Raw genomic sequence first — 288,358 nt, forward strand, 5'->3', positions numbered from 1 at the left:
ATTTGTACTCCTATCTAATACAAAATTTGTACTTTCTATCTCATTTGCACTGACTGGTAATACAAATTTTGAATACCAAAAACTGATGTCGAATTTCCACCACCTTTTTCCTACATTTCTCTCACATATTAAATTGGGGACCACATCATCTTGCTTCTTACCTTAATCCTCTTCTTATCTCCACTCTATTTCATATAAGGTGAGGATCACACCATTTACTTCCTATTTCATTTTTTCACAAATAAATAAAACAAAGTCATATCTAAAATAAAAACAAACCAGAATTTTACACTCAGGCCTTGTTTGTTTTTCGGTAAGTTACTTACCCAGGTAAATGCAATTACCTGGGTAACATTTACCCATGTTCTTTTATTTCCTAGGTAAATAAGGTAATGACCATTTTAGCCTTAAAAGTTTATTATTAAAATGGGTATTTTTGTCCCATTCAAGTGTTGGCAACTTTCCCCCTAGGTGAAAATTTTATTTACCCACCTAGGAGATAGGTACCCAGGAAAGTAAACTTTCCAACATGGGATTCTTGGTCAATGGGAACCAAAATCGCATTGACCAACTTTCCCCCTCTCAAAATCCAAGAAAAGAACACCCCCTCAATCTATTAATTTGCAGTCCCATGTATTTACACTAATGAAAATAAAATTTACACCACAAACAAACTGAGCCAAAAGAATGCCAACAAACAAAAAGATTATGCTAACTCTTGTATTCTTCTTCTTATAATGTCATTACCATTTGTTATCACAAAGAAAAGGCAATGTGGCTTTTTTTTTTTTTATTTTGGTAAGCAAAGACTATGGAAAAACAATCTAGAAGTGAATCGTGTCCCATCAAAGGACATGGCACTCATTTGTCCATCCAGATGAAATCATGAAAGCTTAGGTCTCTGAAAGATCATTGCAACTATAAAAAATAATGCTATATAATGGCAAAAGGCCAAGGACCACTTTCTACATTTCAGGGCTTTAAATACCAAGCCCTGCATGCATTCACCATGATGTACAGTGGTGCACTGAAAATTGAGTAATGTCCATGGTAAATTAAGCTTACTCTTTAATTTTTTTATTTAATTAAGCTTATTCAAGGCATGCCTTTTACCCATAAAGTTCCATCGGGGCTTGTGCATCAATGGATGAACCCCGGTTGAAATCAATGTTTTAAAAAATTAATCAAGTAGATCTCAAAAGGCTACCCAAAATAACAAAATAAAATAAAATAAAAAATCATCCAAATTAGACATCCGAGTGCAAAGTTATGACCTTAAAAGGTTTGCATATGCATTTGGCATGCAACCCTTGATCAGTGGCCACGTGAAACAGGTCAATAATTTAACCACCTAAGTTAGATAGTTTTTGGCCAAGTTGATAATTTTTTATTGAACTCCAAACTTTAGGAAACTAGACCCTGAATCATGACCGGGTGATGGTTCAAATGGTTCAACTATCTGAGTCAATGGCGGATTGAAAACATTACTTGAAAGGGAATTGATGTATGGTATAGGGCTGCACATGGACCGTATCCAATCAGACATAAATTTGATTTCTTAATATTCTGTGGGACTCTGAAAATATTCTGATATTAAGTGGCATTAATAAATTAGAACAAAACTCATCATTAATATATAAAATGTACTAAAAATAAAGTATATCATGAATAAAATAACTAGAAAGAAATGGCATTCAAATAAAGTTTACTAATATATTTAATTGGATAGGATCATATACTGCATGCATCTGCATTATTTTCTTTTTCTTTTTTCTTAGGTTAATATGATAAATCTTTTATATGCAGGAAAAGAAAAAGAGTATAGTTCCAAGAGAGAGAGAGACCATTACAGTGGCTGGCCACAATTATATATAATTATTGCCAAAAATAAAATAAAATCAACAATTAATCAGCACTGTTGCTAAACCAATGAATAGGCAACAAGTGTTTCTCAATTATAATCATTAGTTATTATAGGGAAACCATAAATAGACAGCAAGAGTTTCAACTTATAGCCCAAGGTTCAAAATGTCAATACGTTCGATACGCCAGTAAGGGTACATTGGAAAGTCACCGGCACGATGCATATCGGCCCGTACATATCGATACTTTGAACCTTGTTATAGCAATTTGTTATTATAGAAATTAAGCAATAATCTTTTGTTGATTATTGCCAGCCTGATTAGTTAGAAATAATTTAACTACGATTAAGTAAATAATAGCTATAATTGACTCACTTTTAGTTACAATTGAATGCATAGTTTATTAATAAGTAGTACGTAGTCTAGTATCTATATATCATTGGAAACAGTCAAGTAATTATTGACAGCAATCTGTAGTAGGAATTGTAGTTTATTGGCATTTGGAAACAATTGCTCGATTGATGCTTAGAGTGGTTAAAAGCAACGATGATTCGATTGTCACTAATTTGATAATATGGCATTTATAGGTAACAAGCAGCAGAGTGTTGCCAAATATTCCTTTAGAAAACGGTGTAGACTAATTGTTGCAAAAAGTCTCTCCCTTTTTTTCTATCCAATGGCATAATTGTTGTTAAGTAGAACTACTAATAACAATCAATTGTTATACCTTGAAAACAATTATAAAACTGTTGCCAAAAGTTGTTTTTTTCATATCTTTTACCCAGGTGATTTCTTATATATTAACCCTTTAATAGATTTCGATTCAAGTAGTAACCCTAAATAAGAGCTCATATTATTGGGACATGTTAGCACACGTTTCATCCCAATATCAAACAATTTGCTCAGTGGATACACATTTTAGTAAAGGAAGCAGTAGGACATAAATGCATATCCGCAGTGTTGGTTCTAAGTTCTAAAAAAGAATTCTTACTTTTGCAAGACCCAGGACATTGTGTAAGACCCTTTTTCTTTTTATTGTGAGCACATGCTTATGAGATGAGGACTTAAAAGTCTTGAATCAATAATTATTTCCAACAGAGAATGCGAAGAGATAAGGTTGTCCTATCCTGTAACTTTTACTCAAGGAGTTGAGACATTAATTCTTGTTTTTGTGCTCAAGTCTAATAACTAAAAGGATGGAATCTTTTGTTCTTTTAAAAGGACGCATGGCAAAAGTAATGCATCATCAGTTCCTGGAATCTAGTAAGGAGAAGGCCGGTGATCATATTAGAGTTCTTTCGTCTGAAAACCCTAATATGTCTATAATTAATTGACACAAATAGAAGAATAAAAATATTCAAGGATCTATAGTATTACCAACCCAACTTCAACTTCAGCCATTAAGGAGCTTACAACCTCTTGAATAACTTATTCACTAGAAGAAAAGGCAATAAGTCATTTAGTTCAGCAACTTGAGTTGTTATCAAACTGCCCCTAATCCACAGTTTGAACCCACATCTCCTCAGTGTGAGAGATGCCTTATTACAACTAAATCGGCATGACTACATCAGTGGATTGGCAGAAGTACCTTGAATCCAAAAATATCCAAAAGAAAGAGACTCCTGCCAATGCCTGTGGTTGCATGAACATATCTTGCAAGCTTAGCTCATCACTTTAGCCTACACCACTCTATGTTGGCACTCCAAACTTCATGAATCATTGAGCTAATAAGGAAATGCAACAGATAAAGATGCACAAAGGAAAGAAGCAATTCAACCAAAAAAAACAAAGGAAAGAAGCCAAAGCAGTGGTATGAGACTGAAACTAGCCACATGGAAAAGATGGAAAGTGGCAATGAAACAAAGAATGCAGAGAGATACTTTATTCGTATCCTATTGTTTTACACTCAGGTAGCAGTTGAGACTGAAACATCGGGTTTCCTTCTTTCTCCCCAAATGTAGTAAGCATGGAACCCAATTACAGGATGGAATCTTTTCTTTTATTGGGGTTGTAGAAGTGATGCATTAGTTTCTGCAATCCAGTAAGCTCGGAAATGGCTAGCTGGTGATCCGACGAGAGTGCTCAACTACTTCAACCTAGTGTGTCGATCACCAGCTGGCTTAGAAACAGAAATAAGTTAACAATTTCTTCATTATCAGGATTTTCGAGCCAATGAATGATAGATGGATCATAGATAGGGGTTCAAAACATCCAAAAGATAAAGAGAGACAGCAGCTGAGACATTTTCTTCTTATTTTTCTGCTCAATTTTAATAAGCCTGGAAACCCAGGTACAGAAGGGAAACTTTTCTTTTATTGGGGGTGGCAAAGTGATGCGTTCATCACTCTCTGGAGTTCATTAAGGAAAAGGCTGGTGATCCGACGAGAATGTTCACATATGGAAACCCTAACTTATCGGTCATCAGTTGGCCTAAAAACAGAACAAGTTCAGAATTTCTTCATTGCCTGGATTTTCCAGCCAATGAATGAGATAGATAAGGGTTCTCACAAGGTTGTTCAACGAGACCGTTCCCATCCCATGAGATCATGACTCTAGAGGAAAAAATAATTAAAGCCTTCTCGACTGACTAATGGTACAAGTAATTAGTAATGTCCGGAGTCCAAAACATCCAAAAGATAAGAGACTCAGGTACAGCAGCTGAGACATCCTTGTTTCCTTCTTTTCTGCTCAAGTACAGGACGGAATCTTTTCTTTTATTAGGGTAGCAGAAGTTGTGCATCACTTTCTGGATTTCAGTAAGGAAAAGGCTGGTGATCGGACGAGAATGTTCACATATGGAAACCCTAATGTGTCGCTCATCAGTTGGCTTAAAAGCAAAACAAGTTCAGAGTTTCTTCACTGTCTGGATTTTCCAACCAATGAATAATAGATAGATGGAGTTCTAATGAGGTTGCTCAATGAAACCCATCCCATCCCATGAAATCATGACCCTAGAGGAAAAAACATAAACTCATAAAGCATGTTCGACTGATGACTGATGGAATCCAGAACATATATATAGGTAAGACACTCCCATATATATATGGTTGGTTATATCTGGGAAAGCCTACTTTATCTGATCAGAACCATTCTGTGTTGGAATATTCTCTTAATCAGTTAATTGCATGATTCATTGAGCTTTTTAAGCAAGAAAAATACGAAGGAAGAGATGGGCTGGTCATGAAAAAGAGAGAAGGTGGCCAACACAGAAAGCCCATTGTTTCTGTCAAAACTTTGGGCAGTACTGTAATACTTCTTTGGGAGCCTTCCAGTTTTCAGCTGATCATTGGTTTGCCGGTGTTTGCAGCTTTTTAGCAATGTGGTCTGTGTTTCTATCCATCATAATCTCATTAAAACCAAAGATTAGCTTTAATCCCGTCATCTCTCTCTCTCTCTCTCTTCGCTAATCATTCCCTTTGTTTAGTTTACTCCCTACCACTACTGAAATCCGAGGAACAACCATGAGCCATGTTTTTCTTTGTGGTGATGGAACCCCTCACCCACACGAGAGGGAAAAAGATGGGCGGTGGAATGAGACCTTACATAGCAGTCCATTAAATCATCACTAACTCGTGGGTCCTGGGCCTTCAGCCCAATCCAATATCTTTCTAAGGATGATTTGCTCAACTTGCATATGTCTCCATGATTTTTCAAATTACCAAGTGGAAATGAGCATCTCTAGTGCCTTTACAGTTGGACCACATGAAAGGGTGGATGTAATCATTCAGTGTCCTAAGACTACTCTTTGGTTTGTTTTAGCATTAAGTCATCTCAAAATACAGTGAAAAATTCAGTCAACCTCGTCTAATAGATCTATGACGAGATAACTGAAGTTATTGTTGGAGGTAGAGCTGTTCATAAGAAGGCCCAGTTCGACCAAACCGACCAACCCGGACCGATTCAACCCGAGTCGGCCGGGTTTTTATCAGTACGGGTCGTTTTTTGTTGTGAAAATTCCTAAACTGATGATTCGGATCGGTTTCGGTTTTCACACAAGAAATTGAAACCGAACCGACTTAGTTCCTAGTTCAAACATGAAGTTCCAAAGCCCATTAGGCCACCTAGTTTTTGAATGGTTGCAAGAAACTTTGGATTAGTGAGTAGTGAGTAGTGATTAATGAACAACTTTTGTGATTAACTTTTCATTTAAATCTTATCATAGGAGATGGCCGAAATGATGTTCAATTTATGACTGTTTTTTAAATTAGCAAGATTTTATCACAGTGATGAACTTAGAACCAAAACTGACCCAACCCGACTCAAACCGACTGTTTTATGCATATATAATACCTTCTTATTGTGGAAAGTAACTATTTCATATTTACTTGATGCATGATTGTGCAATGATTTTCATCAGGGGATTACATGGATGGCCCATGTTAAACCTTGGTCTGGCCCATCTAGGGGGGGTGTTTGGTATAGTTGCATTGTGTTGCTGTAGCATTTTGTGTTTATCTACACAAATTTGCGAAATTTTGTGAGAAATATGCATGTATGTAAGAAACATCAAGTTTGATGTACTAGGGAGAAATAGAAATTTGTATTGATTTTTTCAAAACATTTTAGGTAAAAAAATCTTTCTCAAATAAATTTGAATTGATCAACCCAAAACGCAATGGAAACACAACACCATTGTACCAAACCGCCCCACCCCCCACCCCTCCCCCCCCCTAAAAGCTTTAGAATTTGGCCTCTGACGTGCCCATCTTAAATATGCAGCCCAAACCAGACCCTAAAGATTTCTATAACGGTTGGGCATAGACAGAGATTTAACTCTAGCTGGGCTTTCCCCGGTTAGACTAAGTCAGCCCATTAAAGAGTGATATACTCTTTGCTTTTTTACTCTTCTTCTTTTAGTTTCAAAAAGTTTACAAAGTTATAAAACAATCGAAATGTCATCACAAATTAATAACGCCCCGTTTGCCACAGATATATGCTTTATTGGGGCCTAACAAGCTTTTCTCATTTCTCAATCCCAAGTTCGTAGTGAAATCGGGGCTTATAATTTACCTGGCCCATGTTGGTCCGTGCTCCATTGAGTATCAGGGCCAGAACGGCCCATGTGCAACCCTAATTTTCATCATTGGTCTTCGGCCAATCCATCCTGGGCCAAGTTAGTGAGACGCAGCCCAAGAGAATGATTTATACCCGAAAGGCTAAATCAATCTTTACCCATTTATGGAGAAGGTCCCAACCCAGGCCCAGCCCCAGCCCCGATAGATGACGCTCCCAGGTACCTTGACCCAGATTCTCAATAAGGCCCAACAGATTGTAGGGCTATTGAAAGGAATATATGCATAAATTGATAATCCAAAATGAAGTAGTAGAGGTTCGTCTTTTTGAAGCCTTAAAAAATATCCCCATTTTCATTGTTATTAACACTCTCCAGCTGACTCGAACCCAAACGGTGGATTTACTTGTTGGCTACTGTGAACAACTAAAGTGAATTTCACTTGATCTGATTTTTAAATTTGTTGCCTTAATATGCTAATAAGAAAAATAAAATAAAACCCTCTATTATCTTGTTCATGTTGCAGCCACACATTGGGAATATCTCCCGTATTTGTTGTATGTTTTCATTCATGGGAACGTGTTACCAATGCACGGCAGGAGAGTGTGAGGACCATTCTGTGAGGAGCAAGCCCGAGTCATTTATTACCACATTTTGAGGAGTCTCCTCTTCCTAAGACCCTATTTCTCTTGCAATAAATAAATAAGTTGAAATTGTCTAAAAAACTGACTGGGCAGTGATGGGAATCCATTCCATTTCTCCATGGAACCATGGATTTACAAATTATTACCTATGCTGCATCACAGGCTAGTGTGCTCACAAGCACCCCTTAGCAGCTAGCAACCAACACTCTGTCCAGAATAACACATGGGCTGCAGCCTGCAGCCTGCAAGCTCAAAGGGCTGTGAATCGTAGATAATTTTTACCCGCAGAAGCCCAAGATTGACCCTCTTTGGCCATGGACTTAAAAACATGGGCAGGATTTAGGCCCAAAAAAATGGCCGAAGATGAGCTGTTGGGAGGGGGGAGCCGGGAGGGCACTAAGGCATATACGCATATATCAGGTTGGATGTGGGTCTGTAAATAATTTTGTGACATCAAGTACGTTCCCTTCATAATAACCTACATATGTCAATTGAGAGTCTACAGTTTGGGAACAATGAAGTTTGAGCCTAAATAATGAACCAAGTACAAATAAAACTACACAGATGCTATGGGTTTGGCCGGGGTAGTTTGAGCCTGGCCTGGGCCAGATGCTACTTAGCTGCGCTGGTTAACGTCTCTAATTAGAACTTTCCTCTCTACATCACTCAGCATAGTCCATCAATTTGACTAACCATGCTTTCACCAATCATCTTTTCCGAAGCTTGATTGTACTCCAGGCTCAGTTTGGAAGGAGTATTGATTGTGTATGATTTGGAAGTTTCTACCTGGAAGATGACCTGGACCTTAATCGTGTGGCGAGTTGGACCAAGCTGTAAGACAGAGGATCAGAGAACCTATGTGACTAACCTGGTGAGGTAGCTCTGATGCTTAAGTCAATATTGTATTATAGTTGTGAGTTGAAAGATTGAGTGCTAGAATGCTATTAAGCAAATAATCGCGCGTACCTGAGTCTTGGGGGTTGATGCCTTTATATAACTGGGACACCGTGGGTCTCGCAAAATGCTCCCGGAATCTCCGGCTCATGACGTAGGAATCTATTCCACTTTGGAAGGTGGGTAACGTACCAATTAATAAGGCTCACTGTTTCCTTCCAATTCGAGCGGAATGAGGAGAAAGAAGAGACTGAATCAGCCCCCTACAATGTCCCACACCACATCTCTGTCGTGTATTGAAAATATCTACCGATGATGGCATCATCATTTCTAGTATTATCATCGGGAGATATTTTTAATACGTGGCGGGAATGTGTTGTGGGACGTTATGGGGGGAGTCTTGTGAGGGGCTGATTTAAACTCCAAATCAAACACAGCCTACGATTCTAGTCAGAGGAGGAAGATAATATAGAAAGAGGATGTGGGAGAGAGAAGAGACTAACATTATGGTCGTTGCTTTTATGCACTTGATTTGGTGCACTTAACCTGATGCACTTAAAGCACGTAAGTAAAATTAAAAGGGGGCTAATTAATGATATAAAATAACAAGTGAAAGGGAGTTTATACTTGGGCCTAGAAACTATTGAAGCTGTGCATAAATGATTCATCATTTGTATGCCCACCTTCCTCAAGCGGCAACAAAATTTTTTGAAAGGAAAATATCTGTTGCAGATCTTCACTGTCTGCAACAGTGTAGATCAGACCCTATTTAATACAAATATAATACAGATATGTATTGAGGGAGAGGAGTCCCGGAACAATCCAATTTCTCGCCCACAACTCTCTTCCTACACTCTACCTGCCTTGAATTTCAGCCACACATTCCTCATAGGCCATATTGTATTGTGAGATGTGCAACGTACTGCAGTGTACCGCGGGTAAGGCGTGGGTAGAGACTAGAGAGTGAGCAGTAAATCTGGTCGGTTGATGCCTCAGTTAACCCAAACCCAACATGCCTGATATACATGTTCTCATATAAACATTATTTATAAATATATTAACACGTTAATTTGTGTTATATATCTGATTGGCTGAATGCACTAGGTGTTCAGCAGGAACCAATAATAATGTTTCACACCAATCATAAAATATATGGGGCTCACTATCATTCAACCATAAAATACACAGTTAATACATTCAGCTAATCCGAATTATCTTACAGCACCATAAATTTGCCCTGTATATACACTAAGGTCAAAGCCACTTAATCCTGATTAATTAATCCTAAATTAGGGCTGCAAATCGGGCCAGGTTAGGTTGGGTTGAGGCCAACCCTAACCCAAACCTAAGTTCTAACCCAACCCTAACCCTAACTAAATTCCTTCACCCCTAACCCAATCCAACTCAACCCAAAGTCAAGGGTTGGGCTGGGCTCAGGTTGGACCCAACCCAACCTTCTTCCCATCCCTTAAAATCACACAAAAATTATCAACCTCAGATCTTAATTCAACTTTCACTACATATATTAATCATATGTTTTATTAGTACTTATTTGTTGATGTTTTTATTAGTTTCTTTTAATATAAAATTCAGAAAAATAAGTGTTATTTGAAATGACTATAGTTTATTATGAGATATGATTTGTGATTGATCTTTTATGGGCTACAAGGTATGACAGCAAACAACATTGAGAAAATGAAGAATAATATATTCAAAAATCATAAAATATGTTATTAAGGTTTTAGTCTTTCCAATTAGGATAAAGTGAAGTGATTATCTTAAAAGAAAAACATGATAGTATGTGGTGGGGGCTATACACAATCATGCATCCAAACAAATCAATGTATGAATTTCAACCCTATATAGCATATATAGCATATATTTATATATAACATGTACTATATAATCAGGTTCATGAATTTCAACCCTAACCCTAACCCAAGTATCAATCCGACCCAGCCCAACCCAACTTTTTTGGGTTTGGTTTGGGCCAACCTGGCCCAAGTTGCAGCCTTATCCAAAATCTCAGAAATGAGAAGAATTTCTTTAAGAAAAATGTGTGAAAAAAATTGGTTCCATCCAACCCAACCCATCAAGTAGGGTTGGGGTCAGCCTTAAGGTTGTGATTTCAACAATTTGGGTCAAGGTTGACTTAATTGCTATATAACCCGGCCCAATTTGCACCCCTAATAACAGCAGTAGATGTGGATAAGAAACTTGGACACGTTAAAAATAGAAAGAATTCTTTATTCAATGGATGGTTCAAGTTGACCCAATTAAGAAAAAAAAAAGTTTTCTTTTCAATCATTTTAAAATTAAAATTAATGATTTTAAATGGAATTAAATCCAAATCTGATCCTATTATGTTTTTCCCTTTCTATCAAGCAGGATGCAAATAGGTCGGATTTGGATTCAATTCAGCTAAATCCAAATAGAATCCTATTATTGTTTTTTCAAATCCAAATCTGATAAAAAATCTGAAATATCGGGCCTGGGTTAAATTTGGATTTAATCCGACTTCAATGATATAAAATCTATCTATATGCATTATTATGTTAAATATAATGGGATTCAGATTGTTATAGGATCAGATATAGTGAAATCCACATCCAAACAATTACTAAACAACAGATGCAGGTTTTAACATCCAAATCCGGTATAATTAAATTGAATATTCAGATTCATTGACAGCCCCATTCACAAGTTAAAATGGGCACCCATTTGGAAGGGCCGAAGCACAGCAACTTCTAGCTTTTCAAGGTAGGTCCTACATGGATAGCATATAACTAAGCTATGCTTTGTGAAAAGTCCAAATCCGTAGAGCCCAAATCGGGTTGTCAGTCGGTTAGTTGAAGCCTTGAAGGATTGATTGCTCCAACCTCTGTGAATAACTACTTATCCGGAGTGCTTCAAATTAAGTAACCGAACCAGCTTATTAGCTGAATCTTCGGTTCAGCTTCAAAGTAACAGAAGTTTTGAAATCGTAATGCATGTGGATCTTCAGAGTTCAGACCATGAGAATGGTGAACCTTACTTTCCATGAGTAGCTAGACAGTGATCTTCCCAAATTTCCACTATCTGGTTTTACAGTCTATCTGATCAACGATTCTCTTTTTCTCCAGTCAGCCCACCATGGCTTTGGGTCCACATATTCTAACCAAGGATTTTGGATTCTCTACTTTAACTTGACTCTTGTCACATCAATCCAAGTTCAAAGCTGGTCTCCCTAAAGAATTCCGCGGGTTAAGCACCAGAACTGGTCCTTTATCTTTTGGGTTCATAGTGGAGTTTTCAGGCGGATTCAAACCAGGAACTGGTTTTTGGGTTTCAGATTTCAGATCTAAACTCCTCTCCACCCCACCACTTGTGATGCCTTCTAGTTGGATTAAATAACTTCGATGATTGTCTGGTTCCACAATCCCAGTAACAGATATTCCAGGACAAATGGCAGCTTGAATTGATGATTGCCACCTTCAGAACTTTCTGACTTCTTTTGAGCATTTCATCTCCAGTTGTTCTTCCAAAGATTGGTTGATGGATTAGCTTTTCTCATGAATTTGGGAGGTCCAATTCCCACGCGCCATCCCATACTCAGTTATGATATAGAATTCATCAGTCTTGCTTAAGCTTTGCATCATAATTTAATTACAGTTTCATTAAGTCTAATTTGAGCTTTTATTCATGGATTACGCGAATTAATGAGCACAATTCACAAGCATTGTGGTTAAGTTTGTAGTGTGAATTTCATTTGCAATGGTGTAAATGCATGAGAGTGCTAATAGGCTGAGTGTAAGTTTTAGTTTTTTTTTTTTTTTTTAGATTTTTGACTTTGTCTTAATTTGTTGGTGGAAAATGGAGAATGGATTAACTGAACTTGATGGCTGTTTTACAGGCTGTGGGATCAATCATTACATCCCATGCCAGTCATTTTGCATTTATGACTGGCATCGGCATATTGATTGGTACTACAGCCCATAAAACAGACATCAAGTTTAGCTAATCCATTCCCAAAAAAAAAAAAAAAGTTCAGCTAATTCATTCTTAGTAAAATGGAGTGGTCCCTAATTATATGAAAGATAAATGAGATAGGAGGAAGATTATTTGTTTAGGAATACTGTGGTTGGAAGCAAGATGATGTGTTCCCCTATACTATATATAATGCATTGAAATAAGTTTTTGGTAGAAAGGTGAGACTGAACCATATAAAATGCATTGGATAGGATGGAAGAAATTCTGATATGTGTCCAAAAAATATGGGGGGATTGGGATTTAGAAGAGCAGATGAATGGAGAGGCTAGGGTAATTAAGGAAAATTACTTGAGAGGAAAGTCAATCTTTAATCTCAAATAGGCTTCATCTAATTCAATATGGTGGGAAGCAGACAGTACAAGTGCTACAAGAGATAAAATAGGGCAATTTGCATGTGTTGGCAAATTAAAGATGAAATGTAGATAGGTGTATAACTGTGACAATTGGGTCCAACACATTTTAATGCTTTATCCAAATAGCAAAATTTAAATCAAGATAGTTGTGGAGAAACAATAAAACCTGCAAATGTACTATCAAATCTACTTGTAGAACATTCATGAGCATATATATCTGCCAATTGTTCTTGTGGAAACATCTATCTGTTTTGTAACAAAACATGCAGGATCTATTTGTTTTGAAGCTAAGCTTTTTACCTCGAGAAGATAAGATCTATTTGTTTTGTAATTAACAACATGCAGAATCCTTCAATCAAGCACCTATGTTGCACTTGTCACTTTGCAAGACCATTTGGTTAGCTTTGAATTTGGGTTGAAATTAGTGATGAACAACCCTTTAGTTGAAATAATCAAACAATGACAATAATCTAAGTTGTCAACTTTGATGAAGAAAGAGAGGAGCTATTTAATGGGGCTAGCTCTTTGTTTCATTTGGAATGGAAAAAATGGTTTTATATATCAAAATAAAATTCCAAATCCGAAGCAATTGATTGTAGCAGATTATGTTTCTCAATGGGAGGCACTCTCTCTTGTTGATCATCAGTCTCCAATATATTAAAATAACCTTACTATGGTAGCAAGGTAATATCAATTAATGATTTGGAATTTCAAGTGAAAATATATGTGGATGGGTCCTATGAGCCACATACAAGTTACACTGATACAAGTCTGATACTAATTTGAGATAGGTTTAACTGAACGGAATAGCTATTCAGCATGTTGTGGAACCAATCATAATGCTCCACACCAGTTATAAAATATATGGGATTCACAAACATTTTATCTCTCACTATGGGCCCTGTGTATTTTATCACTAGGTGGAGCATTATCATTGATTCTAGAGCCCGCCATACAGATAAAGCGCGAAGCGCATTTAATTAATCTGGATTCCAGTAATTTGCTTCAGGATACCAATGCAGGGCAAAGAGCAGCATTAAAGCTGAATGGTGGGCACTTATAAGGCCTTGGAATTTGCCCAACATAAGAACTTCAAAAAGGTTCTCATTTTGTCTGATGCTGAAGCTGCTATGAAGCAAATAAATCAGCCACAATTGAAGAACATGATCTCTTTCTCTGATGTATATAAAATTTTACATGTCAATAGGATAGACAGTGCTACGGCTTATCATTTTGCTTTTTCGACTTGTAAATAGAAGATGGATCTCTATGTCTTGACATTCCCTATCAGCGAATTCTGATAGGGAATTCTTGTAAATACTTTAAAACAAAAGAAAAATAAAGATATGCATGAATATACCAACACTGTATTTGGTTTGAAGGGAAAAATAGGAAAGTTAAAGAAATCTTTACAATCTTGTATGAGTTTCTTCAAACCAAACATAGCTTAAGGAAACTCATATAAATCCCATTAATTAATATGTCAAAAACTAATAAATCCAAGGCTCAAATGGTTACTATTGAGATAGGAACACATAAGAGGCGCATATCTTAATAATTTATGTGAAGTTTGAGCTACCGGAATACACTTAGAAGAATTAAAATATGCATGTATTCCTCGACAAACTAATATGGATCTCATCAATCTTAATGAACAATTAAGATGGTCTAAAAGTTTATATAACTTCAAATCCATTCTATTCTATTTCATGTAGTTTTTTTCTTCTGTATTACATATTAGGCATTAAGGAAATCGGGGGTGGGGTAGAGCAGGGTGCAGTTACATGAGGCCCACAAGCCATGCCATGGCAAGGGATTTCATTAGAGGCTTAGGGCTATAAATGGGTCAGATCTTATCCAAATTAAATTCCATAAGAGTTGGATTCGTATGTATATTAAAGTTAGATGAATTGAACCAAATTGTAAATTTATGATGACGGAAAGACATGTTAGCAGAGTCGGAAACACTTATGACCATCAACCGGTATCATAATAATAGTAGCCAATCAGCTAGGTTTTTATCAAGGGGTTTGAAGTTAAAAATAAATAAATAAATATTAAAGTACAGATAATTCTCAGTACATTGCAGCCGTATATCTTGCAATACAAGATGGCAACATGTGGGTAGGGTGAGTGTGAATAGAGAGTAGTGGATAGATTTGTTTATGAGCCGAGTTCGAGTTTAGCTTTTGTCAAATTTTAAATAAACCTGATTTGAAGCCTGAGCCCGATATAGTGGAGTATCGGCTTTGTAATTGGACTATCTATTAAGGCATTTGTTAGGATAGTGGAGTATTGACTCGTTATCCTTTCACAGATGGGAGAGGGATGTTTTTGCTGCTCTGTGATATCAGCCTGATACAATGCTCTGGGCTTTTAAGAATCAGAAGACCCAAGCCTTCGCTCAAGCCACATGGCTCAACTACCTACTTGATAGTGGGCGTGCCAACAAGTTCCAACTGCCCCTGTCTGACTGTTTGGTTCAATCAGGAATGGGAATGAAAATTGGAACCAGAAAGAATGGGATTTTATTTTCAAGGGAGGGGCAGAGAATGGTCATTTCCTCAAATGGGGGAATGCCATTCCAGTAGGAATGGGAATGAGATTCCAATTCTGTCCAACTAAGTAATTGGAATCAGAATAATCCATTCAATTCTAATTCTGATTCCAGACCCTACTTCCATGAACGAAACAGGGCCTTAATATGAAATATATTGTATTTTATCAATTTGGGACTTTATCAGATACTTGTTCAGTGTTCACCCTTGCTGCTGGAGAAATAGAATCATATCAAACCTGATAAAGGTTAGTTTGGATGAGGTTAATAATTATCTCAAATCTTAACGTGTTCAAAAGACAGACTTTTCCTTTTTTTTTTCTTTTATTATAGTAATAAGAAACCTACAGGCTTCTAAGAATAGGTCGGGGTTTGTGGTAAACCCGCACTGACCCGACCCTATTGGCTTATTGTTGGATCAGCCTTAATTAGGTTTCGGGTAAGATTTAGGTTAAGGTGAACTTGTGCTAAACCCCAAAAAATACTTGTGTATATGTAAGTTTGATTTATATATTGGACGGGACAGGTCAGGTCGGGATAGGCCCTCTTCATTTTATTGGGTGTTCGGGTTGGGGTTGGTGTTACTTCAAATTGGGTACGGGTTGAAACAGAACCAGACCGAAGCTAACCCGTTGACAATGACATCCAGAGAGGGGCTTTCCCAAAATTCAATGCACGGCAAATGTTAGAAGGATTGAACCGGTGCTTCCATTAATAAAAGTGAAAAAAAAAATATTATTCGTGAACCGGACCAAAATGAAATGACTGGGGGAGGGGCCCTCAAAACATGTTGGGTCTGAAATCTGAAAAAAATGACAGACAAAGCATCAAGAGTATTTCTTAACTTTTAAAACAGGTTCACTGGTAAACTCACCCAGATAAACCGGTGGACAGTGTAAGGTAAATGTAGAGTAGTAGTCGACAGGAAAAGAAGGTAGTTTAGCACACAACTGCTCCTCCGACCGGCCGGACTGGCTGACCCACCCACCCTACCAACCTGGTTGATCTCTAGATGTAAGTACTTAGTTGTACACCTGGCAAATGGAATCAGCCGACCAATTAATAAGGCTTTGGTGATGGGACCCATGAAGGGAATCCAAGTGGGGGGAATAGTATTTGTGCAGTAGTGTACGTAGTGGAAGATTTAGGAATTGGCAAGATATTGAGGGGTGGCCAAATAGCCCAACTTACGTTTGGGAACATCTTCTGGTGCATGAACAGGAAAACCCTTTTGCATGTATGTACTATGGTTGCTTGAGTTGAAGAAAAGTAGTAAAAGTTGAAGCTGAAAGTGACTCTCCTTTAGTCGTAAATGTCAGCTGCTTCTGCTTGGACGAGCAAATGGCTTCTTTGAAGTGCTTCGACCTCAGATGCTAATTGCTAGGATATTGTTTTGGTACAGTACGTGAATCGAGGTGCTAGCTAGTACAGGAACCAGACAAACTTCATACTAGGACACATTTTCCATGAACGACAGCAAAATTTGAGTTGCCAACTTTGGAGAGAGAGAGAGAAATAGATTATACCGAATAGGTCCAAATGTCCAAGGGACTGAATCATATAACTGAGTCTCACAGCTGCTAGCTCAAATGGACCTTGTTAATTGTTGCCTCAGAACACAAGTACAAAATGAACTAATTTTATTAGCATCTGCATTGGGACCACTACAGGATGTAGGTCTCAATCTGAGAGCAACTATAAAGGTTGGGATGATATTCTGTCTAGCCCTTTCAATTAAATCCCTACTTAGCCGATATCCATGTAATTGTAGGCTTTGTATACAGCCACTCTCTAGGGTAAGGTCAGTAGTGCGTGGACCCGTGTGAATCCTGCTCTCTCTCCAGCCCAGATTTTATATTTACTTTTCCTATTCCGCCATGAATTGCAGCTACACATTCATCATGTAGTAGAAAATCCTGAGTGCTCCCTCCCCACCCCTTCAAAATCCCTTGTGATGTGAACATGATGTGTAGGTAACATGTGATACGAGGAGAAGAAGAAGAAGAAGCATTCTTAAATTTTCAACCAATCATTTTAAAGGCATCACTTGGTCTATTTATTTTTTATTGATTCACATTTTATCAAGTGTAATTATCATTAAAGATTTTAACAACTTTAAATGTGTCATTATGATGTATTGCTTTATCACTGGTTCATTTACGTGTTGTAACAATTTCTATAAAATTCATAGAGATTGCTGAGAAAGAAAGAGAAGAAAATTTTATTTAATTTGTCAGTGATGAACCACACGCCACCTTAAGCATTGTCCCACAACTTTATAAATTTCAATAATTTTCTCATAAATCAAATGCACCCTAATACAACTCATTCAGAGTGGAGCTTCATGTTATGAAATCGCCACTAAGAGGAATAGAAAAGACAAATATTATAACTTGTCTGTTTAAAGGCGATTATTATCTCATTGTGTCTTTTATGAATGCATCAGGCATGACTCTACTAAGTACTAGTAAAGAATTAAATAAAATAGATGTTTTGAGGAAAAGGCACCAACCTTTTCTCACTTACTTTTATGATTTGGAAGCAGTACACATGGTTAATGGGTTGGAGCAAAAAAAAAAAATTCAAGTTTTTATGCATAAAATTAGGCCTTAAGAGCACTTGTTTAGTTTAGACTGATAAGTCCTTTAATTTTCAGCCACACCATAGAAAATGGTTTAATTAATGGTTCAGTAGTCATGGCTATCCCCTGAGAACTGTTCTTGTTCATGGCATTCGGTCGACATGTTGTTATTGTCTAAACAACTACAAATGGATGTTGACTCTGAGCATCTGAGTGTAAATAGTTAATTCTGTTTCATCCGATTTAATTATTTTGAGGGGTATGGCTCATCCAGGAATAGTGGAAGCTTGTGCATGTATGCATTAATATCAGAACATGCCCTTTATTTCTTTTTCTCTGGGTTCATTAGAAGGCCATACTTAATGTTTGCTAAAAAAAATCCTCGACATTTTAAACATAGCTCTAGAGTCAACTTAAAAAAGGTTGATTTTATTCAAGTTTAGATATGAATAGACCTATTCATGCACTGGGCCGGGCCGGGTTTTCATTTGTCACTAATGAAAATATACTAGGCCCGAGCCTGAGTCCGAGCCCAACCCGACCAACGGGCTTATAACTTGGGCCCGAGCCCAGCCCTGGTAAAAAGCCCGAAACCTGAGCCCGAGTCTGAAGCTTTGCCTAATTGAAAAAAAAAAACAATTTTCCCTATTCAAATTAGAATTAAAAATTCAGATAGTATTTTTTTCTATTTAAATGAACAATGGGCCTACAAGATGGTATTTTTCCCTTTTTTTATATTTTAAAACACAATTTTACATTCTTAAATCAAAAAAAAATTATTCAAATGGGCATAATCACATAACCAATTTTAAGTTTAATATTAGGTCGTGTCGGGCTAGGCTCAGGCCGGGCTATTTTGACAAAATCCTAGTCCAGATCAAATTTATTGTGGACCGGGCTTTTTGGCCTGACTTTAAGCCTGCGGGCCTAAAAGCATGTTCAAGCCCATCCGAGGGTCGGGCCGGCCCAGCCCATGAACAGGTCTAGATATGAATATGATGAGTCATGGGGAATGAACACTTAAATGGAGAATGTATACCTAAACCTTCTTTTTTACCCATTAGTGGTCCAGATCTAATGATCTAAGTCATTCATTGTCATCTAAGCCTTGTCTCAACAGGTCAACTACATAAATTCTGTTTAACCATTATATTTCATTTAGTGTCATATCCATTATTAAATTATTGATGCTTAGTCACTTATTGATGTCTGTTTGGCATTGATGTAGTTGCTCCAGAAAATGGTGATACATCAATGTCACATTGAAAAAAAACGGTGCTCCAGGAAATGTCAATATGTTTGAAACTGTTTTATCATAAAAAACGGTGCTCCAAGCCATGCCTTGGAAATCGAGAAGGCATGGTTTTGAGCAACGCTGAATTTGATGTTTAATTTTTTAGATTGGAGCTCGTTGTTGCCAATGAGAACATGATATGGCAGTGACGTAGGCTTCCTATAAGGGGTACCAGTGCTGAAAATAGATATAAAGCATTGGTACCAAACAGAAGGCATTGTTGTTGCTCCAGGAAACGTCCTACCTAGTAGCAATGCTTCCAAACAAAAAAAAAAACATTGTTTTCTTAGAAAACATAATGGTGCTTCCAACCAACACACCAATAGCACCATTTTCTACTGTATCTTCAGCATGGATACCAAACATATACTTAATTTAAGTCCTTTTCAGTCTAAAATACACTCTAACATGAGAAATGATGCAACCCTTCTCTTTTATCTGGGCTTAAAACCGGCAGTACAAGACAATCTCATATTTGCGGGGCTTAAAACCCTACCCCGTTATATTTTTATATAAAAACTTATAAATGTCTGGCAACCTTGATGATTGAACCATTGACCCATGAGATCCGATAAATGGGTTATTGGGTCTTTGTATTTTTTTCTATTTTCTGAAAAATTTTATATTGAAGGCATTGACCCATTAAACAGTAAGGAAAAAATGGTTCATCCACGCTCACTTAATTGATTTTAATATACAAGTCTAATAGTAAAAACAAACCAAAGGAACCCACTTGGAATTTTTTACCAAAATACGCACTTATGGTGGGAGACTAGGTAAGAACAATTAATATACAGAAATAATCAAATAATATTAAACAACAAAATAAGAGAAATATTGTAAGCCATAAAAGAGGGATGGGGTGAGAACTGAGAACTTGTTAGTGCTTGAAGCAGAAACGTCAGGACAGGTGGAGATGATGTCATGATAAATCCCACTCTAATTAAGCCCTCTCTCGTTGCTGTGGTGGAAGGGTCATCATCAAATCTTTGAATAACAAAGATAAAAACGAAAAAAAAAACAATAGAAAAGTAATTAAAGATGAAACACAAAAAGGAATGGGGACCAAAGCAACCCATGCGTGTATCAGAAAAGGTCCAAAACTCCTCTCTCCAAACTTCCAAACCAAAGCAAATTGGAACACAGGAAGGAGAGAATAACATTAACTAGACTGACCCAATAAGGTAAAAGGGAGTCCGTACTAAGGAAAGAAGAAGAAGAATGGCTGAACAGAAGCGGAGACAATAGAACTGTCGTGTGCACTGATTAACTTTATTCATGTTTTCTATTTAAATAATATATATATATATGGGTTTGTGGGTGTGTGGTAGCCAATTGGTCACTTGTAAAAGTTTGTGTGCTTTGATCCACAAATCTATGGGCTCAAAACTGTTCTTCACCCCCCATTAACCTAATGGGGCATGGACATGATTGGTTTTTTCACAGAAGGGCATATAGAGCAGGACAGCATATAGAGTCCTTAAGAGCTGAATTGATTGGATTAATCAGACTGAGACTATGAACCAAGTTAGAGTTCACAGTTAGAAGCAGGACAGCATATAGAGCAGCTTCTAAACCCGTTTTATTTGACCTATCCCATTCCCATGTTTGTCCCGACCCTCTACAGGGCACGGTTCAAATAGGGAGACTAGAGCAGCCCAAAAGAAAAAGAGCATTTTGAGTTATGGGTACGGATGAATTTTGACATTTTTTTCCTGCATTTCATAGTTTGGAAAGATCAGCATAGAAGGCATATGCGAGAAAGAGGACTGTGAGGACTGTGACACAAAGATTGAAAAGATTTTGACAACGTTTGAGCTTACCTACCCTGTGCCTCAGCTCCTCTCCCCCACAAAAGAAGGGATTAGAAGAAATACGGAAATAGGCTTATCCGAGTGAGGAGCCATTCTCTATTGATGCTAGGGGGACCCATATAAAAAGGAGAAATGAACTTGTCCAATAGTGAATTATTGAATTTTGCTCGATATGTTTGAGTTTCTAAGAATTAAGAGAATAGAATTTAAAATGGGGTCATGGGTATTGATGAATTTGGCTCTTATTTTCCATAAAGGATTCCCTGGAAATTATGCAACTGAAATCGAGGAGCTGTGAGAGAGAGAGGAGTGTGTTCCAAGACACAATGATTACGTGGTTTTGGGGAAGCAGCATGGAAATGGCGAGTGGGGAGGAATGTGGGGGCTTGACCGAGGTAAGAGAAACCTTTTATCATTGTCCGGCTCGGTCTTTGGTCGGTCGACAATCGGTGTGTTGTGTGTTCACTGTGTTGTTGTTGTGTTCCCTTCTCTTCTGCTGCTGCGCCAGCAGTCACAGAGCGTAATTATACACCTTGAACCAATAACAAACATATCTCATGCATTATAATATTCGTATTAACCACAAGAAAACGTATTAAATACAAACTTTTCCCTTTTTATTTTATTAAAAAAAGGGGAGAGAGAACCCAACAGACACAGAGAAAGAGTGCCGTGAGAAGAAAGGAAAGAGACTACTACCATGTAGTAGAGTGTCCATATACATATGGTCGTCATTTAGATAGATTCATCACCCTAGACTCGTAGAGAGAGGGAGTGATCAGAGCCCAGAATAAATCAACAGGAAAAGAAACAATCACAAAGAGAAGGAAAAAAGCATAGGCGAGGATGATAAAAAAAGGGTAGCACAAAGGCGTGGCAGAACAACCAAGGAGAAGAGAAAGGATAGAAAGAGGCTCACCTTTGCCTTTTCTTTTTTCTCAATTTCTTCCTTCCACGAGAGAGAGAGAGAGAGACCACGAACCGTCATCACATTTCAAGCAACATCTGTCTGATCACTTTCTCAATTACCCTTTCTCTATTCATCCAGTGAGACTAAACCAAGTAATCTCTATTTAACGAGCAAGAGATAAATGTCAAACAAGTGTGAAGTTTGTTCTTGACGTTGAGAGATCTAGTTTTGTTATTGTTTGGGATTGATTAGATACAGATTAAAGAGTATGTTAGATATGGTTGCGAAGAAAGAAGAAGATCAAGGTGATTGTTCTCAGACTATCCAGAGCATTCAAGGCTACCAAGAACAATTATTTATCCAACACCAACAGCAGCAGCTTCAACAACACCACCAACAGCAATATAGTGATGGCTATGGAGGTGGGGTTGCAGGGAGAGGTGGTGGGTTACTCCTCCCTGAACTCTCTCCGATCATACCGTGGTCTCTCCCTCCCATTCAGACATTCAACCCAGTCCATCAGTTTTCAACCAACCCAGTTCGAGACCACGACCCATTTCTTGTTCCTCCTCCACTACCATACGGTGGCTTATTCGGCAGAAGAGCTTCTGCTCTACAGTTTGCTTATGATGGTCCATCATCTGACCATCTCCGACTCATATCAGATCCCCACGGTCAGGAGGTTCAACCTGGCTCCTCTCCTTTTGGCATTCAGGCAGAGTTGGGTAAGATGACAGCTCAGGAGATCATGGACGCCAAAGCACTTGCAGCCTCTAAGAGCCACAGCGAGGCCGAAAGGAGACGAAGAGAGAGAATTAACAACCATCTTGCTAAACTGCGTAGCTTGCTTCCTAACACGACCAAAGTAAGTAGTTAAAAGAGAAAAAAAAAACGAAAACTTTGTTAGTTTCTTCAAGCCTTCATGTCGGATTTTGATTTTTATTTTTGTTGATTTCTTTATCCTTTTGTTAAATTTTATCTTGGCACATTTGATCCAGAGATCTCTATATATAGGTCCTCGATCTAAATATGCACTATCAGTTTAGTAAGTGCAACTTCTTTCTTTCTCTTCTTATCTTCTTCTCTTCATCCTCTTCTCTTTTCTTTCTTTTTTATCTCTTTTATAGTTTTATGTATTTATTCCTTTGTATTTTTCTATGGGGTCTTCATTGAAAGCTTTTGTAGTTCCGAGGATTCAAACAAAAAAAAATCAAAAGAAAAATAAATAAGCGTTAAAGTCGCTCAGTTGATGCGATAAAGAGGAACCAGAGATCAGTTAAAAGCTTCCACAGAAATTTCTTGCCGGTGAAGAATGAAACTAAGGAGAGAAAGAGAGAAAGACAAAGAAGCAACCTTGTCAGTCCCAAAGAACGTGCCTTTCGACCCTTAAGTTCTCCTGCAAACAATTCCCATTAAAGCTCCATTACAAGAATAAAATAATTCCCAATCCCGTCTCTTCTTTCCATACATCAAAAGCTCCAGAAATAAACAACTAGAACTAGTTGATCCCTCCATCTCTCTGTTATTTATCTATGTTTTAACTTTGGTTTTGCTCTTGATTATAGACAGACAAGGCTTCATTGCTTGCGGAAGTGATCCAACACGTGAAAGAACTGAAACGTCAGACATCCCAGATTGCAGAAGTGAGTCCAGTCCCAACTGAGGTTGACGAGCTCACGGTCGATGCTTCAGATGAAGATGGAAAGCTCATAATTAAAGCTTCTCTATGTTGTGAGGACAGGTCTGATCTCTTGCCCGAACTTATCAAGACCCTGAAAGCTCTGAGACTTCGAACAGTGAAAGCCGAGATCACCACACTTGGGGGACGCGTGAAGAACGTGTTGTTCATCACTGGGGAAGAAGAATCTAAGGACAACGAGCAGCAACAACAACAGCAACAGTATACTATAAGTTCGATCCAAGAAGCACTCAAGGCAGTGATGGAGAGAACAGCTGGTGACGAGTCTGCGTCAGGGTGTATTAAGAGACAAAGGACTAATATCAACATGCTTGAACACAGGTCTCTTTGACTTCTCCTTTAAACGAAAACCATTTTCTTGCTTTCTTTTTCCTTTTTACTCTGGCTTCTTTTCGAGTGTGTTTATGTATTTCCATCACATACAAAAAGTGAGGAAGAGAGAATGCATGATAGAAGGAAAATGGGTTCTGGTTGGTTTGTCTTCTTGTTCTATATATTAGTATCTGTTTTGGAACATTGGTTTGGACTTGGCCTGTAGAGATAGAAAGAGAGAGAATTTTGAAAAGAGAAAGAGACATGGATTTGGCAGTTGGTATATGCATTACATTACATGCAGTTGGGGTTTTGTTTTTTAGAGGTGGCGGGATGGTGACTGTGTGACTGTATTTATGAGCTCACGTCTCCATGACGATTATGTTCTATCGTCATGCTACGTCCCAATCCCAAGTCCTCAACCCATGTCTTCTTCTCGTACAGTGTTGTCTTCTCATCTTGTGTTGTGTGTGTGAGTGAAAACCCTAACAGGGTAAGTAAAAGAGACATGCAAATGAACTGCAAGCTAGCCCAGGATGAGTATGTCGTCTATTGTGTCACGAGAACTACTCAGCTCAGCTGGGAAGGGACTGTACATATTATTGGCCTTTGTTTTCTCATTTTGTATCTTTTTTTTTTCTTATTGGGAGTGTGGGAATATATATTTATTCATTTATAAGGAGAATATTGGTCTGTTGTTTGAATGAATTGCTATGTGTTTCTTTAATTTTTGACAAATTTTATCCTATATCATTGAAATGCCTACAATTAGACATGTTTAGACTTTAGAGGTTCCCAGAGAGTGTCTTCTTATTCTTATTGCATTCCTTAGGTTCAAATTCTACATTGTAATCGCAGCTATGTACAATCAATCAAATTCAAATATGAATCATCATACATACAAATGGTGCTGTTTGACAAATCTTTTTAGGAAGATCTTCTAACAACCTAGATGACCAAAAGATGTAATGAGATTTTGGCCTTGTCTTTAAATATATCTATATATATATAGATCTTTTGGTAAATATCCTAATCTACCATGATCAAGAAAAATGGGAAGCTTCATTTAAAACTACTAGATTTACAGTCATTTTGAGCTTTCATGCGATTTTTAAGGGCATTGGTCTTTCTGGCTTCCCACCTTTGGCCAAATTTTGGTCTTCCTATCTTCAAAAAGTCCAAAAGACTTGCCAAATACCTCCAAAATTAATAGATCGCATGGGTGCATATAAGTCTGGAAGTTTTTTCATGTTTTAAATCAATGAGTTCAACAAACAAGTTCCCATCTACTACAACCATGGCCGCAGACTCGCAGCTGCCCCTTGTGGCCCTCCAATGAAACATATACACACCAGCAGCATATCAGAATTAAGAAACAGTTTATTTACATAACTGCCCTTTCCGTGTTTCATTGGGGATCACAAGAGTGCTGCAATCGTGGTTGCAGAAGATTTGCTCTCTCCATAAACACCATATTCTTGAGAGAAATCTCTTTGCACTTGCAACCCCCTAATGAAATATGTGCACATCAGTTAATTAAACAAGAGTGACAAACCTACTTCAGATGTTTCAGTTTTTATATATATCTTCTAAGCTAAATAGGTCTTCTTAAATTTCATCTCCCAAAGTTTACGACTTTTCATGATTTATAAGGGTTGACAGTTTTGTTTAATGGCAATATTGAAGCACATAGCTCAAGACAGGTGGAGATTGATATTACAGTTTTCTATCTTAATTAATCAACTCATCCCTTTGAAAAGGGCATAGAAATAAGTGGATTGTGTTGCCACTCCTAGAAGCCATCAGGGCCACACCCATTCGAGCAGCCTTTATAGCCTTGCATTGGGAATATCTCCACACTCTTATGTTTTATTTCATAGGGAGATATTCACGATGCAAGGGTGCAAGAGGCTGTTGGGGTGGTGTGGTCGAGCATGGGCTTGCCCTGATGGAAGCCGATCTCCACTCCTAGCTCTAGGTAGGGATTGCAACATGCATGGGGGTTAACTGGGTAACAAATCCACAACCTGCCCCAAACAGGATGAATTTGGTATAGAGAAAATCAGGGTAGGGTCTGGTTGGAGGAATTTTCTTATCACTGCAATTTCTGCTTTCTGACCTCATATCATCCTCTCTCTCTCTCTCCAAAGGTGTGTACAATGGGCCACCCCCAAGTGTATAGATCATTGGCATAGTCACTCTTGATTGGTATATATGTAGCCCATTATACATGTCTCTGTAATTTATAGTAGCACACCTGGTGCAACTGGAGGCACTGGCTGCATAAATATGTTATTAAATGGGGAGAGGGAGTAAGCCTAACTAGTGGCAAAGAAGGATAACCACTTGAAAAAAAGCTAAGTGCACAAATGAAACCAATCAAATCATGGCATTAGCATTTGTTTTCCTTGGGTGGTGATTAAGTTCACTATTTGAGCATAACATGGGCCTGGCCCTCCCAAAATTTTATGAGGAAAACAAAAACCAACTATTTGTATTAATTATATCTTTCACAAGTTCTGATTTATATGGCTCACTTTGAAAAGAATACAAATATAAATATGTACAGTACAAATACATACAAAATACAATACAAATTAAGTTTTACACTTTACATATTTGTATTGTATTTGTACTCTTTTCAAACTGAGCCTATATAGAAACATATTTCGCAGTACAAGTATGAGGTATATATTGTCACAAGAACATATTATCAGTATAAGTGTTGCACACTACTTGCACCCTGTATAAAATGCTAGCTCTTAGGATGCAACAGCTATGTAGTCCAAATATGCAACACTTGTAGCCTGGTAGTGTTTTTACGGTATCAGTATCACAAACATGATTTTGTATCAAACAAATTCTCTTATCTGTTCTGCAAGTAATCTCTTTTGCTTTTGATTCTATGTCCTTTATTTTCTTAATTTTTAGTCATTTTTATATTCTTTCTTTTGAATTTCGATGGCATTAACTTGATCTTGTTTCTGCCTGTAATAGTTAAGTTAGATATATAGCAATAGTTTTTTTTTTTTTTTTGAAATGATCAACTTTTAGCATAAATGGTCAAAAATTGGTGACTCCTATACATCCCAACTAAAATCCTTCTCCAGTGGATGCCATTGGAGAGCAATCCGGCTTCAATCAGGGCAAAGCCCGTTCCAACAGCCTTTACAGCCTTGCGTTGAGAATATCTCCATAGTTATGTGATTTATTTCATGGGAAATATTCCCAATGCAAGATTGCAAGGGGCTACTCAAAGGGTGTGAGCACCAACTTGCCCTCAAAGAAGCCAAACTCATTGGAGGGACCAGCTTTCATGGTTTAATGCAACATAAACATGCTCATAATGATCGGTGAGAGTTGCCCTTATAATGAATTAAATTAAATATAATAATAGTAATAATAATTATAACTGATAGCATATTATAAAAACAAATTCAAATCTAGATAAAAGAAACAAAATCATGCTCATGGTCAAGCATATATACACACCATATCCTAAATGAAGAAAAATAAACCCAATATATGGATTGAAACTTGAAAGCAAATTAATAAATCAAAACCATATAATAATGGGTTAATAAGCATTACTATAGCTATCATGTTGAAGAATGAAGATGGGCAAAGCAAGGATATCTGGTTTCTTATAACTCAACTACACTATTGATAACTGTCTCTGTGAAGCTCCCCAACTTTCTATTTATTTACTTACTTACTTTCTCCTGTACAAGCGTGAACTCAAACTTTATATCCGGAGGTTTGTTCTCCTTCCCATCAATGACACCCCTATAACACCATTTATATGGAAGCCTTATTTCAAGCGAAAAGCCTCGATAAAGAAGGGATTGGTTAATTAGGCCATTGTAACAATGACTTTTAAGCTGAACCTTGAGCCATGAATACAAGTCTGGAGCAGAGCTATCAATAGGCTGGGTCTGGTTTGAACCAGGGTACTACACCCCAATCCCGACCTGATAATTAGTAAATGTGCAGAATTAGTTTCAAACCAAACCTTAATGGGATCCATAATTGGCACTATCGGATCTGACCCGATAGCATCATATTATAATTGGCAGCTATACTTTTAACCAGTTACTTGGTAACAACATACTTATTTGCTAATAGGTCAGGTAATTCGTTCTATTTCATCCTAAAAACGTTTTTTGATAAAAAACCGTTGATTTAGTCAACAACCTTAATTGAATCGATTCATGTCTTTTGGGTCCTGACCCATTGACAACCTGGTCTAAAAAAGGGAATATGTGGACTCATTTAGGAGATTTTAAATAAAATATATATTTTTGGGTTGATTGGAGTTCTTCTCTAAACAACTCGGCCAGCAAACTTGTCCCTGAAATAGACCTGTTCAAGGCCGGGTAGGCTCGGCCATGAAATTTTATACTCATTCAAGCTTGGGCTCTGGGCCGGGCCCATTCGAAATTGGCAAAAGCTCAGTTAATGACAAAAGCCATTAACTGTAACACATGGTGGGCCTCACCATAAGCTATTAAGCTTAAGATGTGATGGCCCAAGTTCAATAAATAATCAAATGTGAGAACACTCTACATTTCTCCTCCCTCCCTATTTCCCTTTCTATGTGAAGTTATTGCCCTTTCCATATCTTCCCATCAACGTGTTAGTGTAGCTTTCCCATCGAGTGTTTTATAGGTTGTGTTTGGTTTGAAGGAAATAGTAGGAAAAGGAAAGGAAAGGGAAGAAAACCTTTACAAATCTTGTATAAATTTCTCTGCATTTTCTTCATTTTCCTACTTTTTCCATTAAACCAAACATAACCCTAAGAAATGTCAAATCTTTCACTGAAACCAAAACCGTCTCCTGAATTTTGAAGAGTTACTGTTTTCTCACCGTGGTAGTTTTTCTTTTCTCAGTGTTTCTGATTTGGTTCTTCTACCGTTCTACGTTTGTATATAGATCCTTGTATGATGAGCCTTTTCCTTTATAACCAACGATTTCTAAAATATGTAGGCTTGATTTCTAAACTGGGCCAGCCAAAAGAAATTGGTCTGAACTTGGCTCAGCCCAACTTGCAACAACGGCTAAAAAGAGATGGCAAGGTATCAGAAGCATTCAGCAAGGGTTTGTTTGATTGCTGAGAAAGGGATGAGAAAAGGGAATATTCCCGAATTATTTTTCCTTTCTTGTGTTTGTTTACTGTTAAACAGTGTTTTGGGATGAGAAACAAGAGGGACGCGGGATCCCAAAATTAAGTGAGTGGGGTCACACCAAAACAGTGTGACCCCATTGAGAAAAGAAAACACTAAAAAAATTGCCCGGGCTTTGTCAGAGCAAGAAGTCGATCATCTCTCTCTCTCTCTCTCTCTCTCTCTCCACCACTAACCATCTTCTTCCTGTTATCAGCACCTCCACCACCGCCGCCGACATCACCACATTCTCCTCCAGCATCCCAACCATAACCTCTTCTTTGTTCGCTCATTCGCCTACTCCTCATCGGCAGTAGAAATTGAGGACTCATAGCAGCCAAAATCTTTGTCGGCGATGGAAAACTCATCTTCACTCTCGCGCTAAAGGTCATCGTCGGTAGAAATCGAGAACTCGCAGCGGCCAAAATCGTCGTTGGCGATAGAAAGCTCCTCTTCACTTTCGCACTAAACGTTGTCGTCAGTAGAAATCGAGGACTCACAGTGGACAAAATTGTCATCAGCAACAAAAAAGCTCATCCTCATTCTCACGCTAAAGGTCGTCGGCGATGGAAAGAGGGAGACAGAGAGAAGGAGGGATCTCTGCAACCAAACCAAAATTACCTTGAACTGCATCAGACCCTGCAACTCATGGCGTGAACGAACCCTTCCTCTTCTTCTTTTCACCTCGACTGTCGATGCCATAATGTCTCCAATGCGTCCTCTTCTTCTCTTCACCTCATCTGCCAATGCCAGAATGTCTCCAATGCCTCCAATTCGTCCTCAATAAATGCCCTTAAAGTGCCCAAGGTGGGAACTCGGTTTTTGTGTTTGCCATGGCCATGAATAACTATGGCGCTCAGCTGAAACTATTTGCATATGGGAACTTGGTTGCCGTGATTCCATTCTCATCAGTAAATAAATCAAAAGCTTCGAGCAAGTAAACAAAGCTTCGAGCAACCACGGAAACTTGGTTGTCGTGGTTGCCGTGGCCCAAGCAACCATAGCCAATCCTCAGCGGGTGTGAAGGCATTTTGAAGAGGTTTCATTGCTGGAGGGATTGTTGTTCAAGTAGAAGAAAAAGAGACAGATTGTTGGTCCATGACAACTTGGTCTGTGATTGTGCAAACCTTGTTTTTTATGACCGAGTTCCCATTTATCAAAACAAAGAAGATTGCTAGAACAAGGTTCGCAACATCATGAAATGACCCTATTGACCAAAATCAGACTCTCCATAGGAATCAATGCTTCAATCGTTCTCAAAGTCCTGTTATTCTTTCTTTGTGAAGCTCTCTGCAACTAATCTTCTGATCAGATTTTCCTAGGTTTCATCTCATTTTTCTTTTTTACTAACTTCAATTTTGTGTCTTGGACAAGAATCTCGATCTCAACGAGTCAAAAATCATTGAGAACAGTGGAGTTTTTATGTACTTTTCAATGGTTTTCTTTGAAAACCTGTTCATTGCTGACTGAAACTTGAAAGACTCAAGGAGTTCTTCTGTGCTAAGTTAGATGGAGTAGATGAAACATGGATGAAGGATTTGGGTGGTTTTGAGCAACATTTCTAGTGCAGAAGCAATTGAGAAGGATAAATGGAGTGATTCGAGTGGAAATTTTATTAAAGTTGGTTGATTTGATTTCCATTGAACAATTGTGAGCTATTTTTTACTTGATTCTATTCCTTGCAAAACAAACACTAGAAAGTGGATTTTCTCACAAAAATTTTCTCAGCAAACAAACACATTATAACTAACTGAGAAAATAAATTTTCCTTTTCTCATCCCACCAATTAAAATTAAGGGTTTGTTTGGTTTGCAAGAATAGAAGTCCGGAATCGGATTCATTCCGATTCCCAGCGTTTGGTTCGATGGAAACGGAATCCGATTTCCATTCCGGGCGGAATGGCAATCCCCAGCCATTCCCGACCCAACCCCCCCGGAACCAGAATCCCATTCCCGCTATAAAATGACAAAAAAAACCCCTCAAACCTCTCCCTACCCGTTTCCGACTTTCTAACCCTCGTTCCCCTCTCTCGTCACTCCCTCCATAGGCAGCTGAAGTTCGAAGTATTGATCTGAACTAAAACTCAGGCAACGGTGACGATGAGGTAAATCACCATCAATTTTTTTTTCTCTCCTCTTTCATATTCTTCTTCCTCTCCTTCTCTCTCACTTTATTTTTTTCATTCCTCCCCATTTTTTCCGTTGCAGACCAGACCAAAACACAGCAAGGTATGCTATCCTCGATTTTCCTTTCCAGCAAAGTATTTGTTATATAGGTCTTTAGTAGAAGGTCTGAAATGCATGCTAAATTTAGTTGTTTATACTTGACCTCGAAATGCATGTTAATTTAGCAGGTCTGAAATGCATGTTAATTTTTTTCCCAATTTCAGTTTGTAATGCATCCTTATGTGAGTAGAGTTATTTGGTCATTAGTTCTGTATGGTGTTTGAATTTTTCTATGTTTATTTTATTGTTTACCTGATTCAGCTCTATCTTTGTAGCTAATAAGTTTTGAAAGATCTCTATCAAGTTCATCAGAGTACAATAACATTCTAATATAATTTCAAATTAGATAACAGTCTGCTTAGACATGAATAGTGACAATTAATTAATTAAGGGATTTTAGAGTTACAAGCAAGCAACCACTTTATCCCGATTTCTATCTGGATTGGTTAATAGGTTTGGTGTCATGTTTATTCATAATTAACAGTAGCAGCTGAGATGTGGTTCAAATGAGTGCACACGTTTCTCTTTTATTTTTTCTTTTCGTGGGATGAGTTTCAGTCCAATGTCTTGTTGTCTTGCTGACCAATAGAATTTGTCATTATCTTACCCTTTTATTTCTTGAAATTCAAGACAAGCTAGCTCAATAATCTTACATATTGAGCTGCAAACAATTTTTAATTCTAAGGTATTTAGGTATATTGATTGATTCAAGACAAGCCCAATTCTAAGATATATCCAGCAGTCAGCCCAATAATTGACTGCAAACAAATGAAGATTATTCATAATATACCTAAGGTACTTAGATAAAATAGAAAAACAGAAACAAATCAATACCCACTAGACAACCTATAGAACTTTTAATAAACTAAAACAGATAAAAATAGAACTCCCTCTTCATTCCTAAACACCTAAAGTTCTTTTGAAAGACAACTTGTAACTTGCGAAAAAAAGTACTGCAGTAGCTAACTAGCTACCTTTTTCTTCTTGCATAAATTTTCTCTTTACATCCACAAGTACCTAAAAAGCAAAAGCTTGTTCTTGGATGTGTATTTGACACACCTAAAGTAAAAGTATTCATAATATCTGTAATTTTATTTGACAAAGATGACATATCAGTTAAAAAACAATTGAGGTTTGGCTTTCTGGGCACACATTTATGATAATATTTTAAGTGATGGCATTTTGGGTGCATTTAAGGTCTTTCATTGACTGAAAGTAGACAGGGGCTTCATTAATTTCCTGTCTTCACTAGCGCATCAAGAATGCAGTTCCATGTGTAACTTTAGGTGCCAATCCCTTGTTGATCAACTCTTCCATGATAAGATATACCTCATCTATTCTACCAACCTTTCCAAAACCATCAATAAGACTGCTATACCTTAATACATATATGCCTACTCTTGATTTTGCTTCTTCAATTAAAGAGCGTGTATGCTTCATCAAGCCTATCAATATTGGAAAGCTCATGAATGACTGATCCATATGTAACCACTATGGGTTGGCAACCATTTGTCTTCATTTCCTCTAGAAGCCAGTAACCACTCTCTCAAACAATCTGTAAGCATCATCAACCTTACCTTGCCTACCCAAACCATCTATCATAGAACAATGGTTGAGTTTAGGCAGTGGGGTGGCATACACAAGTTTTCTGAAGGACCTGTGGCCCAATTCAGTGTAAGTAGCTTTTTCCTTTTGCATATACATTTGTGTGTGTTATCATTATCTCTGTGTTCTGGCCAAACTTTCAAGAAATAGTCTCAAAATCTTGTTAGGTTAATATTCTAACAATTAATTATATAATTTTTATATAACAGCTTGGTACATATTTGTGGGGATCTAGGAATAGCCCCAGTAGGTGTGAGGGAGGATGAGTGGAACACTGGAGCTTTAAAAATTCTAAAACGACAATCTGCTTTGCTCCCTGATTCTTTGGTTCTACACAAATTCCAGACTTACTAACATTATAAGCTTTAAAAAATTCCCTGTTAAATCTTTCTAGTCCATGTGTCAAACCCCTATTCTAGAATTGGAATTTCCAAGGTATTTTAGGGATGAATTGTTGTTACCATTTTCCTCTCAAGGATTCTGACCAACATCCAATCTGTAATACCTTTTACATATAATGGTTAACTGTCTATTAATTGATTTGTTATTAGTGTAGATTATCATATCTTGTAGAAATGAGCATTCAACCTCTTCTATATTAAATTGAAATGTTTCAAATGGTAGCAAACATGCTTGTTAGTTCATCCAGATTCTTCACCTCATAAACTAACAATGGGTGTCATGCTTCTGTTACAGAATGTTTGTACCAATAAAGAAAGTCATACTATCAAGGTCCCTTGAATGGAACCATCCATGTAGTTGTTGGGGGAAGAGGCGCTAGCCTTGCAGAATTCACCACAATACATACTAGATGGAGTTATTACAAGGACCAGGACTTTGGATTCATAAAGCTTACAACATTTGACCAGTCAAATCTGTTGTTTGAGTACAAGAATAGCAGTGATGGAAAGGTCTATGACTCCTTTAGAATCTCACGAGATTATAGGGACATTATGGCTTGCAGTGTTGACAGTTGCCCAAGCATGACATTAGCTTCTTGAAGAGAATACACTTGGGTATCTATGTAAACTTTTACTCGTTGTAGTGGTAAATTGGCACATCTCTTTCATGTTCCAGAGAAAAATAAATTCTAGTATCCTAGTCTTTGCAAACCAAGAGTCTAGACCATGAAGAAATAACTTGGTTTTCTGCAAAATTGTTGTAATTTCTTAATTTTCCTATCAATTTTCTGTATTTTTGTTTTTTATAAGCTTCTGTAATTATCTACATTTTTTTGCAAAATGTCTAGTATTTTCATGCATTTTTCTGAAATTTCTACATTTTTTTTTGTAATTTTTGCATTTTCTTGCAAAATTCTATAATTTTATGAAACTTCTACAAAATTTCTGATATTTTCATGCATTTTCTGAAAATTTGTTGTAATTTCTACATTTTCTTGAAAAAAATTCTGCAAATTTGTAATTTTTGTATTTTTCTTCAAAATTTCTGTAATTTTCTATAATTTCTGTAGAAATTACAGTATTTCCATGCATTTTTCTGCAATTCTTGCAAATTTTTTTGGTATGTCCATGCATTTTTTTTATTAGGAGCAAAATTGGAAATCATGGTTGATTCCGATTCCTGCCTCTTAATGAACCAAACAGCATAAATCTGAATTCGATTTTAATTCGTGTTTGAACCAAACAAGCAGGGGAACAGGCCATTCGGATTCCAAGGGATTCCGATTCCGATTCCAATCGCGAACCAAACGGGCCCTAAACTTTGAAGTTTGAATGACTAGTATTAAACGTGAAGATCATCAATAAGCTGGGCTATTTGTCTGATTTGATAGCCCAAATATTGTAAAAGCAAAAATTTGGAGAATGTAAATATGGCATCTAGCTGTATATTAAGAATATCTCCCATACGTATATGTTAAATTCATAAAAAATGTTCTCGACGTCTGACCTTGTCCTTTCAAAATATTAATGTTCCCGACGTGTGACAATATTTTCAAAGAATTTTTGCTTTTAAGAGATCCTATTACCACCAGTGGGTCTGTCTAATGAATCGTCTGTATGCGTCAGATGTAGTAGGTACATTAGGTAAGTATAACTGTGTGACACATGTCCTGGTCAATTTATCTTTTATCTTTCATCCAAATGTTTTTGTTTCGTTAGAAAAAATTATCCATTATTTTATTATATTTATTAAAATAATTAAAAAATAGTAATAAAAAAAAATCTAAACGAAATAAAAATAATAAAATAATGGATAATTTTTATGTAATAGAATAAAAATATTTAGATGAAATACACATTAATTGGGATATATGTCACACATCTATCAAGCTCTCTACTTAGATCCCACCTAAATGGATTGATTGAAAAAGAGATTTTTTGACGGATAACTACTTGTTTCACTACTTATCTGAACGGTGCATGAATCCAGAAGAGAACTTACCAAAAAAAGACTAGATGAGAGGCCAAAGTTGGGCGGATCATAAGGTTGGCCATCAAAATGTCTTACCCTAAAGATGGCAGTTATGTCACTATCATCTTCAGTAATAGTTTACACTAACCATATATCATTAAAAATCCCATCCATCTTTTCAGCTTGTCTCCTGTGTCTGTGTTAATGTTTCGCCCTTTATACAAACAAGATCAAATAGATCCATTTCATATAGACTACTAGTCTTGGGAAGGTTACCACTTACCAGAAAGATCCAGTCTGTTTACAGCTTTAGGGGAACAAGGATTTGTTGCATGTTATGATGCTGTTTACATGGATATTATAAGTAAGAATAAGGGTGCAAGTCCGGTATTGGATTTGAAGAATTTGTATTGCATTGGAGTTCAGGCCTTTGAGAGAATGTCATTCAAAATTTAACAAGTTTTCAACTTGAGCGCTCTCAAGTTGTAGCCCGGATCTGCTCCTCACGATAAGCCCTAGTTGTATATTGGGAATATTTCTATACTTATATTTATTATTTTTAGATAAATATTGGAATACAATACACAGTGGGGTGTGGCTGTGAGGTTGGTGTAAGAAGCACTCTATGAACAGTAGTTCCCAATTCCCCAAGTTACATCCCCTAACTAAAAAATCTCCCCTTATGAAGAAAAAAATGAATGTTGATTCATAGTTTAATCATGTTAACTTGGAAAATGGTTGGAAAATAAAATTTCAAGACCTAAATTTAGGCCTTTTGTGTAAAATATTTAAGTTTTGTTGGCTACTTTTGCATTTACATAAGAGAAAACCTAATAAAAACAATTTAGGTATCCATTGCTTTTCCCTCAAAACAGCAAATAAATAAAAGACTTGAGAAAAATGGATCAATTTATTCAATTAGAAGTTGAATAGGCCAGAAGGAGTAGAGGTAGACAAAAAATTAATGATATGTGTAATAGGAAAAAATAAATAAATTTTGGGTAAGAGGAAAAATAAATGATTTAAGTACTCATATCTATCAACAAATATGACATCTATGTACTAACAATATATGATATTTAGATATAATTTTTAAATGAAACGACAAAGCAAACCCGTAAAATTAGGATAATGCTATCATCCTATTATGATGATGATGATTGCTTTTCCCTTAAGAAAACTCATGTTCAAATCGAACATGCCAAGTTGAATACATGGTGGCTGGTGGGCCGCTTGAAAGCACCGTTTGGAAAGGAATATGGCATCGCATCAGCTAATTAACCGTCATGTCATATGCCCAGCTATTTTATACCTTTAATTCTATTTTACTAATGTTTCGTTACTTGTAAAAAGGAAAAAACAAAATGTTTTGGATAAGAATAAGAATCTGACAGCTAAACCAATTAAATGTATTTAAAATAGAATAGTACACCTACTTCAAATATTCATGACATACAGCAGAGTTAGAAAACGGCTCGGGTCAAGAACAGTTCAACAAACCCGGTTATACTCGGGGTTTAATAGCAGCAAGCTGACAAACTTTATAAACAACATAGCTATGTCTGGTTTTCTTTCAAATTTCAATGAATCCATGACCCGATCCATTTCTTGTAGGTTCATGCGGGCCAAGTGGGACCCGGAAAAGTGGGGCGAACGTCTGCTGCTTGGTCAGGTTGGCCATCTCCATTTTACTGTGTATGCCGACCGTGTGGGGACGTTCAGACTTCAGATTCTGTATTGGTCCATTCTTACAGGAACGGTATTAGCTTGATTCAAAGGGCCATGATCTAGTGTAGGTCCATTTCATCTTAGCCGTTGAATGAATGGCTCCTTAGATTCTTCAGAAAAGGGTACCCAACAGGAGGCACACTTTTTATTTACTTAAATAACTGATTATAATAATTCACAACCAGACAAAAGCTTTTCAAATGACCATATTAACCCTGTCTTTATTACAAAAGACTGGACTGGTTCGTCAATTTCAGGCTTTCAGCCGTAAAGATCCAAATTCCCGCTCGAGTTAACGATTTTACAGGGGATAATATAGCAAGCCAAAGGCGTTAGCTTTGGCGTGAAAGCGAAGTCATAAAGGATGATATTGAATTCTTGGTTTCCAATTCGAAAGGTCTCTTCAATGGCGCCCACTGAAACCTCCTCCATCTGGTTTCCGGGTTCTGCCACTCGTCGCTCTACAGTTACTCTTCTGTCAACTGTCATACTCTGTTTCTTTTTAAATCTTCACTGAGTTGACTCCGTACAGACTGAGAAGGGGGGCGGATATTTGATTGTTTCTCGGCGTGTCCTTTCTTTTGAGTTTTTAGAAGGGGTTATGATTCCAAGGAAGGCGATGAACTGGAGGAGAGTCGCAAAGTCTGCTCAGGCTCTCGCAGCCCATGGGTTACTCCTTACTTTCACGCTCTTGCTCGTGCTCAAGCTCGATCATGCCGTCCTCTGCTCATGGTGGTCAGTAATTTATCGAATTACATGTTGTTATTTAATAAAAATTTGACCTTTTTTTTTATATTTGGGTTTGCTAGTTTTCATTTCCGATTTGCGTCGTTTTGATTTTGGTTGAAAATTGTAGTAATTTGTGAAATGGCTTGTTACTGTTGGGCTTGCATGCATTTTCTTGTTTAGGTTAGTATTTGCAATTCGATCAGAGATTATGCAATGAGATGGCTGATTGCCGAGCAGTAGTCAATTAATTGATTTCAACGAAAAGCATGCCTTTTAGTGAAATTTGATTTATTTTCCAGTTATTGTTTCTCTAATTCTATTTACAATCTACAACTTAGTTATATGCAGTTCATTTAGTTATGGTTATGGATGGGCTCTTTCATAAGTTTAGGGCATTTGTTTCTTGCTTGATTTTTCACCTTTTAATAGCAGTTTTTGGTCAGACATAGTTTAATTCCTACATCTACATGAAATGCAACAAATTGATTCAATGATGAAAATCGTAATTATCCGAGATGTGTCTTCTTTAAACATGTTTAAACGCCAGGATCTGATCAGGAGTTCATTAAATCTATTGTTTTTTAAACCAACATGTATGTGGCTTTCGAAGACTTCACGCAGACTACATTGTCATAATGTCATTAATTGTTCTGAGCAGTTAAGCATACCCTGTGCCAGATTAGGAAATGTTAGGAAGATTGAATTTTGTACTCCATAATGCCCACTGACAGAATTCTAGTTTTTTGTTTTGGCTTTTCTTCCTGGGAGGTATTCTTATGCACTCTTCCTCTTGAAGACCTTCTCTTAATCATACAAAATCTTTGGACAATGACTACTATTGATTTCTCAATATTAGGGATTCAGATTTACCACGTGGACCCACTTGAATTTAAGTTTTCTTCCCCATAGGCAATAAACATTTTTTATTTGTCACTTGAGTATTCAGTTTGTCTTCAAGAATGCTTATCCACTTGAAGCAGAAAAATTTTTTGGAAGATGCAGAAGCTCTCACGTAAAAGGGATTGTCTTTAACGCTTTCTTATGAAAGACAACTTTGTAGATAAGGTCTCTTGGGAAATTAAATTTATTGTGAGCAGTCTGGTGCATGCACATGGTTATTCTTTTTTGTTCTCTGATTTCCATAATAATCTGTTTTAGTACCATTAGCAAGAACTAGCAGTGGAATTCTTTTTTTGTGCACACATATACCAAGGCAAACATGTGTATGCCTTGTGCACACATAATCAGGAACCATATCCATATACCTGTTGGGTTTGTAACAAGCGACTTGGACTCCCCTTGCGCACACTTAAAGAACTATAATGAGAGATGAGAGACTCTGCCTTGGATTACTGATGTATATTCCACCTAATGTTGATACTTCCTTGAGACATTATATTTCATGAGATCAATACCTAGCTGTTGAGATACGGAAGTATGCTACAAAAGAAAAAAAAAAAAGAAAGAGTACTGTGCTAGCACTTCTGAGACCATATTCATAGGTTTACAGAATAAATATACAAGTGTGAAGCTTGGAATCAGTGTTTCTTGTGTCTCAATAGAATCACAGGCCAAACTATTATGTTTCTTGCATTTCTTCTCTCTCTCTCTCTCTCATTCTATCTTTTGATCAGCAAAAGATCACAATTTGTTGGAAGATAAAGTACAGAATAATGCGGAGCAAATGATCTCCATAGTTGGAGTTCAGAGCTTAATCAAAGGAGATCAGCCTACCCCAAATACAAAGTAAACCACTTAAGAATCGTTGTCAATGTGACACCTAGGTTTCTGCCTAGGCAACAAGGCGCCCATGGAGGATTGCTTCACTTAATCACCAAGGTATTTTGTACATAGTACTATTATACTTTTATATTGTGCTGTCTTGAACCCTCGAAGACTTCAAAACGTGAACTAATAGGTAAGGAACAAGTGAATAACTAAAAACTTGCCCAATTTATACATACTGATTATTGTTTTCTTTTCCTAGGACAAAAAAAAAAAAGGGGCTCAGCCCCTCTATTTTCTGAAATTTCTTTTTTTTTTTCCATTTTTTCATAAACATGTTGATTTTCTATGTTTCAAATGAAGTTTATGCATTTTCTATGAAGATTATAGACAATTACTTGTGAAAGATGGTAGCTGGTTTCCATGGAACCTAGGGGGATAGAATTCTTGGTTTTTATTAAAAAAAAAAAACCAAAAAAATCCATTGCCTAGGCGCTCCCCTGTTGCCTAGCCTTGCCTTGACACCTTGAAAATGTCTAACCACAGCTCATTCTACACTCTCTTGGGCACTGGCCATGGAATCCACTATCTCATCTTCCTTTTTTAATCACTAATGATGATCAAGGAGACTTTATTGAGTGAAGTGAAAGAAAACCCCTAAATCTAAGGCCAGACTGTAGGGAACAAGTAAAACAACCCGTTGCTGACAATGCAAATTTAACCTTTCATAGCAATCTTGCCCATGCCCTGTCACAGGTGGCTGCAAGGACCCCCATGGCCCCACCATTAACTCTGATCTTACCATCCCTCTGCCAACTTGGGAGTCATTCTGAATGGGCTATTCAGGTTAATAGACAAAGCCTTAGGCTCAGTTTGGAAAGAGTACAAATCTAAATATGCACGGTACAAATACATACAAATAATACAAAATACAAGGTTTTTCACTCTACATATTTGCATTTTTACTCCTTCCAAACTGAGCCTTAGCTTCTTCATTGACAAGTGGCTAAGGGTTCTAAGGTTAAGACTATCTTCTTTAGAAGATGTCCAGATATTTTCTACTCGGCAGTGTTGAACTACTATTACCTTCAACTGCTGGACTTGAAAAAGTGGAAGAGACTTAGTTCCCAGAGAGTTTCCTTTTACTGCTTGACTTGAAAAGCTGAAGTATATTACCTGAGTATTCTCTGAAGTCTGAAGAATCCAGCTACTCAAGAAGAGCTGGGTGCCTGGATTTTCATGATAAGAAGAACAACACCAAAGTTATTGTTTTACTTTTTTATTGGTAAGCAACTGTCAAATTTCAAGTATTTGCTTATCCTCTAATGCATTTGGATTAGGTGTTTATTTTGGAGGCCAATGATCTAGGACCTCCATGTTTGTTACTTTGTTTTAGTTCTTTTGGTGCTCTTTATGGTGTTATTAATACGAAATTTTTACTGTTACTGATTAAGAGATAGAGAATGAATGACTTATTTCTTTAACCTGTTTTATATATGGTTCTAAGGATCTTCTAGGAGTTAAAGTACTTCACTTGGCTCACTCATTATAGGTTGGTTCGCTACCCCAAAAGCAGTCCTACAATTATCTTTTGCACAAACATCCTCCTCCTCCTCCTCTCTCTCTCTCTCTCTCATATAACTTACACAAATAATAAATGCTCTGTTTGAGGTGCCTATAGGGGCTACCTTTCTGTTTCTACTTTCTACCATATATGTAAATATTCCCATAGTTTGACTTATTTAGAAACAAATATTCTTGATGTTCTTTCATAACTATAGAGTTGCATTTAATCCCTATTTTTTATAAGCATTTAATCCCTACTTAGTTTCATCAATTGAAATTTTGTCATTAGCAAGCAACATGCACCACTGCTTATCCTATTATCCATGAGTTGTAAATTTCTGCTATACTTAATTTCACACTTTTTTTCTTATTCTGTTCATTTTTGTACTGCTTAAAAAGGAATCAATGTTTTGTTAATCTTTTAAGTGGCAAAGGGACTTGACCTCTGTAACTACCTTGTTTTTATATTGAGAGACTTTTCGGGAATTGCAAGTGACCATACCTTTTCATTTTCTTATGGAATAGGGTGATATTCTTTAATCACTTAATGACTAAATTGATTATTGTGGTTAATTTTTATCTATGAAATATTGGTAGACTTTTCTGGATTAACTATTGGCTTTACAACAAATTCAGCCATGCCATGGAAAATAGAAAAAACATATTGTCATATGTAAACATCTTTTAGGCATGTTATTGAATAATATTAATTCTCATGTTTGCAAACAAATCTATGATGTTTTTGGTTGGCACTTGGTTACTGGAACTTTTCTGGTACTGTCCGTATGCAAGAAAAAAAGAGAAGATTACTTTCATACTCTCTATGTCTCTATCAGCCAGCTACTGTCTCTGTTAAAGTTACTTGTATTTGATAAAAAAAGTGAATGGTGATGTCTTCATGTGGGTGCTGGGCATTAAATCACTTTGCACTCAAAAAAATAAACTAGTTTTCTATTTTTATCCCTTGTTTACTTTTGATTTTTGGCTACTTACCAGTTTTGACTTTAACCACACAGGTTCATTTTTGCCCCACTATGTATATTTCATGCAGCCACTGCACGAGGCAGATTCTCTTTACCTGCTCCATCAATACCACGTGATCGGCATGTATGTTATAATGCCTCTATAACTTTTTTAGAAATTGTTTTTATTTTATGAAAATGGTTTTTAATGTTAACTTGTAATATTTTCAACTGTGGTGATAGTGCTACACAATTCTTTTTCTTGAACAGTGGGCACCCTGTCATGCTGTCGTTGCAACACCATTGCTCGTTGCATTTGAACTGCTTCTTTGTATATATCTGGAGAGCATTTATGGTAATAACAGTCAAGGGTCAGGCTTTAGTGTACACTTCTAGAGGATGACATTTACTTGATCTTCATGTTTATCATTTTGTTCTAAACTTTATTCAGCATGAAAAATGCTCTTGTTGACATGAAAAGTGGTTAAACTTTTGACATTATTTGGAATTTAGGTCCATTCTAAATTTCTAATAAGTAATAACCTTCATATTATTGTTATTTCTTTGTGAGCTTTGTACTCCACCAGTGAATCTTCTATTAATTTCATCCTTTTTCCCCCTTCTGTGCAGTTCATGGTTTTGCAGCTGTAAACTTGAAGATTGTTTTTCTTCCCTTATTGGCATTTGAAATAATCATTCTCATTGACAATTTCAGGTATTTTTTGTCATTAGATTTTATTGATGTTATAAAAGAAGACTGTTTGAGGTATTTGATCAATTGCAGTAATTAAAGTGGTCATATTTTTTATTTTCCTTTTTGGCAGTAATATAAAATCTGAATAAGATAGAAGAAAAGACATTAACTAGTGCAAAAGCAATACAAAGGAAGTATAAGCTTTACAAAGATTTGAACTATATGACTTTTATCTGTAAAAACGTTTCTATTTTACTAATAAAAATATAATAGAATGTCTCTATTCTAGTTTTAGAACTTCTGATTTGCTGTTTCTGGCTGATGCTTGGAGCAATTGTTTTTAGTTTAGTTCAGTGCTGATGACCAGTGTTTTTTTATTCTGATTCAGGATGTGTAGGGCTCTAATGCCTGGAGATGAAGAAAGCATAAGCGACGAAGCAATATGGGAAACACTTCCTGTAAGTTTTGTTGGCTAATTACTCAACTTCTTCCTAGATTGTTATGTTGCATTGATGCTGATAACTCTTTTTGATTGGTAATGGTTAGAGGTGCAACTTGGATGGGCTCGGGTTGAGAATTTTTTAAAATTTGAATGGACCTGGGCCAGGTGCTGTCTAAATTCTTCGAATCGGCTAACCCTACTTGTACCCCTAACCCTGCAGCCAAAGAGAGAAGAGAACCAAGACCAAATAAAGAATACAAAGGAACATGAGATTTATAAGTGTGAAATTGTCTCACCAGAACCCAAGCAGAGACTACAAACATGGGGGGAGAGGCACATATTTGGCCTCTTTTTCTGCAATAAATCCAAGGTATTGATTTTCAACGGTATAGGACTGCCCCACATCTCCTCTGAAGGAAAGTTCCCTGCAAGGTTGGAGGTCTGAAGCAAAATGTTGTAGAAAAAAGAGTGATTGAAAAACCTGAAGGGGAAGGTTTCCAAATCCTGCTATCCCTACAAGACTGATCACTAAAGACTTCCCCTAACTGAGTGGTCAAATCATCAACCATCCCCATTTCAGAATCCCTTAGACCTCTTCTCAAGCCCAAATCCCAGGATTGGTCCCCACCTCTAGTTCTTCTTTATGGGATTGGGGTGCATAGGTCCAGAGTCTAGACCTCTGTAGGTCAATGTCTATGCATTTACATGGAGATATACATATTAAATCCAGACTATCCATCCAATGGTTCTCTTTTCCATGTAATGCTTTTAGTTTAAGGAAGCTAGTTATATTTGCTAGGCTTCCATCATCAAACAAAAACCTGCCTAACTCTTGTTTTTTCTCTATTTAACTCTATGTAAGTTTTGGGTGGCCAGATACTGGGTGTTTCTGTGCATCCTACAAACCCACTCTATTTTCTCCTCCAAACATTTAATCATTTTTTGTGCATCCTAAAACTGGATTTCAAAATTTTCAATCAATCTATCACTCATAGCTTTCTAATGAGCAGCTTCCTATTTGAATTTATTGGCTTCAAAGCACCTTTGCTTTAAGGCCATTAGATCAATCTTCATGCTTTCTATTTAACATTTGCATTTTTTAAAGACTTTTCTTTATTTACATTAACATCTAGTGGAAGAAAATGTTTTTTAGGATAACTTATCATACTCGTATTAGATCTAAAAATCCAACAAATTTGATTGAATTAAAATTCGGCTTAACATTCAGATTTTGGATCGAACTTGGATGAGGCATTTCTTCATTCAAATTAAACTCAAATAGAGGTAGATCCAATCTGATTATAGCCCTAATCAGCCCTATCTCCAACCTTGTATTGGAGTTACGTCCAATCGGTTATAGCCATCTAAACTTCTATTTTTTAATATAAACTTGCTCATATGCGAGGCTTTATTTTGAGTATGTAGCAAGGAATTTTTGCCCTAAATTTTTTCCATGGATAAAGGCAAGGGTGGGGTGGGATGAGGAATCGGGGGGACTCCTCACATGGAAGGTCATTTAGGGAAGTTCACTAAATGACCCAACCAATATACCCATTACCATATGCATGTGTGCATTTGTCTGCACCATGTTCTCAATCTATTTCCTGAAGTTTAAGATAAAAAGCCCTCCGTTATGTATCTTCTCTGTGGAGGTGCAAGAAATGCATTAAGGGCTTTCTAGCACCTGAGGTGCAAGGAACAAGGTGAGACATGAAATTAATCGTATTCTTATTGTATATGATGTTAGACATCTTGCACTCTTGATGTATTGGAGGTAGAGGGCAGACGCAACACCCCCAACTTAAATTTTTGGCAAGCAGTCGGTTTTGTGATTTTGGTAATCTGGTTGCAGTTCATTCGATTTTAGTGTTAGGAATCAATATTAGTTATATACTTATTGCTTATTTTCTGGAAAATTTGCCACCGACATCTGCAACAAGTCAACAACTAGGGCTTCAGGTATTCAAAAGGTCTTTGTTTTGCTTTTTTTTTTTTTTAAGTTAATACATCATTGCTAGTGAATAAGTGCCAATAAAAGGTTATTTAGAAGTTAATAACTTAATATACTATTACAAAGGTTTAAAACACAAAACAATTTGCAAAAGTACATAACTAAAAATGCAAATTTATAAAAAATGCATGCCTAAGTCACACCTTGCACCTCAGCCAAGTGCTCACCTTTTAAAAGGGGTTGAACTTATGTTCAAGCAAAGCACATGCCTTAAAATGCACCTTGTCCATGCAAGTATGCATTTTAAAACGCTAGGCTGCAGACCTGCAGTATAGGGTGAAATGCACCAACTGGAAAGGTATGTGAAGAACTGAAATGAATGGGAAGCAAAAGGAAGAACAAAAAATGTAAAAAGATAAGGCCCATATATTCCTTAGCATAAGAAGCAAGAAGTTAGGTGGTGCCCCAGCAGTACAAGCTAGACATCTCTGGTCAAAACCTAATTTGTTTCAATTGAATTTGAATTTCCTACTTATGTCTGACAGCGATGGGATGCCCAACTGTCCAACCCCCAGAACTCAAAAGCTTAAAAGAAAAAAAAAATCTAAAAAAGTAAGAAGTACTCAAGTAGCAAAACAGCAATCTACAAAATTAGCTTGGGGTTTTCAGTGTTTGTACAAATTATTTTCTCCACATCAGATCATTTGTATTACAGCAAGTAACAGTCACAGACTTCAGTTCAGTACTTTGGTCAACAATGAGTAGCAACAGTTGATGGCAAGTGGTGACTGTTCTTTCCTTCAGTACCTTCTATAGTTGAGTTGTTGATGGTACTCAAGGAATCTGAATAAATGTTGGTTGTTTTGTTAAACTTTTGTTTTGATGAATGTTGTTTTAAACTTAGAACCCCAACTATAATATTGTATTTATATTCAAATGGCAAGACATCTGAATTCAATCCAATTATCAACCTACTTGAAGTATCCGAGTTTGATTCATTTATCTGTCTGGACCATCTGAACCCAAAGTAATCGCATTGGATCTCGAATTGGGTTTCAGAGTTTCGGGTACCGTTGAAGCTCTATGGCAGATAGGAAAGCTGATACAATAGGTCCTTTATCTGATAGATGATCTAGATGATCAGATCAGTCACATAATTTTTCCATGTCTCAGAAATAGGTAGGGTGTGTAGGGAAATTCCCTACTTGACCTGTTGGGAAACTGTTTTGGTAGCTGACCCATGTGGGAGTGGGATTGCTAGTTGGGTCATTAAATGAGCTTTCATAAGTGGCAAATCTATAAGATAGGCACAGTAGATGGTTTTGGAAACCTAGGTGGTCCAGAAATATTAGTTACTAACTTCCAATTAATATTGTCTAGGATAGATGAAAGTCCATGACAGTTCCAAGGTTGGTAGAAGCACACAGGACATTGGATTAAAACGTAATGGTGATCTTGGGCACTCTGAGAAGTCTATTAAAAAGCTGGTGATGAAAGGATACAAGAGGCACTGATCAAGGAAGCAAGTGTTATTCAACCTACCTGCAAATGGTGGAAAAGGGACTCATCAGTCAGTGGCAAGGGAGAGTAGGCTTTTGGGGCATCTCAACCGTTAGCTGCTCTGCTAATGTTTTTGCAGACTTCTGAGGTAGAAATGGGGTAGGTTGGTTGGAATTATTATGGGGGACGCCTGGCTGAGGTGCTGAGCAAACTTTTTAATTATGTAGTAATGCCTCTCTTGGTAGTATAGTCAGCTCCATACTGTTCTCCTGTTATAAGTGTTCTTGCCATTGCTAAAGCTTCTATCTTCAATTAAATCTCATGTTCCTATTGTTGATAAAAAAATATGAAATTTATTTCTCTTTGATGATGTCTCCACAATTGAATATTGCTTTGGATGCTCGCAATTTGAAATTGATCCATACTTGCATTGTTTTGATTTGCTAAATCAATTGAATGATTATGCAATTGAAAATCACTAGTTTGAATTAAGCCTGTGCTTTTATTGGTCTAATAAATTTGTTGCAATGCTTTTACTTGTTAAAACGAATACAAAATGAATTAATACACGACATTGGAGTGCTTAGTTTCTGAAAAGCATTGGTTATATGTAGTATAATCTGTACTTCCATATAATATTTGGACATTGTCAACTGATAATAAATTTCTATTTGCTTCTTTCTTCAAATGTTTAGCACTTCTGGGTCGCAATCTCCATGGTTTTCTTTGTTGCTGCTACAACCTTCACCCTCCTGAAGCTATCTGGTAATTTATCCATATTCCTTGAAATTCTGCACTGCTTTCTCTTTGGTGAAATTCTTTTCTTCTCTTTTATTTATTTATTCATTTATTTTATCAGACCTTTGGCATGCTTTCAACCTGGATTTGTGCTTCTAAACTTCTAATTTGTTTTCCACAGGCAGTCTTTCAGTAGTAAGGTGAATGCAATGATTTAGCATATTGATCTAAAAGGATAATCTGACCATTTCTCTTTGGTGTCAGGGTTATACTTGTGATTTACTATTTATTAGAAAAGGTATAAGTAAGTATTAGGGTGGGCTTAGATCAACAACTTTTTCTCTCACTTGATCTCTCTTTTCCTCTCTTTTGGTTCTCTTCCTTTTCCAAAAGGAAGAAAAATATTACAAGCTAGTAACTTACTATAGAGCAATATGAATCTCTTCATACAGAAGCAATAGACAGTACCCACTAACATCGGCACACTGGAAATGGTGTAAGGGAAGCCCAGTGAACTAGCCTCTCGCCAATGTGCGGTTTGGGGAGGGGCAGATGTACGCAGCCTTATCCTAGAATCTGATAGGTCTTGGTTTAGTCTTATAGAGGAATTTTATTGTAGATTCAGGAGTTGGTTTTAGATTTTTTCTATACTGTTTACAGTGAAATTTTGAAAAAAAAAACACAGATTCAGATATTTTGATTGAGTAAATTCATGGTAGTTTATTCATAGATGGAACTTTAAGATTCCATGTCATTGGATATCCTAGAGATAAACCAAAAGTGGTTTGATATTTTTTTTTGGGTGCATATTTAACTTTTTTTTTTTATCAATAACAGAATCAATTTATTAATGGACAATAATATTACAACAATCCGGGAAGAGGTAAGGAGGCTTAACTCTCCCGAAAAAGAAAAAAGAAAAGAAAATTACAATACAGCCCAAAACATCTGTTCCCTTCCCACCCCTTGTTTCGCCAACGTATCTGCAAAAGTATTTGCAGTCCTCTTCACCTATTGAAACTGAACCTCCAACCCTCTAGTTAGCCATTTAGCCTCCCTTCTCTCATTTGCATATTTCCACAGTCCATTTTCCTTAACCAGCTTAGAGTCTCCTTCCACAATTAGTCTATGAATATTCAGCTCCTTAGTCTCAGCTCTTAGAGAGTCACCATTCCCAATGGAGCCTGAAAACAAAGCAATTACCTTACCTTTATCATCTCCGAACACCCCACCAACACCCGAGGGGCCGGGATTACCTTCACTACTGCCATCAAAATTTAATTTTACACACCCTGGGCCTGGTGGAGACCATAAGGGAGAGGCAACTGATGAATAAGGAGCTGAATTTGCCACTTCCAGCCAGCTATTCAGTAGCATAACTGTAGAGACATCAGCAAACATATCTAGAGACTTAAGCCAATGCACCACCCTAACCATTATTACCTCAATGATACCTTCTTTGTTCCTTTCCTTATCAGAAAAGGTCCTGGAGTTCCTTTCTTTCCATATAGTCCAGCAAATGGCAGCCCTCACACACCTCCACATAACCCTACCACTTTTCTTAGGCCATCTAAGGAAAGAAGTGGCAAACAGGCTTCGTATATCTGGAGGGGTCCCCCTGCAACCAAATAAAGAACTAAACCATTCCCATATATCAGAAACAAAAGGACATGAAATTAGTAAGTGGTAGGAGCTTTCACCATTAGCCTTGCAGAGGGTGCACCAATTTGGTCTTTTCTTTTGGAGTAAGTCACATGTGTGACATCTATCTAGGAATGCTTCCCAATATAAAGCTCCAATCCTTGGAGGGATCGGCTCACCCCAAATTTCCTTGACTGAGAAAGACTGAATTGAATTGTTGGTTTGTTGTACCAAGGACTTAGCACAAGAGAAAGCCCCCGAGGGGGACAAAGTCCAAATTCTATTGTCCCTTTTTGATGGGTCCAAAACCACCCCATTCAAAATCTGAATTAAGTCCACAACATTGCCCAATTCTGACTCCCTATAAGGCCTCTCCTAAGCCCCAAATCCCAATCATACCCAAAATTTGACTCAGAAGGGACCAAAAAATCAAACACACATTTCCTTTTGAAATGGGAGAGGGAGAATAAAGAGGGAAATTGGTCTTTCAAAGGTATATCCCCCACCTACAACTGCTCCCAAAATTTAACCTGATTGCCAAAGCAATGATCATACCTGATGCATTACAGAAAAGAAGGAAGAATGGCATGTATGGATTTCCAAGGAGTGGCCATGTTAGTCCTTGCCACAATTCCAACATCCTAGCCATTATCTGCCTGTCCATGTCTCCATGAATACTCAAGATTACCTTGGTCCACAGCTTATCCCTATCCCCACCAAACCTCCACAGCCATTTGCCTAACGAGGCCTCATTTTTCTTTTGGATATTGCCTAATCCCAATCCACCCTCATCTCTACACTTGGAGATTAACTCCCAACCCACTCTATGATCTTTTCTTTCCTCCCTTGGCTCTCATAGGAAATCTCTCATCAACTTTTCCAGCATTCTACTTATTTTTTCTGGGATTCTAAACACAGATGCATAATACACCGGCAAGCTAGCCAATATAGACTTAATCAGAGTGATTCGGCCACCCAGAGATAAATAATTCTTCTTCCAAGAGGCTAACCTTTTCATGAACCTATCAATTATTGGGTTCCAAAAATTGTTATTCTTTGGATTATCCCCTAAAGGCATCCCCAAGTGTATCATAGGCCATTGTGACACCTCACAACCCAAAATCTCATCCCTATCTCTCATCTCTCCTTCCATGTCCACCCCTACCACACAACTCTTACCAAAATTAACCTTTAAATTTGACATTCTTTCAAATAACTGCACTACCAACTTTAATTTCTAGCCCACCTCACATCCTCCCCTTCATAGAATAAGATTGTCTCACCAACAAACTATAGATGTGTAATAGGTAACTTGTCTCTACCAACCCTCCATCCTCTCACTAGGTTCCTCGAATCTGCCCTCTCTATTAATTTCCCCAACACCTCTGCTATCAAAGTAAAGAGGAATGAGGAAAGGGGGTCCCCTTGTCTAGTTCCCCTGGTGGCAGGGAAATGATCCACTGTAGACCCATTCACTAGGATTGAGTAATGATAAGTCTCAATACATCCCCAAGATCCATTTGCACCATTTTCCCCCAAAGCCAAAGCAGTCCATCACTTGCATTAGGAGAGACCAATCAACCATGTCATAAACTTTCTCTAGATCCAACTTACACACAATCCCCTTCTTCTTTCTTCTCCTTAGACCCTCCGCACACTCATTAGCAACTAAAATTTGGTCCACAATCTGTCTATCTTCCCACAAATGCCCCTTAATTCTGTGAACTTAGATCTGGAAGTATTTCTTTGATTCTTCTAGACAAGACCTTAGCAATGATTTTGTACAAATTGTTTGCCAAACTGATAGGTCTATAGTCTCTCGAGTGACTTGCTCCAAATTTCTTTGGAACTAATGCAATAAAAGTTGAATTAATCCCTAGATTTATCACCCCTTGATGAAATTCATTGAAAACTTTGAGGATCTCTTGCTTCAAAATCTCCTAACAATCTTGGTAAAAGGCCATAGTGAAACTGTCTAGACCTGGTGCCTTAGATCTGTCCATTGAGAATATTGCCTCCCTTATTTCCTCCACCTCAAATTTTCTTTCAAGCCACTCCTTTCTCCTCGGAAAGTTTTGGCCAATCTAGACCTTCCAACCAAATCCTCAGGTTTAGGGGCCTTCTATATATAGACTTAAAATGCTCCACAAAGGCCTGACAATCTCATCCTGCTGAGTAAGAAGCACCCCATCAATTTCCAACTTAGAGAGCAAGTTTTTCCTTTTTCTCCCGTTGGCCATTGCATGAAAGAATTTGGTATTTTTATCTCCCTCCTTCACCCATTTATGCCTTGATTTTTGCCTCCACCTAACTTCTTCTTTAAACAAAATGTCCTCTAATTGCTTCCTCAACTCCTATCTCTCTTCTTTATCCCTATCACCAAATGTACCTTCTTTTTTCCTTTGCATCCAACTCCTCAATTTGATTCATCACAACCTGCTTCCTCTCCTCAATCCTACCAAAGTGGAGGGTATTCCATTCCTTAATCTTTTCTTTCAGCTCCTTCAATTTCCAATGAAATTTCATACCCTCCCAATTGGCCCTAGGGGCACTCCAATTCCACCAATCCTTAACTAACTCCTTAAAACCCAGGTGGAACAACCACATATTCTCAAATATGAAAGGTGATGGCCCTTTATTGCCAATATTCTCCCTCGTTAAAACAACAGGCCAATGATCTGAGGTAACCCTAGGCAGGGTTCTAGATGTAACCACCCCCAGTGCTCCTCCCAGTCTGCTATAAGAATCTATCCGGTTTCAAACAAATAGGATTTGCTTGTGGGTTGGACCAAGTGAATGTGCCATGCATCAGTAGAACCTCCTTTAGTTCAAAATAGTTAATGAAACTGTTACACTTCCTCATACTTGTGTTTCCCCCAACCCCTACGACTATTTGTTTCCTCTAAAAATCTTATGACATTAAGTCCCCCCCCCCCCTAAGCACCATGGTCCATCCCACAATCCTCTGATGTCTTCCGATTCCTCCCACAACTCCTTTCTCTATATCTAGTTGGACCATATGTATTAGTCAACACCCACTCAAACCCATCTGCCCTCTGTTTAAACTTGGACACATTAAATCTCCCAATCAGCTCTTCCATCCCTTCTACAATTTCATCTTTCCACATTGTCACTGCTCCCCCTGAACTTCCCCAAGCAGGGCTCATTGCCAATTTATTCCCCTTGCCTTCCACAGTGATCTTGCCCATCCACCATTAAATTCCATCAATTTTGACTCCTGGTTCAGCACTATATCCGGGTTCTCTCTGCTTATCACTTCCTTTATTAATGGCCTTTTCCTTCTAACCCCCAACCCCCGAACATTACAGCTTAAAATCTTATTTTTCACTTCTTTTTTCCCCCTTTCTTCTACCCCTTTAACTACTCCCCCTCCTCCCCTTTCTCTCACTAAATTCCTTATCTTCTTCAACATCTCTTCTTAGTCTCTCAGCCTCACTCAATTTCCTCTTTTTAATCTTACCAACCTCCTTTCCTTTCCTTCGGAACACCTTCAAGTCCTCTGACTTCTTCACTCTACAGCCAATTAATTGCTCTACCAAGTCTACATCCGCCACATTCTGTTCACTTCCTTTGGCACCCACCTTCCCTATTAACTCCTCGATTTCTGTTCCCCTACTTTATCCTCACTCCTACTTCCTTGTGAACTTCCACCCCTAAACTCCTACCACTGTTATTTCTCTTAATTTCTTCTCTTTTCAGTTCCTCCAAGAAACTTTCTATTAGCTTTCAAATCCTTTCCCCCACTTCCTCCTCTCTCTCTACATATCTTCTTCTTTCCATACTATCCACCCCAAGGTTTTCTTGATCTTGTGGCAACACGGCTAGCTGGGAATCTGGAACACAGGCATCAGACAGAAGAATAGGATTAGTACTAAACTTAAAATTCACTGTCATACCTTGGCTTGACTCCGAGACAGGATCTGCAGAGGAGCAAGGAGAACCTATCGCATTTACTACCCTTGGAAGCTGAGGATTGCAAATCTCCTTAATTGAGACTAATAGTTGGGGTACATTCTGTCAGAGGCTTATCTTTTGATAAACTCCTTAGACTCTGTAGCTCATCCCCGTTTTGGTCTTCTCTGATTGGCTCACAAGAAACGCCTCCTACCTGCTCGCCAAAGGCCTGCCCATTGTTCAATAATGTTAATGTTCATCTTTACTTGATTCCAGCTTATCTCCCCCATCGCCCTAACCATACTCCACACTATTTACTCCCTTCACCTCCTCAGATGGATGTGTACAAGGCATTCCTCCTGTGAGTTTCTCAGCATCGAAAAGGAGAGTAGTGTCAAACATGTCTTCCTCGCTGGCTACAACTACAGTTATGTCGTCCAAACTGCCCGCAATAGAATCATTTGTCAAGTCTCCTTCCTCCCCATCTGACGAGTCACAGTCGATCCACCCATCATCTTCCACATCCAAGTCTTCCAGTTGCTCCCTAGAGTATCTCGGATTGGGACGATCTGTATTCTTCTTCTCCAACACCTGTTGATTGTAGGGGGGTCGGTATCTATTGCCAATTTTTTTTTTTTTTTTTATTTCTTCGAGTCTTGAACTGAAACAGTTTTCTTTGGGGACGATGATAGACCCCAAACAACGTCTGCAGTCTTTGCCCCTAACTTACCCCCCACGTGACTATTAGTTGAGTCACATGAGCCCTCCCACTGGTTCGATCCTAAGGCTCGATGATCCTGGGCCCAGTTTAAACTCGTGATATTATTTTTATCACTGACCTGCATCAACTCCGACTTCCTGACCATGTCAGCATAAGATGGTCTGACCGCTTGACTTTTAAATTTAAGATCTTTTGAATTATTTTCTTTTTCAAGGTGGCCGCCCGAAACTTCCCTAGGATTCGAATGTTCATCTTCCCAGAAAAGTTCTCCCTTTTCTTTTCCTTCTCTTCCCACTCAGTTACTGCCATGTGTGCTTCCTTCCTCCATGTAACCTTTGTCTTCCTCCTTCGAACACCTTCTCCACAGAAACGCTTCCACTTCCGTCAGCACCCAAATCCTCCTCCACAGTTCCTCTGAGAAGATGGTCACCAAACGAGGCACCTCCTCTGGCTTGATCCCACGACTCTTTGGTCGCCGTCATATTGCTGAAGCTGCAGTCCTCCATCAGGCGACCCAACACATGGACTTTTGTCTCTACTGTCGACTTATTCCAGAAGTTGAATGGCACCCCAACAAGCTTAATGTTGAAACATCCCACTGTTAACTCTCTCTCATTACAAGACATCCCACTGTTAACTCTGTTCATCCATTTCAGCTTATCCACTTCCAATTCCAATTTGCTTAATTTAACAGAGCGAGCAACTGTCATATTTGGCCTTTGTTCCTCCACTGCCTTCTGAGTTGTTTGCTCTCCCTTGCCTTCCATATTACTTTCACTCTCCCCCATATCTGCTTTATTCGTTTGAGTCTTCTGCTGAACCTGTTCGATAACCTCCGTCTCTACCAGTTGCCTTCCCCAAAACATTCTATTATCACTGTAAACCACCCTTTTCTGTTGTTTCTTAGTTCAGCTATAAAGTTCTTCCTTTCCATCTTCAGTTGACCTTTCCATCCCAATTCTTTCTTGCTGTAAATATCTCCATCCACAAAACCTTTCATCCAAATCATTGCGTCTCTGCAAAGGAAGATAGCTGCTTTTATTTCTTCCCTAATCTTCAGGCAAAATCTGTCCCTTGTTTCTACAATTTCCAAACACATACTTTTTGGCTTCGAACTCCAGCTCTCTTCTCCATGTTGCAGCTGGCTTGAACTCCATTTCCTCTTTTAGTTCAGTCTCTCCATTCAATGAGTGAAGGCTAGGAAAAACAAACTGAAGGGGGCTTTCAGCCAATCAGAGGTCCTCCAAAAACAACAATGGGTATCCAAATATTTTCTTTGTAACAATTTTCTCTATGACCACCTAGGTTAATAGGAATAACTTCACTTTTCTCAAAAGTATAAGAGGATATTATTTTTATTTAACATTTTTTTGAAGAAGGTAATGTAAAAAGTATAAGTGCTGCTCATGAACAACAAAAAGTAATCTGTAAAAAACTCTATAGACAAAAAAGAACGCCTAGCTCTCCACAAAAAAAAAAAAAAAGAACTCTATGTATGGAGAGCCAGTCCCTCAAAAAGTAAAATGAGGAGTCTACATAACCTTTCTTAGAGTAAAAAACTCTAGCATTCCTCTCTATCTATATAGCCGAGATGATGGCTGGAGGAATCAAAGTCCACACTCTCCTTCCTTTCTTGTTCATGCCTTCGATGTGCCACCCCAAAAGATCTGTTACCAAAGCTCAACTGCCCTGCAGTAATGGAACCGTTTTCTGCTAGAGAAATCACAATGCAAAAAAAGATCTGGTTGATTCCTGCTGCTGCAAACAAAGAGGGCAAAGAGTGCTGTCTAGAGACAAACCACACCTAGCTAAACTTTCCTTCATGAAAATTTTGTCCAAAGTGACTACCTACATCATAAACTTGACCTTTAAAGGTGCCTCATTGCACCTGACTGCCCTAGAAGGGAAATAAACTGTCACCCTTACTAAGCCTCATTGCACCATTTCCAGATTTGAGAGTCCTGGTCTTTGGATTTAGATCTTTCATCCTGAAAAGATAACAAATCAGCAACTTGACCCAATTCACAGTCATTGAAGTCTTTTTCTAAAAGATAGACCCCAAACTATCTCTCCCCTAATAGTATTATAAGATTTAGCCACTGAGTTTGTTGCTGGTCACCAAAAACAAGGATGGAACCAAACTCTAAGAGGCACATCTGAACACCAGGGATCCTTCCAAAAACTCATCTTGCTTCCAACCCCTACCTTGTATTTAACGCCTTTTAGGAAATGGGGTTTTCCTTGCAAATGCCTTTCCACTTAAAAACAATTACTTTGAGATCCTTATCCCTTAAAAGCAATGACATGGTTGTTCCTAGATGTGATCATGCCCTTTTTGGTGATTTTCCCTTTTGGATGTTAAGGTCAAGAAAATTTTTGGAAGGAAACATTATGCCAAGTAGAATAAAGAGGGTGATGAGGAATCATGTACTCAAACAACTTAAAGCGACCTTAAAAAGGACTAAAATCAACCTTTACATCATTACCTCATCATCATCATCCATGCGTTACCCCAACTATATGGGGTTGGCTACATGAATCCTGTTTTACCAATCCATTCTATTCAATGCCATATCCACTGTTAAATTCTTAGTGATTAAATTATTTCTTATTAATTCTACCCATGTACCTTTTTGGTTTACCCTGAGATTTTCTAGCCCCTTCACTGTGTAACGAATAACTTATTCTAACTGGTGCAGTAAGGATCTCCAGAAGCCTTATATTACAGACAGGGTGTAAAATTCAGTAAAAATTTATGACAAATTGGTATCTGATTTGCATGTGATTCTGCAGGTACTGTTGGAGCTCTTGGTTGGTGGGATTTATTTATAAATTTTGGGTACCATTTATTTTCTTCTACTGTGAGACTTCCTTTGCAGTTGCCATAGCACAATATCGTGTCAAATAACATTTTTTATGTTCTCTTTGCAGCATTGCAGAGTGCTTTGCATTTCTTGTTTGCACAAAATGGTCTAACCCAGTGATACATAGACACTCTTACAACACAGAAACCAGTTCATCTTCTACAGCTAATAGATATCTTGATTGGAATAATGACTTAGTGGTTTCTTCAGAAGAAGATCAGGATCAAGATAGATTGTGTGGCCTGCAAGACATTGGTGGCCATATAATGAAAATTCCACTAATCACTTTTCAGGTTTTGCTTTGTATGCACTTGGAGGTAAGAGAGCTTTAATTGGATGCCTATTTGTCACATGGAAGACTTTGGATACCAACACAACTCTTTTCAAATTGTAGGTCTCATCCTCTATAATTTCAAATTTCAGGGAACTCCAGCTGGTGCTAGATATATCCCACTTCCAGCTCTTTTCTCCCCTCTTTTCATACTGCAAGGTGCCGGTGTCTTGTTTTCCTTGTTTAGATTGGTAGAGAAGATTGTCCTTTTACTATGTAGTGGAGCTAGCTCAGGCAGATACACCACATTTTCTTCAAGAGCTCATGACTGTTTTGGGTTCTTGCATCATGGATCAAGGTATTGCCTTATCTCTAGATTCAAGCTATGAGCTAAATACCATGTACTGAAAATCCATATGGGCATTTAGCGTGATTCATAATCACTTTATGGCATTAAAATTGTTGCTAATAACGATTAATAGGTTGCTTGGTTGGTGGTCAATTGATGAAGGAAGTCAAGAAGAACAAGCTCGACTTTACCAAGCTGGGGCTTTTGGGTGAGTGTTATTATATCTTCACTTGTTACTGGTTTATTTAATCACCCTTATTATAGATGTTGTTTTTGTTGTTATGGAGATGTTCTTAGAGTGTATTTAGTTGGTATTTTCCTATGTGTATGGTTAAAATTCATGACTTCTCAGCCCAACTTGTGTCAATAAAAATTAGAAAAAAAGTTATCCTTTTTTTTTTTTTTTTTGAAAAAGTGAAGTATTATATTGCATTGTATTGAAATAAAACTGCCATCATATACACTGTCTAAAATTTGCCAAGCTTCCACGAAGTCCCTTGAGAGTTTGAGATGATTTGACCCATCACTTTCTTCATTCTTGAAGCAAGGATTTTAGCAATTATTTTGTATACGCTGCCCAATAAACTTATGGGTCTGAAGTACTTTAAGTTCACATGTACCACCTTTTTTTTGGATTTGAGAGTTATGAATGTTGAGTTGAGACACATCTGTAGGGCAACCCTTGAGTGAATGTCTTCCATTACTTTCTTCATGTTTTGCCTAAGTGCCACTCAGCCTCAAGGCTGCATTTGTTTGTGGTGTAAAACCAAATCTACACCGAGGATTATAACGCCAATGGGTTTATGAGAGTGTAAAATGGGAACCGGAATGTTGGGCCCGTTAACACTCTTCGCATTTGGTAGATCGACGTAAACAATAAATTGGAGGTAGTCGGTCATATCTGTCACAAGGAGAGAGAGAGAGAGAGAGAGAGAGAGAGAGAGAGAGAGAGAGAGAGAGAGAGAGAGAGGATGTTGCATTGGGATTTTGCCATGTGTCCAGTGAGATCCTTTAGGGACAGAGTTTCCCTTCTCCTAAGGATTCTCGTGTGGCGTATGTAGGCTACGTACCCTTGCAGGTTTCCCTGTGGACATGTATCAAGGGCAAGACCTGGATCTGATTGGTGTGCTCAAGTGTTCTGCTCAATCGCCTCTGAGGTGCCTTGTCACAACTGGTTGTGAACAGAAGGAATGCCAATCTCCCTTAGGCGGGCGTCGCCGGCCTTGGGGTCTATTCTCCGTTCATTACAATAGGAGTTGCCATTTCATGCTCATCACAAGGTGCTGATAGTGCATTGGGCTCTTGCAATATCATTTTATGTTCATCGCAAGTCTCAGGTGATGCTGATTACTTATCGTAGGTCTGGGGAGGTGTTTTATGTTCATCGCAAGTCTTGGATGGCACTTCATGCTCATCGCAAGTGTAGGATGGCTTTTTGTGCTCATCGCAAGTGCATGGGCCTTACATTACTTTGATAAAGTGTCATTGTGCCATTTTAGAGGTGTCCCGATTGGGATTTCTTCGCTTTTCTTTTAACATCCCCATCGTAGTTCCGGTGATAGTGAACTACATGTACTTTCAATTAGAAATGGTTAAACCGAATAGTCGGTTAGGTCTTCAATTTGAACTGAATCGACCGATAGTACACCCCCACCAGTATTTATACTACAAACAAACACAGCCTAAAGAATTCCATTGTGAATCCATCTTGTCAACTCCATACTTGAAATTGCTCCCCACACTTCTTCCCCAAAAAAGGACTTTTCCAAATCTTATGCATCTTCATTTGACAATCTGTTCAGTTGTAACCCATCCACCCTTGGCCTTCTTTTCCATCACTTATTTGTGTAAGTTCTCGAAATACTGCACTACTACGGTTTTGATTCTATTTGTATCTTTGGTCATTTCACCATTTATCCTCAATAATATGATTTAATTAGTTCTTCTAGCATTTTCCATTTTTTGAAAATAGGTAGTGGGTTTACTAGTTCTCATACATTGTTTTCTTTAATGAGTTTATATGTATTGCATATAAAGAAGGAAAGGGAGTCTTTTGCTCCAGAAGTATTGGATTTTACATGTTTAATGAGTGAGAAGAACCATAAACAACATCAAAGAATAAGAAATTCTTGATAAAAAAAAAAGATGCCCAAGCATAGCCTACTCTCAGAGTTCTAGTGTGGGCATATCAACCAGCACCCCCTCAGGCGCAATGTGCGCCCCCTGGTAAATCTCTATACTAGGAGGCCATGTCAGCCAGCCTCTCTAGAAGCACACTTTATTGCATGATCTTGTAATGATGGCTATATATAGCACTATTATCAAGGAAGGAAGCATGAGAATCAAGTCATTTGTCTCTTCTATTCCCCTTTTCCCCTCTTTTCCATTTTAGGAGGTTGGATCTCCCTCGAAGGGATCCTTGAAGTGAGCAGTAACTCACCAAGTAGTATCATAGTGTTGCTTAGATGATCCACAGTTGACCATGCCAGCCACTAGATCATCCGTTGCGGAGGAGCAGATGGACAAGCTCAAAGCAGACGTGCACAAGGTGTTGGGAGACCTGAAAGACATCAAAGAGGTGTTCTTGATGATGACAACTCACCTGGAAAAGGCAGCCTTGATTAGTGATTTAAAAGGTGCGCCTAGGCTCACTAGCGAGGCGCATTTTGGGGTATGCAATATGTTTTACATCACATTATCTACTTGAAGCAATGCAATTAAGGAGAAAAAGAGATTGTGGGTTTTACATGCTTGAAAATGCTTTATATGTTTGCTTTTATTTTTATATTTTCATTTGAATACGCTTTACATGTTATGTTTATGTATTTTAATTTTAGGTAATAGTTTTTTTTAAACATTTATTTTAAAATTTAAGTTTATATTTTTTATTAACATTATGTTTAATAATTTTTGAATTTTTTGCATTTTTTATTTTTTTTTGGCAATTTTTTGAATTTTCTGACTTTGTTCTTTATTTTTAGCTTTTTTTTTGTAATTTTGCGCACGCCTTGCCTTGCGCTTTTAAAACACTGGCCTTGATCAACCAGAAGGACGGAGAAGCAGAAATCTCCACCCAAGCAGTGCTTGCAAATCCTACTTTGGTCTCGACAAATCTCCTAAGGTGATCTTTCCTTCGTTTTCAGGTGATGATCCTATCTCTTGGTGCTTTAGAGCCAAACGATATTTTGAGAGTCATGAAGTTCCAAGACACTAGCGAGTAGCACTAGCCTCTATCTATCTAGAGGGAGAAGCCATATTATGGTACCAATGGTACTGGCATTCCCACCCCCATATTGGCTGGACAGATTTTACTAAGGCCATTTGCTCTCATTTTGGACCTTCGAATTATGAAGACTTTGATGAAAGTCTGGCCAAGCTTAAACAGATTATTACGGTGAAGGAGTATCAAAACGAATTCAAAAAACTGACCTCCCGTGTCTACGATTGGCCAAGGAAGGCTTTGTGGGGAGCTTCGTTGGAGGCTTATGGGTGGATATTAAAATAGAGGTGAAGGCCCTTCAACTAGTCACTAATTTATCAGTGGCTAGTTTCCCCCGACTCCATGAAGAGAGACTGAACCGGCTTCGTTGATTCAGCTGACCACCTGGCCCACTATTAAAGATCCCTAACTAGCCCGAGCCCCCGACTAAACCCCCAGGGACTGAGCCACTCCCAGTGAAGTTGTCCTGGATAAGATGCAGGCACAAAGGGAACACGACCTTTGCTACAATCGTGATGACAAATTCAGTCCCGGTTATTGTTGTAAGAACCCCCAATTTTACTTATTACAATCCAATGAACCCAAGGACGAAGATGACCCTCCTGACCCAGGGACTTGACATTTCGGACAACCTAGTGGATGACTCCCCTGAAATCTCCCTACAAGCCCTCACGGGATCTAGCTCCCCCTAAACCATGAGGATCAAAGGGCTTGTACGGGGATGACCCATCTCCATTTTGGTAGACAGTGGAAGCTCGTTGAATTTCATAACTGGAGTACTCGCAAGACAACCGAGCCTTCCCATAGAACCCCTAGAGGCCTTCTTGATCAATGTGGCTAAAGGACATCGCCTGGCGTGTACCACCATCTATCGAGGGGTTGAGCTTCGGATTCAAGGGTTGAATCTAATTGTCAACCTACACCCAGTGAGTTTCCGAGGGGCGGACATGGTACTCGGAATGCAACGACTAAGATAGTTAGGCCTAGTTCTGCATGATTGGGCCAAGTTGACCTTGGAGTTCACATTGGGAGACCAAGCCCACAAGTTTAGGGGCTAACAACCTGGGCTCTCGAAGCATCTTGAGCCCAAGCTGTTAAAACAATGCCATCATGATAATGGGCCGGTGCTATTGTATATTGGCCCGGAATTGTCTGACCCAGATCTATCCTCAGAACCCTTTACTGACCACACTCCATAAGGGCTGTAGCTACAAGAACTCCTTAACCAATCCCCTGTTGTGTTTGAAGAACCAAATAATCTTCCCCCGTCATGAGCACATGACCACCATATCCCCATCCTACCAGGCTCCACACCCACCAACATAAAACCATATTGGTATCCCCATTTCTAGAAGGCGGAGATAGAAAGAATGGTTACTAAGATGAGAGCCAATGGCCTAATACGACCCAGTTCTAGCCCATTCTTAGCACCCGCCCTAGTAAAAAAAAGGATGGTTCGTGGTGTTTGTGTGGACTGTCGAGCTTTGAACAAAAATCACAATCAAGGCAGAGTATCACCAGATACAGGTCCATGAACTGTTAGATGGATGAAATATTCTAGCCTCATCTTCGTCGATTCATCCTAGTATTCTTCGATGATATATTGGTTTATAGTGACAACCGGGCCTCACATTTACAACACCTCCAAACCACCCTAAGTCTAATATGGGTACACAAGTTGTATGTTAAGGCGAGCAAATGCACCTTTGGTAGGACCCGAGTACACTACTTGGGCCACATTGTTTCAGCCGGTCAAGTCATGGCAGACCCAAACAAAATTCAAGCTAGACCCACAACATTATGGGCTCATTGCCAACCCACTAATCCAGTTGCTTCGCAAAGACTCCATCTCATGGGGCCCCCAGGCCCAAGAGGCATTTGAAAAACTCAAAGAAGCGGTATCCTCGCCTCCCACACTCAGTTTGCCTGATTTTTCACAAGAATTTATCATTGAATGTGATGCTTCGAAGTGAGGTATAGATGCATTCTTTATGCAACAAGGGCGGCTCATTGCCTTCTTCAATAAGGTCCTTTCTTCATAGGCCCTACTTAAGTTCACATATGATCATGAGTTGATGGCAATATCTCTTTCAGTACAGAAATGGTGATCCTACCTCTTGGGTCGTCCATTTATCATCAAGATGGACCACCAGAGTCTTAAGCACCTACTAGAGCACCAGTCCCATAGCTCGGACCAACAGAAATGGCTCTACAAACTATTGGGGTTCAATTACAGGGCGGAATACAAACCCGACCCATCTAACCGGGCAGCAGATGCTCTCTCCTGAAGACACGAATTGAATCTCTTAGGGGAATCTAGGCCCATTCACCCCCTGACCCAGAGGCTGAGGGAGGTAGCCCACACAGATGAAGCCTTGTCCCAACTCCGCTCTACACTTCTAAAGGATCCACAGCAGCCCCAAGCTACTCCCTCACCGCCTCCGACATATTATATAAGAGTCGACTAGTGCTTCCACAAAGCTTACCTATTCTCATAGAGGTGTTACAACTCTATCACGGGTTTGCCTTGGGTGGCCATTCTAGAGTTTTGCGTACTTATAGATGGATCAATCGACATTTTTCTTGGCCTGGAATGTATAAACAAGTATAAAAGTTCGTGGGTAAATGCTAAGTGTGCCAACAGTACAAAGCTAGACTTTGGCACCAACGGGCCGCCTACAACCTCTCCCAGTTCCCAATCAAGTATGGGAAGACATCACGATGAACTTCATCACCAATCTTCCCCCTTCGGCCGGTAAGACAATTATCATGGTTATTGTTGATAGGCTCACGAAGTATGCCCATTTTACAGCCCTTTCCCACCCATATACAGAAACACAGGTTGCCCATGTTTTTGTACAAGAAGTAACTCGCCTACATGGGACCCCTTAGTCCATCATCACAGATAGAGATCCAACATTTATGAGCCGTTTCTAGATAGAGTGTTTTAAGGCCCAAGGTACCATGCTCGACCACTCGACTAGCTACCATCCTCAAACAGACGGGCAATCCGAAGTAGTGAACAAATGTTTGGAGTCTTACCTTCATTTCTTCACTAGGGAAAGACTCGAATAATGGACTCGCTAGCTACCTTGGGCCGAGCTGTGGTACAACTCCACTTACCACATATCCACTGGCACTACACCATTCAGGGCATTGTACGAGCGTGACCCACCAACACTACTTCCTTTTGAACAAGGATCGACTACAATAGCAGAAGTGGAAGAGAAACTAAATAACAGGGATGAGATACTCAAGTCACTCAAGGAACACTTGCATCGGGCCCAACAACAAATGAAGGTCCATTATGACAGGAAACACGGAGAAGTTGCGTACAATCTGGTGACTTGGTTTATGTCAAGCTTCAGCCCTACAGACAACTCTCGATGGCCCATTGCAACTGGCCCAAGTTTGCCGTAGATTCTTTGGGCCTTTACCAATCATTGGAAGCGGCACATCAGGGCTGCAACTCATGTCTCACCAACCCTACCTTAATTCTCTACTGACGGGGTACTCCAACTAGAACCATCATGGGTCTTAGACTACTGTTGGATCAAAAAAGGGAAAAAGGTGATTAGGGAGGTTCCCATGGCCTAGAGACACCTGCCAAGAGGACGCAACATGGGAGGTCCACTCAGATTTTATGGAGCGTTACCCAACTTTCAACCTTGAGGACAAGGTGGTTGTCAACGAAGGGCGAGTTGATAAGTTCCAAGCCCATGATGCAGCCGAAAGAAGAGGCCTATAAGCACAGCCCACTCCCAGAGTTCTAGTGTGGGCATAGCAACAAGCACCCCCTCCCCCCTCAGGCGCAATGCACCCCCCCCCCCCCCCCCCCCCCCCCCCCCGTAAAATATCTCTACACTAGGAGGCCACGTCAACCAGCCTCTCTAAAAGCACACCCTACTGCATGATCTTATAATGATGGCTATATATAGCACTATTATGAAAAATGGAAGGAGATTCCATATGTTGATCTCTTGCTGTAACCCCAAACTGGTAACAAGAAAAGTGAAATTGGTAAATTTTTGTAAGAGGAAAACCAGATGTCACTTAAGGAGAAGTTCGAAGTAACACCATATCCTATAATAGAAAAGGCAACATAGTCATAGATGGGATACTGATTATTCCTTTACAGTCTCACACTGCAAAGTCAACACCCATTTTCCAAGGTTGTTTCCTCCAAATATTAAATTGTTTTTTGTCAATATCTTGCATAGAACTGCTCTCCAAGAGAAGTATGCTTTGTATAGGAAATTTTCTTCCTATACTCTGTCCCTCACTCCCTCTGAGCAACCATGTAAAAAGGTTTAAGTGAGAAGACACCTTGTCAATTTCCCTTCCAAATTCTTGTGTCCTTTCTTCATAATAAAATAATGTTTTACAAAACCAAGAGAAAAATACAAAGATAACAGGGCTTCTAGGGCACCAACACAATGGCCTGCCTTGGATGTAGAGGGAATATCCAATCAACCACAATCCAAACAAAGCAGAGACAATTTATACAAGCATCTCTTTGAGACCAAAACCAACAGTCAAACGAAAACCATTGGCTCTCCCAACATTCAGCCACTCAGAATCCTCCAAAGCAATATGTTAACCACTATTTCACCATCAATCTAGGCTGCCTGCTTTATACCCCTACTGCCTCTCCCACTTATCCACATTGATGTAGGACAGGGTAGGGGTCCTACTAATTCTAGATCTAGTTGTGGGCTTTATGGGGTGAAGGAGGGAGGGGCTATGGGTGATCACAGATGAAGAATAGAGGTAAGAAGGCAAGTAAACAGTTTGTTGTTTACAAAGGGATGAGTAAGAATTTAGAAAGAGAGAGAACTCTTGCTGTTAAATGGTAAAAAGACAAATCAAATAGAAGAAATAAGTGAGGGGGGAGGGGAGAAAGATTCCTGACAACAACCAGAATTCACTAAACCAAACTTTATTTCTTCAAACCAACTCTTCTATAGTTGCAGTTAGGCCTGTCAATGGGTCGGTTCTGCCCAACTGTGCGAACCAAACCAAACAGATTATGTCAGTTCTGGTTCCATGATTTTGTCCCGATTAATAATTGGGTCGGTTCTGGTTCTTTCTTGTCCCAAACTGATTATTTTATTATATATAATGTTTTCCTAATTTTATTATGATTTTTATTATATTTCATGTCTGACTTGGTAAATTTGATAGATAACAAACAATTTAATATTTTACTTTTATTTTTATCGAGATTATATTATCAAAATTTATGTTTTAAGTTATCATTTAAATAAATAAATATAGTTTTCAGAATAGTTGGGTCCATCGGGTAAGACCCCATAGGACCCAACTATTAATCAGGGATGGTTCTGGGTCCATTCTTTTGTCCCAATTAATAATCAGTTCAGGACTGATTCTACCTAGAACCAACCCAGACCCAATCTGTTGACAGCCTAGTTGCAGTTTCAATGACTATTTTATAGACAACTTATAAACTCGGATGTCTTTTTTACAGGCTCCAATTTGGACTAGGAAACTTACCCAAATCAAATTCTAATTGCGTTATAATTAAAATAAATTCATAGGTAACTTATAGGGACCTCCTAAAGAACTCTAATAACACTTTCCTAATCCTACTAAAACTAACTTAAATTCAAAGACACCAGAAGTTGCTAAAAATCGTAATTATAAGGATTACTATAAATAATAAGTCCAAAAATTACACATAAACAGTAATTTTGAAATAGAAATAGAATTCCGAAAAACAAAATTTTATTATAAAGTCATCTGCAACTAGAAAATAAATGAATAATTGAAACAATACCAATCTCCTATCACCCAAAAATCTGAAATTGGTGTAGGAATTGGAAATTTTGATTAGGGCTGATAAGAGATAAGGGAATGTAGTAGTGCTTTACTCAGGACTGGTGGGTAGTGGGGACTCCTTAAGGGCTGAGCTGTGTGCAGTACAAGGTGTTCAGATTGCAAAAGAGACGAGCCTTGGAGAATTTGGTAGTGGGCTGGCTGATAGATCCAGATTCAGTGGTATGGTGTTATAGGGACGAAATGTAGAAGTTCAAATGATTAACAAGAAATATGCATCTGGTTATACAAAGGGTGGGGAGGGAGGCCAATGCATTTGCTGATTCTTTAGCTAAGCAGGGGGTAATTGGGGATCAGTTGTAATTAGGGAGGCCATCTCTAGTTACTTCTATTACAGGCTTATAATAAGATATTATCACTTCAACAATAGGTGGTACCCCATCTGGTTGTCTTTCTTCCTTTTCAACTTTTTCTTGAATTGCAGCTATAGGAGTAGGGGCATTAAGTGCAGTTTCATGCAGAAACTGTTGCTGCGTAGCAGGCACAATAGAGGGGAATTTCGGATTAAAGATCTGAGAATTTGATGCCAAAGTAGACTGGGATACTCCATTAGATGTGGCATCTGAAGAACATTCACCAATAACATTACCCTTTTCTATAAGAAAGGCTTCCAACTTGATGTTTAAAATGTCAAGTTTGTGAGGAAGCTAGCTAAACCATTTAGATTTGTAATTTGATCGATTATTTATTAAAGTCTTAAACTTTTGTTTGCAACTGCCACAAATGAAATTTTAACTGATATGACATTATTTAATTGTGGTAAATGCTGAGTGGATGTTTTACTTTGATTTTTATTAATCATAATTGGCTGGCTACCTGTGTGGGCTATATACTATCATCACTTATAGCTGACAGCTAGGGCATATCTGCAATATGGGAAGTTTCATGTCTCATGGTCATAGTATCTGTATGATGTATCTCCTATAATGATGTGCATTATTAATATTATTATGTGTTTATTGTTTGCTGTGTCTTTGTGTTTCAAGATATCTCTAAGGTATGTGACATGTATTGAAAAAGGTCTGTCAATTGTTTCTTTATTCTGATCTTTGCATTGTTATGTTCTGATTATGCAGATACAACACATTTTGTGGTTATCCTCCTGAGATAGTGAAGAAAATGCCTAAAAAGGATCTTGCCGAAGAGGTAAATTTCATTCCCTTTTGTGTATTCCCATTCATTTTGCAGTTATAGCTCGAATAATTATTTAGCTTGCTGACTTTTGTGTTCCTTTAATTAATTTCACTCTTATATCAGGTCTGGAGACTGCAGGTAGCTCTTGGTGAGCAAACAGAAATCACAAAATATAGTCGGCAGGAGTATGAAAGACTTCAAAATGTAATATAACTTGCCTCACGTTTTTATTTTCCACGATGCGAATTCATTTAATTAATATCTTTCATCTTGTAACTTGTTAGCAATCTGCTACAACTGCAACATTAGTTGCAAGTTCCAACGTGAAGATATTGTTTTGATCATCATGAATTAGTATGCATTCTATTATTCAATTCTGACATGTAAAGCCCATGTAACAAAGGAGCACCAACATGTTTCTCAAATCTCTGAAAGAGAAAGGATGTTAAGCTCATCAATTCCACAAGCTCCCTAAAGATGCCTATAAATCTGTTTGGGATTGTTTGATTTTCTTTGATCAAATCTATAAGCTTATTTGTATCTTAATTCCAACTTTTGGTGCCAAAGACAGAATTAGAACTTGCAATACAGTCTAGCTGTTAATTGCAATTTCTAGAGGTAATTTAGTTGGTTTTAGAACTTCACAGAAGTTGCTATGAAGGAATAGCTGAGACCAAATGTCTACTAGTATACCTCTAAACAACATGGTATGTGCCCAATATGACACTTGATACTGCATGAGTATTTCCAGAGTATGCAGCATGGCATAAAGACTTCAAAAACCATTAAGTGATACATCTGAACAAATCATTCTATAAAAGGAATAAAATAAACAAGATATACATATTGAAAAAGGAAAAATCTATGCTGTTGAGTTTTGGGCCACTCTTCCAAGTTGAAAGATGAGTTCAGTTCGAATTCTTCTATCACTAGCAATTATATACTCTTGGTCACTCTTTTAACTTGAAAGATGAGTTCAGTTCGAATTCTTCTATCACTAGCAACTACATACTCTTGGCCACTCTTCCAACTTGATGTGAAGAATGCCTTTCTCAATGGGAACTTGCAGGAGGAGGTGTATATGGACCTTCCAGTTGGCTTCTACAATAATGTGGAAAAAGGAAAGGTATTCTTCACATCAAGTTGGAAATAATATGGAAAAAGGAAAGGTATGTAGGTTGAAGAATACCTTTCCTTTTTCCACATTTGAGTATAGCCAAATACAACCAATGTACTTCCAAACCTAGGAGGTGTATATGGACCTTCCAGTTGGCTTCTACAATAATGTGGAAAAAGGAAAGGTATTCTTCACATCAAGTTGGAAATAATGTGGAAAAAGGAAAGGTATGTAGGTTGAAGAAGTCCCTATATGATTTAAAACAATTACCCCAAGCTTGGTTTGATAGGTTTGGAAGTACATTGGTTGTATTTGGCTATACTCAAACTTGATCTGATCATACTCTTTTTTGTGAAGAGGGGTTCACTGGTGTTAGTTTTGATAGTGTATGTGGGTGACATTGTAGTTACAACAAATGATTTGAGTGAGATTGAGATGCCCTGAAGAAGAATCTGCACAAAAAGTTTGAGACTAAGGATGTTGGGGAGCTGAAGTACTTTTTGGGCATTGAAGTGGCAAGGTCCAAGCATGAGATCTTCATTTAATAGAGGAATTATGTTCTAGATCTACTATAGGAAATAGGAAAGCTTTGGGCAAAGGCAGCTGATACACCTATTGATTAGAACTACATAATAAATGCTTCAGAGGTTAGTAGGGCGGTTTCTATACTTGTGTATGACACGACCAGACATCTCTTATGCAGTGAGTGGTGAGTCAATACATGCATACCCAACAAGTAAAGCATTGGGAGGCTATTGATAGGATACTTTCCTATTTGAAGAGACACCCATGACCATGGACAATTGAAGTTAGAGGCTTACACAGATGCTGATTGGGCAGGGTGCCTAGATGACAGGAGATCTACATCAGGAGTTTGTACTCGTGTTGGAGGTAATTTAGTTTCATGGAAGAATAAAAAACAGACAGTTGTGGTAAGGTCAAGTGCAGAAGCTGAATATAGAGCCATGGCACATGGTGTTTCAGAGCTCCTCTAGATCTGTTCCTTGTTAGGGGGTATTGGAATTGAGACTAAAGAACATATGATGCCATATTGTGATAATCAGGCAGCAATTAACATTGCCCACAACCCAGTTCAATATGATAGGATGAAGCATATAGAAGTGGATAGACACTTTATAAGGGAAAGGGTGACATCCGGAGAAGTTTGCTTGCCATATGTTGCATTTGACTTGTAACTTGCTGATGCTCTTACAAAAGGAGTTGCAAGAAACAAGCTGGAACATGATCTATGATTCATTCCCAACTTGAGGGGGAGTGTTGAGTTTTGGGCTGATATAACATGTTTTTTATTTACATAGCATAGTTAGGGAGTTATTGGGCCTTAGGACCATTAGTTTATGTTTTAAGTTAAGAGTGTTTTTTAAGGCATGCTTGTCTTTGTACTCTCTTTTATTTATGAGTATATAATCTAATGAAAGGGGTGGATAGACCTAATTCTGAGTTTTTCCCGTTCTCTTCTATCTCTCATCCCTCTTTCTTAGCTGAAACATTTTCTCCTCTTTCCTTTCTTATTTCCTTTACAGTTTTTATATCAAAACGGGTTGTCCAAACCTTTCTACTGTTACTACTCTTTTCGGTATCATAGTCAAACCCATTGAAAAATGATATTTATCTTAAAAATAAGACAAAATCACTGTATGAACCTCTGAACTTCTCGACTGGTACAGCATGGAGAACCTGGGCCCTTCTGGCATCGTATGGGTCTTTAGAAGTACTGGTAGTAATATTTTAGCTTTGTTCTCAGAACCCATTGATGCGGAGAACTCACCCAGAGCAGAATTGTTAGCAACATTACAAGGGTTGAGAATGGTGAAATCCCTGAACTATAGAGGGATAGTTGTAGCAGGGGGCTTAAAAGTGGTGGTGTGGTAGCAGAGACAGAACAAAATAGATTTTTGGACTCTCAGACGGGTTCTGAGGGAGAGCATAGATGCTTGGCAGAGTAGCTGAACAATATTTTCAATTGAACTCCAAAGTTGTCTAACAGTATGGAAAATGGGTTAGCAAAAGAGGGGTGAATATGTTTTGTGTTATGGTTCCCTACGGGGAATTATAAGAACAAGGGGGGCGGCCAACAAATCTCTGTATATAATATTCTTTCATACATTTCTAATGATCTTTTTCCTTACAATTGGTGATAATAAAATACTTTAGGCACATGCTAAATGGGACATGTTACATGTACCTGTATATGTTGGATTTCAGGAAATGTTAACTTTAATAAAAGGCAAAAGAATAGTTCAGTATGCGCTAACTGCACATCTGCATCAGGAAATGTTGCCCCCATTTCTGATAGTGTCCATGTTGGTATGCATTTCTAGGCTCTCTGAGATCAAGACTCAAGACTAATTACTTAGATTCTAAATTTCTAATTTAGCTTTCAGGGTTTCCCTAAAATAAGTGACTAGGTTTTGAAAGCACTGTAAGTGCTTTCAAATGCTTAGAGAACTTTCTGAGATTGCTTATATTAGGATCCCCAAACAGTTCGTTCTTCCTAGGTTTTCATATAGAAATCTCCACTTGAGTTGATCTAAGTAAACCAACATCTTCCAGTAATATAGCCTATGTTACCTAGTCATGGCAAGGACATGATTGAACAGAGTGTTGGATATGAATTTATGCCACAAACTGAACTATTTAACCTGATTTGCACCCTTGCAAGTCTCTGAGCATCATAAGGTATAGCAGCGATTGATTACTTTGTTGACATGGTGACTTTGGAAGGCTGAAATGCAAAAGCTTCTATAAACAGTAGATGGTGTAGTAAAAATTAACAGATGCATGATAAATTTTCTGAATGAGGAAGTATAGTGTGATTCAAACATGAATAGTTCATATCATATCATCATATGATGTCTGTTATCACTAGTTTTCCGAAATGATAATCAATTTCATGGAAGCCAATAACAGAAATAAAAAGGACATTAACTATTTAACTCTTCAATTTCATGGCAAAAAGATAATCAGCCTGCATTTATGCACCGAGCTGCCTCGTTGTTCCCATCATTTCCTTGAAAATTTTGATTTTGTTTTTAAATTTGATGGTTGTATATTTATTCCTCCCTGTTTGCCAGTAAAAGGAAGAAGTATGTTTACAATGGGTGTTGTGATTGTTAAGCTTTATGAATTGGAGTATAACCAATCTGCTGCATGGATATTTTTATACTTGTATAGATTATTGAATATAAGTTTGAATACACCAATTTCAAATGTGGAATTTTTTAATGACCTTAGAAGGGTTGCCGTTTGTCATGATATCAATACTAGGGCAAGCATGTTCATCAATCAATTGATCTATGGGATCAACCACAGATTAGGATCCCGATAGATATGGATATGCAAAACAGCAATTTCGTATCTTTTTAATTTTGAAACTAGGTTTTGACCTCACCCGAATTGTCATCAAGTTTTAACCAAGAAGCTGAGTTGAAATTAATATTTTATTATATGTAATCTTTGTTTTGGTAACCATTCTGAACCTCAGACTTCTGAATATTTCATCCGGACTTGATGAATCCTTGAGAAACTGTAATAGTGCTCATTATTTTTTGAAATCCACAAATGTATGCAACAGTGTTCTCCCAATGTTTTAATAGAATGTTATGCTATATATACTGTTCTGTCTGTAAGATCTCTAAGAATGTTCAAACATACTTTGGCAATATGACCATATGGATTTGATTGTGCATGGAACAGAGTTACAGTAAACTGAGTTTATGCAACTTTTGGAAACTCGCCTTACTGACATGGTGGGACCCACGAAAAGGGGCACCACAATACAAAGTTGGAATGTCTTGTCATGCGTTAATAGGGTGAGGAAACCCAAGATTTTCATAATAGGGAGGGCCCGTTACTTGGTGTAATGGTAAAATCTTAGGCTGCGAAGTACAAAAATGCTGGTTCGAGCCTGAGAGTAGCCTCTTTTTTTTTTTTTTTTTGATGATACATGAGAGTAGCCTCTTTGTGCAACAAAATGCCAAAGGTTGGTCCATATCCAGTCTACCCCTCCCAGACCCAAATAGCTGGTACCAATGTTTAGTAAATGGCCTTATATCTATCTATCGCTCCTTTTGTTGGCGGCATTCATTCAAGGATGGAGTTATAACTTAAATCCAATTCCATGTGTTCATTATGCTATTTGGATTTTGGGATATTTCTGTTTTTAAGTGTGTGAATGGTTGGGAAATTGAGATTGCCTTTAAGAATTCTATTCTTATCCTTTTTTAGTTCCTCGTCCTGATGTCTGCTACATGCTTACATGATGTATTTCAATACATTGTTCAGGAAAAGGTCTTATGTAGGGTTTGCTTTGAGCGAGAGATAAGCACAGTCTTGCTTCCATGCAGGCATCGCATCGTTTGCAGGTTTAGACTCTGCATCTATGATTATGACTAGTCTAGTATGTTTTATTTAGTTTGTTATTTTAATTCTTTTGTTGTGTGCTACAGTACTTGCTGTGAAAAGTGTAAAAAATGCCCCATTTGCCGGGTCGTGATCGAGGAGCGCTTGCCTGTCTATGATGTATAGAGTTATAACTGTACTTGTTCCCTTTCCTCACTAAGGCTGGGGCTAGGGGCCTCACATACATAGTTTACATAAAATTTGCATTTACAGAGTCCCTGACGCTGACATAGGCCTCTACTACTTTAACCTGTTGCTTGTTAAATTAGCAGAAGCAAGCATTAGGAGAGATGGAGAATGTGGTTGCTCTGATCATGTTGTAAAGCTGTTTTGTTCTCTGATTGTATATATACACTAGTACACAATATTATGGGAAAAGGAAAAAAAATGCCATTAATGGTGTAAGGAAGTGTTGTGTAATTGTGTCTTCCAGCATGTATTTATTACAGAAATTGAAGATGCAACTGCAACCTTATCACTGTCATTGGATTTGCTTAATGAGGATGGTTCTTTAAAATGATCATATATTATCTTGCTTAGACAGTTGCAAAATGAATATATATTTGTGTGTGTGTAAGAAATACCCGTCTGCAGGACATGAGATTGCCCGATACGAGTTTTTGTTTTGTTTTTCGATATCTGGAAACAAGAGGTTGTGTTACCTGGTGTGGAGTTCAGTGTGAGACTAACCGGTTCTGTTTTACCCTAAATCTGTTTTCCGATCAAAAGCTGTTGAATTAGTTAATAATCCGTTGACTTAGACAGTTGACCTGTTTGATCCGTTCGAACTGAGTGGTTGAATTGTCAATCTAAAAACTGGTGACCAGAATGGTTTTGGTTCCAGGCCGGTTTTAAAACATCGAGTGTTGGTGTTACTACAGAATTAGAAAATCGGAATCAAGTAGGGGCTTTCTTGTAGGTGGAGTTGAATGTTTTTTTTTTTTTTTTTTTTTTGCTTTTGAGTCTAGATCTCCTGTTGGACACAGCATATTTCATCATGGTTTTTAAAACCGAACTGGTCAAGGGGTCTGGTTATCAATTTGAATGGCCCGACCGTTCAATCCGAATGGCTGGCCCATTCTGACAAAAAAATAAAAAATTTTGAAAAACGGTCAAAACTGTTTGAACGGTTAACCAACCGGTTCAGGGGTTTATTGAACAAAATCAATAGTTTTAGGGAAAAAAAACAATTTTGGGGAAAAATGAAACCGGTCAAGTGGTTGGTTTCTAATTTTTCCGATCTGATCGTCCTGTTTTGAAAACCATGCATTTGATACAGGGGGGAGATCACTTTTTTTGGGTCAGATAATGAGGGGGTTTTGGAACGTGTTTTGTTGGCAGATCCCAACTTCTTTTAGGGTAAAATATAAAGTTTATCTGGGTTTTGATTGTAACAAAAGCCTCACCTCTGAAAAAAATTTGTATACACATTACGGGTTGTCGGAAACAGGTGACATAAGCTGAAAAGAAGAGAGATTTCGGTTTATCTTTCATACGAATTTGCATCTGCACCTCACAGAGCGTGCTCCACGGGCACCCCACAGTACATCCTAACCATGTATTGGGAACAGTTCCCATTGACTACGGGAAATATTCCTAATACACGTTGAGATGTGCATGTGGGGTGCCAGTGTGAACTCCTTTCATATATAATGTGATTCCAACTTCTTTCCTAGTGATGTCCGTGTGGAGATCGGATCTGCTCACACAATGCACTTCACTCCGACCTCACAGCACGTTTCACCTGTGCATTTGAAACATCTCCCATGAATTAAAAATTTACAAGTACGAGATGTTCCAGATGCATGACTGAAACATGCTTTGAGGTTGGATTTGATAGGCGGTCTGTGATTTTTGAAAAGCTCAGTTCATTGCCACCCCTAGATAAGACACATCATCAAGAACTGCATCAAGCTGAATGGTGAGTTTTGAAGATGTCTGATGTATAGACATGTCTATCGGGAGGCAAACCAGACGGCTGATTAGCTGGTGCACTCAAGGAAGATTTATATGAATGTCAGAACACTCAAGGGAGGCTTTTATATTTTATCCTTCTTTGTGGTCGCTCGTGTCTGAGAGACCTTATCTTGTTTGCGTCATGGTTCAAAGTATCATCATGCACAATACACAAAATGATAAACATGTTAGGAGGTGTTCTAATGTTTAAAATGTAGAATTTCTTAAACGAGCCCCACAATAAAATGTGATATTTTGAACCCTAATCCACGTGCAATCGTTAGACTATCTTGAAATGAAGTCGATAGTTGATTGATTGAGTGGCTATTTGGCATCGTCGTCATTTTCTGGACCAACGGTGCCACATCAGCGCTACATCGGAAAAAACAGTGCTCCAGGAAACGAGCATTTATTTGGAACTGTTTTTCCATAAAAAAACGGTTCTCCAAGCCACACCTCGAAAATCAGGAAGCCATGGCTTGAAGCAATGCCAAATTTGGCATTTCCTAGAGCTGCAGCTCATTGCTGCCAACAAGGCAGTGATGTGGCACTGGATAATGGGTACCAGTGTTGAAAACATTTCCTGGAACAATGGTACCAAATAGAAAAAGTTGTTGTTTCTTCAGGAAACGTCCTACCTAGCAGCAACGATTCCAAACAAAAATAAAGACATCATTTTCTCTCCAAGCTACACATCAGCAACACCGTTTTCTGATGCTGCAACTCCATTGCTAAGCAATTTCCACCTGTAATTTTGGATGGATCAAATATGGGTTTAATTTCAAGGATCTAGTTCAGATATGGCCATGGATGTTTGGAACCAATGCCATTTTTTCAAAAAATAGTGTCGTGGCAAATGAGTGGATTGGGTTGGGTTGGGTAAAGGTTGAATATCAACCCACCCATATTGACCCACCAACCCACCATGACCCATCATCAATCCTAGTTAAAGGGTCATAATCCACCCTAACCCTAACCCACTCTGACCCACCCATATTGACCCACTTGACCCATCATATTGACCTTTAACCACCCTCACCCATACTAACCCACCGACCCTCACTTATAAATAAAAAAATGGGTAGGGACGACCTGCATACACAAAGTATTAAATTTTGAGAGAATAATCTCTCTCAAGGCTGTCATGTGACAAAAACGAGTTAGGTCAACCCATATACCCCAAAAAGCAAAAATTGTAGATAAATACAGAAAATGCAAAAAAAAATAAAAAAATTGTAGAAAAATACAAAAATTACTAAAAAATTATAGAAAATTCAAAACTTTTACAAAACAAATAGAAAAAATGCAAAAAAAAAAAAAAACCAAAAAATTGTAGGAAATGCATAAAAAATGCAAAAAAAGCACCAAAAAATTTACAAAAAATGCAGAAAAATACTTTTATAAAAGTGTTTTTATTCTTTCACAAAAGTGTTTTCGCATAAAAGTATTTTCGTAAAAATACTTTAATAAAAGTGCTTTCGTGTAAAAGTACTTTTATAAGTGATCTTATGCTTTCATAAAAGTGTTTTCGTAAAAGCACTTTCATAAAGTGTTTTTATAAAAGTAACTTTTTAAAAAATACTTTTATAAGTACTTATGTAAAATTGCTTTCATAAAAATTATTTTCATAAAATTACTTTGCAAAATTGCTTTTGTAAAAATGTTTTTGTATAAAATTGCATGTGAACACGAAAGGTATTACAATCTATTTTGTTTCACTTTCATTAACAAAATAAAATTTGGCATAGTGGTTTGGAAGTGTAATGTGGCGAGTATAGGTAGGATTGACTTTGACCAAACTCATCTTGACCTGCGCGACCCAACCCATCCTGACCCTAATGGATTGCTCGACACATATTGACTCATCAATAGATTGGGTGGGTTTGGGTGGGTTGGGTGGGTCAAATGGGTTTGGGTCAAGATTGCCAGCCCTAATCACGTCTAAAATCTATTTTTTCATATGCTTGATGTTTGATTATTCATTTTTTCGAAAAATGAATTCTGAAACTGCACCTCAAAAATTGGGAAAAGTGTGGTTGGTGTTTTCTCATTTCTTTTACTGTTGCTAGTAATAGTATGTTGACATGGCACTCAAAATGTCTCTGATAGCAACAACAATGGTACCAAATAGAAAAACATAAAAAATGTTATATGAGAAAATGTATGCCAATGCAGCACCGTTTTCTCAAAAAGTACCTCTCAAGAAACAACATTGGTTTCAAACACCACCAAAAGTGACAAGATTCACTCAAGCAAAAAGTCTGCACATACTTTGAAAGCAAAGAATCTAGCAACATCTCCCCATGAATTTAATATTCATGTACAAGAGATATTCCGAGTGTGTGGTTGGAGCTATGTGAACATAGTTTTATCTTGTAAGAGATCTAGTCTCCAAATAGACCTGTTAATGGGTCAAGTGGCCAATGGGCCAGTCCAATTTGGCCCATTATTTTTCAGGCTTGGACAAAATTTCAGGCCGATAAGTTCGGGCCTGGGCTTTAAATACCATGCTTGACTATTTTTCAGGTTGGGGTCGGGCTTTCTCAAATAAGCTGGCCTAGGCCCGAGCCTGGCCCGATGCTATTACTTATAATAAAAATATATATTCTTTATCTATTTATTGATTAAATTATTATCAAATATTAATTTACTATTCAGGAAATACAAATTAGTTTATTAATTTATTAAATTATTTCTAAATTAATATAATATTAATTTATTAAAGTACACTAAAAATATGACATTTTATGTACAGATCGAACTTCAAGCTTGGGCTCAAGCCTAGACATTTTTTGTTGATAAAGACGCAAAGCCTGGTCTAGCCCATGAACATGTCTAGCTCTAGATATAATTTGAGAGCTTTTAGGTTATGTTAAATAGGAGCCATCCATGTTTTAAGGACTTTTAATGTTAAATTTCTTCTTTTAATAATATGGGCTATGATATTATTTGGGAATGTGCAATATTAAGAAATTAATCTATATCTATATCTATACTACTATAAAAAGTACTAATAGAGTCTTGTTTTTCTAGTTTTTTCTTGACAAAAATACATCTCTTTTTGAAATATGGTACATCTTTATTGTGAAGTATTAACTTTCATTCTCCCTCATTGAATTACATATTTAAGGAATTTTTATTTCTCACACTAAATTCCATTAACTAGATTAATACATAATAATAGTATAACTGTTTATGTCTTTAAAATCAACCCAGGAAAAAAAAACTGTGCTTTTGTCTAGGTGGTTGTTATAAGTTCAACCATTTTCGGTTAAATGGGCCAACCCATGATAGCATAATTAAACAATAAAAACTCATTCAAAAATGAATAAAAATATAAAATATAAAATATAAAAAATGTAGAAAATTTTGGATGCATCTATGGTAAATAAAAAATACTTTTATAAATAATTAAAATGGAATATAAAATTCAAACCAACTAGAAATGAAACCATTTTCCAATTCTCTCTCTCACTATGTTTCATATATAAGATATTAACTCACATTCTCTCATTAAATCTTATATTTAAGGTAGAATTGTTTCTCATCATTAAATTCTACTAATTAAATCTAAAATATTAATTTTAATAGTATAAAAATCAATCTACACTACTATTAAATGTGTGAATGAGAGTGTGGAACTTTTGTTTGACTAAAATACCCCATTTTTTTTTAATTTGATCCCTCACTAATTTTAAGGAAAAAATATAATTTGAACAACCAATTTTCTCCTCATTCAAATTCCTCTCATTAAATCTTATATTTAAGTTATTATTTTCCATTAACATTCATTGAATCCTATTGTTGGCTAGAATATCCCTATTTTGGAATTTGGTTGTCACAAAGTGTAATTTAAAATGTTACATTTCTCCTCATTCAATTCACTCTCATTGAGTCTTATATTTAGGTATTAACGCTCATTCTTTCATTGAAACCTATATTAATTAACTATGTTAAATAAAAATAAATGTGACAAAGAATAATTGTTTTATTAATGATATAAATAAAATACAAATTTAAACTAACCCCAAATAGAGTTATTTTCCTGTTTAGTGGTGATTCAACAATTCAACCATTTGGGTCAAGATGTGTCAACCCCTAAATGTCATAGTTAAACAATAATAAAAATTGAAAAGATGAAAATACACAAAAGTATAAAAACACAAATAAAATTGTAGAAAACATCTGGACACTTCTCTAACATCACATATCTGTCATATTAAACAATATTAAATGCGACAAATAAGAATAATTTTTATAAAATAGAAAAATCATTTTGCAAACATATTATTTACTATCACCATTACAAATTGTCACATGAAAAATACATGCGCACTTACTAATGAACCTAAATAGATAGATTTTAGCTAACAGAGCCAAGCCTCAACACACAATGGAAGTTCTTTAGACCAATTCCATAAAAGTTATCTATGCACCGACTTGTTATAGGAAGTAGAGAGAGTCTTATTATAAAGCACATCCGTAGGCTACTGGAGTACGTAGAAGTTATGGTCTGTGGAGCTTTGATAGCTGAGAGACTGCAAATCAATGCCTCTAGGACAGTGATTAGCCCCTATCAGATGAGTTAGTTCTTTAAAGGGACAACCTTTTTTATATGATGTGTGCTCAAATCCCACGCCAGGGGAAAGAATGTCTCACCTTTTGTTTTGTCATGGTTCCTTGACATGGTATTGGAGCCCAGTGAACTTAATTTACGTGAAGAGGCATGTTTAAAGGGGCCATATATAAGAGTTCAAGGTAGACCCAAAAAGGACATCCATAAAGATAGTAAGAAATGATTTAATCAAATGGCGAATAACTTTAAATAAAACAAGATTCATGGGATAAAAGGCTTGGACGACGACGACGATGATGATGATGATGACCCAACAGTTTCTTAATAGAGCCTTTTTGACCAAATAGTCTATTGTTCAACCCTCGTCACCTCATGGTAATTAATTAAATTTTAATAGGGTCTGTAGATTGAGGTATTTAAGTTGAACGATTCATTGACAGAGAGACCTTAGGCCGAAAATTGATGTACCAAAGTGGGGCGAATTTATTCATATGCTCTACAATAATATTTTCAGAACATCAAATTAATGCTCTTAACTTCTGGATACATAATTAATATATTACCTAATACAGCCAAATCAAAATGAGAGAATGAACTTAAAGCTTATTCGAGTAGCTTAGCCAAACAAGAATTCTCGGTGGTTGGAAACGAGATGATTGTAGGAGGATTTTGGGCCAACAATTCCATTTTCAGTGCAAGAAATTGCAATCAATCCACAGATGTAATGACATTGGATGATGAATCAAGCACATGTAGCTGCAATAGCCAATGGTTCTACTAAAGGGTTCTTCTTGCTCAGCCCATCTTCGCTGCTCAGTGATTCTACTATCGAGTTTGTCTTGCCCATCTCGCCATTGCTCACTGGCTGCTGCTCCACTCCCTCTTCTTCTCCCACCGCCTTGACCACAAATTCATCGAAGCACTCATCCACAGTCTGGAATGGAATGTCTGGGTACAGGGAGGTCACCTCGACCTCGTTCGGCCCATCAATGGAGAAGTTAATCTGGCAACCCTTGATGAATATGTCGTGAGTCAAGGACGCAACAATACTGCTCGGGATGCAATTCTCTGCAGATATCAGGAAGCCATTAATGCTGATGAATGATGATCAATCAATAACAAGTTAACAAACAGTGAAGAAGATCAAAGCAGAAGAAGCCGTTCAAGAATTATTATCTCACCTTCTGCAGCGGCAAGTAAATTGTTCTCTGTGATGGTAACTCTAGGGAGGGTCCTTCCGATCTTCCTCTCCCACAAAGAAGCAAGCTCATTGATATTTAGTCGGTTGCAGGGTGGCCGGAAATGGACTGATTTGTTGAGGGTGCGGATGTCATCAACAGTTTTTATGGTGAATTTTCCGATGTCGGCACCGGTAACAAAATAAGCTGTGCAATACACAGAGGACCACACCGTAAACATGGCTCATTGCTATTAAGTTTTAAGCACAAACAGGCAAGAAAATTCATACTACTGCAACCTGCAAGACCCAGAACAGTGACTAAAAGTAGAACAACAGAGTCTAGAAGAAGGTCGGGAGCCCACCAAGATTGGAGAGCCCAGTGGACCGAAAAGTACTAAAATTAGTTTGTTGGGCACGTGCAGTGTATTTGTATACAAAACCCCATCTTCCATTCTGGTTTCTTGTTTCTGCTACAGACAAAACCCTGCCTCTATTAATGCTATTGTATTAAAATCTCATTTGGAATCAAATCCCCTCTATGAATTGACAGGACATTTGGATTTTCTTCAGTAAATGAATGACATCTGGATTGGATTCTGTTCTCATTTGAGGAGGAGAACAGGAAAATAAGAATACTTTATTAGAAAATGAAACCAAAAAATGCGCTTATGGTGTGGAATGGTTGCTCTACTTGTAATGGTGGTAGGTGAGAATCAGATAGTTTCTTATCTACAATGTTTTGTGATTTTGTTCTCTCTCTCTCTCTAAACAAAAGAAAAATTTGACAAAGTACCAAAAACATTTGATTTTCAAATTTTATCTTGACCAAAAAGGCTTACTGCAAAACAAAAAAGTTACTATATACCTTCTTTTCCTAAAGAAAAGTCCCAAACATAGTCTTTTTTCCATTAATTATAAGTGTATCCTACGTCTTTAAACCTTACACGTGCCCCATTTATCAAATTAATGTCTTTCTTTCCTAACCCAATAAAGAAACAAAAAAAAAAGAGTGCCCTTGTTTCCTTTCTGTTGCTTTTGTGCATGGTTTTTAAAACTTAAGCGGTGATCGAACCGGTCAGGGGTTCGGTTATCGGTTCAAACAGTCCGACCATTCAACTCAAACAGCCAGTCCATTCTGACAAAAAAATTAAAAATTTAAAAAATTAAAAATTTTGAAAAATGGTCAAAACTGTTTGAATAGTTCGAACGGTTAACAAGCCGGTTCAGCAGTTTGCTGATCCAAATCAACGGTTTTGGGGAAAAATTGGATTTGGGAAAAAACGGAACCAATCAAATGACCAGTTTTTGGTTTTTCCAGTCCGAACATCCGGTCTAATCTAATTTTGAAAACCATACTTTTGTAGTCCCATTTGCAACCCCCAAAAAGAATCCCGACACTATTTTTCCCCTATGGAAAAAGGATTGGTAGAAGACAGATATTTATATTCTTATGTAATTAATCAAAAATGAATACACCAATACACCTAGGGCCTATTGAACACACATCACTTGTATGTTTCCTCTTCATTGATTACATGACTCGGGATCTCTTATGCATGATAACTTTGACCACACCTACCCACAAAACACTAGTCTGTACATTTAGAATATCTCCCCATGCATAACACCAAACAAAGACGTGATATATTCTTATGGTAGATACACTTAAACGCACACTAAGCACAATTAGTTTGGGACATATATGTCTCACTCAGTTTTCTCTCGAATCAACTGGTGAGAACCAGTTTTGCGCTCGGGCAAGAGCCTTCGGACCCAGAACGAATTTAATCCTCACAAAAGTTGTTGTCACACCATCCTCACAACACTTAAGCCATCCACAATGTGATAACAAATTTACTAAATCCAGATTCTTCACGTTTCATTTTGAGTTGACACACTTACTAAGCAATGTATCCTAAGTAAGAGTAGGATACATTTTTCACGGGACCACCTCCTCCGTATGGTTTTCTCGGTGACGAATTGACGATACTCTTTTCATGCCGGAGTTTGAATAGTTTACGGTTCTATTCGGACAATTGGGATCTGCTCCTCACTGAGCATACTTCACAAGTCACAACCACATCGCATCCTTTATCGGAAACGTTACGGGATCTGCTCCTGACAAATGGGCGTCTCACATACACATCTACCGTGCATTGAGAACATCTCCTGTGAGCATCCTGTGAGGTCGTTGTGAGTCCCTATGTAAGGAGCGGATCCAGAATTATTCCAGACTCACTCGGACCACCCACTGAAACAGTAAATTTCTATACACGTGTCATTCAATTAAATCTTGGTCCACCAGACTCCACTTTTTCAAAGGCAGGAGGAGGCGAGAAGATCCGTGGATTTGAGGGGACACACTTGTTTATGTAAAGACTCTAGACCGTTTGATTAGAACCTTTTGATCCTGATGTGATGTGGAAACAACAATAAATAATTATAATCATAATTATTTGTTCGTAGGGACTTAATAAGGAGATACAATACCTTTGATGGTTCCATCACCGTAGATCTGGAAGTAATCCAACGGAGGAAGAACCTCGGAAGGGTGAGTGTTGTTGTGGTAGGGCCAAGCGGCGATGGAGTTGCAGCAGATGTAGGTGAAAGGTATGCTGGCGGCTTCTGTCATCCGTCGAACACGGCGTTTGGCGTTGTAGAGGGTGAGCCCTGGTTCTACGGGATCAGCTCTATCAATGTCATGCCCGAATTCCGATGGAAAAAATCTCTGTCTCACATAATAAATAGCACGATTAATATTAATTTATTTCCCACCCGAAAAAAAAATAAGAAAAAATAAATAAGTTGTTATTCCGTCGTTCGACAACGACGACAGGTAGCGAATCTACGCACATTGCGTACGTTAGCTGTGTGGAGTATGGACTATGGAGTTTAGCGGGGTGAGCTTTGTGTTTTGCACTGTTACCTTGATGGTTCCGACCGATTTCATGGCGTCGATGAGGGTAAGCTGGGCTAAAATTTTATCGCCACCTATAGCTGATATCACCACATCGATATTGTGCTCCTTCAGTATCTTCTCCATCAAAATTTGGTCGCCGATGCTCCCCTGAAAAGTTAATACATCAGATGGAAGTTTGCATGGTCAGACAAACTGAGATTCTTAGACACACAGAGAGAGAGAGAGAGAGAGAGAGATGTACGTGAAGAATGACGGCTCCTTTGTCTTGCAAAGCTCTGATAGCTTTGGCCTTGGAAGGGGAGTTGGAACCGGGACGGACGAGAATATAGGTGGGTCTGCTGGAGGCGAGGCAAGCTTCGGCGATGAAGCCACCGATGAAACCGGTGGCACCGATAATGAGTGTTCGAGTACAGTCAGCCTTGTGCATCTTTTTCTCAGCTGGGGAGCTCTCGGTCACCTCTTCTTCTGGGCAAACCCTGGCCATCTTTTTCTCTGGGAAGCTCTCGGTCACCTCTTCTTCAGGGAAAATCCTGGCCATCTTTTCTGCCGGGCCATTCTCTGCCAGCTCTTCCGGGCAGACCTTAGCCATCTTCTCTGCTGGGAAACTCTCGGCCATTTTTGTTTTTTGTTTTTTTTTTTTTTTTTTTTGTTGTTCTTGCGCTAATGACTGCTGTTGGTTGAGAAGGAAAACGAAGCTTTATCAAGAAAAATAAAAAGGGTTTTTATCTGAAACACCCCCTCTCTCTCCTTGGTCCACTCACTCCTCCAGTCTGCTAGCTTCTACTTCTCGTACGTAAGAGACTAGAAGAGAGAGAGAGAGAGAGAGAGAGAGAGAGAAAGACACAGAAGGAGACAAGGAGATCTGAATGAGGGTGACGAGAAGGAGAGAATGGGAGAATAAATAAAGGCAAGAGTCCGAGAGATGGAGGGAATTAGATGATGGCTTTGAATCTAAGCTAACCCCCAGAGGGCGAAGGGCTGAAGAACACGACCGAACAGTCTTCACTTAACTCTTAACTCTACCCCCGATAAACGTAAGGGATTATTAGCAGTGTTTATGCCTCAAATGTTTGTTGTAGATAGCCCCCAATTCAACCCCATTCTCTGGAATGAAGGGTAGGTGGCGTCGTGACGAGGGTGTGGGTCTTGCTTTTGGGTTTTGGACTTTGGACTTATAGATGAACGACGACACCATAACCCCACACCGGCCCAACCTCGTGTCCGTCCGGGTCCACTCGACAAATGCTCCGAGTCCATGTAAGTGTGTAACCCATCAGGTCTAGACAAGATGTAAAATGTGCTTCTAGATTCTTATTCCTCCTCAACCCACTTTTGGACTTTGGACTTGTAGATGGACAACACACCTGTCAACCCGATAAATGCTCCGAGTCCACAAACCCACCAAGTCCGGACATGATGGCAAATGCGCTTCTGGATCCTCATTCGTCTTCAAACTTCAAAGTTCAAACCACATATTAGTCGTAGCAATACATTTAGTTCTGCGCTACGACACCATATATCTTACCAAAAGTGAATTCATTTGTCCTCGTTCGTTCGTTCCTCAAGGAGAAGAATCATAGCAGTTAATGGATCGGGTCTAGTAATAAGACCAAACCGATTATGTTGGTTCGAAACTTCTAATTATGAATTTTCTGCCCCGATTATAGTTATGTTGGAAACTTGGAATCATTGTTTCTTTTTCTTTTATTTTTTAATACATTTGTATAAGGCCCATACCAATTATGTAATTTGGGGTTAATTTGTATTCCAGTTTGATTTTCAATTATATTGGGTAAAAAATCATCGTTGTACCAAAAATGAAAGTAAATCTGTTTTTTTTTTTTCCTGAATTTTTTTGCATTCAAAATGATAGCAAATGTTTGCTTTCAAGAAAGGGAAGCAAATCTTGGCACTCAAAGTTGTTAATATAGAAAAGGTAGATTTTGGTCTTGACATTCGTGTTTATATTCATCACAACCAAATACAATACAAAATTTATTAATGTAAAACCATTACATTCTCACTTTCTGACCAAATTTACATTTGCATTGTGCTTTTCGCAACCATGGTTTAGTTGATAAAGTTCTCTATATTGGTTGTAAAATAGACTTGAGATCAAATCCGTAGTCACCAACCAATTCAGTTTAGCTGGATTCTTCCAGCATAGTTGCCGATTTGGAATCCTGCAACCGCTGGTTGCGTAGCCTCATAAAAAACAAAAAAGATACATATGCTTTTTGCTTTCTTACCAAACAGCAGAAGGTATCTGGGTTTTAAGTCTATAAGAAGGGTGGGCCTTGGCACAAAAGTTGGATTCATTCATTGCAACTTGGGTCATCAGAATTTAAATCTTGAAAGCAGCCTCTCTCTCTCTCTCTATATATATATATAAGTAAGAGAGGTACACTATTCCGATGGTTCACACGTGACCCGTCACATAGTTATAAGTTCAGACCAGATGGCAAATGTGCCTACAAATCCTTATTGTCTTCTTTTGAAAGAGAAGCTTCAATGACAACTCATGGGCTTGCATGGTACCTTGACGTCAGCATGGATATTAGGTAAAAAAAAAAGTAATTATAATTAGGGATAAGTGGACTGTAATCCACTTATAAAGAATTAAATGGGCACATGAATTTCCTATAATACCCTAAGTTACTATTAGAATTTTCGTGCATGGCTTTTGACTCTCACCCTAAGGGCCAGTTCGTTTGCTTTGAAGTTTTACATCTGAAAGTGTAATAATTACATTAAGAGTTATATTGGTATTAGTGAACTTTTATTTACTTGAACTCTGAATGTAGATAATGTTGCTGTGAATTCTGAATTCTGAATTTTAAAAAATGTTAAATGTCCAATTTAACCTCATATGAGAGAATTTTTATTTATATATATAATTCAATAAATAAACAATACTAAAAATATTATAAAAAATATTACCTAAAAAATTAGGCCCAAGCCCAGCTCTAAATTTTATAGGCCTAATGCGGGCCCAGGCCTTAACAAAAAACTAGGCCCAAGCCCAGATTTTTTGGGTCGGGCCGGGCTGAAATGATCACCCTGGGGGGGGGGGGAGTTGAGCCTGGTTAGTTCAAATTGAGCTCAACGGTATTTTCAGGAAACCATGTTTTATTTATTAAATAATATTAAAATATATAAAACTGAAATTTTGAAAAGAAATTGAAAAAAAAAACACATATGGAATAAAAGTATCGAAACACCTTGCCAGTGAGTGTATGGAGATGTATCGGTACTTTAAACCATAACCACCATTTTCAGCCTTTCCACGTTGGGTTGTGCTCGGGTTGACCTGATTTCTCTAATTTTTCCAAGTGTATGGCATAATGCACTATGCCATATTCACAAATGGATGTATGCAAGGGCAGAGCTAGGATTTTTTTCTTAAAAGAGGCCAAAAACTAGTAAATATGGATAGAGGGTCAGAAAATATAGGTAAGAATTAAATAGGTAATGAGCATTTCTAAGGCATTTGAAGAAATGTGAATTTCAAGGTTGTGCTCAAGTGTTACTGGATTTATCGAGAAATGTGTATTTGAAGAAATTCATATTTGCACTTTATGTCTGTTAGTGTTTTATTATTGTTTTACAAAGTTAATGATAAGGGATATTTTAGACAATTGTCAAAAAAACTTAAAGGTACTCTAAGACAATATGTAAACAATAAGGATAGAATTAGACAATTATCTAAACCATAAAAATAATTTAAAAAATATGTCTATAATAAATTCATATTATTTTTATATATTTAAAAGATCAATAAAAAACTAATATTATTTCTTGAATGTCTTATGCTAATTTGCTTCCCCTATCTTCAGTATCCATATATCCTAGCTTGTATTGGAATTTTACTCCAGCTAGACCCAAGGTTATTAAATTATAATTTGCGACTATAAGAGTAAAAAAAAAATATCATGAATATAAATCTCCATTGTGTAGACCCATCAAACAAATAAATTAATTAATGAATTAGGTTGGCAGATAAACATCAAACCATGAGATTGTAATTTTTATTTCAATCAATTAATATTTTGAATTGAAGTGGGTATGTGTGAAAGCAGGTTGAAAAATGTTGACCATGCTAATTTCATCAGTAGTAGGTCTAGATGATGATGCATGAAAGAAAATGATGTATATCTAAATGCCATTACCTAATGCTATACTCTCAGTTATCTGGAGGCTTGCCACGAGTGCGTTGGATGCAAATCTAACCTTAGGCATTTTTTTTCCAAAGGCTCAGTGTTTTAAGATTCAAACCCGTGTTTTCATTTGTCAATGTTATATACACGGCATACACAGATATAGATAGATAGATAAGCTTTGTTAAGATATTATTAACATGGTGAAAATTTATTTAAAAAATAAATCACTTGAAGTGTGGAACAAGAAAATGGGTGGTTGTGAATTAGACACTATGAATGTGGGTATTTAAATATTTTCTAGCATATATAATCTCATGTCTAATAGGGAGGAAAAATAATTTGTAAAACTTATATATAATTTGGGCCATATAATTTTATTTAATTTATTATTAGATTTTGTAGAACAAGAAAGGGATTTTGTATGTGTGTATGTGTGAGTGATGCAGTTTTGGCCCACCAACGGCATCGTAGAAAGTAGGAGTGTCAATGGACTCGTTTTGTGTTGGACCCTGTCCAAATCAAAATCAATTTGTAAAGATTGGATGGATCAGTATGGAAAATCAAATTGGAACAGTCCATATTTAATGGTCCAAAGTATTTATTGGATTGGATTGGACCTGGTCCATCTATAATAAATTTATACTGAATTGGGTCAGATTAAATCAATATCTGGTCCATTGATAAAAAGATAAAAATATAGGTGTCAATGGACTAGATTTGAATTGAAACCAATCTAAATTAAAACCAATTTAAATAGACTGAATGATCCAAATATTGAATTAGACTGGTCCAAAATAGTCGAAAGTTCTCATTGGATTAAATTGGACCTAATCCATCTATAATGGACTCATATTGGATTGGACTGGATAGGACCAAATCCACAAGTTTTAACCAGTGCCTTGATAAAGGGAGGGATGCCAACTAACTCTAGGTTGTGATTGGTATCTTTTTTGTTTTTATCCAAAGCTTTGGGTTGTTTAATTCAAATTACTATTTCTACAGCTCGGTTTGGGAGGAGTGCAACTATAAATATGTATAATACAAATATTTGTACCGTACGTATTTGTATTTGCATTCTTTCCAAACTAAGCCTACTTGGCATGTCAATTTAAACAATTCAACTATATTGTAAATGCTTATTTTTTTTAGCTAATTTCAATGCACGATTAGTCTCATATATACATTTTCCAGCTGAAATGGCTCTCGTATGTGATGTGACAAATATACTTTTCACCCATTTATATTCATCCAAGATTTTAAAATCCAATGTGGAAATGGAACAGTTCTAGTTACCGATTTCTGGGTCGAACGGTTTAGACGATTTTCTACTAGGGAAAATATTTTATGAGTTATGGGATTTGAGTAAGGAGAAAAAGTGATGTTGTTGCTGAGAAAGAAAAAAAAAAGAAAGAAACAAAAAAAAAAAGGAGAGGAAAAAAGAAAAGAAGAGAAAGGAAAGGAATGAGGGAATGAGGGAAGAAGAAGGAAGAGGTTCGATGCTCACCGACGATGATAATGGCAAGATTTCCTAGATCTTCTTCTTCTTCTTCTTCTTCAGATCTGAGACACAAATTCTCCCCTGCAACTTTATACTGTGAACCGTTGTCCGGGTCAAACAAGTCAACAGTTCGATCGTCTAGGTCAGCGGTTTTTTGACAAAATCAACAATTTTTTACCTAAGAATGGGTTAGGGGTGAAACAGAACCGGTTGCTTGTTTTCGGGCCGAATGTTTCAACCGTCCAAGTCAACGACAATTCAAAAACATTGTATTTATCAATCTACGTTGAGTAGTAACGTCAATGGTACTAAATACAACCCTAGACTAGAGAAAGTCATTGACAATAAGAATGGGTTTGTCTATACATATCTTGGGAGTGACTCTGTATTGGGTTAAGATTAAGAAATGGAACCCTTACTTTGTTCAGACAAAGAAATATACGAGTTTTTTCCCTTTTTGGAATAGTTAATTAAGCTTCAGAAAGAATCATCTCTTGAACAAAAATTTGTTCTTGCTCGTAACCAGTTACCGTTGATTGGGTGAATGAATCGCTAACCCGGACAGTCAAATTGTTGAATCATTGACTCAGACAATGGTTTTTAGCTACTGTTTTTTTTTTCTTTCTTTTTCAGAGCGGACCATCCGTTCGAATCATACAATCCGACTGTTCAACCCGAGAATCAGACCCAAAACGGTCACCTGTCCGATCCAGTTTTAAAAACGTTGATATGTAGTTAGCACATTTAAATACATGTCTTCTTTTTTATAAAGAAAATGCCTCAAATTACAATATTTTAAAAGCTCATGAATAATTAATTCAGAAAAAAAAACTAATAGATGAATAGGCTGGATCTTGAAAAATATAGGCTTAAAAATTGGAACTTTAATTTTATATTTAAATTTTAAAATATAAATTTGTATTTTGGCATGTGCATGCGTTTAACAATATTATAAACATATTTGTATAAAATATATTTAATCGTAAAAACATAGGCATCAAAGTGATCATTTGGTACTTAAATATATGTTTTTCACACTTGTTAGCCTAATATTTTATCATTGCCCTGGTGAATCGAATCTAAACTGTTCATCATCCTTATATTATAGAATATCAAATAATAGTGCAAGGACAAGTACAGTCACGTGAAGATAGACTGGCAGAGAGCAAATTTGTAGTCATAACAATCGCAGCTATCAGAGAAGACATTTCCTGCGGCCCCGATTCAGGGAAAAAAAATGCGAGACCTCAATAATTCTTAAACACGCCAGTGCTTTAATCCGAGTCAGATACAGACTTGACGTGATATTTTATCTTTGTAAGAATGAAGCTCTCACCTCAGATTTCTTAATCCATCGTGACGGTGGGCATGATACAATTTATAGGAAGGGGCTATTAATAGATTATGGGGAGCTATGATTTCAAAATTTTAATGTGGGTTACAGTGCATTTTTCATTTATTTTTTTCATTAGTTTGTTTTTTAAGGGGCATTTTTTTTTCAGATTTTTAGAGGAGAAAATTTTAGTTAATAAAATTTTAGTTTCCATTGATAAAAAATTCATTGTTCTTTATTCAGATTTATGTGGTGATCAAATAAAGTTTATTTTAATAGGTATTTCTTAAGTGGTTAAATAACTTTACTCTTAGCTAATACTTGAATAAGACAAAAATACTTTTTTTAATAATAAATTTTTACAATTAAAATGATCATTACATTATTTTTATAAAAAAAAAAAGAACATTCTCAAAAAAAAATTATCCAAATAACTGCATTTATCGAAATGATCCTATTTTAAATGAAATAAAAAGCAGAAGGGTTGGTCAAACGAAGTCACTACACTCATCACAGGGAAATAAAAAAGAACTTATGTTGAAACTTGAAACTCTCAAAATTAAATAACAATTCCGTACTTAACATTGTTTCTTTAATTAAATAATTTGTGAGGTCTTGTTTAAGTCGTTCTCATGGACAGTGCTCCCAGGGAAGAGGAGGACAACTTAATTAAAAATTAAATGAAACCAAACAGCACCTTAACCATATCTGCACTCTCACCCACAAGCTGTAGTTTGAATTCAGAATCCTCTCACATGGATTTCTTTGAGACTTGGAACATTGGTGGGCAATCCCTCGGTAATTAAGGTGGCCGTGCATTGAGAATATCTCCGGCACTTGTATATTGTCATTCATGTGCAGATGTTCCCAATGCCCGGCTGTTTGTGATGGTAAATTATTATTTTGTCAGTGTGGCCAGGAGATCCGGCTGCCTTTTAATGTTATTATCTGATGGTAAATTATGAATGAAAATTTTTCGAAAATGTACTGTTTGTGATAATCTTTACCTCTAAATCTATTTTAGTATTCCCAACTTTCAATACGTATGAAAATGCAATATTTTAAAATTTAATTCCACCCTGGGACAAGATGATAATAAGGATTCTAAAAACAATTTAAATATATGATGTCATGATATAAGATGTTTTGATTTATTTTGAAATATGATTTGTAGTATCAAATATATTAGTGTTTTCTAATATTAAAAATTTTCAAAGAAATATTCAACCAAAAAGTTCAAACTGTTAGATGAGGTCTCGGACTATATTTTTATAATAGCTATGCTATATATATAAAGAAAGGTTGTCCACATCACCCTTCCTCCCCTTTCTCCTTTTCCCCCTTTCTTATTTCCTCCTTTACTCTTTACTCTTCCAACATTCCCCTTTCCCAACCCTCCTACTAAGCCAAGTCACCAGGGTATTAGTCTATTTCACATGCCCAATAATTCATCCAATTCTAATTATTCTTTCCCTCCCCTATCTCTCACTCTCTATTTATTTCTATCTCTCTCCATCTTCCAAATACATGCATTTTAATTTTTCATCAATGTATTAAAATATTAATGTTTAAGTTAAATATATTTTTTTGAAAATCCTTCAAGTTAAAACTTAATTATTCAAATAATATGAGTAAAAAATCTAGAATTCAGAAAATTTAACAATTAATTAAAATATTATTATAATTATAACTAATAATTTAATACTATCATTATAAAATCTCTTTCTCTCTCTCTCTCTCTCTCTCTCCATGGGATGTTTTGGGCCTCATGCACCATTGTTTGTATTGATGTTGACATTTGGTAAACAATACAACAAGAAGATGGGTAAAGAAAATATAAATTTTTACTTGCCAATTTGAATAGATCTTGAATGATCTAGTTTGGCTTGCCAAATCTGCTATATAAATTTTAAACAAATGTCTTGAAAATAAATATTAGAAACACTATTAATTAACATATTTTTGTTAAAATATTCATTTCACTATTAATCAAAATTTGAATAAAAATATATTTTTTTATATTTTCAAAAAAAAGTCTATGAAAAAATCACTAATTTTTCTATAAATTATGTGAAAATTTCACTGCTAATTTTTTATGAACTTGAATTGTCTCTTTTGTCTTATAATGCCATTGCGATGAACTTAACTTTTGGAATCATTGAGTGGTAGGATCAAATGGATTAGGTTGTTGTGTTGTACCTCCAACTTTGCCAAATTCCTAGGAAATTGAGGAAACTAGCAAAACAGGAAATGGTTTGGCCAGTTTCAATTGCCATTTCATATACTAAATTGATAGGGTTTGGCCAATTTGACCCAATTATGCAAACTTGAAAGCAAAAGAGCAAATGAGATAAATTTTCATTAAAATAATTTTATTAATTAGAAAATATAAACAAAATAAAAAAAAAATATAGGAAGATAATATAGAAAATTATTAAAAATTTTGTCGATTAAAAAAAACAATAAATTTTGAGTTTTTTCCTAAAAAACTCATAAAATAACAAAAAATTATAAACTTATTTTTTAAAATTAACTGATAAAATAAGAGAAAAAATAGTATATTAAAAATAATATTTATTGAGGAAATATTAAAAATTAGAAAGTAATAGAAAATATAAATAAGGGAAAATTAAAAATCAGCTACATACTTTACAGGATTAACTTATTAATTAGAATAGATTAAATAACTTATTTTTATTAACATACTCTAAAATGAGCAAAATTAATTTTATAAACTTTATAATAAAATAAAATTTAAATAATTAATAAAAAATTAGCATAACTAGAAACAATACAAATTGTTAACAAACTCAAAAAAAATATTAATTAAAATTGGTACAAATTAATAACAATATAATTTAATTAAAATCAATAATTTTTTGAATTTAAGTTAATAAAAGAGTGATTCTCCCTCTCCCTAATCTCTTCTAGATTTTTGTTTTTTTTAATTTATTTCACAGTACATAATCCAAGAATAATGCTAAGATGGATAGAGTTCAACTTCGCCCAATTAGAAATGTCCCATGACTCCTGTCCAAATGCCACTTAACAAAGCTTGTGCATCACATTTAAGAGCAATAAGTTGTTTAGGTTGGACTTGGTAGTTGGTACCACTTGGCCCAATTGATATTGTCATAAGGCCACGTTTGGGAGTGTTCATGTTAAAAATAAGTGCTTATTCGAATAAGCACTTATTTGCATTTGACACCCCAGTTTTTAAGTGCTTATTTTAAATTATCGGGTGTTTGGTAGTCTTTTTCTCCAATAAGCACTTAAATGAGCATTTGTAACTATTTTGTCCTTCATTTTCTTTCAAATTTTTAAAATTACCCTTATAAAAGTATTTTTCTGAACACACTTTTATAAAAGCACTTTTACGAAAGTACTTTTACAGGCATACTTTTATAAAAGAATTTTTATGAAAGCACTTTTACAAAAACCCTTTTTTAAAGGTACTTTTATAAAATTCAACCAGGGATAATTTTATAAGTGGTATTTTAAAATTCAACTAGGGATAATTTTGAAAAAAAAAACATTAAATAAGTGCTTATTGTATAAGCACTTAAAAAAAGTTAGAAATTTGGGCTTAAAAAATAAGCCTTTATTTTTAAAATAAACACATATTTCAGGCTTATTTCCCAAATACCAATAAGTACTTAATGATGTAATCCCAGCCCAATTAATAAAAACTCCCAAAGATGGCCTAAGGCTCTTGCCACAATTTCTTTTAACACACACACATACATGCATACATATATACATACATACATACATATATATATATATATATATATATATATAAATTTGTATCATAATATATTTTTATTTTTCAAATCAAAATATGCACAAAATGTTCCTTACGCTGATTGGCTCCAAACAATGAAATGAAGCTTGTGAAACAGTAATTTACTAAGGGCATCTTTTCTTAACCAACTCCTCACCTATATGAAGCTTCTCGGTTGTGCTTTCTCACCATATGGGGTCTAAATAATGGAACACCTGCCACAGATTGAACGGATGTGTAGGGAAAAAGTGCAGGAGATCCAGACCTGCAATTAAGTGCTCCCATCTGACGACCATCACTTGAGAGGAAGGCATACAACTAAACACGGGTTGTGCTCATGTGGAGGATTTAGAGATCCGGGGGGAGGGGGCGTTTGGCTTAATATTATTTTTGGAGGATTAACTTCAATTTTCATAATGGCTACATGGCTAGAGAAGTCAACTTTGATCTTTCTGTCCTATCCCTCTCTCCCTCATCCAAACAGGTGCACCACCAATGCAACGATTTCTCTTTCCACAAATACAATAATAATGAATATATTGCAGGCTTTATAACATGGTCATCCCTTTATTTAAAGCTGTTGAAAGAAAAGTAATAGGAATTGACTTCACTGTACTGACCCATTCAACCACCTACTTTATATTTAATCATGTCAAACAAATCCAACAGGAAGTTAAGAAGAAAAATGAATAGAAAATTTTCAACATAGCTGTGCATGATCATGTCAATTATCAATTCAATTGGCTTGAAACAGAGAACCAAATTCATGGGAGCCGCAGTTTGTTTGACTCTCCTAATGAAAATACCTATCTTCATTAACTATAATCTGTACTATTAAACAATCAAATGAAGGGTTCTGCGAAATAGCACAGTTTTCCTATATATATATTCGTTACAAGCAGAGGCTTCCCATTATCCATTCAATTAATAATACAATAATTATACTGAGTAAAGTGAAGATCGTAGTCTTTTATAGGGTTGTTGACTGTAAGAAGCGAAACTGTGCTGTTGTTTACCTACTCATGTTCACGGGTTTGACCTACAAATATTGATGGAATGGCAGCCATGAGATTCGGCTTCAGTTAGTGCCAACTTCGTTCCAACAGTTTTTACAGTTTTGCATTGGGAACTTCATCTTACTTATTCCACGGGGAGATATTCTCCATGGAAGACTATAAAGCCTGCTCGAATGGGGTTTGCACTGACCGTCTCGCCTGTTTACCACCTACCGCTCCTACGGAAAACATGCTGCTGCTCTAGAATATGTTTTTACATTTGGATTAATAAACAATAATAATGAGAGTTCAAATCAACCCCCCACAACATGTTCGGATCATAGTACCAAAAACGATGAAATATTATGGGGAGATGTTCCTAATATACGGCGGGAATAAATTATGGGACGTTATGGTAAATTATCTTATGGGGGTTGATTTCAACTCCGACAATGAAGTTATACAGAGGCCTTATCGTTGCCCTGCGACGTGCAGAGCTGGATCACACTATCTTCCAGTCTTTTCCTGATGTCCTGCATGTTGAAAGGGGCATTTTCCCTACCATGTCCGTGAGTCCGGATCTAGTACAGCTATTATTGGGTCTTTGGAGGGATGGACCAGATACAGTCCTAACCTTTAGAATTTTTTTCTTTTTTTGGACAAAGTTAATTATCATTTTCAGAAGGCTCAGTTTGGAAGGAGTCTAAATACAATAACTACAATGCAAATATATAGAAAATAATACAAAATATGAGGTTTTACACTCTACAGTAGTGGTGGCAATTGAACGGATTGGGTTGGGTTGGGTTTGGGTTTGAGTTGAATTTTAACCCAATCCATTTAACTCGTCAACCCATTAATGACCCAGTTATATAAAATTAAATGGGCTGGGTTTAATTCAAACCCGCTTTAGCCTAATTAAATCCACCCAAACCCATTAATCTTATATTTATGTACTTAAAACAAAAAATAACTCCTTTTTAACAAATAAGTTAGTCATAACTTAGTAGTAATAGTAGTTATTTACACAAGTGGTGAATGTTTAAATCACATTACATGCATATTATTTTTATACAAGTAGCAAAGCCATTTAACTATGTTCGGGTTTTGGATTTGATGAACCACATAGGTTCAAACCGGTCAGACCAATTTGAACTATCTAATTGGATTGTCTTCAAGGTAATCACATCAAGTTCAAGAGTGGTTGAACCATTTAGATTCGGATAAGTCCGGTCGAACTAGACCCCGCCCAAACTGGTTCAATTTAGTCGGGCCAGACCCCAACCAGACCAGTTCAATTCGGTCGTGCCATACCCCAACCGGGACAGTTCAATCCGATCAAACCAAACCGGGCCGGGTAGTCAAATGGTGGATTAACCTCGGTCAGCTCATATCGGGTTTGTGCATGGGTTTGGGGCCGAATCGATTGAACCGAAGTAGGTCAACATAAGTAAATTGGACCATGCCGGATTCGGGTCTGGTGTACAGATATGGGCCACGCTAGGCACAGCAAGCGAGGCGGTTTAGGGTTTGGGCCCCACCTGGTCGACTCGTTTCGGATTTGGATCGACCCGGATTAGCTTGTAGCGGGTTGAGCCAGACTATGTGAATAATGGTTGGACCGGACAACCCAAACCGGGCAAAGCAAGTGGTACCAAGCCATCCCGTTCGAGGTCTATTTCGGATTCGGGTCGACTCGGATCGGTATATGTTGGATCGAGTCAGACCGCATTGAACTGGTCCAGACTTGGGTCAAATTGATTTGGATTTATGTTGGGTGAAGTATGTTGATTTAAGACAAAACTAAATTTAATCAATAATTAATAAAAAATTAATGCATTAATTATAAATTATTTAATTCAAATAGAAGAAAATAAAAAAAAAGGCTAAAGAATTAATACTAGTTAATTCAACGGTTATCCACAATCCAACCCATTTAAAAGGACGAATTAGGTGAAAATTTGTCTCCCCTACTCTATGTATTTGCATTTATATCTTTCAAAACTAAGTCAAATGTACGATTATAAATGTTGCGAATATAGTACCAGAACAAATTTTATGAGGATGAAATCTAATGTCCACAAATGATTGGAGGACCTAAATGTTATAACGTTCAAAATACAGGATAGTTCTTTGTCGCAAATACTTCATGGTTACTCTTGGCTTCTTTCCTCTTTCTTTCTTTTTAATTATTTATACTCTTCCTTTTTCTTTTCTTTTTTTTTGTGTGTGTTATTTTTTATTTGTCAAGGAGTAAGATAACATGCATGGGTTCCTTGATGGTTATATAAAACACTATTTCTATAATTAGAAACAGTGATAAGTGGAGGATACGATACAATAAAAAGCCAAAGGGGATACTATATCTTGCGTGGAGGTTTTAAAAAATAAATAAATAAATAAAAATTTGTTAAATGAGGTAACTGACTTCAAACTTTCCCTTCTCTTCATTAATCTTATCCCACCTACTGCGTCTTTTGTTTGGCTTTTCTCCCTTAGGGGGGGGGGGGGGGGGGGAGTGGGGCGGAGAGGAGCAGATGAAGCTGCAACCTGTTTCCTGATTTGACCCGTTATATTCATCTTGCACCAAACACCAGAGAAGATCACTACATGGTGAAACAAGGTCTACTTTTTATTCAGTGCCAGAGGTGAGAGGTAGATAAGAGTAACAAGCATGGGTGGTGCGGCTAATCCAGTTTGTTCTTCATGGATGGGCATATTAATTGCTCTCTTGATATACCAGAGGTTGATTTCACCCGGATTTACTTCATTTATATCATTTACAGCACTTAGACGAACGTTAAAAGGGGTTAGAAGAGTTAGGGACAAACCAAAAAGGATGTGGATAACTAATAAGAACTGATTTAAACGTTCATAATTTAACAATGAATATGATACTGCACTGAACAGAATAACAAAGTGGGATTCATGTAGCGGATCCCATGTAATTGGGACAAGGCTTAAATGACAATAATTTCTTCATTTTCTCAAAGGAGGTGATAAAACTAGTTAAAATGAGGCTCAAGTTAAAATGATAATTCAATTTCTATTAATGGACAAAATATTTTTTCAGACAATAAAACAATTCAGTTGTACATCAACAAATTGTTAGATAATAAAAATATTAGTCCAGAATCTGATATACCAGCTTAAGTTTTTAGGTTCAACAGTTTCTTTGAATCAAATGCTAAAAACACAATAAAAAAACTTGCTAATCTGCTCTTGAGTGTATGGAATTAGAGAAAGTTCAATCAACAGAAAATAAAAATGATCATTTATATGTAACAAGATAATCTCTCTCTCTCTCTCTCTAATCTATTAGAAATGTGATAGACTTGCCAATCAGTTCTTGATTCTATGGAACAGTCTGCAAATAGCATTGCTCAAGGAGAGGCATCAAGCTGGATCCATTCATGGATCTACATCTACTCCATATCGGTCACATCATGCTCTAACCTAAATACCAGTTGAACAAGTTTGTATATACAACATACAAAAGAGTGTCAATGGGTCGGGGTCAGGATGGATCCATGTATACCAGATCCGGACACCATAATATGCGTTGGTTCCGGTGTATATATATGTTTGATCAAACCCACCGAATAATCAAGAATACATAGGGTTAAATAAAAGGGAAAAAGGTTGATAAAGTTTGATTTATTTCTTTCACTCTGAGTGGACATATTGGTTAAGTACCATGTAAGATAATTAGGTATTAGACTTTCAAAGTTTGTTCACAACCCTAGTATTATTAGAGCTGTCAATAGGTGCGGGGGGGAGGGGGTTAACCAATTATTAATCAGGATCATAAGAAATCGGGTCTTATCTAATTATATTTAAATTTATAATGATAATGACAGCTTAGAACTTAATTTTTTATAATATTTATCTTAATAAAATTGACACTAAAATACTAAACTGTTTATATATTGATAAAACAAGTGTTTTTAGCCAAATTTATCATATATATTGTTTATAAAAGTTACACTTTAGACATAAAATATAACAAAAATTACAGGATATATACCTCTCTATATATTATTAACAATATAATTGGTTCAGGTCTTAATCAATTTAGAATAGTACCCCGTTACAATTTTAAGAAAATAAAAAATAATAATAATTAAAATAAAGAATAGCCAAAACAATTGTCTAAGTTGAATGGATCCATGGGTCACCCGCCCAAGTCAACATTTTTGGTAAAGTTCCGGTTAGGGGAAAAACAGAATCGGTTGAATGAATAATTTTCAAGTTAAATGGTCTAACTGTCTGGGTCAGTGACGAATTGCAAATCATGGTAAAAAACATCAGAGAACCACTGGGATACATACAACCAAGCGGGCCGGAAGACTCGTCTAAGGAGGTGTCCATAGACGACGTTCTATCCATACTAACTCAATACTCATAGAAGCCAATTGTTTTGAAACATGATCACACTCTTTGAAAGATGTCACTAATAAGGATGTCAACGGGTCGGGTTTCATACAGATTTCAATTCAATTCAAACTCGATAAACAAGACCCTAGCTTGATACGGTTGGGTTAGGCGGGTTTACCAGTTAACCCGACTCGCTGATACTGCGTCATGGTTGGATGGATATATGTTGTTTTGTCTGATGAATGCTGCTGTTTATCATATTGACCGGCTGCTCCATCTACGCCAGCTATTTCCTATACTTCCATTTCATGTGTGACAGGTGTTTCCCAGTGGTAAAGAAATTAAGCCGGTAACCTTTGACTCGTAATGTTGCATTTGGGAAGAATACAAATTTAGAAGTTGTATTCAGGTTTGATTTTGCTATTGTTTGGTAAGAGTAGTTTTTATAACGAAAACGAAAGTAAATTTGTTTTTGCTAACGTTGTTACATTCAAACTTTTATAGTTTTATACTAAAGTTGGCCATTGTAGAAGAAAAAAAAGGATACATTTCAAAAATTCAAATTCATGTTCGTATCCATCACAACAAAATTCGTGTAGGAATAAGACCGTATACATCTATCCCTTTTCAAGCCCTGTATTGAAGAGAGCTCATACACTAGGCTTAGACTTAGCAATTGGGTTGGGTGGGTTGGGTTCGGATTGGATCAAAACACTTTGGATTGATTTTGGGTCGAGTTGAATTTTAAGTTGGATTGTCAAATGCTAGAGGTTAAGTCCCCAACCCTACATGTTCAGGTTAGGATTGACCCATGCGTCAATTCGGGTTATTCTAAAAAATAACTGAAATTTTAAGTATAAATACATAAAAAATGCTAATATTAAAGGAATTAACTTTAAATTTTCAAAAATAAAATAGGGTAAATTACAAATACCTCCCTTTTACTATGGGGTCAGGGATAGAGTCTCCCCAGTATATATATATATTTTTTTTGAGACTAAGACCCCCTTGGCCGTTAAATAAGATGACAGAAAAAGTTAAATTACCAAAATATCCTATTAACTTTTTCTATTTTCTGTTTCTTACCCTTTTTTTCTGGCCATGTACAAGAAGATTCCGGTGCCCTTGCTGGCTCACCCCGGAGCTTATTTAACTCCTTTCTCGTCTTTTCGACAGAAACCCCCTGACCAAAATAACAATTCCGCAAATCATGGAAAAATCGAATGACCAGTTCCACAACGTCGAAGTAAAACGCAGCATGTGCTCTACTCAACCTCTCGTTAATCGAAGACAAGAAGCAATCGGTGCTTGCAGAGCGATCCCACCGTTGGTCTCTTTGCTCCTGCATTAACAGCCCACTCTTTGTGAAAGACTATCAGTATCCTCAAATTGGATTAATATCTTAATGAGGTGAAGCTCATTTTGAAGGCTAGATACTGATTCCTGAGTGACAGTTTACTGGAACCATGCCGTGATCACCAAGCAGGTAAGCTTTAAAGGAGAGAAAAAACGAAAACAAAGCAAAAAGGAAAGGACCCAAATGACAATTATTCCCAGACCAAAAATAAAACAGAATTTAGAAAATGTAGACTAAAAACCCAGAAAAAAAAAAAAGCAACTTAGAAACACCAATACTAGAACATAGGATTGAATTCCAAGACATTAAAACGGTCTGGAAGACTGAAACTAATTGTAAAGTTATTCTTATAAAAAAAAAATTGTAATGTTATTATATGAATTCATGATTAACAGAAATGAAGCATATCAACAAATATTTTCTGTTGAGATGGGAAATTTTCATTTTCTGTTTTGAAAAATAAATGAAGACCAAAATGAAATTTAACCATGAAGTCAGCTATAGTAATCTGACATAACATTATACATACAAAAATGGTGAGATTACAACAGCACATGTTTTGAAGAATCAGTCTCTCTACAAGTAGAAATAGACAAAACAAACAACATAGTGATCAAAGCTTGAAATTAGACCTGAACATGGAACAAAGTGAAGCTCCTCGCGAGTGGGTTTGGGCGAGTGAATTCGAGGGAAGAAAGACGCGCTTACGACGCTCTACAAGCTCTGTTCTACGAAACAGAACAAAGAGAGGGCTGTTAATGCAGGAGCCGTGAAACCGCTGGTGGACTTGATTTCAGAGCAGGGGAGCGGTTTGACGGAGAAGGCGATGGTGGTGGTTCTGAGCAACTTAGCTGCAATTCCAGAGGGCAGAACTGCCATAGTCGAAGAAGGAGGGATTGCAGTTTTGGTTGAAGCGATCGAAGACGGGTGGGTGAAAGGGAAAGAGTTCGCGGTACTGACGCTTCTGCAACTATGCGCGAACAGTGTACGGAACAGAGGATTGTTGGTGAGAGGTGGGATCCAGCCGCTTGTTGCGCTTTATCAGACGGGCACGGCTCGAGCGAAGCAGAAGGTATTTTCCGTTCACCATTGTGCTTTTAAGCTTTAATCTTTATGGCGTTCCCTTCACTCACTCGACATTGTGAGTTCTGACTCGTGTTCCGGTCTCTGAGAGGAAAATGAAGAGCCTCTCCCTCTAATGGCCTGGCGTGCTTTGCCTATCTATACGGCGGGATATTGATGGATGCGGAAAGCGTCTGATTGTGGTTGTAGTAGAGATCAGGCGAAGCATGAAGTATCTTGCAACGGAACGACGGCACTCGTCGCTGGTTTTCTTTCCTCTCGGAAAATCAGATCTTGCAGCGGAACGGACGACGCTCGTTGCCCTCCGGTTGGCTGTTGGTGGAAGGTCGCTCTTGTGGAACACAACTGTCGGAAAATCAGATCTTGCAGCGGAACAGACGGCGGTCGTCGCCCTCCGGTTGGCTGTCGGTGGAAGGTCGCTCTTGTGGAATACGACCTAGCAAAGTCCTTGTCGGTGCCAAGGCATTACTTGCGAGAACAACCGAGTCACCGTCTTGCGTCTTCCTGGCAATGGACTCATCGGCCAAATCCCCGTAGGAGTCTTCGGAAATCTGATGCAGCTCCACATGCTTATCCTACGGCTTAATGCTCTCACCGGTATATTGCCGTCCGATCTAGCCGCATGTACGGACTTCCACAATTTATATTTGCAGGGGAACTTTTCGTTGTTCGGACTCAAGAAACTTGTCCGCGTTAACAGTATAAAAAGGGTAGTTTGGATATTTAAAAAAATTTAAATATTAACGGAATGAGGTCTTTGTGTAATGGCTAAAGTTTAGGAGGGTCACAAAAAAATATAGGAGGGACTTTATCACTGATCTCACGGTATAAGGAGGTTTTTGTAATTTATCCCATAAAACAAAATAAAATTGAACATTTAACAATTCAAAGAATAAATAATAAATAGTAAAAATTAAAGAGTAGAAACTTTTAACAATATATAAATAGTCCCAATTAGTCCTGACAATTGAATCAATAGGTTGATCTATAACCCAATCCAACCCAATCCGGTTTTTTCCGAGTTAGATCCAATCAGATCATTCTCAAATTCAAGTAATTAAATATGAGACCCTAACCCTATTTTTTTGAATTAGGATTAATTCGCTAATTGAATCAACCTTTTGCCAAGTTTTGCCCTCTATCCATCACAATCAAATACAATAAAATTTTATTAATGTAAAACTGGATGAATTTATATTCCAACTTTATGACTAAATTTACATTTACATCAATACATATGTTTTTTTCCACTCTTACCAAACGTACCAAATCCATAAGCACAAAGCTGATCCTCCAATAGTTTAGAAAATGTAATACTTGAATCCCACAAGTAAAAGCCTCTCTTTCCCACCACGTGTTGGATAGGTAGCTACTATCACTCAATCTAAATAACTAAAGATGACCAAAATCTCTATCTTGTTATAGCGAAGAATGTGTGCATAGTACAATAGATTTCCACTAATCACAACTTCACAAGTTCTAATTGCGCCAAGGTCTTGTAAATTTAGGAGGAAAACCCATTAGATGTAATGTAACTAACTGATAAAGTTCGAAAGGAAGTGTGGAACCAAATATTTAATTTTGACCTAGCAAAACTGCCATTTTACAATCTGTTATACTTAGTTCTAAATTTTTTATATTCAAGTGAAGAATCTCTATTGAATATATAACATTATTCAGATTAATTTCACTAATAGATAAAATATAAAATTTGAAGTGTATATAATATAAGGATTCGTTTGATTTGCAAGAATAGGGGTTCAGAATGAGTGGGAATGGTCCATTCTGATTATCCAACGTTTTGGTTGGATAGAATCAGAATCCTATTCTCATTTCTGTTGTAATAGTCATTCCCTCCCCCTCCCTTAAAATGAGAATCAATTTCAATCATTTTTGATTTCGATTCCAATTCCAATCTAAACCAAATAAACGAGGGAAATTGACTATTCTCATTCTAATTTTGACTGTAAATCAAATGGATCCTAAATATTTAAATGAAACCGAATTAAATCAATTATAAACAGATTGAACTCGCATCACCCTTAACAGAACAATTCGAATTCGACATCATTCACAGCCATAACTATTTCCAGATTAAACTAATCCCATGGTTGATGAATTTCTACTCCTAATGCTCAGTTGTGTGTTTTTCGCAAGCAATGGGGCAACCTTGATCATCACTTCATTAATGTTTCTTCCCCCCTCCTCCTATTGACTACTCTCTATCCCTAATTAAACCTGCTTCCTATGACTTGAAGTTGAGATGTTGAATGCTTGGAGCAACAAAAATCGCCAGCAGCAGCATTAAATAGTTTCCAAACAGGGCTTCTCTTGTTTATTCCGGTGTGGCTATGTGTCGTATCAATATAGTATACTCTCCTACTATATTCTTTTCTTTTCATTTATTTCTCCTGTCAATGTAGAGGGAGATAAGACGTTGACGTTTACCAACCACCACTCAACACCCTAGGACAGAAAATGAAAAAAAAAAAACATAGGTCCAGCTTCGTCTAGTTTTGCTACTACTAATAACTAAATAATGCTAGGCACAGTCTTGTGCTATCTGCCACCAACCATGAGATATACACTTACGGCCGTTTGATAACAGCCAAACATGCTGAACTGGATTATGGTTGTATCATCCTTACAGAGTGAATAAGATTGTGGATAGAAATGGGAATAGCGTATTTGTGCAAATTGTCATATTCATTTTTAAATTCATGTATATATCCCTGATTTTAAATATGTTTCAAATCCGTATAATTTTTCCTTTCAATTTTTTAAACCCGTTAAACCCTTTTACCAACGTTTTCTACTAATAAAATGTTTCTTAATATTTATAGTGTGACTTTAACCTGGATCAATTAATAATAGCATAAAATCTCTTAGTACTACTTTAAATCACTATGCCATCTTGCCTTTTGTATTATTTAATGAAATAAAAATAAATTTTATTAACTTTTGTCTTCATCAATACATTTATATGATTAACAATTTTAACTAAAAATTAAAAGAAAAATTATTTAAAATTAACATTTTATAACTAAATGCAATAAACAATCTATCAAATCCAAATTTACATCAAATGATGATTTTAATCACAAGAAATTTATAAAAATAAAATATTAATAATAGACTAATTATCTTAGTACTTAAAATTTATAAATTTATGCATGATATATAATATAATAGGTTCATATTTATGCATCCAAGGTATCAAGTATCGGATACCCTAAAGTCAAAACCCAAACCCATCCTAAATCCTATGAGGTTTTAATCTAAAATCCCAAGCCCTATAGGGTTTTGATAAACAGCTCCTATTAGGGTTGGGATAGGTCGAATACTCGAAAATTCCCATAAAATTGTCATCTCTTATTTGAATCCGAATCCTATTGGTAAGTTGGATCTTCGAATCTGATCCAATCTGACTTATTTTCTTTAAAATTTAATAAATTATTAAAAGAAAATTAAAATATATTAATTTAAATAAAGTAAAAACAAAAAGTATAAGTATTCTTAATTATTTTCATCATATATATATATAACAAATTTATTTTATATATATATATATATAAAATAAATAATATAAAAAATTATAAATAAATAAATAATATATATATATATATATGTATTATATATTTATATTTATAAATATATAGTATATATCGGATCGGATATGGGGTTGATTCGAATCCTATCACCTTATCTGATCCAAAGATCCAAACATGATCCGATCCATTTGCAACCCTACTAAAACTGTCATTCAATTGGAACCCAACATAGCCTTGGTTTTTATGGCTTAACCATCCGGTTTGGACCAAGTCTTACAACACTGGATCAGGTTAAGATCTGGGTCTATTAATAATTTAAAAAAAAAAAAAACAAAGGGGATTTTATAGTTCAGTCCACCCCTAGGGTGGAGCTAAGATTTATAGGGGTGGACTAAATCCTATCCGTGGATTGATGTCAAATTCATGGGCATGATGAGATTTATAGGGGGACTACTAGTATACTAGGAGGGGGCTGTAATTCAAATTTCTGAAGTGGATTGTAGTCCACTTATCCCTAAAAAAAATCTCACTCCAATCCGACCTAAGACCTAAGTTGCATTTTAAACAGTCTTTATGGATGTAGAGGTCAGTCACGTTAATGATGTTTATGGATGTAGAGGTCACTCACATTAATGTGATGAGAGACTAATGGCAAAATGATCAAGGGAGAGTGACGGTTCAGCCGGATCAAAAATTTTTAAGCCCAAAGTACAATTGGGTTAGGTGCCAGCTGTCATTTCGCAAGCGGGTGTTGGTTAGATCGGATTCGGTGCATTTGGACTCAGAAGGGATTTTCCTTCAATTCCAACCATTTTGTGGCACATCAAAAGTAAGAGAAGGGGAACCGGTTGGCACGATGAATTCCCTCTTCCATAACTCTATACCATTAAAAAAAAATTGAAGAGGGATTAAATAAGAAAGAAGCGAGAATTCTTCTTCTTTCACTTCAGCGGGCAATCTTTGTTGCAAGGAGAAAGGTTTCTCTCTTTTTCATAAGCATAAGCGAAAGATCGTGTGAAACCCTCCCTCGATTAATTAATATTCTTCCATTCAATAAACTGGAAAAATCATTCACCATAGAGAGAGACTTCTCTTCGTTGTCTTCCTTGGGGGGGAGAGAGAGGGAGAGGCATAAACCCTGTACTTAGGCTCCTCCCTAATTGTAACTGGTCGTGACGAAAGGGGATTAAACCCTAATTGTTTCTTCTGCTACAAGAGAAGAGGGGAAGAAGCCTAACTCAGAAGAGGAGCACCGTAGAGAGGAAGATGGGGAAGAAGAAGAATCGTAGTCATAGAGGGTCCCGTTCAACAAAAGCAGTCTCTTATAAGCCCTCAATGTCAGGGTCCCCGGTACTGGCGACAAGATCTTCGTCCTCGCCTACGACTTTGGCACCGATCAATCAGCTTGGCAATGCATACTACCCTATTTTTCTCAGCACTACCGCATCATCCTCTATGCCTCGTATGTGCCAGCAGTGTCAATCCCGATTACTTCGCCTACATCGGTCACTCTTTTCTGCCATGATAGGCATCCTAACCTCTGTTTCTGTCTGAAAACGAGGGCATTGGAATTTTCTCTCAACATTAACTTAACTCATCAATTTTTATTTAAAAATATTTTTATTAGTAATAATTTTTCAATTGGTTTTAAGTGATGGTCAATTAAACACTGAATGGCGTGTCAAAACATTGATGGACTCGACGAAAAAATCCCTTCGAGTACAAATGCACCGAATCTGAACTGGGCGTTGGTGTATAGATCTCCATTGCAATTGAGCCTGTCCGTACTTTTCCAAATGATCAATGTTAATGAGAAATTGGAGCTGAAATGCCTTTATTACAAAAATTGAACTTCTCAATAGTTCAGCTGGTTACTCAACACTCCTCCTTCTCAATAAGTTGGGATCTTTTACCCATGAGGCATTACATCTGCCGGTTCAAATCAACCTCCCACAAAGGGTGCCCCACAACGTCCCACAACACATTCCTGTCGTGAATTAGGAACATCTTCCGATGATACCTCATAATTTCTGGTATTATCATTGGCAGGTGTCTCCAATACACCACAGGGATGTGGTGTGGGGCGCCCTCTTGTGGGGGCTGATTTGATCTCTACAACTGCACATCAGGATTTGTAGATTGCCATTCGCGAGAGATGTTTCCAATGTATAACTATAGTATCTTGTGGGTAGCAGATCCAAGTTCCTCTTTTGGGAAGTGCCGGTTGGCAAGCTTTTCATGTAGTGAATGCTAGTGGGTCTATGCACATGCCATTGTTAATCCAGTCTTTTTAATTAGGGAAAATTTCATATTATTACCCTATACTTTGGGCCTAGTGTAACTTTGATCCCAAAACTTCAAAGCATGTCAATATAGTACCTAAACTTTCAAAATATGCCAACTCAGTACCTACTGTTAATCAGCCATTAAGTGGCATATATAAAGACAAAAAAGCCCTTCGAGTATCATCTAATTTTCTTTATCAACCATCTGCTCAAATGTCTTAGAAGGGAAGCATCAAAACTAGAAAAGACCAAGGTTTTTAAAACCGACCCGGAGAACGAATTGGTTAGAGGTCCGGTTCCCAGGTCGAATGGTCAGCCCGTTCAAACAAAAAATTTAAAAAAATTAAAAAATAAAAAACAAAAACGAACAAAACCGTTCGAATGGTTTGAACAGTTAACCGCCCGGGTCAGCGGTTTGCTAACCAAAATCCACGGTTTTTGGGAAAATTCCAGTTTTGAGGAAAAACATATCGGTTCCCAGTTTTTCTAGTCTGACCGTCCAGTCCAGTCCAGTTTTGGAAACCTTGGAAAAGACAAACAAGAACCAATGACGAGCTCTTAGTTGATGAATAGAGAGAGAGAGAGAGAGAGAGAGAACACTAAGAGGCAATAGAAGTGCTGCTGGATCAAATTAATCGCTTAAAATAAACCCGATAAACTTCTATTAGATGATAAGCAGAGAACTCCTCATGGACTCAAAAGAATGGAGATTTGCACGGTGCTACTCTTTGTGTCTTTTGTTTCGCATGGCTTCACTTTGTGCTTGCAAGCACAAGTCATTCAACTGCTCGTTCTCTATACTTTCAGATCATTCAGATGTTCTTCCATGCCATTCAACTGCTGAACCTGTCGAGTGTCGAGCAAGCTCTGCTGCCATTATCTCCTTCTCCTTCCCACAGCCAAGCTTGCCTTTTCCTGTCAGCTAGTTGTACTTTTTGGATTTGGATTTGTGCTTTGACATCATCAAGAATGGTTAGAATGGTTATCATGCCAGCCACTCTCTGCATTTTCCGGTGAAGAGCTTTAGGGGTGTTCTTTTTCTAGATTTTGAGAGGGGGGAAAGTTGGCCAATGAGATTTTGATTCCCATTTATCAAAAATCACATGTTCTTTTTTCATATATATGTGGGGATAAAGTTTATTTTCCTGGGTATCACTTACTCGGGTATCAGTGATACCCATCTCCTAGGTGGATAAATAACATTCCCAACTTGGGGAAAAGTTGACAACACTTAAAAGGGACAAAAATGCCCCTTGTAATAATAGATTTTTATGAATAAAATGGTAATTGCCTTATTTACATGGAAAATAAAAGAACATGGATAAATGCACTTACCCACGTAAATCTTTCTTGGGAAACAATTACATGGGTAAGTGCATTTACCCAGGTAAGTAACTTACCGAAATGCGAGCGGGGCCTTAATTTCAGTAGTAATTCCACTGGTTCGTAGTGTTTTTTGTTTGAAAAGATGATGAATAGTGTTTTATTTTGAAAGGAAATTTTGATATTTTCAAAAGTTTTAAGTCGCATGCATGTGATGTCATGTGATACACATAATTGATGGCTAGTCAATGGTAGGTACTAAGTTGGCACATTTTGAAAATTTAGGAACGGATTGTCACATTTTAAAGTTTTGTGACCAAAGTGACACTAGGCCCAAAGTACAAGATACTACTAATTTGAAATTTTCTCTTTTAATTAAGGGAAATTGTCCAAAACCCACCATCACTTTTTATGAATTCTCTTAAGCTCACCACAACTTTTCAAAACATCCAAAACTTACCATGTCAGATGAGTTTTATTTTCCAAAACTCACCTTCCGTTAGTGCACCGTTAATGTTTCTTAACATAAATTGTCATATCAGCATAAATAGAGGTGTAAAGTGGGTCATGCCGTGCTGGCCCGCAGGCCGCCACGGGCCATGTCGTCCTCCCCGGTGGAAATTTTGGGGGCCGGCCCGACACAGCCTAGGGCACAAGCCTAGGCGAAACCATGCCATGCTGTGTCGGCACACAGGCCTGGGTTGGGCCGAGCTGCTGGCTTGGGTCGGGTTGGGCTTTTGGCCATGCCGTGGGCTTGGGCCGTGTCGGGCTTGGCCATAGGGCAAGCCATGTCGGGCTACACTATTTTTTTTTTCAATTTTTTTTTGTTTGAAAATTTTGATTTCTTTTCTAAGTAAATTTGTAAAAGTGAAATATTTAACTTTCCTATGAACTTTGGGAATTGGGAACTATTTAAAAATTTAAGAAATGAGAAATCTAAGTTATTAAACACATAAATGAAAAAAAAAAATACTTAACCAAATTGAAACAAGAATGATGGAATAACAAATTGGAAGAAAATTAAGAATTTTATTTCATTTAAATTTGAATGGTACAAATTAGTGAATTACAAATACAATGATTGGATCATTGCATACATAGATGAATGAAATATAAAAATAGAATAAATTACTAAAATATAAAAAATACAATATGGTTACAAATTGAAAATACAAAATTACATTGTTAAAAAATTAAAAAAAAATATCAAATAAATTAAAAAAAATACAATGATTTGAAAAAATGAAAAATTCTATACAATTAGTCATATTCAGGAATCATCATTCATGACTTTCATCATCTGCTTTGGGTGAAATGCCTAGTGTTGTATCATGCCCTCCCTTGTCTTGTAATCTATCTTCTGCATCTAGCAAATCCTTAAAATAGATGCACATCTCTATGCTCTCATCGTTCATGCAGTTCATCCAGCACACTGGTACCTACACTAAAACAAGACTCCGATGGAACTGTAGACACCAAAGGGGTTACTAGATCACATGCCATGGCGGCAAGAACCAGATAATTTTTTGAATGTTCACTCCACCAGGCTAAAATATCAAAATTATTTGATCCTTCACCTAAATTAGAAAAATTTGCTTGTAAATTAAAATTAAGTTCAGTAAATGAACTTGTTGTAGAACTAGCAGATTTATGCCTTCTAGTTATTAAATAGAAAAGTTTTTATCTTCTACTACTGGGCTCAAGGTCAGAAGTAGAAGAAGATGATGAACAAGTTGTAGGAATATTTCCTACAACTTCATATTCATACAAACTTTACATTTCAAATAATAAATTATTATTTTTTTATTTTTTATTTCCTATATCAATATTCATGTTTTCACAATATGATTCAAGTAAAATATCTAAACTATCTTTCCTAATCTTAAGGTCTAATATTGTAGATAAACAATAAAAGGGAGAAATGTTCTCCCAATATTTTTTAAATCTATTTTCCATAATTTCAACAATACATTGAAATTGTGGATTACTTCTATATTTTACAAAACAATCACTAATTACCATTAATTGATATGGTAAATTACAACTAATTGGATAATAAATTCTAAGTAATTCATTTGTTGCATCATAAAAATGTTTTAAAAATCTCTTATACAAACTGCCATTTCCCAATCTTGCTCAAATTTGATATCATTAGGCATTTTTAAATTATAAAATTAAGAAATAAATTGTTTATGAGATAAACAACTTTCTAACATAGCATATGTAGAATTCCATCTATGATTTACATCAAATATAAAATGTTTATATTTTAAATCATAATTTTAGCATAAATATTTAAATTCTTGTTTTCTTGCCCCTGAACTTTATATATATATATATATAACACAATTTCTAATTTTGAAATATGAGTAGAAATAATATTCAAGGCATCTTAAATATATAAGTTTAAGAAGTGACATGCACATCTAATATGAAATAATTTACCATTTAAACATGGTTTTAATTGAGATTTTAAAATATTTATTGCATAATCATTAACGATGGCATTATCAAAACTCCATAAGCATGCAAAGTATTTAAAATACTTGCAACAATAGCTGGGCCACTATGTGGCCATTCAATCCTAGTAAAACTTAAAATTCTTTTATTCAAAATCCAGTTTTCATCAATGAAATGGCCGGTAATACAAGTATAAGTAATATTAAATTTGGATGTCCAAACATCCGAAGTAATTACAACTTTAGAATTAAGATTTGCTAACAAAGAAATTAATTTTTGTTTATATGAATAAAAAAATTTTAAAGCATCAATTCTTATAGCATTCCTAGAAACTTTTTTATATTGTGGGTTTACAGAACTATGCAACCGTTTTTCTAGCTTTGGATCTTCAGCTAATATAAATGGTTGTTCTGCATGTACAATATACTTAGCAAGTTCTTGTCTCATTTTTTCTTGTGAATATATAAAAGTACCAATCTTCGTATTCAAAGATTTTTTATAAATGGTTGTTCAACTAATTTCAGCTAATTTCAAAGATTGTTTATGTTTTGAAACATTTGCAATGTATTCTTTTGAATTTGGAATGTAAATCCCCATTGAGGGTTCTACAAATTTATGCAAAAAAATATTTTTCTAATTGTTTATCTAATAATTTGTATTTTTTTTGAAAATTTGTTGCAACAATCTTCGTATTCAATGTCTAATTTTTGTTTATTTTTTGAAAATTTTTATCATTTTTTTAGATTGTTTGTAATTTTTTATTTTTTCTAAAATATATAATTAAAAATTCTTTTTTCCTAATTTTTGCCTTTTTTAGTTTATACTTTTAAATTTTTATCATTTTATGTATTTTGTGTAGGTTTTTATTATCATTTTGAAAATGTTATCACTTTCTTGTGTTTTTTTACAATTTTTTACTTTTTTCTATAATATATAATTTTTGAATTTTTATCATTTTATGTATATTTGCAATTTCTGTTTTTATCCAATTTTTATATTTTTCAAGTTTCTTTTATCTTTTTTAGTTTTCAATTTTCTTTTTTATTTGCATTTTTATTTTTTTATAATTTCCAATTTTTCCTAATTTCTGCTTTTTTACATTTTTATATTTTCTATAATCTATAAAATTTTCTGTATTTTTTGTTATTTATTTGCAATTTCTGTGTTTTTCTATAATTTTAGGTGTTTTTCTACAATTTTTATTTTCTGATTTTGTTTTCAATTTCTATAGTTTTTTTATTTTTCTATGAAGGGTAAAATGGTATTGTGTTAACTCCGGTTAGTCTGTTTAATGTCAAGTTAGTAACATGGTGAGTTTTAGACAATTTCCCTTTAATTAATTGAAAAAATATTGATTAAAATTATCTTTTTACCCCACACCCATAGTAACGTTTCTCACGCATGAAGCTGGCTATTTTTTTTTTCTTTTTTTTTTTTGCCAAACAACCGTACTTATAAAAGAAAAATTTCGGGTTCTGTATAGGGTCAAGCTGACCACAATGGGCAATTGGTTATTATCCTTTATCAGCCTCAAGCTTTTGCTCTAGGCGCATTCAATTTTTCACAAATACCGAACCCGAGGCCATCCAAATTGCATGCCTAGCTATTATCCGCCAAAAACTGGTTAACAGCTCGTTAACCAGCCGTTAATAACCGTTAAGTAGCTATTAACCAGTCGCTAATTTTTTTTTTAAAACCATTTAAGTTTTACAAATATCGAACTCAAGCAAGGCCGTCCAAATTTCTTGAACAAAAAAAACAAGGATTTGGGATTGTTAATTTTTTGTCAACGTTTGGATGGTTTATAAAAAAATTAGATGATACTCAAAGGGCATTTGTGTCTTTTTCAAATGCTATTAACAGTTGATTAACAACTAATTAACAATAGATACTGGATTGACACGTTTTAAAAGTTCAGGTATTGAATTGTGGCATTTTAAAGTTCAAAGACCAAAAAGACACTAGACCCAAAGTACGGAATATTAATTGGGAATTTTTCCAAAAAATAAAAACTCTTCCAAAAAAGAACCTAAAGATTTAAACACACCAAAAGAATTCATCCTCCAATTCTTTTTTTAATGCGGCCGTGGCTGCCTTGTTCTGAATTGGGCACCAAACAAGGGCAACCCTACAGTGCAATTAGGTTGCATTTGGTATTCTTTATTTTGAATTGGGATCTACTTCTCACAAAGGCTGCCTCACACTAACCTCACAACTACATCTCACCATGTATTAAGAGTATCTCCGTATGAATAATAAATATAAATAAGAATGCTATGAAATCGGTGTGAGACACGTTCTGTGAGGAACATATTCAATCTCCTTTATTTTAAGGACTTATATCCTTTTTGCAATTAAAAACTAAAAAAAATAAAAAAATAAAAGAGATAAGTCATTAAAATAAAGAATGCCAAATGCAGCTGTATAATCATTTTTGACTTTTGGCGTGAAAATCAATTTCAATTGGTCCCTACACTTTTGGAGACTGTGAAGTGAGAAGAAATACCTCAGCCACCAAGCAATGCTAACCTTGGGCATGGACCATTTTAGTAAATGGACTTAGGTATTACCATTAGACCGGCCTGCTCATGTCGAGAAGTTTAAAGATGGAACCCAAACCTTCTCGTAATTAACTCATAATTACTGTAATAAATTTTCAATTCATATTTCAAAGCATTAATTAGCGGGGACCCGTGTGATGCACGGGATTTATTAAGTGAAAGATAAATAATAGAAAGGGTCATTTACTAAAATACCCTTATATTTTTATAGATTTATTAAAATCTATCATATAGTTAGCATTTTACTAAAACACCACTTATAATTTGCAACGGATTTAATTAATCTTCCATTAAATAGGAATGGCAATGGGGCGGGGTAGGGACAGGGAGCCTCTCCCCATCCCCGTCCCCACTAATGGGGACAAGGTTATCCCCATCCTCATCCCCACGGGGATTTCCACATTCCCTGGGGATCCCCATTCCCCGTGATTTTTTATAATGCTAACCATTTTTTTTTGTTTTTTATTTTATTTAAAAAATAAAAATCAAATAATTAAAACTTACAGTCCTATTAGAAAATATTCAATCATTTTTTAAATATTAATATGTAGATGTATGTGTATATATATACATATATAATGTATGCATACATATATACATATATATTAGTGGGGATCCCACGAGGCGGGGATCGGGGTCCCCGTAGGGCGGGGAATGCTCTCCCCATCCCTACTAACAGGGATGAAAATTTCTCCATCCCCATCCCTACCCCATTCGGGGTGGATCTCCATGGGGATCAAGGAAATGGGGAAAATTGCCATCCCTACCATTAGATGATAGTGGAAAATGACAATTGCTATCCCTACCATTATTTAAATACTTAAATAATATGTAAAATATGTACATTTTAAAATATTAATTATTTATTGAATTTAATTATCCATAAAATCATAATTTATACTATTATAAGATAATTTCATTATTAATTTTGTAATGTATTAAATTATTATTAATTTCAATATTATGTTATAACTATTTTTCTACTTTGAAGAAATTTTTTAAATTTATTACATAATTCCATTATTTTAACTAGTTAAAATCTAGTTATGATAAATATTTAAATAATCTATAAAATGGTTAAATTTTTGTGTTATTTGAATTTTATTTATTTAAATCTATTACATATTATTAAATATTTGACAAAACTTTTAAATTGAGAATCCCAAAAAACATAATTTAAATTGTTAGTACATAATTTTGTGATATATTTTGTAAAAATATAAAATTATTTTTTGTGTTTTTAATAAATATTTTAAAGTTATTATATAATTTGTTAGAATATTTAAATAATTCTTAAATTTTTTAATCCAAACTTTCGATAGATATAGATAAAAAGTAGTTGAGAGGATAAATAGGAATTAGAGATGATTTATGAGAGAAACCTTCTACTAAATTAGAGATAGTTTTGGAGATAAATAGGAATTAGAGATAATTTAGAAGATAAGTAAGAATTAGAGATAATTTCAGATAAAATGGGAGATAGTGGGGGAGATAATTTATACTACTATTACATAATTTCATTATTAATTTTGTAACATATTAAATTATTATTAATTTCAATATTATGTTATAATTATTTTTCTACTTTAAAGAAATTTTTTAAATTTATTACATAATTTCGTTATTTTAACTATTTAAATCTAGTTATGATAAATATCTAATTATTTAATTATTTAAATAATCTATAAAATATTTAATTTTTTTGTTATTTTAATTTTATTTATTTAAAGTTATTACATATTATTAATTTTTTGAAAAACATTTAAATCGATGATCCAGAAAAACATAATTTAAATTTTTAGTACATAATTTCGTGATATATTTCGTACAAATATGAAATTATTTATTTGATAATTTCATTATTTTAACTATTTAAAATATAGTTATGACAAATATTTACTTATTTAAATATTTAGGAGAGAAACTCTCTATTAAATTAGACATAATTGTGGAGATAAATAGGAATTAAAGATAATTTAGAGGATAAATAAGAATTAGAGATAACTCTAGAGAAAGTGGGGGAGGTAGTTTAGGAGATAGATAGGAATTTGAGATATTGTCTTTAATACCATAATTTATGAAAGAAGACTTGAATTATACATGCCTTTTAGGGATGTTTGGAACCGTGGCCACTTTTCAAAAAAATAAACGGTGCCATGTCGGATCCACATAGGCGTTTCAACAAATGCCCATATATATAGGCATTTATTGAAAAATCAGGCATGCCTCAAACCGGGACCCCACGATGCATGAAAATCAAATTTGGCGTTTCATGCATCGGTGAACCATTTCCCCCAACGGTTGACTGATTGGCGATTACGTGTATCCTATGTGGTGCTTACCTATCAACACATACATGAAAAACGGTGATGAAAATCACCTTACCAAACAGCATAGTGTTGCTCACTACCTACATGGTAGAAACACTCTCAAACAAAATTAAAGAATTTTTTTGTGAAAAACATGTTTTGGAAATATGGGCGTTTTTTCTTGAAAATTTATCCAATAAATGCACACGCTTCCAAACACCATCTTTATGTTTATAAACCATTGAAGGTTGTGTTGTTTTTATTTGGGCAAAAGCCCATTTTGTACCAAGCAAATTTTAAGTGCTAGCACTTCTAAAAAAGCAGTTTAAAGGCAAGAAGCCCCCACCAAAAGTAGCCTTTTCTAATTGCTAAGAAAGCACTTTTTCAAAAATTAGGATTTCTAGAAGCCCATTTAGATAAAAAGACACTCCTAAATATTTGAAACCGTTAACCGGAAAGTATAAGTGATAACTATAGTGGGTGCCACAGATGGGACCTGTTCACCATTTAAACTTTCTCTATTGCAAATAAAGAAATATGAAAAGAGAGAAAAATAAACTAAACTGAACCATTATGTCCTTCAACAAATTTTGAGTGAAGGAGTACGAATACAAATATATAAGGTGCAAATATATACAAAATAATACAAAATAAAATGTTTTGCACTCTACATATTTGTATTTGTACTCCTTTCATTGCTCAATTAGGAAGGAATACAAACACAGATATATAGAATGCAAAACCTTATATTTTATATTATTTTATATATTTACACCGTACATTTTTATATTTGTATTCCTTCCAAACTGAGTCTTAATAAGATTTTGTATAGATACATCCTATATAAAATTTATACTTCAACTCAAATTTTGTATAATTAAAATCCTATCTTTATACAAGGAAGACTTGATCTTAGGGTAGAACATTCCATTTGCCAAAAAAAATCCATTTGCAAGTAAGAGGGTAGGGGAAATGGCACAATAATTAAAATAAAATTAAAAATAGAAAATAAAAGAACGGAAAAAAATAAAAATAATACAACTATAAACAGCTAACTTAAACTTTCTAAGCAAATCAATTGGGGTCGTATGTGACTGGGTCACAGCAGATTTTTCCACATATCAACTAGTAGTCATCCCTTCATAGTTTGGGTTATGGAGCCACCATAGTAACTTGAGCCTGCTGCTACTGCTTTAATATGTCTCCACGGTATCCTCCAAACAAGGTTCAAAATATTGGTGTCACATATAATATTAGAAAAGCAACTTCAGAGGTAGAGGTATAGTATCAGTAGAGCATAAATAAAGAAGGGTGAAAGAGTTAAGATACGCATATGCAACACACACTCAATTGCATCATGGACAAAAATGTGTGTATTAATCCATACCACACCTTAATGGGTGTTATACAAGTTGTGGCACATTTATGTCCACATCTTATGTTTAATTCCATGCATCTCAACTACAGCATGTAAGATTATTTATGTCATTAATCATTAAAACACAATATTTTATTTTTTAGTAATATATATATATATATATATATATATAATACTAACAATAACATTAATAATATTTATTAACAAATAATGACATTAATATTAACTAAAATTAGTAATAATAATTAAAAATAATAATTATTAATATTAATAATTAATGATTAATAAAATAATGTTAACAACAATTAACAATATTAATAATAATATTTATAATATTTGATAATAATTAATAATATTGTTACTAATTACTAATAATTAACCATGATTAATAATATTCAAAATTATTAATTAATAAAAATATTATTAATAATATTACTAATATTGTTTTATGAAGTTATTAACAATTTGACATTCCTACTATTTATTTATGTAAAATAATAAATAATAAAATATACATTTATCCAATTAAATGTTATTACTTTTTTCATGGTTTTCAAAACCGGACTGAATCAGACGGTCGGACCAGAAAAACTAGGAAACGATCAGGTGACTGGTTATGTTTTTCGCCAAAATTGGATTTTGGCCAAAAAAGTTGTTTTGGTTAACAAACTATTGACTCGGGCGGTTGAACCGTTCAACGGTTTTAACCGTTTTTTATTTTATTTTGGCCTTAAAATGTTGATTTGGTTAGCAAATCATTGACTCGGGCAGTTGAACCGTCAATGTTCTACCGGTGTATCGGACAAATCAATACCTTTTTTTTTATTTTTTATTTTTTTTTTCAAAACCGATTAAGGGAAGACGGTTTAGGGCTCCTACACCCCCTGAACCAGTCAGACCCCCAATACACCCACTGTAGGGGCATATCAAAGAAGTCATGGAATGGTATATATCATCCGATACGGGCCGATACATGTCAAAACTTTGAACCTTGCTTGAACCGTTCAACGATTTTGACCATTTTTTTTATTTTTTTTGTTAGAACGAGTCGACCGTTCGATTCAAACTGTCAGATCGAAAAAACTAGGAATCAATAAGGTGATCTCGGTTCTATTTTTTGCCAAAACCCAATTTTGGCCAAAAAACGTTGATTTGGTCAACAAACTGCTGACCCAGGCATTGAATCGTTCAACGGTTTTGACCACTTTTTATCTTTTCTATTTTTTCTGCCAGAACGGGCCGACCATTCAATGTATCATGGATAACCACAATACCGAACACCACCTTAATAGGCAAACCGAGTTGTTTGACAACGATTGAAGTTGCTACGTGCCATGCAACCCTAGCTTGTTGCTGATGCATTTTGTTGAATTTTTTCAAATCGGGTAATCTGACTTGCAAACCAACCCTAGAGTTTTACCAAAAAATGGGTAAAATATAAAAACCTCCTCTAAAGTTTCTAGCAATCATAAAAACCTCCTCTATAGTTTCACTTTAGCAAAAATCTCCCCTTTATTTTTGAAAAAATCAACAAATACTTCCCTTCCGTTAAAGAGATTATTGTTTTTTTCAAAATACCTATTTTACCCTTTTACCATTAATGCGAATCTAAAATAGCCCTGTCTCAGCAACTCCACGGCAGAGGAACCATAAGTATATCCTTGGCTGACCAAATTAAACAAATTCACATCGTGAGGCTTGCACTCCTCTAGTTCAACATTTGGATCATTCTCAACCCCTTCAACATTATACTCATTGATGTCGCTAATGGCAAAAGATCCACTCCCCACTATTGATGACACAGGAGGGCAGTTCTCAAGGTGAAGCTTCCTGGACAATGCCTCTTCCTTGTAAATGATGGCAAGCCAAGTCGCAATCCCCTTCGCTGTCATCTTGTCCTGTAAGCCAAGGCGCGAAGATTGTCGAAGGCTCCGCTCACAAGCTTCCCCTTCTCCGAAATGATGCCATAAACAAAGTCTTGAGCTTTACAGAATCAATTATCTCTCACATATTGCAAGAAATCCAAAGCGGTTCATCAAATTAACCCATGAGCCTACCTCCCACCATAGTCTCCACTGACAGTCGACCCACATCCATCTCCCCGTCGTCGAATTCTAGGTTGGGGTTCCATCCTCATACCCATTCCACATCAGCCTCTTCAACCCACTTCCATCCAATCTCACCACGTATAGATCACTGTATGGTTGAAATTGATTTGGCATGGACACTGGCTCTGCCAATACGCCGCCCAAATTGGCTATAATACTAGCCATGAGGAGTCCAGGCTGAAGCAGATGTGATCGATCCTCTCCTTGTCTGCCTCTATTGATCCCTTTGCCCCTGCCACGTAGACTCGTCTGAGTTCCATTCCATTCGGATGGATAAGGTATATGCTGAAGGCCTCCACGTTGCTAGGATTGTGCCAATTGGACGAGAAGGCTATCAATTTCCCATCTGGCGACCAGTTGGACGAATCTCCCAGACCTAAACACAACGAACTTGTCGTCAGGTGAACACAACAGAAATGCATTGTTGCCCGTTTCCTCTCTTGTTAGAATTTTCACTTCAACAGGAATATCTTCCCGATCATCCATATCTTTTGGATTGAAGGTGATTCCCGCAATCCCGTCCGACGACTAGACGTTCTTCTCCATCTGATTCCACGGAGTGTAAAGCACGATTCGGTGTCTCCTGGAGTCGTCCAATCTCACTATCTTTATGTCAGCATTCACATCGAAGCTGTGGTTGAATGCGATCAGGTCACCGTCGAGAAAACACAAAGGGAATGATCCATTAAGCTGGAGCATCCTCAGCTCCCTCACCGAAGAAGTTAGAAGTTCGAGATGCAGAACGATTGAGTCCCCTTAAGCCGACACACCTCAGAATCAGTGGTATCCGAGAAAACTTGATTTCAAGGAGAAAAAAGGATTGTAGTGGTGAAATTAAAGATTTACAGTCTCTGTTACCCTACAAAACGACTCTAGATCTACATCAAAGATCTCGATGTGCCTAAAGTTATTCTCTCACCGCCGATTTGCAACAACGATTCGTTTGTCGTCAAAGATCTCCATGGCCAGCTCAACCATAACCCAAACAAGCAAAATTTCACAAAAAAAAACTGTGAACAAATCCAATCTGAGGCGAGAGACTCCACAAGCCCATTAGATTTTATCCTCAACCTGATCCGGTAAGCGCATGAATAGATACATGACAATGCACAAGGTAGGAGCGAAATGTAACTCAATGCGCCATCAATAGAAGCTGCATCAATGGATGGCCAAACGAGTCAAGACCCCCTACAACTCAATGGACTGTAATATCTTTAATTTGCAGAGAATGGAGATTCAGAAATACTTGATGAGAATAAACAAAAAAGAAAGAAAAATAAAAGAACCATAAAGAAGATCTTGATTGCAGTACTTACAGGTTTGGTCGTCACTAACAATCTCTGCTACCTGTCCAAACGTCACGCAAGGGAATAAAAATGTAATAATAGGTGAGTTAGCAGTTGCTGTTTAACTTCAGAACTCCATTCATGAACGCAGTGATAAGGAAGAAGCAATTAAAAGGGAAAGATTTTTATAGATTGTAAACTGTGCTTAATTGTAAATAGAAAACTTAGGCAGATTTCTATAGATTAATTTCTTCGTATTCATTGAGAGAGAGAGAGAGATGACTTAGAGTGGACTTGGAATTGGTAAGTGTCTTTTTCTCTCCTCAGCGAGGGGATAAAATAAAGAAATAGTTGTGGACTTGTGGTAAAGATTGAAGAGAAGGGAAGGCCATCCTTCTCCACACCACAATTAATAATTGACAATTAGTTATATAATTTCTTCTATTAGTCCAGCAAGTAGAAATTCGACTTTTCAGTCTCAATTACATGTCGCAGTGAGCAAGGCGTAATAGAAGTCGAGAATAATGCTCAGATTGGCGACTGATAGTATGCACCTCCCACCCTAGTTATTGGGAGGAACATCCCCATTTGATTAGTATGGTAAATGTACGCACGCTGAGATGCGCATGTAGGGCGTTTGTGGGGCGCCCATGAAGCTTGTATTTCTTGTTTTGAATCTGTACCTAAGTTGTTGAAGTTGTATTAGGCGTTGGACACCTGGAACAAATTTTCAGACAGTGAAGGAATGAAACATCCTTCTAATGTGTTTTGATCATTTCAGGTAGCCGAGGGAGAACAGTAGTTCTACTTATAGTCTCATAATGCCTTACAAACAGAATGACTAAAATGAAAGCCAAAAGGATGACTCTCCAAGCTTATAAAGAGCTGAATTTGGGCTAAAATGAAAGCCAAAACGAAAGTCCAAATAATGGGGGCATCATCTCAAACAGAAGAGCCCTTTTCAAGATTATTCATAGGAATCAAAATTGGACATCTTAGGAAAAAGCCTATAGGTATTGAGCCTTAACTCTGATGGATCTACTTGTAATCATGATCTGCAACCAGAGTAGTTAATTTTGGTTTGGATATAGGTTTTGGCCTCCTTCAAAACGATTTTTTTAAGAAAAAGAAACTGTATGAATTTCAAAATTTCAGACAAGATGCAAGGAAAAAAATCTGTTATATAAGAAAAGATTTTATATTCATTCCTATTTTATCTCTTTTTTTTCCACATTTTTTCTCTCAATCAATTACTTCCTATTTCTCTCAATGATCTTCTGAGAACAGAAGATGAGCAAATTAGTTACAACGAAAACCGAGAAAGAGAAAACAATGAGAACAAATACAATAGAACATTGAGGTTGAAAACCCCTATATTTTGAAGAACGAGGAAAAACCAAAACGAATGCAATGAAAGAAAATTTTAAAACCACATACCTTGGAAGGGAACAGATCCGTCTCTAGAAATCTTACAGGGGTTGCAGTAACAGCGAATCAAAGAGCAGTAGGGTTTTCTACGGGAGGCACAGCTGAAACGAGATGGTCTTCCTCGATTTCTTCCTCGAAGTTCGCCGTTGGATTTCTTCCTCGACGCTCGCCGTTCTCCCGTTCTTCCCTCGAAGCTCTCCTGACTCGAAGGTCTCGTGAACCAAACCCTTGGTCGAACAAATAGATGTTTTTTACACGTACAAAATATCTGCACGTGATAGCGCTAATCTCCTCGCACGCACGAGTAGATTCCATTTAGCCTAAAGAGAAACCACCCATTCCGTAATAAGTATATATATAGATAATATATTAATAAAATAAATATTTATTTTTAACTTTATTATATTAATTTATTTAATGATTGTATATAAAAATTGATAAAGGAAAATTTGGCCCGACCTCTTTATTATGAGACACGTGGCAGAAACGACGGCTCGGTAAAAGGGGTCAAGCCTAGGCGGCAACAAGGGCACACTCCGCTGAACTAACCCATCTTGTAATAGCTCGGGGTAGGCTTCGCCGAACTGCCACCTTGTAACAGCTCGGGGTAGACTTCGCCGAACTGACCACCTTTTTAACAGCTCGGGATAGACTTCGCTGAACTACCATCTTGTAACAGCTCGGGGTAGGCTTCGCCGAACTACCACCTTGTAACAGCTCGAGGTAGACTTCGCCGAACTGACCGCCTTTTTAACAGCTCGGGATAGACTTCGCCGAACTACCACCTTGTAACAGCTCGGGATAGACTTCGCCGAACTACCACCTTGTAACAGCTCGGGACACACTTCGCCGAACTGACCCACCTTGTTACAGTTCGGGATACCTCCGAGCTCAAGACCACCTCGCTCAGCACTTCGCATCATCTTCTAGGCACCAAAGCCAAACAAGTCGTACCATGCCTGGCACCAGGGAATTCCGTGCCCGAGGGTGCCACGCCTGACTGACTTGGGATCTGACGTTTTGGCAGCCGCACTCTAAACGGCCACCTGCCACCGCCACTGACGCCGCCATCTCCAGTTAGACAGTTAGGCAGTGACGATTCTGTCTCAGCAGAAGGGACGACAGCCGAGTTGACAAGCGCCAGAGTAATCATACCCGATCTGACAAGGGCCTCGGGACGAGTACGCGAAGCAACTATAAGAGCCCCCTGCCCCCCCCGATAAGAGAGGTATGCAAAAACTTTGCGCTATCTGGTATTACCTTGCTTTTGAAAGATCCTAACTTGAGCTTCGGAGCCTCTACACCAGGTTCCCCCCGGAGCTTTCCCATCTCTCCCGTTTCAGGATCCCTGCTACCTCGTTTGAAAGCAAGGCAGCGGACAGCTAAGACCAGCCGGATCGCGCTCCATCAATTGGCGTCGTCTGTGGGAAACGCTTCAAAAAGCCTCCCTCCAAACTTCGATACCGATAAGAGAGGTATGCAAAAACTTTGCGCTATCTGGTATTACCTTGCTTTTGAAAGATCCTAACTTGAGCTTCGGAGCCTCTACACCGGGTTCCCCCCGGAGCTTTCCCATCTCTCCCGTTTCAGGATCCCTGCTACCTCGTTTGAAAGCAAGGCAGCGGACAGCTAAGACCAGCCGGATCGCGCTCCATCAATTGGCGTCGTCTGTGGGAAACGCTTCAAAAAGCCTCCCTCCAAACTTCGATACCCCCTTTCTTCTTTAAAAATCCCAATACTCATGGCCTCCTCCAGCAACACCGGACGCGGCACGGAGACAAACGCCACCGGGGAGCAACTTCAGGTTCCCGTAGTGTGCGTTGGACAGTTCACCATCCCCCTTTCGGCGGATGGGATCCCCATCCTGAACACGCCACAAGCAGTGGCACCCGTAAACCCTCCTACCACAAACGTCCCCTTTCATCTCCCCATTGAGACAACTTTCACTGAACCAACCGCCGTCCCCCTGACAGCTAGCCAAGGCCGGTTGGAGGACCTGGTGCAGTGCATGCGGGCAATGCAAGCCCAAATGCAACAGTTCCAGCAACACCAGCTTCACCAGCACCAAGTGCTGCACAACATCTCCCAGTATCACTACCAACAGCAGTTCCCCCAACTGCCACTGAACCAACCACTACTTCCACCTCGCCACCCCACTCCGAGGCCGGTCAAGGCCTCCCCGCAGGATGGGCGCCCCCGCCAGGCGAAGGCCTCCCGGCCCCAAAACCACCCCAACAGCTAGGCCTCGTCCCCAAGCCAAAGAGAGAGAAATGTCGTCCCCGCCTCGCAACCCGCGGGTGGGTCGGGAACCTCGCCCGCGAGGTCGGCACCCCGGTGCTCCAAGCCCGAGCTCCTGCTCACCGAAAATCGATTCAGCGCCCTGGCGGCGGACTACCAGCACTCCGGGCCCATCGAGGTCGGTAACATGGAGGCCAGCAGCACCAGCACAAGGCCCGCTCAACGGCGAAGGCGCCGGTGAAGCCGCCAGACCGCCACCCGCGCCTTGTCAGAAGTCAGAGGCAAAGCCACGAGCTCGGACGAGGTAGGAGCTACCCCGGCTCTCTCTGTTCCTTCCCCCCTCGCATCGGAACTCCTGGCGGTCCCCTTACCCAGAGACTTCAAACTCCCACCTCTGGACAATTACGACGGGTCCTTCGACCCCAACGACCATGTTGACGCCTTTCAGTCGCAAATGCACCACCACCCTCAGGGGGGTAGCCCGCACTTGGTACAGGAACCTGGCCCCCGGGTCGATAAAGTGCTGGGCCCAGTTCGTACAAGTCTTCACCACACACTTCGTCACCAGCCGACAGTGCCCCAGAATAGAGGAAAGCATCTTCGGAATGGTCCAAAGAGAATGAGAGTCTATTCGGGGCTACATCAAGCGGTTCAACGAGGCATGCTTGCAAATACCACGGTTGGACCCCGCAGTGCAGCTCGCGGCGGCCAAAAGAGGGGTGACGCACAAAGAGTTCAAATGGCACATGGTGGCCAACCAGCCCGCGACCGTGGCCGAATTCCTCAAACTCGCGGATAAGTTCATGAGGACTGAGGAAGAGATCAACCAACGAACCGAAGGCGGGAACGAGAATAGAAAGAGAGAAGGCGAGCTCTCCAACCCGGTGAGTAGAAAAAACCCGACCCGGGAGCCGAAGCCGAACCAGTCCTTCCGGGCCCCCTTAGCAGTTCGGACGGACTACACGCCGTTGAACACGAGGCAGACAGAGATCTTAATGACGATCAAAGACGCTCCGTACGTTAAGTGGCCACCTCGCCTGAAGGGAAATCCGAACGATAGAAACAAGAATTTGTATTGTAGTTTCCATCGAGACCATGGTCATAGCACCGAACAGTGTAATAACCTCCGCAACGAGATAGAGGGACTCATCCGTCGCGGATATTTGAGAAATTTTGTACAGCACAACAATAACAATAAAGCAGGTCGGCAAGGGGAGCAAGAAAAGGATGCGCCCGAGTCTAGCAACAAACCTGCCAAACCGTTGCAGAAGCAGCCTCCGGAAGAGAGGCCAGTTCGGGGAACCATCCATGTAATAGTGGGAGGATCTGTAGTAGCGGGGTGTACCTCGGCAGCAGCCCGGACTTCAGTTCGCGAAGTGGCCCTCGAAGAAAGGAACCCCCCAAAGAGGCCAAAGACCGAAGAGCCAATCTTTTTCACGGAGGACGACGCGCGAGGAGTCCACTACCCCCATGATGACGCGCTTGTCATTAAGCTAAGGATTAGCGATTTCGAGGTCAGGCGCGTGCTCGTAGATTCGGGCAGCTCAGTGGACATCTTCTTCAAATCGGCATTTGACCAGCTGCAGTTAAAGAGGAGCGAGCTGAAGCCCGCGAACACTCCTCTGGTAGGTTTCAACGGAGAGGAAGTTAGGCCCCTCGGGAAAATAACTGTCCATGTCGAAGTCGGCACATGGCCTTGTGCGGTCAGACTCAACCATGATTTCCTGGTAGTCGCGACCCCCTCCCCATACAATGCCATAATAGGGCGGCTGATCACGCATGTCCTACGGACAGCGGTCTCCACCTACTATTTGGCCATGAAGTTCCCTACGGACTTTGGTATAGGGGTAGCGCGGGGCGACCAGCTCGAGTCCCGCAAGTGCTACGTTGCCGCCCTAAAGGGAAAAACCAAGACAGCCGACGACCTCGAGCTAGAGCGGCCGGTGGAGCAAGGTGAGGAGCGAGATTCGCCCACGGAGGAAACAGTCGCAATCCAGGCTTCAGCTACGGACCCAGCTCACACACTAAGCATCGGAGCTTCCATCGAATATCCCCTACGAGCCGAACTGGTAAGTTTTTTACTCCAAAATTTAGATATTTTTGCCTAGTCCGCGGCCGACATGCCCGGCATTAGCCCCGGACTGATAACTCACAAGCTTAATACTGACCCTGTAGTCAGACCCGTTAGACAGAAGAAACGCAACTTAGCCCCAGAACGCTGGAGAGCGGTCGACGAGGAGGTTGAGAAGCTCCTCGCAGCAAACTTCATAAGGGAAGTCCACTACCCGAGCTGGGTGGCCAACCCGGTGTTGGTAAAAAAGGCAAACGGCAAGTGGCGCATGTGCGTCGACTATACCGACCTGAACCGAGCTTGCCCGAAAGACTGCTTCCCCCTCCCCATAATTGACCGCCTAGTGGACGGGACCTCGGGAAACGAGTTGCTAAGCTTCCTGGACGCCTACTCGGGCTACAACCAAGTTAGGATGGACCCATCCGACGAGGAAAAAACCAGCTTCATTACCGAGTTCGGCCTGTATTGCTACAAAGTCATGCCCTTCGGACTAAAAAACGCTGGGGCAACTTTCCAAAGACTTGTAAATAAGTTGTTTCGGCCCCTGATTGGCACGAAGATAGAGTGCTATGTAGACGACATGGTCGTCAAAACTCAGTTTTCACAAGAGTTAATACAAGACTTAGATTCTGTTTTCCAAATCCTGCGACACTTTAGCATGAAGTTGAATCCCAACAAGTGTATATTCGGCGTCACCTCGGGCAAGTTCCTAGGCTACATTGTCAATCGGCGCGGTATTGAGGCCAACTCGGACAAAGTAAAAGCCGTTCTAGATATGAAACCACCTCGGAAAGTAAAAGAGGTCCAGAGGCTAAACGGCCGCATAGCCGCTCTAAGCCGCTTCTTATCCAAGTCAGCAGACCGCTGCCTACCCTTCTTCAAGGCAGTCAAAGGCAAAAGGTTCGAATGGACCCAGGACTGCCAGTTCGCGTTCGACAAACTAAAAAGTTACCTCGCTAGTATACCAACCTTAGCCCGGCCCGAGGTGGGCGAGGTCTTACAACTGTACCTCTCGGTGAGCGACGAGGCGGTCAGTTCGGTACTAATAAAGGAAACAGACCGGGTCCAACGACACATATATTATGTTAGTAAGATTTTGCAGGGAGCAGAGGCAAGGTACCCGGAGATAGAAAAACTAGCATACGCCCTAGTAATAGCAGCTCGGAAACTCCGCCCGTACTTCTAGGCTCATATAGTCATCGTCCTAAATGACAAGCCTCTCAGACAAGTTTTACTCAAACCCAAAGTCTCCGGTCGACTGACGAAATGGGCCATCGAACTCAGCGAGTACGATCTCCAGTACAAACCGAGAACCGCTATCAAGGCCCAAGCTTTGGCAGATTTTATCGCCGAGTGCACTTTCAGCCACGATGCCCCGCAGGTCGAGCCCGAGGTCCCCATTTGCGGCGAACCCGGAGCTCCTGAGCCCATAGAGTTCGAACCCCGTGAAGTAGCATCCAGTGTGGCATCTCTCCTGATCAGGCGAAGAGCGAATTGGGATGAGGAGCCCTGGATCCTTCACGTGGATGGTTCCTTGAACCGGCAGGGCAGCGGAGCTGGAATAGTCTTGTGCGGCCCGAGCGGCACAAAAGTAGAGTACGCGCTACGCTTTGAGTTCGCGGCATTCAACAACGAGGCAGAGTACGAAGCACTAATCGCCAGGCTGGACCTAGCGCGAAAGTTAAAGGCAAAACACTTGGTCATCTGCAGCGATTCTCAGCTCGTGGTAAACCAAGTTACCGACGAGTACGAAGCACGCGATCTCTCCATGATCGCATATTTGGCCAAAGTAAAAGAAGCCCTGCTCAACTTCCGGTCACACATCATCAGGCAAATCCCGAGGTCTGAAAACATTGAGGCCGACGCCCTGTCCCGGTTAGCCAGCACGAGTCACAACAATATGAGAACCGTGTACATAGAGGACTTACCTCGGCCTAGTATTCTCGGGGGAACAGAGGAGGTCGCTCCCATCTTAGAAGCAGTGCTGAGCAGGATCGATCCACTCGCGAGCTTCCTGATAGATGGAACCCTCCCTGTAGAATGCAATGCCGCCAAAAGGGTGCAGCGCCAGGCGGCCAAATATGTCATAATAAACGAACGGTTATACCGACGGTCGTACACGCTCCCCTATTTGCGGTGCCTGCGACCTACCAAAGCCGAGTTTGTACTCCGCGACACTCATGAAGGCCTGTGCGGCGGACACTTGGGGGGCAGAGCACTCGCCCAAAAGGCACTTCGACAAGGATACTATTGGCCAACGATGAAGGCAGAAGCTGTCGAGCTCGTCAGAAAATGCGACAAGTGTCAGAAGCACGCTAACATCCACCATCAACCTGCCTCCGACCTCAAATACCTCGCCAGCTCGTGGCCCTTTGCACAATGGGGCATCAACCTCCTCGGGCCATTCCCACCAGCAACAGGCGGGCAAAAATTCTTAATTGTTGCGGTAGATTATTTTACGAAGTGGATAGAAGCCGAACCTCTGGCAACTGTTACGGCGTGAAACATAGATAACTTCTTTTGCAGAACATAGTATGTCGCTTCGGATTACCTCGGGTTCTAATTTCCGACAACAGCAGACAGTTCGAGGATATCAAGTTCCAAGAGTGGTGCCAGGACATGGGGATTCGGCAAAATTTCACGTCAGTCGTGCACCCACAGGCAAACAGTCAGACGGAAGTAATGAACAAAGCCATCCTACGCGGACTGAAAGCACGTCTGGATCGAGCTAAGGGATTGTGGGCCGAAGAGCTACCAAGTGTCTTATGGGCTCACCGAACGACCGAAAAAGCAGCCACGGGAGAAACCCCCTTCAATCTCACCAACGACACTGAAGCGGTGATCCCGGCGGAAATCGAAATACCAACGTTGCGATTAGAATCATACGACGATCGGACGAACGGAGACGAGTTACGCACCAACCTCGACCTACTGGACGAGGTAAGGGACCTCGCGCACATCCGAACAGCGGCATACCAGCAGGAGGTAGTCCGCTACTACAATAGCAGAGTAAAGCGACGAAGCTTCCGAGTCGGCGACCTGGTCCTCCGGAAAATTATGGTGCCCGAACCCGGCGTCGGCAAGCTTGGACCTAATTGGGAAGGTCCCTATAAAGTAAAAACAGCGCTCGGGGGCGCGTATGAACTCGAAACCTTGGAAGGCAAACGAGTACCCCGAACGTGGAACATCGTGAACTTGAGGCGATACTACCTATAAACCACCTATCGAAGTGGACAAAGTCAGGCCGTGCCACAAGGCAAGCCGAGGAACTTCAGCACATTATCAGCTCGGCAAAAAATCAGTTCGCGGCATAAAAGACCACGGAAATCTAAAAACCCAGCAAAGAAACAGCTCGGGGAAGATGAGCAAGGGGAAAAAGACACTCCATTGCAAGAAACAGTACATTGGCAAAAAAAAAAAAATTACATGCCCGGAGCAACTTCTTCGCCATCGGAAGGCACTTCAACAACACCCGAAGGCCCTGCCTCTCCTTCAGAGTCCGGCTCGCCATCGGCAGCATTGGCCATCTCCTGTGTTATGCGCGAAGTGGTTATGGCACTTACATCGAGGTCGGGGTATGTATTCCGGATCATCCATCGGCTCAACTTGAACCCCCTCCTGTAAGAGTCCACCATCAGATCGTCAAAACACGGGGAGGCAATATAGTCTTCAACTGGCTTTTTTTGGCATCTTCAATGCCTTGGGAGAAAATCTGTGTTCTCTCCCTAATGTCCTCCTGAAGATACTCGACTTGATGCTGCAAATCCAACTTTAAGTCCGCCATGTGCTTGACAACTACCCCCATGGCCTCGGCGTCACGCTAAGACCTCGCCTGTCTGGCCATCGCGATGCGAGCAGCCTTTTCAGCAGCGTAAGCAGCCGCCTCAGCAGCCCGGGTATTTGCCTCTGCAGCACGGAAGGCTTCTTCCGCCGCATGAGCAGCAGCCTCAGCAGCTCGCGCCTGACGCGAGCTCCTCTCCACTTGGGCAGCCAAGGCATGAATTGAAGAATTCACCTACCAAAAGAAACAAGTGAGCAAATAACAGTAGAAGCAACAGAATAAAAAAGGAAGACGACATCTCACTTACCACCATGGCATGTGTTACGGCGCGGCAAGCGACCTGATTCAAGGGAAGATCGGTCCACGCCGCGACCTCCTCGGGGAAAGTAGCATCCCTACTCTTTTGAAGTGCGTAGTTCGGCATCAACACGCTCCTAAACTCCCCTTGAGCTCTCGAGCCTGAGGGCCCAGCCCGCGTATGAGCAAACCCGGAGTGAGGAGCACTTGAGTACGCAGGAGCGCCCGTATGAGTGGTTTCAGCGAAAGGCGCCCCGGCAGTCTCATGCACCGGTGGAGTCACTTCGGGCTCCCTGGGCAGATCCTTTGTCGTATGGTCTGGGGCTTGGAACAAACGCCCGCCGCGAGTTCTCTCCACATCCATCACACCTGCAGAACGAGTTTGACATCAGAAAAAATGAAGGAACAGAGCAAGCAAGAAACCGCATAGCCAGAAACCTACCCGAACTCAGGCCGGCTGTAAAAAGCTTAGCCTCCGTTAAGTAGTGGTGGCACTTTACGCCTTGCCGTGCCCACTGCCGGAGACCCTTCACCGTCTCTTTATCATGAGTTACGCCCGAGTCGGGAGCGGCCTCACCCCACCCGGTCTGAAAGGGCCATCCTTGTGCACTTCGCACGCCGAAACCTTGTTAGGGAGATCGTGCAGAAGCTTAAAACCCTGGCGAGGAGTAAGGTAGTACGCCCGTCTCCCCCCAGGAAGAGGACCCGCCTGTCTCTTGAGCATCAAGATAGAGGAGAATATCTCTAAATCCAAGGGGAAATTCTGCTCGCAAAAAAGGGATATCATCCCCACTAGGTTCCGAATAGAGTTCGGATGAAGCTGGCCAATGGTGACACCGAAGTGGTTTATGACTTCGACGAGGAGGGGATGGAAAGGAAGTCGCAACCCTGCGGCGAGCTACCCGAAGGAACGAAATATGTGTACCCCCCAGGAAGATTGTAGGACAGAAGTATGGATTGAAGCCCCTCAGGCGTCATGGTCGAAGGACCAAACCTGTCTAGCATCCGACCTCGGCGAGAGGTAGACGCCAAACTGCCCGAAGCAACTCGGCCCACTAGTTCATAGTCTTCAAGCTCCACCTCGGGGTCACTGAGGCAGTCTGGGGACCCGGCTCGGTTGGTGGAACCTACGTCGGCCCTACTCGAAGAATCGTCTGAGCTATCAAAGCTAGACATTGGGGAAAAGATAGGTTCAAGAAAGTACTCACCGGAAAGTTTGAAGAACAAGCTAAAGAACCGTGAAGACTGTATAACCAGCCTTGATGCGAGCCAGAAGAGAGACGCGAGTTGGAAGGTTGGACGGGAACTCGATAGACAATCGCAGAAGTGACAAACCAACCGGGGTCCCCCACTATTTATAGCTACAGTAACCAAGAATCGACCGTGCAGACTGAAGGTGATCCGACGGCCCACGTTCTTACCAACCGCGCAACCCTTAAGGTCGAGACGTGATTGGCGCACGTCTTTCCAAAAAAAGTGAAACGTCAGCACGACTTTTTGAAACCAACGTCGCTTCGACACGCGTCTCTTCGAATCTGACGCGTCGCACGTCTCCCTGACAGTCGACGGCGTACGCGCAGCAGTGGCGTGCCTTTTTGAAATGACCCGCTGTCACGTCCCAGCGGCGCGAGTTGGTTTGAAATTTAAAACGCACGGTCACAACCACCAGCGTTTTTGAGTAAGGCACGTTTCCAGCCTTCTCGAAAACCGAAAAAACCCTAGCAAAAGCGTCTCGTACAGTGAAGGTTTGAAGGACGGGACAAATCTACAACTACCTCATGAAAACTCCCCGCACCATGGCAAGGCCCTCGACGCAAGGAGTGGGGGGCAATTGATAAAGGAAAATTTGGCCCGACCTCTTTATTATGAGACACGTGGCAGAAACGACGGCTCGACAAAAGGGGTCAAGCCTAGGCGGCAACAAGGGCACACTCCGCCGAACTAACCCATCTTGTAACAGCTCGGGGTAGGCTTCGCCGAACTGCCACCTTGTAACAGCTCGGGGTAGACTTCGCCGAACTGACCGCCTTTTTAATAGCTCGGGATAGACTTCACCGAACTACCACCTTGTAACAGCTCGGGATAGACTTCGCCGAACTACCACCTTGTAACAGCTCGGGATAGACTTTGCCGAACTACCATCTTGTAACAGCTCGTGGTAGGCTTCGCCGAACTGCCACCTTGTAACAGCTCGGGGTAGACTTCGCTGAACTGACTGCCTTTTTAACAGCTCGGGATAGACTTCGCCGAACTACCACCTTGTAACAGCTCGGGATAGACTTCGCCGAACTACCACCTTGTAACAGCTCGGGACACACTTCGCCGAACTGACCCACCTTGTTACAGTTCGGGATACCTCCGAGCTCAAGACCACCTCGCTCAGCACTTCGCATCATCTTCTAGGCACCAAAGCCAAACAATCGTACCATGCCTGGCACCAGGGAATTCCGTGCCCGAGGGTGCCACGCCTGACTGACTTGGGATCTGACGTTTTGGCAGCCGCACTCTAAACGGCCACCTGCCACCGCCACTGACGCCGCCATCTCCAGTTAGACAGTTAGGCAGTGACGGTTCTGTCTCAGCAGAAGGGACGACAGCCGAGTTGACAAGCGCCAGAGTAATCATACCCGATTTGACAAGGGCCTCGGGACGAGTACGCGAAGCGACTATAAGAGCCCCCTGCCCCCTCGATAAGAGAGGTATGCAAAAACTTTGCGCTATCTGGTATTACCTTGCTTTTGAAAGATTCTAACTTGAGCTTCGGAGCCTCTACACCGGGTTCCCCCCGGAGCTTTCCCATCTCTCCCGTTTTCAGGATCCCTGCTACCTCGTTCGAAAGCAAGGCAGCGGACAGCTAAGACCAGCCGGATCGCGCTCCATCATAAATAATTATATACATTAAATTCATATAAAATTAGAATTTTAAAAATTTAAATAAATAGTTTTGGCCTATTCCATAGCCCGGCTAAACCCATGGATCAGTTTAGCCTACGGCACAGTACAGGTTTGGGCCGTTAGCTGTATCGGGCCGACCCCTTAAATTATCTTAGAGGAAGACGGCATAGCCACACTTTACGTGGATTTCCCATGGGTAGAGGTGGATCCGAGCCGAGTCGAATAGTCCCAAGCTCGAGCTCGACTCGAGACTATTCTATAAGTCTCGAGCTCAATTCGGTTCTAGTTAGAACCTTGAGTTCGAACTCAGCTCGGGTCAAAAAATTCATAAATTCGAATTCGGCTCATCTCGACTTGTTTTATATTTTATTATAAAAATAAAAATTATATATATATTTTTTATTTTATATTTAAAAAATAAGAATTATAATAATTAATAGTTATAATACTTTTATTATATATATATATATTATTTTTCTATAATTTTATTATATATATTAAATATAAAATATATATATATATATATATATATGTACATATTCCAACCGACTCGCGAGCCTCACAAATGGAGCTCTAATAGAATTCGGTTCGTTGTCACTCTATCAGTGGGATAACGGACAAGGAGCGTACGGTAAAAAAGATGCGGTGTGTACAGCTTACGATAGCGAGAATCATGGAGAGGCAGGCAGGGGAGGGGAAGGAGCGAGGAGAGATATATCACATATGGATTTGCCGATTTGGCATGGCCATCCGTTACCCAGATAACGAATCCCGAAGAGGAGATGCTAGTAATCTGAAGAGGAAGAATGGCTTGTAGCTGGCAAATCATGATGTGGCATTCACCCGCTCCCTATTGCGATTTGAGATTTTTTAACATAGGTTGAGAACAAAGAAAGCAGAAAAGAGATGGAGAAAGCTATTTTACCTGTTTGGGCGATGATTTGGTGTCCTTCCGCCCCTGATTTTTTTTTTTTTTTATTTAAAACAGAGTAACTCCACCACTGTTTTTCATGCAAAGAAAAGAGAGCATCTGCTTTTCGTCCAAAACCGAGAAAGAATGGTTGGGTTGTGATTTAATCGTGAGAACACCAAAAGTGTTCCAGTTGGACAAGATCACGTGATAAACCCTCCTAAAATCGTGGACGAAACATGACTCGAGGCCAAGATACTTGTTGAGTGCGTGACATATATTGTAATTGAGAATGCAAAGATGTTGGAGGGCAGAGGGGATGTGAGTTTCTGGTATGATAACTGGCTAGGGACTGGGACCCTCTTCTCTCACGCAATTGATGTCGAAAACATGAACCATAGTTTGCTTGTTAAGGAGTTAGAATCACGGGATCATGTTTTCGTCAGAGCCAGAGGGGTTTTGGCAAGGAAAATCTTCCCTCTGTCTCTGTGTGAAACGGAGACTCTTTGGCAGTGTGTTACTCGGTGGTTTTCTTATGCAGGTAATAGAAAAGATGCATGGGCTGAAACGGTAAGATCGATACCAGTTCTAGTTATGTGGGAAGTTTGGAATGAAAGAAATAAAAGGAAATTCGAAGGTAAATCATCATGTTCGGCTTCAACGGTGATGGTAAAGTAAGACGATGGTTGACGGAATTTTGCACACCCCCAGGCCCCAGCCCTAAGGGAGGTGTTTATTCAGTTAAAAAAGCTTTGGGTGTTAACTTTGATCCTAGGTACAGTGCTCGATACAAGCTAGTCTGGTGGACTCCCCCGTGCTGCAATACTATAGCGGTGAACATAGATGGTGCAGGTGCAGGTGCAGCTAGGGGAAACCCGGGTATAGGAGGTGGTCAACAAACGGTTTTTTGTATGCTTTAATTTTTCAAAATAAATATTATGGGCAGGTAACAAATATGAAAGCTTAAAAACATGGGCTTCAACTTGCTTGCTCCATGGGCTTTACCTATTTAAGTATCCACTCATACAGCCTTGCTTTGGTTAATATGGCTCCCTCTGGTATGAATTGCATGAAATTAAAAACATGATACAACGGATACAGTTTACCATGTCACATTGTTACAACTTACAGGGAAGCAATTCAATGGCGGATGCTTTGGCATATGAGGGATGTGATACTGGTGGAGATGACCTCTACCTATCTGGCGATACTCTTCCGCATAAGGCTTTCAGGAATGACTGTCTATAGAAGTGTCAATCGGACGGATTTTGTCCAACCCAATCCAGTCCGATGCAAGTCCACTTATAAATAGACACTGGATCCAATCCAGTCCAAATTGGATACAAAATCAAATTCAATCCGTTAAAATGTAAATGGATTGGAAATCGAATGAAATATAAAAAGTTATAAAATTGCATTTCTGTAAAAGTACTTTGTAAAGGTGATTTTATAAAAACACTTTATCGAAAGTATTTCGGAAAAGTGCTTTTATTTATTGAAAGTACTTCTATAGATTTTTATAAAAGTACTTTTGTAGAAATGCTTTTGTGAAAGTACTTTTATAAAAGTACTTTGGAAATGTGCTTTTGTAAAATTACTTTTATAAAAGTACTTTCGTACTTTCGTAAAAGTACTTTTGTATGTTTTTATAAAATTATTTTTGTAAATGTACTTTTGTAAAAGTGCTTTCACAAAAGTGATTTTCTAAAAGTAGTTCTATAAAAGTGCTTTCATAAAAGTACTTCCGTAAAAGTTTTTTTGTAAAAGTGATTTCCTAAAAGTGCTTGTGTAGAAGTACTTTTATAAAAGTGTTTTCATAAAAGTACTTTTATAAAAGCGTTTTCATAAAAGTACTTTTATAAAAAGTGCTTTCATAAAAAGTACTTTTGTAAAAGTGATTTTATTAAAGTGCTTTTAGCCTTTTATAAAAGTTCAGTAAAAGTGCATTCATAAAAGTAATTTTGTAAAAATGCTTTTGTAAAAGTATTTTATATAAAAGTACTTTTGCAAAAATACTTTTCATAAAAGTGCTTTCGTAAAAGTACCTTCACAAAAGTGATTTTATGCTCTTTTTGGTTTTGATTGATTTCAAATTGGACAAGGGTTTGGCCTCATGATCGGATTATTGGAAATTTGGTTTATGTCTAATTCAAACCAATAAGAATATGGACCAATTTATTTTGGATTGGCCCAATCCAATAATTATAATGAACTGTCCAAATCCGATTTGATAAGGTTTGAATCGGATTGAATCCATACTAAAATTGGTCAATTGACACCCCTACTGTCTAGGGCTTCCTTATCTTTGTTGTTTATAGTTGTTGGGTGTTCCCTATATAGCTTTTTATGAGCCAATTGAACACATTGTATACATTTTTCAGGGGGGTTAGGTATTCTCGTTCCACCCTTCATAGGTTGGGTTTCTATGATTATTAATAATATTTAGGAAAAATTTCTAAGCAGTATCCTATACTTTGGCTTTAGTGACAATTTGGTCATCAAACTTTATAATGCAACAATCCAATATCCAAAATTTCAAACATGACAATCCAGTACCCTAACTTTCAAAATGTAACAATCTAGTACCTGTCCTTAACCAGTTTATTAATTGACCATTAAATTACACTTGAAAAGTTAAAAATGCCCTAAGAATGCCATATAATTATTTTTGATCAACCATCTACGCATTGACTTTTCTTAAAAAAATACAAAGAAAATAAATGGTTTTATAATGATAGAAGATTTTCTTAAAAAACATGGGGCTTCAACTAAGGGTGATCATGGACTGGGCTGGATTGGGTTCCAGGCCTACATATTTCAGGCAGAGTCCATTGAGACCAGGCCTGATCAGGGCCTTAGACCCAGCTGGGATTGCATACAAATACCAGCCCAAGCTTGGAAATTTATGGGTCAGGCTGCTGGAAACTATCAACCTACAACCTTAGCTTCAACCACGAGCCAATCCAATGCTTGCAATGTTGAGCAAACTTTGACACATTGTCACATTTAACCTAATCTTTCATGGCAACACTGTCCATCTCCACCTCGAAACTAGTAACTAATTTCAATTGAACTCATGAACGCTTTATTACATGTTAGTGTATGTATATAAATGGGGTTTAGTCAGGGCCAGGTCAGAAGTGGGGCTAACCGGGCCCGGATCAACCCAAGAGTTAGCATCTAGGCTGGGGCTCACCCGTAAATTCCTCTGGCCCGCTGAGGCCCAGGCCAAGGTTGGACGGGCCTAGCCGGGCTAGAAATCGCTCTCCCTAGCCCCTAGCCCTAGATCGTGATGTTAATAAGAACATCTTTATCAATGAAAAAACAGACACTTGTCTTGGACCACTGGTGCTACTGCTACCTCCGGGTATGGAGCGATCCGGAATTCGGACCTGGTAACCCCATTGACAATATAATAGCTTTTTTATGCATAAATTTAGAAAAAAATGAAGTTTTTAGTCATTAATAAATGATAATTTAACAGTACCAAAATGTTAACCCATCACAGAGAGTCACGATCTCCATTGTTTTGGTTCTCCTTGGGGCTGGGTTATAATCAACGTCTGAGAAGTGAGAGAATTGAATTTGTTTTGGTAAATTATCTGACAATGAAATTATGAAAAGGAAGCTCAGGATTTTAGATTTGTGTAAACTTAATATTTATCTAATAATTGAAGCAGCCATAGTACATGAACGAACTCGGCAACTCGCTTGCGCAATCTCCATTTCTACAGAAGAAGAAGAAGAAGAAGAAGAAGAAGAAGAAGAAAGGGCATTTCTCACGTATTGTGGTTGTAGTTGATCCGTTGTCGAGCTTTTGTTTTCCGATCTTGATTGAAGCATCGATTCAGGTAAACAAAACGCCCTCCTTAGATCTTCTTAATCTAGCGAACCCTCCGAGACGTTCAAAACCGAGAACGTTTTTAATAGTAGCCGAAGATGTTAGGATTAGGATTAGGTCTTCCGTTAAATCCTGTCAACGTATTCAATCGATGATATATGGTGTTAGACTGATGTGAGATGAGTCGGTCTCCTTCTTTCTCGTTGAAGACAGAATCCGGTTGTAAGGTTGACCCAAAAGCTTTGAAGCGATGGGTTGTCGCTTTTTGTATCATTAGGTTCGATCTTGAGCAGGGTCAGGTCATTGAGGAGTGTTATCCACCGGATTGTCTCACGCAAGATGAAGAGCTCGAAATTGCTTTCAGTTCCTTTCCTGATTCTGTGTCCCAGCACCAAAACCGCTCGAGCATCCACGACTGTATCTTCTTTTTTCGGTTCCGAAGGCGGGAAACTACTCAATTGGGAAATGTATCTTCTTCGGAGAGAGTTGAATCTGAAGAGAAAATGGTATCTCCAAAGTCTGTAGATAATAGGACACTAAGAAGGTCGAGCAGTAGCAGTAATGCTAATAGCCCAAGGCACATGTATGGTTATGTATTCAATAGGCAAAGGCAGGATGAGAGGCTAAAGCGAGGAGGAGAGCAGAAGTCTGTGGTCATATTGTCTTACTGTCCGTTCTCGAGTGTGTTCAGGCCTTTGTTACAAATATTAGGTCCTCTGTTTTTTGACATTGGTAAGAGAGCTCTGGAGCAGATTGCTTCTTGTGTCTCAGCATGGCCTGCTCCTGTACCAGGTAAACTAATGGAACTTCCTATAGGGAACGCTACACTTAAAGTAAACCTGCCGCCTGCTCATAGCTTGCCATTGGAGTGGGGGGTCGTGTCGGATGAGTCTTTCTCCTCTATGGCTCTTTCTCTTCCTACAAACCAGTCAGTCCCGCAGGGTCTCTTCCATGATGCTGATCTTTTTGGTATATTCAGGGGGATTCTTTTGCAGCTTTGGGTGCTCTGGGAGCTCTTGATTATCGGTGAGCCCATTCTTATAATAGCGCCAACGCCACCTCAGTGTTGTGAAGCTGTTGCCAGCCTTGTAAGTCTAGTCACCCCACTCTTGTGTAGTGTTGATTTCAGACCTTACTTCACCATTCACGACCCGTATTTTGCCCATCTCAACTCTCTTAGTGAAGGAGACACTTTTCCCCCAGTGGTTCTGGGTGTGACAAATCTCTTCTTTCTTAAGGCTCTTCGAAATATCCCCCACATTGTTTCAGTTGGTAGCCCTGCTCCTAATTCAAACCGGTTGGCTGCTTCTCCCAGGATCTCCTCTACTGGCAGGATTTCTGGTAAACCAGAAGGACTTGGTTTACAAAAACTTTCCTTAAAGAGGTTTTCTCCATCAAGTTTGTTGAGTGCTGTAAAGTTGAGGAGAGATGGTCCTCTTTGTCTCATGACAGAACACAAGGAAGCCATTTGGAGCACCTATGCTGCTACAACCAAACCAGACACTGCTATCTTAAATAGGCTTATTGATGCAGGCATGTCCCCAAGGATTGAGGAGTCAATGTCAGTTGTTAACAATGAGATCTTGAGGCGGCATTTTTTTGAACTTACTACCAACTTTCTTTCTCCTTTTGCTCGATACTTGAGAGCCACTACACCTTCAGAAGGAACTTCTCCTTTCCTAGATCCTCCTCCCCTGCCTCGATTTGATGCTGAAGAATTCCTGGACAACTTATCAGCAAGGGGTCCAGGGAAGTTCTTGTCAAAGAGGATGAGGGCTAATTGGCTGGACCTGTACAGGTAATGCATCTACCTGTCATTGGACTGCATTTTATTGCCATTGATTGTACATCTAGTAAACCCTCTCCACTTCTTTTAATTCTATCACTACCTTTTCTGTTTCTTTTTTCCAATGTTGTCTCTGGTGAATCAGTGCTGCTTCATTTCCTTTCAACACAGGCGCTTTTTGAAAGGACACAACTTTCTGCCATGGTTCCAGAGAAGGCGTGCTGTTGCTGAACAAGAACAACAGAGATTATGGAGGCAGGCAAGAATGAGGACCAACATCCAAGAGTTCATATCAAAAATGTCTGAACTGGAAATTGTTGATTCATTCAATGCTATTGAGAGACATTTACTTGGAGAAATACAGGTAAGAACTTCTAATGCCGAGATAATTTTCTTTGTTTTCCTTGGTGTGTTATAAGATAATTCTTAATGGCCGACTAATCATGATCGTTCCATGATAATATTAGCAAAAATTGCAGAAAGTTGTCTGACTCTTGGGACTTGGCACCCGATATTAAACATAAGTTGATATAAATATAGAGATAAAAACATTTCACGAAATATAGTTTCAAGAGGAATTAGAGAACAAAATGGAAGAATGACTTTTAATGAGGCATCAAGTGGTAGTTTCCTTTCCTTTTTACTCTGATAGTGGATGTTTTGAGTGTGTTGATAACTAGGGCTGACTCAAGAAATTTAATCAAAGGTTGGGAGAATCTATAGGCATCAAGTGGTAGTTATAGTGTTACACACTTATGATTTGCAGATGATATCATTTTATTTTGTGAAGGGGAACCAGAGGAGATGGAGAATTTGAAACTTTTAGTGACACACTTTGAGAGGGTCTCTATTATGAGGGTCAATTGGAATAAGAGCTACGTGATGGGATTAAACAAGCAAGAAGAAGAGGTGCTACTTGTGGCAACATCTCTAGGTTGTGGGGTAAGTGATTGGCCTATGGTTTATTTAGGTTTGCCTCTAGGGGGAAATCCTAGGCCAGAGAGTTTCTCTGGCACCCAGTTTTGGAAAGATTCACAAAGAAATTAGCAGATTGGAAGAGAAATTACATCTCACTAGGGGGTAGAATCATTCTAATCAAGTCTACTTTTCGCAACCTGTCGGTATATTTCTTGTCCATTTTCAAGCTTACTGTTAAGATAGCAAGTCAAATTGAAAATCCGATGAAGGGCTTTCTTTGGGAACCAGGTGACTCAAAAAAGGATTATCTAGTGGAGTGGTAAATTGTCACTAGGAGGTGGGAAGACAAAGGCTTAGGCATTGGTAATATTACATTAAGAAACCTAGCCTTGTTAGGAAAGTGGTTATGGAGATTTCCCTTAGAGTAGGATCGCCTGTGGCATCAAGTGGTAGTAAGCATTCATGGCATGGCATCAAATGAATGGAATGTTGGGTTCGACCCCAAGGCTTCTCACTTTTTCCCCTGGAAAGCAACTGTTGGAGTCCTACCTTCTTTTCAACCTTTCATAAGGTATGGTGCTTGCTCAGGTAACAAAATTTTGTTTTGAGAGGATACTTGGATTGAGAATGCTCCTCTTAAGGACATGTTCTCGGTTATGTATTCTCTTTCTTTAAACAAATTGAAGGTCATTTCCTCTGTTCGTATGAATGAGGGTTCTCAGGATTTGGGACTGAGGAGAGGGTTGAGGGACTTAGAAGTGGCCTTCGCAGATGAGCTATTCTCTTTGTTGGGTGTTGTTTTTCTAGACCAGTCTTGCCCAGATAATACAATTTGGTTAGAGTCCTCCTTAGGGATTTTTTCTTGCTCTTCGTTTTTCAATGCTTTACTTAGTTCTAATGTTGTGCCTACCCCTTTTCCTGCAAAACAAGTCTGGGGTACTTCTGTTCCACCAAAGGTAAGGGCTTTCTACTGGGATGTAGTTCTCGAAAAGGTCAATACTTTGGACGTACTTCAAAGAAAAAGGAAAGATTGGTGCCTATCACCACATGCCTGTTGCCTTTGCCTGAGGAGTGGTGAGACAGTGACTCATCTATTTATTTCCTATCCTTTTACTTCTTGTATTTGGGATTGGTTCCCCTCTCTATTTGGTTGCAGGTGGACTCCTCCTTTGTGTGTGCAGAACCTTTTCGAGTCTGGCCTCTTCCAGTTACCATAGAAGAGAGGCAGGGTGATGTGGAAAACAACAAGAGAAGCTGTTATATGGTCAGTGTGGGAAGAGAGAAATAATAGGATTTTCCAAGGGTAGGAATGACCCAAGGAAGCACTTATAGAGGGCGCCACCACCAAGGATCATACTTTGCCTGAAAGTTTTGGAGCTTTTTAAAGATTTTTCCTTTACTGACTTCACTAGAGGGTGGACTGTCATAGCTGGTTCCTCATCCTTCTCCCCTTCTGTATAGTAAAATTGGACCCTGCCGCCTTGCTCCATAGTGAAATTGAATTTTGATGGAAGCTCTCTAGGCAACCCAGGCCCCTTGGGTGTAGGGGGTGTTTTCAGAGATGAAGGGGGTAGAGTGCTGGCCCTGTAGGAGTGGGAGACTCCTTTAAGGGCAGAAGTTTTTGCTTTACTCCAAAGTCTTAGATTGGCAAAGCAATGGGGAATGCAGCATTTAGAAGTGGAGGGGGACTCCAAACTGGTAGTAGGCTGGCTGCAAACTAGAAGCTTGGGCACACGGCTTTTCAGACAACAGCTAAGAGAAATATTGAGCTTGGCAAGGGAGATTGGGGTGAGGTTTAATTGGGCAAGAAGATCAGCAAATGGTATGACTGATGCTTTAGTGAAGCAAGGAGTCAATAGGCAGGAATTGTTTTGGGCCAGTTTATGAGACAGTTTTTGTCAAAGGGTTCTCCATCCGGCCCTTGGATGGTGGCAGTTGTAATCTTTATCCATTATTTTTAATGAAAGTTACTGTTTCCCATAAGAAAAATGCAAGGATGATTACCTGAATGACAGCGTTAATGTGGCACAAGCTTTACTTATTTTTATTATGTTTTTTCAAGGATACTTGCCTTATTTGTATTGTCGTGCAAGGCAGCAGTTAGGTGAAAAGTCACTGCCACAACTTGTTTTGTTCACAAGCCTACAATCTGCTTTGCCTTTGCTTTTTAAAGACACAGTCACACTGGAATTAGGATTTCTTTGATGCTACCCATATATTATAGGTTTAATTAAGAAGAGGAATTAAATATGACAAATGGGAGGACATTGGAGAAGCAACTTCAGTGCTTTCTCAAAGCAGTGGATTAAGGTCCTTCTTTAAGTTCTTATTTATTTCTACTGTCATGCAAAACAACAGTAAAGTGAAAAGTCACTGCTACATCTTGTTTTCCTTATAAGCTCTGGCATCTGCTTTGCCTTTATATTTAAAGACATAGCCGCACTGCAATTAGAATTTCTTTGATGCTACTCATATAGTACAGGTTTAAGTAAGAGCAAGAGTTAAATATCACAAATGAAAGGATATGGAGAGGTAACTTGAGTGCATTCTTAGAGAAGTGGATTACAGTCCTGTAATTCCTTACATATTTGGGTTTTCCCTGAAATTTTTTATTGCTATTTCTTTCATTAACAATGATGAGGTATTTCCATTTAGAAAAGAAGAAAAAATAATGATAAGGTATTTGAGCTATCACTCATATAACAACTTTCCCTTAAAATTGGTAATTGGTGGAGGTGGAAAAGTATTGTCTACATTCTTTTTTAAATCTTTAAGTAGGTATTCAGTGGAATTGATTGTTCATAACTAGCTGCATTTCCATGATGACATATCCTCTAACTCACAACATCAAATTGATTCTTGAAAATTGATGTGAATATGGTATCAATCTTGATAATCATTCATGAATGAGGTGGTATTTGCTAGGAAACTATTATTTATTTTTTTTCGAGTTTGGAGGTTTGAGGAGAAACAAGGAGTGCAGTGGAGAATGGTTGTGCATGCCATATTGATAAAAAAAGGTTGTACGTGCCAAGTATGGAAAAAGAAACTTGGGATGGGATCTTGGAGCCTCCAATGAATCCTACAGGTGCTCACTTTGGAAAGGGATTGAGAAAGCTCACAATGCTTTGGCAAAGGGAGTAAAGTTCAAGATACAGAATGGGTTGTATGTAAAATTTTGGAAGGATGTTTGGTGCAGAGAAAGATCCCTGTCAGAAGCTTTCCCTGTACTTTTTGAATTGACTGCTGATTAAGAAGCTAGAGTTGTAGATTGTATGCAGAGGCAAGAAGGTAATGTGGTTTGAGCTCCAAGTTCAGAAGAAACCCAAATGATTGGGAAGTGTAGGCAATGGTAGAAATCATAGTTTTCAAGGCACCATGGCGAGGCTAGGCGACAGGGGGGGCGCCTTGTCACCTAGTCACCTAGGTGATGGATTTTTTTTTTAAGTAAAAAACATGTATCCTAGGGTAGTTCCCTAGGTTCTATAACCATATTTCTTTAATAATTATCCATAATTTTCATAAGATAAGTATAAACATCATGTTAAAGTAAAGAAAGTCAACATATTCCAACATATTCATGAGAAGAAAAAATTCAAAAAAATATAGGGGCTGAACCAGCCAACCCCATATGGTTCGGAGACGATGATGATGAATATTAAGTGCAAAGCTGCTGTCCTGGATAAGTAGAGGAATTTGTAAGGGGATGGAGGGCGGAAGGATTGAGTAAAAGAGGAAAACTGATTTGGAACATAATACCAGCTGTGGTTTTTGGTGCATATGGCGGGAATGAAGTGCACAAATTTTTAAAAATAGAAAGAACTCCACGGATTCTGTCCTTCAGAAATACTTGGGAAACATGTTTTCTTGGCTTGCTTGTCATAATCCTTTAAGAATATAGGTTGTAATTCCTCTTTTGTACATGACAATCTTTTTGTAAAGCAGGGTGGGGTATAGATCTGAGAGGGCAGATTTTTATAGTCCCTGAATACATCAACTTGCTGTACAAAATGTTTGCTTTTGTTAATACAATCCTACTTTACCTGCTCTCTCTCCCAAAAAAGATTTGACCTCTAAATCAACACATGAGTTCGATTCTTTAGAGTAGGAACTCTGGTGTTGGTCTTAGTAAGTTGCAAAATGGTGTGTACAAGCATCTTGATTGTTCTTGAAGATCTAAGCATACACCTTGATAGTATAGGTTTATGTGTTACAGTTGCTCTGCAATTTTGTTCCATGGCCCTTAGTTAGCCATGAGACTGGTCTTCCCACATCCACAATCTTCCTTCCCCCCCTCCCTCTCCCTCTCCCCTCCCTCCCGTCCTCACTTTGAAGGCTGATCCAATTCTCAAGTGTTGGGTTATAAATCTGTTCACACCTTTGGTTTTACATTTGTGCATAAACATAAAGTTGATGTAATTACTAAAATGCAACCCTTGTGAAAAGACACAGAACACCCTTGACATTGGACCATGTAAAATGATTTTTCTTCATCTATTTTCCTCTTTTTCCAAATAAGTGCTATGGGCAGGCCAAAAAGAATTGGTTGAAGTAATGAGAAATGATTTGAGGGATCAAAATTTGACCATGAACATGGCTCTTGATATAGTGAAACAGGATTCACATAGTCAGCCCCATATAGTTGGGATAAGTTTTTGTTGAGTTGAGTTTCCAAAAAGTAAGAAGCATCTCCTAAATTTAGTAACAGTAGGCAGTATCGCAGTTCTGAGGCACTTCTTGTTGGAAGGGAGAATACATAATTTTTATGGTTGGTAAAATTACATCCAATCTTAAAAGCTAGGTAACCTCTATTTATTTCACTTCCCTTCTGATTCCTGAGCTTGCACTTTGGGAGTAAGAACTGGGTCAATTCACATTCCCATACTTTTGGAAGAAGGAAGACACATTCAGAATCCTTAAGAACAAAATGGAGCTTAATGGAATTCAAAGGTGATGCAGTCCAGATTATCACTCTTTCATATAGTGTAGATTGACTTTGGATCACAAAACTTTGTACCGATTTCAATTAGTTACTGCATTGTGCTACAACAAGGTGGTTATGACATTTCATTTTGGGGCTATTGGGCTTGTAATGGGTGCTTCTACAATGTATTAGAATGAGGTAAGGCACAGACTTGACTTCAATGGCAAGGTAGGTATACTAGAAGCAGATTGTTAGTATGATTATGTGGTGTTTCTAGGAAAATAAAAATAGGAGTCTCAGGAACTGGGACCAGTTTGGGGATTGACAGTATTGGGAATAAGAAGGGAGTAAGGAATTTTGTGCTTGGGGAAGTGGTAAGCAACTATGAAAGGGATTTGGCAAAGCTGTTAGATATTGATGAGGTTGAGCAGAAGGAGTATTTCCTAGTTGTGCCAGAAGTCTCAAGAGAAGAAGGGGTGGAAGAAGTGATCAATGTCTTAAAATGCGGAGGCATGAGGCATAGTTCAAACATAAGAGGCATAAGTTTCTTGAGCACAAGGAGATGTAAGCCTTCTTAGGAGGAGGGGAATGAAGAGGAAAGAGGAAGGAGGATTTCATCTCTCTTTTTTTTTTATATATATATACGAAAGATGTCTTATATTAAGAAGAATGAAGATGAATAACAGTGACTTGGACTGCATTAAAAAAGTGTTGGGGGGAGGGGTCCAGGGATTGCCCCTGGCCCAAACTTTCTTTCCCCTTTTCTTCTCTTCCCTCTCCTTTTCTTTTCTCTATTTTTTTTCTTCTCATTCATTCATTCTTTTTTCCTTTCTTTCCTTTTCCTTTGTTTTTGTCTTTTTTGTATGATGCCTGCATGAGGTGTATGCCTCTAGCACACCTCACGCAAAAAGCTTATGAGGGAAGGGTCTATTATGCAAAAAGAAAGGAAAATAGTAAAGGGATATTTATAGCGCTTTATGAGTTCTTTGGTCGAAAAGGAAAACGAGCTGCTTGTTTTCTTGAGGGAAGGTGCAGTGAAGGGTGGAAGGAGACTGGTAGGGTATTACAAGAGTTCTTGAAGTACAAAAAATTGATAGAAAAGATAGGTTTCAGAGACGATGATCTGAAGTCTAAAATCAACCTGAAAGAAGTTGACTTTGGTAAGATACCCATATAATTAGGGAATGGAGGTGGCACACTCAAAATGATAGCAAGTGGTGGGGAAGAAAACTAGCAAAAGAAATGAGTGGCCAAGATTAAAACACAGCCGAAGGATTAGAAAGAAGTAGCTGATGTAATTATAAAAGGTTTAAATCTGAAAGGGTGGTAATGATTTCTCTATTCAAGAAGTGCAAGGTGCTAGTGGAATTTTTGGAGGATAATTTAGACTTGGTAACAGTGACTCTGGTTCACGATTTGGGATGTGTTACCCTGCCAAATTGGTGCCCACTTTTGAATGCAAGGAGGTTGGACTTAGAGGGTGGTGTTATTGTTCATATTATTGGTCCTCTTCACTTTTGGAAGGCAGAAATATTAAAGTCAATTGCTTCCTTGTGTAATGCAAGATTGGATGGTGTGTTTGCATTAGATCTTTTCTCAGCAGCCATTTTCTTAAGCGGAGTGAGGCCTGAGGAGATTCCAAGAAAAATACAAGTCTTTGATGGTCAGATGTGCTATTCAACTTGGTTGATGTCTTCCATTGAAGCAATTCTGTGGAGAGATGCTCAAAGGAAGGAAGATGAACCAATTCAAGAAAAAAACATTATGTGGCAATAAGCGGTTGGGTGGTTCAAATGAGTCTGGATTTTATACAAAAATGTGAAAAATGAAAAGATGAGCATCTAGGGGGAGCAAACTTTAGACTTAAGAAAACAGGTTTGGGTGGCGCGTGGGGATTCTGCTAACCAAGCAATGACAAATGGTTTAAATGCTTGTCTGTGTGTGTACCAGGACCGAGAAAAGGATGGGAATTCGGTTCTGTTGGCAAGAGCCTTTGGTTTAAACTGTGTAGTTGGGGTTGGACCAGTTAGTCCAAACCTCTCACATGATGACTTAAGTGGTCACATGAGGGAGGTGGATTTAAATATTCTTGCTCCTAATGTTGGGAAGCCTTTATAAGTTAACTCAAGGTGGCTCATTAGAGTCAAGATTTCTATGCTTTTACCAAAGCAAGTGGGTTTGTTTGGAGAGGAATGCCTGACAGAGACAGACTTGAGTGTGGGTTTACCATCGTCTCTGTCAAAGTTAGAAGGAAATATTGAACTACGGAGTCTACAAAACCAAAGGCTTTGTTTGGAGAACTACAAAATATTTCTATGAAGAAACTAAGGTATTTGTAAGTTTGTGGTGTGGGGACTCGGTTCTATGTGTTGGAAATGAAGGCCTTGAATTCTAACTTGGAGAGAAGTTTTTGTCGCCACAAAAGAGAGGCGGGATAAGAGTGAAGAGGTTGTGGCTGTGGATGGAAATGTTGTTTCACTATTCATAGTGGTTATGTATTACTACAGGAAGAAGGTAAACTTTAGAAAGAAACCGATGTGGAAGCAACAGGTGGAAGAAAAGAAGGGGCGGATAAGATAGAAGGAGAGGGAAGGGGAGAGGAGAGAGTTTGCATGGAGATGGAAACTTTAAAAAATGTAACTATTATATCCTTGGGAAGGGAGGAGGGTAGTGAGGGGGGGGGGGAATGAGAAAGCTTCAATTAATCCTTCTTCAAAGGTATTCAAGAGAAAGAGACATTATAGAACAAGGCCATTACAAGAGGATACTGAAGATGTTCTAGAAAAGGAGAGGGAGAAGAAAGTGAAGGGAGGAAGAAAAGGATTCAAATCTAGAGAAAAAAGAAATTCTAATAGACGAGACTCATGTTATAGAAAAATTGATAGATGTGGATGTGGAGAAGATTGTAAACACAAGATTTGAAGTGGGCAAGGCATTGGATATTCTTGTCTTGGGGGGAGAAGATTATACTAGAAAGATGTTCAAGGAGTTAGAAAACATTTTTCGATTGCCAATGCGGAGGATACTTGGGATACTTTTGAGAGTCCCTTACTGTTTGATGGTGCTCATGATTTTTCATGTGTAGATAGATTCGAAGAAGTTGATACTGAAAAAAGTACGAAGGATGATGTTAGATTTTTTGAGAAAAATTCTATCATGGAACTGGAAATAATCAATGAGGAGCCTGTTGTTTTGAAGAAGATCAGGAAGGACACTCTAGAAGTTAAAAGTTTAGAAAACAAAAGAAACATAAAGATGTCTTGGTCTCAAAAATTTTTGCTAGGCTGGAAGGGGATCTTCTTGGGCTTGGTGAAAGTTGTGGGAAGCCTGTCCAACAATTGGATCAAACAAGATGTTAAAATTCAAGAGAACATTAAAGAAGTAAGGATGGATTAATTGTGTCTTGTTGAGGTGTTTTTTTCCTCGTTGATGCTCTGGGTCAAAGTAGTAAGGTTGGCATTCAAGGGCTGAATTGGGTTGAAGTTTTAAATGTTTGTTTAGTCTATGTTTGGGCTTGGTTGTTTGTTACGTAGTGCATGCTTGATTAATAGTGAGTTTTTCATATCCTGGAGTTTTGGGTATTGGATTTCTCGAGTTTGTTCCATTGGGTTTATAGATTTATTATTATTATTTTTTTTTATTTTTATTTTTTTTATGGGAGTTGTTTGTTGCCTTCTCTCTCTCTCTCTCGTGACTTCTGGTGACTCTCCTTGTATCTTCTCTTTTTTTTTTGTTTTAATCAATGTTTTAAAATGCGGAGGCGTGACGCACAAGGGGTACCACTGCCTAGAGGCGTGAGGCGTAGTTCAGAATGCAAGAGGCGTAAGCCTCCTTAAGAGGAGGGGGGTTAGGAGGAGGATGAAGAGGAAGGGGGGATCTCATTTTTTCTTTAACTTTAATAAAAATCTTTTATGGGGGGCCGAAGCCCCCCAATCGAAGGGGTAGGGGGCAAACCACCTTCTTTCCCCTTATCTTTTCTTCCCTTCCCTTTCCTTTCCTTTTCTTTCCTTTTCTCTTTTTTTTTTCTTCTCTTTCTTTTTCTTTCCCTTCCCTTTCTTTTCCTTTCCTTTCCTTTCATTTTTTCCTTTTTTTTTGTCTTTTTATATCAGATGTGCATGAGGCGTACGCCTCTAGCATGCCTCATGAAAAAAGCGCAAGAGGCGTACACCTCTTGCACTTGAGGCGTACGCCTCAGAGGTGTCAGCGCCTTTGGCATACGCCTCAGGGCGTTTTGGGCGCGCCTCCAGGCGTATGCTTCACACGTCTTTTAAAACATTGGTTTTAATAAAATATTTTTTATTTTATTTCCAAAAAAATGCCTTGAAGGAGTCTAGCCTTGGTGTAGAAGTGACATAGGAGCCAAATACAAATGGAAAATATGCCTTAATTGGGGGGAACTGAACAAATCCATTCATCAACATATATTTTTGGACCAACATCCATACCCTTACAACCAACCCAAATAGGTGCAAATGTTTCCGTTCCAATTTATTCTTTTAATTTACCCTATGTTGTTGTAGATTGTAAATTTGTAATATTGTAGGTGGAAAGGAAAGTCAAAATACAAACAAAATACCAAGTACCATTACTTTATGCCATGAAGAGGCTTAGGAGAATAGTAATGAGTAGAGTGGTGAGAATGAGAAATTGGGGGAGTATGGGGAGGGTGTTTGGCATTTGATATTGGATATGGAGGAAGGGATAAGAGGGGAGGATGGGGATGAGAGAAAAGAGCTAGAGAATGGGAATGATGGTAGCAAGATTGGGGCAGGAAAAGGGAGGAAGGGAATGAGAATGAACCAAAAGACTTTACGGTTGCTATGGGCATCCAAATTGTTGAGCAAAATAAGAAAGAGAAAACAACAACACCTTGAAAGAGGCAGTTTGAAGTGGAAATTCTCACTTTGGGTATAGGAACAATGAAAACCTTTGCTTGTAGAAGGGCTAATAGTGGGATCCACAATGGGGGGATGCAAGGGTCTAGCGAGTATTAATGAATATGGTCAGTTGTAGGGGTGAACATAAAAAACCGAACTGAAGTAATGAGACCGAATTGAAATTTCCGGTTAACCGAACTGGTCGGTTTGGTTTCAGTTCAGTATTTTTGAAAAATCAAAGGTATCGGTATGGTTTTGGTTAACCAGTATAAAAAATTGGCAGTTAACTGAACCGGCTGGTATACATATATTTATATATTATATGTATATTTATGTATATATTATAAATGAATATATGCATTATATAAATCTATATATTTAATAAATAATTTTTTTAATATAATATTTTATATGTACTTCTAGGGGTGTACATTTAGTCAATTCGGTTCGGTTCAAACTGATGACCTAACTGATTATTCGGTTTGGTCATATCCCTCAATTGAACTGGGGTTCAAAATCAAACCTAATCAATTCAGTTTTCGGTTCGGTTTTTTGTCACTTAAGAAAAAATAACTTTCAACCAAATAATTATATTATAATTATTTTTTTGGTGAATCAGTAAAGTTCAATCAGTAACTTGCGATATCATAGATCAAATAATTATAAAAATACAAAACAAATAAACATATCCTTAATATTATAACTTGCGATATCATAAATTGCGAAGTTCAATCAGTAACTTGCGATATCTTTATTTTTTTGGTGAATCAGAAGTTCAGTCATTAACTTGCGATATCTTTATTTTTTTTTCCTTTCTTTTTTTTTTTTTTAAATATATAATTGAAACTTATTGATCTATGAACTTTCTGTGTTTCGCAGTTGCACTCCCTGGTCTCCCTCCACCTAAATGCAAAATCTGTAATAAAAATTTTGTTTCGAAGTTGCACTCCCTCCACCTAAATCTGTTTGAACAATGAATAGAATAATAACAAATCTCTATACTCTAAGGACTAGCCGATTAAGGCAAAGGCTAGAGAACTGTGTTTTTGTGAACTGTGAAACTGTGAACTAAAAAAATGATAAAAAGATAAAAGTATAAAGGCAGAGAAAACCGAAAAAGGAGAAGAACAACTCACTTGGATTAACTGGTGCAGGTCTGAACTCTGAAGTCTCAAGAGTGAAATCTGTTCTCTGAATCTCTGTACTATGCAGTCTCAAGAGTCAACTCAGTAAAGTTTGTTCTCTTTGACTCTCTCAGTCTCAATTTGTGTAATTCATGGTTTTGCTTTGCTTGCCTCTTGAGTTTCCACTGGAAACTGGAAACTGGAAACTTTTCCACTCTTGACAGTTTGTCTCCCTCCTAGACTCTAGGCTCCTAGCCCAACTCGGCAAGTCTGGCTGGCTCTATCTTTTGAGTTTCCCAAATCAGAAAATCCCAAGTTCCCACATCCACTTTACCACTTACTAGATACTAGTAATTAGTAAAGTAGTAAATTTGTAATTAATTTTACTACTATTATTATATTCCCCTAATACTAATACTAACAAAGATTTTGATTGGGCCCAAAGCCCAAAGGGAAATTTAGGAATGGCCGTTCGGTTAGTATATATATATATATATACACACACACACAATTATATATAGCATACTAGTTTGATTTTTGGCTCAGTTCAGTTAAATTTTGTAGACAAACTGAACCGAAACCGAAAAACCGATGTTTTTCACATTTCAAAAACCAAACCAAACCAATATCCCAATTAACCAAACCAAATTTGCTTATTCGGTTTGGTTTGGTTTGGTTTTTGGTTTCTGATCCAAATTTGAAGATCCCTCTGTACTTCGTATTTTTATTATATATTTATATATTTATTTATAATATATTATAAATATCAAAAGACCGAAAAGCTGACAAGCTGAATTGCCAGTTAATCAACTAGTTAACCGATTGGCTTTGGTTTGGTATCAGTTACTTGTTTTCCAAAATCAGTAGTACTGGTTCAGTTTGGAAAATAGCCCCATGATTCGGTTAATTAAACCATGAGCACCCCTAGTCAACTGGAATGTGAAAGATCTTGGTAGTGTGAAAAAGAGGAGAGTTATGATTATGAAGGGACTTGAAACCTTCCATATCCATAAAAAAAGGTTGAAATCGTCCATGATTTTGCTTCAGCAAACAAAAATAGAAAATATCAATGACACTTGGATGAGAATTTGGGGGTTGAGGAATAAACGTTAGGTGTACATTCTCTCTTGGGGCTTTAGGTGGAATTGTGACAGCATGGGAGAAAAGTCAGGTGGAGTGTGTTGATGAAATGATGGAAACTTTTACAGTAACAGTGATATTTAGAGTAAAAAATGGTGGTTGACTAATGTTTATGGTCCTACATCCTATAGAAAGAGGGGAGGTTTATATGAGTAGTTTTATGGAGTTGGTAGAATGTGTGAGGGTGCATGGTGTTTGGTGGGAGACTTCAATGTCTACTTGTTTTGTTTGTTAAGGGATGTTCCCTTGCGGTCCAATATGCAAGTGTTGTCTGTTTTAAACTAGATAGGTTCCTAGTCACCACAGGGTGGGAAGAGAACTTTGGTACGGTTGTGGTGAAAACCATGTGTAGGCCAATCTCTGGCCATTGGGCTTTGGTGTTGCAATTGGATGAGATGTCCTATGGTCCTACACCTTTTAGATTTGAAAACATGTGGATCACCACACCTTAACTTCAAGAAAATATAGAGAAATGGGGGAAAGGGAATCAAGTGGATGTGTGACAGGCTTTCGGTTTATGCAAAACTAAGATAAACTAAAGGGAAACCAAAGGAATGGAATTACCAAGTCTTTGGAACAATTGAGGAAAAGAAACTGGAATTCTTGAATCAAAAAGACGTAGATGAGGTTAGGGGTTTGGAGGAGGAGGAACGGGAAAAAAGATTGGAGTTGAAGCCAAGTTGGAGTTGACTATAAGAAGAGAGTAAAATTGCTGGAGTAAAAAAATCAAGGTGCAAGTGGTTAAAGGAAGGGGATGGAAATAACAAGTTTTTTAATCATTCTTTGGCTAATGGGAGGAGGAGGAAAAAAATATGATCTAAAGGTTTTCAATGAATAGGGTGGAGATACAAGAAAGGGGTGAATTAGAGGATACTATAATGTCACTTTTTAAAGGTCTTTATGCTCCTTTACAGCAAAACATACCTATTTTAGAGGGATATGTAGGGAAAGAATCCCTTCAGATTTGATAGCAAGACTGAAGGAATGTTTCTCTTTACAGGAGATAAAGAGGGTGGTGATGGCAATGAGTGGAGATAAAGCCCCTGGACTTGATGGATTTACAATGGCGTTTTATTGTGGAAGTTGGGAGATTATTAAAGGGGACATGAAGAGGATGTTTGATGAGTTCCATAGAAGAGGGAAGATTGGGAAGGGAATGAATGCCACTTTTATTTCTTTGATTCCGAAGTGTGTGGGAGCTGCCTCTATGAATGGCTTCAGACCCATTTGTCTTACAAAACTAGTCTGTACAAGATTGTGGTTAAGGTACTGATGCAGGAGCTGAAGAGTCAAAATTGGAATTTTATGATATTTTATGTATTTCTGTATTTTTGGACAGTAGGGGTATTTTTGTCATTTTACAATTTCTGTGGGGTCCAATGATAGGGTTTAACTTGTCTAGTTATAGTTTGCTTATGTTTAAAATTTCCAAGTCATTGCATAAGTAGGATTAGAGTGATTGAGTCTTTGAATTGAAATAGAATATAACAACTTAGTTTGAATCCTACTAGGATTATTGAGTCTAACAGTTTGACTCCTAAGACTATTATGAGTCTAACAGTTTGACTCCTAGGATTATTATGAGTTTAGAGTCTATAAATATGTATGGATGTTTTACACAAAGGCAATGAAGTTTATTGTGTTTTCTTTAGCTTATGCTAGCTATGGTTAGTGATTCCCTTGTAGACCTATTCATGGGCTGGGCCGGTCCGGGCTTTTACTCTTCATAAACATGATTTTGTTAGGCCCGAGCCTGAGCCCGGCCCGACCAACGGGCCTATAACATGGGGCCGAGCCCGACCCTAATAAAAAGCCCGAAGCCCGGGCTCGAGCCCAAAGCCCGACCTAACAGAAGAAAGAACTCACCACCGGTGACTGTGTTCACCATTGCTGAATTCGCGTCAGTGAGAGAGAGAGAGAGAGAGGATTCACCAGTCGATGCTCAGTTCGCGGTGAGATGCGATTTTGACAGTGAAAAGAGGAGTTAGTTCGCGTCCGAGAGAGAGAGAGAGAGAGAGGACTCACCGCCGGTCTGTCGGAGTTGTTGCGCCGGTGAATGTTCGCCGGTTCTACGGCTGCTTGAGAGTGTGAGGAGGATGTGAAGAGAAGAGAGGTTCGACACTAGGCAGTTTGGCTAACAGGAAATGTGGAAAGAGATGAATGAGAAGGGTTGGGATATTAGGGTTTTTGGGTTTAGTCTATAGGTCGGGCCGGGCTATTTTGGCAAATCCCGAGCTCAGCTCGAATTTATTGTGGGCCGGACTTTTTGGCCCAAGGTCAAGTCTGCATTCTCATTTGCGTGTTCAAGCCCGTCTGGGGGCCGGGCCACCCAGCCCATGAACAGGTCTATTCCCATGCCCTAGAGTGATTCTAGGCACCCTGTGAGTGATTCCAGGTATTTTCTCTCTTCTTTCTCCCCCTTTTTTCTCTCTTATTCCTTCAAGAAGCCATTACAGCCATCAACAGCCATAAAATTCTGATCCAAGAAGACCATTCAACATTCTCTAAGAACTAGAACTGAGCTGCTGGTCCTATATCAATTTGGTATTAGAGCTAATGGTTTATTCACCATGTTCTCACAGTGACCGATTTTATAGGCCTAGGGTATACTCTAGACAATCTTATAGGTCTAGAATCAATGATGGTTGGGTTTCTGAACCATATGAAGGGTCTTTGGTTGACTTATTTGAGAAGATGGTGGAAGAAAACAGATCTAATAATGTTGGCTACGAGAGCAAGGTTTTCAAACATGTTAGAAGAGGAAGGGAAATACCAGATTTCGAAGGAGATGATGATCCGCAAGCATTCTTTGATTGGGTTGTTGAACTAGAAGAATATTTTGATTGGCACGACATGCTTGACAAACAAAGGATTAGATTTGCGCGCATGAAGCTGACAGGTCATGCGAAAATATGGTGGAGAACTATTGAGCAACAACTAGAAAATAGAGGCGATGACCCGATTAGTACATGGGCAGAGATGAAGAGGTGTTTGCAAGAAAAATACATCTATGGAGTTGACTAATTTCGAGCAAAAGAAGAAGCAGCAGGTTACAACAAAGAACTTGAAGTTGATGGGAAAAGGTACAAAGTTGAAAAGAAAGTAGATGATTCCTTGTATGTTGATGCCTATCCTATAGCTGAAGTTGAAGATGAAGCTAAAGAAGAAGAATTTCAAGCTATACAAATTGTAGATATTAAAAATCAAGAGGGTGCAGGCCAAGAAAAAACAATAATCGTTGGTGTTTCCAACACCCATGATCAGCCTAAGGTTAATGATCAAGAAGAAATAGAAGTGGAGCAAGTTAAAGAAAGGTACAAACTGTTGGACTCATAATAGTCTTAGGAGTCAAACTGTTAGATTTGATAATCCTAGTAGGACTCAAACTAAGCTGCCATATCTTATTTCAATTCAAAGAAGACTCGATAACTCTAATCCTACTTATGCAATAACTCTGAAATTTTAAACATAAGCAAACTATAACTAGACAAACTAAACCCTACTGTTCAAAAATACAGAAATACATAAAATATCATAAAATTCCAATTTTGACTCTTCAGCTCATGCATCAGGTACTGCCTGTAAGACTAAAAGGTGTGCTCCACCTTGTTGTTTCACATGAGCAAGGAGCATTTGCCAAAGATAGGCAGATTTTGGACCAAATTCTAATAGCAAATGAGGAAATAGAGGAATTTAGGAGGGTTGGGAAGAAAGGGTTTGTCTAGAAGCTGGATCTTGAGAAGGCATATGCTCATGTAGATTGGGGTTACCTTTGGTGGGTAATGGAAAAGATGGGATTCAGGTCAGATGGATTAGATGGATGATGGGATGTCTAAAGACCACTCATTTTCAAATTTCATTAATGGTTGCCCAAAGAATTTCTTTGAAGCAACTAGAGGTTTATGACAAGGAGACCTCTTATCTCCTTTGTTGTTTATCTTGGGCATGGAAATATTTAATAAATTTTTGAAGAGAGCAAATGGGAAAGGAATTTTCAAAGGTGGGGAGGCAAGAGCAAGTGGTTTCTCATTTACAATTTGCTGATGACACTCTTATTTTGGGTGAGTTTAGGCCTTTAGGGGAATACAGGATATGAGAGCTTTAAGGAATATTCTGGAGATTGTGGAAAGAATTCAGACTTGAATATCAATTTCGCAAATTGTAGTTTAGTGGGAATGCAGAAGGAGGTGAATTAGAGGAGTGTGCAACAACGTTGGGATGTGAGATAAAAAGAGTGGCCACTGAAGTACTTAGTGGCAATCTGTGGGAGGGGTCCTTCTGGGAAGCAATCATCAAGAGATTTGAGAAAACAATTTGGGATGTGGGATAAAAAGAGTGGCCACTGAAGTACTTGGTGGAAATCTGAGGGAGGGATCCTTCTGGGAAGCAATCATCAAGACATTTGAGAAAACAGTTGGATACTTGGAAAAAGAATTACCCGTAGAAGGGTGGGAGGGTAACTTTAATTAGATCAGCCTTGTCCAACCTTCCAATTTATTTCCTTTCAGTCTTTAAAACCCCACTAAAGATAGGGCAAAGAATGGAGAAGATAATTAGGAATTTTCTGTGGGATTCATGGGGTGAAAAAAATTGAGCATCTTATGAATTGGGAGTCTTAAGGAACCATTCAACCTAAAAATCTTAAGCTGTTAGTGAGGTCCCTGAAGAGGTTTGTATTCTCTATCATGTCCCCTCATGCGAAAGCCTATTGGGCTTGAAGCGTGGACAAGCACAGGCCCGCCCATACCTTGTGCTGAAATTCAACTAATTATTACGGGGGTGGTGAGGATCGAACACTAGTCAACTTGGTCAAATAGGCTCTGATATCATCTCAAGGAACCATTCAACCTAAAAGCTTAAGCTGTTAGGTGAGATCCCTGAATAGGTTTTTATTCTCTAACAAGGAGAATGTGTGTAAACTAAAGCAGGTTGGAGGGTTGGGAGGGAGGTTACAAACTTATAGGAGAAAAACAAGGCACTCTTGGGTAAACAGCTATGGATATTCCCCAAGGAAGGGAGGCACTGTGGTACTTGGTGATTAAGAGCATCTATGAGCTGCATCAAAATGGGTGGGGCATGGGTCCTGCTAGAAATAATTCTTTAAAAATCCCATCGAGAGCTATTTTGACTTTACTCCCCACCTTTTTTATGCAAATTCAGGTCATAGGGTGAAATTTTGGGAAGATACTTGGTAAGGGGAACATCCCCTTGCTCTAAAGCTACCTTAGAACATATAGCATCACCAACATCAGATCCTTCAAGATGTGAGCTTTTTACCCTTGGATGGGGATGAGAGAATTTGGGCACCTCGTGTCAATGACCTCTTCTCTTGTGCTTCCTTTTTCCAAACTTTTCTTCCATTGCTGGAAAATAACCCTTTCGCAGCCAAAGAATTTTAGAGTGGTCCAATTCCCCTAAGGTTAAGGTTTTTCTGTTGGGAAGCTGTCAATGAAGTCATCAATACCCATGAAAAACTCCAAAGAAAATGGAAGATAACTGAAATTTCCAAAACTTAAGACCTTGGGTAGAATGTAGGAAATGGTGAGAGAAGAATTGAAATGAAAAATATAATCCAAGAACACTGGAATTGTTGATACTTGATACCTGCTTAGGAGGCGTGTCTGTGGTTTCATATTGAATTACATTGCACAAACTTCCTAGTATGTGTCCTTTCAAGGCCAAATGTACATCTTCAATGTGTAATTTCATGCCTGAAAGTAAGAACTGCACATGCATTTGTCCATATTACGATATCTATTGTATGATGCCTGGTCAGATACCTACTGTGTGCTGTATATGATTGTTTATCTAGTTCATTTCATAACATGAGTTTTGTTCCTTTAGGGAAGTGGAAAATATCTTTAAGGAATTAAATGTAGAGTTCAAGTGGGTTAGATCGACTGCTAATGGGATGGCTGATAATCTTGCTAAACAGGGGGTCATGAGACAGCAACTGTTTTGTGCTTCTTTGTAAATTGTCTGTTGTTTGGTTTGGCTGTCTTTTCATCATTATGTACTACTTTCTCTCTTTAAAATTAATAAATTATCTCTTCTTGGCGATAGAAAAAAACATGAATTTTGTTCCTTATATCCGGCATTATGAATTTAAGTGAAAATGCCAATTGCTATGGACTAATTTTCTAGCTGGCTCCACTTCTTAAATTAGATGAATAAAAGATATCCATGTACTATAGTCTGTAGTTTTGGTTTCATTTTCTGAAAAAACAGATGAACATGTATGTGCATTTTATTATATGGAAAAATTTTCCTGTCATTGCAATATACTGGAACCAGGATTATGACAGTTTTTCTATTTTGGCAAATACTCGTTGCACATGTATACCAAATTATCAATGCAAAGATGGATGTGCATATTTATATATGTGTGCATGCATGTATACAAACTTGCATTTTTTTGAAGATAAATAAAAAAGAAAGTTTATTAAATCAGGAAAAGAGAATACAAAACCAGGTGATGAGAAATCAGCCAGAAAAAAGAGAAAAACTAAAACAAAGAACTCAGAAACACCCAAGACAACCTTCAACCTCCCCCACACCACTGAACCCTATAATGCTAATCAATTGCCAAACTCCAACAGCGACCACCCAAAAAACCTTTCCTATTCTCTGGTAGCCTTATCTTACTTTTTTGATAAATTATCTTACATCCTCATTTCCAACTTTATGAAAGCTTTCCTTGCAAATTCTTCCCTACCCATAAAGAAAAGGCCCATTATTTTACATAGTTGGACTTCCGTCTCTACCACTTCTTGCAACCCAATTTTCTTCTTGACTTCTCTTACTTGATCCACGGTTTGGTCATCATCGCTCTCCTGTAATTCTGATCCTCCAAATCTAAGCCAGTCTTATTAAGATCTAGATCTGATTCCGCATGTTGCAAATCAGTAGGCTCAAAGCCCCTTTCTCCACAGTAGTTAGAAGTTAGAACCTGTTTAGAAGTTAAATATTCAATCCCCCTTTATTAATTCTAGCTTTGGTTTTCATCTTCTTCCTTTTATTACCTCTTGAATGTGTAACAGGAGTCAGCTCCAAAGAGACCCTCCTTCATCTGAGAAAAAACCTTTGTTACATGAACCAACTGGCCATTGCTTGGGCCCTTCAATTTTTTTGGCTTCAAAGAGATTTTACTTTCAGCATTAACCCCTTTTGTTGCACCTTCCAACCTCAAATCTGGTCTCTACCTCCCCAAATCCTTGCCCAATTTTCCCACTAGAATTTCAACATGATTCCTTTCATCAATTACTTCCTCCTCTACTAAACTCTCATTTTGAAAGTTGATTCCACTTAATGCCTCTGCTCTCTCAATTTTTTTGGATTCTTCTGCCTCCCTTAACTCCGAATCGCCATTATAATTGTTTACCTCAAAGCTTGTACCCCTCTCCTCAGAAAAAAATGTTCTGCTGAAGCCCACCCAGCTCATCATTTCTTTGTACTACCTTTCTTCACTTTCAATAATTCTGTAAACATTCCCTGCACCTTGGCTATCCTTCAAAGACCCATCTTCAGAGAGATGAAGATCAGGAACCTCAGCAGTTGTTCCGCTGTAAACTGACGAAAGGCCCACTTTCAGCAGTTTCAGGACAGCAGACTTGCATAACTTGCAAGAATTTGTTTTTTCCCTTTTATGTGCTTATAAATATCAGAGGAAACCAGTTCACTATCAATTATGTGCTTATAAGATTAGCATGGCTTTTATATACCCCATGTCATATGATAATGTCAAAAAACGTTTCTTATGACTATCTCGGCATACAGCAGTCGGTTGAGTCAGTTGACCTGTATAGCAGGTAGTTAGGTATTTAGCCAATAGCCATAAATGTTAAGTTTTGCAGGTAGTAGGTAAGGTTAATGCTAAAAGATAATAGTCCTAAGCTATGTTACCTTGATACTTTTACATGCTTAGCATGCATGTGTTAGACATGATATGTACTATCCTACATTGGATGCTTCTCTGGGCCAATAAGAACTGGCAATTCCATTCAAGCAGAATTACAAATTATTCTTCAAGGACTTAAATTGGCAAATGCTGTCTGGTTATTGGAATATTATGGTAGAACATAAGTCTAAGGCTCAGTTTGGAAAGAGTACAAATATAAATATGTACAGTGCAAGTACAAGGTAATACAAGATTCAAAGTTTTGCAGTGCACATATTTGTATTTGTACTCTTCCCAAACTGAGCCCAAGTATACTTACATGCATCACCAATGGAGAATGCCATAAGGTACCATTTAGTAACTTTTAACTTATGGTCTTTATCCAATCGCAAGCTTGTAAGGTCATGGACTATTGTTGGTTAATAAGAACACTGTTTCAGTAATTTTGGGTTATGATAAGTTTGCATGATAACCTAATAATAATGCACTTGGTGTAAAAATATTAGGTTTCAAATAATGTTCATCGTCACCCTTTAGAGCATAAAGTAATTGCCTGTTCATCAAACTAGGACCATAAAAGTCTTAGAGAACAAATTTGTATCCTCTATCTTCAGGTTCTTCTAGCTGATAATTTGATACAGTATGACTCATTCTCCACAGCAAAAGCACTTGACACCAACCCTATTAACTGCTGGCTTGGGCAAAGTGGCTTGTTTGATAGTAAAAGTGTTATTTTGAGATTTTGTGGACTAAATAGCATGTTGACTGAGATTGGGGCCATGAAAGTTAGAGATAGGTAGTGGGCTGGTAATGAAACTGAAATAGAGATTTGGGGATGGTTGGCCCTGCAAACCCTTTTAGCTGGCTACAAAATGGCGGTTTTTGGGTTCATACCTGCTGGCTAATTAGACACCTCAATTGTGTGATCAACAATTTAATTCTTTTGTTGTGACTGGTTTTGTTTTTTGTGTCTTTGTTGCCATAACAATAATTCCTCTATTGTCTTCATGGTAGATTTACTGGCTTCTTCATCATTGGAACTAAGACTTTAGGCCTTTTTAGGAGGCATCTTAGCTTTGCTATCAACTAATAGTGGCTGGTAGATAGAAAGAAAGGTTGATGATGACAATGGGTAGCCCTACTTCAAAAATAAAAATCCAATAAAGTTTGCTCTAAATCTATGGGAAAATCCAAAGAATAGTTGCTAGTTTTCTTCTAGTAGAGAACTACTAGAAAATAGCAGAGAAAAGAAGAATCACATGCTTCTCCAACACTAATTTCAAGAGGAGAAAAGGCAACCACAAAGAAGAAAAGTTGACTCTTTCAGTTCTCATTCAATTCTGCTGTTCTGAACAGGTTCACATGTATGTATAAAACTCTTCAAAGTTTTGACTAAAATAGAAATTTAGCAATTACTAAAACTTCAGCTGATCCTAATCAGGATCCTACAAACTCTTAAGAATGAAAATTCAGAAAATAAGACAGAAAAATAGTAGTTGACTTAAACTAATGGTTTCCTAAACAAAATAGGAATTGTTGTCAGATAAGCTTGTAAATTTCGGTGCAGCCAATGGTTCCTTCTTCAACTCGTATGCTTTAGTATCTTTGGGATGCTCAAATCTCTTCAGAAACTGATTCTTATATCCTTTATTGCTGTTGAAGGCTCAACTAGATCAACAACCTATACAAATAAGGGATGATGATTCTAGTTTTACAACAATAAGATGTGCATGAGCCAGAAGGTTTTTGAAGTCCAGTTGGCATGGGGAATTGGATTAAATAAGCTCAAATTTTTGGGTTTAGTTTATTGATCAAATAGCTGGATTTATAATTGCTTTGTACTTGATAAATTGTGAATTAATAGAAAATTTAGCTTTCTTTGTTGGTTACAACTGTTTTTTTTTTTTTGGGCGCTGAGTATTATACTTTATTATACACTAACAATAAAATAAGATATTTAGAAACACTTAAACGAGTAATATCATATTTATGTGGATTGCTAAACTTGTTTTACAATAGTTGTAGTATCCTTGTAATAGTTTTAAAACTGTTGAATAATAACTATTTTCCTTTTGGCTTCATTCAGTTGCAACAATCTGGAAAAGGGAGTGCAGACTCTGCAGCAGTTTGTCAGAAACTGAAGGGGGATCTGCAAACAGTGTTCAATGTGCTTCCTAAGGACATGCAGCAGCTGTTACTATTCAACCCACAAAGGGCATCCCTTTTACAAGGTAGCCTTGAACTCACAAAACTACCAGGACACCCTTCCATACACGCTGGAGTAATTTCAAGCTCACCTGGGTAAAATCAAAGTGATGTCATGGCATTAGTTGGCCCTAGTAAAAGAAGATGCTCCTTTCCTATGGTGCCAATAAAATCCAGAACTCAGCATCGTTTCTTTATGCCTGTCTGTGGATTGATAGCTTGTCTGATTTGGGTCTCATTTATTCTTCTAGGACCAATGGGTATGTTCTTTCACGCCTCTCTTTTATTCAAATCCTGTTTGTCATCTTAAACTAGATGCCTTTTTCACTGTTCCTTTCTAAATGTAACAGAAGTGCAAGAACTGCATTATTTAAGGAGCGATGAGTTAGGTCTCTCCAAAATATTTGGAGATAAATCTTTTTCCCTCTTCCTTCTATCGTCAAACCGTCAGGCCAAACAAGGGAAGGATCAGGTGGGAACTACGATTTCAAATTCATGGTTCTTTAATATATTGCTGATGTGTGAAACACAACTAGTTTGTAAAACCAGGAACCTGTAATGTGTACAAAACTTGACAATTTACAGTGTATTCTCATTCTCATGTTTTACTAATGAATTTTGACAATCACGAATTTCGTAAGTCTAGAATAACTATGAATAAATAAATTAAATAGAATGGCTTTCTATGTAGATTTAATGATCTACCAAATTAACCAAAAGATCTAGGCATCAAAGTGGCCTCTTGAGATCAGTGCATTATTCTCAACCACCCAAATGTTGTACTAAATTTAACCAATCTACGCCATCCAAAATATATTCCAAAAATCACAATTTTTAGACTATTAAAATGGTCTTTTAAGAGCAAATTAAACTTGGACATCAGAGCAATATACCAAGATTTCATCAAATCTTTCAAGCAAAGCACCGAATTTTCTAAAAAAGTCCAAGCCAAATGAAATAATGTGCAAAGTAACATATAAACCTTGGACTATCAAAATGGCATCCTAAGATCATTCAACTAAGTCCAACCATCTTAACAAACCATTTTAAACTTGATTTAATACCTCATTTGGATGGGCTAAATCAATTGAAATCTTCATATGTAATTTGGATTGCTGAGATTAACTGGTTATTCTTAGGAGAACCGTCAAAATAAAATAGGGTTATTTACTAAAACACCCCATGTAGTTTTATAGATTTATTTAAATCTCCCTATAGTTTTTGTTTTACTAAAACACCCCCATATAGTTTGCAACTTACTTACTTAATCAACTTTTCACTTGAAATATTTGTTGACATTTGAAAATGGTAACATGATCACCCAATACCTCATAAAACTGACCAAATAGAGTCAAATAGAATGGTTGCTCATGTCCCATTAGGAGCAAAAATGGTATATTTATTTTATTTTCTTTTTATTAAAGTTATTCAAGTGGACATTAGGTTCAATAACTATCATTTTCCATTGTCATCCAATAGAAGGAACATTGAAAACTATAGGGGGTGTTTGAGTAAAACATAAACTATATAGGATAGAATTTAATAAATCCATCAAACTAGAAGCGGTGTTATAGCAAATGACCCATTAACACACACACACACACACACACACATATATATATATATATATATATATATATATATATATATATATATATATATATATATATATATATATAAATTAATGTTATGCCACCTCATATGGCCTCTTTGTGCTCCATTACCCCAAGGAGCAATTCTAAAGGGGGTACAAGATTCCCTCTAAAAGCCTATGGAGTTGCCACCTAACACGGCAATCTCCCATTTTTTCCGTATTAATTTAGGAAGAAAATGCGTTTACACAACTTAATCCTATAATATATCTCTCTCTCTCATATTCCCAAACACTTGGCCAACCCCCTTCTGAAATTTCTCCCAAGCTATCTATCCCACCTAAAATTCATCCTAAAACACATCTTTATCTATATTACATGCCCAATAAACCATCTAAAAACCAAAAAGCGTGGTTAAATTAATTTGTAAAATATTTTGATATTTTCAATAATTATTGATATTATTGACTACTATTCTGTAAATATCAAAACCTAAACTATAATTCTTTGTAATTTTGGTAAATTGGAAAGTTTAATTACTAAAAATTACATGTTCAAAATTATTGATTTTGGTAATTTAATTTCAGAAAATTTTTAAAATTAACTATTGAAATCAATAGTTACCGAAAATTTAATTAATTAAAATATTAATAAATACAAATTTATTATTTAAAAATTATTGGCAAATTTTCATTGAAATTTTATTTCAATAAATATAATTTTATTTCTTACTTTTTCAGTAATTTTGATATTGTCGGTAAGTTTTTAGCGATGAGTAGTTATTGATATTTTTAGTGATTTTGGTCAATTTAATAATATTTAATGATATTATAAGATAATAATTAAAATTTTTTGATAATTTATTTTTTAGTGGAAAATTAATTTCAATAAATATAAATATATTTTTATATTTTCAGTAATTTTGATATTTAATATAATTTTTAAGCAATGATTAGTGATTTTGGTTATTTAACTACTAAAAATTACTAACTTTGGTAATTTAATTTAGTGAAAGTTAAATTATAAAACTTCCTATTATTCAAATAAATAATTGGGAAATTTTAATAATTTCTATAAGTATTGGATACTATATTTATAATTACCGTAATTGTTTGGAACTATATTTACGGGTTTGGGGGATGACCCCTTGGGTAGGAATGACAATGGGAGGGTTTGGAGCAGGGATCATACTCCCTATCCTGATCCCAACATTTAAATTAATTCCCATCTTTGACCCCAATCGCCATTGAGGAAAAATTTAGCATGCATCCCCGATCCTTGATCCTTGATGGAGACAAGTTCCTGAATTCCCAAATTTTTAATTAAAAGTTTATTTTTAAAAAGATATTTATTAAAAATTAAAATAATATTTTAAAGGTATTTTAATATATATATATATATATATATTTAAAATATATAATCAGGGTCAAAAGAGAGTGTGAACTTCACTTTCCATCCCCGTCCCCGTCCCCTCCTTGTCTCGGTCCCCAATCACGCGTTCCTATTAACCCATCCCCTTAATTTTCTCTTTATAACTTTTTTTATTTTCCTACAAATTTCGTGCACTGTACATGCCCTACGGCGGGACAGTCCAAAGCCCTATATTTTGTATTTTCTTATTTGCATTGCATAATCTTCCCAAAATGAGTAATCTTATCTTATATATCTTATATTTTATAATATATACTAAAAGCAAAAGGGTATGGACGAGCCCCCTGACCTCGCTAAATGAAATCTTTCGACCCCTCTGAGCTTCCTAAATAGAATTTTCGCGTGCGAGTTCTAAGCTTGCACGTGTGGGTTCTGAGGTGGACAAAGCCCGATGGATGATAGCTTGGTTCTGACTTCTGAGGTTAGCTGTTGGAAGACCGATGGATGGTGGACGGTGAACGGTGGAGAATAGTCCGACGTATAAAGGCTAAGTACAACACTGAAATATGAATAGTCTATCTCCGATAGACCCACATTCAAAATAGTCCGATAGTCCGATGGACTCTAAGAACGATTTCTTCTGGGGAGCGGAGAGACAGAAGAGAGTGTGGGAGCGAGAGGGAGAGAGGGCATATGGACTATTGGCTCTGTTTAGCTCTACTTTGCTCTATTTTTTTTTTCTTTCTTTGGTTGATTAGCTCTGGTTTTGGTTTGTTTCTTTCGTTGGTTTTGTTGCTCCTTCAACCTTTTTTCTATTTAGTTTGGTTTTCTTGTTAGGGTTCGCTTGGGGTTTAACTACAAGGATTTGTTTATGTTTTGCATTTTTTCGAGTTTTTGGGTGCAAGGCATGCATGTTTCGGTGGAGGCGCTGTTCTGGTTGCAGTTGTGGTTTTTGGGTTAGAGCATTAATTGTGTTTTGCAGAGGCCGTCAACAGTGGTGGTGGTTGGTCGTGGTTAAAGCTTTGGTTGGCCACGGACCACGGTTTCCCCACGGTGGTGGCTCCGCGTCCGCAACGGAGCATGGGTTCTCGCATGCCTTCTCTTTGTTGGGTAGATTTTTTTTCCATTCTTTCTTTGTGGGTTTTTGGTATTTTGTATTGGATTCATGGCTGTTGGGCTTTGATTCTTCTCTTCATCTTGCATGGTGGAAATGGGGTTCACATGCGATTTGAAGGAAGGAAGAGAAAGAGGGTACGGAAACAGTTTGTCCATGTATGAAGCAGCTGTTCGCTGAATACTCTTCCCCTATCTATTTTCTCTCTTTTATCATTTCTTTGTTTTGTGTTGCAAGAATACACCCGTTGCATGAAGCACAGAGAGATTTTTTTTTATAGCTTTGATTCTCATTTTTTAAACTAAACAACTTGCATCCTTTCACTAGGTACTTGTTTCACTATCTTCCTATTTGATATTAGATGGTAAAAGAAGTAATTTCAAGTAAAATACCTTGACAGTCGACTGTGGGTTTTGGTTCATATTTGACTTTCCTTTGTTGTGAGTTGGGGTTTTGATTACATGCTGAATTCGTTATGTTCTATTGTTAGTGTAACGTTTTTATTTTGTTGTTGTTGTTGTAGACAGGTATGCTGGTATTTGGAGTAGATTCGTGGAAGGTGGTTTGTGGTTTTTCTCTTGGTCCTACAGTTTATGGAAACTGATAATGGACACGGTTTTCTACCAAGAAGGTAGGCATGAGAGATCTAGAGATAGAAAAAGGGTATAGAAATTGAAAAAACAGTGAGGATGTGACATACGACGGATATTTGAGCGGAAGATAACCGTCGTTCGTACCCTTTTTGGCTTAAGTGATGTGGGCTATTTTTCCTTTTTGATTTTCAATGATATCAAATGGTGGCTTGTGCATGGACCAAAGTCAGCAAAGTCAGGTAGGTTGAGACTTGGGACTCGGGAGGGCCGGAGGGTGGTGGTTGAATTTACCATGCAACTGAATTAGATGTAGAGAAAAGATAGAGAGTATGGGTAGGTTCGCAAGCATCACAAAAGAGTAGAAAAACAAAAACAAGAAAAGTGGATTCTTTGTCCGCTAAACTGTTTTCAATTTTCCATTTATTATATACTATTTATTTATTTCTCTTTCATACCTTCTTCTCTCCAATGGCTTCGCTTTGTTTGAATAACTATTTTTTTCATTTATCTCTTTTTTTTTTTTCACTTGTCTTCCAAATGAGGTGATCAGTTGGCATATGCTCTTAATATGGGTCTATGTGAAATTATGAATAAAGTACACTCATTTGTAAGATTTTTGATAAGACAAGACCATACGACGGGGCTTTGTTGATATTTCAGTTCACATCGGAAGCTGGGCTTCGTTATTTTACTATACTTTTTTATCTCTGTTTTTTTTTTTTCAGTTTTGTCATTCTTTTGAGATGCAGTGTCACTAAGCCTGGAAATTCTGGGTTGAGTTTGGGCCTATCACTTCAAGCCCGCATTGGGACTGACCCACAATATTCATATATATACTGAGGCGAGAAGGGGTTTTGTTAAGTCAACGTGGCCTTTCCTTCCCACTAGATAGGGAATCTGCACGTGAATTTTTTCTTCTTGTGCGGAAATCCCTTCCAACAAGATAAGGCTTTCGCACGTGAAATCTTTATTCGTGTGCGAACAACATCCGAACAAAACCTCTCTACCCATCCCACCAGCGCAGGCATCTTTTCTTCGCATTGATACATTGTGCCTTCTTCCTCAATAGAACACAGAGCGGCGGCACCAAAGTCATTCTCCACCTCTGGTTCCACCCCATTTTTTTTTCTGTTCTCTTGGCGGCGCGGCACCCTTATTTCTAGTTGGATTTTTTGGTGGTTTCTCACGAGCCAGTCTCACACCATAGTGAGATCTATCGGAATTCGGAAGTATCCCTCTCAAGTTCAGGTGAAGATCGCATCAGAACTACCTCCCCTTTCATCAACATCTTGGACGTAACCCCCGACCACTATTGCTGCTGGAGGAGGTAATCTGATATCAATCGAAACTCCCCTGCATAGCATCGTATCTCAGGGCCAAAATCCACCCAGGAAAGATATGTTATCGTGTCTTGTGTGTTTTATGGGTCACAGCCACTCTGGTATTGTTGGGCTCCTTATCTTCTATGGCTTTAATTAAATCTAAATAATGTGAGCTTCCCGCAATTTAGACCAACCCCACTCTCTGGCCTTAAATCTAAGTAATAATATCCGCATGCAAGTCCGTGGCCTGTAGTACTACTACTGAGAATATGTAGTAAAAGATTTTGAATAGGAAAGGAATACAGCCTTGTTGACTGCGGCTGTTTTTGTTTATATTTATAATGGTTCTATTTACAGGATAGGATAGATACAAACATTTTGAATATTTGAAAGAGGTTACAACCGAACACACTTGTCAAAACATAAAATAGATATATCTTTATCAAGAATAGTTGACGTGGCTATCCAAGAGGCTCAGGACTTTGAGGATGGAGTTGTATGACATTTTTATCTCTTAACACCCCCCTTTAAGCGAAACGGGGTTTGCACACGATGAGTTTGGGAAGAAAGCTAAGAAATCGGGGTGCAGCAATAGGTTTGGTAAGCACGTCAGCTATTTGCTCAGGTGGGAGTGAACTGTACAGAGTGTTAGCAACTTTCTCGCGCACAAAATGAATATCAAGTTCAAATGTGCTTCGTGCGGGAGTGATGGACTGGATTAGAAGCCAAGTATTTAGCACCTTGTCACACCAAATAACAGGGGTGCTGGACAGCGAAAAAGTTCAATGAGTAACATACGAAGCAAGTAACTTTAGTAGCAGCGGAGGCGAGGGAGGCTTCGATACTCGGATTCTGTGCTGGATTGGGAAACGGTACTTTGTTCCTAGAGCTTCTCCAAGAGGCTAAATTAGACCCGAGTAACACACAATAACCTCCTTGAGAACTGCGATCCATTGGGCAGTTTGCCCAATTTGCATCCGAGTAAGCAATGATGGAGGTGGACTTCGTTGGTTGAAAGAGAAGACCATGAGTGATCGTGCCTTTGAGGTATCTTAAAGACATGTTTAGCAGTTGCCCAATGGTCAGATGTGGGAGCATTGAGAAACTGGCAAAGCTTGTTAACAGAAAAGGCAATGCGAAAGTGAGAACGGTCTTCCAGAGCAGAGGGCAACCAGAATTAGCAACAAGTTTAGTCGAAGCAGCCATAGGAGTAGGCATGGGTCTTCATGTAGATGAGTGTGCGTCAAGAGATCTTGTACATATTTGTGCTGAGATAACTGAAGTTCGGAAGTAGTACAATGCACTTCCAAACCAAGAAAATAATGGGCCGCGCCAAGATCCTTTAAAGCAAATTGAGAAGACAATTGGGTAATGAGAGAAGAAAGCAAAGAGCTCCAAGATCCAGTAAAGAGTAGGATAATAATGTCACCCTTGTCACGTTTGAAGAAAAGAGAAGTATCAGCCCGGGACTCATGAAAGCCCAAGGACAGTGGATAGTCTTGTAACCGTGTGAGTCATGCACGGGGAGCTTGACTTAATCCATACATTGAGCGATTTAGTTTGTACACATAGAAGGATGTTGAGGATCAATAAAGCCCATTGGTTGCTTCATATAAACCTCTTCGTGTAAGCCATTGAAAAAGGCATTATTGACGCAAGTTGAGGAATGGGCCAATGGTAGGAAACAACAAGAGAGGGAATAGTCCTGATAGTAGTAGGCTTAACTTAACTATGGGACTAAAAGTCTCATCATAATCCAGGCCTGCTTCTTAGGTGTACCCTTTCGCAACAAAACGGACTTTGAAGTGCTCAACAGACCCGTCAGGTTTGCGTTTGATCTTGTGTCAACAATATTCTTCCCCGGGGATGGTGGGACCAAAGTCCAAGTGTTGTGACTGAGAAGAGCTTTGAACTCATCGGCCATGGCAAGGACCCACTTGGGGTCTTTAGAAGCTTGTGTATAACATGTGGGTTCAGTCTCACAAAGTGGACTGATAGTGAGGGCATACCGAGGATTGGGCCAAAAGACCCCTTTCTTGGCGCGAGTGACCATAGGATGAGTCGATGCACAAGCGGGTGATGGTTCTGCAATCACATTAGTAGTAGAGGAAAACCCAGCGGGTGAACCAGATTGGAGAGGTGCTGATGAAGAGGGACCCAATTCAGAAATACCTGGCCCACTATTAGATGTAGTAAAGGGAGCAGCAGTGGGTCCCAAGCTAGAAGGCAGACCAGCATTAGTAGGCAGAGGTGCTGAAGGGCCTGTTGGAGAGTTCGGCCCAGTACTGCATGGGTACAGCACCGGAGGTGCCCCTGTAGCAAAAGAAAGTCCAGGTGGATGAGCATTATATGTAGTATCAGCAGAAGAGGCCTGCTCAACACAAGGAAAAGAGTGTTCATCAAAATCACATTACGGGAAATGTAAACCTAATTAGTTTTCAGATGTAGCTTTTGTGATGTCTATTATATCCAATTAACACACAGCGAGTAGCGAGTTAAGCGGGGTCCAGCTTGTCATGAGCATAAGGCCGTAAGTGCGGGTAGCAACCACACCCAAAAACCCGTAAGAAGCTATAATCAGGAGGCGTACCATAAAGTTTTTGCCAAGGAGATAGCATATGAAGAACGGGTGAGGGAATGCAGTTAATGAGAAAGACCGCAACATCAAAGGCATCAAAGGTTTCAACATATGACGATGTTTACGTTCAATTGCTCCATTCTGCTGATGAATGTGAGGGCATGATTTACGATGTGAAATACTAGTGTCCACAAATAAAGGACGCAAGGGGTTGTACTCAGAACCGCCATTAGTTCGAAAGATCTTGATTTTAGTATTGAATAAATTTAGACTTCATAGGAAAAATCCATACAAACTAGCTGAAACCATCAATGAAATGCAAATAGTAACGAAAGCCTTCAACTGAGGGACCAAGGGGCAGGTCCCCAAATATCAGAATAAATAATTTCCAAAAGGTGCTTGAGCTACTGTATTACTGGAAAAAAACGGAAGTGTGTGACTCTTGCCTAAAGGATAAGCATGACAAAAAGTAAGATCTTTACTACTGATTGGTAAGTGATGATGAGAAATAACATGCTTGGTAACACGTGGACTAGGATGTTCAAGCCGGTGATGCCAAATAGAAGAAGTCTGTTCGCCAACAAATGCAACTTCTCCAGAGGTGGGAGGAAAGGTACCAGTAACTCGGAGCTCATAGAGCCCGTCTCTAAGAGGCCCGCGAAAAAGAACCTTCCCCGTCATATTGTCCTTTACGCAAAAGCCATGAGATAAAAAGAAATGTGGCATTATTATCTCTACAAAACTGGCTAACAGATAACAAGTTGTTTGTAATATGTGGGACCTGTAAGATATTTCGCAGTAAGAATGAAGAAATCCACAAACCTGTTCCGTCGCCTACAGCAATCTGATCATCACCAGGATATTCATTGGAAACTGAAAGATTATTTAAATCAGAGGTCAGATGATTTGTAGCACCAGAATCAGGGTACCAGTTTGAGTCCCTACGAGAGCCGGTGGCGTCTATATAGGCGGTACCAGCAGGTTTCTGCGGGCAACGACCTATGAGTTCCAAGTAGCGACGACATATTGCAGCTGTGTGACCCACGTACCCACACAATTGACAAGCAACAGAGGGTCTTTGTTTCTCCTGTTATTGATTCCAGAGGCCTGATCAGAACCGGCGGAATCGTTGCAACGATTATAGTCACGATTTCGTGGCTGATACTTCATAGGATTGGTATTATGATTTTGAGGAGCACCAGTAGACTTTTGTTGAGAAAAGCCTGAGTTAGTGTGTCGAGTTTTGTTAGCCAGATTGGCTGATCCTACATCACGAGAAGAGGTATGGTGTTCTAATCTTTTCTCATAAGTGAGAAGAAGACTTTGAACTTCAGTAAGAGTAAGTGCATCCAATCGTGTAGTAACAAAAATAACAAAATTATCATACTCAACTGGTAATCCGCCCAAGAGATAATGAAGTAGGTCTGCATCAGAGATAAGATAATTGGAGGCAGCAAGAGAATCTGCAAGTCCTTTGACTTTTCGAATAATATCTGCAACAGAGAGCTCTCCTTTCTTAACATTGGCAAGTTCCAACTTAAGGTCTTGAACTCGAGCTTGGCTTGTGGAGGAGAAGAGACGATACAATGTGTCCCAAAGAGGCACTAGTGCAACCAACAACCTGTGCAAGTACAGGTTCAGATAGAGTGGAGAGGAGCCGGCTAAGGATCAACTGGTCCTGTTCATGCCACAATGCATAGTTTGGATTTATTTTGGCGAGGAGAAGAGCCTTCAATATACTGCAATGGACAGGGGAAGCTTCCATCAACATACCCAAGTAACTTATGTCCCTTCAATGCCGGAATAGTTTGAAGCGTCCACAAAAGGTAGTTGTGACGATCGAGTCGAACAGAGATAAGGTTCATAAAACTGGAAGGAGAAATAACGGTGATGGGACCAGAAGGTGCAGACGACTCAATCTGAGTCTCAGTGCTTGTAGAATTAATTATCCCAAAACTTGCCATGATGGAGAGAAAAAAGAGGTGGGGATATGCCTGGCCTCTGATACCATAAAAGATTTTGAATAGGAAAGGAATACAGCCTTACTTAAGTGTGGCTGTTTCTGTTTATATTTATATTGGTTCTATTTATGGGATAGGATATATACAAACATTTTGAATGTTTGAAAGAGGTTGCAACCAAATACACTTATCAAAACATAAAACAGATATGACTTATCAAGAATAGTTGAGGTGGCTATCCAAGGGGGTCAGGACTTGAGGATGGAGTTGTATGAGATTCTTATCTCTAACAGGTAGACCTTAGAAAGCTCCGAAAATTATCAAAATAGAAATAATGCTACGTGGGATCATAATATGCAGCCAGTGTGTAGCTGCTAGAGTCATCATCACTCATCAGATCAGACATAGAACCTATCTTCTTCAGTAGATCCGCACGGCACACGCAACACAACCATGGGAAGGCGAGTGAAGCAAACAATGCATGCAGCTCTTCGAATCACAAGAAGGAAGTGAGAGAAAGGCGCACATTTTTTATTTTTATACATGCTGAGTAGTAAGGAAATCCGCCTGAGAGATCAAAGGGAGAAGCTACAAGAATGAAAGCAAAATTACAGAGAAAACACTAATAAATGATTAAGGGATTAAAGTAAGAAATCCTTAACAGAAAAGAGAAAGCTAGAACCCTAGAGTACTATCAAGGACGATTGGAAAGATATAGAAGTTCGAGTAGGAGCTTTTTGGAAGACGCTGAGATGGCTGAAACAGAATATACGTTTGCATGCAGTAGAAGAGATCTCTACAGGAGGAGAAATGCAAAAAAAAAAAAAAAAGAGCCTAAAATTGGTTCCTGCGTGCAAGAAACGAATGGTGAGATCTCTATTTACAAATTGAACCCACAAACATACCCCATTTACAAAATGGGAAAGCAAATAAAAGAAAGGCAAAGATCAGAATGTAAGAGAGAGAGTTGAGAGAGTTCCATTTTATTTTTGCGTGCTTTTATACTTTATCGAAGCCTGATCTAGGGTGCCTCTGGTAGCCATGGAAACCTGCACGTTCCATCTCTTCTGCTCTCTAAATCCTCTTTTTCTTTCTTTCTCTAAAACACAGAGATTCTCTCTCTCCCCCCTTTCTCACTTGCCAATTTAGTTCTAAGCTAATTGGGCAAGTGTCTTTATTTATAAGGGCGAATTGCTGAGAAGTGTTAACCACGTGGCGACTGGCGTTGTCATCGAGGAAGACGGAATCCGCGCGAGTGACGCCCCCCTGGGGCCCTCACCTTCACGCTGTCGGCTTTCGTGGTTGGAGAATACTTTTCTGCTTTTACCGGCAGCCATAGGTAGCGGGTTCCCACTGTTTTGTTTTTCTTTTTGGCAAAATTCAGTAATTTACTACGATTCTATGAAGTATGAACACACAGAGGTTTCCGTTTTGAGTCATTTCTTAAATACCTCATCATCATAATCATAAATAAATAGCACCGAATACGAAAAAAAAACAGCTAACTAATCTATATCTATGGTGTATAATTAAGTTCAAATGTGGGCAAAATCTGTTAATCTGTATCTATGGTGTATAAACAGCACCGTGAAACAACAAAAGAAAATGTAAATGAATAATATTTTTAATGTTGCGGACGTTACCGGTCTTGAAATATGAATTAATGAAAAATAAATAAATTATCAGATTTTTCGATGTGATTAATTAAAATCAAAATTCAAAATTTCAAATGTCATAAATATTCATTTCGATCTCTACTATTGGCTAATTCTCGCTCTCCAATGAATTCTTCATCTATTATTTTAATAAAATTAGCATAGAGGTGGATGAGTTCAAGATGATTCCAATACTGAAACAGCTCCGCTTATAAATCTTTGGTTGATTTCTGAAAACTACAATTGACTGCATCTAGTAACATTACGTTTCTGCTTCTTAGAACATTTGGGATCTAATTTTTTGCTTAATTTTTCGTTGTTTCTGAATTTCTTTTAATTCAATTCATAGGTATTCCGAATCTATATGCATTGAAGTTTTGGTATTTGTGGTATCTCTTCTCTAATAATGTCATTCTTCCTCATCAAATTGCCTTTTCAATTTGTCTACGTTATGAAATTTGATAGAGTTTCGTTTCTCTTCTCGTGAACTTTAGAAATCCCAATCTAGTGCCTATTAATTGAATTTCGTTTTTTGGTACGTTTTTTCAAATTAATTCGACCCATTTTTTTCTACAAAAAAAATCATATATTTGATTAATTGATTTATCTTTTTTATAAATTTAATCGGAAGTTGGACCGTATACTCAATTTTTTACTTTACGATTTATTTTCTCACTCCCGTGCTGTGCTGAGCACGGGTTATTTCGCTAATCTTACATGTTATAAGAAGAGGAGAGAGAGTCTGACCATTTGGGAAGAAGCTGACATCATAGCTGAGAGTGAAGAACTTTGTTGAATCTGGGTTGAGTTTTGGGTGAGCAGTCATTGTAGAGCAAAGCTGGCCGTTGAAGTTGTAATGGCCAATTATCTCGAGGTCGCCGGAGGCAGTCACACGTACATGGTAACTGGTAAGGCAAGTCATCCTCGAACATGGCAACATGGCAAGAAGTTGGCCGTTGAAGTAGACTAGGCCAATGTAAGGGAATGGATTGTTCAGGTACTGGTGCGAAATTGCCGGTGATTTGAATAGTTGGGTCGGCTGTCTTGGGTAGAGGGCGATGCTGCTTGCTGGAATATACACGTGTCACCTAAACTCTACAAATTTAAAATGACAAATTATGATGGTCAGTTTAGGTCGCCGCCTCGCCGGTGGTTATTATTTTTTTCGTAATTTAATTTTATTCACATTTTTTTTCTTTTTCCATGTCTGTATTAGTTATGCATTAAAGCTATATTTGGTTTAAAGGAAAAAGTATTGAAATGAAGGAAAAAATATCAAAATCTATACAAGATTTTTAAAGGTGTTTTTTGCCTTTCCTTTCTCTACTTTTTCCTTCAAACCAAACATAGCTTTTAATTCTGTTCATTTTTCAAGTTTAATTTCTTGCACATCATTAATTCCACATATAATCTAACGACAATTGACATGATTAACCCATGGTGAATAATTTCTTAGCTTTTTTATATTAATTTTTATTTTAATTCCATTCAATAAATGCATTAAACCTATTAATGCCACATATCTCCAACAACAAATGACATGATTAACCCATCGTGAATATTTTCTTAATTTTTTGAGTAATGATGCTAGCTATTAATTAGGGCTGCCCTGCAAAGGATGTTAGTTTAGGAGTGTCAAGGTTAGGCATCCAAGAAGGTCGACCACCCCTCTTCAAAGAGTACGTTAAGTTTTTAGAGGTTTGCCCGAAGATGACATCAATTCTCCCAAAAATCTTACAAGCGAAAAATGACAATGGTGTCCCTTAACGTAAGCCTGACAAGGGTAGGCAAAGCTAAGCCTGTGTCAGACCGTGACATAAGTGTCACAAGTGTTCTCTTCGCCGCGCCATCAAGTGCCATCCATCGTGCCTACAACCGCCACTCCAGTGTCCAAGTGTGATATTGGGTGGGATATGCATGTATTTTTGTATGAGAGATTGCCAATGGTATTCTTGTAAATACCTAGTATAATTTTTCATCATTTTGATGTATTTTTATGTCACTCCCCCAAAAACTTAACGTACTCTTTGAGGGGAGGTAGGTAGTCGAGTGAATCAAGAGCATGTAAAGATTAAGCATGAGATCCTCTCGATACTGAACTGTGTGCTTATGCTTGCCATCCATTAATACAATACAAGTTGCCTTTTGTCTAATTTGTATGCCATATTTGTTGCCTTTTCTTGTGTTGTTGCTTGTTGCTTATGCTTACTCGTCGCATTTGAGTGATGCACGGGCCCCAATGACTAGCCCCGTGACATAGGAGTATCTCGAGCCTCTTGGGTCTTGAGGCTAAGTTTTGCTGGTGATAGCCCGATGAACGAAGCCAGCCTAACGGACATAGCCTCTTAGGTCTAAGATTTGCTAGTGGGTAAAGCCAGTCCGCTCGACAAAGCTTGATGGGCATAGCCTCTTGGGTCTATGCTTTGCTTTGTCCAGCTTTGCTGGTGGATAGCCCGATGAACAAAGCTAGCCTGATGGACATAGCCTCTTGGGTCTAAGATTTGCTAGTGGATAAAGCTAGTCCGCTGGACAAAGCTTGATGGACATAGCCTCTTGGGTCTATGCTTTGCTGGTGGATAAAGCCAGTCGTCTGGACAAAAGCCTGATGGACATAACCTGATCCGATGAACAAAGCTAGTCCTCTAGACAAAAGCCTTATGGACATAACCCGATCCGATGGACAAAGCCAGCCCACTAGAGTAGAGCCTAGTGGACAAAGCGTGGCCGAGTAAAGCCCAATGGACAAAGCCATCTTGCCTAAGTAGATGGACAACCATCCATCAATCTCTAGGCTATCCATCAATCTCTTGTTCGGTCTCTCTCTCTCTCTAGAATTGCAGTGGCAGACTCGCTCTTCTAATGAGATCGGCGGGTCGAGCCTAACAGACAAGATAGGAGGAGAGGGAGACAGTGGGAAAGTGGAACTAAGGAAGAAGGGGAATGTGTGAGAGAGGTCAAAGTCAGAACGATGGGTTGGGCCTGTCGAGCTGAGGCCTGACAGATACGACGAGGGACTAAGATTGGCCTAAGTCTTGAGGGGTGACTAAGAGGGTAGTGGTGGCGGTGGCGATGGCGATGGTGGTGGTGCTTTTCTTAACTAAGGATGCCAATTTTCCCCTATAAAATCGGGGCCTTGCCCTGCCTCAAATGGGGCAGGTTTTTTCCAACCCTAAATGGGGATGGGATGGGTTTTGTATATAATTCCCCGAACCCACACCTGAACCCGAAGGTAAAATTAATAAAATATTTCTAGGTTTAATATTGATATTTAAAATATCTCTAAGTTTTTCTTAAATTTTTAAAATTCTAGAATCCCATAATTCTATTTTTGAAGTACCCAAAAGTATTATAATTCACTTCCTAAAATACTCTCAAATTCCTATATTGTATGTATAAATTGTCCACAATAAATAATTTTTAAGAAATTGCCTTAGAGCGAGGAAAATTCAGGAATTACCCATCCTCGATGGGGAGTGGATGCCCCACCCCGTTGCCATTCCTATCCCTAACTAAGATCAGCCAGATCTTGGGAGAGTAGGGAGAGTAAAAAGAGAGAGAGAGAGAGAGAGTGTCTGAGAGAATAGGGGAGGATGAAGGCCTAATTAAGAAGAGAGAGAGTGTGTGTGTGGGAGAGTAACCATTGTAGTGGTGGTGGTGGTGGTGGTGGTGGGATAGGGAAGGGGAAAAGAAGAAGAGAAAAAGAGACTAAGGGAGAGAGAGGGTCTATGGTGGTGGAATGGACAAATTGAAGAAGAAACAAAAGAAAGGAAAAGAGGGCAATTGCCATTATAATCAAAGGGAAGAAGAAGAAGAAGAAGAGAGAGAGAGAGGGAGGGAGTTGCACAAGCATGGTTCAAAGTATCGATACAATATACTTGATTCGGGGCATTATCATATCGTATCTTTTAAAAAGGTACAGTCCGAAACACCTCGTATTCCCAATTTTTTTAATAATAAAAAATATACTAAAAACTTTCCAAAAACTAAAATATAAAAAAAACTAAAAAAATAATAAAATTTCGGCCCTTTCTAAATAACGTTGTCTATACTTTGAACCTTATGGGCAACTTCACTTGAATGTCGGTGTTCTGACAACGGAGGTTATCTAATGGTGGTTGTCTAAATCATGCAACACAACTATTTATGTTATTGAACTCTTTTAACAACAAATATTAGGATTACATCTACATGCAACACAGCTAATTTACTTTATCACTTTTTTATTTTATTTATTTTTGCATAATTTAATTTCATATTCCTTATCAGCCCCTACAAGGCAGACCCCCGCCCGCTAATAAAAAATATTAAAAATTGATAAAAATTTCATGACCAGTTCACCACTCACCGACCGAATTGACTTGGCAAAGAGGAAATGGTATTTGTTGAGGGTGGATGTTAAGGCCACTTCATAATGGCTCTGTCATCCACCGTAAATAGCACCATTTCTAGACAGGATTTGCCATTTGAGGCGCCCATTTGCGAGGAGCAGATCTCGTCACCACCATTTCCTCCTTTTTAAAATTTTTGCCTCCTCACGGTAGATGATTAAGCCACGTGTCCTTTTTCTTTGAAAATTTTTGAACGTTGGATGACATTGCTTTAGCATCATCCACCGTGAAAAAACGAGAGTACCTCAGCAGCAGGTCAAGCTGAAGTAAGAACTCGTCGATCCATCTTCTGAAGAAGTTTTGTCAGTGCGGTCATGAAATTACTATACTATCCTCCCGTACCCATAGAAAGAACAAGAGCATTGTTCAGCTAACGCGCGACGTGACGGACGTTTGCCATTGTAAAAATTTCTCTCTCCAATTCGAAAGTCGAAAGTGTTACTTTTCTGAAGAGAGGGGGTGGTAGAGACTAGACTAGACTATAGAGCCCTCTTCTCTCCAACTTCTATCATCCGAAGAAAAAGCAGCAGCAGAAGAAGAAAGAAAGCAGGAATGCAGATGTCTTTGTTCGCTTAATCTGCCTACGGTCTACCCTTTCTTATTAAGATGGCAGGGTACACTTTCTTTCCCTCTCTCTCTCTCTCTCTCTCTCTCTCTCTCTCTCTCTCTGGTATCATATTCCGGCGATTGAATGAACTACTTGAGAAGGGTGCTTTTAGCTTCTTCTTTGTGGGTTTTACTTGATTGTTTTGGAGATCAAGAAATAAAACAATACTCAGGAAAGGACATTTAGATTTTACTAAAAAAGGACAATCAGATATAATGATGCCAAGTTCTGCCTTTTGTTGTTCTGATGGGAATGAGATATCCCCTTTGTTTTGATCTTTAATCATGTCGATCATCACCCATGGTTTATATATATATATATATATATATATATTTTTCCGGTGTCCATCTTAAGAAAACAAGTAAATGAAGAAATTTTCAGCTACTTGATTTTAAATGTTGAGGTTCCTCCTAAAGAGCCTAAAATATCAAGTCGTCTGCACTGTTTGCGCGGTTAATCTGAACAGTTGCAATAGATATTATTTCTGGCGCTCCAGCTTAAATGACGGTCAAGTTCATTTGAGTGTTCTCGTTAAGTATTTGCTTTGAAGGGGGCAAAGCAAGTAAAAAGGAAAACAAGAATGGGTCTAATATTTGTATGGTCTTTCTTGGTTAGGAGTATTAAAGGTTTATACGAGTCACTGGTCCTATTCAGCATGAAAGACCAGATCGTTTACTTTACTCATCTACACTAGATCTTGTTTCATTTACTAGATGACCCTTGAAATGGGTTATGCACACTTAGGCAATTATATAATGTTGACAGTCTAAAGCTTAAGTTTTGAGTTGTCGAAGGGTACCTTAAGTTCAACTTTTCCTTCTCCAATGGACCAATACGACTTGCATTGCTAGTGGATTTATGGTCCATGTCTTGTTGTCATCTCTGAAGCACTGAAACTTGTCAAGAATATCTTGGTAGCCTTTCTTATGCATTTGAAGACAGATTGTAATTAGATAAATAGATAATCTGCAAGATTGTTTGGATATTTTGAACTCTGTTCAATGAATGAGTTGCCTTCTTGTGTTAGACTTCAGAACATGCCTTGTATGTGTGACCTTTCAAGTTGAAGGCCTTCTAGTAAGAAATTTATTACTTTTTCCAGCAAAAATATAAAGTTAAATAGCACTTCAGAGATAGTGGTTTTCATAACCAATGAACCATGAAAAAGAAAACTTAGCCTTAGGGTTTGCATACATATTGCTTACTCCTTTTCAATTTCATGGTTTGAAGATGGGCTACAGAAGCAACTGGAGCAGATAATGAATTGACTAAGGAACATATTGTGTTATTACTTCTGGTGGAAAGCTTTGATTTATGAACTAGTAATATTAATCATTTTTGAGTAATTGTAGCATTACTTTCATCTTGTTTTTTATATTATTTTTTATAAGCAGTGTAAAAGTATTGTATTAATAATCAAAAGTAGGCAAGGTGCTCTCAACTCAACTCAACTCATGTACAAAAAAGTGCCTATAAGTATGCACAGATCATATACATTAGAGCATTTACAAAGCAATCGAAACAGAGGGGATCAACACTGATCAGCAAAGATATGGACAGACACTCTCCCACAAAAAGCTTCAAGCTACCAGCCCAACTAATCAAACTCCTCTCAACCTTCTCTATTGTAACTTCCACTGGTTCAGCCTTAATAAATAACCTCTGATTCCTTTCCTTCCACAATGACCAAAATGCTGCAAAAAGGAGACAATTTGACAGGAACTTGCCTCTAACTGGGAAGGAACTAACCCTCCAACCAGACATGAGATCTGGAACTGAGAGTGGAGGGACCCATCAAGGCTTGAAGAGCTTTGCAAAATGGCACCACACCTGATAAGTATAGGGGTGGTGAATTAGCAAGTGTTGGATGGACTCCGAGGCTGAACCATACATGCTGCAAAAACCATCAATCTCCATTCCAATTGAAAAAAAGAAAAGAAAAAAATCAACTTCCATTCCATGGCTCAAAAGAGCTTCAGCAGTCTGCACCTTCTCCGGTGCAGCCAGCCACACAAAAAATTGGATTTTGGAAGGGACTTGAGCACTCCAGGTCCAGGACCAAGCTACTTTTTGACCTGTTCCCAGAAGAGCTAAATAATAAGATCTTGTAGAAATACCAGATTTTTTCTGGACGCAAACTCAGCAGCCCTGATGCTGATGCCAGGCTGGTCCGTTTGTAAAGTGCTTAGCAATTCACCCAAGATTTCAACATCCCAATCGTTTGGGTTCCTCTGGAACCTTGGAACCTACACCACTTGACCATTAACCAACTCAAGAGTCTTGACAGCACCATCTTCATCAGGCTAAGGAAAATAGTGAGGAAAAAGCATCTGCCAGCAGCTGATTAGCACACCTGAAAGAGATGTGATTTTGAAATAAAGGGAGCAGAGCCATTATTTCTTTCTAAATATGCTTGTTCCAAAGGACGGTTGTGGTACACGGGAAACCCAATCCATTGGGGTACTACCATATTTGCATTGGATGACTTGGCACCAGAGATTGTTTGGTTCCTCCCCAAATCTCCACAGCCATTTACAAAGAAGGGCATTGTTCATATGAAGTCCCAAACAACCAAATGCAGCTTCTTTGAGTTTGCAAATGGAGTTCCTAGCAACCAAGTGCAGCTTCTTCTCATCATAGTGAAAGATAATAGATTGGGAGGCTGGACAACAACCTACCCTTCCACCTAGAGAGCCTTTTCTTGCATCTCTCAGTGACTGGATCCCACAGGGAGCTAGATCTGTATTGCCCTCCGAGCGGTAAGCCCAGATCTTTAGAAGACAAAGAACCCACACTGCACCGTAAAGTATTTGCTAATTCAACCATCTGAGGCACCTACCCACTGTGATGATTTCGGTTTTTTGAAGATTAATCTTCAGCCTAGAGACCGCTTCAAATTAAGAGGCACCTGAGAAACATAAAGTCTGCTTGAGCAGCTCTTGATAAACCTAGGGTGTGATCTGCAAATTGCAACAAAGATATCATTGGAGCACCAGTTCCAACCGAAAATCCTTCTAAATAGCCTCCTTTCACTGCCTTGTTTATCATTCTGCCCAGAGGATTCACTAAAGAGAATAGGAAAGGTGAGAGAGGGTCACCCTGCTGAAGTCCTCTTTCCCTTTAAAGTAGCCTTATGAAGCTCTGTTAACAACGACTGAAAACCACAGATCACTAATACAACCATCTATCCACTTCCTCCAAACCACTCCAAAGCCCATCCTGGTGAAACATAATTAATAAAAGGCCAATGCACATTGTCATAGGCCTTTTCTAAGTCAATCTTGCCAAACCAAGCCAGACTCCCCTTGCTGGTGTCTTGAATCAATGCACTCACTTGCAATAAGTGGGCCATCCAGAACCTGTCTCCCATCCACGAATGCACCTTGTGATGGAAGAACCTCCCATTACCTTCCTCAACCTATTCGCCAACAATTTAGAGATGACCTTGTGGAAGCTGCTGACAACCTGATAGGTATGAAATTCCTCAATTCAGTTGCGCTGGCCACCTTTGGTATTAGAGAAATGAAGTTTGACCTTGCACCTTGAGAAAGCTATGCATTTGGTTGGAATTCCTTTCATCTTATAGGTAATATTTCAAATGGTATGAAAGAGAGAGATTAATTCCTGTTTCATGAGTCTTGTTTTTGTATGGTAAACCCTGTGTACATGGAAAAAACTACAGACCACCGAACTGGTATACAACTTAAGGCAACTCTCAGTTGTACAAATACATGTCCTTGCTAAATTGCTGGGCATCTTATTGGTTTGCTCCAATTAACAAGTATATGTTAATGTTAATGCATCTTCTGTCAAAAACAATAGTATGTTAATGAGAAATTTTGAAATAAATGCTTTGAGGATTCATGACCTCTTTGAGTTTTTATGTGGAACTTGTAAGTACTTCTCATATGTTAAATGGGCACTGAAGTTTGAGGAAAAAAATAGAGAAACAAGAAAAATAAGATTTGTGACATCAATTTTAAACTCTTTCAAGTTCCAAGTGAGTCCTTGAAAGAACTTGGCATTGAGGCTGAAGCTTTCACTAAGGTGCAAAACAGGTATGCTAAATGGAAAATGATGTGGTGGTCCATACTGTGTACATTCACAACAATTTTCTCATTCAAGATAATGCAGTTATGATTAATCTAGATATTCTGAAGCAAAGAAATAGGATGTATAACTACCCTGGTGCGGTTTTTGTGTTTAGTGTACACCATTGACAATTGGCATTGTAATGGGAACATCTGAAATTAACTTGTAACATTTTCCTCTCAAATAAAAAAAAAAAACATCTAATGGAGTTGATACATTTAAGGGTGGGGGGACGAAGGGCTTATTATAGCCATGTTCTCGAGCCCTATTTGAGAAGGAGACTCTCTTAGGGCTGAGATCCTTGTGGCTCTGGAAGGTGCCCAAAGAGCAAGGGAGCTGAACTTAAGAAAAGTGGTTTTTAAAGGAAGATAACTCTGGCATTCGGAACTACAGCAATGAAAAGAAAAAATTTAAGTGGCTGACTAGGGACACTGAGGTGAAATTCAGTTGGGTAAAGAGAACTGCTAACTCACTTGCGGATGGGTTAGTCAAGCAAGGCTGAATAGGCGATCTCTCTTTTGGTCTCATTTCTAATCTTGTATTTTTGTTTTTTCTAAAATGGGGGAGTTAAGAAAGTTTACTTCCCCCTCTCTTGTAATTAAAGTTCCTTATTATTAATAAATTCTGCTGTTATTGATAAAAAAAAATCTAACATTAAGGCCTGTTCGTTTTCGGGTAAATCACTTACCCAGGTAAGTGTTTCCCAGGTAAAACTTATCCAGGTAAGTGCATTTACCTGTGTTCTTTTCTGCCTTGGTAAGTTTTCCCTGTTTCCATTTTTATCCTTGTATCTTTTTGTTTGTAGTGGCTATTTAATGACATTTTTGTCTTATTAAATTTTAGTGCCTCTTGGTGGGGAAGTAACTTACCAGCTGGGAAAGGGTAAGAATTTTTGGGTAAATGGTCAAAAGACTTACTTGGGGGAAAGTGCCATTACTGTGGGTCCCATATTTGCCAGAAAAAGAACATGGGGAAGTTGGTCAGCTTCCTGTTGGCCAACTCCCCCCTTAATATATATATATATATATATATATATACCTGAAAATGGAAAAGGGCAAGAGTTTTTGGGTAAATGGTCAAAAAACTTACTTGGGGGAAAGTGCCATTACTGTGGGTCCCATATTTGCCTGAAAAAGAACATGAGGGAACTCCCCCCCCCCCAAAAAAAAAATAAAAATAAAAATAAAGGAAAAAGAAAAAGAAACCTGAAAATGGATGGGGCCTAATTGATAGTTCTGGTTACTTCAGACTTTGTATGAGAAAAAACCTTAGTGTCCTAAACATGTTTGAAGTTTCATACTTTCAGTTCCTCATCTTGCTGAAGTCTTATTTCCATCTAATCTTTTGCTTTAATGTTTTGAAGAACAGCACATATTTATTGTCTTTTATTATATTGTAGTTAACTACAGCTAACTTTTGCCTTTTGTAACCATGTAGGACGTCATGGTTGGTTGATGGCAAAAGAATTGCAACAAAAATCAAGAGTGCATCTGCAACATGTGATCCTAGAAACATCAAATGGAAAAGCAACCCAACAAGAGCCTGTCCAAAGTGTAACCATATTATTGACAACAATGATGTATGATTCACTAAGTTTCATAGGTTTTCTGACAATTCACCAATGTTGCATGGGCAAAGACATGGGACTTGAATCTGATACATATCCAGGAGTTCGATTTTTTGAACAAAATAGTGGGATTCAATACATCTCATATAATTGTTATTTTATCATATTATTAAATATTATTCTTAAAATTCATAAAGCTATTCAACCATAAAAATATTACAACTTAATTAGTTAAATTACAATTAACAAGTTAATAGCTGTTTTTCATGGTTATCCTAATTTCAGTATTAAATGGAAAAGAATCTAATTATTGATGGGTCCTGAGTTATAAATTGGGAAAATACAAATACTAGTCCCCTACCTGACAGTTTAAATGGTTGGACCACTGTTGCATAGTCATTTAAAGGTGGGGTGTCCATCAACATTACAATTCACCTGTTTTCTCCCTTAATGAGCAACAGAAATTAGTTAGAGGAAATCTTTGATTAATAGTTTCCATTTACATAATATTAGCTATGGACAACATTGCCAAATTTAGATTCCAGGAACAAAGTGAGACTATACATGGCAAATGCCTGTCTATGACATTTATTAGAATTAATAAATTAAAAGTGGAATACAGGGAAAGCATATTGTATGTATTTGATGATAGTGGGCATAGCTACTTATAATTATGTATTAGGAGAATAATGTTTATGAAGGACATGTTCTTTGCTTAATTCTAGGAGCATAGTAATTGTTAGACAGGGCATCACGTGACAACTTTTGTTATAACATGTATTTTGGTCTTTTTTTATCAGTATATCAATCTTTATACTATGGTACTGCTCATCTACCTTTAAACAGATTCCAATGTTAATTCTTAGAAAGAGCTAAGAGCTGCTGATAAAACCAAGTCAACTGGGATTTTGTGATATGCTGAGTTGATATAGAAAAGGAAATTTCTGTTGCATTTGTCCATCCCTGCATTTAAGTTCCCATCCATTGCCAAAAATTATAGTTCTAAACCGGGGTTATCATTTATTATTTATATGCCTGCACTACTTTATCAGAAAAATGGAAAAACGGAGAACAAAAATGAAATAAATTTCTGCATATGTTGCTTCATCTTCCTTCATTTCCAGTTCCCTGTGGGATTGTACCTGTGTTATAAGTATTTAAAACCCCTCTATTTTCAGATCACCCAACAGTGGCCAGGTTTACCCAGAGGTGTGAAATTCGATCCATCTGATCAAGAGATTATTTGGCATTTGCTTGCAAAAGTTGGTGGTGCATCAGGTGTGAAACCTCATCCTTTTATTGATGAGTTCATTCCAACTGTCGATGAAGATGATGGAATCTGTTATACCCATCCTCAAAACTTACCAGGTCAGTCACAAATTACTGGGTGCATGTTGATTCTTTGACCATTAACCATGGCCAACTGACTTTTGTAAGGAAAAAATACTACTTTTTAGGTGTTAAGCAAGATGGAAGTGTGTCCCACTTCTTCCATCGGGCAATTAGAGCTTACAGTACTGGAACACGGAAACGAAGGAAAATACTTGATGATGACCTGGGTGATGTCCGTTGGCACAAGACTGGGAGAACTAAACCTGTGATTTTGGATGGAGTACAAAGAGGATGCAAAAAGATCATGGTTCTCTATATGAGCATGGCAAGGGGTGGAAAGCCTGAGAAAACTAATTGGGTGATGCATCAATATCACCTTGGCACTGGGGAGGATGAGAAGGATGGAGAGTTTGTTATTTCTAAGATATTTTATCAGCAACAGGCAAAGCAAGGTGACAAAATTGAAGGAGACCAGCCTCTTGATATTGCTGAAGCCATTGTTGCAAAAGTTGATCCAGTTACTCCTAAATCTGTGACTCCTGATCCACCTCGTACTGAAAGGTTACATTCTGATCATGGACATGAACAAGAATCTACATTTAATTACATGGAACCCTGTGGCCAGGTAAAAATGGGGGAAATGAAAACCATCTAGCACTCATAATGTATCCTTTCTGCTATTCATACAGTATAAAGATTAAAGAATTTGCTATTCATGTAGTCATTTAAGATTGCTAATATATATATATAGATCAATAGAGTGATGATATCTGCTATTTATTCACTTATTTATCTTAAGTTGTTTGTGCTACATAAGCATCATGGGAAAAGATCTATAGAAGTTGGGCTGCCACCTGGGTTGGATGAGCTTGACGATCAAGATCACAGAGTAGAAGATTGTGAAAGGCCGCATTCTGACCTTGATATTGGAAAAGAACCAGCATGTAGTCACCTCACAACGTTTTCCCAGGTAGAAAACACTCATTTAACAAGTAATTTCTGCTCTCATTTTGTCACTGAAATTTTGAAATGAAACAGTGTCTCCTTCCTAAGATCCTATTAGTTAGCTGATATTTGTAAGTCATTTGCTTCTGCTTTTCAGCATCCTAAGACAAGGTACTTGGAAGATGAGATACAACCTAAATTGGAAAAACCCGATGGTCAAGGTTCCCAGAAACTGGATGAACATGATAATGACATGGTGGACAATCATGAAAATCAAAATGGGGAAGATCCAAAATGGTGGGAAGGTGAATCACAGTTCCTGTTAGATTCTCAACAACTCGTGGAAGGACTGTCTCTGTGTGATGAACTTCTTCAGAGCCAGTCCTCCAGTGGGGATGGAGATGGCAAAGAACAGAAGGAAAAGCCCCGCCTGTCTGATTATGCTCAAATAGGGGTAGAAGATCTTAAGAGGGACCTGGAGGAGTGCCAAAAGTTGAGCGTTTTTGATCCTGGCAATATTGAGCTTGATACACCTCCAGATTTCCGGTTGAGCCAGCTTGTATGTTTGACCCTCTTCTATCTAACACTGTTTTTTATGTTGTTTTGAGTATTATTGTCCAATGGTGATCCTCAGATACTAAAGAAATTTGGAAATGCTCTTGTAGGAGTTCGAGTCACAGGACAGCTATACTCCATGGGTTGGGACCAAAGTCGGGGCTGAATGGAGTATGGGTGCCAATTTAACTCAATGATGCTCAAGTGGATTTACATTTTTGTATATTTTTTGTTATCTATTTATGAGTTTCGTTATCTATTTATGAGTTTCACTTATCTGAGAGGATGTCCTTTACAACATTATCCCAAGTAAACCAGAAACAGAAACAGACATTGCATTGTTTTGACTTTTGAGCGGACCCCACTTATAATGCTGCTGTAAAGCTCTTTGATGCTTGAAACCATGTGTGAATTACTAATGCATTTTGGTCTATGTTCTTCTGAGGATCAGGGTACCAAACTCACCCAAGCATGTTGTCGGTTTATGTGCTAGATGTCCATGAAACTGAAATAAAAACATCCAGGAAAATCTATTTAATCTTTCCTTATTATTAACACCCCTTCCTCTCTCTTTGATACGTTCAGTTCGGTATTCTATTGTTAAATTACAGAGTTGCAGTTATAAAATTGTAATCTGTTTTTGCATATTTCGTTTTCCCATTGGTACGAACTCTCAGAAATGTAGCAGAAAGAGAAGACGGGGAAAGGGGCTCTTCTACATTTTGGAGCAATTCTTTTTGTTCTTTTTACCTGTTTTACGTGGATGGAACTTTGAGCTGTCACTTGCAGAGGAGCTTACACTAAATCCTAAATCCTGAGACCCCTCAACAAAATGGGAACAGGCCGGTGTTTACACTAAACTAAATTCAAGGCATCACATCAACAAGAGCGTTTGTATTAAATTCCTGGCATCACATCAACTGGTTTCGCATTTCATTGGAGGGTGGTTGTTCTTTGAACTTTGAAGGGTTTTCCTTCCTAATTGGCTCATGTTTCATGACTTTGAGTTCATGCATGAGGAGACTGGATCTGCTCAACAAAATCCTGAGACCCCTCAACAAAATGGCAACAGGCCGGTGTTTACACTAAATTCAAGGCATCGCATCAACTGGTTTCGTATTTCATTGGGGGATGGTTGTTCTTGGAACTTTGAAGGGTTTTCCTTCTTAATTGGCTCATGTTTCATGACTTGAGTTCATGCATGAGGAGACTGGATCTGCTCCTCACTGGGCGTCTTACACCAATCTCACATTGCATTGGGAACATCTCTCGTACTAATACTTTATTATTCATGGAGAAATACGAACAGGCCCAATGCAAATTTTTGAATTTCACTACAGAGCTATAAACATTCAAAATGTCAAAAACCTCCACTCCATACATCAATGCTCATCTATGAATTGGCATCAATTTTCAGCTGGCACCCACCCCAACTCTACTTTGGGCCTAAAATTTCTAACCCTGGGCTGAACAGTCATTCTTCCTATTATTCATGGGAGATATTCCCAATGCATGGTGAGATGTACATGTGAGGCCCAATGAGGAGCAGATCCCAATTCATTGAGTGTAGGGGTACTCTAGTTGTGAAGATGTAATAGGTTCATGCATCTCTGCACATAGGCATGGGCAGTGGGTCACCGTGGGTGTTAATGGAATCAAATGTAAGTACATGCTACAGCCTACGTGGTCTCAAAATCCAAAAGATATGCTTGTTTGATCCGTGCAGAAACCTGTATTCTCCATACGGATGTATGAACAAAGCTTATATCAACACGCTTCAGCAGCACATTAATATTTAATAATAACACTTCTCATATGTTTCAGCTTCTACTCGGCATCTTTCTTTTCCAAAGCATTGTATAATAATATAGCAAATTCATTCCTTACTGTATTTATTTGTTGATGAAAACTCTTCTTCAATATTAATATTCTTTGAGGTCCAGCCGTCCAACGTGGTTTTCCCAAGCACAAGAAGCCATATTGGACCGAATCAACAACCATAGAAGTTGACAGGTTTGCATATAGATTATAGAATCTAGAAAGTTGTTTTTCTATCTTTAAGGTGGGATCATTGATAAGAAAGATGTATGATCACAAATCATTGATAAGAAAGACATAGATTATAGAATCTAGATGGTTGATGTAAATGTATGTAGCTAATTTGGCATAATCTCCATGAAAGGGATATTTCTCTCTTCAGTAAGAGTCAAGATCAAGTTGCTGGCGCCTGACAATCCAGTTGAGCCATATGCAAGAGACTTAATTTAGAGACTAATTTATTTATTAAAGGATTCACCTAAGCGATTAGCTTCCTATACAACCATACTGAAAAAACCAACTTCTGCCTAAAGAAACAAAATGACTGCTTTATAATGTTACAATGCTGTGTACCACCCTACGAGTTATTGCAGTTTAAATCATCTCTAACAGAAAGAAGCTCTACCTCAGAATACCAAAGCTTTCCATATGCCAAATACTCTCTGGAGCTAAACACCCTTTGTAAGATTAAAGACAAGGATATCTACTCATTCACTAAGCAGAAGTTGCGTGATCAGTCATAGAGGAGGTCAACAATTAACTTCCCGATCCGTCAATTGAATTCCAATTTCATTTTCAATTTTCAACAATTCAACTATTCTTCCTTTTTTTTTAATCAACAAGTTCAACTATTCTTTGCACCAATATAAAATGGAATATCAGTAAAGAACCTCATTTTACGTCCATTCAACTAGATCCACGCATCAACCCAAGCCTTTCCTTGTGTGCAGTCACCTACCTTGTCTAGCAGTCAAGGTGCCTACTGACAAGGGCATTTAGCCTGAATGCCATGACTCGTATCAAAAGGAATCTATCTAAGCAACTAGGCAACTGCCTAAGTCATAAGGTGCTAGCCTAACAAGTATATGTATATTACTTATATTACTTACATTTTGTCTTAACATTTTACTAGAACTAAGGGTTTTGACAGGAGTGAAAGAAAGAAGGATGAAAATGTTCTTTTTTCTACAAATATTTCCTCACAGATATTAAATAGAATAGGGCTCTATCCCTTATTCTATTTTTCTTTATATTTACACTCTTCAATTTTTTATTAGTATAAAATTGTATCCTTCTTTAGTTGCTAATAATATTTTGATATTACTTATATTACTTACATTTGTCTTAACATTTTACTAGAACCAAGGGTTTTGACAAGAGTGAAACAAGGATGAAAATATTCTTTTTTCAACAATTATTCCCTCACAGATATTAAGTAGAATAGGGCTCTATCCCTTATTCTATTTTTCTTTATATTACACTCTTAAATTTTTTATTAGTATAAAATTGTATCCTTCTTTAGTTGCTAATAATATTTTGGTATTCTTCAATTAAAAACTAATTATACAATGATGTTTTGTTTGAAATAAAGAAAGTAATAGATTTAAAATGTCACTTTCTTTCAGATAGATTTGCCATGCACTGAAATCCAATTGTCTTATATAGTAAAAAACATTGCTTTTTTTTAATATATATATATATATATATATAGGTGTACGAATTAAACTATAATTTAATTTTCTCTTTGTCAAATTCTATCACCTTCTACCATCATCAAGTTGTTTTTTTTTTTATCGATCCATCATCAAGTTGTTTTCAAGGCTTCAAGTGTTGATCCTGAATCAACAAATATTAACTAGGACTGCTCCAGTTTAATTTTAAACTGGCCTTTGTCCTTCACAATTGTGCAATCCCATAACCAATGCCATGGTCCATGGGGTCAGAGAATGTTAATGGCATATAGACAAGACTCACTACTTGCAGGTTTCATCTCCATTCCATGCTTTCATTGAAGACCAAATATTAACCTTCCCTTGATAAAAGGGCATGGAGTACCTATCCTTTCCTGTTACCAATCATGTCTCATAAAACAATAAGATCAATATACAATTTCAGATTTCCAGTCCCTTGAGCTAAACAAGATTGATAAGTCCAAATTTGGCTCATTGTGGGCAGACAATTGCTCACTCACTCAGGCACATTACACACATGATATGACAAATATTGATCAACTATGACATTCTCCCATGTATATTTGGATCTCATGTTGTTACCATTGAAAGTGATCTGAAGCTGAAGTTTAGTAAACCAGGCAAAGCATGTGTTTATGTGAATTCTACTACTATAAACAACAAACAAAACAATCCCTTCAAGCTAACATGATGCAGGCAGAAATTGGATTCACCATACTAGGCAGATTGGTGCACAAGATTCAACCAAAATTTTGTGAAAGAAATCTATAAAATCGAGCCCATTAACCTAAATTGCTGAATACTCCCTACTCATGGAATCAAATCACAACCAGCAACTAAATAGACCCAGTATGACCAAAGATCAAAAACACAAATTGTTCAAAAGAAAGTAAAAAGGAGTACAAGAAACCAAATTAATTCAAAGTCAACTAGAGATCTACCTAACATGACAATGCTCATTAAACAACAAATCCACTTAGAAGACACTTCTTTTTTCTTTTTTATATGTTTAACTTCTTACATCAGATCGACATGTACTTCAATCCAAAATCGACGACAATTTACGTATCTAATCCTTATAGAACTATACATATTACATTAAGAAACTGGAGGAAATAAAAGGAGGGAGAGATGGAGAACCGATGTTCTCACCCTCTGGCCTTGAGCTCGGCGAGGCGCCTAGCCAATCCATCTTCAGAGACCTTGTCCTCTGCCTTATTAGAAACCGGATGCGCTGCCGGCTGGGGAAGCCCAACAGAGACCTCTAAACCGTAATCATCAGCTACCTGTTGCATCAAACTATTAACCTCGGCTTCAGGCGTCGACAGAGAAGTGCTCCCAGCCATGGAACTCTCCATGAACTCGGCTTGAACCTCCATGTTCACAAATTGTTTCTCGAACTTGTCCATTGTTTCCGACATCTTCTGGAGATTCCCGGTCGCGAGAGACGACTCCAAGGATTTAACAATCGAGGCCATGGATTTGCTGACGGTGGCCATCTTGGCCTGAGTGTCGAGGCGGGCGACGACGGCGTCGAGGCGAGAGGCGAGGCGGAGGTAGTTCATCTGTTCGGTACGCTTTCGGATTGCGTTCTCTGCGTAGATACGAGCACCGTCCATGTTACCCTTCTCGATAGCTTTCTTGACCTTGAGTTTCTCGGATTTCTCGTCCTTCTCGCACTTGCGAGCTTGGCGTTGGAGACTCTTCGACGTGAACTTGAGCTCCATGATCTGGTTCATTAGCCTTTCTGCATTTCCCATGGCGACGATTCAGCGAATCGATCGCGATCGATCGATCAATCTGTTAGGGTTAGGGTTTCGGTGAAGTGCCAAATTATTTTCTCTCGTGCAGAGTTTCAAGTTTAGTAGCTATTACGGTGGCCGGTGTCGGTGGGGCTCCACGATTAGCGTTTGAACTTGAACGAATCGAGAATCCGAGATTGTCATTCGTTCGGTTGGTCTGAAACTGTACCCGATTATCCGATTATCCATACTGTACCCGAGTATCCGAGTTCCAATACTCAGGGCTGTTTGCAAGAATTTCTTGGTAGATCTTTTATCAGCTTAATAGACAAGAAGACGGACTAAGCTGATGTTTGGAATGGCTTTCCTTTATTTAAAAATCGTTTGTATTTGATTTATCAGAAAAAGTGGATCACAAATGTCTTTTTTATTGTTGTTTGGCATCTAGTGCCATTAAACGCCGTTAAATGCCATATAAGCAGAATAGTAAAATAAAATTCTCAAAAGTTGGCTAAGAAATAAATCGAAAAATGTTTATTTGATAAAAAGCTTATCAAACAATTAGGATTAGTTGAATGCTTTGGTTGTTCATTAAGCCGTGGAACCAATGATGAAGTTCCATCCCAGTAATAAATTCATGGGCCCCATTGTGAAAGGTATGGGCTCTATATATTTTATTATCGGCATGAAACCTTATCGTTGGTTTGACAACTCGCTAAACAGCCAAAGCGTTCGGCTAGACATTGCTCCTTACCAAATAGCATTTTTGGATAAATACACACATGGCGATGAACTAGCACCAATTTTCAAGTAAATGGAAGTCATACTAAACACCATCTAAGTTTATGGAGTGTTGCTTTTTAAAATTCAGGATTATTTGATTGGCATCATGGTTTATCATACTACTAAAACCAGATGAGAAGGCTATTTTTATTTTTTAGTGTGAAAAAATCAAAAGCTTCATTTGAAGCTTCCTGAATTTTGTCTTTTTTGATCTTTCTTCACGCTTGTTTTTGGGTCTTTCAGTCTACACCATATCAAACGGAAAAGACCATCTTTTGCTCTTTTGAATTTTCTACAAACTGAAAGATGTGCCCTGAGAAAAATGTTTCTTTGATAAATAATTTAACCAAACAACATTTCAAATTCTATTGAAAAATTGTCAATGTAGCATCGAATTAACACCATTTTTCATATAAACGATAATCAAACCAAACACTATCTTGAAGTTTGTAGTTTGTACAACCTTGCAAAGGGATGTGATGAGGGCAGATTTGTCCCTCCAATAAAATTGTGACACGTGGCACCTCGTGACAACTAGGAAAACACCCAGCCAACAAACTTACGAAGTTGGTGACCCACCCGGGCACCTGTCTGGCCGGCCTGACGCGACCTGCGCGCGGCCTGACGCGCGCCTGCGAAGAGGAGGAAAAGATGCAGGTGAAAGAAGGGTAGGATCCATCTAATGGACGCCATAAAGGTTGCGGAATGGGTGGGCGGATTTCAAAAATTTCCTACCTTCTCCCAACTGGGAATCATATTCCCTAAGTTTAGAATACAATATTTAAGGATCCTACTTGAACCATAATCAAACCAGATCTGTACCAAAAGATAAATGGGAGGAATATACCTGATCCGGAGAAGCAGTATCTCCCAAAGTTGGTGTTCACACCCAAAGAATGCTCCAAGATCCGTTCTTGCTGAAGATGGCACAGTTGTGGATGGAACAGAACCAGCAGGGTGCGTCCTACACACTGGATCCTTCACAAGAATCCTCTGGAAACACTAAACACTGAATCCTTTTAGTCTTTGTTGCAAGACTAATGTCAAGAACAAGTTTCTTGACTTTCTTTTTTTGTAATGATCTAATCTTGCAAAAACAGATGTCGGCGGCAGGAGGAGAACTCTAAAGGCGAAAAGGCTGAACTGCCTTTTTCTTTTTCTGGAGTATGAATGAGATCCTATCTCAATTCGCAGGAGATATCCTATATCTCTTCAAGGTGGTTCGAAATCTGATATTTCTCTTTCTTGGTTAGGGTTTCTCCTCCTTTCTTCTTGATTAAGAATCCTCCTAATTAGGAGTTATCCCAATCCAAATCAGTATTTGGATAGGGGATAATCTTAATCCTATCTGCAGATAAAGTTAGCTTACTCCTGATCTTATTAGGAGGTTACCAGATTCAAATCTAATTTGAATTTGGTCTCCAAGAGTGGATAAGGCTAACGGCCCAATCCTTTTACTAACATTAATCTCAGATTCGCCCTAAGGATGGGTGATCATATCAGCCCACCTCGAAATGGGCTTCTGGCCCATTAAGTGTTCTGTGTCTAATTACTTTCCAATCTGCTGCCTAGTTGGGCTTCTTTGTATGGCGTGGGACCCAAGCATTGATCTACACACCAGCCACATGGGTTCGGCCCAGCCTTTAATACAAGGCCCAGTCGAATTCATTGAAAAACTCAATGAACCCCTTGAGTCCATCATATGGACCCTATGGGCCCAACACTTACATTAAGTGGTCCCTGGGCCAAGCCATCTTATAAAAACCCAGGGACTGTGGGCAGGTGCAAGATTAGCCCATCAGGTATTATCCTCAATGGTCTTACACTTAACCTCTCAGCCCTTAATGATCAAGCACTGCCCGACAAGAGAGGACCTCTCCCTCGGCTGCAAGGAACAGTGCCGCACTCTCCTCTCACATGGATCCCGGGAATTAAAACCATTTGCAAACAATTTGAAACCGTACATATATATATAAATATATTAATTTTGCAAAACAAAATTCCAACGATTGAAATCAACTGCCGGCAGTTTGGTTTCCATAAGAGAGAGTGCATTCCCGATCATTACCCTTTGTCCGACAAAGTGGCTGATTCTGTCACTATGATCACCCACTCAGATGAATTCTCAAACTGCCCCAACATACCCAGGTTTTGATCCCCGCTAAGGATCTCACTGATTGGCATATCAAAGGCAGTCTGATCCAACACCTAGTGAAGTGTCATAATCGAGTCTAGGGGTCAGGTGTAACTTTCCAGTTTTGCCCATCTATCTCCAAGGTTCAGGGCAATACTGGAAATCTGGTCCTGTTCAAGGATTCAAGTAATCCCATACTGCATGTGCCTCGGGTCTTACCCTAGTGGCTGAGACAGGCCATCCCAACACTTGGTGGCACACCAGTATCAGCCTTGGCAGGATAAACCTCCCCAGACTTATCCAACGGCTGTGAACATTTAAAACTAACACGAGTCTCTATAAATGTCCAGTTTTAGGGTTTTACACAGAAATAAACCAAACAACATGAATCAAACATGCACTTTATTTATTTCCACTAAATAACAAAAGTACATCAAATCAGATTGAAGCTAAGGGCATACAAAAACTGTCTAACAGCAGGTCCTTCAGCTCCCGCCGCCTACGAAGAGGAGGAAAATATGCAGTTCTCGGAAGTCCCTCAGCTCCCCCCACCTACAAGGAGGAGGAAGAGATGGAGTTCTCGGAGGTCCCTCAACTCTCGCCACCTACAAGGAGGAGGAAAAGATGGAGTTCTTGGAGGTCCCTTAGCACCCGCCACCTACAAAGAGGAGGAAAAGATGGAGTTCTTGGAGGTCTCTCAGCTCCCGCCACCTACAAAGAGGAGGAAAAGATGAAGTTCTCGCAGGTCCCTCATCTCCCGCAGCCTACAAAGGAAAGAAGACCACCTCATGCTGAGGGCAGTCGGATTGCGCCGCACCAGGGAGCTCCAACATTCTCCAAGGCATCGACCGCCTAGTAGGGAGTTCGCCCCCAGGCAGTTCGCCACCAAGGCAGTTTGTCCCCAGGCAGTTCACCACCAGGGAGTTAGCCTCCAAGGCAGTTCGCCACCAGGAAGTTCGCCCCCAGGCAGTTCGCCACCAAGGCAGTTCACCCCCAGGCATTTCGCCACCAAAGCAGTTCGCCCCCAGGTAGTTCGCCAACAGGGAGTTCGCCACCAGGCAGTTCACCCCCAGGCAGTTCGCCACCAAGGTAGTTCGCCACCAAGGCAGTTCGCCCCCAGGCAGTTCGCCACCAAGGCAGTTCGCCCCCAGGCAGTTCGCCACCAGGTAGTTCACCCCCAGGCAGTTCGCCACCAAGGTAGTTCGCCCCCAGGCAGTTCGCCACCAAGGCAGTTCATCCCCAGGCAGTTCGCCACCAGGGAGTTCGCCACCAGGCAGTTCGCCACCAAGGCAGTTCGCCCCCAGGCAGTTCACCACCAAGGCAGTTCGCCCCCAGGCAGTTCGCCACCAAGGCAGTTCGCCCCCAGGCAGTTCGCCACCAGGGAGTTCACCACCAAAGCAGTTCGCCACCAGGCAGTTCACCACCAAGTAGCTCGTCACTAAGGTACGCCACCACCGGGTCGAATAACGAGGTACTTTGCCAAAAAATTTTACATCACAAAACATTGGTACGTGGCCGAAAACGATTACATCAATTGGCGCCGTCTGTGGGAACCCGCTACAAAAAGCTAAGTTCTCATCCGACCAAAGCTAAGTTCTCATCTTGCCAAAACTAAGTCGTCACTTTTTAGAAACTGAAGCTATCGCTTTATAGTTTACATTTTTTATGAACTCAGAGACTATGCAGGGAGCTAACGGACTAAGTAGCTCTACCAAACTTACTTTCAATTCAGATAATGCCACATCAGTCCTCTCCGCAAGGTCCCCCCTACAAAGATGAGCTCTTCGTGGCTTTCGCGGGAGTTGGCGGCCAACTGACTACATAGGCGCCCTTACTGGTCGAGCCTTCCAAGGCTCCCGTGTGAGCTGGCAACCTAAAGTTAGTGGTGTTGCCCCCGAAGGTTGAGCCCCTAGTAGCTTCTTGTAGGAGTAGGTGACCGGCATTACGAAGCTGATGCAGGCCAAGCCTACGGGCCACCTCACTACTTAAGACTCGGTTGCCTCTCCGGCACGGGCAAAAGTCAAAAAAGAGTAGACTACGAGTCGCTACCAAAAGCCTACGGGCCACATTACTGCTTAAGACCCGGTTGCCTCTCCGGCACGGGAAAAAGTAAAAAAAGAGTAGACTACGAGCCGCTCCCAAAAGCCTATGGGCCACATTATTGCTTAAGACCTGGTCGCCTCTCCGGCACGGGCAAAAGTAAAAAAAGAGTAGACTACGAGTCACTCCCAAAAGCCTACGGGCCACATTACTGCTTAAGACCCGGTCACCTCTCCGGCACGGGCAAAAGTAAAAAAAGAGTAGACTACGAGTCGCTCCCAAAAGCCTACGGGCCACATTACTGCTTAAGACCCGGTCGCCTCTCCGGCACGGGCAAAAGTAAAAAAAAAAAAGAGAGTAGACTACGAGTCGCTCCCAAAAGCCTACGGGCCACATTATTGCTCAAGACCCAGTCGCCTCTCCGGCACGAGCAAAGTCAAAAAAGAATAGACTACGAGTCGCTCCCAAAGCCTACGGGCCATACTAGTAATTGGATCAGCACTTACTAGCTCATCGACTTACGGGCCAAAAGAAATCTACTCCCTTCGCTGAGTTACTATCAGCTCGGGAGTGGGGGGCTATTGATGAGGGCAGATTTGGCCCTCTAGTAAAATTGTGACATGTGGCATCTCGTGACAACTAGGAAAACACCCAGCCAACAAACTTACGAAGTTGGTGATCCACCCGGGCACCTGTATGGCCGGCCTGGCGCGACCTGCGCGCGGCCTGACGCGCGCCTGCGCGGCGCGCATGAACTGCACGGCGCGCGCGCGGCCTGCGCGAACTATGCACGGCTTGCGCGACCTGGCCGACCTGGACCAGCCTAGCGCATGATCCAGCCAAGGCGCCAGCTTGACGACCTGATCTAGACACTGACCCGCCGACTGACACAAGCGCCAGCTTGACGACCTGATCTAGGCACTGTCCCGCCGACTGACACAGGCGCCGACCTGACGACCTGGCCTAAACACTGACCCGTCGACTGATGCAGGCACCCCTCTGACAACCCGGCCCAGGCGCCGACCTGGCCGCTTGACACAAGCGCCAGCCTGACGACCTCGAGGAGTTCACCACCGTACCCCGGTTCTGACCGGATGCGACGAGTCTTACCGTTTGGAGGCTTTTCACCCACCTAACTCGCGAAGACTCCGGTATATAAAGACCTCACCCCCCAAAGGGGAAGGGGATGGAAAAGAAAGGGAAGTAACCCTGCTCTCTAGCTCTCTCATATTATCTTCAATGCTCTCTACAATAAGAGTGCTAACTTAAGCATCGGAGAGCCCCCACCGGGAAAGTACCCCCGGGACCTTTGATTCAGTTCTCGCAGGTCCTTCAGCTCCCGCCGCCTACGAAGAGGAGGAAAAGATGCAGTTCTCGGAAGTCCCTCAGCTCCCCCCACCTACAAGGAGGAGGAAGAGATGGAGTTCTCGGAGGTCCCTCAACTCCCGCCACCTACAAGGAGGAGGAAAAGATGGAGTTCTCGGAGGTCCCTTAGCTCCCGCCACCTACAAAGAGGAGGAAAAGATGGAGTTCTCGCAGGTCTCTCAGCTCCCGCCACCTACAAAGAGGAGGAAAAGATGAAGTTCTTGCAGGTCCCTCATCTTCCGTAGCCTACAAAGGAAAGAATACCACCTCATGCTGAGGGCAGTTGGATTGCGCCGCACTAGGGAGCTCCAACATTCTCCAAGGCATCGACCGCCTAGTAGGGAGTTCGCCCCCAGGCAGTTCGCCCCTAGGCAGTTCGCCACCAGGGAGTTAGCCTCCAAGGCAGTTCGCCACCAGGCAGTTCGCCACCAGGGAGTTCGCCACCAAGGCAGTTCACCCCCAGGCATTTCGCCACCAAGGCAGTTCGCCAACAGGGAGTTCGCCACCAGGCAGTTCGCCCCCAGGCAGTTCGCCACCAAGGCAGTTCGCCCCCAGGCAGTTCGCCACCAAGGCAGTTCGCCCCCAAGCAGTTCGCCACCAGGGAGTTTGCCACCAGGCAGTTCGCCACCAAAGCAGTTCGCCACCAGGCAGTTCGCCACCAAGTAGCTCGTCACTAAGGTACGCCACCACCGGGTCGAATAACGAGGTACTTTGCCAAAAAATTTTACATCACAAAACATTGATACGTGGCCGAAAACGATTACATCAGGATGGATGGTCTATGTTTCTTGCTGGGTGATGTCTCATGCCCATATCCTGATTTCCAAAATGGGTCAAATTGAAAGTGATGCCGGATCCACTCCAGCTCCGATCCGTCTCATGGCTAAAACTAGAGGTCAGCCATTTAATCACATTTCACAAACAACTCTTTAAGGAAAGAAATTGTTGTTGCAACTTGCAACGATTGGGTTTTGTGAGGGTGGGGTTCCTTGAATCATCAAAATGACGTTTATGGGAAGCCCATAACCATAAGGACTGGTGGGTGCTACACGCTAACCTAGCTAATTAGTGGGTTAGTGGGGGATTAGATGATGATGGGTTTGAAATTTGAAAGGACAGATATTTTTTTTTCCTTTAATTTGTAACTTTTGAGCTAATGGGTTAGATTTTTAAGCACAGTAGGTTTATTTATACATGAGAGTGTTATCATAGTCAACAGTTATTAGTATGGGATGATACATGAGAGTGTTATAAATAAGCACAGTGGGTTTGATTTGCTTGATGTAGCCTGGCCCTTTCAACAGCCTGAGGCTCTATAACTAGAGTAAGGTCTCATTGGAGAGGAATCCTATCACAAGCAACAGATTAAAGGCATAGAATAAGAAACCAAGAGCTTAATCAAAGAATCAATTGAAGCTAGTTAGTGATGATAGACCTTTGCTAATATGCTCCCAAAAGGAAAAAAAAAAAAGAAAAAGAAAATCCCAATTAACCTTTTTTAGACTTGCTTTTGTGTAGAGTGAGGGACCTTTCATATCACAGGGAATAAGGACCAAAAATCAGGACTGCACAATGAAACAAATTAAGCTTAACCAAAGAAGGTCACAAAAGAGAAGCACAGAGAACAGTTCCCCGGTAAGTAGTCACCCAAAAAGATACATTACAGCCTGCTCATGAAGCTCTGAGCTGCCTAGGACCTTAAAGTGGATTTTTATATGGCGTTTAGTCAGAAAAATGAAGATACTTGTTTGCTTTCAACAAAAGAGATGCAACAACTTTATATTAAGATCACTATTTACACTTGTATCTTAAGATGGACTGCAATACTTTCACTACAACTGATTCATCTCTATAGCCTGTCTAAAGTTTTTTAATCAATCAAATAAGAAGTTGTCTTCTATTTGCTTATTGAATGGTTTCTGCACTTTGATGACAGTGATAGTTTCTTTTTTCATCTCTCTTTATTGTGTTCAAAAACTGCATACAGACAAAATATTTCACGCGAGTTTCTTAACATTCGAACCCCAAAAGCTCAAGCAAAAATAGATTCATAACAGGGATGTAAAAAGTAGGAATGAAGTCACTTTAAGTTTTCAGATATTTTCATTTATAATTTTAGAATTCTATGAAATGATGTAAGGCTAGTAATGTTGTATGGAAATAATACATCCAAAAAAATGAGTGTGGGAGGAATGTAAATGTTGAAATAAATGAATGGAAAAATTAGACAACACAAGCTCAGAATTGAAGTATTAGAAGGAACCTATGAATAGCTCCAATAGGTGATAAAATAAAAGAAAATATTTATGATGATTTGGCCACGCGCCGAATAGACCATCCATAGCACCCGTAAAAAAAAGGTAATTTGTTACAAGTTGAATGGACTAAAAGAGAGAGGCAAACAAAAAACGACATAGGTTGAAATAGTAACAAATTATTTAAGTCCTCATAATTTAATAATGGATATGATGAAGGAAGATTTGGCCCGACCTCTCTATTACGTGACATGTGACAGAAACAACAGCTCGGCAAAAGGGGCCAAGCCTAGGCGGGAAGGGGACACCAGCGGACTGAACTCCCTACGGGGGGCCCGAACTCACCCTTTGTAACAGCTCGGGATACACCTCGCCGAACTGGCCAACTTTGTAACAGCTCGGGATACACTTCGTCGAACTGACCAACTCTGTAACAGCTCGGGATACACTTCGCCGAATTGACCCTCTGTAACAGCTCGGGATACACTTCGCCGAACTGACCAAACTTTGTAACAGCTCGGGATACACTTCGCCAAACTGATAAACTTTGTAATAGCTCGGGATACACTTCGCCAAACTGACCCACTTTGTAACAGCTCGGGATACACCTCACCGAACTGACCTGCCCTATAGATACCTCCGAGCTCAAGACCGCCTCGCTCAGCACTTCGCATCACCTTCTGGACACCAAAACCAAACAAGTCGTACCATGCCTGACACTAAGGAAGTTCGTGCCCGAGGGCGCCGCGCCTGACTGACTTTAGACCTGACGTTTGGCGACAGTACTCTAAACGGCCACCTGCCACCGCCACTGACACCGCCGTCTCCAGTTAGAAAGACGGTTAGGCAGTGACGGTTCTGTCTCAGCAGAAAGGACGATGACCGAATTGACAAGCACAAGGGTAATAATACCTGACCTGACAAGGGCCTCGGGGCGAGTGCACGAAGTGATTATAAGAGCCCCTTGCCCCCCGACAAACGAGGTATGCAAACTTTGCGCTATCTGGTATTACCTTGCTTTTGAAGGATTCTGACTTGAGCTTCGAAGCCTCTACACCGGGTTCCCCCCGGAGCTTCCTCATCTCCTCCGTTTCAGGTTCCCTGCTACCCCGTTCAGAAGCAAGGCCGCGGACAGCTAAGACCGGCCGGATCGCGCTCCATCAATTGGCGTCGTCTGTGGGAAAACGCTTCAAAAAGCCTCCCTCAAAACTTTGATAACCCCTTTTCTTCAAAAAACCCAACACTCATGGCCTCCTCCAGCAACACCGGACATGGCACGGAGACAAACGCCACCGGGGAACAACTTCAAGTCCCCGTGGTGTGCGTTGGACAGTTCACCATCCCCCTTTCGGCAGATGGGATCCCCAGCTTGAACGCGCCAAAAGTAGTGGCGCCCGTAAACCCTCCTACCACAAGCATCCCCTTTTCTCTCCCATTGAGACAACCTTCACTGAACCAACTGCCGTCCCCCTGGTAGCCAGCCAAAACTGGTTGGAGGACCTGATGCAGTGCATGCGGGCAATGCAAGCCCAAATGCAACAGTTCCAGCAGCACCAAGTACTGCACAACATCTCCCAGTATCACTATCAACAGCAGTTCCCCCAACTACCACTGAACCAACCACTACTTCCACCTCGCCACCCCGCTTCGAGGCCGGTCAAGGCCTCCCCGCAGGATGGACGCCCCCACCGGGCGAAGGCCTCCCAGCCCCAGAACCCCCCCTAACAGCCAGGCCTCGTCCCCAGGCCGAAGAGAGAAAAATGTCATCCCCGCCTCGCAACCCGCAGGCGGGTCGAGAACCTCGCCCGCGAGGTCGGCACCCCGGCGCTCCAAGCCCGAGCTCCCGCTCACCGAAAACCGATTCGGCGCCCTGGCGACAGACTACCAGCATTCCAGGCCCATCGAGCTCGGTAACACGGAGGCCAGCAGCGCCAGTACAAGGCCCGCTCAGCAGCGAAGGCGCCGATGAAATTGCCGAACCGCCACCCGTGCCTTGTCGGAATTCAGAGGCAAAGACACGAGCTTGGACGAGGTAGGGGCTGCCCCGATCCTCTCGGTTCCTTCCCCCCTCGCATCAGAACTCCTGGCGGTCCCCTTACCCAGAGACTTCAAGCTCCCACCTCTGGACAAGTACGACGGGTCCTTCGACCCCAACGACCACGTTGACGCCTTTCAGTCCCAAATGCACCTCGCCAGGGCCAGTGTATCGTGCATGTGCGTGGCCTTTACCACCACCCTCAGGGGGGTAGCCAGCACTTGGTACAGGAACCTGGCCCCCGGGTCGATAAAGTGTTGGGCCCAGTTCGTGCAGGTCTTCACCGCACACTTCGTCACCAGCCAACAGTGCCCCAGAACGGAGGAAAGCATCTTCGGAGTAGTCCAAAGAGAAGGAGAATCCATCCGGGGCTACATCAAGCAATTCAACGAAGCATGCTTGCAAATACCGCGGTTGGACCCCGCAGTGCAGCTCGCGGCGGCCAAAAGAGGGGTGACGCACAAAGAATTCAAATGGCACATGGTGGCAAACCAGCCCGCAACCGTGGCCGAGTTCCTTAAGCTCGCGGATAAGTTCATGAGGACAGAGGAAGAAATCAACCAACGGACCGAAGGCGGGAACGAGAAAAGAAAGAGAGAAGGCGAGCTCTCCAAACCGGTGGATAGAAAAAACCCGACCCGGGAGCCGAAGCCGAACCAGTCGTTCCGAGCCCCCTAGCAGTTCGGACGGACTACACGCCGTTAAACACGAGGCGGACGGAGATCTTAATGACAATCAAAGATGCCCCGTACGTTAAGTGGCCACCTCGCCTAAAGGGAAATCCGAACGAGAGAAATAAGAATTTGTATTGTAGTTTCCATAGAGACCATGGTCATAGTACCGAACAGTGTAATAACCTCCGGGACGAGATAGAGGGGCTCATCCATCGCGGATACTTGAGAAACTTTGTACAGCACAACAATAATAACAATAAGGCAGGTCGGCAAGGGGAGCACGAAAAGGATGCCCCCGAGTCTAGCAACAGACCTGCCGAACCGTTGCAGAAGCAGCCTCCGGAAGAGAGGCCAGTTCGGGGAACCATCCATGTAATAGTGGGAGGTTCGGTGGTAGCGGGGTGTACCTCGGCAGCAGCCCGGACTTCAGTTCGCGAAGCGGCCCTCGAAGAACGGAACCCCCCAAAGAGACCAAAGACCGAAGAACCAATCTTCTTCATGGAGGATGACGCGCGAGGGGTCCATTACCCCCATGATGACGCGCTTGTCATTAAACTAAGGATCAGCGGCTTCGAGGTCAGGCGCGTACTCGTAGATTCGGGCAGCTCAGCGGACATCCTCTTCAAGTCAGCATTTGACCAGCTGCAGTTATAGAGGAGCGAGCAGAAGCCCGCGAACACTCCCCTGGTGGGTTTCAGCGGAGAGGAAGTCAGGCCCCTTGGAAAAATAACCGTCCCTGTGGAAGTCAGCACATGGCCTTGTGCAGTCAGACTCAACCATGATTTCCTGGTAGTCGCGACCCCCTCCCCATACAATGCCATAATAGGGCGGCCGACCACGCATATCCTATGGGCGGCGGTCTCCACCTACTATTTGGCCATGAAGTTCCCTACGGACTTCAGTGTAGGGGTAGCGCGGGGTGACCAGCTCGAGTCCCGCAAGTGTTATGTTGCCGCCTGAAGGGAAAAACCAAGGCGGCCGACGACCTCGAACTGGAGCGGAGGAAACGGTCGCAATCCCGACTTCGGCTACGGACCCAGCTCGCACACTTCAGATCGGAGCTTCCATCGAGGATCCCCTACGAACTAAACTGGTGAGTTTTTTACTTCAAAATTTAGATATTTTTGCGTGGACCGCGGCCGACATGCCCGGCCTTAGCCCCGGACTGATAACTCACAAACTTAATACTGACCCTGTAGTCAGACCCGTTAGACAGAAGAAACGCAACTTAGCCCCAGAACGCTGGAGGGCGGTCGACGAGGTCGAGAAGCTCCTCGCAGCAAACTTCATAAGGGAAGTCCATTACCCGAGCTGGGTGGCCAACCCGGTGTTGGTAAAAAAGGCAAACGGCAAGTGGTGCATGTGCGCCGACTACACCGACTTGAACCGAGCTTGCCCGAAAGATTACTTCCCCCTCCCCAGAATTGACCGCCTAGTGGACGCGACCTCGGGAAACAAGTTTCTAAGCTTCCTAGACACCTACTCGGGCTACAACCAAGTTAGGATGGACCCATCCAATGAGGAAAAAACCAGCTTCATGACCAAGTTCGGCCTGTATTGCTACAATGTCATGCCCTTCGGACTAAAAAATGCCAGGGCGATTTTCCAAAGACTTGTAAATAGGCTATTTCGGCCCCTGATTGGTATGAAGATAGAGTGCTATGTAGACGACATGGTCGTCAAGACTCAATTTTCACAAGAATTAATACAAGACTTAGATTTTGTCTTCCAAATCCTGCGTCAGTTTAGCATGAAATTGAACCCCAACAAATGTGTCTTTGGCGTCACCTCAGGCAAGTTCCTAGGGTACATTGTCAATCGGCGTGGTATTGAGGCCAACCCGGACAAAATAAAAACCATTATAGATATGAGACCACCTCGGAAAGTAAAAGAGGTTCAGAGGCTAAACGGCCGCATAGCTGCTCTAAGCCGCTTCATGTCCAAATCAGCAGACCGCTGCCTACCATTCTTCAAGGCAATCAAAGGCAAAGGGTTCGAGTGGACCCAGGACTGCCAGCTCGCGTTCGACGAGCTAAAAGGTTACCTCGCTAGTGTGCCAACCTTAGCCCGGCCCAAGGTGGGCGAGGTCTTAAAACTGTACCTCTCGGCAAGCGACGAGGTGGTCAGTTCGGTACTAATAAAATTTTGTAGGGAGCAGAGGCAAGGTACCCGCAGATAGAAAAACTAGCATACGCCTTAGTGACAGTAGCTCGGAAACTTCGCCCATACTTTCAAGCTCACATCGTCATCGTCCTGACTGACAAACCTCTTAGACAAGTTTTACTCAAACCCGAGGTTTCCGGTCGACTGACAAAATGGGCCATCGAACTCAGCGAGTACGACCTCCAGTACAAACCAAGAATCGCTATTAAGGCCCAAGCTTTGGCAGATTTTATTGCCGAATGCACTTTCAGCCATGAAGCCCCGTAGGTCGAGCCTGAGGTCCTCATTTCGGGCGAACCCAGAGATCCCGAGCCCATAGAGTCCGAACCCCGTGAAGTAGCAGCCAGTGTGGCATCTCTCCTGGTCAGGCGAAGCGCGAACTGGGATGAGGAGCCCTGGATCCTTCACGTGGATGGTTCCTCGAACCGGCAAGGCAGCGGAGCTGGAATAGTCTTGTGTGGCCCGGGCGGCACACAATTAGAATACGCACTACGCTTTGAGTTCGCGGCATCCAACAACGAGGCAGAGTACGAGGCACTGATCGCCGGGCTGGACCTAGTGCGAAAGGTAAAGGCAAAACACTTGGTCATCTGCAGCGATTCTCAGCTCGTGGTCAACCAAGTTACAGGCGAGTACGAAGCACGCGAGCTCTCCATGATCGCATATTTGGCCAAAGTAAAAGAAGCCCTGCTCAACTTCCAGCCACACATCATCAGGAAAATCCCGAGGGCAGAGAACACTGAGGCCGATGCCCTGTCCCGGTTAGCCAGTACAAGTCACAACAATATGAGAACAGTGTACATAGAGGACTTACCTCGGCCTAGTATTCTCGGGTGGACAGAAGAGGTCGCTCCCGTCTTGGAGGCAGAGCCGAGCTGGATCGATCCACTCGCGAGCTTCTTGATAGACGGAATCCTCCCTGCAGAACGCAGTGCGGCCAAGAGGGTGCAGCGCCAGACAGCCAAATACGTCATAATAGACGAACGGTTATACCGTCGGTCCTACACGCTCCCCTACTTGCATTGCCTGTGACCTGCCGAAGCCGAGTTTGTACTCCGCGACACTCATGAAGGCTTGTGCGGCGGACACTTGGGAGGTAGAGCACTCGCCCAAAAAGCACTTCGACAAGGATACTACTGGCCAATGATGAAGGCAGAAGCTGTCGAACTCATCAGAAAATGCGACAAGTGTCAGAAGCACGCCAATATCCACCATCGACCTGCCTCCGACCTCAAATACCTCGCCAGCCCGTGGCCCTTTGCACAATGGGGCATCGACCTCCTGGGGCCATTCCCACCAGCAACAGGTGGAAGAAAATTCCTAGTTGTTGCAGTAGATTACTTTACGAAGTGGATAGAAGCCGAACCTCTGGCAACTGTTACGGCTCGAAACATACAGAACTTCTTTTGGAAGAACATAGTATGTCGATTCGGGTTACCTCGGGTACTAATCTCCGACAACGGCAAGCAGTTCGAGGATATCAAGTTCCAAGAGTGGTGCCAGAACATGGGGATTCGGCAAAACTTCACGTCAGTCGTGCACCCGCAGGCAAACGGTCAGACGGAAGTAATGAACAGAGCCATCCTGCGCGGACTGAAAGCACGTCTGGATCGAGCTAAGGGATTGTGGGCCGAAGAGCTACCAAGTGTCTTATGGGCTCACCGAACTACCGAAAAAACCACCATGGGAGAAACCCCCTTCAACCTCACCTACAGCACTGAAGCAGTGATCCCGGCGGAAATCGAAGTACCAACATTGCGATTAGAAACATACAACGATCGGACGAACGGAGATGAGTTACGTACCAACCTCGACCTATTGGACGAGGTAAGGGACCTCGCGCACATCCGAACAGCAGCATACCAGTAGTAGGTAGCTCGCTACTACAATAGCAGAGTAAAGCAACGAAGCTTCCAAGTCGGCGATCTGGTCCTTCGTATGATTATGGTGCCCGAACCCGGCGTGGGCAAGCTCGGACCTAACTGGGAAGGGCCCTATAAAGGAAAAAGAGTGCTCGGGGGGGGGCATACGAACTCGAAACCTTGGAAGGCAAACGAGTACCTCGAGCGTGGAACATCGTGAACTTAAGGCGATACTACCTATAAACCACCAAGCGAAGTGGACGAAATCAGGTCCTATGTTCCACGATGCAAGCCAAGAGGAACCCCGGCGTAGACAAGCAAAGAAGTCGAGCATATTATCAGCTCGGCAAAAAACTAGTTCACGGCAGAACAGACCGCGGAAATATAATAACCCGGACAAAGTGGCATAGACAAAGAATCAGTTCGGGGAAAAAGACATATATATTCCATTGCAAGAAACAGTACATTGGCCATCAGAAAGGACTTGCAAAAAAAAAAAATTACATGCCCGGAGCCACTTCTTCTCCATCGGAAGGCACTTCAACAACACCCGAAGGCCCTGCCTCTCCTTCAGAGTCCGGCTCGCCATCGGCAGCATTGGCCATCTCCTGAGTTATACGCGAAGTGGATATGGCACTTACATCGAGGTCGGGGTACGTATTCCGGATCATCCACCGGCTCAACTTGAACCTCCTCCTGTAAGAATCCACTATCAGATCGTCAAAACGCGGAGAGGCAATGTAGTCTTCAACTGCCTTCTTCTTGGTGTCTTCAATGCCTTGGGAAAAAATCTGTGTTCTCTCCCTGATGTCCTCTTGAAGATATTCGACTTGATGCTGCAAATCCAACTTCAAGTCCGCCATATGCTTGACAACTACTCCCATGGCCTCGGCGTCACGCTGAGACCTCGCCTTCCTGGCCATCGCGACGCGAGCAGCCTCTTCAGCAGCGTAAGCAGCCGCCTCAGCAGCCCGGGTATTTGCCTCTGCAGCACGGAAAGATTCTTCAGCAGCATGAGCGGCAGCCTCAGCAGCTCGCGCCTGTCGTGAGCTCCTATCCACTTGGGCCGCGAAGGCATGAGTTGAAAAATTCACCTACCAAAAGAAACAAGTGAGCAAATAACAACAGAAGCAACATAATAAAAAAGGAAGACGGAATCTAACTTACCACCATGGCATGTGTTATGGTGCGGCGACCTGATTCAAGGGAAGATCGGTCCACGCCGCGACCTCCTCAGGGAAAGTAGCGTCCCTACTCTTCTGAAGAGCGTAGTTCGGCGTCAAAACGCTCCTAAACTCCCCTTGAGCTCCCGAGCCCGAGTGCCCAGCCCGCGTATGAGTGGACCCGGAGTGAGCAGGAGCACTTGAGTATGTAGGAGCGCCCGTATGAGTGGTCTTAGCGTAAGGCGCCCCGGCAGTTTCGTGCATTGGTGGAGTCACTTCGGGCTCCCTGGGCAGATCCTCCGGCGTATGGTCTGGAACTTGGGGCTCCTCATCCAGGGGCAGCTCGGTACGAGTTCGCTTGGTGACCTGCTTCCTCCTCTTCATACCTTGGAACAAACGCCCCCCACGAGTTCTCTCCGCATCCATTACACCTGCAGATACGAATTCGACATCAAAAAAAAACAAAAAGAACAGAGCAAGCAAGAAAACTGCATAGCTAGAAACCTACCCGAACTCAGGCTGGCTGCAATAAGCTTGGCCTCCGTTAAGTAGTGGTGGCACTTTAAACCTTGCCGTGCCCATTGCCGGAGGCCCTTCACCGTCTCTTTATCGAGAGTCACACCTAAATCGGGAGCGGCCTTACCCCACCCGGTCTGAAAGGGCCATCCTTGTGCACTTCGCACGCCGAAGTAGTCCCGCTTCCACGCCGGGACCTTATTAGGAAGATCGTGCAGAAGCTTAAAACCCTAGTGAGGAGAAAGGTAATACGCCCGTCTCCCCCCAGGAAGAGAACCCACTTGTCTCTTGAGCATCAAGATAGAGGAGAATATCTCTAAGTCCAAGGGGAAGTTCTGCTCGCAAAAAAGGAAAACTGTCCCCACCAGGTTCCAAATAGAGTTCGGATGAAGTTGGCCAATGGTGACACCAAAGTGGTTTATGACTTTGACGAGAAGGGGATGGAAAGGAAGTCACAACCCCGCAGCGAGCTGCTCTCGAAAAATCACGATCTCGTAAGGACCGTGTTCCCAAGGAAAGCTACCCGAAGGAATAAAATATGTGTACCCCCTAGGAAGATTGTAAGACACAAGTATGGATTGAAGCCTCTGAGGCGTCATGGTCGAAGGACCAAACCTGTCTAGCATCCGACCTCGGCGGGAGGTAGACGCCAAACTGCCCGAAGCGACTCGACCTATTGGTTCATAGTCCTCAAGCTCCACCTCAGGATCACTGAGGCAGTCAGGGGACATGGCTCGGTTGGTGGAACCTACGTCGGCCCTACTCGAAGAATCGTCTGAGCTATCAAAGCTAGACATTGGGGAAAAGATGGATTCAGGAAAGTGCTCACCGGAAAGTTTGAAGAACAAGCCAAAGAACCGTGAAGACTATATAACCAGCCTTGACGCGAGTTGGAAAAGACTTGGACGCGAGCTGAAAGGTTGGACGCGAGCTCAGTAGACACACCGCAGAAGTGACAAACCGACTGGGGTCCCCCACTATTTATAGCTACAGTAACCAAGAATCGACCGCGCAGATCGAAGACGATCCGACGGCCCACATTCTTACTGACCGCACGACCCTTAAGGTCGAGACGTGATTGGCGCACGTCTTTCCGAAAAAAGCGAAACGTCAGCGCACATCTTTTTGAAACCGACGTCGCTTCGACTCGCGTCTTTTCGAAACTTACGCGCCGCACGTCTCCCTGACAGTCGCCCGCGCACGTACAGCGGTGGCGCGCCTTTTTGAAATGACCCATTGTCACGTCCCAGCGGCGCGAATTGGTTTGAAATTTAAAACGCGCGCTGTCACAACCATCAACATTCTTGAGTAAGCACATTTCCAGCCTTCTCGGAAGCCGAAGGAACCCTAGCGAAAGCAACTCATGCAGTGAAGATTCGAAGGGCGGGACAAATCCACCTGCTACCTCGCGAAACTCCCCGCACCATGGCAAGACCACCGGCGCAAGGAGTGGGGGGCAATTGATGAAGGAAGATTTGGGCCGACCTCTCTCTTACGTGACATGTGGCAGAAACAACAGCTCGGCAAAAGGGGCCAAGCCTAGGCGGGAAGGGGACACCAGCGGACTGAACTCCCTACGGGGGGCCCGAACTCACCCTTTGTAACAGCTCGGGATACACCTCGCCGAACTGGCCAACTTTGTAACAGCTCGGGATACACTTCGCCGAACTGACCAACTCTGTAACAGCTCGGGATACACTTCGCCGAACTGACCCTCTGTAACAGCTCGGGATACACTTCGCCGAACTGACCAAACTTTGTAACAACTCGGGATACACTTCGCCGAACTGACCAACTTTGTAACAGCTCGGGATACACTTCGCCGAACTGACCCACTTTGTAACAGCTCGGGATACACCTCGCCGAACTGACCTGCCCTATAGATACCTCCGAGCTCAAGACCGCCTCGCTCAGCACTTCGCATCACCTTCTGGACACCAAAACCAAACAAGTCGTACCATGCCTGACACTAAGGAAGTTCGTGCCCAAGGGCGCCGCGCCTGACTGACTTGGGACCTGACGTTTGGTGGCAACACTCTAAACGGCCACCTGCCACCGCCACTGACACCGCCGTCTCCAGTTAGAAAGACGGTTAGGCAGTGACGGTTCTGTCTTAGCAGAAAGAACGACGGTCGAATTGACAAGCACAAGGGTAATCATACCCGACCTGACAAGGGCCTCGGGGCGAGTGCACGAAGTGATTATAAGAGCCCCCTACCCCCCGACAAACGAGGTATGCAAACTTTGCGCTATCTGGTATTACCTTGCTTTTGAAGGATTCTGACTTGAGCTTCGGAGCCTCTATCGGGTTCCCCCCGGAGGTTCCTCATCTCCTCCGTTTCAGGTTCCCTGCTACCCCATTCAGAAGCAAGGCCGCGAACAGCTAAGACCGGCCGGATCACGCTCCATCAGGATATGGCACTGAACAGAACTGAATGGTGAAATGGGATTCATGTAGCCAACCCCATATAGTTGGAACACGGCTTAGATGATGACGAATTTTATTATAACCTGATGTGAGTCAATTCTAGATGAATTTACAAATTCAAATGCTGACTAAAATTAAACGGAAATGGTTATCATTGCAAGTCATTTTTACTTTCATGTGGTGGTGGTTGGGTTTGTTCGAAAGCTGGCCGTGAAGGCATGAAATAAATTGTTTGATCAAACCCCATTATGTACTCGGTGTTTATTTGACTAGAACCATAAAGAGTAATACTGATTAATGAAGATAAAAATGCCTCAATTAGGCTCAGTTAGGAAAGAGTACAAATACAAATATGTAGGGTGCAAAACCTAGTATTTTGTATGTACTTGTACTCTTTCCAAAACTAAGCCTTGGCCACAAATAAAAGAATCAATTTAGAAAACTGGTGATCATCCCCTTTTTTTGTGTGTGAATACAACACCTCTGAAGTCATCCATCAGAACTCCAGAGAGTTCACAATGGTTTGGGTTGATCCACTGTACCATCAATAAGCGGACACAATATGGTACATTTGATCCTTCCTGGGATTTCTTGTTTATCCTTTATGCAATCAAGTAATGACTAATCTGGAGTCTCCTTCAGTACTTACCATTGCAAACAGGTTTTGATGACTGGGTTGAACCGATTAGGAAATCTTTCCATTCGAATATTGCTTCTTTCTTTCCTCTTCTGCACAGGATGCATTTCTTAGCCCAGCCTGAAAACCCGCCCAAAATTGACCCGAACCAGTAGGCTCCATCTTCTTTCAAAGCAGAAACAGAATAATAGTCATATATTAAAATAGATAACTGGGCATGGTTTACTCCCCAGTCCTACTGTTGACTGCTCTGCTACTGATCTTGCTGTTTGAAAAGGACACTCTTTGTGAATCAGATCCTCATGTACTTAGTTCTTGGTACCCGATTCCTCCAACACATATATATCATAAGACTGGTCTTTCTACCAGTAATATTTAGAAGAAATCCAATGCCAAAAGAATACCCTCATGAACTGATGTTTCAACTGAACTCCATTTGTTAGCTGATGGTGACAACCACTTCCACTATGTTTATTTCTCTTTGCATTCACTATTAAATTATTCCCTCCTTTGTAGTCTGAATTCATTATTATATTGATTCTATGTTTTGGTGAATCACTTTTTGCTGAGTGCCTAGTTATTTGTAGAGGCAAATTGTGTGTCTCATGTTTTAGGGATCTATCCAAATTCCAAGACAATGCTCTGGAGATGGACATATCTAAAATAATTCAATTACTCCTTCTTTCCATCTTATTGTAGAGTTTTATTGGAACTGGTGTATTCATTTAAACATACAGATATTCCTAATTCATGATGTGACAGTCTCCTTCCTTCAAGCCTCTGGTTTCCAAAATTGAACACATCTATCCTACCTAAACATTCACACGAGAGTACATTGCCAGGCATCTGCAAGGTGAATTGCCTTTGAGGTCTACTAATAAGAAGAAAGCAAGCAAGAGAAGAGAAGATTTTCTACAGTAAAGGCTTCTTTTGGTTATATTAACTACAGTTTTTTATTGTATATGTAAGAGCTGTTTTTCCTTTATTTGAAAAGAGAATCTTAGGTTGGTCACCTCCCCTTTTGCCATGAAATCTACCAAATGGAGGAACCCTAATCATTGAAGGTCAAGTTGATGATCAAGTGGAGAACCCTTTTGGCTATCACCTTCCACCATCCAACTTCCTTAAATAAAGAGAGTCTAGAAAGCCCAACCCCTGACCAAACCTTGCTATGTTGCACATGTTGTAGTGCCACCCCAAAGAAGTTGGGTCCTATCAATGGTTCAATTTGAATATGAACAAGTTTATTGAACCCATTAGAGAAACAAGGACCAACATCCACTCTCTTCACTTTTTTTGGTAGTCCATCGACTCTCTTGATCTTCGTTGAAAAGGTGAAAATGTTTTTAGGTTTGATGGATAGCAGTGGCCAATGGGTTACTGTGGGTTTACCAAGGAATGGGTTGAACATTAATCATACTGGGGGCCCACCATAGTAAGCCTTGCGGTTGCCACAGAAATTCAAGGTTCAAGCAGAGGAAGCTTCGCTTACATGATGCGCCTGACATGCTTTGGTCCACATGGATGCCTAGCCCATTTACAGGCATGCAGAGGATCAGGGCCCTGATTTAATGATCCACCATGATAGATCTACAAATTCAAATGGATATTCTCAACTAGAAAAGTGACAAACACTCAATTTAACCTCATTCCTCTGGATGGTGAGAATTAAGGAATTTCCAAGGAAATAAAAAACAAAAAACTCTACACATCAAATGGTCCTGCTCTTCAATCATTGTTAACTGGGAAGTCTTCTTGGTGGGTGGTGGGGGCCATGACCTACTGTAAATGTAATCTAGTAGCCAACTTTTATGCTTATTTATTTATTTTTCCTGGTAAGGAAAAGTGAAGACCTAAGGACCTCTGTAAAATTGTTTAATTGCCTTCATTTGAAGTCTATATTTCAATTAAATACGTTCAGAGAACTGATAAAAAAAAAATTGAATACATTCAGAGATGATGAGAGAGAGACAGAAGATTTTTCAAGGTTGGAAGGGGACAAACTGTAAATGTACGGTAGATGATGAGGGAAAATGGAAAGGACCCACAAAATAGTCTTTTGTAGAACAAGTAGAAAAAATCCATTTGCAAAAAACTTGAAGCTTGTAGGGTCTTCTTTAAAACCAATCTGTCTAGGTTGGTATGTTTTCAGAATAAGTTGATACTCCACTGCTAGATCCAACCAAGATAAAAATTATAAAATCAAGTAACTGTACAGTGGTGGTGATAGAATGAAACAGGGGCATCTACAAATCATCACCCATTCATCAATCTAAGCCATTTCAGGACAACAGTACATCAGATGATCGTCTGAGAAAAATCAGCTAATCTCTACCCAAGAGTGAAAGACAAGAGCCTAGACCTACCCGTCCACCATGATCAGAGACAAAGAGCTTTGAAGAAGATATCAGCTTTAATACAATAGCACAAGGAGCGTACTCCATTTCTATGCATTACCATGAAGGAGATGCAGACAACAATGGGGGCCATGGCCTTTGAAGTGTGAACATGGTAAAAAAAAGGAAGGAAAAGCTAAAAAAAGGCACTGTTGCACTCTAGCCTAAACGAGTAATGGAGAAATAGCCACGTCTCTGTGTCAGTGTCTGAGAGAGAAAGAGAGCGAATAGAGTGGCTGTGACTCCAAGTGACAGAACCTTTTGAAAGATTCTCTGGCTCTCGTCTTCTCCACACTCTTTTGCCCACTCCATGATTACTATGTGTATATGCAAGTAAGAAAAACACGAGAGAGAGAGAGAGAGAGAGAGAGAGAGAGAGAGAGAGAGAGAGAGAGAGAGAGAGAGAGAGAGAATATCTATTGTATGAAGATACAATTGACCCATCCATTCAATTTCAGTTTCAAGGTGGTCCTTCACTTTCATTGATACCCATCTCTCTCTGCTTATCCTGCCCACCATCCTCCTTCCTTCTTCCCTCCTGAGTCTCCACTTAACCTTCCCAGTCTTCACAAAAATGGCCATCGAAGAAGCAGCATATGAGTTATTCTAGTTTGTCGTCGTCGACATCGTGGTCACTTACTAGACTGAGCTTTGATTAGAACAGTGGAACAAGAAACATGGCAAGTGTAGGAGGATGGAGCAGAGAAGAGGAGAAAGCCTTCGAGAATGCAATTGCCGTGCAGTGGGGCGGTGGGGACTCCAACAACCGATGGGAGAAGATTGCTTCAATGGTTCCGAGCAAGACACTGGCCGACCTCAAGAAACACTATGAGATTCTCGTCGAGGATGTGGATGCCATTGAGGCTGGTCGAATCCCGATTCCCACTTACGTCAAGGATGAAGCTGCGAGCAAAGATCAGAACGTAATACCCCCTGCTGGGTCTGCTGATAGGAGGTTGAATTGCAACTTTGGAACTGGGTTCTCTGGGTTGGGCAGTGATTCAGGCGGCCAAGGTGGGAAAGCCGGGTCTCGCTCAGACCAGGAGCGAAGAAAAGGGATTCCATGGACAGAAGAAGAGCACAGGTATCATTATACCTTCTTAGGAAAAGAATTACAGTTCAAAAAGCTAATCTTGAATCTGAATTCTCTTACCATAAATAGAGTGATAATTGAACTTTGTTTCAGAGCTAATGGCTAATTGGGTGCCACTACTTGTTTGTTATCATCCATCCAGGTTATTCCTGCTCGGTCTGGACAAATTCGGCAAGGGGGATTGGAGAAGCATATCGAGGAACTTCGTTATCTCGAGGACGCCTACTCAGGTGGCAAGCCATGCTCAGAAGTATTTCATTCGCTTGAATTCTATGAATAGAGACAGGAGGAGATCCAGCATCCACGACATTACCAGTGTCAACAGTGGAGATGTGTCCTCACCCCAAGCCCCCATTACGGGACAACAACCCCACACGACCCCCACAGCAGCGACGCCGGCCGCCGTGAAGCACCGGCCGCCTCAGCCGAATATGCCTGCCGTAGGTATGTATGGACCTCCAATCGGCCAGCCCGTTGCCGCCCCTCCACCCCATATGGTTTCAGCTGTTGGAACTCCTGTTATGCTTCCTCCCGGCCACCATCCCCATCCCCCCTACATGGTCCCAATGGCTTATCCGGTGGCGCCGCCGACAATGCACCAATAGCAGCAGCTGCTCGCTGCGTCCAACTTGTGAAACTACGATTTTTCTTCCCCGCGTCTCATCAATGGGATATCCAATCCAATCCGAGCTTCACTTGATTGAGAATGGTTGATCCAACTTCCAAGGAGCAATGGGTGCTCATCTCCTTCCTCGGAATGATAGGAACAGTAAGGCTGCTCTATTCCCATCCTGTTCACTGGATATCTCTACATTCCAAATGAATCCAACCCATAATTGTAGAGATCTGGGACTGATTTTTTCCCTTTCTCCTGCTATGACTTCAGTTCTTTTACTAGATATTGTAAATTAGTAGGGGAAGGGGGATTTTGATATCATTTAGCTGTCTCTGGATCCTGGCTTTGAAGGATTAAACAACTCAAAGCAGTTGGGGACCTGGGTTACCCTCTAATTAGTAGGGTTGTTTTAGATATGATTCCTTACTATTAGAATGATTATGGTTTACTAAAAGATAAAAGACATGAACTATGTGAAACATGAACTCCATGATTTTAATGAACCAGAGCCAAATAAAGTGTATTTGTAGATTGTTTGATTCTATGCACATTAATGGAGAGCATGGTACCCCTGAAAGTCTCAACCAAAACAAGTGAAATCAGAATCTTTTCTAGCTCCTAGTTGAAGATCAAGAGTCAAGACTCCCAAAACTGAATGAGGTGTATTGGGTTCACATTGCCAAGCAAAATCAATTAAAACGATTGCTTATTGTACGGCTTCACCAAATACTTCCAATGCTGAAATGCTCACAGTAGCTCCCCACCCTGTTCATGGGGAATTGGGATGAACCAGTTATTCAAGTCCGACGGTTCTACCATTTGATATATTTCTGTGAGCCTCTGAACGATGCTGCTTCGGTGGATACTCCAAAGCAGAATACAAAATAATCAAGGAATAAAACAAAACACCTTGCTAGTTTCTGTTACAGACTAACAGTTTCACTGTGGAGGAGTTATCGTCCATAGACATCGAAATTAAAGTTGCTACGTTCGCCTCCCTGTAAAGCAGGACCTTTCGTTTGGTTGATTTCATTAGACATGTTCGGGAGGAAAATGGTCCCAACAGGCCAAAACTTTAATCCATTTAGACCTTTCTGGATGATAAGGGTCATTGCATTAGTCGAGCAAAATAGCATGTTTTGACAATTCTAATTTCTACCAATCAAATGTTGCCAACTTTCGTCCTTTGTAAGTGTCTCTGCAAGTCCACTTCACCTCCTTAAATATCTTCTTAAGCTCCGAAAGGAAGAAAAGCTAAAAGGCCAAGACCTCTTATTTGACTCAGCCATCTGGGTCCTGTTACATTGAAGATGGGGCACAGTTGAAGAAGCAAACAAACAAGGTTTAATCCTATCATTAATACTTACATGATGCATAGGTGGAATAAAGGCCTGTTCCGGCACAATTCCACCTGTTACAACGATTTGCTTATTTGAATGTTCCTTGCTTTCTTTATTACATTTTTCCACCATCTTGATAATTTGCCACTGAATGGAATAGAATGGCGAAACAGTACTCGTGTAGGCATGTAGCTGACCCAAAAGTTGGGATATGATGACCATGATGAACACCATCTAGATAATTTTAACCAGATTTATCCAAGACCTAATGTAAAATCAAAATTTTATAAGATTTATGTGGTGATGCAAAACAAGCCCAGATCTGCTGAAAGCAGAAAGCCTGCGAACATGCTGAGAGGATGGCATCCAGCCTCAAGAACGTCTCCTATACTTGTACGTTAAATTTATAGGGAGATCGGAGATGTCCCCGATGTGCAACTGGATGCTGTGCTCTCAGCAGTCAGCATCTTCGCATGCTTTTTGCTTTCAGCAGATCTCATCCACTGTAAAACCTTTAGAGGTCTTTGCTGCAAACTGCATAACTGTTGCAGACTTGCAGCATGCTGTTGATCTGCTACCTGTAAGTATATATGGTGAAACCCCAAGGTCTGGGAGCTACATGTCAACTGAATGGCTCTTCTTAACCTTGAACAGATAAAAGCACAGCAGAGAACTTTCAATATAAGTTTAAATCGCAAGGTACCTAATAAGAGTCAATGCCACCAAAGAAACCTCATTTTTAGACAGAGATGGAATGGTCACAAGACCAGCCCAACAGGGAATGCACATAAAGACTACCCAAAAAGGTAAATTGAAGTGAGATGAGCACAAACTTCTGCAACATGTTTTTGGCCTTACATGAAGTTGCCCATACAAACTTCGGTACTCATTATTTGTGTATTGTGAGTTTCCAAAGGCAATACTCTTTTTTCTTTTGTTCAGCCCAGTATTCCACAGATAGGAACATTTAAATATATAGACATCACCTAACTCAGTAAAAAGTGTTTTGGCGGATTCAAAAACAGATGCATATTGTATAACATGCACTGATAAATACATTGCGATATTTTGAACCTTGACTAAACTAAGTCATTGTCTCTTCTTGGCTGAATGGATTGTACACATCCATTGGCGAAATGAACTACTTGTACCAAGAAAAGATATAGAAATACTATGCCTACAGGAGTTTTACTCTCATCTTTACATTTTCCATAACAGTATTGGTTTTTATTTTTCATACAACTTCCAAACAAATTAACAGAGAGCAATTCTATTGTTGATTAATCACCCAAAAAGATGTAGAACACCTTGATTATCAAGCTCTCAGCTGCCTAGAACACTTTCACAAAAAAGAGGATACCTGTTTGCTTTCAGAAAAAGATACAAGAAATATATGAAACCATGTGTATCATAGACACCTCTAATAATTGATAACAGCTTTTTATTAAAATCACTATTATTTACATGTGTATCTTGTGATGGAATGCAAAGCCATGGATTTGCAGGCATAGTTGGTATTTTTTACAGTTTGGGAACAATGATGATGTCTTTTACATCTCTCTTGATTGTGTTTAGAAAATGCGTACAGAGAGAATATTTCATGTCAGAGTTTTCCTTAACTTTTGAAACCATAAACTGCAAGTAAAATAAATTCATAATAATGATGTCAAAAATGGGAATTTAGTCATTATATGGTCTCAAGATATTTTTCATTTACAATTTTATTAACATCTGATGATTAGTAAATTCTAGATGAATTTACAAATTCAAGTGCTGACTAAAATTAAAATGAAATGATTCTCATACAAGTCATTCTCGATGACCACTGTATGTACTTGTTTATTTGGTTGAGCCCACTTAATATACTTGATCATTTGTTTTTTCCTCTACTTGCATGTGGTGGTGGTTGAATTCATCTAGAAAGTAGCTATATTAGATGTAACTGTGTATATCCAATTTAAAATAATAAGAGATGCTTTGACAAGCATGCATTAGGGTCACATACAATTAAAGATCAGGCATGAAACAAGTTGTTTGATCAAACCCCATGATGTATTCAGTATTTATTTGGAAAGAATAATTCATAGTACTACCAATTAGTTAAGATAAAAATGTTTCTGTTAGTCAAAAAATAAAAGCATCAATTGTGAATACTGTTGATATCCTCTTTTCTCCCCTTCTTCCTTTTTTTTTTTGTAGATACGACACCCGAGTCTACTTATGTCTTCTTTGAAATGTTGGAATCAAGGTTCTAAATTTTGATACAGGCCGATGTGCGGTCCTTTTTTTTTGTGTTTTATTTATTTATTTTTTCAAAATCGGTTCAGAGGGGTCGGTTTAAGTCCAGGCTACCCTCTGAACCATGGCCTTACCCGATACAGCCCCTGTAGGGGCATATCAGGAAGGCCCCGATATGATACGTATCGGCCAGTACGGGCCAATACGTAACGATATTTTGAACCTTGGCTAGAATAGGGATAGCAATAAAAAAATACTGAAAAAAATTGCTGGAACAGGGAGAGTTTTGGAGATGTTGAGCATAAAATGTTTGAAATAAACTAGAAAAAGAATAAATTCAGTTCATTGAATCAAGCTATTTTTCAACCATTGACCTTGGTATTTGGTGCCATGCACACTATTAATAACACCCCCCCCCCCCCTTTTCCCCATATTGGTGGTTGCAGGACTTGATTCCACATCAATGCTGGAACTAACCAGCTAACATACCAACGAGCTACTCCTTGGTTGGTTTTCGACCATTGACCAATACAGGCTAATGGAGCTCAAAGAGTTCGTCAGATTAACAATTAGGGAAGAAACATCTTGGTACCAGAAAAAAAAATGGCTAAAAGTGAGAGTTGAGAATTTCATCACCTATTTTGAATATCTTGTCTCTTCAATTGAAGATGTCTGGCCATGAGGGTGACTTACTGTTCAACACATCATCAGAGGAAGATGCTACTTGGTCTGTAAGGCAATTGCATTCATTTCTAACCCTTATTTTTTTTTACAAATTTCCCCCTTGGGAAATCAGTCCCCAATACATCTGATTCCTTCCTACTCCCTGTCTAGCCAATGTGTCTGCCAAACTAAAAAGGCAAAGGCGACATTTTGGATGCTAAAATGGATTATGCACCGTAATATAAATATCAGTGGAGATTCTTTACATAATAGACGTATAAAAGTAAATAACTTGAAAACTCATTAAAACTCTTAAAAGACTTCTGTAAATGGACTTTTTGCCTATTTGGGGCTTCAATAAAATTATATAGCTAAATTAAAATAACTCAGAATTCCTACTTATAGAAAAGCAAAGCAATGGCCCTATCACATTGGCTAGTCAGAGATCAGCATCAAAATCAATTATAGACTTGATGAATTGGTATGAAAAAATAAATATATGGAAAATAAGATAATCTGCTTGAATAGATCATACTTTTTGGGCTTGGTATTCAATCCAGATGCCTTTAGATTTGTTCAGAGTATTGTAAACAGAGAGTTTAATTAGTCAGTGTTTGACTTAAAGGCTTACAAGTTCCTTGGGGAACTTTTGGTTACTTTGATTAGAACCTCACAAGTAGGCCCTTTGTTCTATTTTTTTTCCTCTGAAAGTAAACAATCTAGATTTTATCCAAAGATTCAGGCCACACTTCTCTCCACATAACAAAAAATGGTTTTTCATCAAGTTAGGAGACGCGACATATTTTGATTACATGCACATAAGCAAGCATGAATGGAAGGGTCCATTACTATACAAAGACAAAAGCAAACCATGTTATGGTAACTGATACAAATAAAATATTACTGCCACTAGTATCATAGTTGGAAAGTTTCAACAGAATTCACAATTATCCAGCAACACATGATACTAGAATTTGGAATGTGAAGATCTCAGGTGCTTTCACTGTCAAATCATCTTATGACTCTTTTGGAGGGGATAAGATTTTGAATCTTTTCCAAGGATCTGGATTTGGAGAGCTCACATGCCTTCTGAGATCTCTTTTTTCATGTGGATAGCCACCTTAAACAAAATTCCCACTATTGATCATCTCACCAACAAAGGGATGGCCATCGAGAACATTTGTATTGTAGCCTTTGTGGCTGTAAGTGTTCCATTTGTGATTTGGTCCCATTTTTCAAGCCATTCAAGCAGGAATGGTTGACATCTGGAAATCTACCTATGCTGATGTCTTTATGGTTGGTGGAAGGCTGTAGTTCCGCAGAAAGAATTATGTGGAACCAATTACCATCCGCTCTATGTTGGTCTGTACAAAAGGAGAGGAGGCAAAGAATATTCAAGGGAAAAAGTTCTCAAAAGGTTATAATTGCAAAGATTGAATGCACACTCAGACATTGGGCAGTTATTCTAAAGGCCTCTGCTGGTTGTAAGCCTGATCACTTTTTGGGCCATTGGGACAGCTTTAGTTTTTCACTCTTCCTTTTCTGCATAGGGAAGGGTACATCTATATTTCACCTTTTATGATCTTGTGTTTTCTTTTATCCATTTACATATTCATTGTTTTGAGGGAACCTCTCCCCCCTTCCAGTTTTAATACAAAGTAATCATTTATAAAAAGAAAATGAATCAGCCTAGAAAATTACAACTAATCTAATGCACTGTCTGCTATAAGCAGATTACCTGCTTGTGACCAGCTTTCAAGAAGTTCTTTTCCACAGGCCACTCAACAAAGGTTACAACAAGGGCATCAACCAGGACAAGCATATCACATGACTCGAATTAAATCTAACAGCCAGGAATAAATACATTACCATCTTTGCTTCAATTGATCACTTCTGTTTCAACTTGGGGGGAAGCTGCTTCTTGTGCAGCATAGAGTTCAAAAATAAAACCATGCTAAGCTAAACAATCCCAGACTCCTTACGTTCTCCACAGATCTGCAGAAACTGAAACCATGTCATGATATCTCCACAAAAAAAAAAAAAAAAAAAAAAAACACAAACCAACAAATTTCAAATTCAAAGCAAGAGATTGAATACATAACCGTACATCACAGTGGACAGCATCGCCGAAAGTTAACCATTGTGCAGAGTACAGTTAAAAGCAGAACCACCGTTACCAGTCGATGTCGCCATCGTCATCCTCGCCATTATAATATCATTCTTGTTTGCACATATCTTGCAACTTGCAGTATTACCTTCCGCTGCCTAGGCCTATCGCTCTGCACCCAAATCAAATCAATATCGACCCATTACTGCTTTTCATAAACAAACATTTCGCAACAACCTTTTCCTCAGTGTCAGGCTGTGCGGTCCCATTGCGCTTCTCTTCTCTTTATCTGCATCTCTAGTGCTGGTTCCTCCATTCTCCGATCTTTCACGGGTTCATTGAGCATGTTCTGTTTGTTTCTGAAGAAAATCATTATTCGCAGCTTCACCGTTCTTAGAACAACTGATTTGCTCAGTCTCGGAGGTCATTTTGCAGCTTTTCTTGTGGAACAATCCGGAAAAAAGCCCTAAAACCAACCAGTAGCAACAGAGAAAGCCATGAGAAAGAACAGTAAAAATAGGAAGGATTTGATAGAACAAACGAAGTATCCTGGTAAACAACAAAAAAAAAAGAATATTGGGTCAGAGCTTTGCGTTTTTTTTTTTTTTTGCAGGAAACATCAGAGCATGCTAGCAAAGAATTTATTTTACAACCAATTCGTTGCATCAGCCTGCAAAGTCAAATATTTATGCCGAAAATCAGAAAAGAAATGCATTTGGTAAGATCAATTTATGTAGAAATGGTAGAAACACAACAACCTAAGATCAATTTAACTGTCAAATGATGTTTGTATCAACTTTCAACAATTTCATGGGTGGAAATTTCTCAGCTAAGATCAGCTCCAGGCGATTGGGTAAGCTCTGATCTGAAGCTCAGAAACAGAGCCATTCCAAGATTCCAAGCCTGGTCGGACCAGGCCACAGCCCACGGGGCTTCACTTACATACCCAGCCTGTCCCTGGGCTGACCTCAAACTGAGCTATTGGGCTTGGGCTTGCAAGCCTGCTAGTTGGGCAACAAAACGTTCAATTAATTTCGATATTTGTATAAGTTGTATACATAAATATAAGTAGTTTATATCTTTTTTTTTTTTTTAAATTTTCATAACTCCAAAAATTCATGTAGCCGACCTCATATAGATGGGAGTTGGGATAAGGTAAACCTTAAAAATTCTGACTGTTTGTTTGCGGTGCAAATTCTTTCTACACATTTTTGTATGTATTTATTCTTTTGTCTCCATTGCATTAACTGACAATACAAATTTTACATCTTAAAAATCGATGCAAATTTTACACCACCTTTTTTATACATCAATTCTTTGTGAAAATCACATCATCTTGCATCCTACCTCACTCATAACCCTCCTCCTACTTACATTCTCTTTTACGCAAAGTGCAGCTACAATAAAAAAAAGACAGTCATATGTGAAGCAAAAATATACCGGAATTTACTGTCAAATTTTTTGTATTTCCATACATTTATCCATTTACACCAGTGCAACACTGCAACTGTAATTTATACTGCAAATAAACTGAGTCATTATTATTCAAAATATCGATATACTCAATATGCTGGTAGTGGCATATTGGACAGTATCGATAGCTTATTTTATTTTATTTTTTTTTAAATTTTTTTTCAAATCTGATTCAGAATGGCTGGTTTAAGATCTATCCATCTTCTGAACCAATCAAGACCCCGAAAACATCTCCTGTAGGAGCGTATCGAAAAGCCCCGAATACGAAAGTATTGGCAGATATGATCCCATACGTATCAATATTTTAAACCTTCATGTTTGCAAGATACAAAAAGCTATTCAGATAAGTTTGAGCTAAAATGCTTATATTCATCTATTAATGTACTCTTCGTGTATAACTTACATGTATCATGCAATAATAAATGATGGAAATTCCAGTTATCTAATAGGTCGAACGAGTGAGTTGGGCTTTTCTAGGGCATATCATGGGCTAATATTCACAGTAGGCCATGCCTAGCTTTCACAGACCACAATATGACCCAAGATCAGTTATGATGGTCATCAAACCTGTTCTTTGGTCTGCTCCGATTTGTACTGTAGGTTAGTGTTTTTTTTTTTTTTTCTTTTTTGAGAATTACTGTAATTTAGTGTTAGTTCCTTGTTATGTCATGCTCATGGTATAAGAATACTGCAAACACAAAATAGCCAGGGGCCTGTCCGGAATGTAATAAACTTTCAACTCAACCCGATCCAAATGACACACCTAGCAATCCACTTAGTGCATGAAGTAGCGGCTCCCAAAACAGGAAGCTTAGCTCAGTTTCATTTCTCCTCTAGGGCTTATAAATACCCTTTAATGGGAAATAAAATTCCAATTCAGAATCCATACAACTAAGAAATTAAGCCTGCTGCCCAAAGCAAGATTTAAAGTATCAATATGAAATGAATCGTATCGGTTTTTGGGATTCAAGGTTTTAAAAGTATGGATATATATAGAGGTATAAAACTGATGTGCCAGGTCGTTTGTGGCCCGCAGGCCATTCTGGTCATGCTGCCCTTCCTAGGGATAATTGGGGGGTGGTTTGACACGGCCCATGACCCAAGCCGGTGCAGCCCATTTCATGTCATGCTGTGCCACGGGCTTAAGCCGGGTGGTCTGCATGTCATGCCATGGGCCTGGGCCATGTTGGGCTAGGCCACATGTCGGGCCTTGGGTATGGGCCAAATCAGGCCAAACTAGTTTTTTTTTTTTTGACATTTTTGATTTTTTATTTCTTTGTTAGGTAAAACTAAAATATTTAACTTTCGTTTAGGAATTATTTGAAAAAAATAAGGAATCTAACAAAGAAATGAAAAAAATACTTAACCAAATAAGAAGAAAGATACAATCAAAGTGAATAATAAATTGGAAGAAAAATAGGAATTTTATTTCATTTAAATTTGAATGGTACAAAGCATACAATGGTTGAATGAATGAAATATGAAAATTGGAAAATGGAATAAATTAATAAAATATAAAAAATACAATATAGTTACAAATTAAAAATAAAAAATTACGTTATTAAAAATATCAAATAAATTAAATAAAATTTATAATAATTTGAAAAATGCTATACAACTATTGAGTATACAAAAAAAATATTGACTTCATTTTCTCATATTGTTCTTGACTTTGATCATCTGCTTTTAGGTGAAACATTGGTTGTAGTGTCATGCCCTCCTTTGTCTTGTAATCTATTTTCAACATTTAGCCAATTTTTAAAGCATATGCACATTTCTAGACTTTCATCATTCATACAGCTTCTCTTGTCATCCAACACTTTAGTACCTGCACTAAAACAAGACTTCGATAGAACTGCAGACATCAGAGGATTCTGAATTCTCTTGTCGTCCAACACCCTAGTACTTGCACGAAACCATTTTTCCTAATCCTAGGATCTAATATTGTAGCTAAGCAATAAAGAGGAGAAATATTCTCCCAATATTTTTTAAATTTATTTTCCATTATATTAACAATACTTTTAAATTGTGGATTCTTTCTATATTTTGCAAAAAAATCACTAATCATCATTAATTGATAAGCTAAATTATAACTAGTTGGATAATAAATACCCGATAATTCATTAGTTGCATTATAAAAATGTTTTAAAAAAATTCTTATACAAATTTACATTTCCTAGTCTTCCTCAAATATAATATCAATAGGCATCTTTGCATAATAAAAATCACTGAGAATTTGTTTGTGATAAATACAACTTTCTAACATAGCATAGGTAGAATTTTATATATGTTTAACATCTAATATAAAATTTTTATAATTTAAACTATAATTTTGACATAAATATTTAAATTCTCGTTTTCTTGCTCCAAAAATTTTAATATATATAATACAATTTATAATTTCAGAAATATGAGTAGAAATAATATTTAAAGCATCTTGAATACATAAATTTAAGATGTGACATGCACATTTGATATGAAATAATTTACCATTTAAACATTGTTTTAATTGAGATTTTAAAATATTTATTGTTTAATCATTATTACTAGCATTATTAAAACTAATAAAAAATAATTTATTGTCAATTCCATAAGCATGTAAAATATTTAAAATACTTGAAGCAATAGGTGGACTAGTATGTTGCCATTTAAGCTTAGTAAAACTTAAAATTCTTTTATTTACAAGCCAATTTTCATCAATAAAATGATTGGTAACACAAATATTACTTATGTTAAATTTAGAAGTTCAAATATCAAAAGTAATTGCAACTTTAAAATTAAGATTTGTAACATATAAATTAAATCTTGTTTATATGAATACAAAATTTTTTAAAGCATTTGATCTAATAGTATTCCTATAAAATTTTAAATTGTGGATTTACAGAATTATGTAACCATTTTTCAAGTCTAGTATCTTCAATTAACAAAAAATGGTTGTTCAGCATGTACAATGTATTTTGCTAATTCTTGCCTCATTTTTTTCTTGTGAATATTTAAAAGTACCAAACCCCCCCCCCCCCCCCCAATTTGTGTTTGTGTTGTTTCTCACCCTTCTTCTTCTTTCTCATGGGTGAGCAAATGTTTTTCCAAATGACTAGTACTACCTTTGCTAAGCTAAAGTCTTTCCTACATTTTTTGCAAATAACTTTTTTTCCCTTCCCCTGAACCTCATCTACTTTAAATATTTTTCAAATCGGGCTAATCAACTTAGTGGCTTTATTTTTCTTCCCCTAGTATCAGTACTAGGGGTGAAAGTTCCGATAATATCAATAGCATCCATATCATTGTTAACACTACCATGTTGCGACTGAATATCGTCAACATTGAGCATGTTGGGGAATTGGTTTCGGGAGGAGTCAACCATTTTTTTAAATTCTAAAAAAATAAAAATTAATTTAATTGCATTTACCTAGATTGTTGGTTCGAAATCCCAATATGATTTCAACGGTTGAAGCCTTTCAAATCCAAGAGTCAAAGCCTCCCAAATTGCTAACTTGAGATACTTGAGCTGTTGAGCAAGCCTTCTTGTTGAAACTCCAATAAAGTTAAGAATTGGAGAATCAGAGAATGTACGAGAGATTGAGACTTGAGAAAGTATGCGAACTAAAGAAGAGATTAAGAGAATTGTTGAATTAGTGTAATGAGAATGGTGGAGGATAGGACTATTTATAGGAATTGAAAATAATTCAATTGTCCAAAATACCCTAAAAACTAGCAATTTTTTAGTTATTGGGAGGGGTATTTTGGTCATTATAAATTTATTTCACTTTACCCAAAATGCCCCCTCAAACTAGCTATTATATAGCTATTGGGGGCATTTGTGTCATTCTCTCTCCTCCCAAAACCAAAATACATAAATACCCCCCCAAAAAAAGCTGAACATCGGGCGGGCTGAGTTTAGCTCACTATGGGCCCGCGAGCCATGTAATGCCAGCCCGTGATGAGCCGTGTTGCAAGCTAGGCCATGCCAGTTCACGGCCACGAGCAACATGGCACGCACTACTGGTCTGTGGACCGGAAACCCTAGGCCTAGCATGACCTAGACCATCGTGCTGGGCCTGGCATGGCTTGCATGCCGTTGTGCCATACTTTGCTATGACAACCCGATTTACACCTCTAGATAGATATGCATTGTATTGTATGCATCGTATAGGTATTAAGACTATTCAATACAAAAACATATTGAGTGGGAATGGTTTAAAATGCTAATCCCATCCACCGTTATTCACCGTGAATTATCATCCTGAAAAAGAGAACAAATAGATTATCACTACTTGGAAACGCATAATTGCAGTTTTTGCTACTTTAAACCTGGTTGGGATTGCCGATATGGCGATACAGTAAATCATAAGAGTTTGATTATATAACAAAAAGTGTAAAATACAAAAACCTTCCCTAAAATTTTGATAATCATAAAAATTTCTTCTATAATTTCATTTTAGTAAAATCCTCTCCGTTACTTTAAAAAACTTTGACAAAAACCTCCCTTCCGTCAATAATCTTGACGGAAAACGTTAAACTAATGATAGTTTTTTTCAAAATACCCACTTTACCCTTTTACGACTTCATGTGTATTTGATCCTCGAACACTATTCATCATCTTCAACTGCTTCGCTGGGTGTTGCCCTTCTTCCACGGAGGTAAATCTGTTGCACCCACAGGCTCAACCTCAGCCTCAGTCACAAGTCTTCATCGATGTATGGTTCTCACTCTCGTCAGACGGAATTCCAATGAACTGCAAACTTTGGTCGATGGACACTAATAAGTTTCTGATGAAACTAGAACATAGGTTTTGTTTCTTTATGCTTCTTCTCTAACCCCTCTTCATGAGCTTATCAAATCCCTGAAAGCAGGTCGCGTCAAACATGCAAACCCAGATATTCTGAAGGCCCTCGAAGGGACCAACATCCGAGTATCAATCATGGTTCCCAATCAATTAATCTCCAACATTTCTTCAAGCCAGTCCCTCGCAAACGAATGGGTTCGAACCAATGTCGTTCCTTTCTATCCCAAAACCTTGATTCATTACCTCCTTGTCGGCAATGAAATCTTCAGCTTCTCCTCTGACCAAGATCGGCAAACATGGTACGATCTCGTCCAAGCAATGCGCTGACTCAAGTATTCCCTCAAAATCCACAACATCAGAAACCTCAAAATTGGGACTACAATTGCCATGGATGTCCTTCAATCGTCCTTCCCACCGTCAAACGGAACGTTTCGGTCTGATATCTCCATATCGGTGATGAAGCCTCTGTTACAGTTTTTGAACCGAACCAAATCCTATTTCTTCCTCGACGCCTACCCTGACTTCCCCTGGTCCGGCGATCCCACGAACATTAATCTCGACTATGTGCTTTTCAAAGGGAACCAAACCTACACCGACCCATGAAGCGGCTTAACCTAAACCAACCTCCTTGACCAGATGCTCGACTCGGTTATCTTCGCCATGACCAAGCTTGGGTTCCCGAACGTTCGGCTGGTAATCGCCGAAATAGGGTGGCCCAATGCCGGAGTCGTCGACCAGATCGGAGCGAACATCTTCAACGCAGCTACATATAACCGAAACCTAATCCGAAGAATGACGTCCAAACTAGCAATCGGAGCTCCGGCCCGTCCAAGTGTAATAATACCGACATTCATTTTTGCATTGTACAATGAGAACCAGAAGGGTGGATCGGGAACTGAATGGCACTGGGGATTGCTGAGTTCGGACGAAACCTCGGTTTATGAGGTTGATTTGACTGAAAAACGGCCGGAATTCGACTAATAGAACATGGCTTCGAGTTTCGACCAGTGGGAAGAAGGATCCATTGTTCTCCGCCGCAGAGGAAGTTCAACCGCGTCTCAATGAAGCGACAAGCGTAGCTAGCTGCTACGGGCTCGAACAGGGGATGGCGTGAACCATCCAAGGTTTCGATTTCATCGGGAGAGGGTGTCTTTTGCTACAGGAAGGGTAAAATAGGTATTTGATAGGATAAAATAGGTCAATCTCAATAGAACCAGGTATTTAAAAAGATTTGATCATGCTTTTAACGTTTTTCCTCATGATTTATTGATGGAAGGGAGGTTTTTGTTAAATTTCTTAAAAGTAGCTGAGAGGTTTTTATTAAAGTAAAACTATAAGAAAGGTTTTTATGACTGTCAGAAACTCAAGGAGGTTTTTATATTTTACCCTAACAAAAAATAAGTTCAATGTAAATCCTCCACACAAAAAATATGAGAACGCAATTCATTGCCTAATAGTTACAATGCAAATCCTAATTAGATACAAATTTTGCAATCATTTCAATTTTACATCTATTTATTTGTAAGTTACAGTCATGATTTATATTCTTACCTGATACAAAATTTATACTTTTTATTTCATTTGCACTTATTAACTTATGCAAAATTTGCATGGCCATTCTCCTACTTCAATTCTCTCTGATATAAAATGGACACCGCATCATCTGTGTCTTACTTCATTCCCAAACAAATAACCTCTTATTTCCATTCCCTTGCATATGCATATGATGGGGATCACATCATTTTACTTTCTATTTTACTTTTTCACAAATGAATACAACATACTCAAATATAAAGCAAAAATAAATCAGAATTTACATTCACCTTATTTATTTACACCATTTGCCTGCAACCAAACATATAGGCTTTACTATCTTGTTTTATTAAGGGGTTATACTTCACAAGTTTTTATGTCCCAATTGGCAAGGAAAACACAGGTGGCAATATCATTTGTTTTCTTCTTTTACTTGCGAAAATTAAAATTATGTTTGGATAAGCTTTCCAGTTACAATTGGAGAAGGGATTTCTCTTTGGGTGTATATACCACTTTTGCTATCAGGAGATATGGGATCTTAGGATTTGTGCTTTTAAAGTCCACAATCACAAAGCATCAATTATAGGATTTGTGATATGGGAATTAAGAGGGTTTTGGCTTCAAATAATATTAATGTTTTGAAAGCAATTCTTACTTAAACACTCAAAACATTTTTTTTTTGGCTCAGAAACTTATCCAAACAGCTGAAGCGGCTGAATTAAAATACTTGTTGATTTGTCCTCTAGCAGGTTAAGGTTATGAGCTACTTGTGGCAGGCTGAAGCTGAAATTTTCTTAAGCTGAAGCAAAATATTATTTAATATAATTATTTAATCCATAAAAAGACAAAGTAACATATTAATTAAGTCGTTCAGTTCAACTGTTCAACCGCTTCAGCTTTTAGCCTGTTATTAGAAAAGTCCCATACGTGAGTGAACTTATTCCCATGAGACTGAGAGAACGCATCACTTATTCCTGAAAACAGGGCTCGAATCTGCTACGTTGGCGTCTACGTGGCCCGAAACCCATCAAGGCAGGCTTTACAGAAAGTACAGGAGGACGTACCTTTCAGCACCTTAAAAGCTAAGCTGTAGGCACAATAATAAACTCCAAGTGGCTAAAGCTGAAAAGTGAAGGTACAGTTTTGAGTTTTCTCAGAGCATAGATATTAGAATTTGTTTGGATTCTTCACAGAATCAGAGAGATTCAGATTTTCTTTTCTTTTCTTTCTTTTTTTTTTTTTTTTTTTTTTTAAGTGATGGCCTTTCTATCACATCCTTCAAGGCTCTGTTGTGATTCCATTCACATATATATAAACCCACTTCCAGTTTGTGCTCAAAATAGACATCTATTGTATCTGAAGATGGAACCCTAATCCCAACATTGTCCCAGTGGGCCTTGTGAAACAAGTTCTGCTAAGCACAGGGACAGAATCATCTCAGTGGTCTGGACAAAGTTGGTTAGGCGATGAATCTCTTCCACACTAAACTCTTTGCAATGAAAACCCAAAAGGGCATGTAGCCATGTACCTCAGAATGAGTTGAGGGCTGAGAAGTATTTGGGATTCTGACTGCTAAATCATTTCATGGGGACCTCATGAAGTTGACTGGCCTATTTGTTCATGTTCATCAACAAGGATGCATTGAAGTGTGCTGTATCTTTGCTGCTTTGGGGTTACCAAACAAGTACCTGACTTCATGAAGGACTACTGGACTAGGCCAAACTCTGAAACAGAAGCCAGAAGCCAGAAGCCAGAGAGACGACTAAAAGGAGTGGGCTCCAAAAGGCCCAAGGAAAGATGGGCTTAAATTATTGCAAGAGGAAATCACATTAATCTTGATGAATGAAGGTGACAAAGTTTGGTGAGTGATACTGATACATTCATGAACATTGAGTCATGGAGGTTGTGTGGATTTTTGGTTGATATTGGCAGAGATGGTAAGGCTATCAGAGGCAGGCTTTGAAAGTTGAAATTGAAATTGAGGGAGGCCAAGAGGGAACGTTGGGCCAAGGCCCTTTCATGAGTCTCATCTCGAGGGGGCCCTTCATTTATTGTTCATGGGCAGCAGCATGATTGGCCTGTGCCAAGAGGCTCAGCTGGCATTTGTGCCCTAGGAGGTGCTTTAGTCAATGGACATTACTCATATGGGCCATTGTTTTCCTTGGAAGTTTGGAGAAGGGAGACTATTTTGCTCCCTTCCTGGCTGGTGCACTAAGAAGTGTGTGGACAAAAGAACTTGGGCTGGTTGGTTGGTTTGGCTTGGCCTTTTCACGTTTGCATTTGAGGTCCCCAGACAGAAACAAATCTGTTTGGGACAAAAATCTCTTCATTACAAGACATTTTATCATATTTTCAACAAAGCGGATGAACTTGATGACTCTTAATGATAGTGTCGGCAGATACCTTTCAATTTCTTATTTTAAGGCTGTTTTTGGCAAGAGTGAAAAAAAAAAAAACATGTGTTGATGTAAATGCAAGTTTGATAAAAAAAATATAAATGAAAATTTGGTTTAATTTTGCATTGATATGTATTTGGTTGTAATGGGTACAAGTACAAATTCCAAGACTTGAAGTCTACATGCAAAGATGTTAGGAAAAAATGCTTTCATTATTACAAAACACCTGTAAAACTGAATTGGAGTGCAAATCCATCTCAGTTTTACATTTGCACTCCATTTGTTGGTAGTGCAATTTTCAATTGGGCTCAGTTTGGAAGGAGTACAAATATAAATATGTAGAGTGTAAAACCTTACATTTTGTTATTATTTTGTATGTATTTACACTGTACATATTTGTATTTGTACTCCTTCCAAACTGAGCCTTGAGCACAAATGGAGTGAGTACAAATGTTGGTTTAGTTTTGTTTTTTATTTTCGTTCGTTTTATATGTTTGGGTCCTTTGAGAGGGGTAAAAATTGAAAATAAAATTCACGTGATCCCCATTTGTTTTAGAGAAAATGAAAGTAGAAGGAATCTTACTTGTTTGAGAGAAGTAAGATGGAAAGTAAAATCATGTGGTCTCCACTTCAAGAGAACAAAGGTAGGAGCAAGACAGGTGCATTTTACAACAGTTCTGGAATGTAAAATTTGTACTGCCAACCAATGTAAATCAGACTAAATGTGCAAATTTAACATTAGGTAACAGTGCAAATCATGATTACAAACAAATGCAGGCAAATCTGAACTTAGGTGCAAATTTTACGTCTGATTTGAATTTGCAATACAAACAAATTGACAAAATACATGAAGTAACAGATACGTCATATGTGGCAACACAATAAACTGCTGGTGCACCGACATTTTCACATTCTATATACAGGTAACAAATCTTGACCCGACCCACCAACCCACCTGACCTCTTTGTAATTTGTATCATTTATTATTTCCTCAGCCAACCGAGTCCATCACTGAACCCGGTTTCGACCCGACCCGTTTTCAATGATGAACAGCTGGGTTTCAAAACTGAACAATTCTTTTTGGGGGATTTCAAAGTTGAAACAGTGTTTGTCTTTGTCCATATACAGTGGTGAACGGGAGAGGAAACCGATGAGAACAACCATTGATGAGTCTATTTCGGGCACAAGATGTGGGGCCAGGAACCATTGAGTGGGACCAATGTTGGTTGGGAAAAGAATCACACATTAATGGTGTGGTGGGGAGTGATGGGTAAGGGATTCGGGTGCGCACGTGGGCATGATAAAGCTGCCATTTGACCAATCACACTCTGTCGGGTCTCTCCAGCTCTTAGGTGGCAGACAACAGAATATAAGATTGGGATCATCTCCTGTGCAAACAAACACTCACGTCTCAATCCCACCCTCACAAGCGAGCAAACAAACAAACAAACAAGTTTCTCTTTCTTTCCTTCTCCCACTTCTTTTTCTCCTAAACCAAACAAGAGGGGAAGGGTATGCTGTTGGATTCCTATTCTTTTTTCTTTTTTTGTCGTACACGTGGCAAATGTGCTTGTTGGGCTGGAACCCATAACTTTTGTGGACTCACAAAGTAGAGACCTGATTATAAATGGAAAAAAGGAAACCCTAATATCTTTTTCCTCTATACAATCAAAAGAAATTTGGATGCTTAGGTCTTACTTTTTATTATTTTGGCTGATCAAATGTTAGTTTTTCTTCAGTATATTGGTTATTTGGTTTTAATGTAAAAATGCTCAGAAAGAGATAATCATGCTTGACTCATCCATCACCTGCGAGTCTGTTGTTTATAAATAAATATATAATGTGGATATCAACCTTTGAACCTATTAAAAGGTTCATAGTCTCAGTATTTAAGTATTTCGATAAACTGAAAATCGATATGTATCATATGATATGGTACAATACGTATCAGATACTTAGAACTATGGTGGTGGAATATGATTATACACCCTTTCTAGTAGCTTTTTTGGGCAAGGACGACATAACCAGAGACTGGTGGGCCTCTTTATTATCCTTATCCCTCCCAATTTATAGTGTTGGAAACACAACCCACCATTTTGGGGTGTTTACCATTATCTTTTTTTTTTTTTTTTGCTAAATGGCAATTATTTTTATTTTAAAATTAAATTCATTTATATTGATAAACAACCCAGTCATCAACTTATCATTAATTGTGGGAAATTTTGGAAGATGATGGAAATAGTATCATGGAAGTGTAATACAACAGTTCAGGGTTCAGCACTTACAGTATCTGCATTTACTAGATTCAACTGAAAAAAAGTTACTCTAATAGAAAAATCTCATTTTTCTTTTTTCTGCAGGTTGACACAGGAGAAGAGTATATACAACTCTTGGAAACTTTTCCCTGTTAACAAGGTGAGGCCCATAAATTCCGTCTTTTCATGGGTCCCACCTTGTCTAGAGAGAGAAGAAAACAAAGAATTGCATGAACTCTTCTAGCATTTCTTGGTGGATGACTGGGAGAGTTGTGTAGTCTGTACTCGTTCGTTTTCACTTTTAACAAAATTGTACAACATTTCACGGAATCCGCAATTGGGCTAGCCATTTGTACCTTGTCTCTATTGCAGAGATAACTTTTCTGACTTCTTATTCAAAACAAGTAGAGAGCGTTTGAGCTCTTTCTTCACCAAACGTCCTTGGCTTGATCAAACCCCGGATTTTCTCAATGGTTCTTCTTTTTTTATTTCAGCTCTTCCTGGTGTCAAATCTACTTGATTAATATCAAACTTCACAGTCAAACTTACCTGAATAAATGTGAGATATTTTCACTTGTTTTTGAATCTGAAACTTCTGAAGTGTGTGGTGGTAGAAAGGATGTAAACCGAAAAGCAAGAAAGAGATGTAATGGGATCAGTTGCAGAGTCAGTTACGAAGAAAAGTTCTATTCTAAATCATCAAGACATCAACCATAGGCTAGACCTATAGGCTTCACAGAAAAAAGAGATCTAAATGAGCAACTAAAGGTGTCCGACTGGCAATCTGGGCAATTATAGAATGTAAAGATCCCTGCAGAAAGACTGAAAAGCAAGAAAAAAAAAGTACAACAAATTTAAAACCCAAGTTGCTCTTTAACCATTTCTTCATCTACCACCTTGATTAATCTCAGATATTCTCCATCCAACTTGCTTGAAGAAACTCAAAAATATTCTTTCTTTCACTTGGATTCGAATCTGTAAGTACTGAAGAAAGTCTTGGAAAAGAAAAGAAAGCAATAATTCATTACATTTTGAAATAAATCCCATGCATTTCAACCATTTCATTATCAAACCCTCCTCAGCGTATCTGATCAAATATGCTTCCTTCAATGAACTGAACAATTCTTTGACTTGTTTTTCAGGCTCAAGTGTTTTATAAAGATTGAAAGAAAGAAGAAAGAAATGGGATATAATCGGTTTGGAGGACACTAACCATGGTGTGGAGAGATGAAATTCACAGAAAACAGAAAATGGTTGACTTCATCTGAAGGTCACTTCTGTCTAAAGCTTAGGAAAGTAAAAGAACAAGAACAAGAATAACAGACACATTTGGGAGATAGAAAATCTAACTTGTCATTAAACTTCTTTCCGATGTACAAAACAAGCCCAAGAGGCCAAAAACTGATACAAAAATTGGCATTTGCCAATGCATGACAAAACTCGCCTTTGGCTATTTACACTCAAAAAAAGAAGCGCCGCTGCCGATAACTGTTGGCGACTAAGTGAAGATCACAGAGCTTCCTTCAATCATGCCAGCAGAGAAGCATGATAACACATCTTCTTATAATGTAAAGCCGACCCCTCTGTTCCCTGAGGATTCCTCCGAGTCCTCTTCCAGACAACCTTCTCTTGGAGGCTCCCATGGTAGCACTGCTCATCTTCATCTTGTTGAATTGAAGATGTAGAATCTTCACTTCTCTTATCTTCTCTGGAATGACTAAAGGCCTTGTTTGGTTGGTGCGAGCGAGATTTCACCTTGTAATGTTGAATGGAGGCAAGGGGCAAGAGGCAAGAGGCAAGGCCTTCTTATAGAGCATGGAGCGTGTGGTCCATTTTCACCTTGGTCTACTAAAGAGAGCGAGGGGGCATCAAGAGGCGTGCGTTGCCCCCTTTCTCAACAGACTACACACTTTGGACCCCACCCCGCTTTTGGATTCCCACCTCACCTCAACCATCTCTCTCTCTCTCTCGACCACTCGTGTGGGTCGGCCATTACTTTATTAGAGTAGCTAATTTCTCTGGTTTGGAATTTGGACCTTGGAGCCACCCTGCAATTTAATCCTAACTTAACTAATGAGAAGATTAACTAACTTAACTCAACTTGATACTAGAATATTAAGCTGTTCTTACGCGTGTGTATCGACTTTCTAAACCAACAAAAGTAACGATTGACAAGAGAGAGTCTGATATGTCACCTTCATTCCTTCCCGTTTGTTTCCTCTCCACAGTCGCACACCAAAAAAGGATTTTCCCTTGCTACACCCATTGGTGCCTTGGAACGGTTATGACCATCTCATCTATACGCATCAAAATCAGGACTGGGGGAGTGGGGTCAGTAATCCATCACATAGTGAGTTGTAGTGGGGCCAATGTCCAAAAAAATGATTAGGCGATTAAGATTGCGTAGTTTGTTTTGTTGTATTCCTTTGGACAGCAAAACGAAAAATTATTGAGCTCTCAAGTCTGAACATAATTCTATGGATCAAACAGTTGAGTCATCCAATTAGATTGACTTTATTTTATTTTTTACCTCAAGCAAATTCTACTTCATGACAGACCCATTGAATTGAATGGTCTATAGTCTATACTCTGTACAGGTTAAGCAAAGTGTACAAGTTACCCTTTCTTTTCCCTATGAATGTATAATTTTAAGGAGCACTGGCCATAATTTATGTATCAGAGCACAACATGTATACATATCAGAAACCATTGATCAGAACTGAAGCTACATTGGATTCCAATATGAGGGTATATGACACATGACAATTCTTTAAAAGAACCAAACTGTGGGCAGTGGGCTAGAGGTTTGCTTCTCCTTTACCCAATTGAGAAAATATTAAGTAAACTACTTTCTATAGGAGCCCAAAATTCAAAGTGAACATCAAACACTAAGAGACAATTTTCTTGCAGCCCAACAGTTTATTTAATCAGTTACTTTGAATTAAAGCAAATTCAAATTCCAGTTGCTTGGCCTCGTGTTCCCATTTGACCAGGGACAACAACTACCATTTACTTTACTCAAGTAAAAAAGAATAGAAAAATAATGAACTATTCGCTTCATTCAAGTAAAAAAAATGAATAATTCTCTTCGTTCAAGTAAAAAGAAAACGATAACAATGAACCATTCACTCCATTTAAGTAAAAAAAGAAAACAAAACACAATGATAAGATGCCACCAAAGACATTACAATTGTAATACGTATCATCATCACCACTATATATTCTGATCAAAGATGAGAATTGGGTTGCATGTGAGATCTGCAGAAGAAAGATTAATCAGGTTTCAAAAACTAGGGTATCATCTTGTTCTCAGCTTTACCATTTTCAAAAATTACGGAGTTTGAATGTGAGACACCCAAGGCTGTGGGGGATTCACTGGGATGAAAGGAGACCAAGGAGATTAAATTAATCTGTAACGACTCTTAATTAACTAAAAAGGGTGATGCTCATGCGTGCTTGGTTTGTAGCTTGTAGTGTCGCATGCTGGGGGTGTACAAAAAATATATAAATAACAAGCAAAAGCTAGTTGTACTGGTACGGGGAGGTCAGGTTTCCACGTGAAGATGCTTAAACTCGACTGTTGCCTGTTTTATAGTTGGCAATCTTGTTTATTATAAGCTTTGAATCACTTTACTTGTTGAACCAATACCAGCACCTTTCTTGCTAGAGAGCCTACTCTCTCTCTCTCTCTCTCTCTCTCTCTCTCTCTCTCTCTCCTGCTTTGTGAAGCTAATATGGTCACAAGTATGTATTAATTGAAACACAAATATCCATGTGAACAAGAAGTATAGTGAGCCGTACTGATTAGTAAGTACAGTTGTCCCTGAAGTCTTTGAGAGCATTATCTGGTTTTTACAAGATGGGGATTCAACTTTCTAGGTTTAAGACTTACAAGTGACATGGAATGAAGCTGGTGCATGGATTTTTATGTAAAATAATATACTAGGGATAATAAGTACAGGTATTAGCACGTTTAAGACTTTAATCTCGGTTTAGTCAATGTTGACTCCAGGGGCCAGCGAGGTCTGTGCTAGTGATGACAAATAAAACTTTAGTTAACAGTTTTTCTTAGGGCTGTGTAAGCACAGTTGATCTCTGAATCTTGGTTCTGAGGAGGATTTTTTGTTTAAACTGTTAATTGTTGATACTTCAACTGTTCTGAAGTAGGGCTGTATTGCAGATCTAGATTGTCAGAATTTTACCTGATCATAGTAGGCAATTTTGTCACTTTTTATCTTATTTTTCCCATGTCATCTATGCCTAGGGGTCATGGAAAAGTTAGAATTTCAGTGAAAACCAATATCTTATTGCAAATGGTTCCAGGGGAATTCCTTTAAGAAATGATCAGAAGTACAAATAATTTAAACTGTTCAGCACATAATATGGAAAGATAAACTACCCACCCTGAACCAACCTTGCTGTAACAGATTGGAGCATGTCAGGCATAAACCAAAACTTGTGTTTGGATCAGTTTCCCTTTGCGAGTAAAAGCTTATGTATTTTAGCTGCCAAAAGCCATCAGATACTATTAGTTTCATAGGAGGAATCCAGCTATAAGAATATTTGTTAACATTAAGTCCCTTTTACTACCTTTTATTTTCTTTCTTTATTCTATCTTCTTTTTTTTCCTTTCAATTAACTTCTGGTATAACCCATTAATGAAATGTCTTAGCACAAACATTTCCAATTAATCAGTTTGTATTGTTAATGATGGAATATGTTGTCCTAAAAACTGAGACAAACTGATTGAATTAACTCTCTAGAATCAATCATTTATTAACTGGTCAACTTAATTTAAAAAAAAATCACAAATAGAAGTTCAAGTGATTGACTCATCTAGAAGAAAATGCTAACCCATTTGTGTGTAGCACATGCACCTACTGGTTTGGATACCAAAAAAATAGGGGTGTGTGTGGGTTTTGGGCATGCCGCGAATGGGGGTGACAATGGGTTAGGTCAGGTGAATCTCGATCTGATTAAGAAAAGGCCAAGGCTGGGCTGAATACAACATGCAAACGTCACATTGGTTTAGCTAGTAAGTGCTCAAAATAAAAAAATAGGGGAAAAGGTCAGGCCTGTACATGTCAGGTTGACAACTGTGCTACCCAAATTAAATGAGGTTAGTTGGCTGTTTGTAGCCAAGCAACCTGGGATAGACCCTATTGGCTTAATGGATCAGGCTAACAACTAAACTATAGAAGTATATAACACCTACCCATCTACTCTTGTTCATTGATTTGCCAAAACAAGAATGAGGTGTGACTGACTGTGAGCAGGCGTTCATAAGATGAAAAAGTTGGCATGCATAATCAGAAATCAGTAGGAAGCAAAGACATGCATGAACAGGGGTCTATAAGAAGCAAATTTGACATGCACGCACCCGTTTTCTTTTCTTTTTTTTTTTGATCAATTGCATGCACTCTTTTTAATAGTGTTACCTTTTTGGTAGGCAACTCAGCGGCACCTTAAGCAATAAAAGATTTTAAAAGGCCGCTAGTAAATTAACAGCCATTTCAAATTTTCAATCATAACTACTAGATAAAATACGCATAACAAGAACAGTGATCAACAACTAATAAATTAGTCATGTAGCAACAGATAACAATGCTGCTAAAAACACAACCGCAGTAGTTAAGAATCCAATTGCCAACAAGTAACCGGCCAGTTGTGTCTGAAGAAAGAACCGTATCCATCCTCACTGGTAGGTAAGCACCTGAACTCAGAATTTGCAGAGAACCGTACCTGAAGTTAACATTATTGAATATCTGGACATTTTTAAGTACATTGAACAGAATACTGATTATGGTAGGAAAGTCTCAACATAGTAGCTACTTCCATGGAATTTCCAAATTACAGTAGCTGCTTTCATGGATCTTCTTCCTAAGAGAATGTTACATTTGCAGGATATGATTTTGTGAAGCACACGATTCATATCAACAACATTATTTGAAGTCGTGAGAAAGGTGAGCTCCATAGCCCTTCTGATTTCTCTAATATGTGAGAATCCTCTTCTCCCTCTCAATTACTATTGCAAAGGTTAAGAGAGCATCCATGGTGGTCACAAATGACCTCTTTCTTTCTTTTTTCTTTTGATAAAACAGAGGGGGCTACACAAAACGGGGGGTAGCACCTCCCCAAATATCACAGAAGCAAATGAAAGCTAGGTCCCATGGAAGCTCATTAAAAGATAAAGATCAATCACTAACTACCTCTTTCATCCCAATTGTAATTGTGCTTTGAGACCCGATAGGTATTTGGGGACAACTTAAGCTTCTCTAATATTTAAAGTTTCATCCTTCTACATCCAGGAAACTAATGTTGCATGAAAAACTCAAGATCTCAGTTTATAGTAAGGACAACATAACCGGTTTATCTGCCAAGCATAGGATTCTTATACATTATCAGGCTTCTAGTGGAGCTGCTCCAGGTGTCCATACTTCAATTGTTTTCTTTTAACTTCAATAAGCGTCTCCAATGCATGGTTAGATATATGGGAATGACGGTTATACTGCATTAGAAACTGTTTAATTGTGTGTGTGCTATCCACTAAGAAGTTGCATGGTGGGTAAATACCAAATTCTAGTCACAATCCAAAGGACTCAATTCCACACCACATGTGGACTCTCCAAAGATGGGCATGGATTGCCAACACCTCCAGTCTGTTACAACACAACCACAGACCTGAAATCCAGGCTTATTTCTAGAACAAAATGGGCTATATTCATGTTTATTTACAATACAGAACCTTTCTTGGAATAAACTTCTTTACATCTCATAATTTCAAACAAGATTAACATCAAAGGACTTTTACAAGTGTTCAGCTATCCTACCCACAAGAACCCCACCCATAGGACATCACAGCCGCACATCAGGAACATCTCCTGTACTTATATGTTATCATTCATGGAGAGATGTTCCCAATGTGCAGCTGTGGTGTCCTGTGGGTAGGTGTGGATAGGAGATCCGGGCTGCTTTTAGAAAGGATATGAAACCGGGATTTTGTATTTACAAGTATAAAAGTTTCATGATTAAGACTTGTTTAGATTCATGTAGCTTTTGAAAGTGAAGAAAATGAAACCCAAGAAAGAAATCAACCTGAAAGAAGCCACCCTGCCAGATTAGTGGACAACTATTATATTTTTTTCATGGTTTACTGCTTTGTATTTGACAATTCTGTGCATTTTTACATTAAATAGATTGGCCCAAAAATCCTATATTAGTGTGGAAGCAATATCAATTATCAAATAAGATGGATCAAATTGCTACAAATGAAGGTTTTTATGGAAAAAGTACGACTGTAAGTTGAATTACATATAAATGCTTAACTAGAATGAGTTAAAACACAAGTAGAGATGCAGGCTTAGAAAAATGGATAGGTGTCACATTTAAGTCCACAAGTAAAAACGCATGCAATAGCAAGTAGAACCTAAGAATTTATAATCCCATTGGCAATGCCAGCTCCACTCAAGAGTCCTTTTTCTTTAAATAACAAGGATTTAATTTAAATGACAAAAGAAGAAATAAGGAAGCTCAAGTCAACAATCTCTGGTAACTAATAAAAGGATTTATTCTCTAAAGTGGAGTATCATTACTATGAAGAAAGGTTCGTACAAACAGGCATGCATATATATATATATATATATATATATATATATATATATATATATTAACAGGCATTAGATAATTGGATAACCATGGCCATTACCTAGTTAGTAACAAAGAAACAACTCATTTATGGGAAAGGAAAATGTGTAGATGAGGACACAAAGCTCTGTTCAACTAAAATACCAAAAGGGTTTATTCCTGGTTCAAAATACCAATTAGTTGTTGTGAAAGACGAAAGAACCAAAAGTTTCAACCATATTTTTCCCCCAAAAATGTTTCCATTTTTCCCTGGTATTAAGATGAACTATAACTATAATATATTCAGAGAATTCCCCAATGCTTTGATATGATTCATACTGTTTCAATTATCTTTACATTCTTAGTATAATGTTTCAGTCTAGATGTAAAGTGATATTGTCCAAACAATAACATTTTATTAGTCAAGTGTGTAAGTCTCCTCTTTATTTTTCCATCTTTAAGCCCATTGTTCCAGGTTTTATTTTGCTTTTTTCTTATTTTGGTAAAGTATGTTATTTTTATAGGATAAATATTTAAACCTCTGTACCTATCAGTAAAATATTTAAACCTCCGTTGAGGCTTCAGACAAATACAAAAATCTCCCCTCAGTTTCATCTTAACCCTTAAACATCCCCTATTAAAGCATTCAACATTTAGCTTTAAGAGAATGGGGATGGGGCGAAATATCAACAATGCCATTGATGCCATTGTGGGTTGTTAGATGTTTGAATTTAATACCAAAAATTTCCCTTGCTACGGAAGAGGTTGAGATTTAGACTCGTTCTCCAAACCCTAAATTCTTTGCAACAATAGAATACATCATGGCTGGAGAAGACAATTCTTAGATCTATCAGAGAAAACAACTTATGTTCCAACATCGTGGTTGGGACACTCTCATTTTCCTTTAGCTTGAAAAGAAAGCAGTCAGGTAAAGGGAATATAGATTTTATAAAACTTTATACTAGAGGTAAGCTATAGGCATGCCTAGGGGTGATCATGGGCCAGGCCGGGCTTTGGGCCTAAAGTGTTGGAATCAGTAAATCACTTATCGTTCCATAGCAGATTCACTACCCAAATCTGGCATCATTACTTTAATCTATTTGGAGTCTCCTCCTGGTGCTTCCCTCACTCCATCTTCATCATGGATTGTTTCAAATGCTGGAATTTAAGAGGTGTAAGCAGAAGGGGGATCCATTCCCTGCAGGACTACCCCCTTGGCAATTATGTAATGGCTATATGACATGAAAGAAGTAACAGATTTCTCAAGGTAGAAGTCAATTGGACCCCCTTCACATCTTCCCTCGATGTACATGGTGGGAAGCCTTCACATCTTGCCTCTTTTACTTTCATCTATACAAGTATTTCTTATCTTCTTCTTCTTCTTCTTCTTCTTCAAATAAATAAATAAATAAATAAGATAGTGAACAATCCGGTCCATTTAATTAATTTAGGTCAATTTAAATGGGGCACTAATGGGTTTTCAGCAAAAAATATAATGACATATATGATCATATGCTAATGGCAGGCCATCCTAAGAATGGTTCCTCTTGTCACATTGGCTAATAGGGGAGATTAGAGTCCTTTTAGAAGGTAAGGGAAGTTATAACATTTGTTGGAAACCTTAACGGAGGTTTAAGTATTTCTCCCAAAAATTTATACATAGTTTAACTACCCATGTTTCCATTTCCCAATATGTTATATTCAAAGAATGGTAAAATCCAGTAGCATGAAAGATATTTAGATTTAAACCCTAGCTCTCATATTAACTTGTCCCAATAGAAATTTGCAATTTTACATGGCTTTCTTTTTCTCATGCTTGTCACAATTTCGTTTCTCATGCCAAAGATTCAAAATTTTGGCCAAGCTGGTTATGGCTCAACCAAGAGAGTCCTACATTTCCTTTCTCTAAAAAGGCTGAGTTGCTAGACACTCTGAATCTGTAAGCCTTTTCATGCCGCAGAAATATGTAATTACGTACCACGTAAACCCCAGAACAAGGGTTAATCAAACATAGTATTCCTTAGTAAAACAACAGTATGCAGAATAAAATCATTGATGTTGCCCCATTGGTTGATTATAGAAAAAGACAATTAAGGAGGTAAGTGCTACAAAAAGCAGAAAATTAACAAACACTAGCAAAACACAACCGCAAAGCATAAAACAAACAGATCTAAATGCCACCATCTGAATTGCTCACTGAGTTTTTCAATTATCTTATCTTTCTGGTCTTGTGACCTCGTATTTATTTCAAGTCAATTACTGAATTTCTCTCATCTTACACCAAAACTTAGATCACATGTTTTCCACTTTCTTGCTAAAATTGTAACATTAACAAAATTTTAGTTTCTGAAGGATATTACCAGACGCTTGGATCAATCCGTTCATCACATGTTGAGCAACACATACCATCGTCGTCAACTCAAGCTTCTCTCATGGAAAACCCATAATCAATTTCGTCGCATTTCACAAATTCTGATTCTCTCTCGTCTGAAAATTCTCTTCATTTACCTGGCGCCAATATAAGGAAGTAGCGAAAATAAAAGCTCAGGAACTAGTACATTTGAAAGATTCAAGCTCCATTACAAAGCAAATCAGAGGCTAGTGCAATTTCTCGATCAACGAAAATATCGAACTGTAAACCCTAATCATCAATTAAAGAAACCCTAAAAGAGAATTTACTTGATCTAAGCATGCAATTGAGAGCCGATGTTTGTCAGAGAATGGCTTCCGATTTCCGATTCGTTCACTCTCGTAGTCTCGTTCCAACTTCCAACCCCGCACCTTAACGCGAATCCCATCCGGATCCATTTACGTATTTAACAGTTTTAGGTCCGAAAACAATATGGATCCTCTCATATGTCCATTTATTTGGGATCCGAATACAGTTCAACGTGATTCAGTTCAGGCGTGTTCGCGGCATCAAATTATTATTAATAATTTACAGTCCAGTGTGGATTTTAAGTTTTAACATTCAGAAAATCAGCCAAAAACCGTAAACCGAAATTTTAAAATTTCCCAACTAAATTAGACCAAACCGCCCATTTCAGTTTGGTCGGTCTGACTTGGCAATCTAAACCATAAAATGAACCCCCCTCCCCCAAACATGAATTACATTTGGAGCTGGTGGTTGAATGGGTTCCGTAAGCGAACCATTTCATTTTCATGCACTACTAATGGGTGTCCCCAGAAAATGACCGTTAAGGACATAACATCATGCATAATAACACAAAGACCGCTTTGATTCTATTTTTAGGGTCAATAGAGATTTATTATGTTTCTTTTTATTGGCGTGAATAGGTATTTTCCAAATGTATGTTATATATAGCCATGCTTATTCCAAATTTGAACATGTATGAGAAATTCTTATAGAAGGAATTAGCGGGTCCTACATGAGAAATTTGAACATAATTGGTAGGTCCCACATGGAAATTAAATGTATTGTCCAATATTTCTCTTTATTTGGCAATTTGGCATGAATAAGGTCCAATGAGGCCGCATTCTATTCTCATATGTTCCAATGATCTCCAAAGAATCTACAATCCGCTTCACAGATGGAATCATGGAACTTGGAGCCTAATTTGTCCATAAGTTAACAGTATTGTTCTTAGTTTCTAATACCACACATGATACAACAGATGTCTTTAGGTACCAGTGCATATTACACCAAGAGATTAGCTGAGAGCTCTATGTTGAACTCTCTCCATGAATTATTAAGTGACACTGTAAGCCTCCTTAGAGAGAGAGAGAGAGAAATTACTATTGGTTTGACCTTCTTAGTTGGTCCAGAAATTGCCTCCTTTAAATTGTTCACGTTCTAAGAACATACAAAGCAGAAAACAAATAACGAAACTCTTTTGCTTTCATCTAGTACAAGAGCAATGCTACTATTTTATTTAATATGCATTAGTGGAAGATATGGTAGAGAGAAAGGCAACTACTAGTGCAATCCTGCTTATTTAGAGCAAGTTGAATTCCATCACCAACAAAAGGGAAGGGATTATTCAACTTAATTACAATTGTAGAAACAGACAGCGATAGGAACCAAATCCAGTGGCACTGCAAAGACCATTGCCATTGTATGCCTGGAGGCACCACTGGCGGCATGAGGCGAGATTACAACCTTGGCTGTTCTGAACAAATTGGCATCTTTTTGCAGCATCCGAACTGGGCACCATTGATACAACTGCAACAACCATCATTTATACAATAAGCAAATGAATATCAAGGGTGGAGGGGGGATCAGATCAAATTTGTATCTGTTGCACCAGGATACCAATTGCATGTATAGCAGAGGAGGCAGCCTCTATAGATTCTAGGAACAGAGTCACAAATAGTAAATACAAATTTATATATCAATACTAAAAATGAAAGAAAGAATAACAAAATCGGACTGTAAAAGATTGCACCATGTGATGTTGGAAGAAGTGTATCTTGCAACTGTGCAAAAAGTGGTTTTCGACGTTGAAACAGAAAGATGTGTTCATGAATTATAGAAGTGACCATAAATGGGTGGGTAAACAGAGACAAACAAATGAAAATGAGGAAATTAAGTTTAAGAAACCTGAAAGGACTAGGAGGACAAAGAAGAAACTGCAGAAAGCTTAGCCATCTTTACGTCAACTTCGGCAAATTTGCAGAGTTTGTTCTATTGTGCTAGAAAACTGTGTATCTTCTCAATAGGGAAGTGGCAATGAGTTCCAGGAATATTTATAGAGTTTTGGGTCTGTAAATTTATTCATAGATAGCATTCTAAGTTGCATGAATCAACCCAAAAAAAAAAAGGCTGTGGAATTGTTAAGGCCTTAATCTAGGTTCTCAGTTTTCGAAGTATTTTGAATTGCTAACAGAATCAGTTTTGGGTACAATAATTTGCTTTTTGTTGGGCAAAAGGCTAGCTCAAATATGCATCTCAGTTTTTTAATCCATGAGATATTAGAACTTGGGAGGAAAGTTTTCAAACACATTGAGTCAAGAGTACATGTTGTTTGAGTGGCACACAAATCAAAGACAATTTAACTTCAATGGGTGGCAAAGCCTTGATGAATGGGCCATATGTGGATATGCCCATCTGCTAAAGATACTCTTAACCCATAGCACGAGTATCTAATCCTCAACTTGCACTGGAATTGAAGGTTGCACAAGAATTGATTGGGTCAATTCTCAATGGACAAAAACCAACAAACTGACTGGTCATCAGAAATAGTCCAGTTTGTATATGAGATTTGGTGTTGAAATCCAGTTTTACCTCCAAGTTGCTGGCAGATGGCTAAGTATGTTCTTCATAGAAGCATGAGATGGGGTGGAGGTGGAGCAGTGGCCCTAACTAGTAATTACCAGTTACCACCCACCCCACAGAAGGAAACCAAATGACATGGACTTGGGTAGCCATGTGCTCATGCCAACTTAGGAAACAAGTGGATGGTATCAACTTTTGAGTACCAAATGGGTCCAGCACATCTTATTAAGAAGCTTGGAAGTTAGTTAACAATGGAAGATAAAGCTTAACATGAAGAAATATTAGCCAACAAGCCATCAACTTAGGACAACTCAAAATTTATTCCACACTATTTGACCTAATCATGTCCACCTACCCAAGTAATTAGTGGATCATCCACCTTTACTCATGGTTAGGATCAAGAGTACAAATCCAGTAAATAGTGAAGCTGCATAGTGCTAAACATGGTTTCTTTATTTATCATCTTCAAATAATTATTGTGGGTCTTGCATTTGGGGCTATACATTTCTAATCCAATTTTGGCCTAATATCAAAGGATTAAATTGAATGAGCTAAACTGATCTGAGCCTATTGATAAAAAAAACTGATCTGAGCCCTACTATTGGTTATTGAGCCTGAAGCCAAGGCCAAGCTGACCAAATCTTGATTCATCTCTACTAGTTTAGGCTCTTACATAGGTGAGGAATTTGCAGATCTGGTTTACAAGCTTGATTGGGACTCAAGACCTAAAATAAGCTGGCAAGTAGTTAAAGAGTCTTTGACTCTTTTGTGGTTGTCTGTGTAAGGGGTCTGAGGATGGTTGTGTCCAGTTCATACTGGAAAATCAGCTACACAAGGATGGTGGCCCATTTCTGCCACATATGGTAGCAGCTGCCAGGAGTAACACCATGTTACTTCGAAGTTTAAAAACTTTAGGAAAAGGCCATACCATGTTAACAAGGCCAACCACTCATATTTACTGGAGAAACTATTGTCCTTTCTGGCTAAGGGTATTGCTGCCAATTGCAAATCAACAGGAGTATGAGCTAGTTCTCTGTTTTATTATAATTAGACAACTATTCATGCCTATCCAGCAGGGGGAAGTTTGGTAGCAACATGTATTAAGCATTGTGCATGCTAACAAAGAGGGAGTATTATTTATGCTAACCAAGAGTGAGTATTGATGCTTTTTAAATGAACCCATATTCCTTTATTTTTTCCCCTTTCCTGTTAATCCAGCCAAAGTTCAAGCAAACTATTCATCTCTAACATTCTTAGAATCAATGCCATTTGGGAGGACTGAAGAGCAGCAGCTTCTGGCTTTCCGAGGTGGGTCCAACATGAATAACCCATAAGCTATGTTTGGTGAAAAATCCAGAGAACCCAAAATCTAAACAAGTTAATTGAATTTACTCTCTACAATCAAGCATTTTTGACTGGCCAACTTATTTTAAAAACTCACAAATAGAACTTCAAGCGATTGACTCATCTACAAGGAAATGCTAACCCATTTGTGTGGTGGCACATGCACCTACCGGTTTGGATTCAAAAATAAAAAGTGTGTGGGTTTTGGGCATGCTGTGTATGGCGGTAGCAATGGCTTGAGCCAAGTCAATCTGGATCTGATTAAGAAAAGGCTAAAGCTGGACTCAACATGGAAACATCATATTGGTTTAGCTAATAAGTGCTCAAAATAAAAAATAGGGGAAAAGGTCAGGCCTGTACATGTCAGGTTGACAACTAGGGTAGCCTAGTGCATAAAGCTCCAGCCGATGCAGGGTCTGTGGAGGGATAGATGTACACATCCTTACCCCTACACATACATAGAGGTTGTTTCCAAGATTTGAACTCTGGTCACCCAGGTCGCAATGTCAAGTTGACAACTATGCTACCCAAATTAAATGAGGTTGGTAGTCTGATTGTAGCCAATCAACTTGGGAAAAACTCTATTGACTTAATGTGAACAGGTGTTCATAAGAAGAAAAAGTTTGATGCACATTATCAGACATCAGTAAGAAGCCAAATTAGACATGCATAAATAGACGCCTTATAAGATGTAAATTTGACATGCATAGGATTCTTATACACCATCAGGTTTCTAGTGGAGTTGTTCCAGGTGTCCATACCCCAATTATTTTCTTCTTTCCCTCATCCAATGCAATGGTTAGATGTCACATCAGAAACTGTTTAGTAGTGATGATACACACAAACAAGTCAAAATATATATTTCTAAGCTACCCCACTAAGAAGCCACATACAGGGTATGCTAGGTTCCCCAACAGGCAAAGTAGTTACATGTCTACTGTTAATTGCAAAGAATATATGTTATGTGGGAAATAAATTTCACTTAATTTACAGAGGAAAAAGATAAGCTATGTAAACTAACAGCAACAAACAACCAGAAATGTCCTTTGGAATGAATAACTGTTATTTGACTATCATAATTCAAATAGATATTTGACGTATATTACTTTGAACAACATATCATTGCTGATTTTGGAAGTGCACAGAAGCAACCTTTCTCAGGAAAAGTTAAAATGAGAATGACAGTAATAAATCATGCTAAGTCCCAAAGAAACCTACTTATCAAAGAAAAACATGTCCTAGAGAAACCTGGATATGTGGTTGTACATTTATGGGTCCTAAATTGCAGAACTTACAGATTTAAGTATGAGTAACAGATTTGTTACACTGTTATTGCTTGAGGACACTCTCCTAATCTTTTAGGAATAAAAGCAGATTACATATCTAGAATATTGGAAGGGTTTTAATGTAGGATAGCAACAAGAAGAGAAGATGGGGATACAATTGATTCATATGGTTTCAGAAAGGGAATTATCAAGCAAATGAATCTTGCTCTAGAGGGACCTGTTGAAATCTTTATCCACACCTGCAAAGCAAGATCAAGAGACAAAAGCCAACATTCAAAAATCAAGAACTTCAAGAGTTTAAAACAGCACCCATGCAATTACAGAAATTTAATTCAAATATAATTTCATTAACCATAATTCACTACACAATTTGATTTTCCAACCTAATAAGTTATAAACAGTCTTCAAGAAACTTGAGATTCCAATAACCTTCCTAATACTCCTTTCTAAACATAGATGCTTCCCTAGAACAATTTCCATGCCCAGAGAAATGATACCCAACATGGATGTGGGTGGGGCTCCACATGGGAGGGTAGGTTGTTGCCTTTGCCAAAAATCTGCATGATCAGATGAACATTATGCATGGATAAGTTTTGAAAATGTCCCCTTTCTTCTTTGCCTTCATTTTCTTTTGTTTTATTTATTTACTTGTTTACTTATTTTGTCTTTTGTGGAGCTCCACTAGAATAAAAGGTTGCTATAATCTGTTCAAACCAATTGTTAGCTCAATTAACTTTTCAGGTTCTGCTGCTTCAATCATGGGTCCTGATTTCCTCAGAATGAGACAAATGGCAAGTTAGAGGAATCCAAAGACAAGATATTTATAGTAAAATAGGAAGCCAACAAAAGAAGCTCAAAATTAATTAATTAATAATTTCTTTCCTTGACTAAGACTCCTTTTACTTAAAGACATGACACACATTGAGATCTCATAGGACTTGATTTGATCCCACATCAACATGTTGACTCTCTAAAGATGGACATGGATTGCCATACCCCCAGCCTGTCAACAGCACAGCCACTCTAGGCTTATTTACAGACCAAAAAGGGTTATATTCATGTTTATTTACAATACAAAAATTTTCTTGGAATAACATTCAATTCACATTTCATAATTTATAAGACAAGTGCCAGAGGTGAGAGGGCATTGAGAAAAGACATGCAACCAAGATTTGGTACTTACAAGTAGAAAAGTTTCATGATTAAGACTCATTTTCAGTCAGTGTCGCTTTTGAAAGTGACAAAAAATGGAACCCAAGAAAGAAATTAACTTCAAGGAAGCCACCTTGTCAGATTAGTGGACAACCATTATACTTTCATCATGGTTTACTGCTTTGTATTTGACAATTCTGTGCATTTTTACATTTAATAGATTAGCCCAAGAATCCTATATTAGTGTGGAAACAATATCAATCATCAAATAAGATGGACCAAATTGCTAGAAATGAAGGTTTTCATGGAAAAAGCTTGACTGTGACTTGAATTACATATAAATTAATAAGTTACACAAGTAGATATGCAGGTTTAGAAAAATGGATAGGTGTCACATTTGAATCCATAAGTAAAAAAGCATGCAATAGCAAGTAGAACCTTAAAATTCATAATTCCATTAAAGGAGTTATAGTGTTTGCAAAGGGAAAATTGCAAAGAAAGCTATACCACTTGATCGATGATGCCATCGTTGCAAATGTTGTGACTGATTCAGTCATGATTTGGCACAGACGTTTAAGCCATATGAGCAAGCAAGGACTAAAGGTACTTCTTGATAGAAATCTACTTCCTGGTTTAAAATCTACTGATTTGAATTCCTATGAAGATTGTCTATTTGGGAAACATCATAGAGCTAGCTTTCCCAAGTCAAAAGCTAAAAGTTTAGAGGTATTAGATCTAGTACATTTTGATACTTGGGAAGCTACTATCCTTTGGAGGCTTTTTTAAGCTTTACCTCCTTTATTGATGATTTCTCCAGGAAAGTATGGGTGTATATGCTCCGAAGGAAGATTGATACTTTTTCCTATTTTAAGAAATTCAAAGCTCTACTGAAGATCAAAAGGGGAGTGAGCACGGCATTTCGAGACAGTATACAATTCCTTGAACTCCACAACAAAATAGAGTTGCTGAATGGATGAATAATATGCTTACGGATCGACCTAGAAGCATGTTAAGTGCAATTATGCTAGAGCAATGCTTTTGGGGAAAAGCAATCAATATTAGCATTATCTAGTAAATTGCTCTCCTACTATGGCACTTGATTACAAAGTTCCAAAAGAGGCATGGTCAAGAAACCCTATTGATTATTCTTCCCTACATACTTTTGGTTGTGGTGCTTATGTTTGGATTCCTAAGGAGCAGAGGACCAAGCCAAATGCAAGGTCCAAAAAGTGTATTTTTCTTGGTTATGCAGAAGGTACAAAGGGGTACAAATTGTGGGATCCTTTTTTTTCTTAAAAAAATTAACTTTATTCAAAAGGAGAGGTACATGAGGCGATGTACACGACATATAAAACTCTCAAAAAATTACAAAGGCATAGAGCTATCACTAAAGAGAATCCCTGTGAGCACTAGATTTAGCTAGACTATCAGCTTCAAAGTTTAGCTCCCTCGGAATCCAGACCACCTGGTCACTTAAAGAGGCAAGAATGTCTCTCACTTCAGCTAGGTAGTGAGTTAAGGCCCAAGGCCCATTGTCAGAACTAGAAAGCCAGTTAATGGTGTTGGCTGAATCTCCTTTAATGGTAAGACTTCGTAAACTCATGTCTTTTGCAATCCTGATGCTAGTTAGAGCTGCCAAGACTTCTGGCTTTGTTGATGAGGCAATTCCAATCGGCCCACTAAAAGCCCAACTGATACCATTTCTATTTTGAATTACACCTCCAATACCCGTTGTACCTGGGTTTCCAAAAGCACTCCCATCAAAATACAAGGTCGTCTCGCCCTCCACATCAGATCTGAAGTTACGGGTAGTGCTGAACTGTATTTGTTTAGAGAAGGAAATTTACAGTGTTTCTTTGGAGGTCATCAAAAGGGACACCTCTGAAATGAGATGAGCTGGAAGTCCATAAGAAGCATCTGTAACATATTAGAGACATCAGCTCCGTAAAGTTTTTTGTTCTGTTGTTAAAGACCTTGTTGTTTCTCTCTTCCCAGATGGTCCAGAAAATAGCACGAGCAGCAGATTGCCATAAGATTTTCCCTCTTTTGCTTAATCCTCTTCCTGACCATTGCCTTAAGCAATCAAGCACATTTTTTGGGAAAACCCAGCTGGATTCAAAGAAAGAAAGAAAGAAGTTCCAGCATTTTCTAGTTTCCTCACAGTGGAACAGAATATGGTTGGTGGATTCCCCAACTTTAAAGCAGAAGCAACAGCCATGTGGAGATAAATAATACCTGCCATGGTCCTTTTTCTAAAGGAGGCCAAAAGTGTTGATTTTCTTTAAGCTGGCTTCCCACACAAAAAAAAACATACCCTGGTAGGGATGTGAGCACACCAGATTCTCTTGTAGGGGTACTGATCATTAGTTTGTTCTTCCCTAACTAAAACTTTGAAGCAAGATTTGGTTGAAAACCTACTTGATGGGTGAAGGGTCCAAATACGAAGGTCAGAGGAATTTTGTGAGAGGTAGACCTCTCTTAGGGTGTGCAAGAAGCTAGAGATTTCACTAATGTTTGGGTCCCTTAGAGGTCTCCTAAGGGTTAGATTCCAGTTGAAGTAAAGAGGGGAGGGGGGTAAAACCTGGGATATGGAAGCTTCTTGGTTTAAGGTAAGGCTGAATAGGCGAGGGAAGGAGTTAGCTAAAGTAGAATTACCCCACCACAGGTCAGTCCAAAACTTAATTATGTCACCCTTTCCCACTTTGTATTTGATAAAGGATATGAAAAAATTGAAAGTCGAGATTATACCTTTCCAAGGTGGGTGTCTTTGATTCGATTCAAGTGAAGCTTGCTATCCCAACCGTTGGCGTGCTTCCCGTATTTGCTAGTGATTACAGCAATCCATAGTGCAGTTGGCTCTAGAGGAAATCGCCACAACCATTTACTAAGAAGAGCCGGTGTTTCTTTCTTTCAAATGACCTACTCCCAAACCTCCATTCTCCTTTGGTTTGCTAACCTGAGACCACTTCACAAGGTGTAAGCCCCTTTCCCCCCCTCCTTCCCAAGTTTCTCTGAAGTTTTTCTAACTAAATGGCTATCTTGTTGGGCACGCGGAAGATGGAAAGGTAGTAGGCGGGGAGGTTTGTAGGGGATGCTCTAACTAGAGTGAGCCTCCCCCCTTTTGACAAGTAGTTCCTTTTCCATGTGGCTAGTTTCTTCTCACATTTTTCTAGAATTGGATCCCAAAAGCTTTGATTTTTTGGGTTCCCTCCAAGAGGCATCCCCAAATAGGAGAAGGGGAGATTCTCTGCTTTGCATCCCAAGATCTCTGTGAAGCTATTCAAGGATTGAGCCTTTGCTAGATTTATGCCAGCAATACTGCTCTTTGAGAAGTTTACTTGCAGTCCCGACATCCATTCAAAACAGGTGATGACCCTTTTCAGATTTGACACATAAACTTCATCAGCTTCTAGAAAAAGGATAGTGTCATCAGCAAACTGAAGATGAGATATTTGGGTGGCTTCCTGTCCGACTTCAAATCCTCTCAATGGTCCAAGAGAGATTGCCTTATTCACCAGTTGGCTGAAAATTTTTGTAACTAGAATAAAAAGCAATGGGGAGAGGGGGCATCCTTGTCTTAGGCCTCTGCTGGCATTAAAGTATCCTTTTGGCTGCCCATTTATTAGAACTGAGAACCAGGTGGAACTAATGCATCCCTCAACCCACTGAATCCACTTGTTTCCAAAACCCATTAGTCTCATAGTTTCCATGAGGCACTCCCAATCTACTTTATCATACGCTTTTTCCAAATCAAAGTTCACAATCACACTTGGTTTGCCATTCAATTTCCTCTCTTCAACAAATTCGTTTGCTATTAGAGTGTTGTCGATTATTTGACGCCCTTTGATGAAAGCAAATTGATTCGGGGATATGATTTCACCTAAGACTTTCTTCAATCTAAAATTTTGTAGACACTCCCAATTAGACCGATAGGCCTATACTCTTTTGGTTCTAAAGTACCCTTTCTCTTGGGAATTAGGCATATGAAATTGGAATTGTTTCCTTTGTTTACAATGGCTAAATGATAGAAATCATTAAATACCTGTAATAAATCTAAATTAATGATGCTCCAACATGTCTGGTAGAATAGAATTGGGAAGCCATCAGGGCCAGGGGCTCTATCTCTGTCCATGCTAAAAACTGCATCCTTTACTTCTTGTTCTTGAAAATCTCTTTCTAGCCACAATTTGTTCTCCTTGGACAATTTGAGTCCTTCCCAAGAGTTTAAAGAGAGTTTACAGATTGTGGGATCCTACTACCCACAAGATAGTTATTAGCTGAGATGTCTTCAATGAAGATTCGATGTAGAAAGAAAATACACAATTAAGCTCTAAGACAACAGAGAAAGTTGAAGTGAAATCTTTTCAAAAGGTTCAAGAGCAACAAGTTGATGCAACTAATGATGAAACCGATGAAAAACACATTGAAAATTTTAAAGGAGAGACTCACGAATAGAGGTGTAAAGTGGGTCGTGTCGTGCTGGCCCGTGGGCTGTCATGGGCCATGCCACCCTCCCCGGTGGAAATTTGGGGGTCGGCCCAGAATGGCCCAGGCCTAGGCCCATGTCGTGCCGGGCTGCAGAATGTGCCGGTCTGGGCTACAAAGCGGGCCTTAGGCCTGAGACGAACCAGGCTGCATTGTTTTTTTTTTGTTTTTTTTTGGAAAATTTTGATTTCTTTTCTAAGTAAAATTGTAAAACTAAAATATTTAACTTTCCTTTGAACTTTGAGAATTGTGAACTATTTAAAAAATTAATAAATGAGAAATCTAAGTTATCTAACATATAAATGAAAAAAAAAATACTTAACCAAATTGAAATAAGAATGATGGAATAACAAATTGGAAGAAAAATAGGAATTTTATTTCATTTAAATTTGAATGGTACAAATTACAAATACAATGATAGGATCATTGCATATTTGGATGAATGAAATATGAAAATGGAATAAATTAATAAAATATAAAAAATATAATATGGTTACAAATTGAAAATAAAAAATTACATGGTTAAAAAATAAAAAAAAATACCAAATAAATTAAATAAAATTTAAAAAAATTTACAATAATTTGAAAAAATAAAAAATTTTATACAAGTAGTCAAATTCATGAATCATCATTCGTGACTTTCATCATCTACTTCGGGTGAAATATCCGATGTAGCATGCCCTCCCTTGTCTTGTAATCTATCTTCTGAATCTAGCCAATCCTTGAAGCAAATGCACATCCCTATGCTCTCATCGTTCATGTAGCTTCTATAGTCATTCAACACCTTGGTATCTGTACTAAAACAATACTCTGATGGAATTGTAGACACCAGAAGGGTTAGTAGATCATGTGTCATGGTGGCAAGAACCGGATAATTTTTTGAATGTTCACTCCACCAGGCTAAAATATCAAAATTATTTCATCATTCACCTAAATTAGAAAAATTTGCCTGTAAATAAAAATTAAGTTCAGTAAATGAACTTGTTGTAGAACTATCAGATGTTATAGAACTAACAGATTTATGCCTTCTACTTATTAAATAAAAAAGTTTTTCTCTTCTACTATTGGGCTCAAGGTCAAAAGTAGAAGAAGATGATGAACAAATTGTAGGAATATCATATTCATACAAACTGTACATTTCAAATAATAAATTATTAATTTCTTCTTTTTTATTTCCTATATCAATATTCATATTTTCACAATATGATTCAAGTAAAAAATCTAAACCATCTTTCCTAATCCTAGGGTCTAATATTGTAGCTATACAATAAAGGGGAGAAATGTTCTCCCAATATTTTTTAAATTTAATTTCCATGATTTCAACAATACATTGAAATTGTGGATTATTTCTATATTTTGCAAAACAATCACCAATAACCATTAATTGATAAGGAAAATTACAACTAGTTGGATAATAAATTCCAGATAATTCATTAGTTGCATCATAAAAATGTTTTAAAAAATCTCTTATACAGGCTGCCATTTCCTAGTTTTCCCCAAATATCATATCATTAGGCATTTTTAAATTATAAAAATTAGAAAGAATTTGTTTATCAAATATACAACTTTCTAACATAGCCTAGGCTACCTATGCTTTAAATCTTAATATAAAATGTTTATATTTTAAACCATAATTTTGACATAAATATTTAAATTCTTGTTTTTTTGCCCTTGAACTTTTTATATATATAATACAATTTCTAATTTTTGAAATGAGTAGAAATAATATTCAAGGCATCTTGAATACATAAATTTAAGATGTGACATGCACATCTAATATGAAATAATTTACCATTTAAGCATGGTCTTAATTGAGATTTTAAAATATTTATTGCAAAATCATTATTGTTGGCATTATGTTGCCATAAAGGCAACAATAATGATTTTCTATTCTGTAAGCATGCAAAGTATTTAAAATACTTGCAGCAATAGTTGGGCCACTATGTGGCCATTCAAGCCTAGTAAAACTTAAAATTCTTTTATTCAAAGGCCAATTTTCATCAATGAAATGGCCGGTAACACAAATATAACTAATATTAAATTTGAATGTCATAACATCTGAAGTAGTTGCAACTTTAGAATTAAAATTTGCTAACAAAGAAATTAAATTTCGTTTATATGAATAAAAAAAATTTAAAGCATCAATTCTTATAGTATTCCTAGAAACATTTTTATATTGTGGGTTTACAGAACTACGCAACCATTTTTCTAGCTTTGGATCTTCAGCTAATATAAATGGTTGTTCTGCATGTACAATATACTTAGCACATTCTTGTCTAATTTTTTCTTATGAATATCCAAAAGTACCAAAACTAGTCCCCCTCTCAATCTATGTTTGGGTTGTTTCTCTCCCTTCATCTTCCTCTCGCTCATGTGCGAGCATATGTCTGCTCAAATGACCCGTACCACCCTTGCTACAATAACTAAAGTCTTTCCAACGTTTTTGGCAAATGGCCCTTTTCCCCTTCCCATCAATATATGCTCAGAAATCATATATCGACTTCAACAAAATATTCTCTCCTATTGTTCGATTAAGTACTATTCGTATTATATTGAGTATAATTGCAGTACTTGACTTGGAGTAGTTAGATGTTAAGACTACCTTTTTGCATGGTAATCTTAAAGAAGATATTTATATGACTCAACCTGAAGGCTTTGTCGAAGAAGACAAAAAGGATTTGATTTGTCAGATGACCAAATCGCTTTATAGTCTAAAGCAGATACCAAGGTGTTGGTATAAGTGATCTGATTCCTTCATTGTGAACTTGGGCTTTAGCAAATGTGAAAGAGATCATTGTGCCTATACATACTTTGATAATGATCACTTCATCATTTTATTGTTATATGTTGATGACATGCTAGTTGCAGGTACTGATAAAGTTGATAAAGGAAGTATCACAACACTGAAAGCTCATTTAGCTAGGGAGTTTGACATGAAGGATCTGGGGGCAGTTAATCAAATTCCTGGGATGACAGTATATAGGGACAAAAAGAACAAGAAAGTTTGGAGAACTCAAAAGAGTTATGTTCAAAGCATCTTGCGTCACTTCAACATGCAATAATTCAAACCAATTAGTATCCCATTTCTTGTTGGTTACAAGTTGTCTTTAGAACAATCTCCTAACACTAAAGCTAAGAAGACAAAGATGTCCCACATACCATATTCATCAGTAATAGGGAGTCTTATATTTCTTATGATGTGCACCAGACCAGACATTGCACAAGCAGTGGAAGCAATTAGTAAGTTCATAGCAAATCTAGGAAGAGATCATTGGATTGCGGTAAAAAGGATCCTTTGTTACTTAAAGGGTACTTTTGAAGTCTTCATTTGTTATAGTGGCCAAAGCTTGAAGCTAGTTGGTTATATAGATGAGGAGTATACAGGAGATCATGATAATAGAAAATCAACTACCGGCAATGTGTTTTCTAGAGCTAATGGCACAGTGAATTAGGCATCAAAATTACGATCTATAGTGGCCTTATCTACAACAAAAGCAAAATATAGGCCAACTACACAAGCATGCAAAGAAAGTATTTAGCTAAAAAGGTTGCTTAAAGAATTCCACATCAAACAAGAAGTGGTGACTATTCATTGTGACAGTCAAAGAGCATTACACTTAGCACAAAATCCCGTCTTTCATGCTCGAACCAAACACATTGATGTACAATACCACTTTGTTCGTGAAGTAATTGAGGATGAGCATATTTCATCACAAAAGATTCACACCAACGATAACGTTGTTGATATGCTAACAAATCCTGTGATGAGAAGAAGTTTATCTAGTGTAGAACTCCTCTAGGTCTTGAAGCCACTTAACAAAAGATGATCAACAACTATTCTTGATAGGGTTTTTCACTACGAAAATAGTTTTCAAGTGGGAGAATGTTAAAATAGATTCAGTGGGCTAGTAAAACAAACTGACTAAGCCGACCATTTTACAAACGGTGGTTCACCGACTAAGCCCACCATATCACAATTGGTGGCCCGCCGGTAGGAGCCCACCTATTTTTATTACTTGGCAGTGAAGACTATTTTCACCGCTTAAGTATGTGATTGTAATTTTTCTTCAAAATTCCCTTTATACCCCTTTCTACAAGTATAAATAGGGTTCCCCTCCTCTGTTCATTTCATCCATTTCATTTTCATTGTATATAGTGTGTTGAGAAGAGTGTGGTGTTGGGTGTATTGGGTGACGGGTACGAGTGGGGTTCTGATGAGGTTATTTTAGTGTTGTATTTTCTCTTATTTATATTGAAGGAGAAAAGTTCCAAGTTGTTGCCTGTGGACGTAGGCAATTTGGCTGAACCACGTTAAATCTGGTCTTTTCTCTCTCTCTCTCTCTTCTTTCTTTCTTTGGCTTTCTTGCTATCTACTTTTGTTTCTTTCTATGCACGTACAGATTATATCATCAGCTACACTATTTCCAATACTGATGACAACTAGAATTTAATTTAATTTAAAGGTCAAAAGAAGAAATAATGAAAATCAAGTCAACAATCTCTAGTAACTAATAAAGGATGTAATCTCTAAAATGGAGTAGCATAACTCCGAAGAACGTTTTGTACAAACAGGCATTAGATAACTGGATAACCATGGTCATTACCTAGATAGTAACACAAAAAACACTCATTTATAGGAAAGGAAAATGTATAGATGAGGATACAAAGCTCTGTTCAACTGTCATAATATATAATGGTGTAGCATGAGAACCTAGGCAGAAATATTTCAAACTTGTGGGCACTTCCATGTCGCTTTAATGGTGGTTTTACACAAAATAGAAGGAATAGGCAGTAGAAATTTGTAGGAGTAATTTTCCAATTATTTTGATCTCCTACTTATAGATTTTTTTTTAAAGAAGGTAACTACAATAGGGAAAGAGGTTAATATGGCAAACAATAACATTTTAGTAGCCAAGTGTGCAAGCCTCCGCTGAGACTTCAGATAAATACAAAAACCTCCCCTCAGTTTCATCTTAACCCTTCAGCATCCCCTATTAAAGCAGCATTCAACGTTTAGCTTTGAAAGAATGGGGAGAAATATCAATAATGCCATTGTGGAATGTTAGATGTTTGAATTTAATACCAAAAATATCCCTCGCTACAAAGAAAAAGATTTAGACTCGTTTTCCAAACCCTAAATTCCTTGCAATAATAGAATACATCATGGTCGGTTAAGACAATTCTTGGATCCATCAGAGAAAACATCTGGACCTGTGACTTCATATTTATTTCCAGTCAATCACTGGATTCCTCTCACTTAACACCACACTTTAGATCACATATTTCCCATTTTTTTGCTAAAATCGTAACATTAACAAAAGTTTAGTTTCTAAAGGAAATTACCAGAAACTTGGTTGAATCCGTTCATCACATGTTCAACAACACATATCATCTTCGTCGCATTGCACAATTCCTGATTCTCTCTCGTCTGAAAATTCTCTTCGTTTACCTTGCATCGATAAAAAGGAAGTAGCGAAAATAAACGATCAGGAACTAATACATTTGAAAGATTCAAACACCAACAAAGCAAGTCAGAGGCTAATGTAGCTTCTTAATCAACGAAAATATCGAAACTGTAAACCCTAACCATCAATTAAAGAAACCCTAAAAAGAGAATGCATTCGATCTAGCATCATGTAAGAGAGAGAGAGACACGATTTCTAAGCACCCTCTTCCCCAACTTCCAACCCCGCGCTTTTTCTAAGCTCGACGTGTCTTTTGAAACACTCGAGGCACGGGCTCTTTTCTAAATGAAAATAGAAAGATCCGGATCCATTTACGTACATAAAGGTTTTAGGTCCGACATTAGATTAGAAGATAATTGGTGGCCCAACGTTCATATGAACGTAATTTACCGAACCCTGTCTTTTCGTCTCCATAGGGTATATTAAGTCTCAATCTTACTGATTTTCTTTAGATTTTAGCTTGTATTTATAGTGTGATTTATGGGGATGTACTACCCCCGTCTTGTGTATCCCCCTTGGTTTCTGTCAAAAAAATTTACCGAACCCTCCCCATTCATATTGATCAGTTCCCGTTTCACCAACACAAGGCTTCATTTCATTTATGGAGAGATGGGAATATCATCGGTTACCACAAGATTGTTCATCTTCCAAGTTCCTCTTTGAAGGTACTACTACGTACACTACACAGCTACAGCCTGCAATAAGGGTTCATGGCATACCTTCTGGCTTCAATGAAATTACTGAGAAGATGGCCCATCATGAAGGAGAAGAAGAAGCAAGAAGGTCCTCCTAGGCCACAATATTCCATTCCCATATCGTCCAAAGACCTCTAAGGAATTAATCTACAATCAGTTTCACAAATGGATTGGAGCTTGTGAGCCCAATCTGTCATATGGTATTGTTTGTTATGGGCCTGCGCGTAGGATCTTGTCACAGGTCGGTCCACGGGGAGAAAACCCTGCTTTCCCTTGCGCATTCCCTTGCGTGCAAATCCTATTGCGGAAACTGAATGGGTGATTTGTCAAAGAGACCACCCGAACTCTCCTCACTCTTTTCTTGACTCGAAAATTGAATGCCTTTACTTCAATTCGTAGCTCCTTAAATAGGAGATTACAGAGGGAAATTCCTTGTTGGATTCGGCTAAGCTAGGGTAATCCAACTCAAACTAAAACTCCTAATGGTAACACAACTCTTACTTAAGAAGATAAAATAAGATAAGGATAAGGAATAAGGAATAGTGTAGCTAGTGGCGAGTTGGCGACAGAGCTGATGTGGTAAGATAAGTGTGGACCCGCCTAGATGAGCTGTCATGTGGTCCCCACCCTATCGTTGTTGCCAAGCGGTGCGCGTCTCGCGGTGTTGTTGCCGTGAGGTGCGTGCTACTGTCGTGCGGTGTGTTCTGCTGCCTAGTGCTGCTGTCGTGCAACGCATGCTGCACGCTGTTGAGCGGTGCATGCTGCACACTGCCAGGCGGTGCATGCTGCGTGCTGCCAGGCGGTGCGCATTGCGCGCTGTCAGGCAGCGCATGCTGCTGTGTGAAGCTGTCGGGCGGCGCATGCTGCTGTGTGAAGCTGTCGGGCGGTGCCTGTTGCTGTGCGGCCTGCTGTGCGTGCTGCTGCCTATGACTGCGCCGCAGTGCGCCACCGATCGGTGTGTCCATAACATCACACCCCTCCTAGACAACGAGCTTGTCCTCAAGCTCGAATTCCGGATACGTGGCTTGGAACTCTACCAATGGATCAACGGTTGCACACTATCTCTCAGTCCACTAACAACATGAACAACAGGGACTGCCCCGTAGCTCAGTGCATAAAGCTGGTTCAGTCCACATGGCTCAAATCTAGAAGGCATGTGTAGGATGTCAGCACTAGCAATTATTCGATGGGCCATTTTCACAGAGAAACCAACCCAACCCCTGACTTTGTCATGGTGTTGACTCTCAAAATGTTTGAGAAGTTGTTCCCAGTCAGGTCTCCCAGTGCCCAACATGACTAGTTGCACATTCTGGTCCACCATCCAAGGAATGAACTCAGCAACGAGATCAACACCCTTCTGATGGTCAAGCCTGCCAATGAACCCAATCAGAGGAACATTCTCCAGAAGAGGAAGACCAAGCTCCCTTTGTAGAGCTGCTTTGCATTGAGGCTTGCCGGTCTGAAGAGTCTCCGCAGAGTAATTGGTGCAGCCATCCGATGCCAGGTAAACATCTAACTGTGGGTTCCCTTCGTTTGCATCAATCCCATTCACGATGCCCTTCAGCTCTCCATCACACTCATTCATTATTTGATGCAGACCCCAGCCACCTTCTTTAGTTTTCAGCTCCCAGGCGTAACCATGGCTTACAGTGACTACACGATCTGTTGCTTTCAGGCAAGCTGCAAGGACATTGAAGTGTTCCCCACCTCCTGGGTCATGTAGTTTGAAGTAGTTTTGTGGAAGATCCACATAACGAAAATTGCGTACTGGACCACGACCCCGGTGTGCTATGTTGTGGATCACAGGAACGCACCGGGTATACTTACAGAAGAGAACCTCAAGAGCAACCTTACAGAAGAGAACCATTTGTTTTAAAATATCCCCTCGGCCTCCCCCATATATATTTTTCTCAATATTGCGGAACATGGGGTTATCCATGAACACAAAATCCATGCCATCACTATAAGCTTGAAAGAAAGTTATCTCCCCTGCCCATCCACCTTATATCTCTTGCGCACTCCTGTTTCTTGGACTTCTGCATAGTTACCATACTGTGGTGCCGCAACCATAACTCTATGTCCACGCCGAGCCAAGGCCTTCAGTAAAGCCCCAGCAACATCGCCAAGCCCACCTGTCTTCGACAAAGGAGCACATTCTACAAGTACCAATATAATGTTCGTGACATTGTCCCCGGCCAAAGGAGGAGACTTTACAATTTCATCCTCCGTGCGCTGATCCTTGGGAATAACTACGGCCGTAGGGGCAGTGATTTGTTGTTCGCTGGATGCCTCTGCCTAGTCCGGACGACGAATGTTTGTGTTTGCGATTCCCTCAGAACTCATTTCTTTGTTGGAGAGGAATGCTTCCAGGCGGCGTCACAGCTCCCGGACATCTTCCTTGACTTCACGAACCTCCATGCTGGTTTCTGCTAGCCTATGTTCCAGTTTGTTGACCTTGGATGATAGCTGCTCCATATTGCCCGTGACGTTTGGCTCTGATACCAAATGTTATGGGCCCGCGCGTAGGATCTCGTCATGGGTTGGTCCACGGGGAGAAAGCCTTGCTTTCCCTTGCGCCTTCCCTTGCATGCAGACCCTATTGCGGAAATTGAATGGGTGATTTGTCCAAGAGACCACCCGAACTCTCCTCACTCTTTTCTTGACTCAAAAACTGAATGCCTTTACTTCAATTCGTAGCTCCTTAAATAGGAGATTACAGAGGGAAATTCCTTGTTGGATTCGGCTAGGCTAGGGTAATCCAACTCAAACTAAAACTCCTAATTACCTACTCCTAATGGTAACACAACTCTTACTTAAGAAGATAAAATAAGATAAGGATAAGGGATAAGGAATGGTGTAGCTGGCGGCGAGTTGGCGACAGAGTTGATGTGGCAAGATAAGTGTGGACCCACCTTGATGAGCTGTCATGTGAGCCCCGCCCTACTACTACTATCGGGCGATGCGCGCGTCTCGCGGTGCTGCTGCCTGCGATGCGTTCTGCTGCCTAGTGCCGCTGCTGTGCGGCACATGCTGCGTGCTGCCAGACGGTGCATGCTGCGCGCTGTCGGGCGGTGCCTACTACTGTGCGGCCTACTGTGCGTGTTGCTGTCTATGACTGCGCCGCAGTGCGCCGCCAGTCGATGTATCCATAACATTGCTTGATTTTAGTGTCTAATAGCATACAAGACACAACTGATGTGGCCATTTGAGAATGGAGCCACCATTGCATATTTCGCCAATCTTGATCAGTTATCCTTCACCAACTTATATTGGTGAGAACAACTGAAAGCTTTATGTTGAACTTTCTCCATAAATTATTAAGTGGCACTATAAGCTTCCTCAAAGTGAGTAATTACTTGTGATGAGGGCAGATTTGGCCCTCCAGTAAAATTGTGACACGTGGAACCTCGTGACAACTAGGTAAACACCCAACCAACAAACTTACGAAATTGGTGACCCACCCGGGCACCAGTCTGGCTGGCATGGCGCGACCTGCGCACGGCACGCACGACCTGCGCGGCGCACGCGCGGCCTGCGTGAATTGCGCTCGGCCTAGCACGCGACCTGCGCGACCTGGCCGACCTGGACCAGCCTAGCGCATGATCCCGCCAAGCCGCCCATAAGGCGCCCACCGACAAACTTGGCCTAGACACTGACCTGCCGACTGACACAGGCGCTAACTTGACGACCTGGTCTAGACACTGACCCGCCGACTGACACAGGCGCCAACTTGACGACCTGGTCTAGACACTGACCCGCCGATTGACACAAGCGCCAACCTGACGACCTGGCCCAAACACTGACCCTCTGACTAACGCAGGCGCCCCCCTGACAACCCGGCCTAGGCGCCGACCTGGCCGCCTGACACAAGCGCCAGCCTGATGACCTCGAGGAGTTCACCACCGTACCCCGGTTCTGACAGGATGTGACGAGTCTTACCGTTTGGAGGTTTTTCACCCACCTAACCCGCAAGGACTCCGGTATATAAAGACCTCACCCCCCAAAGGGGAAGGGGATGAAAAAAGGGAAGTAACCCCTGCTCTCTAGCTCTCTCATATTATCTTCAAAGCTCTCTACAATAAGAGTGTTAACTTAAGCGTCGGAGAGCCCCCACCGGGAAAATACCCCCAGGACCTCTGATTTAGTTCTCGCAGGTCCATCAGCTCCCGCCGCCTACAAAGAGGAGGAAATGGAGTTCTCGCAAGTCCCTCAGCTCCCGCCACCTACAAAGAGGAGGAAAATATGGAGTTCTCGCAGGTCCCTCAGCTCCCACTACCTACAAAGGAAAGAAGACCACCTCATGCTGAGGACAGTCGGATTGCGCCACACCAAGGAGCTCCACTATTCTCTAAGTCACCGGCCGCCTAGTAGGGAGTTTTCCACCAGGTAGCTCTCCGCCAGGCAGTTCGCCACCGAGCAGTTTGCCACCAGGCAGTTCGCCACCGAGCAGCTCGCTACCAGGCAGTTCGCCACCGAGCAGCTCGCTACCAGGCAGTTCGCCACCGGGCAGCTCGCCACCAGGGAGCTCGCCACCAGGCAGTTCGCCACCACATTTCGCCACCGGGCAGTTCGCCACTAGGCAGTTCGCCCCCAGGTAGTTCTCCACCAAGCAGTTCGCCAGTAGGCAGTTCACCACCAAGTAGCTCATCACTAAGGCACACCACCACCGGGTCAAATGACGAGATACTTAGCCAAAAAATTTTACATCACAAAACATTGGTATATGGCCGAAAACGGTTACATCAACTTGGTTTGACTGGGTTTGTCCAGGATTGCCTCATTTAAATTGTTCACATTCTAAGAACATCATCCATGCCTTAATTATCACAATGCATACTAAGAACATATATATATATATATATATATATATAGCAAAAAAAAATGAAACTCTTGTTTTCATTTAGTACAAGAGTGATGCCACTCTTGTATTTAATATGCATTTAATTACTTAGAGGAATAGATGGTAGAGAGAAAGCAAACAGTACTAGTGCAATTCTTGTTTATTTAGAGCAAGCCAAATTCCACCACCAACAACAGGGAAGAGATTATTAAACTACTCAATTACAATTGTAGATACAGACACAGGGTAAGGGATTAAATCCACTGCCATTGCAAAGACCATTGCCATTGTACTTCTGGGAGCACCACTGCCGGCATGAGGCCAGATCACACCCACTCCCATTCTGAACAGCTTGACATACGGCAGCATCCGAACTGGGCACTATTGATGCAATTGCAACAACCATTATTTATACAATAAGCAAATGAATATTGATGGAGGATGATTTGGCCCGACCTCATAGTTATGTGACACGTGGCAAAAGCAACAACTCGACACAAAAGCAAGCCTAAGGCGTTTTCACAAAGAGGAGAAACCAGCGGACCGAGCTCCCTATTAGGGGCCCAAACTCACCCTTGGCCCCAAACCGGAAAGAAATCCATTGGCCTGCCTTGCAACAGTTCGGGACACACCTCGCCGAATTGACCTACCTTGCAACAGTTCGGGACATACCTCGCCGAACTGACATACTTGGTAACAGCTCAGGATACACCTCGTCGAACTGACCTGCCTTGCAACAGTTCGGGATACACTTTGCTGAACTGACCGGACCTATACATACCTCCGAACTCAAGACTTCGCCTTGCTCACCACTCCACACCTTCAAGGGCACCAAAACCAAACAAATCGTACTATGCCTGACACTGAGGAAGTCCGTTCCCAAGGGCGCCGCACCTGACTGGCTTGGGATCTGACGCTTGACGGCCGCACTCTAAATGGCCACCTGCCATCGCCACCTGACACCGACGTCTCCAGTTAGAGAGACGGTTGGGCAGTGACGGTTCTATCCCAGCAGAAAGGACGACGACCGAATTGACAGACGTAAAGGTAATCATACCCGACCTGACAAGGGCCTCAAAGCGAGTGCGCGAAGTGATTATAAGAACCCCTTGCCCCCAGCGAACAAGGTATGAAAACTTTGCGCCATTTGGTCTACACTTTGCATTTGAGAGATTACTGACTTGAGCTTCGGAGTTCTCTCATTTTTCCCGTTTCAGGCTCCCCAATGCTCCAGCTCAGAGACGAGTTCGTTGATAGCTAAGACCGACCGGATTGCGCTCCATCAAATATTAAAAAAAAAAGGTGGGGTGGGGGAATCACACCAAATCTGTATCTATTGCACCAGGATTCCCATTGTCACTCATAAATGGCTTCATGTATAGCAGAGAAGGCAGCCTCTATAAATTCTAGGAATATAGAGCCTCAAATAATAAACACAAATTTACATATCAATACTAAAAACAAAAGAAAGAATAACAAATATTGGAATGTCAAAAGTTGCACTATGTGATGTTATGTGGTGCACTGTGATGTGACCATGGCTGCAATGCAGTGTGGGAGAAATGTAGCTTGCAACTGCACAAATAGCATGTCTGCTTTGGATGTTGGTACACAAAAATGTGTTCATGTATATAGAAATGATCATAAACAGACGGGTAAAGAGAGATAAACAAATGAAACTGAGGAAAGTTTAAGAAACCTGAAAGGACCAAGAGGACAAAGAAGAAACTGCAGAAAATCTTAGCCATCTTTGTGTCAACTTAGACAAATTTGCAGAGTGTGTCCTATTGTGCAAGCAAAACTATGTATCTTCAGGATATGGAAATGATAATGAGTTGCAGGGGTATTTATGGAGTTGTGGGTCTGTAGATTTATTCATAAAGAGCATTCTAAGGTGCATGAATCAATCAGGAAAAAAAAGCTGTTGAATAGTTAAGGCCTTAATCTAGGTTTTGGATTGCTAACAAAATCAGTTTTGAGTACAATACTTTGCTTTTAGCTGGGCAAAAGGTCAGCTCAAATTTTTTTTGTTTGTTCCAAGGTCAGCTCAACTATGCATCTCAGTTTTTTAATCCATATTTTTTGGTAGAAAAGTTTCGTAAGCCATGAGATATTAGAACTTGGGAGGGAAATTTTCAAACACATCGAGTCATGAGTATATGTTGTTAGATTGGCACACAAATCAAAGACAGTGTAACTTCAATGGGTGGAACAGCCTTGATGAATGGGGGCCATATGCCCATCTTTTAAAGATACTCTTAACCCATAGAACGAGTATCTAATCCTCAACTTGACTGGTCATCAGAAATAGTTCAGTTTATGAATGAGATTTGGTGTTGGAATCCAGTTTTACCTCCATGTTGGTGGGAAGATGGCTAAGTATGTTCTCTATAGAAGCATGAGATAAGGCGGAGCAGTGCCTCTAGTTGGTAATTACCACCCACCCCACAAAAGGAAAGCAAATGACATGGATTCGGGTAGTCATGTGCTCATGCCAACTTAGTAAACAAGTGGAAGGTATCAACTTCTGAAGTACCAAATGGGTCCAGCACATCTTATTAAGAAGCTTGGGACTTGGTTAACAATGAAAGATAAAACTTAACATGAAGAAATCTTATCCTACAATCCATCAAATTAAGACAACTCAAAACTTATTCCACACTATTTGACTTAATTGTGTCCATTTGCCAAGTAATTAGTGGATCCACCTGTTCTCTGTCCTATTAACTAACGAATTATTTGCTAACAAAGTAAGCAAGTAAAGTTTTTCTATACTTTTGGTTAGGATCAAGCGTGCAAGTACTGTAAATGCCATTTCTTAAGAGATGGTAAAGCTGCATATTGCTAAACATGGTGTTTATTTATTCACCATCTTCAAATAATTACTGTGGTCTTGCATTTGGGGCTGTATATTTCTAATCCAGTTTTGGCCTAATATCAAAGGATTGACTTCAATGAGCTGAACTGACCTGAGCCCTACCATCAATTATTGAGCCAGAGGCCAAGCTGAGAAAATCTTGACTCATCTTTATTAGTTTAGGCTCCTAACTTATATGTGAGGAATTTGCATATTGGGATTAGAAGCTTGATTGGGATTCAAAGCCTAAAATAAACTGGCAGTTAGTTACATAGTCTTTCATTGTTTGTGGTTGTCTGTGTAATGGGCCTGAGAATGGTTGTGTTCAGCTCATGCTGGAAAAAACAGCTAGACAAGGATGGTGACCCATTTCTGCTACATATAGTTGCAGCTGCTAGTAGCAACACCATGTTACTTCGAAGTTTAGAAACTTCAGAAAAAAGGCCATACCATGTTAACAAGGTCCACCAATCAGACATACTGGAAGAACTATTGTTCTTTATGGATTTTGAGCTATCCCAAATCCATTTTGGAAATCCAAACAGTGGCAGTTATTGCTGCAAATTGTAAGCCAATATGAAATTATGAATATGAGCTAGCTTTCTGTTTTCTTATAATTAGACAACTATTAATGCCTATCCATTGGGGTAGTTTCGTAGCAATATGTATTAAACAACTACGCATGTCAACCAAGAGGGAGTATTTATGCTTAACTGCTCAACCAGCTTATTGACAGCAAATTCAAGAATTAGTTGATGTAGTGATTTAAAAGGCACGCCTAGGCACACAGTTGAGGCTTTTTTGCATTCTTTGAGTCGAGCAAAGCAAGTGAATCAGAGTGGAGTAGAACCCCCTATTTGGTAATATTGTCCATTCATTCATCCTAATAAAATATCTTTTTAAAAAGATATTAAAACTATAAAATCATTTTTTTTTGTGAGAGCTAAGAATTTAAGACCCTAACATAGACTTGTTTGGGCTTGCCTCGAGAGGCGTGGCACAAAGGTCACTCATAGAATCAAGAATGTAATATGTTTTACATCACATTAGCTACTTGAAGTAATGCAATTGAGAAAAAAAGAAATTGTGGGTTATACATGCTTGGAAATGTTTTATATGCTTGACTTTATTTTTAAATTCTCATTTGAATATGCTTTACATGTTATGCTTATGTATTTTAATTTTAGATAATAGGTTTTTAAACAATTATTTAAAATTTAAGTTTATGTTTTTATTAATACTATGTTTAATAATTTTTTGATTTTTATGGCATTTGTTTTAAATTTTGTGCCTTACTTAAAAAGATGTGCGCGTCATACACAAATTGACCCCTGCACCTTGTGCTTTTAAAACATCGAGTTGATGAAAACTGACTTTTAAATGAATTCATGGTCATTTAATTTTACTCCTTTTCCCTTTAACTTCAAGCCAATGTTCAAGCAAACTATTCATCTCTAACATTCTCATAATCAGTGTCATCTACATTCTCAGAATTAGTGTCCGTTTGGGAGGACTGAAGAGCAGCAGCTTCTGACTGATCAGTTTATGTTTGGTGAAAAATCCAGAAAGCCCAAAAGCTGATACAAGCTGATTAATTAACTCTCAAGAATCAAACATTTTTTTACTGGCCAACTTATTTTAAAACTCACTAGTAGAAGTTAAAGTGATTGGCTCATGTACAAGGAAATGCTAACCCATTTGCATGGCGGCACATGCACCTATTGGTTTGGATTCAAAAAAAAAAAAAAAAAAAAATGGTTTGTGGGTTTTGGGCTTGCTGCGAATGGGGTGACATTGGATTGTGTCAACTGTCAAGTGAATCTGGAACTGATTAAGAAAAGCCTAAAGTTGGCCTGATTTCAACATGGAAACGTCACATTGGTTTAGCTACCATTCAACATAAAAACTGAATAAATAAGGGTAAAGGGCAGGCCTGTAGATGTTAGATTGACAACTGTATTGCTACCCTAAGATTGGCTGTTTGTAACCAACCAACCGGGGAAAAAACTCTATTGGATTAATGGATCGGGTAACACCTAAACCATAAAAGTAATATGACACCCACCCATAAACTCTTGTTCATTGATTTGCCAAAACAAGAAATGAGGTGTGACCCGACTGTGAGCGCCTGTTCAATATAAGAAGAAAAGGTCTGACATACATAATCAGACATCAGTAAGAAGCAAAAGTTAAAATGCATGAACAGGCATCGGCATCTATAAGATATAAAATTTTGACATGCATGCACCCTTGTTAATTAATAGTACAGACGAACTCAGAAAATCTTAATTCAAATATAATTTCATTGACCATAATCCACTACACAATTTGATTATCCAACCTTATAAACAATCTTCAAGAAATTCGTATTTATAGAAACTTGAGGTTCCAATAACCTTCCTAAAGACTCATTTCTAAACTCGGGTGCTTCCCTACAACAATTTCCATGCCCAGGGGAATGATACCTAACATAACATGGATGTGGATGGGCTCCACGTGGGAGGGTACTTTATTGCCTTTTCCAAAAATCAGCATGATCAGATGAGCATTATGCATGTAAGTTTTGAAAATGTTTCCTTTATTCTTTCTTCTTATTTATTTGCTTGTTTTGTCTTTAATGGAGCCCCACTACAGTAAAAAGTTGCCATAATCTGTTCTGTTCAAGGTGATTATTAGCTCAATTAACCTTTTCAGGTTCAGCTGCTTCAATCATGGGTCCTGGTTTCCTCTAAATGAGACAAATGGCAAGTTATGAGGAATCCGAAGACAATATATTTATAGTAAAATAGGAAGTTAATAAAAGAAGTTAAGAATTAACTAATTAATAATTTCCTTACTTGACTAAGACTCATTTTACATGACACCAACTTGGGTTTCACACCAACATGTTGACTCTCTAAAGATGATGGGCATGGATTGCCATACCTCCAGCCTGTTACAGCACAGTTACAGATCCTGGATTCCAGGTTTATTTGCAGACCAAAAAGGGCAATATTCATGTTTATTTACATCACAGAACTTTTCTTGAAATAACCTTCCTGCTTCAAATCTCATAATTTCAAATAAGACTAGCACCAGAGGACATTTAGAAAGGATATAAAAGTTTCGTGATTAAGACTTGTTTACATTCAGTGTCGCTTTTGAAAGTGAAGAAAATGGAACATGAAAGAAAAACTAAAATAGCATGCAGAATAAAATCATTTATGCTTTCTCCATTCGCTGATGATGGAAAAAGACAAGTAAGGAGGTAAAAGTGCTACAGATATCAGAAAATTAACAAACACTTGCAAAACACAACTACAAAGGCATAAAACAAGGACATCTACAAGCCACCATCTGAATTTCTCTCTGAGTTTTTCAATTATCTTATCTTTCTGGTCCTCTGACCTCATATTTATTTCCAGTCAATTACTGAATTTCTTTCGTTTTGCACCAAACTTTAGATCACATATTAACAAAATTTTAGTTACTGAAAGATATTACCACACACTTGGATCAATCCGTTCATCACAGGTTGAACAACACATATCATCTTCGTCAGCTCTGGTTCTCTCGTGGCAAACCCATAACCAATTTTGTCGCGTTTAACAATTTCTGATTCTCTCTTGTCTGGAAATTCTCTTCATTTACCTGGCGCCGATAAAAGGAAGTCGCCAAAATCAGCGCTCTCAGGAACTAGTGCAGTTTGTTGATCAACGAAAACATCGAAACTGTAAACCCTAGCCCAACCATCAATTAAACAAACCCTAGAAAGAGAATTCAGTCGATCTAGCTAGCATCATGTAATTGAGTGCCGATGTCTGTCACAAGACTCGAGAGAATGGCTTCCGATTTCCCGCGCTTTTGAAACACTCGGGTGCCATTATAAATGAAAATGGAACGCTTTAACGCGAATCCGATCCGGATCCGGATCCGGATCCATTTACGTATTTAACAGTTTTAACTTTTACGTCCCCACTCCCCAACACATGAGCAAGATGGATGTTATATGGATCCAGTCAAGCTCCTCCGCTTCCGGGAGCACCGGAGCAGGGGAGAGAGAGAGAGGTCCCCTGACTTCTCTACATATTCTGTTGTATTTGATTTTGCTTCATTATGTGAATTGATTTCGTAGCTTTTACGGAGAATAGAGAAAGAAAGAAGGGGAGAGAGAGAGAGAGGTCCCCTGACTTCTCTACATATTCTGTTGTATTTGATTTTGCTTCATTATGTGAATTGATTTCGTAGCTTTTACAGAGAATAGAGAAAGAAGAGGGGGAGAGAGAAAGAGAGTCCGTCTAGAGGGTCTCTCTCTCTCTACCTCTCCTATACTCACAAGGGGTATGTTTCACTATTTGATCAACATGAAGCGGCAAAAGAAGCAGGGACCTTCTAAGTTTTAATCATTATTTCTGTATCCTCTGTACCATTCCTCCGAATTCTTCTTCTCTATTATCTGGTTCAATTGGACAATCGGTGGGGATGAACCGATGAATATGTAGAAGAGATGAAGAATGAAGACCCAACAAAGTGACAATTTCACGGGCAGGATGTGGGTTGGGAATGATTTCTCAACTGTAGCAGGCCGTACAGGCCAGCACGGCGGGCTCGTGAGGTTGGGGTGGGCCCCAGCATGAGCCTGCTCCCGTAGCCCATTGGGCCTGGTGCCGGGCCGGTCCATATTATTCCGTTTTCCAGATTTTCTCACTTTCGTTCCTTTTCACTTCAGTTCAGAAGATCAAATACTCGCAAAATTATAAAAAGTAATGAAGTTTTGAAGGAAAAAAAATGACTAATTCAATGATTTCAACGATAATTAAAAAAAGCATCTTAATCAATTCATATAAAGAAAATATAAAATGATTAAATGGAATTGAAAAAATACAATAAAATTGAAAATATAAATTTACAATTGAATTGAAAAAATTTACAAATAAAATTAAAAAAACTCAAAATGTACAATAACAAAAAAAAAAAAAAAACACTCTTCAAGTATCACCTTCCTCTTCTTCTAGTGATATATTGAATGTTGTGTCATGTCCTCCTTTATCTTGCAATCTATATTTTGCATTTGACCAATCTATCAGACAAATGCACACCTCCAATGTTTCATTTTGAAATATATTTTGATAGGTAAAATTATTTTTACATTTATTACAAACTGCTCCCAAGCCCTTTCCCTCTACCTCCTTGATGGTAAAAAATTCCCAAATCTAATTGGTTTTCTCTTTTGATGCCGTAGAATTACTAGGATCGACATCAAATTGGATTTGTTTAGTAGTGGTAGCACTAGTTCTAACATCGCCAGTGCTATTGTACAATGATCAAGACTCGTCAAAGCTAAAGGAACCAAAGTGAAAAGGGGTTTGAGAGGAACCGACCATTTTAATAAATATTAAAATTTAAAATTTACAAAAGAATCCAACTAAACCTGTAATTGCACTTCCGTCCTTAGAGTCTATTTTGTCAATTCAATATTTCAAATTGAATGCAAAGCTTTTAAGTCTCCTAAATTGCCAATTTCAACCTAAGACACTTGATCAAGCCTTCATTCTTGTTGAAATTAAAAAAGAAAATAAAAATAATGAGTATATTGTACAATAGTATTAGAGTATGAGATTGAAAGATTGTATTTGATTGAATTGGAATGATTGTTGTTATGATGAAAATGGGATCTGAGAGAAACCATCCATTTTAATATAATTTAAAATTTATAAAAAAAATCCAACTAACCCGGTAATTGCACTTCAGTCCTTGGAATCTGATCTAACACTTTGGTATTTCAACTTCGAATACAAAGCTTTTAAGTCTTCCAAATTGCCAACTTCAACTTGATGCACTTGATTAGGCGTTTCTTCTTGTTGAATTAAAAAAAAAAAAGTATATGAAAGTAGATTGTAGTAGAGTATGAGAATGAGAGATTGTATTTGATATGAGAATGATTGACCAAAATAGCCTCTTAAAACCAGTCAATTATAATTGTTAAGGGGGTATTTTGGTCATTTACAATGTTTATTTTATCATTTTACTTGAAATGTCCCTAAATTAACTATTTATAACAATTGGGGCATTTTAGTCATTTTGCATTTATTTTGTACCCCCCCAAAATAGCTGTTTATAGCTATTGGGGTATTTTTGCCATTATACCCCCTTATAACTGCTATAAAATGGCTATAATATATTCGATATAATTTGTGCCATGCCATAGGCCAAAATCTCTCAGCCCAGCCTAGCCTACGGGGTCGTGTTGTACCTAGCATGACTTGTCATTGTAAATAGCAAGCCATGCCAAGCACGATCCTATCCATGTCGACCTGTGGGGGACCTGGCACATTTTATACCTGTAGATCTAGACAATATGGTTTTCTGATCAATTTTGTTAAATAAAATTGTATCTTATTTTAACAAGGGATGTTTAGAAACAAGAGGGGAGGGAAAAGTATTAATGTTAAACAAGTAAGGTTTAAGTCTTTTACCCATCTTTTTATTAGCGCAAATAAGTATTTTCCAAAATGCCACATTTATTTCAAATTTGAAGTTTATTACTATATTATATAGTGATTAAATCCACGTCAATAGCTCTCTCCTTCTCTCATTTCTCCTTAAGCCTCTCTCCTTTCTCCCTTATCCCTTACTAGCTTTTTCATTCACTCTCTCTTGCCTCTCCTTCACCCTACCTAGGCCTCCCATCTTGCTACATCAACATTCCTCTAGTTCCTTGTCAACCCCTACATGTTTCTAGAAAAGAGCCCCACCCGTTATTCTTTAGGAACGTAATTGATGGAGATGCTAGCAGAAAAAATTGGCCAACATAAATTACTATTACTTGGTTTCTAATGAGGGATAATTTGGCCTTACTAGTGACAAGATGACACGTGGAGCGATCCATTGACTTAGTGACATTTCAGCATTTTTGGACACCTCAGCAATCCAAGTCACCTTGGGTCACTTAGCTAGCACTGGGGTCTGAGTAGCTCGCCACATTTACCGACCTGTCAAGGTGCCATATAGCCTCCTTCTAGAAGTGAGCCATCTATCTCCGATCTCCTCGGGATCACGCCGTGAGCCAACGGGTTTTATTTTTATCCCATCCGAATCGGGTGGACTTGTATAAGCCTTATCAGCTTACATGGAGTCCATCTTCGGGTGCAGAATAGACTCCAGATAGATGGGCCGGTGATCTCGAACACGTTTCATGAGACCTATTGCAGTTCGCTTATATAAAGGCATTACATTCAACCTCACAAGGTACGTGCAATTTAGCTCTTGCTATTTGTTGTTCTAAGCTATCAGCTCTTTCACAAATCTCCCATGCTAACTTAAGCATTAGAGTGCCCACACCAGGTAAAGTACCCCAGAACCTCTGATCTCTCTTTCTTGTAGTTCGACCCGACTACGTAGCATTGCAACGTCCCAACTGCTTTCCAACAAAGCGATCAGATCGCTCTACATCAATTTCTATTTTCATATAGGATTATAATCTGCACTTCTCATCTCAGACCCTTAATATGAACATGAAAACAGGTAGATTCAAGTTTCCTTCTTCTGTACATCAAAACAGGGGCTCCACCCTTCTTTGGATGTCAGAATAGGGGCTCCGCTCCATTATCATTCTCTAGATATAAACATACTTAGCATATATCTGAGACAGTGAATGTCTAAACTGTCTCTACTAACAGTCACCATCTGAGAAATGTTATTTGTTCCTTTTATGGTTTCTTAGTCATTGCATCGCTGGTTGAAGTCTCTGTTCATGTTCAAATTCGCCATTGACAGATAAAGATAGAAATAGGAGTTCACCTTGACCGATTTCTTACTCATATTTCTCATTTATAATATATATATATATATAGTTCCTCTCATTCTCCTATAGAAAACGTGTAGAAAGATTCATCTTAGGTCGGTTTCTTGCCAGTTTCAAATGGGCAAAACTGCACTGTTTGATCAAATTTATTGTGTTAATGGCCTTTTTAGACCATCATAAAAAATCACATGAAATAGGAATAGGAATCAGATAGCCCATGATTTGGGCAATAGAGCAAGATTTAAATACAAGAACAGATATAGTTGACACAAATATACCAATGAAATGGACCAAGTATTAATTATCATTAATTTTCTTTTGACTCCTTGCATGTGGTGGGAACCAGTTGTAGTAGCTATAATTTCATCCTTCATTTTCATAATATAACCTTAGATAAAACTGAAACTAAAATACTAAATTTTTTATATGTTGATATAATATGTGTTTTGACCATATATAGATTAATTATAGAAGTAAAATTGTAAAAAACAAGTAGATGAATTGTAATTACAAAATATTATTTTCTATCAATACATCAAAAACTTGCAAATATCAAGAATTCTTTTTGATCAATTTCTTACATAATAAAGCCGTGCATCACACAGGCTAGTTTTTATAAAAACAATTAGTGGTCAGTCCTACATGAGAAATTTGAACATAATTAGTAGGTCCCATGTGGAAGTGAGAGTCTATTGTCCAATGTTTCTCTTTGTTCACATGAATAAGTATTTCTCAAATATTAGGGACATGTCAGCACATTTCTTTCAAATTTATGAGAAATTTTTATGCAAAAGATGTGTTGTGTCTCTTATAGGAAATTTGAACATAATTGGTGGATCTAACATAGAGATCAAAGTCTATTATTCAATATTTCTCTTTATTAATGTGAATGGTATTCCAAAATATGAAGGGTATGTCATCATATTTCTTCTAAGAAAGAAAGCAGCTCTTGACAAAGGGCAATAGGATTTTTGGACAAACCACAATTGGGCAAGAAATGAACTTTAGTTCTTGCTTATTTTTAGATAGAAATTGAATCTTGTCCCATTCTTGCCCAATCTTGTTAAGAACGAGCAACAAATAGGCTCCTGATGTAAACAAAACATTCCCATGAAAGTCAAAACCGACAGTATCAAATTACTAGCCATTAGAAATTCCAAATATCTTCCAACAATTACAACAATTCCATCATAACTATGAAATCCAAAAATCAAAATATCCAAGTTACTGAGTTCTAGGTAATTGAAGCTCCCATCTTCAGCGGAAAAGCTTCAATAGTTACTTCAAAACCATAAAACTCAACCCTAAAGTTACTAACTTTTCCTCTCCTTACAAAGCTTCCCATCTCACTCATAGCTTCAATTAATCCATCAAAACAATTAAACCCATAAGTAACTCTAAAATCCATAATGGCAAGTCGTTTCGTTGGATTCTGCTTTTCTAAATCCTCCAAAATTATATTCCCAATTTTGAAAACTTGCTATAGTAATTAGCCATCTATATCAACTAAGATCAAGTGCTTAAAATTCTATTTAGTAGTTGAACAATGAACACTCCACTGAATGAACAACAAATCTTCTTGGTCCAGTTACAAGTCTTCACCAAATGAGCAACCGCATCACTTGCCTCAACTTCTCCAACCAGCAAGATTGCTCCAATGAACATTAAGCCTGTCTTTGATTTGGTATAAAATACAAGAGAAACAATAAGTTGAGGGAAGTTTCTTTGATGGGAGGACTGAATGTTTATCAAACTGATTCTAATTCACTTTACTTTGGTCATTAATTCAGACATTCTAGCTTACAAAAAATCCAAAATGTTCTTGATTCCATCTAAGGGTGGAAATTTCCACCCTACCCGGTTTTGGTTTTTGGGTAATTCGGTTTTTAGGAAATTCGGTTTTCAAAGTTAAAAATTCAGTTAACCAAAAAACTGAATTAACTGAAATCTATTATATAATATACAATATATGACATTTAATATATAATATGCCATATATTAATATATTAATATATTATATATAATGTATTATAATGAAATTCAGTTTCATAATATATATATATATATATATATATAGGTTATAATATATAATATTATATATATTAATTAAATTCGGTTTTTAACTGAAATAACAAAAAACCAAACCAAAAATTTCAGTTTTGGTTATTTTGGTTTTCTTGTAATTCGGATTCGATTCAGTTTTTAAAATTTTGATTTATTCGGTTTGGTTTTTAACCTAATAAACTGAATGATCACTCGTAGCCATTAATTCAGACATTTTAACTTGCAAAAATCTAAAATGTTCTTGATTCCATTTAGGGATGGAAATTTCCACCCTACTTGGAAGCTACCTATCCTACCGACATTGAGAGGGTGGATTTTTTTTTTTTTTTTTTTGAAAACACATTTTGGGGTGGGGACATGTTTTAGGATTTCATAGTGAGTACGGGTATGATATTAGGCTAATCCCAACCCTACCAAACTTGTATATTGAATCTAGAATGCCCCTAAGGAATATCAGCGATATAAATTGATGTTATGTGTTGAATTTAATAATATTTTGAATCTCATGTGAAGGATGATTAATAATTTTATGCGTTTTCTACTTGTTTCAAGAAAATAATTGAAAATTTTGATGTTTGTTAGTGTTATTTTGCTCTCGTTGACCCATCATCAGATGTTTCCATAACATGGTGTTTGTTACTGGCAGCTGCTACCATATCCATATGTAGTAGAGAAATGGGTCACCATTCCTTGTGTAGTTGTTTTTCCAGTATAAATTGAACACAACAACTATCTTCAACCCATCATCGAACAAATATTCCATTTTGAATGCTCTCGTTGACCCAAACTTCCATAATTTTGGCCCTCTAAAATCAATCAGATGTTTCCATAAGAACTTAGACACCCTAAAAACCCTAAACCTAAAATAGCTTTGTTTGCCCCTCCAATGCACCAAGATTTCGTTTCAAAGCTTCGCATTGACTAGATCAAGTCCTTTCCAAATTTGCCCGATCTTGGCATAATTGGGCCAATCTAACCTTGCCAGTCAACCCATAATGCTAAGAAACAGCACCCTACCAAATTTTAATATTGATTGGATCAAATTTCGCATTGACTAGATCAAGTCCTTTTCAAATATGCCCGGTCTTGACATAATTGGGCCAATCTAACCCTACCAATCAACCCATAATGCTAAAAACACTACCTTACCAAATTTCAACAAAAAATCCCCTCATTTTCACCTCCATTACACCAAGATTCTTGATTTTGATAAAAGAATAAATGGAGGTCCTAGGTCTGGTTATGGTGTTCAGGGATTTTTAAGTACTTTAGAAGGATCATAATGGTCTGATCGGGTGTTCAGGGTAAATTGGGGTTTCAACAATGAATTGGGCAAAAATAAAGTGCTGACAATGGGGTTTCTAGAGATATTGGTCTCTTGGATCATTTGGTGGGTTTGATTGGTCCATAAATGGCATGATCAAGGGTATTTAAAAAATGAATATTTTGGTTAATGAGATAGCCCAAATTAAAATCTTAGTGTGATGAAGGGTTAAATGGGGAATATTTGTGATGAATTTTGTGGTAAGGTGTTCATAAGTATTTAGAGCTCTTTAAAAGCCCATTAACTCTAATTTACAATTCAATTAAAAAATCCCGTGTATCGCATGAATTCCAACTAGTAAGAAATAAAAGGAAATTAGATGTGGGTTTTGGACTATACCTACTTACCCTCAAATGTGAAGAGAGTATGGATGGGGAGGGTTTTGCATTTTTCATGTGGGGAGCATTTGGATTCTGAAAATCTAACCCACTGTGGGGTTTTGGGGAGGATAGAGATTGGGAGGTTGGATAGGTAGGGACTGCAAGCATTCATGGAATACCTTATGGCTTCGGTGGAATTATAGAGAAGGTGGCCCATCACAAAGAAGAAGAAGGTCCATTGAGGCCGCATTCCATTCCCATATCATTCAAGACCTCTATATTGTGAGCTCAATCCGTCCAACAGTATTGCTCTTGGTTTCTAATAACATACATGATACAACTAATGTTGCCATTTGAGCATGGAGCACCATTGGACATTTCTCCAACCTTCGATTATCTTTTACCAGCTTAGATTGGTGAGAACAGCTGACAGCTTTATGTTGAATTCTCTCCATGAATTGACACTCTAAGTTTCCTTACTATTGGTTTGACCTTCTTGGTTAGTCCAGCATTGCCTCCTTTAAATTGTTCACGTTCTAAGAACATGCAAAGCACAAAACAGATAACGAAATTCTTTTGTTTTCAATTAATACAAGAGCAAAGCCACTTTTTTTTTTAATTAATATGCATTTACTTAGAAGAGATGATAGAGAGAAAGCAAACTACTAGTGTAATTCCTGTTTATAGCAAGCTGAATTCCATTATCAACAAAAGGAAAGAGATTATTCTACTTAGGCTCAGTTTTGAAGGATCACAAATACAAAATACAAACACAGCGATATTTTTGTATTTCTAATCTTTCTAAACTGAGCCTTAACTACAGTTATATATACAAACACAGCGATAGGAAGCAAAGCCAGTGGCATAGCAAAAACCATTGGCATGGTACACCTTGAAGCACCACTGGCGACATGAGGCGAGATCACAACCATTGCTGTTCCGAACAACTTGGCATGTATTTACAGCACCCGAACTGGGCACCATTGATGCAACTGCAACAACCATCGTTTATACAATAAGAAAACGAATATCCAAAAACAGGGTGGGGACTGGGGAGAATCAGACGACCAAGTCTGTATTTATTATTGCACCCGGATTCCCATTATCACCCATAAATGGCTTCATGTATAGCAGAGGAGGCAACCTCTATAAAGTCTGCATAAAAGTTTTTAGCCATCTTTATGTCAACTTAATTAGACAAATTTGCGGTGCATGTTCTATCGTGCACGAAACCTTTGTGTAGCTTCTCGATATGGAAATGAAAATGAATTGTAGGAGTATTTATAGAGTTCTGGTTCTGTAGATTTATTGATAAGTAGAAGTATGAGGTGAATGAATCAGAATCAACCCCCAACCCAAAAGAAGAAAAAAAAAAAATACTGTAGAATAGTTAAGGTCTCAATCAGTTGTTAGTAGGGGTGCTCACGGTACAGTGGGCCTTTTTTTTGTAACCTAATCGGTATTATCGGTTTTTGGAAAATCAGTAATCGAAATCGAATCAAAATCAATTGGTTAATCTATTGATCGGTTCAGTTAATTGTCGGTTTTTTAGTTTTTATAATATATATTATAAAAATATATATAAATATATAAAAAATATTATATTTTAAATAATAAATAATATATTATATATTATAAATATATAATGCATTTTTATTAATTTATAATATATAAAAATATATAATATACATAAATATATATATATATATATATATAATATAGAAATATATGTATACCGGTTGGTTCCGTTAACCGTCGATTTTCTGTATCAGTTAACCGAAAACAAACCCATACCTTTAGTTTTTTAAAAACACTGAACTAAAACCAAACTGATTGATTCGATTAATCGATTTTTCAGTTTGATTTTGATCAATTCGGTTTTTCATTTTTTTTTTACTCACCCCTAGTTTTTAGTACAATAGTTTTCTTTTAGTGGGCACAAAATCAAATCAAATATACATATCAAGCCATGAGATATAAGAACCTTTGATGAAATTTTCAAAAACATTGAATCAAGAGCGTTTGTTGTTTTAGTGATACACAAATGAAAGACGATGTAACTTCAATGGGTGGAAAAGCCTTGATGAATGGGCCATATGCCCTTCTGTTAAAGATACTCTTAACCCATAGAACGAGTACCTAATCCTCAACTTGAATGGACCAATTCTCAATGAACAAAAACCAAGAAATTGACTGGTCATCCAAAATAGTCCAGTTTGTGTATGAGATTTGGCGTTGGAATTAATCCAGTTTTTCCTCCAAGCTGGTGGGCAGACGGCTAACTATGTTCTCCATAGAAGCATGAAATGGGGTGAGGCAGTGCCTCTAATAATTACCACCCATGCACCCCATAAAAGACATGGACTTGGGTAGTCATGTGCTCATGCCAACTTAAGAAACTATTATGTTTGTGCCTTGAATTTTTTGTTGTAACTTGTAAAACTTTAAAGGCAAAATTTTATAGTGGTTTATGGTGGAAGTGTATGTGGGGTAGAGTCCCTGTGGCAGTTTGTAAAAATCAAGACTCAGAATGAAGAATTCGAATGATAATTCATTTCTGTACAGAATATATGGATGTATATATACATGTCGATACAAGTTGGACAACTATTGACACAACATGGACAATTGGACAATTTGGCCTAATTGACATGACATGTCACTTGAGTTTATTACAATAGTCTTTAGTTATAACATCCCCCTCAAGTTGGAGCATGTGTGATGCCCAACTTGCCTAATAACAATGAAAACTAATCAGTGCCCAAAGCTTTGGTGAGGAGATCAGCTGGTTGAGACTTGGTATGTACCAAGATGATGAAGTTCAATTTCTTTGCTTTGTACATGTTCACATACGAAATCAATATGGATGTATTTCATATTTTCATGGAAGACGGGATTAGTCACAATGTGAATGGCAACCTTACTATCACAATAACTTACTTGTAGCTACAGTCATGGCTAGGTGTTCTGCCTCAGCAAATGAGCGAGTAATAGTTATCCGATCAAGCATTGTCACATAACCAGTTGTGGACCGCCATGTCAAAGGGCATGTAGCCCAATCAGAATCTATAACCATAGAGAACTAAGTCCTTGTCTATGGAGAAGAAAATGCCTTGAGATCAGATTTAATGTAGCATAGGATTCGCTTGGTTGTTTGCATGTGTTCCTCACATGGACAGGGTAGCTCAGATCAGGTTGTGTTATGGTCAGATAAACCAATCGACCTACTAGGCGCCTATATTGGGCCGGAATGTCAAGTAATGGGCTGTCCATGTCAACGAAGTGTTGTTGTTGTTCCATTGGGTGTGAGTGGTTTACAGTCATACACCCCTGTTTCAGTTAAAGCATACTTCTGGCATATGAAGATCCTAGAGGATGATATGGAATTTTCAAGGCCAAAATAATATTGAAGTGGGCCCAGATCTTTTAAGCGGAAGTAATCATGCAAATAGGCCTTGAGAGAATTGCTTCATGTTGTATCATCCCTTGTGATGACTAAGTCATCAACATATACAACATATGATCATTTCACCTTGGATGTAAACAAGGAATAGCCAGCCACTGATTGTACAAAGCCCATATACAATGACTTGTGGAGCTTGTACACCTTATTTTTCTCATGTTTAGGAAAGCCAGGAGGAATGGTTATATAAACTTCTTCATTCAGGTTGTCGTTTAAGAAGGTGTTATTGACACCCAACTGGTGAAGTTCCCTACCCTGAACTGCAGCAAGGGCAAGCAAACAACGGATTGTTACAAGCTTGGCTATGGGAGCATATGTGTCATGATAATCATACCCTTCTACTTGAGTATACCCCCTAGCTACTAATTGCACCTTATAGCGCTCAACAGTGCCATCAGCCCGATATTTGAGTTTATAGATCCACTTAGAACCAATGGGTCACTTTCTGGGTGGAAGATCTACGATTGACCATGCATGGTTTCGTTCAAGTGCAACAATTTCTTCATGCATAGCATTGCGCCAATTTGGGTCTTTGGTTGCTTGTGAATATGTAGTAGGTTCACTCAAGTGGTTAGGCCGACAGATGACAGTTGAAGATAGTGAAGTGGGAAATTGGCAGATATAATCTTTTAGGTGAGAAGGAAGTTTCCTAGTTCAGGTGGGCTTAGAAATCCCAACTGGTTGGTCAGTGGTGGAACTGGGTTGGCCACCCATAATGGTATTTTCAGTTTGATCAGTTGCGACAATGGGCTGATTGAATGTAGTGGTTTCATCAGTAGTGGTAAATCTATTGATAGTGGTGTTGTCAATGGGCTGGTTGAAGGGCTCAAAGGGATCATCAACAATTGGTAATAGAACAATTTTT

At 38.9% G+C, this 288,358-nt stretch overlaps 6 protein-coding genes, 6 long non-coding RNA genes and 4 pseudogenes across 21 annotated transcripts; 7 read left to right on the plus strand and 9 right to left on the minus strand.

Annotated features, from left to right (window-relative positions):
• The first annotated feature begins 21,675 nt into the window (after positions 1-21,675).
• LOC148863527 (transcription factor bHLH30-like) lies at positions 21,676-24,682 on the plus strand. Its single transcript, XM_088975807.1, has 2 exons — positions 21,676-22,814; positions 23,515-24,682. The coding sequence occupies exons 1-2, from the start codon at positions 22,218-22,220 to the stop codon at positions 23,977-23,979; spliced, it is 1,062 nt and encodes a 353-aa protein (XP_088831933.1). The 5' UTR covers positions 21,676-22,217; the 3' UTR covers positions 23,980-24,682.
• A 6,259-nt stretch (positions 24,683-30,941) lies between these two features.
• On the plus strand, positions 30,942-34,064 carry LOC148863528 (uncharacterized). Its single transcript, XR_016110383.1, has 3 exons — positions 30,942-31,226; positions 31,330-31,350; positions 33,649-34,064. It is a non-coding gene; the product is annotated as an uncharacterized LOC148863528 (long non-coding RNA).
• A 3,244-nt stretch (positions 34,065-37,308) lies between these two features.
• LOC148863529 (uncharacterized) lies at positions 37,309-73,393 on the plus strand. 2 transcript variants are annotated; one of them, XM_088978883.1, is made up of 14 exons: positions 37,309-37,788; positions 42,090-42,180; positions 42,306-42,390; positions 42,666-42,750; positions 43,118-43,187; positions 47,318-47,387; positions 56,431-56,476; positions 56,569-56,818; positions 56,925-57,130; positions 57,255-57,329; positions 67,274-67,343; positions 67,455-67,535; positions 72,754-72,833; positions 72,918-73,393. In XM_088978883.1, exons 1-14 carry the CDS (start codon positions 37,655-37,657, stop codon positions 72,994-72,996), a joined length of 1,422 nt encoding a protein of 473 aa, XP_088835009.1. In that variant the 5' UTR covers positions 37,309-37,654; the 3' UTR covers positions 72,997-73,393. The 2 variants fall into 2 exon arrangements, with proteins under 2 accessions (XP_088835009.1, XP_088835008.1); XM_088978882.1 differs by having other exon boundaries at positions 37,393-37,788; positions 42,279-42,390.
• Positions 73,394-79,861: 6,468 nt separating this feature from the next.
• Positions 79,862-85,040, minus strand: LOC148863530 (leucoanthocyanidin reductase-like). The gene is made up of 5 exons (XM_088975599.1): positions 83,744-85,040; positions 83,509-83,649; positions 83,073-83,310; positions 80,584-80,787; positions 79,862-80,470 (listed from the first exon to the last, which is right to left on the minus strand). The coding sequence occupies exons 1-5, from the start codon at positions 84,116-84,118 to the stop codon at positions 80,145-80,147; spliced, it is 1,284 nt and encodes a 427-aa protein (XP_088831725.1). The 5' UTR covers positions 84,119-85,040; the 3' UTR covers positions 79,862-80,144.
• Positions 85,041-100,524: 15,484 nt separating this feature from the next.
• LOC148863531 (uncharacterized) lies at positions 100,525-102,766 on the minus strand. The gene is made up of 2 exons (XR_016110736.1): positions 101,639-102,766; positions 100,525-100,991 (listed from the first exon to the last, which is right to left on the minus strand). It is a non-coding gene; the product is annotated as an uncharacterized LOC148863531 (long non-coding RNA).
• Positions 102,767-120,865: 18,099 nt separating this feature from the next.
• Positions 120,866-122,993, minus strand: LOC148863532 (uncharacterized). Its single transcript, XR_016110629.1, has 3 exons — positions 122,788-122,993; positions 121,381-121,411; positions 120,866-121,217 (listed from the first exon to the last, which is right to left on the minus strand). It is a non-coding gene; the product is annotated as an uncharacterized LOC148863532 (long non-coding RNA).
• Positions 122,994-138,452: 15,459 nt separating this feature from the next.
• On the plus strand, positions 138,453-164,307 carry LOC148863533 (polarity axis stabilization protein). 2 transcript variants are annotated; one of them, XM_088980689.1, is made up of 4 exons: positions 138,453-140,609; positions 140,769-140,961; positions 163,564-163,942; positions 164,033-164,307. In XM_088980689.1, the coding sequence occupies exons 1-3, from the start codon at positions 138,991-138,993 to the stop codon at positions 163,780-163,782; spliced, it is 2,031 nt and encodes a 676-aa protein (XP_088836815.1). In that variant the 5' UTR covers positions 138,453-138,990; the 3' UTR covers positions 163,783-163,942; positions 164,033-164,307. The 2 variants fall into 2 exon arrangements, with proteins under 2 accessions (XP_088836815.1, XP_088836816.1); XM_088980690.1 differs by having other exon boundaries at positions 138,558-140,609; positions 140,743-140,961.
• A 16,295-nt stretch (positions 164,308-180,602) lies between these two features.
• On the plus strand, positions 180,603-189,755 carry LOC148863534 (SUPPRESSOR OF GAMMA RESPONSE 1-like). The gene is made up of 7 exons (XM_088976773.1): positions 180,603-180,870; positions 186,393-186,534; positions 187,701-187,890; positions 187,980-188,479; positions 188,672-188,824; positions 188,957-189,358; positions 189,465-189,755. The coding sequence occupies exons 1-7, from the start codon at positions 180,863-180,865 to the stop codon at positions 189,549-189,551; spliced, it is 1,482 nt and encodes a 493-aa protein (XP_088832899.1). The 5' UTR covers positions 180,603-180,862; the 3' UTR covers positions 189,552-189,755.
• A 3,960-nt stretch (positions 189,756-193,715) lies between these two features.
• LOC148863535 (ESCRT-related protein CHMP1B pseudogene) lies at positions 193,716-194,948 on the minus strand (annotated as a pseudogene). The gene has a single exon (XR_016110040.1). The product of XR_016110040.1 is annotated as an ESCRT-related protein CHMP1B pseudogene (transcript).
• Positions 194,949-217,335: 22,387 nt separating this feature from the next.
• On the plus strand, positions 217,336-219,313 carry LOC148863536 (transcription factor MYBS1-like). Its single transcript, XM_088980095.1, has 2 exons — positions 217,336-218,140; positions 218,292-219,313. The coding sequence occupies exons 1-2, from the start codon at positions 217,734-217,736 to the stop codon at positions 218,752-218,754; spliced, it is 870 nt and encodes a 289-aa protein (XP_088836221.1). The 5' UTR covers positions 217,336-217,733; the 3' UTR covers positions 218,755-219,313.
• Positions 219,265-226,037, minus strand: LOC148863537 (uncharacterized). Of its 4 annotated transcripts, XR_016110441.1 has the most exons (5): positions 225,872-226,022; positions 225,351-225,579; positions 225,114-225,285; positions 224,876-225,001; positions 219,265-220,061 (listed from the first exon to the last, which is right to left on the minus strand). It is a non-coding gene; the product is annotated as an uncharacterized LOC148863537 (long non-coding RNA). The 4 variants fall into 4 exon arrangements; XR_016110439.1 differs by lacking the exon at positions 219,265-220,061 and having other exon boundaries at positions 224,652-225,001; positions 225,351-225,783; positions 225,872-226,037; XR_016110440.1 differs by lacking the exon at positions 219,265-220,061 and having other exon boundaries at positions 224,652-225,001; positions 225,869-226,024.
• A 4,116-nt stretch (positions 226,038-230,153) lies between these two features.
• LOC148863538 (putative glucan endo-1,3-beta-glucosidase A6 pseudogene) lies at positions 230,154-232,867 on the plus strand (annotated as a pseudogene). Its single transcript, XR_016109566.1, has 2 exons — positions 230,154-230,180; positions 231,376-232,867. The product of XR_016109566.1 is annotated as a putative glucan endo-1,3-beta-glucosidase A6 pseudogene (transcript).
• Positions 232,868-238,884: 6,017 nt separating this feature from the next.
• Positions 238,885-239,350, minus strand: LOC148863539 (small polypeptide DEVIL 4 pseudogene; annotated as a pseudogene).
• Positions 239,351-240,599: 1,249 nt separating this feature from the next.
• Positions 240,600-247,988, minus strand: LOC148863540 (uncharacterized). 3 transcript variants are annotated; one of them, XR_016109661.1, is made up of 4 exons: positions 247,859-247,988; positions 247,540-247,687; positions 241,960-242,061; positions 240,600-240,814 (listed from the first exon to the last, which is right to left on the minus strand). It is a non-coding gene; the product is annotated as an uncharacterized LOC148863540 (long non-coding RNA). The 3 variants fall into 3 exon arrangements; XR_016109660.1 differs by lacking the exon at positions 240,600-240,814 and having other exon boundaries at positions 241,864-242,061; XR_016109659.1 differs by lacking the exons at positions 240,600-240,814; positions 241,960-242,061 and adding an exon at positions 243,038-243,269.
• A 948-nt stretch (positions 247,989-248,936) lies between these two features.
• Positions 248,937-264,538, minus strand: LOC148863541 (uncharacterized). Its single transcript, XR_016109662.1, has 3 exons — positions 264,270-264,538; positions 264,026-264,131; positions 248,937-249,362 (listed from the first exon to the last, which is right to left on the minus strand). It is a non-coding gene; the product is annotated as an uncharacterized LOC148863541 (long non-coding RNA).
• Positions 264,539-265,875: 1,337 nt separating this feature from the next.
• LOC148863542 (granule-bound starch synthase 2, chloroplastic/amyloplastic pseudogene) lies at positions 265,876-267,317 on the minus strand (annotated as a pseudogene).
• Between the last annotated feature and the right edge of the window lie 21,041 nt (positions 267,318-288,358).

The sequence above is a fragment of the Nelumbo lutea genome, chromosome 3 (assembly GCF_056320005.1).
Source record: "Nelumbo lutea isolate HS-2025 chromosome 3, American lotus-T2T, whole genome shotgun sequence".
Classification (NCBI taxonomy): domain Eukaryota; kingdom Viridiplantae; phylum Streptophyta; class Magnoliopsida; order Proteales; family Nelumbonaceae; genus Nelumbo; species Nelumbo lutea.

Excerpts from the sequence above, each read along its gene's own strand:
- LOC148863527 (XM_088975807.1), top strand. The coding sequence starts at position 22,218 with ATGTTAGATATGGTTGCGAAGAAAGAAGAAGATCAAGGTGATTGTTCT. Across the intron at positions 22,815-23,514 it reads TGCTTCCTAACACGACCAAA|ACAGACAAGGCTTCATTGCT; the intron begins GTAAGTAGTTAA and ends TCTTGATTATAG.
- LOC148863529 (XM_088978882.1), top strand. The coding sequence starts at position 37,655 with ATGATTCCAAGGAAGGCGATGAACTGGAGGAGAGTCGCAAAGTCTGCT. Across the intron at positions 47,388-56,430 it reads CACCCTCCTGAAGCTATCTG|GTACTGTTGGAGCTCTTGGT; the intron begins GTAATTTATCCA and ends GTGATTCTGCAG. Across the intron at positions 56,819-56,924 it reads TGCTTTGTATGCACTTGGAG|GGAACTCCAGCTGGTGCTAG; the intron begins GTAAGAGAGCTT and ends TTCAAATTTCAG.
- LOC148863530 (XM_088975599.1), bottom strand. The coding sequence starts at position 84,118 with ATGGCCGAGAGTTTCCCAGCAGAGAAGATGGCTAAGGTCTGCCCGGAA. Across the intron at positions 83,650-83,743 it reads AAGGAGCCGTCATTCTTCAC|GGGAGCATCGGCGACCAAAT; the intron begins GTACATCTCTCT and ends TTAACTTTTCAG. Across the intron at positions 83,311-83,508 it reads AATCGGTCGGAACCATCAAG|AGATTTTTTCCATCGGAATT; the intron begins GTAACAGTGCAA and ends TATGTGAGACAG.
- LOC148863533 (XM_088980689.1), top strand. The coding sequence starts at position 138,991 with ATGAGTCGGTCTCCTTCTTTCTCGTTGAAGACAGAATCCGGTTGTAAG. Across the intron at positions 140,610-140,768 it reads AATTGGCTGGACCTGTACAG|GCGCTTTTTGAAAGGACACA; the intron begins GTAATGCATCTA and ends CTTTCAACACAG. Across the intron at positions 140,962-163,563 it reads ATTTACTTGGAGAAATACAG|TTGCAACAATCTGGAAAAGG; the intron begins GTAAGAACTTCT and ends GGCTTCATTCAG.
- LOC148863534 (XM_088976773.1), top strand. Across the intron at positions 186,535-187,700 it reads ATATTATTGACAACAATGAT|ATCACCCAACAGTGGCCAGG; the intron begins GTATGATTCACT and ends CTCTATTTTCAG. Across the intron at positions 189,359-189,464 it reads ATTTCCGGTTGAGCCAGCTT|GAGTTCGAGTCACAGGACAG; the intron begins GTATGTTTGACC and ends ATGCTCTTGTAG.
- LOC148863536 (XM_088980095.1), top strand. The coding sequence starts at position 217,734 with ATGGCAAGTGTAGGAGGATGGAGCAGAGAAGAGGAGAAAGCCTTCGAG. Across the intron at positions 218,141-218,291 it reads TGGACAGAAGAAGAGCACAG|GTTATTCCTGCTCGGTCTGG; the intron begins GTATCATTATAC and ends TCATCCATCCAG.